This window comes from Pogona vitticeps, chromosome 4, assembly GCF_051106095.1.
Source record: "Pogona vitticeps strain Pit_001003342236 chromosome 4, PviZW2.1, whole genome shotgun sequence".
NCBI classification, from domain to species: Eukaryota; Metazoa; Chordata; class Lepidosauria; order Squamata; family Agamidae; genus Pogona; species Pogona vitticeps.
In genome coordinates, this window is record NC_135786.1 from 185,946,750 (window position 1) to 186,164,808 (window position 218,059).

General features: G+C 40.4%; 5 protein-coding genes across 10 annotated transcripts; 2 read left to right on the top strand and 3 right to left on the bottom strand.

The window, feature by feature from the left end:
- Positions 1-7,596: 7,596 nt before the first annotated feature.
- On the bottom strand, positions 7,597-57,133 carry SLC35D4 (solute carrier family 35 member D4). Of its 3 annotated transcripts, none has more exons than XM_020785665.3 (15): positions 56,917-57,133; positions 52,452-52,498; positions 50,711-50,788; positions 45,089-45,170; positions 40,735-40,812; positions 37,499-37,524; positions 33,901-33,952; positions 32,761-32,809; positions 32,173-32,218; positions 29,503-29,538; positions 27,582-27,616; positions 25,333-25,402; positions 22,559-22,652; positions 14,466-14,530; positions 7,597-11,009 (listed from the first exon to the last, which is right to left on the bottom strand). In XM_020785665.3, exons 1-15 carry the CDS (start codon positions 56,986-56,988, stop codon positions 10,949-10,951), a joined length of 891 nt encoding a protein of 296 aa, XP_020641324.3. In that variant the 5' UTR covers positions 56,989-57,133; the 3' UTR covers positions 7,597-10,948. The 3 variants fall into 3 exon arrangements, 2 of the variants coding, with proteins under 2 accessions (XP_020641324.3, XP_072854955.2); XR_012086846.2 differs by having other exon boundaries at positions 10,851-11,009; positions 14,353-14,530; XM_072998854.2 differs by lacking the exon at positions 22,559-22,652 and having other exon boundaries at positions 9,573-11,009.
- Positions 57,134-60,240: 3,107 nt separating this feature from the next.
- On the top strand, positions 60,241-77,261 carry RIOK3 (RIO kinase 3). Its single transcript, XM_020785664.3, has 13 exons — positions 60,241-60,465; positions 63,418-63,539; positions 67,053-67,198; positions 67,303-67,410; positions 68,602-68,711; positions 69,797-69,940; positions 70,744-70,871; positions 71,266-71,454; positions 72,214-72,373; positions 73,428-73,508; positions 73,600-73,689; positions 74,400-74,507; positions 75,792-77,261. The coding sequence occupies exons 1-13, from the start codon at positions 60,391-60,393 to the stop codon at positions 75,897-75,899; spliced, it is 1,569 nt and encodes a 522-aa protein (XP_020641323.2). The 5' UTR covers positions 60,241-60,390; the 3' UTR covers positions 75,900-77,261.
- Positions 77,262-78,475: 1,214 nt separating this feature from the next.
- On the top strand, positions 78,476-112,039 carry RMC1 (regulator of MON1-CCZ1). Of its 3 annotated transcripts, XM_072998851.2 has the most exons (20): positions 78,476-78,725; positions 84,048-84,124; positions 92,045-92,129; positions 92,839-92,895; positions 95,781-95,867; positions 96,338-96,478; positions 97,309-97,412; positions 99,226-99,315; positions 99,413-99,518; positions 99,995-100,106; positions 102,363-102,407; positions 103,180-103,233; positions 103,553-103,681; positions 104,036-104,142; positions 104,611-104,730; positions 104,994-105,071; positions 109,334-109,438; positions 109,694-109,762; positions 109,966-110,191; positions 111,820-112,039. In XM_072998851.2, the coding sequence occupies exons 1-20, from the start codon at positions 78,615-78,617 to the stop codon at positions 111,897-111,899; spliced, it is 1,983 nt and encodes a 660-aa protein (XP_072854952.1). In that variant the 5' UTR covers positions 78,476-78,614; the 3' UTR covers positions 111,900-112,039. The 3 variants fall into 3 exon arrangements, with proteins under 3 accessions (XP_072854952.1, XP_078248742.1, XP_072854953.1); XM_078392616.1 differs by lacking the exon at positions 92,045-92,129 and having other exon boundaries at positions 78,624-78,725; XM_072998852.2 differs by lacking the exon at positions 78,476-78,725 and having other exon boundaries at positions 92,032-92,129.
- Positions 110,444-160,798, bottom strand: NPC1 (NPC intracellular cholesterol transporter 1). The gene is made up of 25 exons (XM_020785692.3): positions 160,576-160,798; positions 145,635-145,757; positions 145,233-145,339; positions 144,175-144,350; positions 142,491-142,658; positions 140,033-140,282; positions 136,294-136,370; positions 135,409-135,779; positions 134,486-134,712; positions 133,184-133,284; positions 131,782-131,884; positions 130,917-131,106; positions 129,756-129,938; positions 129,479-129,593; positions 126,814-126,941; positions 126,581-126,721; positions 125,997-126,086; positions 125,606-125,796; positions 124,313-124,428; positions 121,189-121,318; positions 118,449-118,646; positions 115,735-115,966; positions 113,551-113,664; positions 113,021-113,183; positions 110,444-112,557 (listed from the first exon to the last, which is right to left on the bottom strand). The coding sequence occupies exons 1-25, from the start codon at positions 160,654-160,656 to the stop codon at positions 112,475-112,477; spliced, it is 3,858 nt and encodes a 1,285-aa protein (XP_020641351.3). The 5' UTR covers positions 160,657-160,798; the 3' UTR covers positions 110,444-112,474.
- A 10,465-nt stretch (positions 160,799-171,263) lies between these two features.
- On the bottom strand, positions 171,264-203,685 carry ANKRD29 (ankyrin repeat domain 29). 2 transcript variants are annotated; one of them, XM_020785713.3, is made up of 10 exons: positions 203,501-203,685; positions 195,378-195,488; positions 193,048-193,146; positions 188,141-188,239; positions 181,569-181,667; positions 180,859-180,957; positions 176,538-176,636; positions 175,274-175,369; positions 174,608-174,706; positions 171,264-173,126 (listed from the first exon to the last, which is right to left on the bottom strand). In XM_020785713.3, exons 1-10 carry the CDS (start codon positions 203,543-203,545, stop codon positions 173,043-173,045), a joined length of 930 nt encoding a protein of 309 aa, XP_020641372.3. In that variant the 5' UTR covers positions 203,546-203,685; the 3' UTR covers positions 171,264-173,042. The 2 variants fall into 2 exon arrangements, with proteins under 2 accessions (XP_020641372.3, XP_072854956.1); XM_072998855.2 differs by lacking the exons at positions 195,378-195,488; positions 203,501-203,685 and adding an exon at positions 194,562-194,581.
- Positions 203,686-218,059: the final 14,374 nt, after the last annotated feature.

The window sequence follows — 218,059 nt, forward strand, 5'->3', positions numbered from 1 at the left end:
ACAAAGCTTATCCAATACAATTAAGTTGGGATCCAACTTTGGGACAGAGAGGGATTTGACTTAGGCAGCAGTCCTGCGCCGATCAGAAGGTATGTACTGCTGAGCAGAATGGGATTTCTGTTGATAGAACTATTGGATAGCTTAGTAGCATCTGGCTGTAGAACCAAATGTTGGGAGTACAATTCCCCACTGTGTCTCCTTGATGGACTAGATGCGATGATCCATAGGGTCCCTTCCAGCTTTGCAGTTCTAAGATTATTATTATTACCAGTAAACATGAAAGTATTGAAGAATGCATAATCACAGAATAATGGAGTTGGAAGGGGCCTATAAAGTCATTGAACCCAATCCCCTACTCAATGAAAGAATCCAAATCAAAGTATATCTGACAGATGGTTGCCTAATTTTCTCTTCAATGTTGGAGCACTCACTACCTTCTTAATTCATTCCATTGTCATATTACTCTAACAGTTGGAAAGTTTTTCCTGATACTCAATTGATATCTGGATTCCTGTAACTGGAGCCCATTATTCCGTGTCCTGAACTGTGAAATAATCAAGAACTGCACAGTCAAGTATTTGAAGAGTGTTATCTCCTGTCTCAGTCTTCTTTTTTCAAAGCAAAGCATACCCAGTTCAATCTTTCCTCCTAGAGCTTGGTTTCCAGTCCCCCCTGAACATCCTTGTTGTACTCCTCTAAATTTGTTCCAGTTTATTGGCATTCTTCTTAAAAGTGCAGTGTCCAGCACTGGACACAGTACTCTAGATGATGCCTAACAAGTGCTGAATAGACGTACTTCACAGGATTCTGGAGACTACTTTTGTTAATGCAGCCTAAAGTAGCATTTGCCCTTTTTGCAGCCACATCACACTATTTCCTCATGTTCAGCTTGTGATCTGCAACAATTCCAAGATCCCTCCCACTTGAAGCATTCCTGAGTCAAATATCCTCCATCTTCTAACTGTGGATTTCATCCCCCTTCTGTATAAATTAAAAGAGAAAATTCAGCAGAGTTCACTTTGGAGAATATAGTGAAATCATAGTGAGTCAAAATCGACAGCCTGATTAAGCTGTGCTATGTCATTCTTTGTTGCATGGATGTATTGGAAAGAATTATGAAGTGCTAAACAGAAGGAAAAAGTGTTTTTAATTTTGTATTCCATGGCCTGGGGTTAACTTTCTTAATTCCAAGTAATGGCTTTGAGGAGAATTCATTCCATTACTCTTCAGAATATTTTGAGATGATATACTGTGTGCTATATTGTATGGATTATCTACTTACAGAAATTATTCACCCCATTACAAGTTAGACTGTTCAAAATCTCTGTCTATGGGCTTAAACAAATTGCATGATGGGGGGGGCAGCACCATGTTATTAAGATTAAATGGATTATGTTAGCTCACTGTAGTACCATTATATCACAAAAAAGTTTGACATTAAATATAAATTTAAAATTACATAACACAATTGTAGAAGAAAAACGATTTCCATTAGCATGAGAGTGCAGCATCCTATCAAGTGATGGATGCTGTTCACAAAGATAAAAAGGAATACCATACAAATGATGATAATACAGCAGGACCATGGCTATGGCGTGGTAACTGCACCAAATTTAGAGACCTTGGTTGTTTCCTCAAACTTGGAGAGACTGGTCAAGCAGCCTAGCCTACTGATACAGTAAAAGACAGCAGTAGACCAGGCCAGTGGTTCCAATCTTGAGTCCCCAGATGTTCTTTCACTAAGGCTCCCAGAAGCCTTCACCATTAACTCTGCAAGTCAAAATTTATGTGAGTTGTAGTCTGAGAACATCTGGTTGGATATACTGGACCAGGCCTCTTGAGTCAAACCAATTTTCGGGCAGGATGCTTTGTCAGTAAATGAAGCCACCAATGGGGAGCAAAGAATAGGCGATTGATACACCAGGCCCTGCAGAGCACAGCAGGTGTATCCACGACTCTGGCCAAGACTGAAGTGAAGGTAGTGTCCTGACAAAGGGCCGGTCTGATCTGATCATGCAGGTCCCAATAGACAAGGCATCTGGGTTGGATAGGGAGTGCAGTTTACACTGCACGTTCTGGCTGCCAAAATTGCTAGTTACCACTGTGCAATAATAGTAGTAGTTCCAACATAGAAAATAAATAACCTCTTTAAAGACCATTTGCAGTTATGAAGAGAGACTCCAGCTGCTATCCTTTGATACATTTTTCCTTGTTAATTTACAATAGCCTTACCAGACCCAGCTCAAAACCCTTTAAGTGTGATGGGGCTACAACTCCCAGCAGCCCCAGGCAGCATGTGCCAGCTGTAAATGATGGGGGTTGTAGCGCCAACATATCTGGAAGGCACCATGTTTGAGAAGACTGATTTATAGGAAAAGATCAAACTACATCTAATGTCTCCCATCTATTAAAGAAGAGGGCTAAGAACTGTTTTTTGATTTTGCTGATTACGGCCAGCCTTTTAATAGGAAGCCAAAGCAGATTATTTTGCAAAGATTTCGTATATTTCCCTTTGAAGCTAGCTTTGGCATTATGCCCTTGATACCATAAATTGTATATATTCATACAATACTTTAGAGAGTGTGTGTGTGTGTGTGTTCCTGGCTTGGCAGCAAAGTACATGGTTTGGATCCAAAAGGGTCCAAAGTTCCATCCTATTGAAATCTCTAGTTACAAACATCTGAAAACCCACTTGATATTGTTGGGTTAACTGTACCAATGAGTTGGTTCTGTATAAAGCACAGATCAGGCATACAGCATCATTTCTTGTTCCTGGAGGAGAATAACAGGCTTATGCATGCCAACCCTATCAACATACCCAACAGGAATGAGAAGTTGGTCTACAGAGGTGCAGATGTATGTATGTAGTTGAGCTCCATGTGAATGAGAAATTTGGGGTTGATATCAGGATCTCCCATTGAATGAGCTCACACGCAGATGTCAACAAAAAAGAAAGAAAGCACATTCAAAACCCAGATCACAAAAAAAAAACAACACTGGAGCAGAAAGCAGATTGTTCCACATGACTAAAATCTGTTCTCCATTAACAAGCTTTTTTCAATCAATCTGTATATCCATAAATTCCAACATTCCAGATATAAGCAAGTGTCTTTCTAAATCAAAATTAAGACCAGGCGCTGAATATAAAATCCTTTATTCATAATGGTAAGAAATCACAAATAGTGCTCAATGCCAACTTCTGAATTTCTTCAAAAGGAGTCTGAATCTTGCTATCCTTTAACAGTTGTTGTTATGTTTTGTGCCTGATAGTTCTGTTTTTGAACTTCAACCAAGAATTTAAGAAAATGGTACAGACTTTGTTTAAAAAGGACAGCCTGGCCTCAACATGTGGCCATGATGAAGTTTGGGATTTTGCTGCTTCTTCTGAACAGTGCCTTGTGCTCCCTCATCAGATTGATAATGCCCAGCCTGATGAAAAGACATTCAGCAGTTGAAAGCTTGCCTGTTTATGAGAGCTCAGTGGTCTAAAGAAGATAACTGTCTACCCTTGTTTACATATATACAAGGACACTTTTACAGGCTCTTCTCACTCTTGCCAAATGTGTGGCCCTAATAAATATACTGTATTACATGGAAAGAATGCAGGCATGAGATTTTGCTTTATTATGCAGGCCCCTTTCCTAAAGAGGAAGCTGAGGCAGGAGGGAGCTGCACTTGGGGGCCATTTTATTTGGTGAGGCCTTTTCTGCTAGGCTGAACTTTGTACTTCCTCACCTCATGGTCTGAGGGGGTGGAGTTTTGGCTTTAAATTAGTGCCAGCAGAAGCTCTACGCCTCTTTCCTGAAAAGGAAGCTGAGGCAGGAGGGAGCTGCACTTGGAGGACATTTTTAATACATTTTATTAGTTTTTCACTCTATCTGCATTCAATTTGTGCTTGTCAAACAAAGTGTTACATGATTTGCTTACTATTGTTTGTTTTTTACATCTCAGTTTCAGTTGTCCCCCCAAATTCCAGGCATCTTTCAAACATTCAAACCATTCATTTGCGTATTTTAGTATATAACATTGGCTACTATCATATTACTTTCATAGTGTACAATATTCTCAAGATCTTCTAATAACATACTTAATAAAAGTTATTCTAGATCTATGCCCCAACCTTATATCTAGTTTAGTTTACCTAAAAAGAAAACCCACCATATTATGTCTTTACCCTGGTAAGTGCTCCCTTATTTCAATTTAATTCTCCTTTTTAATATGCTCCTTTACAATTCCCGAAATTAGATATATACATTCTTTTCAACATTAAGGGGTCCCTTCCTATTTTTGCCTTTTTCATCTTTCTAAGTAATTCCCACTCTTATTTCTCTTTTTTCACTTTTTGTTTCTGTCTCTCTGAGCATTCTGCCGTCTTTCGTGCCCTCTGAAACCATTTTGTACATCTTATTTATCTCCACTAGATCTTTGTATACTTGGTCTATCTTCAATAGATCTTCTGGGCTTTTTAAAATGAATTTCGCTGATTTTCTCCCTTTGTCTTCCCTTAATACTCTCCTCAGATCCAAGATTGAAGTTGGTTCTCTTAGGTTTTCCCCATTAATTTCCTCCAGCTCCTCTTTTGATTGGCATACGTCATCCGGCACACTCGCATTTCCTTTTTTGTTATTCCGTCTCTTGTTGACTATAATTCTTCTTTAAATGTTTGTTGAAAATTTTGCCTCTTGGTAGTGGGATCTCACTATATCTAGGATTGTTTGAAGGGTAGATTTTGTTTCATCCCAAAATTATCCTTGTTGTGCCATTCTGTTCCAGCTCCCCAAAAGCTTAACCCAAGATTCGAAACCCCCCAAATATCACAGTCCAGTTCGATGATTGTATCCGTGGCCTGATTGATCCCTGGCAAACTGATGCCAGCCAATCAGATATTCCAAGTCTCCAGAGTCAGTTCAAAGAGTCCGCTTTGGCTAAATAGACCTGAACCAAAATTTAAACCCCCAAAGTACCATGGTACAATTCAATGTTTGTATCTGTGTCCTGATGGCCTAATTCCCACAGGTTTTCCCCAGCTAGTCAAACACAAACACTTCCAGCTCCTGGGGCAGTTTCAGAGGATCTACTTTGGCCAAATAGGCCTGAACCGAGGTTCAAAACCTCTTGGGTGACATTTTATTTGGTTAGGTCTTTTTTGCTAGGCTGAACTTTGTACTCCCTGACCTCAGGGGCTTAGAGCTTCTGCTGGCACCTCAACTCCTTAACATCATCAATGAAGGGCACTGTAGTTTTTGATGGCTCAACATCTGATCCCTTTTGCATCTGAAGCAGAGTAAAACAAGGTTGTGTCCTTGCGTCAAACCTGTTGGGATCTTAGCAGGCCTTTGGAACTGCAACAGACGGTATCTATTTTAGGACTAGATCAGATGGAAAGCTCTTTAATCTCTCTAGATTGAGAATGAAGAACAAAGTCCAACTGAAATGTATACGGGACTTCCTCTTCACTGATGATGCAGCCATTGTTGCCCACTCCGCTGAAGACCTCCAACAATGCATGAATCATTTTAGCAAGGACTTTGGTCTAACAATCAGCCTGAAGAAAACACAAGTCATGGCCCAGGGTGTGGACTCACCTCCCTCTATTACCATCTCCACACCAGAATTGGAGGTTGTTCATGAATTTGTGTACCTTGGCTCTGACACTCTCTCCCTAGATGTCAAGCTGGATAAATGCATTGGCAAAGTAGCTATCATGTTCTCTAGACTCACAAGGAAAGTATCACTTAATAAGCTGATGGCATACACCAAGATCCAGGTCCATAGAGCCTGTGTCCTGAGCACACTCCTGTACTGCAGTGAGTCCTGGACCCTTTGTGCATGGCAGGAGAGGAAACCGAACACATTCCATATGCATTGTCTCCGACGCATTTTTGGTATCACCTGGCAGGACGTATTTCCAAATAGAGTAGTCCTAGAACAAGCTGGAATTTTTGGCATGTATACATTACTGAAACAGCAATGTCAATGTTGGCTTGGGCATGTTGTGAGAATGGCTGATGGTCGGATTCCAAAAGATCTCCTGTATGGAGAATTAGTGCAGGGAAATCGCCCTAGAGGGAGACCACGGCTGCGATACAAGGAGATCTGCAAGCGGGATCTGAAGGCCTTAGGAATGGACCTCAACAGATGGGAAGCCTTGATGTCTGAGCGTTCAGCCTGGAGGCAGGCGGTGCATCATGCCCTCTCCCAATTTGAAGAGACACTTGTCCAGCAGGCCGAGGCAAAGAGGCAGTCCCAAAACCAGCAAAATCAGGGAGCTGGACAGAGGACAGATTGTATTTGTCTTCAGTGTGGAACAGATTGTCACTCTCAAATTGGCCTTCTCAGCCACACTAGACACTCTTCCAAGACCTCCATACAGAGCACGTTACCATAGTCTCTCAAGACTGAAGGATGCCTACTACTATGCAGGCCGGTCATAGTGAAGAAAGAGCATTTACAACATACAGTTTTAGTGTGTCAACATGGCATAACTCCAGCTCTCTAGTCTATGCCACCAACAAAACAGAAGGCAGGTGTGAAATGCACAGACTCACAAATAGGAGCTAGGACTCTTCCCCCATCCTTAAATAATAGTGCATTTGTAATTTCTCTTCCCATTTCCAGGATGACAGATTGCAAGCTAACTTGGAAAGTTGCATAACAATTTCTGAGATAACACTAATAGGATCTGCAAAAATATGTGCTCTCAGGAACCTAAGCTATGTAAGGTTTTCTTTGTTGTGTTTTTGATTTGGCTTTGCATGAATAAGTTTTATAAAAAGTAAATAAAGCAAATGATTCATTCCTTTTTAAGGCATGAAGAATGGCAGTAACATATCTAGATAAAGGTTTCCCTATACAGTATATTTAGTCCAGTTGTGTCCGACTCTAGGGCACGCTACTCATCCCCGTTTCCAAGCTGTAGAGCCAGCATTTGTCCGTAGACGGTTTCTGTGGTCACGTGACTAGACACGGCAGCGTGACTAGACATGGAACGCCGTTATCTTCCCACCGAGGTGGTACCTATTTATCTACTTGCATTTGCATGCTTTCGAACGTCTAGGTTGGCAGGAGCTGGGACAAGCCATGGGAGCTCACTCCATCGTGTGAATTCGATCTTACGACTGCTGGTTTTCTGATCTTGCAGCACACAGGCTTCTGCAGTTTAACCCACAGCGCCACCACGTCCCTCTCAGCCTATATGAGTGATGTATCTAACTATTCTTTAATATGTAGCTGCCCAGAATAAGATGTGTATAGGAGAGACACAACTCCGGGAGGCAGTAGAAGACAGGAGGGCCTGGCGTGCTCTGGTCCATGGGGTCACGAAGAGTCGGACACGACTAAACGACTAAACACACACACACACAGGAGAGATTCAAAGGCCAACATTTGTTATGGAAACTGCCTGAGCTGAAACTGTCGGAAACAACTTCAAGATAATACACAGCATCAGTACAGCTGCTTAGAAATACAGAAAAGTCAAGATTAAATATGTTATTCACACAGATATAACTCTTTTAATGTAATTCAGGCTGTATAAATTCTTATACAGTATTTATTGTAAAACCAAACATAAAACAGAGAAACAAGACACATTGATAAAATCAGAATATGATTTATTTCCTGATAATTTTACATTCAACACAGCTTCTGTGTGCTAAGAAATTGTCCAAATAATTTGTGCTTCTTAGTTGAGCATGGACACATTTTATATTGTGGTTTTTGAAGAAGCAGTCATATTAGTCTCTCCAAGCATAGACAAAAGTAACACAAAACAAAAATTAAGAGACAAAAACGTGGCAGCTGAGATATATGGGATATAAAGATGCTTCAAAGGATGAAATATGAATCAAGGGTTCTTAAGTAATTACCAAGTGTGAATTCCTACATTGATTCACACAATTTGTCACTTGTGTCAACTATGTTATTGTTACCTGGCAGCCTGGTAACTGATATTATTCACTGCCTGATAGTCTATTCCCATACTAACAAACTATTGTGATTTTGTCCATTATCTCTATCGCCCCTTGGTCAAAGGGCCATGTATAAATATGACAGTCATATAGTCTCACTCGTTTGTCTCAGGAAGTGGACTTGAGCCATGAAAGGCTCATATTAAAATATAGCAGTGTTTAAAGTGCCACAATGTTTTTTCTCTTGTTTTTCTTTTCTTTTGGTTTGGTTTTGTCACCTGATATATTTCATATTGTGGTTTCTTTTTCTCCTAGATGTTTATTGTGAGAAAAAATATCTGAAGTTTGAACTACATGAGTCAGACTCTGACCTCTGGCAATAGCATGCATACACAGGAATTGGATATGGTACATCCATCTTACCAGAGAGAAAACCACATCAGTGCTGGTTACTGGCAAATTTCCTCAAGACCCATTACTAGTCATTTTGGCACCCAGAGCAAGCAGCATTATCTCCTGCTCACTCTGCCTCTGAGGGATGGGTGCAAGCCTTCCATGAAAAAGCTTTCCAAAACAGAGAAAGTTCATCTTTTTTTTTTAAAGGTGGGAGGTGTTGCCTACTTTCCTCACCAGTAGATTTTGGTGTCCTCTAAATTTGGTGCCCTGGGGCAAAGATCCACTTTGCCCACGCTAGGTATTGTTGTTGTCGTTTAGTCGTGTCTGACTCTTCGTGACCCCATGGACCAGAGCATGCCAGGCTCTCCTATCTTCCACTGTCAAATGTTCTGAATTTTCTCAAGGCAACACTGCGAGTTTAAGATGAAACCACCTTTGATTCCCGCCCCCAAAAAGTACTGAAGTATTCTATAACAAAGATAATTTTTCTTGTGCTATGAGAAGAAGGGGATGATATTCAACTGCCTGGAAGATACCATTCAACTTAATGGGACTTGACAAGACAGCATTCTATAGAATTGGCACCTCTTGGAAAAATATGCAAGAAGTAATTACATTTTTGCGCTTCTATGCATAGACGCTTCAGTGCCAGTCTTCAGTGTGCTTAGACGTAGGACATGACAGAATTATTTATAATTATGTCTGCATGGCTATCAAGCTTAATTACCTTTATGCTGTTGGCCCTTGCCCAAATAATACAGGTAACCTGGACCTTTCTCCTCAGCCTGTATATACAGAGATTTTGAAGTGGATTCAGGCAGCAGTCCTCAAAGGACTTATCTGGGAATAAAAGCAAAAGATTTCAGTGGGACTTGTTTCTAAGTAGACACACATCAGATAGCTCTGTCAAACAAAGAGCTGAGGTAGAACTAAAATGCTCCTGGCTTGTCAGGTTAATTTAAAACACTTTGATCCCATCCTTCTTCCTAGACCTTGCACGTTGCTCTTTCTCCATTACAAATCTTTCCACCATTTTGTCTTCAGAACAACCTTGTGAAGAAAGTTAGGCTCAGAGAGTGACCAGCCAGCCAGTTACCCAGTGAGCTATATGGCTTAGTGGCTGCTGTGCTGTCAGAACTGAGCTTGGGGGTTGAAATCCAGGGCTAAGCAGGAGGTGACCTCAAACACAGCTAAGGCTGGCTTACCACATTTTGAAGGAAGTCAAAGTATTCCTTCAAACATCACTCTCTGAATGGCAGGCAATGGGGCTATGAGACCTTTAAGTCCAGAGTCTAAAAGTACCTTTCTGCACCACAGTTGAGTGGGAACGTGAACCCAGATCTCCTCTGTGATATTCTGCCTATGTTAACTACTACATCACCATAGTGTTCTGATATGACAAAGACAAGTACTGAGGTCACAGCTTCCTACAATCCAATACTCTTTCTTTCACTGCCTATTTGATATACACACCTGAGAGTGATAAACTAGGAATTTATTACTAGGTCATCTTACCACTTTGCCTTATGCCTCTTCAGACTCAGATGGGGAATGGGTGGTCCTCCATTTGTCAGAAGACTCGCGCTCCCTTAAATCCTGCCAAACTGACCAAGGGAGAAGAATGCTGGGAGTTGTAGTTCACCAGCAGTCTGAACCCATGAGGTTTCCCATCCTTGGTCTACACAGAGATTATAATGGAGCATCAACAGAAAAAAAACACACTTTATTTTAAAAGTCCAGTGTCACTTCACTGTCTCAGATGTTCATTTGACAGGCTCGTTCTGATAGTACCTACCAGGAGCTTCCTCACCAACAGGGAAACTTTACTTTTTTAGACTACCACTCTCAGAATCCTCCAACCACCCCATGTAAGATTTCTGGCAGTAGTAATCCAGGCTCTGATTTCCCTTTAGATTCATCCCACACTGCTCCAATAACATAGGAAGCAGCAATAGTGTGTGAGAATAGGTTCTAGCCATGTAGGCTAAGGGATTCTGTAATATATAGGCCAAAATAGCAATGTTTCCATGCTATGGGCCTGTCCCATGATAATCCAAACCTCCCGTGTGCCTTTGCTTCTCTATATTTAACTGGACTAGTTTCAGCCTGTGCACGGGGAAGGAGCAAGCACTGCCCTGTGATCTAGGCTAATATTGCCACCCCAGCTATTGGTCAGAGACAGATGAGTTTGCTTGTTTTAGTCCTTAAGGCAGAATATGGTTCTGTATTCCATTTTGTGATGAAGGAATGGCCATTGTATTTTGAATGGGGAGTTGAGAAAACATCTGAGTATAAGCAAATGGAAAATATCCCGACTTAGTGGAGATCCTACGCTGAAGCATAGTTGATATAATGGCTAATCAAACCTCACATTCCTGTGTATAGCACTTTATGTCACCAAAGAAAGAAGCACATGGATTTTAAGCTGCAATCTTATATATATTAACCATGAAGTCTCATTAGAATAATGGGATTTATGTTTCAGTAAACATGCATAGGATTGCATTATATGCAATTTGTTTGCCAGCACATCCTCACTGTAGCTGCTGTTACTTTTGTCATTTATTCACAGGTTTTCTTAGACATTGATGTTCTTCTCTTCCAAAGGTTATTTTCTTCTGCTGCTTCCTTTACCTCCAGAGTCATGTACCAGACATTTCTGTGTAAAGCAGTAAAACCTCAGCAAATCCACCAAGCAAAAGGCTGTGAAGAAAGCACAGAAGTTGTTTTAAGAACAGTTTACTTCGACTGTCACTGTGAATCAGCACATCACAGCCAAAGAGCTGGCAGTTTTCATGCTGAAGTATTTCTTCAGCTCATTAAGTAACAGATGGATAAATTTGGGTAATTTGCAAAGATTCCTGCCTCCGGGCTGTACTAATGCTGGGGCTCAGACCAGCTGGGACTTGGCATTTTCCCCACTCCCGAGAAGGGCGAGGATGTTCAGAGCATTCTGGCAGGATGCACCCTGAGGCCTTCTGGATGTCTGGAGCACTGCTATACGATCATTCTGGCACTGAGAGGGGAAAAGGAGTAACCCAGCAGCCAGAAATCCTGTGGTCTGCAGAAAGACTGAAGTCCTTCTTTCGAGACAGCAGGAGAGTCTTGCCAAGTCAGCAACCGCCAAACTGCAGCACTACATTTACTAAGTGACTACTGGTACTACAGATGTTCACACCCTGAATATTTTGGTTTTCTTTCTGATAATATTATCACAATTTCTCCAGAAGAAAAAGAGAGTCATAATGGTAACCTAAGGATGCCCTCAAAATGCTTTGAATTTTGGATTATGTTTATGCTACCTAAGGATGATGGGAGTCATGGAAAAATTATCCAGAGGGCTCCAGCTTGCCTGCCTATCCTCAAAATAAAATAAAATAAAATAAAATTAAAAATTAAAAAAAGCGTTATTTAGAAAAGAAAAAGTCAGCCCTTGTAGTAGTTAGGAGGCTGCGACTCCTAGAAATAGGAGTCTGGATTTTCCCAATGAAGGGACTCAAGATGGCTTACAAGTTTTTAAAAAACAAACCAAGACCACAATAAATTATAATACTAACAAATAATCAGACATGTAAACATATTTTCTTGAAAATATTAAACTATTTTTAAAACCCTTGAAACAAATTAAGACCGAGAAATACAAATAGTGTCCAGGATGTATTAATCCTGGGTCCCTGTGTGTTAAAATTGGAGCTATGTGATGTCTCCAATTATAACTTAGCTGAAAGAGAATTGAAGAAAAAAATACATATAGTATAAGTGTTTACTTTTTACAGAGCAAACTCGCCAAAAGCTTGGAAAGGAGCCTTGACAATGGGTTGGGTGGGTCACTTTGATTTCCTACTACCCATTTTATATATAATTGTGTCCTAATCCAGTGTGTCATATCGTGTCATTGATGCCTTCTGTTTACCAAAGGCACATCCTGAGGTCCTAATTCCTCTCATCATCACTCTCATCCTGACATTTCCTGCCTTTCTGCACTAATCTCACAAGCCAACCAGCCTGAACAAAGAGTTCCCAAGTTATCCGAGTTCAGTGGCAATCTTTTGTTTCTAAAAATGTGACCCTACAATTCATACATCTTAAGCAAGGGCAAGCCACATCTTCTAGTCTTTTCTAACATCACACTTTAGAAGAATCTGTGAAAGGCAGGCTTGGTTCCACTTCCCCCTGTGACAAATGTTGTGACCTTGCATTTTGGCCTCAAGGCTTAATTTATGAAACAGCAAAGCTCCTTACAGAACTTTATAAATAAAATGTACCGTCTACTGGTAAGAGCCCTTACCCCCACCCTGCTTTTGTTTAAGATGGCAAGCCTGCAAAGCTGTCTGGATTTTAATAGCATTACACTCACTTAAACTCTTAGCTCCACTGAACTGTTTTGTAAATCACATTGTTCAATTGTTTCTGAAAAGGCCCATTCTTACATAATAATTTCAGATTATACCATTTTATGATTATACCAATATTCACTATAATGCCAAAACCCTAGGAAGACAATAGCTCAGAAATACTGGCACTGTTTCACTTTTTGGGGGGGGGGGGAAATAGAGCCAAAGAACAGCAGTCAATGTGCAGTAGGGTGGCAATAAGCTGTATTGAACTTTAACAGGACCTGTTTCTGAGTAAACAGGCACATCGGGCTGTAGAGATACTGACTGACTTTTAGGAAAGATGGAGATTTATTCTGAAATGCCATTTCCTTTTCTCTGGCAGGCATCTGCTCCTATTGCTAATATTTCATTTGAATGTGAAGTCAATCCTGAACAATGATTCATCTTGTCTAGCATGTTATTTCTCACAGGGGCCAACCAGACCCTTGGGGGAGTCCACCAGCAAAGTGAAAAGATCACATTTGTTTCCTATTGCTTCTGAAACAGGTTCTGTTACAACCAATAGCACAAAAAACCTTATTCTCTTTGATTTTTAAAAGCCCCCTTTCAAACCATCAAAACCAATGCTTTTGTTATGAATGTATTTATTGGTATTAACTTCACTGCATGATTCCATGTTCCACTTTCCCAAGAGGGAATGTTCTCTCTGTTTACTTTCACTACATGCGTGATTTTAGACACCTCTCCGTGGCAGTATCCAGTCTTTTCTCTAGCTGTGTTAAACATGAAAAATGTATTCCTAGGAATGGAGTAATTCCCTCTGAATCCAGTGCAACTTAGACTCAGTCAGTGCTTATCATTTCAAAAACAAATCAAAACAGAAAACAACAAAATCAGAGAATAATACACCAATAATTGTAAAAACAAAAAGCAAACCCTAAGTGTTCATAGTAGAAGTGAGGCATCCAACATATTTGTCATATTGCTGAGAAAGCAGGAAATTACCTCAAACTTTGGAAGATATCAAGATGACTTGCAAGAGGATCATTTTCTTATGATAAACCAGAAAAACAGGTGTGTGTACACAACATATACAGGCACTCCAGTTCATGCATCACCACAGGGTAAAGAACAGCAGTTCCAAATACTGGGGGGGGGGGGGGAAGCAACAGGGAGCACACCACAGCTGGTTCCCAAACCCCATGGCAGCCTCCCTCCTAGAACTCTAGTTTCTGCTGCCTGCCTGCCTCTGTGCTCTCCAGCCTATACTTGACACTGCTAGCCAGCTTTCCTGTCTGCCTACTTCATATTCTTCCATTTGCTGGTTCATCAAAGATGGAGAAACAAAAGAGCTGCCGTTGCTGGAGAGAGATGGGCACTAGTCTGCACCCATGCTTTATACACAGGAGCTGGGAGAACAAAAACAAAGAGTTGGACCCAGAATGTTATTTGGAAGGGCCACTCTAGCCACTGCACTCTGTGGCTTGTGCATAAATGATAGCTTGCCTGCTTGCCAGTTGGCAAACAACTCCGTGTTTTTCCCTCCCAGGAACAATAATGAGGGCAGTGGCAACTGCTGAGTGCAGGGGATATGTAAAAAGGAGCAAGAGTGGCATGTGGTTCATGAGCCACAGGATGCCCATCCAATACACAAGACTATACACAAAATCATCGGATGAACTTTCCTGTATAAAAATTTTCCTACTCACCAAAAATAATGTTTCTGCTTAGTACTCTTTTGCTATGCATGGTCCACATAGGTGTTTAAGACAAGCCTTCTGATTTCTTTAAAATAACCTTCATATTTTCCTGAGATACCTACCAACAGATGGTGGGTACATTCACTGCAAACTCAAAGAAGAAGGGAGATAAAGCAGTTGTGATGACCTAGAAAAGTTAAAAGAAAGATGGTGATTTGTCACATCAGTTTTCTTTGTAAATATTATCCAGAGCTGATGAAGAAGGAACAGCAAATGAAGACAAAAACTTTCAGAAGTACTATATGTTTAATCGATTAACAGTGTAATCAATATATGGAAGGGGCTTGGCAGCACATCATCATCATTATAATTAGGATTATGATCCAAATGCAACTCTTTCCCAAGATCCTTTAACGCAGGGAAGATCAAAATGCAACCCATGAGCAGCATATGGGCCCCAGAATATTTTTACAGCCTTGTCATACCTCTGCAGCCCCCCCATCTGAACAGTTTTCATGTCTGTTAATTGTGTGTGTTTGAAAAGTGCTCTTGCTAGTCTTTAGAGGGCATGGGGGCAATTTTACTATGTTTCGAGGGTCCTAAACACCCCCTGGATGCTCATACCCTCCAAATATGTTATTTTAAAAACTTTTTTGGTCACTAGAAAGCAGAGGGAGGGGGACTTTTCAAGTTTTTAAAATATCTTTACATTAAACCAGTTTTTCACTTAATAGTTCATTGTAGTGATTTTTACAATTTAAATATAAGTAAACAAATGAGTATTAATATGCAAATTAGTCTCTTCAGCAACTTTCCCTGTAAGCTATGTGGGTGTGCAGCTGCAAAGCAAACACCCACAGCCAGTGTTGCTGCTCATTTGGTCCTGGTCGCGATGGGAACCCTGCATGCACGGGGCGGGGTCCCTGCCCCGTGCTGGTGGAAAATTTGAGGGAATGTTGCTCTTCAGTCACAGCCCTTCACTTTTAGCCTGTCCTCTTTAGGACTGCAGGTCTGCCAGCAAATGGCTTTGCTAAGGTTTGCACCTAAAGGACCTTTGCTTAGAAAACAGCACAACTCCTAGCATAGGAGTTAGGTAATAAGTGTTCCATGATGAGGTAATAAGAGTTCCATGATGTCTGCTGATTCCCTCCCCGAGTAGAAGTCCCTTCTGCCAGATCCTATGCTATTTTCAAGGCTTCCCTAGTCCTCAGAAAGGGCTCCGGAGACTCATTTTTTAAACTCCCCTCCCCATGTTACGGATCAGTCCTGCACATTTTCCCACCTGGCAACTGCCTGGTATGAGTCATAGGCCACATTTCAGCTCCTGCTGTTTCACTTGAGATGCCTCCTAGGTTTGCAACAAGTCAACAGCACCACAGCATGATCAGAAATCTTGCAAAATGTAAAAAAGTCAAAGAAATACTGGTGTGTTCCTCAGAGTTGTCAGTAATGATGAAACATGAAGTTGTTATCATATTTCAAGTGTATTGTAATCATTTGAGAAGGCATTGACATTGGAAACTGCCCAAGAAAACTAAGAACACTTCAATATTTTTTGGCTCGATTCATCAAAAAAGGAAAAAAATAGCATGATTTCTATTGGTGCATCTGTTGTCTTTACAAATACTTTTGTGCATATGGGAATATTTAACAATGGCAATTTTCCATTTCTAATTTCATTTCCCAACCCATGGCTCCCTTGGGATAACATTATTTAGAAATGCACCCAAAAATTCCTAGGCCGTGTACAGAACCACTTTGCTGACTCTTCTCCACATGGCCCCTGCAGCTGAAGTATTGATTCTGCCACTTTCTTCTCAGATGATGTAATGGAAAAGAAATGGAAGCATTATTTTTATTACAGTAGAAAGCAATGAAGGGGAGAAACTGTGGTGATTCAATATTTTAAATGTTCCATTAAAAGGATTAGATGTTTTTAAGTTGTTACGTGAGATGCAGAACAGTAATAGTGAAGCATGTTGAAAGAAGCACATCTACCATCCAGAATATCCCAGGGATGGGGGTTTTTTTTGTCCAAGAGTTGTTCAGCTCCAAAACTAACATTTATTTCAGCGTGAACTTTTGCAAATTGATTGGCTAGACAGCTTGGTGAGTTCTATGCCTGGCTGCGGAATTGGGGGTGAGGAGTTTAATTCCCCACTGTGTCTCCAGGGAGAAGAGCCAGCCTGTTTGTCCTTGGGCAATTTGCACAGTCCTAGAGATGCCACCAGAAGAAGAAACTGATAAATTACATCTTGAGGACTCAGTATCTAGGAAACTCTGCCAATGATCACCATAAATCAGAATTGACAGTACATAATAATTATTATTATTTGTGGAGTACGTACAATCTACTTTCTCAAATGTTTTCAGAAAAGATTTGGGATCAGGTATATAAATGCAAAATGAACGAATTTGAAAATATGTCTGGGTGTTTGTTAAAAATAAAAGCTGTATTTTCTTTGAACAGTGTTGGACATAGATTTATATACTATTTTCAAAAACTGTAAATTAGTATATACTTTGGTGTTCAGTCCTCTAAACATCTGGAATCTGTATTCATAAATTTGCAATGGAAATTATCCCAGACCAATACTTGTTATTCTTTCCATTCATTCACAGTTATGTCTATGAATCATTATTCAGCTTAAGTTATTTATATTTGGAGAGAGAGAGAGAAAGAGAGAGAGAGAGACTAAATAAAAACATCAGAGTGCCAAGGTGGGGGTGGAAAAGAATCTATTTCGTGAGGAGACTTCTCAATGAGAAGCTGGGATTTGAGAGATCCTGTAATCCACTCTTGTTCTTGAATAGAGAAGCAAAAGACACAAAAACGTAAGAGTAGCCCTGTTGGATCAGGCCAAGGGTCCATCTAGTCCAGCTTCCTGTATCTCACAGTGGCCCCACCAGATGCCTCTGGGAACACATAAGACAATTAGATACCTGTCTCCTGATAACCTTCCCCTGCATCTGGTATTTTGAGGTACCTGCCTTTGAAGCCTGGAGGTTATACATCCTCATCATGGCTTGTAATCTGCGATAGATTTTCTTCCAGAAATCTGTCCAATCTCCTTTTAAAGGCATCTAGGCCAGATGCCATCACCACATCCTATGGCAAGGAGTTCCACAGACTAACAACACTCTGGGTAAAGAAATATTTTCTTTTGTCTGTTCTCTCTCTCCCAACACTCAATTTGAGTGGATGTCCCCTGGTTCTAGTATTGTGTGAGAGGGAAAAGAGCTTCCCTCTATCCATTTTATCCATCCCCTGCATAATTTTATATGTCTCATACTTTGAGCAATGGAAGATATCAAGAAGCATATGAAGGAATCAGAGAAGTTCATAGTATGTTTATTTAGACAGGTATAACATTATGCATAACTGGGTCATTAAAGCATGTTTCTTAATATTGCCGCAATAGTTCAGGTTTTTTTCCAACGTGTTGCCCCTCAGATATACTGTCCAACAATTCCCAAACAGTATAGCTGGCTGTGGAATTCTGGGAGGTGTATTCCAGCACACCTGGACGGTGTTGTTGTTTAGTCATTTAGTCGTGTCCGACTCTTCATGATCCCACAGACCAGAGCACGCCAGGCCCTCCTGTCTCCCACTGCCTCCCGGAGTTGGGTCAAATTCATGTTGGTAGCTTCGGTGACACTGTCCAACCAAATGGAAAAAGGCTGTAGAGTTTTAGAGGCAGGATTTGCAGGAAGGAACTTAACTGGATGGTGAGAATGAAAAGCAGGACATTTGCCTCCCTGCGGCCATTTGTTATACTTCTGTCATCTCTTTCTTCTGTGATGGAGCTCCAGGTAGGATACCTAGAATTCACAATTAATCTCCCAACTGGGCAGCGACCAGATCCAAATCTCTTCAGCGTTACCAAGATTACTGCATCATATGCCTTCAGGCCACACCGAGGGACTGGTGAATGATTACATTGGCTCCTACACGGGAATGACCTGGGAGTTGGTGGGAAAAATTAACCAGCTGAGGTTCTAAGAGCACTTTCCAACCCTTCTGCCTGTCATTAAGGAAGTACTGGTGCATGACTAGAATTTATTTTCATTCCAGCCATGCACAAGTACTGTATTTTCCTTTTCTTCCTTGCCACCTTTGTATTTACCATACGTTTAATTGCAAGCCTGGGACAGGCAACTTTCTCCTACTTTTCTGTACAACATGGTGGGCAAAGTACAGCTCTCTAGATGTTTCTGGATGGCAATTCCCAAACCCCCTAACCCCTGAGCAATAGCTATGGCTGTTAGTACTGATGGGAGTCATAGTCAAACCATATCTGGAGCACCTCTCCTTGTCCACCTCTTCTCTTAAACCTTCCATGAATACTGTCAATGTTGTATAAAGAAGACAGCAATCACTGCCATTAGTTGTACTGATGGTGAATAGCCACACACACTCTTCTGACCTTCCTATTCTATATTACCATACAGTTTCCATCATCTACATGCCTTCCCGCATATTCTGTTTCTATTCCTATGTATCCTCAATTCACTGAATGCCTTTAAAAATCAATAACATCACAATTATAATTTTGTGCATTTTTGCTAAATTTAACCTTGCTCTAACCATTTTAGCTATGAACGCTCTGTTGCTACAAAGCTTCCTATTGCATTTTTATTTTTAAATATCTGGGCACACGATTCTACTTTCTGAATAAATTTAATGATTATATTACACACTAAGGTGTTGTTATGGAGACTGTTTGGAAGACTTTGAAGCAGTTCCAGTGGTAGATAATTATTGCTGGATGCTACAAAGCCATTATCAAGCTGTCTCTATGGAAACAAAGTGAAAATCTGTACTTAAAACTGCAACAAATCACATGTATCAATCCTTTTCTCTACATGCTCTTTAGATACTGAGATGGAACAAAAGTTGTATTGTCAAATTCTGATTAATTATACTAGGACGAATTATTATTTCTTGTGCAAATATATTGAATTACAGACAGTAAGACAACAGTCCTCTACACCAGAGGCAGAAAATTCAGATCTTGCTGGGTTTCAACTCCCACCAGACCAAGCCTGCATGGGAAGTGGAGTACAGTGATATCTGGAGGGCTACTGACACCTACCAACCCAGAAAGACAGTGTACTGTTGTGGATAGAGTGTCAGATTAGAACTCTGGAGATCTGGGTTAGAATCCCTATTTGGCATGGAAACTTACTGAGTAATAAAACAACTTCTTCAATCTCACATACATTGGAAACCCTGCAAAGTTCACTGTAAATCTGAACTGATTTGATGGTATATAACACATGCAGGTCCCCAATTATGGCTCTACACATTTACCTTCAAGAAACTACCATGTATTTCAGTAGGTCTTTCTTCTGACTAGACATGTGCAGGGTAACACTAAGACTAGAAGCTTAAGAAAGCAAAATTTCCCTTCTTATACATTTTATGCAGCAGAAAACTGAAGCAGGCAGACGTGTCCCGTTTCAGTAAAATTCTCAGTACAGATTCACAGATATTGATGACACAGAGAACAGAATATTAGATACCTAATACCAGCCAAACAGATTAGGCTGCATGAAAAGAATACAACACGTTTAGCTAACTTGGGGCAACTACACAGGACAAATAATGCAGCAAATTCTTTGGGATTGGAATGGTCAGATTTGCATTATTTCCTGTTGACTACACAATGTAAAAGTCAATATAAATCAGCCTAGAGTCTCCCCCTCCCTCCGTATTTCCCCCCAACCGTGAGGCTTCTGCTTTTTGGGACTTGAATGCATTCATATCAGTTCAGATGGTTTGATCACTTGAGCCAATGTGTACTGGTTGTAGTTGTATTTGAAGCATGTCAGCTAGCCTGGGGGGGGGGGGCAGTGGGGAAATGGCTGCTTTTTATAGGCTCTCTTCCCCTATCCAGTGCCTGGGTCTGCTTCTTTCTTTTCTTTCTTTCCTTCTTTCTGTCTTGACTTGCTGCCCTGACACTAGGACAACAAGCCTTTTAAAGGAAGGAGGGACAGACAAACGGAAGGGGGAGGAGGAGGGATAGAACAGCAAGAGAAGAGGGAAACAAGCTGGTCCAGGCACCAGGTTTGCAGAGGAGAGAATTCAAATGACAACCACTTTCCCCACTTCCTTGCTTCTCTCACCGCTGCTGTAACCACCACTTTTAGTACAATGGCTACAAAGCAAATTAACCCAGCGAATCCTGACTTCCTATGTACAACTTCATAACTGATCCATTCACAGTTTTTCTTCAGTCTAGTCGCATCCCTAAAAAGGTAAAGGTTCCCATTGACATTTTCAGTCCAGTTGTGTCCGACTTTAGGGGGCGGCGCTTATCCCGCTTTTCGAGCCAGCGCCTCTCCAAAGACAGTTTTCTGTTGTCACGTGGCCAGCGTGACTAGGGAATGCTGGATTACCTTCCCACCGAGATGGTACCTATTTATCTACTCGCATTTATATGCTTTTGAACTGCTAGGTTGGCGAGGAGCTGGGACAAAGCGACGGGAGCTCACTCCATCACGTGGATTCGATCTTACAACTGCTGGTCTTCTGGCCCTGCAGCACAGGCTTCTGCGGTTTAGCCCACAGCGCCACCACGTCCCTTATGTCACATCCTTAGACAGCCATAAATTTATGTCTGAACAAGGCCAATGCATGATGTCAGCAAAATCCCAGTTTTAGAACCTTCCCAATATATGAGTTTTTTAAATAGTTACTTGTACGCTGTACCACAGAAATTGGGTCTGAGAAGGGAACATTTGGGTTAAGGGCAAATGTGATGATGTACAAATAAAAATTCTTTTTAAAAGAGAGAAACCTAAATCTGCCCCATGAATACAGAAAGCAACCTAATCATCCTAAGAGAAAGAAGCCACTAGGCCTGCAGAAAAATATAAAACATGCAATGCTTACAGAAGTTGCTGTGCTGGAGCACAAATGAACAGATCATTGTTAAGGATGTTCTTTAAAAGTTAAGGATTTCAATTGATCCTTCTCAGTGTGCTGTGGAACAGCAGCCTTGTTTAAGCAAGTGCCCATGTTGTTTGTGGGGGAAATCACAACTGAAAAAGATATTTCATCATCCACTCTTGACCTAAGCTGTGGAGGTATGGAGATATGAAGATAGGCAAACTTACATATACAGTAATCTATTCTAGGCTACTATTTAATATTTTAAACATTTAGACCAAAACCTTGAGTTGTTATGGACTTCAGTTAGGACTAGAGATGGGTACGAACCTCGGTTTGGAGGTTCATGCTGGTTTGTATGTGTGGCACCACAGGTGCTGCCACACGTTCCCTTCCCTCACCTCCCCAGCCAATACCTGACTCACCAATCAGAGGATGCTCCTCTCCTCCTCCTCTTTGGCTGTTCAGACAGTCTCCGGCAGGAACACAGGCTTGCCTATCCTGCCTCCTTGTTTGAGTAGGTGATCAGCCAAGGAGGAGGGCTAGGGAAGCCCATGTTCCTGCTGGGGGCTGGCTGAACAGCTGAAAAGGAGGAAGAGATGAGTGTGTACAGCTGGTGAGTGGGGCATCCAGAGGGGCAGTGATGGAATGGAACACGTGGCATCTGAGATGTTATGCATACAAACCAGCATGAACCTCCGAACCGAGGTTCATGCCCATCTCTACGTATGACAGAATCTGGATCTAATCTCCAACGCAAGCAAGCAAGCAAACAAACAAAACCACTGTTGCCAGAAATTAGTTTGCTGCCTGACGGCAATTACTGCTAAAGCTCAAGGTGTATTCAGAAAGTGATACAATACAGGAAGGTTTCAGTGAAGTGCTATCATTTTGCAATGGATGAATTGTGTCACTATCATTGTGTTTTTATTCTCAGAATCCACCAACAGCTTCCTTGCCTCTGAAGATGCAATGGCAAGATCAGACTTTCACTGCACACTTTTCTGAGCTGAGAAATATCAAATGCAGATTACACTCACCACTCTCAATATGATATTGTGCCAAAGCAGAGGGGAGCCACACATTCCACTCTGTTCACATAAGGTAGAGGTAAACACTATTCACAGCAAAGAAAGGCACCCCATGTGCCCTTCCAGATATTGTTGGATTCTAATTCTATCATTCACAGCCAGCATGGCCAATGTTGAAGGAATGATGGGCATTGCAACCCCTAAACATCTAGAAGGCTCAAGTTTCCCACCCTAGAATGGACTAGAGTTAGATACTATCTGGCCCCAAAGGGAAAAGTGATCCTCTTACCTTTGCAAGGAAACTCCAAATCACATATTGTCCTGAGGATGTGTTGTTTTTAAGTTTCATTGTGTAAAATGTCAGAAGGAATCCCAAAATTCCACTGTAGAGGGCAGTAAATAATGTCATTAATATTGCTCATGGTTTTGACTAAGATTGTTCAGCAAAAAACTGAGTTTTTCAAATAAGAGCAAAAACTCTGGAAATTCTATTTTGGATATTTTTGGGAAGGTCAGTAAAAAGAAAGGCAAAAACAGAATAGTCTTCTCATTTATGTTATACAGTATATGAAAAGAAAATTGTCTTGATTCAAAGTCTCTTAATGTCCTTTAAACTTCCTTGTAATGTGGCTATCAAATCACTTTTGACTTATGACAACTGAATTAATGTCCTCTAAAAGTATATTCATTGGCTGTCAATTCATGTTATATTCAGTCTTCCTCTTTTCTTACTGCCTTCCTACCATTATTGACTTTTTCCAGTGAACCTTGTGTTCCCATGATAGGTCCAAAGCATGATACCCCTGTTTCCCTGAAAATAAGACCTAACCTGAAAATAAGCCCTAGCATGATTTTTGGGGACGTGGTGGCACTGGGGACATGGTGGCGCTGCGGGCTAAACTGCCTTTGTGTGCTGCAGGGTCAGAAGACCAGCAGTCATAAGATTGAATCCATGCGACAGAGTGAGCTCCCATTGCTTTGTCCCAGCTCCTTGCCAACCTAGCAGTTCAAAATCCTGTAAATGTGAGTAGATAAATAGGTACCATCTGGGTGGGAAGGTAAACAGCATTACGAATCTAAGTCGCGCTGGCCACGTGACAACGGAAACTGTCTTCGGACAAACGCTGGCTCTACGGCTTGGAAACGGGGATGAGCACCGCCCTCTAGAGTTGAACACAACTGACTAAAATGTCAAGGGGAACCTTTACCTTTTTATGATTTTTCAGGATGCTTGTAATATAAGCCCTACCCCCCAAATCAGCCCCAGTTAAGTGAAATCCCACCCTCCCCCATTGTGCAGCAACCAGAAGATGACAGGACTGTATTTGAATAAATGTAGATGGTTGTACATGGAAAAAAAACCCTGAAAACAAGCCCTAATGTGTTTTTTTGAGCAAAAATATAAGACCCAGTCTTATTTTCAGGGAAACACAGCATGATAGTAGTTATTAAGTCAGTTCTCATAAAATGTTGCTGTAAGAAACTATTCTGTAAGTAACCAACACTGGGTTTACTGGTATGCTTTGAAACATCAATATACTAGCTTTGCTAAATTCTAGGCTAATACAGGTTTTGTTTTACATTTGGTTATTAATACTGTATGGTGGTAGATGGGACTCTTAGGGTGTTTCAGACACACAGGAATCTAAGAAGAAACCCTAAACAGTCAATTGACTGTATAGGCTGCAATCTGAATACTATAAATAAATAAATGGACACTGAACAATCTGTAAAATATACTCTTCTGCCTTGAATTTCACCAGCCTGTGAAGTACATTTTTGGTCATACAAAGATTTGTTTCAATCAATAAATCAATTTTCAATAAATACAGTGTCTCTGCCTGCCCAGAACAAGGGCCATGAGTTCAACACCAAAGGTGTTGAAATAGTCTACTTGCCTCCAAACACAATATCTTTAATTCAGCCTCTAGTTCAGAGGTTGATAAGGATCTTTAAGGCTCATTAGTCACAAAGCTATATGGAAGGGATTGTCAATGCTATGAAAGAGAATCCCAACAGAGAAAACTGTTCTTTATTTCTTTATTTCTCTCTCTCTCTCTCTCTCTGTGTGTGTATGTGTGAATCACTTTCTAGTTATGTTTTAGGGGCATAAGAGTTATACATGGATTTTAACTATGTGGGGGTTCAACACCATGGGGTCTAACCCCAGTGTTGTTGAAGGGATAAGTATATTAGCAGATCCTTGACATAATTATTTCACTGACACAGGGTACCAAGCAGCTGCCAGCTGCGACTTAAATCAATGGAATGTTTGTTAAATGTTCCTCTTCTAATCAGTTTCCAAAGCCTGCCAAATAAGAAGATGCACAAGCAAAGAAATCCACCTGTAGACACCTTATTGAGTATTTTGATCTAATGCTGTATAATCCCAAACTAATTTATAAGAACTGATCTGTTGATGAGTCTCTGAAAGATGGCTTTGCTGTATGTGCTATTTATGGCAGGGTGAAAAGAACAGGGCAGATGTGACCCATTATGTGCTTTTTTATGCTTTTGCATCCCCCACTCATCATCAAATTGTCCATTGCTGCAAGCCATGCCTTGGAAAATGCAACTGCTACAGAAAAAAGCACAAACCAAAACTGCTCTTGACTGCAGTGGAACCCCCTGCAGCGGGACCAGTTCAATGGTGGGGGTAGATACTCTCCACTCCCCTGTACCTCCGAGTAATCGTGGTCATAGCCAGGAAAGGCTTCAGTGTCTGAAAGGTTGTGGGGCAGACATTGCACCCCACTACTCAGAGATGCTGCCCATCTTTGGAGTATGTAGAACCATTTTCGCACCACAAAAACCATTAGGGGACACATTGCGCGCATGTGCTTTGAGAAGCCCACCTCCAGAAGTGGGGGAAGTGGAGAAGAATACGAGAAGGAACTCTAGATGACTGCAGGGATTTTTTACACCATCGTTGTTACAAACCAGAAAAAAATATATTATATTTTGTTCACATTTTTACATGCTTCTAACTTAAAGTGGTCTTGAGACATCAGAGAGAGATCATTTTTGGATTCTTTTATTGAAGTGAAGATAAGGCAAGGTTACCTGGCAAAGCAACTGCCGTGAAAGCTGTAAAAAAACAGGAATGGAAATTCCAAGGCACTGAAGAGATCACCTAAGGGGAAGAAAAAGTAATACATTCAGTGGGGCAAAATACCCACTGCTGACCTTCTACACAGAAATGTCATTTTAACTGGTTGGTTTGGGTTTTAACATATGCTTTTAATAGTTTCTATACTCTTTAAATTGCCATTACTTTGACAACAACAGTTTCCTACCCTGTTGCGCAGGCCCTGGTGCTTAGTAGAGAAAGGATGTGTGCATTTAGTGAATGTAATTTTACTTGGAAAACGATCATGTTGGATGCAACAGTTTCCAATGGAAAAGCCCAAATTCCTTTCACTGTGTTTATATTCATGAGAGATCAGTTTGTTTCCACTGAACACGTTAAGGCTTTTTGTTCCATACTATCCAGCAGGAAGCACTTGTAGGTATTGCTTGTTTCCTCCATAAATTTGAATGGTGGCACAAAGAAAAAAAGAAAAAGGAAAGGAAAATTACTCAGGAACAGAAGAAGCCCTTTCAAGGTTTAGTGTTTGAGAGAAGACTGAGATATTGGTAGGGGTAGCATGTTTCGATGGGTCTTGCAGTGTTGGGGGGTTTTTTGGTGACTTTTTCCTTTGGCTGGAACGAATTAATTGCATTTCAATGCATTCCTATGGGAAATGTTGCTTCAACGTATGGCCATTTCGAGTTACGACCGGAGTTCCGGAATTTATTAAGTTCGTAAGTCGAGGCACCACTGTATGTAGAGGAGGAATATATGCAGAAGAGAATCAGAAGCTGAAGGGAGGTTGAAGTACTCCTCATTATCATTGATGGCCAAAACACATGTTGAGTAAATGCATCTTTCCCATTTTTACAACTTTTCCCTCAACAATGTGATTTCCTTTGTTATATGTATCTGTGCAATTAGATATGAAAAAGTTATTTACATTTCAGTTATCACTCCAGTTACATTCATGCTTCTACTTTTAATGACCTTTCACATTTACACATTGTTGCTACTTAAGGAAACTCTGTTTCTAAATACATAATTAGCATCCCATCTATGGAGATCTTCATACATTCATTGTTGCTCTTGTTATGTGCTGGTGACCCCATGAATGAGAGATCTCCAAAACTTCCTGTCCTCAACAACCCTGCTCAGCTCTTGTAACTGACAATTTGATGCAGAGATGCCCTAGATGAAGACTGTGAGACTGCTTTGCTTCAAAACATGAATTATTGTAAATTTGCATCTGATCTGATCATAGTGGGATCGATCTGATGTTACAGGAAGCTGCTGCAGAAGCTACTCTGTCTGAAACCCTGCCATTAGGCAAGGTGAGAGAGAACTGCCCTGGGCAGCAAATTTCAGATGCCATGAAACTGCAGATGGTGAATTATTACCTTTCTTATCACTGTATCTCTACTGGGGAGAGTTGCTTACAGAATTTTCTACCTTATGTCCCAGAGTATCCAGGCTGATTTGGAGTATCATTCACCTTGAAATGGGAGGAAAGAGCACCATTTGATGTTTATCCTCTGAAGCACAATACATCCCTGCTAAGTATTGTTAGATGATTACTAAGGCTGCCATTATAACTCCTTAGTCTTCTTTCCTCCAATAAATTTAACCTGTAAATCTAGAAGCTACTCTGAACTTTCCACTGTACAGAGAAGAACAGCAAATAGACAACGTTCTACATGAACATAATTTTGAACATCACAGGTATGGCCAGTTATAGCAGGACAGAACAGTTGGATGAATGAAGGATGAGACTGACTGTATTATATTCCAGGACAAATATAGTTTCTTGGCTTCCATTGCATGAAAATCACTATCAGGATTTTCCCATGCAGCTATGTCTCTGTACGTACGGATAAACTAACTTCATTTAAAGGAACAGAAACATATTCAGGTATATAGGTAACACGCACACTTACAGATCAAGTACTGGTGTGTAACGGCTAAAATCCTGTTGCAGTTATGCAAAAAAATTTTTTAGAGATGAATGCCATAAGTTAGGAAATCTCTGTAGACATTATTTGTTGCATACCAAGTCACACAACTCAGTATGCAATAGAAAATGTCTACAGAGATTTCTTAACTTAAGGCAGTTCCCCTCTACTAGGCTACACCTTTTCTATAACTGCACAACAGGATTTCATCAAACACATACTATTTCTATCACCATACATTAAAAAAATAAAATAAAAACAGTTTTGAAAAAGTTGTCAATATTTTTTACCTGTTGGGTGGGATGCAAAAGCCAATATCATCACACTGAAAAGAAAACAAAGTATATTATTAGTTTTAATTTTTCAAGGAAGACTATAATGTACTTTTTATTCCTTCTGTAACTTGAAATATAGTTTCAATATTTGTGTTCTGCAGTTTTGAACTAAAATTAATACTTGTGCTTTTCTATTTTAAATTTTAAAACGTGCACTTCTGCAGTTTTGACATAACTGGTAACTGTAAATATACGTGTGCTATTTTATTGTTAGCCGTGACAAGACAGGCTGTAATATTTTAAGTCCTAAAGTTTAAAGCACAGTATTCAGATAGCCACTTTTGAAGATCTACAGCATTTGTGTATGTGCATATCATACAGGCATCTGCAATCATGCAAATATACAATTCTTTGCTAAAAGAATTTGTCTTCTAGCCAAATTCCACATGCTTTGCAATTCAAAGTCCTCAGAATATAGCTTTATAGCTTTGGGAAATGAAATTACATCATATAATGCCTACAGTGCACTACTTCTTTATAATTAACTGTTAATGCATGTCATAATGGCTTTGATGCCTTCACCCTCCCAGTCTTAGAAATTTAAAAAGTCAGTTTGCTCTCACTGCTACAAATGATAGGTGTGAATATGATCTCCCCATTAATGTCCTCCAGCTTAGTCCACAGCGTAATGAGCAGACTGCATAACTTGTACCATCATATATAATTCTATGCTGGTCCATGAAGTTTGCACAGAATAAATACATTCCTTAGGATTAAATTATTCCTACTTTGAGCTAGGTTTGTGATTAAGACTGCAATCATACACCTGTTTACACAGGAATAAGCCCCACTTACGGTAACTCTTTGGGAATTACACCAGAGTAGACACATATAGGATTGCACAATAACTTACTTTTATGTTTGTGATAAATTATCACAAAACACTCCATTTTCCTGACACTTACAATTTTTTTTCTTTTTACCGTCGACAGGTGGCCTGGATCTTTGCTTCTGAAGTAAAATATTGCCAGGGTATGCTGCTTTATTGTGGGCAAGTCTGTCACTATGAAGGTAGGACTGCTCAGAGTGTGTGGTTTGCTCAAGTAATTGTAACGCTGACATTATGACTGCATGAAGTCTATTGTAATTCAGTATTAGGACTTTTTTGGGGTAGAAAGATATGTCTGAAATGCTTGGACTGGAAAAGATCAGCTACGTGGGGGTAAGGACATCCAGGTACACCCGAGTAAATGTGGCTGGCCCAAATTATTTTGCTATCTGAGCCAATGGAAAAGATGATATAGATGTTATATGCATTCCATATAGAAAACTGGTCAGGCAGCAGAAGTTTCATTTCACACAGGCAATTAATGAGACAAGGTTCTCCAGACCACTTTAGGGGAGGAGGTGCTGTTAAGAGCAGCAGGATAGTCTGTGTGGCACACAGAGCTCCCTTCTAGCAGCAACAAAATAATTGACAGCAGGCTAAGAAGGGACAGCTTGTGGGTGGGTTGGCTGCCACAGCTTCTCCCCTACCCCCTACCCCCACCATCTACTTTACAAAGATGTTGCCTCAATCAGCCTATTGTCTCCCTATGTGAAGGAACAAAGGAAGAATGCTTTTTTTAAAAAAGATGGACTAAGAATCAGAGTAAGCCAAGAATCAGCTGAGGACTCCAAGTATTTGAGGATACAGGATGTTTTTCTCTGAATATCTGATTTGGGATAGGGGCACTCCTTTCTAGGAGAGTGCCTACTTCTTAGATCTATTTCATATCTTTGTTTACTAGTAAATAAAACACATATTTTACACACATAGAGACACAGACCACTAAAAGACCTTGCAGAAATCAAAACAATAAATGACTGCCCCCAGATCACAATTTCAGGATGTGGATATTGGGAAAAAAATAAATAGAGAGGATGTAAGTTTTACCTGAATGCATAGTTTATATATTGTTCTTCTGAGATACTAAGAAAAGGGAACATATTATTTCAGGGATGAGAAGTACAACAACATTTTCAACAAACACTAACTTGAAGACTTCAATCCCAAAACACAACAGTGGTATGTTACAAACATTATTTTGTTATTTTCAAGAAGTTTTCTTGATGGTGGCCTGGGCAAACTCTCTGTGTTTCAGATTCCCCCCCCCCGCCCCGACCTTATTTTGGCAACTGAAGTCTTCAGTACAGCAGTTTACTCTGGGTCCAGCAGTACCTCAAACAAAAGTTACTCCGCATGTCTGGTTGGCTGTCCTGGCTAGTAGTGTCTCTAGGAAATGCCCACACTCGCTGTAGTAACCAGTCATGGAGCCTAGTATCCTATTGGGTTTCTGCTGAGGGGAAAGTCCTGCCAATGTGGTAACACAAGCGCATGCTGCTTAGGTAAGTATCATTGTCATGCAAGTGATGGTATCCATAAGCAAAACTCATCCTCCATATAGAAACACTAGTTCGAGTGGTGCAATCCTTCATTACTATGCAGACTTTCTGCTCAATGGATACTCACTAGAATACTGGCCAGTTGTATGCACAGCCCAAACTAACTCCTGCCTCTCTATCTCTCTAAAAATGCTCCTATATATTTATTTATACATCTGCATGTAATTGAAAGTGACCTATGGGACTCTTATCACTTTCTAGTAGTTTAGAAAAGTTCCTTTTTTGGACTACAGCCGCTACATCCTTTAGCCAGCAAGGCCACCAGAGTTCTAGGAGTTACAACAAAAATAAGCCCTGGCTCTTCTAAGTTCCGCGCTGTGGTTACGCCTGTTTTGACTGGTTTCTGAGACTGGCCATTTTAGCTCAGTGGATGCCATCATACAAGTAGTGATTAAAGCAACTGACAAACATGTTTTATATGTTTCTCGTCATCTGGTTATGCTAAATACTACAATCATAATGCCCTTCTATTCTCATTGTTCCTAATCTAGCAAATGTTTAACACACTAAAGAGCACATTGTCATAAGAAACAAGTGCTGGCTAAAGTCCATGTGCACTTTAAGATATGTGGATTAAGAGACAGGAAGGTAAGTACTGAGTAATATTTAGCAGCAAGCAGTGTTTCAGTCATGCTCACTTCTGTACCCACAAAGGAAAACATGCTCATCCCTGTATTCACTGACATTACATAGGAACTATGCCAAAATACGAAGAGTGTAATGACTCAGTCCTTCATGTGGACATGCTAGCATTATTCAGAATTTCCCCAAACTGCTCAGAGCTCCATGATAAGGAAGAAGTTGTGTAGTTTTAAGTTGAGCTAATATTAAGGGAGCCAAACTTGGGTTGCAAGATAATCACACAATCCATAGGGCCACATGCTCAGAGTACAACATTACAAGGCCCAATGATTTAATTGCAGAATTGTTGTGACTTCTCCTTGACATAAATTATATATTTTTATTGAGGGAAGGGCATTAAGAAGTACCGAGTGTGGTGTAGCAGACAGAGTTAGGTCTTAAAACTCAGGAGACCTGGGTCCTAACCCCAGCTTGGCCATGGTAACTCGGGGACAGGGACAGAGACTGGTAGAACCTCTCCTTAAATATCTCACTTTCCTTGAAAGCCCTATTAGGTCACTATAAGTCACTGTCCTATAATACAACGTGTGGGGGTAATAAATCTACAGCAACCAATTTTTATATAGGTGAAGACCTCCATACTAACCTGCTTTAGTGCTATTGTTAATAGTGTGACAAAGAAGAATTAATTCCACATCTGCAACAAAATAGATATCTGCCAGAGGAGCAAAAAAACTCACCCTCCTGGAACTGTAGTCTGTGCATGCACATGTGTGTATGCTAAAATTTAAATTGTGGTGAGCTTTTTTAAGGAGAACCCAGTGCAGCAGTGAGGACAGGGGAGAGGGTTTGTCAGTTGGATCAGGTTCTTTGTTTTCTTTCTCTGTTTGTTTTTACTCATATTTTAAGTGGTCTTGCTATAACCTGTTTACTTAAATTGATCACTTCTGGGTATAAGTTAACTAGGTAAAGGTAAAGGTAAAGGTTCCCCTTGACAATTTTTGTCCAGTCGTGTTCGACTCTAGGGGGCGGTGCTCATCCCTGTTTCCAAGCCATAGAGCCAGCGTTTTGTCCGAGGACAATCTTCCGTGGTCACATGGCCAGTGCGACTTAGACACGGAACGCTGTTACCTTCCCACCGAGGTGGTCCCTATTTATCTACTTGTATTTATATGCTTTCGAACCGCTAGGTTGGCAGGAGCTGGGACAAGCGACAGGCGTTCACTCCGTCCCGTGGATTCGATCTTACGACTGCTTGGTCTTCTGACCCTGCAGCACAGGCTTCTGCGGTTTAGTCCACAGCGCCACCATGTCCCAGTAAGTTAACTACTGTATAGCTAATTGCTTGATGCTTTAAAGAAGCCATTGTCACTACTCTGGTTATTGTATAACAGAGAGATTAACAAAGCTACTTCTCTATCTGTGTCTTAATACTTTGTGCTTATGAATATTCTAGGATTTGTTCACTATCCAACAATATTGCTTCTTCCCCCATTATTCTTTTTTTCCTCTTGTAATAACAGTGTTTATGTCTCACATAATCCCCACCCCTACCCTATAAACCAGACAAATAAGTCACCTTAGAGAACTAGGCTTCCATGTCTTGTGATATGCTTTGTAGGCCCCTGTGAATGAAATCTGGTTAGTAAGTCACATTGCAGTGCTGTTAGTAAACAATTCAAGTTTGGCATCAGTGTAGATTTTGTTGTTATTAAAGTCTACTTACACTTTAAAACAGTCAAAATCTTCAGCAACATAAAAGCTATGCTGGTATGCACAATATTTTCTATTTATATAATGTTCCAATATTGATCAAAATCTCAATTCCTTGTTTTGTTTCCACTCTAAAGTGCTCTTTTTTCTCCAAACAATTTTAGAGCTTTGTTCCGCCTACACTTGTTTGCCATCCTATTTTTCTGGTGTCGTACAATTCAGCATAATGTTGGATTTCATTCTTATACTTTTGGAAAGAACCACACAGTATATCTTCTCTTCCAAAGGAAAGCAATACAAACAGATGCTGCTTATGCAATTTGCTGGCTATCACACTGTGGACAAACGCCTGGAAACTGGGAACCTCCATCCAAATCCTATGAAAATTAATAAGAGCTAGCTGCACATATGCCTGTAAGCATAATATTCTCAGATCTGAATTGCAGAAACTTACCAACACATAGCAAATGTACGAGAGCCCAAAAATAGCCATATGTCTCAAACTGCAAAATAAAACATCAAAATATGGAGAGATAAACAGTTCCTTCATAGCTAGTTTCAAGAAGTAATTGATGGGGGGGGAAGAAAAAATTGTTTTAAAAAGCCACTACTTTATCTCAATTACTGCTTAATTTATTAGTAATTTAGTTGCTTGCCTTGCTTTTTATGCAGCACTACTAAAAATAATAGGACAGATGCCATTTTTGGCCCTCCATATATTTTTGGACTACAATTCCCATCTAGCACATATAGCCACTGATGTTGGCTATGTAGAGTCACAAGTTTCCCAGCCTTGCCACAGAAAGTAAGAGGAACCTGTGTTCCAGAAAGCCCCATATCTTTGGGGCAGAGATGGTCTGTACTGGAATTCTGACACGTTAAAATAATTATAATATTTCATATAATAAGCAGGCCCAATTTGAAACACCAGTAAAAGCAAAGTCCCATCCCAAATATGCAAACCTTAAAAAAAACTGTATAGGTTTGATTATGTACATATTTTGGATTCAATGCAAATGATTAAAATACTTTTAGTTTGCTTCTCCTTTTAAAATTCTCACAATAAAGCCAATAAATGTCTGGAAAGAAAATAAATGATGTAGTTGAACAAATTCAAATACATCTACAAGTAAATCACTGTTTAAACTAATCTCCCAGGGTGAAAACTTGAAGGTTTAACATATATATATTTCTCACTTTTTCTCCAAACTGATCATCCATGTCCTCTTTATCTTTCACAACAATCCTGAGAGGTAGGTAGATTAAATTGATAGATTAAAAATCACCCAAGGGCCACCTAGTGGCTTTCATGGGATTTGAATTTGCGCCTAGAGCAACATTATCCACACAGCAAATGTGTAAAACTATTTCTAAAGTCTACGTGTAGGACTATTGATCTCTCAGATAAAACCAACTCAGAGTCACAGGGAAGGAAGTCAAGTAATTCTTAATAATGGTCAAGGTAAAGTATCTACCTATTTCATGCAAAAACAAATAATTAATTTCACCACGCTAGAGTTCCAAGCAATGATAGACAAATGGGTTGGGGTTTGACAGCAAGTTCAAAATTTGTTCTGAACACCAACCTACTTACCTGTGGGTCATGTATTGGAAGGCACCCTGATGCTACCAGAAGAATCAGCACTCTGTATTGAAGAGAAATGTCAAATCTTTGATTCTCACATATTTGCAGAAGAATTATATTTTTGTCATACTACTTTAAAACTTAATTATAGTAATAAAGGAGTATGTGTGTATCTCTCTGTGAGTCTATATGTCTATGCTTCCAATGCAAGACCATGAAATACAGAACTCCTGACATCTAAAACATATAGGACGCAGGTTCTAGGAATGTGTATATTTGGATTAATGGATTTTCAAAATTGTTTTATTAATTTTAGTCAATTTATATCTGCTGTAGCCTGGAATACCATATTCAGTCACCAAGTGGCAGAAGAGAGGAAACTGCAGTCAAACCTGGCACATTAATACCTCCAGAGGGCCTAGAGACATCTCCATGTAGGCCAGAACTATGAAAGATAAATCAATATGCTGGGGGTACCTTCTGTAAGATATCCAAAATCTTCAAAATGAGAAAAAGAGAGAGAATTTTGTTGGCTATTGGGAGTAGGGGAGAACAGTAAACAAATGGAATGAGTAATGGAGTGGAGCGAGGAAAGAAAGACCTGTGAGGAAAAATATGGGAGAGAAAAAATAGAGGGAAGATAATAGAGCACAAAGGTCAGCTGTCTAAATGGGTCAGAGAAAAGAGCACCTGGATGGTGTGTGTGCTCCAGATTTTCCATGGGAAGAGAGGCATCAAAGGGTCCCACAGGTCTATACATAAGGGTTCGAGTTGAAGCTTCTTTTTAACGCAATTTTTTAAAACTAAACCAACAAAATAACTCCAAATTATTCCAAAACAAAGTGTGCTCCTTATATACCACCCCATAGTGCTTAAAGCACTCTCTGGGTGGTTTACAATTCAATTATAAAGGCTACACATTGCCTCCTCCCAGCAAGCTGAGTACTCAGTTTACTGACCTCAGAAGGATGGAAGGCTGTTTGAACCTCGAGCTGGCTACCTGGGACTGAACCCAGGTTGTGAGCAGAGCTTTGGCTGCAGTACTGTTATTCTAATCACTTAAGCCTTGCTTTGGTCCACCCAAATGATTCTGGGCTGCACTAAAATTCAAAGATGATGAGTGATTATTTCACTCTCCCCCTACAAGGCTCTAGGAGCTCATAACTGTTTTGAAGGAAGAGGACATTTGCTGGATGCCCCGCTCCTCAGTTTCAAACTATTGGAGGGGTGTGCTGTTTACATCCTACCTCATGGCACTAAAAGCACTTTCTGAGCAGTTTTCAATCTCAAGCCAGCTACCTGAGTCTATTGGGATCAAACTCAGGTCACGAGTAGAGTCTTGGCTTTGGTACTGCAGTTTAACCATTGTGCCACAAGGGATTAAACTATCTCTATCTCCCCCATTGTTGCCACTGTGTTGGAGTCAGCATCATTGCATTAGGACCAGCAGGAGGTTGCTGGCATCTTCTCTGTGCAATGGCATCCTTCACCCAGCTGAAAGACAAGGCTTGCGGACTCTCTTTAGGCAGTTTGGTCGCTCTGGTGCTTCTACTCAGGTCTCCCCTTCATCATCCTCTCTTGCTTCCTTCCTCTCAACTCTCTATCACCACCAGCCCTCCTCTCTCTGCTGTCCTTTCCTTTTATACCCTAATGGTCTGCTCCTCCTTTCCGGATCCTTCTATACTAAGCATCACAACTTCAAGAAGATTCCTCACCCTTTGGACACTCAGGGTGAGCACCTTCCATCACCTCCTCATCCTTCACTTCCACTGGAGACTCTGGTAAGATTATTGGCTCCATTGTCTGTGGCATGGCCACCTTCCAGGGATAGGGTGGCCCTAGAGAGACCACCTTGGGATGGTTGATTTGGAAGATATGAGGGTTGCCTAACACCAGAACCTTTTCACCACTGAATGATGAGAAACAACATCCCAGGGGGTTACTGAGAGAGAGAGAAAAACACTGGGATAGAAAAAGCACTGGGTAGAGTTGGGGTAATGGAAAAGAAACAACACCTAAGTGAGAGGGAAAGAAAACAGAGATAAATGTGGAATATAAGGAGTTTCTAATTTGGTGGGTGGGAGGAAAAGAACCAGGATTTACAATGGGGACTGAGAAAGGAAGTGGGTGGTCCTTCCTTCCTTCGCTAGCAGGGTGACTGGGGAGGTTCCATGAGCCACAAAGGTCCCATGGACCACAAGCTTCTCATCCCCAACCTACAGGAAGCAACAGAGGGCAACTTGAGTGACTCTAAGGATGGGGTACACAGGATGCCTGAGCACCCTGTTTTTATCCTAATGAATTTATAAAAATCAATAATTCCATTACACCTACTCCAATGGAAGTTTCCACAACTTCTTGCTGTGTAGGAAATATAGTAGTGGATGCTCTTCTGATGTCTAAAAGCAGCTGTAGGAAAACAGGGGGATCAGGTCTATGAAGCACGTAAGGTAAAGGTAAAGGTTCCTCTTGACATTTAATCCAATCGTGACTGAATCTAGGCCACTGTGCTCATCCCTGTTTCCAAGCCATAGAGCCAGCACTTGTCTGAAGACAGTTTCCGTGATCACATGGCCAGCGCGACTAGACAAGGAATGCCGTTACCTTCCCACTGAGGTGGTACCTATTTATCTACTCGCATTTTTATATGCTTTTGAACTGCTAAGTTGGCAGGAGCTGGGACAAGCAACGGGAACTCACTCCGTCATGTGAATTCGATCTTATGACTACAGGTCTTCTGACCTTGCAGCACAGAGGCTTCTGCGGTTTAACCCACAGCTCCACCACATCCCCTTATGAAGCATGTAGAAAGAGTTAAATGTTTTCTTCGTGCCATTGCCCCAATGCAAAGTTTTCTCAAGTTAACAGCTTGAGCTGCTTTACACACAAAGTTAAAATCCCTTTCCTATTTTCAAAGTATTCCACTCAGTCACACTTATATAACAGCTTCTTATAGTTCTATGTGCTTGGGAACAATGGTCTTTTTATCTTGTTTTTCCCCCCACACTCTAAGCATTGGAAAAAGTCTGAACACAGAATAGAAACTCTTTTAATTATTCAAATCGCTCCAATTAAAGACACAAATTTATGAGCCCCAGCCACAATTCTCACAAGCAGGACTAGATTTTAAAAAGGTTCTGTACAACGTTTTAAAAGGGATCACACTTACTAATAATAAACACAATGTAAATTGGTCCTAATGTTCAGAAAAGTACACTGAATGAGCCAAATGAGAGAGCCTTTGAATTATAACACCCGTTGTTATAATTGCCCTATGAGGCAACCCGTGGTTAGATCTAGATTTTGGAAGGTGAATTTAATTCCTATTTGTGCCAGTAGAACTTAAGCCGTGCTTACCGTGTTCCACTGACAGTGAGAGGACATAAGTTCATCTTTGTGTATGGACCCAACCTATATTCCCACATAGCTTAATACTTATGTTTAAAGCTTCTCTGTGTTTCACTACAGAACTTATATCTCATGGCAAACATACAATGGGACACCTTTATGGGTTTCTGACTACAGGACCATTTAATCAAGAAGGTAGACACTTTGCTATGAGTGATTCCATGAACTGCAGACTTTTGACACACAACAAGAAACTTACCTACAGATTTTTAGAGCAGAGATTTCCTGTATAGAAATAATATAAAATGTGATTAAAAGACTGGACCAAATATTAAATGAAGATTAAACCAAAGATTAAACCAAGAAAATTATATTTGATATGTCTGGAGGTTTATTTTTCCATCTCTTACTAATAGATTGTTAAATGATGTTCGTACCCAACCCAGCATCACATAGGGGTGAAGGATGATTTTAAAATATTTTACTAAATACATTATACAATAGTATTAAGCATATTTCTAGACTTTCAACTCTTTTTCAAATGGGACGTCTATTCTGGCAGCAGTAGCAGAAATTGGAAACTCAACTTGAAACAGCTCCTAAGACGACATTCTGGACAAGAATTAAGATGGTCAAATGTAACCCAAATTAAAGATCTTATTTTCATTAAAATGTACTATGTCATTCTTTCTTTCTCACTGTTCAGAAACACGACAGTACTCTACTCCAGTGTCCTAGAAGTCCTCCTCCTTGGGACATCTCAATACAAGAAGCCTTATGTGTAAAGAAGCAAAAAAAATTTCAATCATTCTACTGGAGATCAGGGTTGGTTGAAATATTCAGAAGATCTAGACCTTACACTGGGAAAATGCTTCCAATCAGCCCTCAGTAACTTAAATCATGCTGATGTTAAGTGGCACCCTGTGTTTAGGGCAAAAATGAATAGCTAGAAATGTTAACAGATGGAGTAGCTCTGAGTCAGATACTACTCCAAACATTTTGTACTTATAGTGCACACATTTGACTTCGAAATGATTATCTGTATTAAACATCACGGTGTCTTTAAAAAACACAAGATGATTTGTGGAAAACGTCCTGGATGTTACTTTGTAATGTGGGTTTTGGCCATCCAAATCCAGCTGAGCAGATAACATATTTCTCTGACGTGGACAAAAGGGGGGGGGAACAGTCCACACTTTGAAAAGGATCTGGCAGCTGTATTGTGACATTGCTTTCAGTTCCACCTCTCCCAGCTTGAGGAGGACACAAGATTACTTTTGAATTTCTTCAGGATGGTCTTGCCCTTTCTAAGAACCTTTCTACTTTCAGAGGCTTCAGGGGACCTTAAGAGAAGAAACTGGAGACTTCAAAAACAGCAGTGAAAACAACTGAAAGCTTAATGGCTGGGGAATAATTTGTCAGGGTGCTAGACAGAGATAATGTGAAAGTAATTACTACCTACCCTAACTATATGCTTGATATTTGCTTCCTATTCTATCCGAACGTTGTAAAATAAAGAGATTATTTTAAAAAAACAACTACAGATTTCTCTGGTTAGAGATTTTGCTAATGTTTGGTGGATCCAAGGGCCAGTTTTCTCTGCACAGGATGCTCTGGGAGCCACATAGACCACTACCACAATAATAATCTGGAAATGGCTAGAAGCCCATTTTGAAACATGGTTATCTGAGGTTGTTAGAATAGTGCAAGAGCCCCTTAACTGATTTAGATGGTGAACTGCCACTACTGGTGGCTTCAATGTGTGGTTATTTACCCTTTTTTTGCAGGAAAAGATGAGGTTGCAGGAGGCCAGGGGCACTTGCAACACTAAGGCCACGTGCTGCCCTCGTGATAACTAGGTAACTTGTACAGTGGTGCCTCGCTTAACGATTTTAATTGGTTCCAAAAAAATCTTCGCTATGGGAAAACATCGCTAAGCGAAACGCGTTCTCCCATAGAGATGCATTGAAAACCGGATAATCCGTTCCAATGCAAATGGATTGCCATCCTTAAGTGAAAATCGCCATAGGAAACATCACTAAGCGAAACGCGGTTCCCCCATTGGAATGCATTGAAACCTTTTCAATGCATTTCAATGGGGGAGAAAAAAAATCACAAAAAATGCAAAAAGAGTCAGAACGAAGCCAAATTAGTTTAACAAAGGGTTTATTAAGTGCACTAATGATTTAAAGCACTCTAAACCCTTTTTATACAATTTAACACCTTTTAAAAATAGCAAAAACGGAGCTGTCAAAACCATCGTTAACCGAAACAGGGGGACCTAAACTGTCATCGCTAAGCGAAGCAAGGTCCCGAACATCGCTATGCGAAATTCCCCCATTGGAAACATCGCTAAACAGAGCGCAAGATCGCTCCTAAAACCTCATCGCTAAGTGAATACAGTGGTGCCTCGCTTAGCGAGCGCACCGTATAACGACGAATCCGTATAGCGATCCCCTTTTTCGGGATCGCTATACGGAGCACCCAATCGCCGCACCTCGCATTGCGACGATTGGGGAGTCCGGCCGCCATTTTGGAGCCGCGTTCGGCGGCTCCAAAATGGGCGCCGGATGACCCGAAATGGCCCCGCGCGGCGTTTTCGCGCCCTCGGCAAGCGAGGGGAGGGCGCGAAAATGGCTTCCTGGGGCCAGGAAACTTCTCTAAGTGGGAAGTTTAGGGCCGATTTGGAACGCATTAAATGAAGTTTAATGCGTTCCAATGGCTTTTTACTTCCCGCTTAGCGAAGATTTCACATAGCGAAGGTTAATCCGGAACGGATTAACCTCGCTATACGGGGCACCACTGTACATCGTTAAATGAGGCAATCACTAAGTGAGGCATCACTGTACTTCCCAATGCTTAGATAAAAGGCAGCATACTGCCTTATTGAGAATGGGAAAGATCTAGGTTAGCTGCACTTTGCCATCATTCCAGTTAAATATCACTAATATAAGAGAGTAATAAAATTTTATTATTAAAAATAAAAAAGATACAGAAAAAAGAACATAGAATGAAAATGTAACTAAAGAAAATGGTAATAACATAAAACCACATTAACTGTAGAGTAATACATAATGTACCATACTTCCCTCTCTCTACCAGGACCATCTGGAGATATAACAAATTTCTTCCAGTCATAACTATTTTTAATAGATTTCAATAGGAACTGTATCCAGCAATGAATTTACCTTAGCAGAAAGCCCTTCCCTTCATAGGGACTCTGTCTGCACCAATTCCTCCTACTCATTTCAACTCCCACAACTGAAAACCTACTCCTGAGATTTAGGGCACTTCTCCAACAGAATAATTTGATGATGATGATTAAATAAATAGATTTTTATTTCCAAAAATAATACATTCAAAAGATTCGCCTCATTAAATGAAAGAAAAGTCAGAGATAGTAAGCAGATTTTTTTTGCATAGTTAAGAAAATAAGACAGTTTTATTTAACCATCCATGCATATACAGTATTACAAGAAATTACTTTTGCCATACCTCTTTCTGCACAAATGCTTCGATTCCATAAGTTAGAATTTCTGCAGCATTGTGTAAAGTAAGAAAGATAGGAATTGGCTGCAAGGAAAAAAATATGACCAGTGGGATTAACAAATGTTCCCTTTAGTGTCCTCTAATTAATCATCTTTTTCTTTCATGATACTAAATATCTAGGCATTTTAATGATAATGCAGACATCACAATTCAACTTCCATCACAAACAGCTATCAGAAACCTGAAGGAGTGAAATTTTCCACAATTCCTGTTTCAACTGACTGCGTAATGTGCCTGCAGAACTGCTTCGTGGAGAACACTCCCACCTTGGTGCAATGAGCTCTACTGCTTATGTAACAGAGTTACGCAAGGGTAGTTACTCAACAAGATTTCAGCCAATACATGTTTTTAAAATTCTTTGTAAGATGCCTTAGCTCCCTCTGATGGGAGAAAGGCAAGGAAATCAATCAACCAATCAATCAATAGTATTTGGCACCAACAATATACTGTACTGTAGGGGGAAAGCCTGTAAGGCAATTATGGAACTGTTAACCTTATAAATAAAATTTGAATCGAAAATGTTGCAATGTGGAGTAGTTGCTGTTGAGGATTTAGAGAAGGAACTGTCCTTGTGTCTAGCTTTTTAAAATGTGATGCTGAAAACCTTGGGGCATCAGAGGGTCTCTTTACATATCCGTCCTGTAAGTGGTTCTGGCTGCATATGCAATTGGCCCATTTAGATGCTATATAGAGAATTAAATGGGTGGTGAGAATATGGGCATGCACATAAGCCCCACCTTATACCTCCCATTCAGAAGTTGGCAAGTTAAATATGCAAATTGTGATAAAAGAACTTGTGTATTCAGCTGAATGGCCTTAACAACACTTCTCATGATCAGAAGTGATGCCTTATCACAATTCCTGATCACAGGAATTTGCAGGCTCCTGTGTAACCTTCACATTAAGCACACAATGTCTTATTGACTTCCAGGGGTGATGTAGGAGTAGGGCTTACATGCATCCCCATGAGGCCATCACTAGTTTTGCCCTCTATGCTTTTAAGTGTTAATGGTTTCAGGAGAAATGATGTATTCTAGAATATATGTATTGTATCGTATCATATCCAGCAAACTAAAACCTGTTTCATCACTTCGAAAGAGGTGTCAAAAAAGTGGAAGTGATAGGGAAAGCTTAGGAGTATTAAGATCCAGACTCCAACAGAGGGCTGGGCAACTTTGCTTGATCCAGACACCATTTTGTTCCTGCTAGCATGATTATTCTTTGGTATTGTTCAATGCAGGAATAGTTCTGTGAACTACAGTGGGGTCTTGACTTAAGAACGGCTTGAGTTAAGAACATTTTGACTTAAGAACCGCTCTCATAGGAAAATATTGACTTGACTTACATACTTAGATTTGAGTTAAGAACTGAAAAAAAACACGTGGGAGGCAGGGAAAGTGCAAAATTTGAACTTTCAGTTAACTGTTGGCCAGTGAAAAGGGTGCCTGTCTGCTTCCTCACTCCTCCCAGCGTTTAGAGAGTGGATTGGGAGACAGTCTTCAGACTGCCTGGTACTGCCTGGACTGTATTTTCCCTGCCTTCCCTGAACCTTTCTTGACCTAAGAAAAAAAGAAACAAAATATCCCCCTCTAGTGGTCGAAGGCAGAATAGCAGCTTCCCATTAGTTTCTATGGACGGAAAAGAGCAGATACGGATCAAATGGTTTTCAATGCATTCCTATGGGAAATGCAGATTTGACTTGAGAACTTTTTGACTTGAGAACCGCCTTCCAATACGGATTAAGTTCTCAAGTCAAGACCCCACTGTATTTGGAAGGTTAGTCACTGTCTTTTTTCCAGAAAGAGGACAAAGGAGAGTCAGAGACCCATACAAGTAATCTGCACTTTCCTACCCTGATCTACTGCAACAGTTGTCAAGCACGCAAAGCACAGCTCACTTCTATGGATGTCTGTCACATAAATAATTTTTTCAACCACAAGCTTCTGTTTAATACATCTTATTCTTCAAATACCTTCAGAATTTAAAGAATCCTACTTTTTAAGTAAGGTTAGCACAACTTGTTGTGACTTACTGTGGCTAACCAGTAAGGTGCTGGGTTCCATCTTGATTGTGTACTCTCAGGCACAGGATCAAGAGACACCCTGGCAGTTCCTCAGTTTTGCTGCAATTAGCCACAGGGACGTGGTGGCGCTGCGGGTTAAAGACTGTCTTCAGACAAACACTGGCTCTATGGCTTGGAAACAGGGATGTGCACCACCCCCTAGAGTCGAACACGACTGGACAAAAATTGTCAAGAGGAACCTTCACCTTACCTAGCCACAGCAAGATACATAACATTTAAATGAAGAGCAGTAGGATTCTATGTGCCTTTTATGAAAAACTGAGTTTTATTGAAAATGGAATTTGTAAATTGTTAGAATAACTTTATTAGGTAGCAAGGCACTTCTCTGAAATTCTTTTCAATGCTTTGATTTCAGATCCTTTCTTGTATCTAATCAATTTATCTGTGACAACTTCCCTTTTTCCTGTTAGAAGTTAGATTAAAGAGGAACATAAGGCTAGGTTTCCCCAAATTATTTGGATGTAAGTACAACAACTACATAACGTTTATGTATACGTTTTACAAATGTGCAAGAAAAAGTATTTAAAAAGCAGTTCAACAAAAGGAAGCAGACAATAAAGTGTTGACAGTTTTCACCAAGCTAAAAAAGAGAGAAAAAAAATCCTAGTCCCATTGTTGGGTTTCTTGCCATTTGTGTTGCTGAGTGAGAAAGTTCAAAGGAGATCATCATCTAACACAGGCCTCTTAAATTGGAGCACAATAATAGGAAACACTAGAAATAATGTCTTCCTAGGAAATTGGACACCAGACTTTGTGTTCTTTCTTTCCTGCAGTCAAGTGAAGTCAAACTGCACACACCCCTCACTCACTCTCACTCACCCCTTCTCCTCCTCTATGCTATTCATTCTTTCTTGAGCCAAGAGAAATACATTTTGCTGCCAACAATGGCTCCAGATTGCCCAGCTCAGCTAACCTTCACCAGATGTTTATTGTCTTTGATGATATTTTTTAGCAGTTTTTGCCTTCATAAAAGAAAGCTTAATATGTTCCCATCTCTCCAGCACCACCTCTCCATCAGTACATCTCAGTCAAATGGTAAGTTAGAAAAATCTCCATTCAGTATGAAATGTAGCTTCTCAGAAGGGAACAAACAAGCAGACACAGAGGCCTAATTACATGCAAGCCAAATAAAAAATCGTGAATAGTTTCCATAGCATTTTAAATGCAGAAAATTATTCTCCTTTGTTCTTACCATTTCTCTCAACTAATGGTCACATTTTGATAGACAAGAGGCTGAGAATAAAACATCCTTCAGTGAGTTTATGGCAGAGCTGGAATCTGAACTCAGGTCCCACAATACATGTCCAGTTTTGGCTTCTGTATTTTCATAAAACACCTAAATATTTTTGTATATTTAGCTGAGTAGCTTGGACAATGAACTTGATTTTTATTGCAGACCACCCATCGAATGAACAAATAATATAATCAAAATCAAATTTGACCTCTTTGGTGATTAAATGATAAGTCCTGCCTCATGGAAGCAGTGATAGCTTAGCATCAATTCAGTGGCCATGTGAGGTAATGGAGCATGTTTCATGTTCATACACAGCACAGTGGAATTTGGACAGGGAAGATATAGAGGATGAACTGAGACAAAAAGGCTCACAAAGGGTAGGATCAAATGTTGCTTTGCAGGGAGAAATCTTCCTTAAAGTGACCCTTCTATCTGTAAGGGAATGGCTCCAGCCCAGCCCCCAAAAGTAGTAGCCTTACAGCTAGATCCAAAAGGTCCAGCTTGGGCACAGATCGGGGTCAGGATGGAGCACAATTCTCTGTATGTCGTGTGATCGCCAGAAAACAGATTGCATCGGACTACTCCACAAGCAGTTCAAAATGTAATCAATTCTCTTGTGTGTTCACACCCGTAATCTGACAGCACTAGTGCAAAGTATTTTGTCACTTGAGGTACAAGGGGCTACAGTATGTCAGCCATCCACACACCCACTGCCACCGAATATTATTACTGCTGCCTAATTGTCATTGCTGAAAAAGTGACAACCCAAGACATTCTGCCGCTTGAACGGAAAGGGCCAAACTGCTTCAGGGGAGACCTAACTCTGACTTCAGGCAGTTTAGCATCTTCAGAAACACTCAGTGTTTTGTAGCTGACTGTAACCTCAGTAAAGTCAATGACTTAAACCTCAGTAGGCAATCTGTAGTAAAACATTAATGCTGACAACAAAATGGCATGTTAGATCCTATTTGCATGAGTCTTACCAATCTGGACAATGCCCTGGAACCTGAATAAATAATGCCCACATAAAGTGCAGACGCTGGAAGCCACGACAGGACTTCAGACCTATAAAAACAAATTGAGCATGCAGTTACAACTACGTCACGTTCTACTTAAAATAAGTTCAGAAGTTAACCATCCATCATGGCTTTTTTTCTAAAATAGCAGGAACTTGTATAAAGGAAAATACATATCCACTATCATTTTGGTCAGATTTGATGAAAGATACAGTAAAAAGCAGAAGCTTTGCCCACCTTTGTGTCTGACCACCTCCATGTTATCTATGTGCATACATGCAGTGATTTTTGGGTTGCCTTCATCTGAGGATTTTCTAAATATAAGTTTTGAATGTTCAGGCGTACATTGGAGAGTCCTTAAAAGTTCAGGGTAGGTTAAGCACTGAGCAGAGTGGGGGGCACAACTTTCAGGTGGCAAGTTGTGAGGAGTGAAGAATTGTGGTTCTGGGGATCATCTGAGGGAGGACCCCTCGTGGCCAATCATGGGCAGACAGCTGACTCTGTAGAGAGCGTTGCTGCCCACTTCATGCAGACAGTGCTGCTCTCTTCAGTAGATAAGCAGTGACCAGGTGATGGCGCTCTTTTGCCGCCTCCCTCAGGAAGCTGGAGAGAGCTTGATTTACTGCTGTGAACAGCTGGATGTGTCTTAAAAGGTAACTCCTTCAAAACATTGGGCTTTTTAGCACAGCAGCAGCAGGTTCCTCTTTAAACTGGAAGAATTCCAGCAGGCTACAGCAGAGGAAAAGTAGGGACGTGGTGGCACTGCGGGCTAAACCGCAGAAGCCTGTGCTGCAGGGTCAGAAGACCAGCAGTGGTAAGTTCGAATCCACGTGACAGAGTGAGCACCCGTCGCTTGTCCCAGCTCCCGCCAACCTAGCAGTTCGAAAGCATGCAAATGCAAGTAGATGAATAGGGACCACCTCGGTGGGAAGGTAACAGCGTTCTGTGTCTAAGTCGCACTGGCCATGTGACCACGGAAGATTGTCTTCGGACAAAACGCTGGCTCTATGGCTTGGAAACGGGGATGAGCACCGCCCCCTAGAGTCGAACACGACTGGACAAAAACTGTCAAGGGGAACCTTTACCTTTACCTTTATAGCAGAGGAAGATGTAAAGTAGGAAAGTCGGGCAGGAGATAGGAAGCAGGGCAATTCCAACAGCCCGACTAAAAGACCAGCTCCATCAGGATCCTGCCTTAGCTGTCACCACCAATATCCATTCCAACAGAGCAAGATGAGATGAGAACCAGGACTAGCTCCACTACAGGGTTACTTGATTCCTGTCTACCCCATCCCCTTTTCCCTCATATGTCTGGTCTTTCTAGATTGTCCACTTGACAATAGGGGCTGTATTGCTTTTATTGGCTTTACGAAAGTGGGACTTACTTCTGAATAGATGTGTATAGGATTGATCTGCTTCATCGTTTAATTGTGGTATTCCATGGTATCTGATGAACGACTCCATTTACAACAACACTTTATTTACACTGAAATTAGCCTAGCAAGATGTTTATGTTCATGTCCTAGAATGCCTATTAAGGTTATCTATCATAATGGAAACTCATCTGACTCAAACTGTATCTACTGTTACTAACTTCAGATCAGACAGCTACTTAGAACAAGAAATGCTACTGAGCCTCAGGAACAGTGGAAGGAGGCGGGGGGAGGGAGCCCTAAAGCCTGAGAACAAGGTCTCCATGTGGAAAACAAGAGATCATTGACCATGATGTGAAGTTTCAGTCATCCCTGAAATGTCTGCATCTTTAAAATGGCCAAGTAAAATGCAGTGGAAAAGGCCATTAGAGCTGTTCCCATGATGTAAGTGCAGAACCTCTATGCTGCCAAGATTTTTTTTCAGGGCAGGAAAATAATGTCTAACATGACAGGAAATGCTTCACTCAGACATGTCAAGCCATACACTGGCCAGACCCAGAGCTTATAGTTTTAACAATAACTAAGCAGAAAGCATAATGATTTGTATTTCTTGACTTGTAAGGAGGAAATATATCATATTAAATAGTATGTATAGAAAAGGAAAGATAGATGCACTGCAAAGCACTTCACTTATAATTTAGTTATTAACTACAGTTGTATCCTGCCTTTCTTTCAGGGAGCACAAGATAAAATGATTCTTTCTCCCCCTCTTTTACATCACAATAAACCTTGTGAGGTAGATCATGGTGAAGGACGTTACTGGGCTAGGATCACTCAGCAGAGCTCAGTGGAGACTAGATCCTGAACCTTCCAGTCCCAATCCTGCACTCTTAAAAGGTACACCTATATCACAAATCTGGATTACCATTGTAATATTTCCAAAGGGATTGCTACAGACTGTGTTTCAGTGAGAGCACTTATTATCTCAATTAGACAACTCTCAGCATCCATCTAAACAACAATCTCCAAACAGCCTTTATTGATGTCATTAATAGCTGCATCCATTGAAAACCAATTTAAGGTTATTGGCTGAATGCACTCATCATCTGAGGCATGGCCTGTTTATTTAAGGGAAATAAAATAAAAAGATGCCTGGAGAATACACATATACCAACAGCCTACTTTCAGTTGTTGGAACAATTAGAGCCAGCTCCTATGAAGTCTTCCTAGCTAGAGTCACACACAGAGAATATGAATCATCATCCCCTTTACATTCTGTTGGGGGCAAGGCAATTTGTACTCATACAAACAAGGCCAAAAGGAAATATTGGCACGGAGAGAATCGGAAGCAAATATCAATCCTAAGGCTCACTGAGCGAGATGAGGAATTCATAACATATCCACTGTATAGCCGGAGCCCTTAAAGCTGATGTTGATCAGAATATCAACCTTCTGATACATGTTTTTAAAGCTGCTTATCCTCATGTTTGTTTGAGGATACTAATGGCAGTGGCTGAAATAATGTTGCTCAGCATAGTAAATGGCAACTAGAGTAGACCCATTGAATCAGTGGGCATTTGGTGAGTCGACTGCTCTGTAAGTCCCACTGATTCAATGGGGCTACTCTAGTTGTGATTTACTATACTGAGCAACATGATTTCAATAGGCGTGTGTTAAAAGAACAAACACAAATATGAAAGACAAATGACTAAATCCACTGCAAATTCAAATCACATAGTTCCTGATTTATTTACTCAGAAGATGATAATGTAAGAATAAATAAATTTAGCAATTATCTATAAATTATATAAATAATTTACACACACACACACACACACACACACACAAAGGAAGAGAGAGAGTAGGAGGAGCTTGATTCTCAAGTAGCAGTGGTGGCATTAAGCATATTTTGCCAGGTTTAGTTGGTAAACTAGCTGTGAAGCTTCTTTTCACATGAAGGTTACTCTAACCCAGTGATTCCCAACTTTGGGTAATGCAGGGGTTCTTGGCCTGCAACTCTCAGAAGGCTTCACCACTGGCTGGGGTTTCTGGGAGTTACAATCCAAGAACACCTGGGTTATCCCAGGTTGGGAAACACTGTCCTAACTCATCTGCACTTTGGTGACTAATCATTTGGATAGCTCTCTTGTACTCTTGGTGGTGCTGCCTTTAAAGGTAGTTTAGAAGCTACAGCCAAAATTCAGAAGATTGCCTTCTGACAAAGGGGAGCATTCAGTACATGCTTGAATTTGGTTTGGAAACAGACAAAATTTCTCTTTTAAAACAACTGTTATGGGCTGCCAAGTCACACTCATCTTTTTGCAAGGGCTTTCAAGGTCCTTGAGATATTTAAGGAGTGCCACGTCTCCCAGTGATTTTCCATGGCTGAACAGGGCTTTGAACTCAGACCTCCTTGTTTATCTCCATTCTATCTGTTCCAGCATATTGTCTCTTTTTTAAAACACAAAATAGCAGCATCAATACATGGCCTAAAAAACACTGAACAGTCCTTTGGGCAGCACCTTGTATCTGATATCCTGTGTTTTCCATCCCATCTTCTACAGTACTTATTCCCATGGCCACACAGCTGGAAACAGTGTGATGTTTGCCTTGCTTAGACTGACATCTAGTGGAGTTAAATTTTTAACTTCAAAATGAAAAAAGAACCAAGTGCAATACTTCTGTTTATAATATTATGTAGAGTAACAAAAACAAAAGTTGAAGAGGCAATGCTACAATTCTGATGCCTGCATGAACACATTGCAAGCTATCGTGTTTTACCCACTGCCAGGAACAAATTAAAGGGCAACATTGATGTTAATCATCAGAGAGTTATCTTAACACAGATTTTCACGAGATACAGATCACCTTCTTCTACCAATGTAGCACAGAACAATTTATAAAAATTAACCAATTTTTGCTTTTAAAATTCACAGAACATACCAACATACTTCTAAGATGCTTCAGGCTTACTTCTCTCACTTAAACATCAGACTTGACCTCCCAGTAAGGAGCCAAATATTACTTTTCACATCCAAGATCCTAAAAAAGATATGTAACTATAAGCTTGCCTCTCTGGAAACTAAGGCCTAGATCATTCATACTAGGTACTGTTGATTATTATGTATGGCTATGAAAACTGGGCGGTGAAGAAAGGTAAGAAGAAAGACATCAGTTCATTCAAAATGATGTAACTCTTCTTTTAAGCTAAAATGATTAAAACGAGGCTCTCATGCTTAGGACCTACCATGACAAGACAAGAATCACTAGAAAAAACAATCATGCTAGGAAAAGGAGAAGGCAGTAGGAAAAAAGGAAGATCTAAGATGGGTTGACTGAATAAACAAAGCCACAGACTTGAGCAAGGCTAAATTTGCAAGACCTGAACAGGACTGTTAATAACAGGATGTTTTCAAGGTCACTAATTCATATGGTAGCCATAAGTCAGAAGAGATATGACAGCATATACTGTGTTTTCCCAAAATATGACAGGGTCTTATATTAATTTTTGTTCCAAAAATGTTTAGGGCTTATTTTCAAGGGGTGTTTTATTTTCAGGTATAACTATCTAAATTTATTGAAATACAGTCATTTCCTCTTCTGGTTGCTGCACAATGGTGGAGGGCAGGGTTTCACTTAAGTGGGGCTTATTTTTGGGGTAGGGCTTATATTGTGAGCATCCTGAAAAATCATACTAGGGCTTATTTACAGGGAAACAGGGTAACAACAATATTCATCATTGTAAAGAAATGACTGAGCTAGGCAAAGAGGTTGAGCACCTATGCAATCTTACCTCCTACAAACTGAAATGTAGATTTCTTGGCTCAATATCACATTTGAGGGAAAATGCTAAGAACACGCTAAGAAGTCTGCATTGGATAAATGGAAATAAGTAAAATAATCTGTCGTGTTTATTTTATACTGTGGGAATACACAATCACCCACATGTTTGGTCCACCAGATTTGATATTATTAGTGTAGTATTAGCACGTATATAAATGCATTAAAATCCATTCCAATTGCAGTGAGCATGTAGAAAAGTTTGCTTTTTAAAAAACACCACAGTTCATACAACATGCAGGAAAACATACACACATGTATATACAAAGAGCAACATGTCTATGTTAAGAGGACCCATATCTCATTGCATAGCAATCGAAATGCCACAAAATACTAAGGAAATCTGTATTACACTGATATTGCTATTTCACTTTACCTTGAAATGCTACTGATTTCTACCCAGCCAATCTTCCAGGAAATGTGTAGGAGACATCCCCCGAATAATGTCTGCCATCTGCAACAGAAGCACACAGTTCATTTCTGAACAACCCACCTAGGCTAATTGTTATTAGTCGCAATGAAGTGGGTTTTTTTTCTGCTAGTGACAGCTGAGACAAAATGGTAAGAAGTCTGCATTTGGTACTTGGAGACAAATGAAATGTTGAGCACCCTGATTGTGGGCAAAGTAGAATTTCTCAGAATTCCAAGGAAACAATAAATCAACTCCAGGCTTGCTTACAAGGAGAAAGTTTAATGAGTAATTTACAAATACTGTACTCAAGTGTGGCCTGCAGGTCACCACAAGAAGTCTGAACAACCAATAGGCAGACCAAGCAGTTTTTATAAATTTTTGTTTGCTCTAGCAGTAGTTCCCAGCCCAGATGTTCTTGGACTAAATCTCCCAGAAGCCTTCATCACTAGCTGTGCTACCCAGGATTTCTTGAAGTTGTAGTCCCAGAATGTTGTAAGGCAACTAGGCTCAGGACTAGAGATGTGAAAGTTAATGGGAAAAGGTCACATGTTAAGTGAAGTCCTAAAAAGTGTTTGTTCCATTTACACTGAGACTTCTTCAAATTTTAAATTGGTGTTTGAACTTATGTTGCTACATTAACACCCCTCCCCTACACACCTTTTAGTTTTGGAACAAAAGTAAGAGCTGCAGGATTTTTTTAAAAAAAACCCATATTTCTCACCCAGCCTCCAAATGTATTGGCATTGCTTTGGACAGGGTGATCGCTTGAGCCAATGTAAAAAGGTTTGCCTCCATTCTGTTTGAAGCCATTCTACCCTGCTACCCTGAGAGAGGCAGCACAGCAGAGAGGGTTTTATATGTGCATTATGTCTTTGTTACTTAACTGAAATTTGGATAAATGGGTTGTATTATTTACTACTTCAGTCTACAGTCAAAGGCCTTACTGTAATCTATAAAGCATGAGCCGATTTTGAAACTCTTTGGCATGTTCTTGCAACCTACATATAATTGCAATATGATGTTTACTGCCTCTTCCTTTCCTGAATCCAGCTTGAATATCCGGCAGTTCTCACTCCATATATAGTAAAAAGTTATTGTTTTAACATCCTGAGCATTGCTTTGCTCACATGTGAAATTAATTTAAAATTAATTTAAAAGTTCTGCAGTTACTACAGTTTTTGCCATCTCTTCTGCCATTTTGGAACAGCTGATGAAATATGGAAGCTGATGGCTAGGAATCAGCTGGAAATCTTGTGAATAGGGGATGGTACTAGAAAATGACGTATCCCTTTCCCACTTAACCATAAAAAATATAAACAAGCTGGTGGAAGGTATGTGTGTGCAGCAGAAGAAGCAGCTTTTCACACCAAGAAGAGAAAGCTAAGTAGAAAATAAGGAACATGTAATGTATCCAGTGTGGTATAGTGGACAGTGCGAGGTTCTAGAAATCAGGAGCCTGGGTTCAAGCCCCCACTTAGTCATGGAAAGTCACTGGACTGGTGGAACTAGTAAAGCAACTTCTTAAATATTTCACTTACCTTGAAAATAAGTAGGGTCATTATAAGTCAGTTCTGACTTGATGGCACATAAAAACATATCAAAACATCAAAAGTTCTCTAGATAGGGAAAGTAGTGGTTGTGTGTAAAAAGGCTGTTATCTACATATTAAGATTCTTGTGAAATGTGATTTTGAGATTATACTCACCCTTGGAAAAGAGTAGGGTACGTAAATTTCAGGACAGACAGGACATACTAGAAAACAAATGTCGAATTAGAGAACATTGTACAATAACATACTGAAACATGTACTGTACACAGATACAGATGCCTTGATAGATCTTCCTTCCTTCTTCCTGTACTAGCACTAGCAAACCATTTTGAGTGCTAATTTCCTCCCCTCTCTCTCCTGACCCCTGTGCAATTGGCTGAAGTGTATTATCCCGGAGAAGCTCAAATCCCCAGGTGTGATTTCACACTACATCTATTTGCATTTTTCCAACTATGTAGTCACACTCTTAGTCAAGGAAATGTTTTCCTATTATGGTCCATTTTACCTTGGTCCAGATCCATCTGGGTCAACAGTAGGTCAAATACAGGCAGGATTATGACATTCATTCTTGAATTTATTCAATATTTAATGGATTAGATATGGAAGACATTTGTAATCACATGGTCTCCTTCAGTAAGTTGTGCAAGTTTCCTTACATCAATCTTATTGAGCAGGATTAAAACCCTGAAAATAAGCCCTAATGTGTTTTTTGGAGCAAAAATTAATATAAGAACCTGTCTTACTTCCGGGGAAACACGGTTGTATAATACAGATTTCTCCACACAAAAGCAGCATGTTTATGCATATCATTCCAATTACATGCTAAATACACACTACTGAAAGCTGGCTTCAGAGGCCCTGTGTCAGAAAAGCCTGGACCCATTTCTGTGACACATGAAAGCTGACAACAGCAGAGGTACTCAGAGTTGGTAAGTGATGATAAAGAGTCATGTGTACAACACAGAGAACAATGAAGTCAACCTGATGACTGCCACGTTATTGACAATTTCACTTCAATGTACTGTACAGCGCAACACCCTTAGGACAGAAAAACCCAGTGAGAACAGAACAGTTTTTATACTGTTCATTCAGGGGCAGATTGAACTCTGAGAAGCATCTCAACCATTCTTTGAGTTTCAAGTGGTTTACTTCTCAAAGCAGAAATAAGATGGCAATTTTGCATGTTTATCTATAAAAATGAGTTCAATCATTTGATGGTAGAAAAATAACAAAAATATAACACACTAGTAACTGTACAATTGGGACAGCATTGGATTTTGCCAAGTGAAATGCCTGTTCATATGCCTGTGGAGTGAGATAAGCTATTACAGTATTCATCCCTCAGGCTCTGGCCCTCCCATCACTAAAGTGTGATTTTACAAGGTTTCCTGGTTGTATATAAATAGGTAAGACAGTTTTGGTACCTACAGAGTCTTACATCACTACAACATCATATGCTGCACCTGTCAATTTCTCCCACCCTCTTCTTTCAACTATTAAATGCAGATTGGCCCAATGCATATAATACTCTTAGCTGACAAACCCTCCAGTATCTTCGCAGTGAGGAATAATGTCATTTCATAGTTTCATACATTAGGTGGCAGTGGTTGTACATACTGTATTTGCAAGCAGTCGGCAGCTTCCACTATCTGTTCTGTTCATAGAGAGATAATAAAGTTTTTGTCTAACTTTCTGACTTTTGTGTCTCCTAAGCCTTTTATGATAGGAGTTAAGGGATGAGGACCACGATAGTCCCACTCTACAGGTACTTTTAGTCAGAAGCCTTCTGAATCTAGTAATGAAAAGGCATTATCACTCTTGAATCTTTTCTCAGTAGGAGGTGGACATCCCTCAATAGCTTCCAGGAGATTTAATTCTACTCTAATGCTACAAGATGTGGTGGCGCTGCGGGCTAAACCGCAGAAGCCTGTGCTGCAGGGTCAGAAGACCAAGCAGTCATAAGATCGAATCCATGCGATGGAGTGAGCGCCCGTTGCTTGTCCCAGCTCCCGCCAACCTAGCGGTTCGAAAGCATGCAAATGGAAGTAGATAAATAGGGACCATCTCGGTGGGAAGGTAACAGCATTCCGTGTCTAAGTCGCACTGGCCATGTGACCACGGAAGAATGTCTTCGGACAAAACGCTGGCTCTATGGCTTGGAAACGGGGATGAGCACCACCCCCTAGAGTCGAACACGACTGGACAAAAATTGTCAAGGGGAGCCTTTATCTTTACCTAATGCTACAGAGTTCAGTAATGGCAGCAGACGGAGGTTCCACAGCTCAGAAAAACAGCTTGGGAACCAAAGGTTCATATACTGTTTTCCACTGCTTTAAACATGAACATATACACCTCTTAGTATAGGAGTACAGAGCTAGGAGATTTTCATCTTTCGGACTTCTGCTTACCCAGCACTTCCTACACACTAAGCCACTTTCAGGAACTTGAGAGATGTAAAAAAAAGAAAATCAAATCAAATCATTGCTGAAAACTGACCTTACATTTTTTTAACAACAGGCATATTTTCTCAGAATCCAAACAAGGAATAAATGGGATCTAGTAGGTACAAATCAGAGCAGAATAATGTAAGCTGCCACTGGTTCTGCACTGAGGAGCAAAAAATGAGTAAGGATTGGGCAGTGAGAATCTTACTTTTAGTGTGAATAAGGTAATGAGATGCCACATTCAGTTCTGACACAAACGGGCTATTTGGGATTTAGCTCACTAATAACAGTGCAGTTTGCATTTAGCAAGTGGCTACTTGACTGGCCTTCTCAGCCACACTAGATGTTGTTCCAAGACCTCTATTCAGAGCACATTACCATAATGTAGTCTCTGGAAACTGAAGGATGCCTACAATACTTAACTGAATGTGTGAATCCACCAGACAGACTGATTAATCAAATGTGAAGTTCTTCTATAGCTCAAACACAAAAGCATGCAGGTATGGGCTCCATCTGGTGAATCAGATTTAAATTGGTTGTTTTACATCACAGATTAGCAAGGAGCAGCCTGCCAGTTATTGATGGACTACAACTCCCACCATCACTTATCACTTCTATGCTGGCTAATTGTAGTCCAACAGCAACTTGCAGGGCCATCCACTAGCCATCTTTGTCTTAGCTGCTGGAAGCAACCTGTCAATGTTGGACATTCATTGCCACTGTGTGCTTCTCAATTACTCCTATACTTGCTTATAAAACCCAGTTTCTATAGGATGTCACAAAACTTCACTGCTTCCTGCCTTGAAAGCAATGGATCGTAGAAAGAGCAAAAGAATACATCTAACATATGTTCCACACTGTAGTTAATTTGAAATGTACACTAGTCCATGCAAACATATTCTGAAATAAAACTGAAATTTTGAAAAGTGTTACAAGACTTCTGATTTTTCCTGCAATAACCTCTTGACTTTCATGCCTGCAAAAATGTTTGCAACAGATCACAGAAAGATGAAAATCACACTTACCAAAGAAAAGAGGACAACATTGCTTAAAGTGGTATGAGTACATCAACTCAAAGCAATTGCAGTTCCTAAAAACAACCATTCCTTTCCCTGACTTAAGAGATAAACATGAATAAAAAGCTGGGTAAGGCAGTCAAAATAAATTAAATAATTAAAATGGGATGGTTATTTTCAAAACTGTGAATTTGGAAGGTGATCAAATATTATGCTTAAGGCTTAACACCTATGAATGGAAAAGCAAATGTAAACTCCAGTATCCTAAACCTAAATATTATGATTTGATAGTACATATACTCTCTAACAAAACAGTATGCTCTCAAATGATAAGACAAACAATGCTACATTTTTCTTATCACTTGAGAGTATGTTTGATGGCTTGTATATACTGAAAAGTTATGAGTTTTGAATAATTTTGGATTGTTATCTTAACCATTCTAAAGACTAATAAACAGTCTCCCACTTTGAAAGACGTTACTGTAGAGCTTTCACTTAAAAAAAAACTTTTGCTGTATATGGAGACAAAAGATACCTAATATTTATGTTATTGGGAGAAGAGCTATTTAATGAATTAGTTTAGGCTGCAAACCTATAGGCATTTACCTGGAAGTAATTCCCATTGAAGTAAGACGTATAGTATTTACTTTAAAGTACAAACGCACAGGACTGTTAAAAACACACATACTTTCTGATTCGTTTATAGCCATAAATTTAAGATCGTTTTCTTTTGGTCTTCCCGGTGCCGATGACAGGCGGGACTAAGGGAATAATACTCTTTTGATTGAGGAAACGCCGTTTTGGAACCTTATGATAGCTGTAGTTTTAGGAGAGGTAGCCGTGTTAGTCTGTGCTAAATAAAGAAGACGAAAACGTTGTGGCACCTTAAAGACCAACTGCTCTATTTTAATGAGAGTTTTCGTGGACAGGTCCCCTTTCTAGAAACACTTCCTCGGATAGCGAGCTGGAAGTGTTTGCCAAAGTGCTCAGATCTCATAAGAAACGGAGCTTAAACTGTCTCGTGCAGAACGAACAGCTATGAAACTGACGCAAATAATCCAAAAACGATTTTATGAAAAACTACAACTAGTAGTTGTATAAAGAGCTGGCAATTTAAAGGGCTCGGAGTAACTCCTGGGCTCGTTTCCTCCCCTTCCTCACCTTGTTGGTGAAATAAGAAGCCAAGTAGAACAAGCAGAAGACGAGACCAGTTGCAGGTCTCTTTAAATGCATCAGTCACAGCATTTCCCCCGGGCCGGAGACAAGAGAATAAAAAGGCACTTTTCTTCCTACTGAGTTCTATTCAAGGAAGAGCAACTCGAAGCGGCTGCCATGACAGGAACACGTTGCTTCTTGAGATCGCCCCAATCGGCACAAAGAAAAAGGCCCGAGGAACTGCCTTCTTAAAGGGACCGCCGGCTCTCTCTCAAAACTGAAGGAACGCACACTTTCTTAATCCGGTGCTTTTTTTTTTTACAGTTTTGTCGGGAACGGGAGAAATTCTCTATCACCCACTGGTTATGGCTAATATTTTTAAAGTGGTGGACAAACCTGAAGTTACCTACCCTGCCCCAGTACTACTTGCTGAACGTTAAGGAGCAGAAAATTTACCTTAGTGATATGAGCCAGTAACAGCAGGAAGACACAGCAAAGTAACAAAAGGTTCAACAACTTTTAAAATTAAAGGAGAAAACTGGAGAGGAGGCAGTGGTATACAATGCACCTACAGGATCAGGTTGTTTTCCCTCCACCCCAGCTTGAAACAGTTACTTTTTTTTCCCAACCATAATTTTCAACATCTATACAGCATAAATCTTACAATGATACATTCTTTTTAAGGAAAATGAATGCAAGTGGGTATCTCTGTTCATCTCTGACACACATTCAAAGAAGCTAATATTGACATATTAATTATAAACTTTGCCTGATCTTTATTGTAAACTTTGTTTGCTTATAGTACAGTACCCATTAGGTACACTCAATCTGGCCTCCACTGATTATTCTGAAAAACATAGTATAGCGCCTAACTTATCTCCAGTTTCTTTCAGTACTTGTTTTCTAAGGAATATGTGGTTGTCCTCTAAGAAGGCAAGAGTTCTAAGCAAGTTGTAAGAGTTCCATATTTTCAAAAGTTGGAGTTCTACTGTTTCTTTCTCATTCACAATGTTATGTGACCTTAAAGGGACAACACCCTAGAGAACAATATGAGAGGTCACAAAGAAAAGAAAGGGAAAGGAAAGGAGCTGTAGCAGGGGAAAAGAGAATTCATGAACATTGCCTTTCTGACTTTTCTTTCTTCCAGTTGGAATCCTGTGTCTACTGTAAATGGCCACAACTTTCCCATAATGTCTGATCTGGATCCAATCCACCTGCTTTTGGAAACATCTAAAGTACTTAGGAAAGGATTAGGGCTCCTTAGGACTCCTTCTTGTCTTCCTGGACAAAAAGATTCTTCAGATATGTCACATACGGCTACAGCAAATGTCCCACCACATACCACTCCATTCAGCATGTGAGACAGTCCACCTGCATCTACAGCTAGTGCACATATGTGCATGCCTACTTGCTGGTGCATTGCCCCCACACGGTGGTGGACTAATTAATACACATGGTAAACACATTCCACACATGACTAGACAAGTACATCTTGCAGCTATCCTATCTGGTTTGTCCCTACAAACGATATAACAATACCCATAACATTAAACAAAACACTTTAAACAGCAAGCAAGGGAAGCCCTATTTAAACAACCATTTGCCACACAAAATAAAACACAAACGATGGAAACAAGAAAACTGTTTTCCCAGTTCTTTAATCGCAGAGAAGAGAGCCAGGGCCTGCCAAAAGAGTCATGGCTGAGCTCCTCAGGGGGAGATCACGGCACTTTTTTCAGGTTTATGCACTTGGCCTGTTCTTTACTCTGGCTGCCGGTCACGGCAAGTGCCCCCCCCCCTCGGCAGCTGCTAGTACCAGTTAGTGCAGGCGATGAGGTAGCGCACATCATCCAGCGGGGACAGAAGCCAGGCCTGACACTGGCCGCAGAGCCCCATTCCCAGCTTTTCATCGGGGGATGATGGCGGCGGCGGCAGCGGCCTGGGGCTGTAACTGGAGTTCCCTTCAGCCGACGTCTCCCGCATCTGTCCTGCTGTTGCTTCCTCTGCTTCCTTAGCCTTAGACGGGCCGGCAGAGCTCATTCTTCCTCGGCAACGGACCTCGCTTGCCTGCCTGCCTGCCTTCTTTCGCCTATTATGCCTTCTGGTGGAAGCTCTTCGAACTGCCAGGCAGCCGCGTTTCCATCATCCGCTCCCAAGTGTTTCCTTTAAAAGAGGGGCGCCCTAAGAGCCGTCCGGGTCACGCTGCCCTTTCGTAGAGCCGCCTTCTGGGTGTCTCTGCGGAGCCTGTTCTGTGTTATTCACGACGCCTCTTTGCAGCGCCTCCTCCCCTTTCGGGAAGTGGGTTAAGAGCCGCAATATGGGCTCCTCAACTATGGCCGGTGTCTTGTGATGATCTTTGTGATGCAGGAAGGCGGCGCCGCTGCAGCAGCTGAAGTGCCAGGACAGTAATCCGAGGTAGAAAAAAGACAGTGATGGGATTTCTAGGTGTTTACAGTGCTCCTCGCCGAGCGGCGCATTAATGTCTTCTTCACGGATCTGCCTTCATCCCAATTTTATAATCTACACTGTGACAATAACTTTATTATTCTCCAACCAATAAAGCGATCTTCGCTGTTACTGGAAAAATGAAAGGTTCTGCCACCCTGCCTGATTATAAAATAGTTAAGCTCCACAAACGTATCTGGCTGGGGAGCTAGAAACTGGGAATTGGATTCTTCACTGTCCCTGGAAAGTCAGAGTAGACTTGATGGCAGGTAATTAATTAAAACATAATGAACATGGAGGGTTCAGAGAAGGCAAGTGGAAAAGAAGCCGAACAGACCGAAGGAAAAAACCGCCTAGAATCGGTATCCACCGACAGTCGGAGAGTGTCATAAACTAATATTTTTCTAAATTAAACCTGCTTCCTTTTATGACCCTTGGCGTAACTGGGGTAAATTGGGAGGGCAGGTACCGTAACTGCAGTGGTCGCACTGAATTTGAAGGAGGATCTACAGGCAAGTGTGGCTGAATAGCATATTTTGGCTGCTCGGGCACCATCAACTGCGATCTCTCTCGTGTTCCTTTGAGATTAGAAACCCTAATCTCAAAGGAACACGCGCACAAATACAACGTAATGGGGCAACTCGTTGGTATCGGCTTTTAAGGGCTGGGTGCCATTTCGGTGCCGCGGCACGATACACGAAAGGGGTAAAACACGTAAACGAGCAACGTGAGATTGCTATTAAATAGGACGGAAACTGTCCGAGGAAGCAATAAATATGGCCTGTAGGAAGCGACAAGGAAAGGAAGCTTTCACAGGAAGTGACGATGCGGTGGACTCGGAAGCTTTTTTCGGGGCCAATAAGCAGCCAGCGTTGACGGGCAGGGGGCGGGAGAACGGAAGGCAAGTCAAGAAGGAGGCGGAAGAAGTTTTTATTCCGTCAGGAGCTAGTCGTCTTCTTTGGGACCGTTGTTATTACCTGTTACTCGCCTGGTTTGGCTTCTCTTTTTCCTCTTCGAGCTTTTTCCACGCCTAACATGGATCCCGTAGGACTCGCTGCCGTCGTCCCTGCCGCTGAGGCCAGCCCTCGACCAACGTGGCCGCAAAGCAAGGTGAGGAAAGAAGGGATAGATGATAAAAGGTGGAGTTTCTCAGGTCCACCGAGAGTTGCAGGGTTCCGAACGGGGAAGCGGGGGAGAGCCGTTGGTTCTCGAGAGTTTTTGGACTACCACTCCCATAATCTCGCGCCATGGGCCGTGTTCGCCTGGGCGCCTGGGAATGGAAGTCCAAAATGTATGGAAGGCCAGAAATTCCTTTTCCCTGCTTCATTAGGTGGCGGTTGAGCCCTGAGGTGGGGAAAAGAGTGGCGTCGCTTCAATGGTGAGAGGGGTGAAGCTTCATAATGGAAGGATTTCAGGTCGAGAATTGGGAACTTGTTAGGGAAGTTCGTTTATTTACTGCAAGAAATTATTTATGTGAGGAAATAAGTGAATATTTCTTGGATGTGTTGGCTCGGACATCTGGAACTCCTAGCCTTCCAGTTACCAAAAACTAGAAGGCCAATGGCTGAAAACCATTAGATCGCACCACTCTGGTTGGGACACAGCCTGCACTCTTTCTTATTCTCTCTAACATACACACAACACTTCAATCAGACTGGAGCTGTGGGGAACAGCTGTGGCAGCAAACTCCAGCTATTTGCTAGGACTTTCTTAGCCCAGGAGGCACTCTTCTCAATTTTTAACATACAGTCGGGTCTTGACTTGAGAACTTAATCTGTATTGGAAGGCGGTTCTCAAGTCAAAAAGTCTGTAAGTCAAGTCTCCATTGACCTACAGTGCATTGAAAACCGATTAATCCTGTAACAGGCCGTTTTTGTTCCATCTTGGTTTTTTTCTGGTCTGTAAGTCAAATCTCAGTCTGCAAGTCAAACCTAAATTTTGCGACCAGAGAAGTCCGTAACTCAAAAAGTCTGTAAGTCAAGCCGTCTGTAAGTCAAGGGTCCACTGTATTCCATTAAAGATGATGACAGGGGGTTGTTCCTCCTTTAATAAGGCTTGTGTGCATTTTTTTTAGTCTGAAAGAAGAGTTTACCCCTTATTACACAACAAAACAAGAAAAATGCCATGCACTTGTTGAACATTGGCTGTTGCACCACTAATACGGACACAGGAACTGTATGGGGGAAAATGGCAACTCTGTGGGCAGGTGGTGCACTAAATAGGGCCAATGCTTTTTAAGCCGTAAAGTGTGCTGCTCTAGTGGCGAAGATCTGTTCCATGTGATTCACTCCCAGGACTGCGCAGCCTCACATCACTCAACAGTAAAGTGATGTAATAGTTTTCAGCCTTTGGCCTTCCAGTGGTTGGAACTTTAGCTTCCAGAGGCCCCAGCCAGTGTGTCCAGAAATAGCCAGAGGTTCCAGAAGTCCAAAGATGGCAAACTGCAGAGATATTGGTTAGAAAGTTTGGAGTTCCTACTCATTAAATTCACAGAGTGACCTTAGACCAGTCACGTTCTGTCAGTAGCCAAAAATGGTTAATTTCTATTGAAGAGGTAATAAGTTATATTTAAAATATTTTAAGACTAAAGTCAATGTTTAAATAAGCTTTGCCAGTTGCCCTTTGTCTTATAAGAGTCTGTAGATGGAGATAGCTCTAGGCTGAGAGCCAAATAAAATGCCTTTTGTAATGCTACTCTACTTCAGAGCTGATGAATAACAATAATCTTATGCATAGTAAAATCTTAATACCCTGTTTTCTCAAAAATAAGACCTAACTTGAAAATAAGCCCTAGTATGATTTTTCAGGATGCTCGTAATATAAGCCCTACACCAAAAATAAGCCCCACTTAAGTGAAACCCTGCCCTCCATCATTGTGCAGCAGCTAGAAGAAGATGACATGACTGTATTTGAATAAATGTAGATTGTTATACATGAAAAAATAAAACATCCCCTGAAAATATGCCCCAATGCGGTTTTTAGAGCAAAAATTAATATAAGACCCTGTCTTATTTTCAGGGAAACACTATATATTAATTCTCTGATAGGATTTTATTATGCATAAGATTAATAAAGACAACAACAAAACAACAACTTTAAAAGATAAACTAATCTTTCAGTTTACAGCAGCAACAAATCCATGAAATGTATTTGTAAATTGTGGCATAGTTAATTTATCCATATAAATCAGCTCTGAAGTAGAGTAGTATTGCATAAGGTATTTGGCTTTCAGGCTAGAGTCTAATTTAGTTGGTCTTGACAGGTGACAAAAATGATTAGGGATAATTTGCTGAAATATTTAGAGTGGTGTAGTGGATAGAGTGATGGACTAGGACTGAGATCTTGATTTGTATCCCTACTTAACCATGGGTTGCTATACACAAATTTCAGCTTGACAGCATATAACATTAAATTTATTGAAGGAAAATCTCCCAAATCTAAATGCACTAGGCATAAAAGCTATTGAGTGGTACTATAAAGTAGCAAAACTTCAAAATAATTTTGATTTATTTTTCCTGCTCTAAGTTTCCCATTATTATAAACTCGCCTGAGTATTTTTATGGGAAGTTGGGACACACATACATAATAAATAAATAGTTTAGATAAATCGAGGGTTGTTATGGGAGGTTCTAAATACAGTATATTGCTTTAGTAATTGGAGTTGATTTTTCTGTAACTGTTATGAGATTGAGCTTTACATGTGCTACCCTTGTTAAAGACAGAAAATGTAGTTTTGGGTAACAGGTGTGTTCCCCACCATCTGAATAAGCCTGTGTTCTCTTGTTATAGGCTAGGAGATAATTTTATCATGCATGAATTACAAGACCTCAGAGGAAGAGACAGTGTTGTGCAGCTTGTCCTGCTTTGCAGGGTTGCATGTACAGGCACATGAGATTGTGACAGGAAATGTAAACTTAAAAAAAATCAAGTCCTGGAAAACCAATAGGAGAACCTAAAGGTTTTATATTTCTGTAATAGCTCTTCTTCCATGTACCTATAAAACAATTTTTGTATCACCTGACTTACTCTTATCCAACATAAAACATCTGTTTGTTTTTACAGTGCCCGTGGGGAACTCCTAACAGTGCTGCGATATCATGTTCTCTTGCTGATGTCATGAGTGAGCAACTAGCAAAGGAGCTGCAACTAGAAGAAGAAAGTTCTGTTTTTCCAGAAGTTGTATCGTGAGTTGAATGTCCTTACATTTAAATACTGTAATTGTTTGCAGACTTTGTATGCTGTCATTTCCTCTAGCTGCAGTTCTATAGACAAGAAGTGGGCAAAGTCCAGGATCACTTTTCCTTCAATGCTGTAGTTATCTCACGCACCTCAGCCAACAGCCAGAAGTCCACTTTCAGGTTTATGAACCTCTTATGGTAGGAACAAGTTGGAGGGCACAGATCATAATAATATCACAGTTCGTGGTTGGTTTCTGTTTTTGGTGTTTCTTGTTGGACTCTAACAACTGTGGTTTCCTTCCCTCTCTGTCTCTCCCCTGCCTGCCAGAATGAGAGTAAAATTAGCATCTTGTCAGTCCTTTCACTTTGCAAAATGTGCCTGACAAGGAAAGGGGCTTTAGCAAACAGGGTGGGATCATGAGTCTACTCTTATTGTTGTCTAGAAATCTTTTAGTATAGGAGTGAATAGTCTGATGCTCTGTAAATGTTTTGGACTACAGTTTACATAAGGCCTGATTATTGGCAATGCTGGCTGGGACTTGCAGGAGCTGAACATCCTGGAAAAAAAACAGCTTCCTGTTTTTGTTGGCCATTCAATGGAAGTGAGAAAATCTGCGTCCTCACCTTGACTGTGTAACAGCAAAATGAAGAAAGTGGCAGTCCTCACTGTTAAAGTGAGGAAGGTCCCCTTTACTTTATCTTGTCACTTGTCATACACAGTGTGAGAGTAGTTTAAATATTTTCTTTGCTCTCTCCAGCCAAGTGAGTGATATTGTGGAAACAATCTGAAGGAGGCAGCAACATGCAGAGTAATGTGAATATCTCTCAGTGTGTGTGTGTGTGTATTTTGTGATCTGCCTTGAATCCCTATGGGGAGTAAGGTGACATACAAATCTTACATAAAATTTATATGTCATCTTACTCCCCGTAGGGATTCAAGGCAACTAACAACATATATAAAAACTATGTAACAACGTTTTTAAATACTTTATAAATACCATATTAAAATTATTAAACATATATCAAGACTAAAAACAAGATTAAAAACAATTTTCAGACATTTAAAAATGTATAAAAATTGCTAAGTTTAATAAACAGAGCATCCCTGAGACAATTAGTGCTTAAAAAGCCAGACTCAAAAGGAAGATCCTTGTCTGATAACAGAAGAATTAAAAGAGATTGGGCTAACCTGGCTTCCTGGGATAGTGCATTGTAAAGTCCTGGAGTGACCACTGAGAAGGCTGTCTCTTGTGTCCTCACCAAACAAGCCTGGGAGGGTGGTGAAAGTGAGAGAAGAGTATCCACAGAAGATTTTAAAATCCAAGAAGGCTTATATGGGGATGATATGATCCTTCCAATAGCCTGGAGCCAAGTCATACAGGATTTTATAGGTAATAACAGCACTTTGAATTGGACCTGAAAACAGACTGGCAACCAATGAAGATCTTGTGACAAGGGAGTTATATGCTCCCTTTAACTAGTGCCAGTCAGCAGTCTTAACTGCAGCATTTTGAACCAGCTGAAATTTCCAAACATTCTTGAAAGACTGCCTTCCGTACAGTACATTACAGTAATCCAAATAAGATATAACTGGGGCATGTGTGACAGTGGCCATAACAGACATCTTAAGGAATGGGCATAGCTGACATACCAGCTTTAATATGTGTAAATGCACTGCTGGCCACCACTGAAACATGTACATCCAATCTCAGGGTAGAGTCCAGGAGTACACACAAGCTGTGAGCCCAACCTTTAAGGGGGAGTGTAACCTCATCTAGTACAGGCTGAATCTGTATCCCTTGACCCCTAATCTACCCAACTACATACACTCCCCAAACAACTTGCTCTGTGGAAATACATATTCTTGGTAGTAATCTCAGTTCCACTAAATTTTTCTTCTATCAAAGAAAATCCTTTTCTTTTGTAATACTTATCCTCTTGCATTTTAAATATTTGCATTCTGGCTGAAACCCTGTTTTGCAGTTACACAAGTAGTGTAACTTTTTGAACTGAACAGGCTATATCAGGGGTTATCAGCCCCTGGTCCACGGCCCAGTGCCAGTCCGTGGGCTTTCTGGAACTGGGCTGTGGATATGGATTTCCATCCCCCCATGCACGTGTGCGGGGAGCTTGTCATGCCCGTGCAGGGGACGTGCCATTTCCACACCGGGGGGGGGAGCATGACACATCCCTTGCAGGCACGACACGCCCACCGCACGAATGTGGGGATGCCCCCGCTTCCCTGCGCATGGAGCTTGCTCCTCCCAACTGGTCTGCGGCCCTAAAAAGGTTGGGGTCCGCTGGGGTATATAATAAAAAAGGGAACAATGTTGAGACGAAAGCAAAGTACGATTTATTTTGTTATCTGAGTGAAAACCTCTGATGCAGTGACTGAAATTCTGCTACATGGTTACACATATAGTATAACTTTTGGAAAGGAATTGCCGTAAGTTAAGAAGTCTCCAAATACAGTAGTGCCTTGCTTAGCGATGTTAATCGGTGCAGCAAAAATCGCCACTAACCGAAAACATCGCTAAGCGATTTTTAAAAGCCCATAGGAATGCATTGAAACCCCTTCAGTGCATTCCTATGGGCAAAAAACCTACCTTTAAGCGAAAATCCTCCATAGGGTGGCCATTTTCGCTGCCCGGTATGCAAGGAATCCATCCCAAAACACAGCGGGCGGCCATGTTTTTTACCCGGCGTCCATTTTGGAACTGCCGATCAGCTGTTGGGAAAACATCGCTATGAGAAAATCGGTAAGCGAAAAAGCTTACCGATCATCGCAAAGCGATATTTTTCCATCTAAATCATCACAATGAGATCGCTTAGGCGATTGCAAAAACCAAATCGCTATGCGATTTCGTCGTTAACCGGAGCGCTCGTTAAGCAAGGCACCACTGTACAGTGGTGCCTCGCTTGACAAAGATAATTCATTCCAGCAAAATCACTGTGGAACAAAATCATTGTCAAGTGAAAGTAAAAAAACCCATTGAAATGCATTGAAAACCGGTTCAATGCGTTCCAGTGGGCAAAATACCTCAGCGTCCAGCGAAGATCCTCCATAGGGCGGCCATTTTCCGGTGCCTGTAAAGCAAAATAGCCTTCCTAAACACAGTGGGGAGCCATTTTGAAACCCGATGATCAGCTGTTTTGATCGTCGTAAAGCGAAAAATCGGTTCCCAAAGCAGGGAACCAACCATCGTCAAGCGATTTTTTCCTATTAAAACATTGTTTTGCGATCACTATAGCGATCGCAAAATGCTCATTGTTAAGCGATTTCCTCGTCTAACGAGGTAATCGTCAAGCTGTACATTATCTGGTGTATACTGAGACATGTGACTCAATATGCAATAGATTTCTTAACATATAGCAATTCTGAAAGAAACTATCCTACACTTTGATTTTGTCTCAGAATATTTTTGCCCTCACATAATTATTTTCATTTGAATCTCACAGCTGAATTGGAGCTTCAGTGTTACACTGATGTCATTTTATTATTTTTATTGTTATATATAGAGTTGTTGAAGGACCATTCATCTCAGGGGAGAACACTGATACTTCGAGTGACTTGATGTTGGCACAAATGCTGCAGATGGAGTTTGATAGAGAGTATGATGCACAACTTCGCCGTGAAGAGAAAAAGTTCAATGGGGACAGCAAAGGTTACTATCATTGGTCTTTCTTGCTTTGCTAAAATAAATTGATTTGCCTTTCTATCACAGAGGAAAAACATAAATTGCACACCTCTTCTTCTTTATTTCTCAAGTGTCCATATCTTTTGAGAATTACCGAAAAGTGCATCCATTTGAAGACACGGACAGCTCTGAAGATGAGGTTGATTGGCAGGATACTCGTCATGATCCATACAGAGCAGGTAAATAATTAAATGTAATCAGGTCGATTCCAACTTATGGCAATACTTTCCAAGGTTTTCCAAATATAAAATTGAGAAGTGACTTACCATTCCCTTCTTCTAGGGGCACTCTGGGAATGTGTAGCTTGGCCAAGACTATAAAGACTGTTTTATTCCTGAGAAGCACAGTGGACAATTATACTCCTGACCTCTGGCTTTCCAGCCAGATATCCAGTTCACTTAGCTGTCCAGTGAGAAATAGAGCAAATAGCCGCTGTAATAACAACTTATCTACCGTGTTTCCCCGAAAATAAAACAGGGTCTTATGTTAATTTTTGCTAAAAAAATTGCATTATTTATTTATTTATTTATTTATTTATTTATTCATTCATTCATTCTATTTGTACCTTGCCTATGGTCAAAATGACCATTAGGGCTTATTTTCAGGGGATGTTTTATTTTACAGTCATGTCATCATCTTCTGGTTGCTGCACAATGCTGCACAATAGTGGAGAGCGGGGTTTAACTTAACTAGGGCTTATTTTGGGGGTAGGGCTTATATTACAAGCATCCTGAAAAATCATAGTAGGGCTTATTTTCAGGTTAGGTCTTATTTTGGGGGATAAGGGTATATCACTACAAATAAACTTTCTGGCTGACATGATCATGAAATATGGTTTTATAAGATGAGTGCCATTTGTATATTATTTGTGTGAATAATTTATTATGCCATTATATTTTAAATATGATCTTGACACTTCAGTATTGACCTAAGCAACAGGCAAGTTCCTGGCCCTTAGCACCTGCTGTCTAGAAGTTGACTGGAGGTCACGGAAGAGAAGAATGGATAAAGGGATGGAATTGTGGGCTTTACTTGGCTATGATGATTACAGGGCTAAGTCACAATCTTTGGGAAAGAGGCATGTTTAAGCCATGGTTTGAAATTGTGCAGGATGAGACATTTATGAAATATGACAGTATCTGGCAACACAAGCTAATAGAAGTATGTTTCTTCACCAAAAGACCCATTCCCCTATGAGTTATGAAGCTGTATGAGACTTTGTGCAAGGTTAACAAAGAGCCTTGACAGCTCTCTATTTGTTAAATGCTACTACAGTCTTTGACACAAAATGCTTTCTTGATGTAAATAAAAGTTAGCATTGTTAATAGTTGTGAGGATATATTCTGAATTGATATTCTTATTATTCATAGATAAGCCAACAACAACACCAAAAAAAGGCTTTGTTGGAAAAGGAAAAGATATAACTACCAAACACGATGAGATTGTGTGTGGACGAAAGAACACTGCACGGATGGAAAATGTAAGTTCTGTGTTAAATTTCTCACAGATACCGCAGGTCTCTTCTCTGAAGGGAGTGCTTAAACTGTTGTTGGTCTGTATTATAGTATGTGTTGGTCTCTATTATAATATAATAGAAACTTTTAATTTGATTTCTGTTCTTGTTTTAAAATCTGAGTTGGATACAGATCCTGATGTCATCACATTGAGAACAAACTTGTTGAAATCAGCTAGATTAAGTTAATCATAATTAAAGGCGATTGACTTCAGTGTGTCTGCTCTAACTATGACAGAGTTCTGTGTATTGTTTTGCTTTTGAACAGTGGGACAGATGCAGAGCAGTAGGAAACATATATGCTATTGCCTAAAAGATTATGTGATCGTACCTTGTTGAAGACTTTGGTGTAGGAGTTTGCCACAGTTCCATAATATTGCCTTCCACTATGTTGTTGTCATCTGCAAGGGTATTAGTGTTGTTTAATAGATAAAGTGTTAAACTGGGGAGGTTGAAATTCAAATTCGTTCCTAGCCTTGAAGCTCCCTGAATAACCTTTCTTGTTAGTCTGAAATATTTTTAGGAAAGGCAGTATAGAAATATTATTAGGTTCATATCTGGTAACCCTGAAATTAATGAAATTTAAGTACTGTGTTGATTTCCACGGGCCTAATCAATGTATGACTAAGACTGGTAAATAACATAAGTAAACATAACACTATTCAAGGTCTGAAATGTACAGCCACACACACCAATCTCTCAACTTCCCATTTTTATTTACAAAAATGTTTTTTTCCCTGCGTAAGTTCCCCTGTACTCTCTAGTGTCCCATTTTTAAAAATAACTGAAGAATTGGGAATGTGAAGCCTCCTCAGAACATGGCCTTCCACACTCCCTAGATGACTTTAGGGAGGGGTCCAATTGAGCCAAATTTTTGAAATGTTTGGGGGCCCTATGGGCACATTTCACCTCTCTGGGAACTTCATGTAATTCCCAGGGCACGTCTTACTCAGCCTAGTATAGGGTGTCCTTTGTCTAAAGCTTCTTTAGACACACAGTATACTGGTGATAAAAACATCATGCTGTCCATTGTATTTCATCTGTGTTTGCAGTTTGCACCTGAATTCCAAGTTGGTGATGGAATTGGGATGGACCTAAAACTATCCAATCATGTTTTCAATGCCTTAAAGCAGCATGCATACTCTGAGGAACGTCGAAGTGCCAGACTCCATGAGAAAAAGGAACACTCTACTGCTGTATGTATTCATGATTAAGCAAGTGAACATAGCATAGTTTTGTCAGAACATGGTATTTGGCATAAATTTAATACTGGGTTGATATCCCAACACTAATTGCAGAACTAGTTTTTGGAAATAGAGTGAGACTAGTCAAATATTGTTTGACAGGTCAAATAATAGTTTATCCTGAGTAGCTGCTGTGACAGATTCATTATTCAACCTTTTTAAAATGCCAAACTTAAATGTTTTTATGATCTCCAGTTCACTTGTTTTTTCTGACATAATGGTCATTCACTTCTTGTTGGCAATTAACATGTTGCTGCTGTGTTTCTAGGGAAGCATGCTGACTTGGTGCATGCTCAAGAATACTGTCTGGGTCTTATGAATCATACGCTGTTTGCCTTCTGCGTGTGTAAAAAAACAGGATTTCATCTATTATTTTCTAAGAACTTGTTAGTGCTGGCATATAGATAATTTTCTTCAGGTGATATATTGCCCATCTTTGCTGATATCCATCTTTATTCTAGATTTGCTATTTTTGGAATCGTGAAATATTTTTTGAGTGGCAAGAACTGAATTAGGTTGTTCCAATTGTTACGTTAATGATAGTCTGATATAATCCATTTTTCCCTAAAAGCTCATTTCAGCATGTAAGGCACTCAGTCAAACTAGTTTTATTTCATAGCACTTGAATATATTAATCATCATTATTATCTAAATTAAACAGATATAATTAAAAGTCTAAATATTCAGAAACATGTTGTTTTTATAGCAGCAATTTTAGTATAGCAGCAGTAATTTTTCTCACTTCTCTTGTGCAGGAGAAAGCAGTAGATCCAAAAACACGTTTACTTTTGTATAAGATGGTTAATTCTGGGATGCTAGAAACCATTACTGGCTGCATAAGTACAGGGAAAGAATCCGTGGTATTCCATGCCTATGGAGGAAGGTATTTTTTCATATGTAAATACTTATGATGAATTGTTTATATTGTTGGGAATGGGAAACAACTTCAGGCTAAAGTATTTTGAATTACAGAATAGTTGTGCAATCCATCTGCCTCACCATCCTGTTACATTTTTATAAATTAACACATAACCTTAAACTAAAGCCATTATTTTACATCTAGAGGTATGTATAGTTTTGTAAGCACTACTTGTAAATAAAATTTAAAAGTGTATTGTATCAAAGATGGAGCATAGTGATAGATTACATCACTGCAAATAAATGTTACTTAATATTATGGTTTATGCATTGTTAGATATCTGTCATACTAGTTGCAATTTCTCTTAACTCAATTAAATGTCTGTATCTAAAATATGATTTCTTTGTTTTTCCTACAGTTTAGGTGAGGATGCCAAACCAGTACCTTCTGAATGTGCCATAAAGGTGTTTAAAACAACTCTTAATGAATTTAAGAATCGTGATAAGTATATCAAGGATGACTATAGATTTAAAGATCGCTTCAGCAAACTCAATCCACGAAAGATAATCCGCATGTGGGCTGAAAAAGAAATGCACAATTTAACAAGGTAAGAAAACGTAGGCATACACGTGTTGCAGTATTTTTAAAATTCAAAATCACTTGTTCAAGCTTGGAAAACTGTGTAAAAGCCAAGTTTAATGTTTGATTATTATGTGTTGAATTATGTCCCTTTGAAAATGAGAGATGTTGTATTAATATAATTATCCAAAGATTGTGTTTTCTTTACTATTTAAAGTAAATATTGCTTTTCTGTAAATATTTGTTTTGATTTTAAACATTTACACTTCATGACAATAAATAACCATTCAGATTGTTCAGGACAGTAGTGGGGCAATATGCAGCCTTGGAAAAGTAAATCACAACCCATTAATTAATAGAATTCAATCTCATTTCTAGAAATATTATGTGCAGTTTTAAAGGGCCAACAGCTACAAAAGTATTGTGATTTTGATCTCTTTGAAGCTAACAAATTTATTCAGTGGGAACTGTCATGGATTGCAATACTCACATGAAGAAGTGCATTGAAATCCATGAAAGCTCACACTGAAATAAATGTATTCGTTTCAGAGGTGCCACAAATACTTCAGTGTTCGTTTCTGGTTTATTTATTTATTTATTTGATCTATACCCCACCCATCTGGCCTAAAAGGCCACTCTATTTATTTATTGTGCTGAAACAGACTGTCATGGTTCTCTTTGTTAAGACTGTTATAAAGTGCTACAGGGTTTATTTCCTGGATCTTACCAAAGCAGGGAAGCTTTGCTGGAAGTTCTTCAATGTGCTAATGTTTTTTCCTCTCCATAGAATGCAGAAGGCAGGGATTCCTTGTCCACAAGTGGTTAGCCTTAAAAAACATGTCTTGGTCATGTCCTTCATCGGTCAGGATCAAGTCCCAGCTCCTAAACTAAAAGAAGTAAAACTCGGTAATGAAGATATGAAACAGGCCTACAATCAAGTTCTTCATGTAAGAGCAGTGTTATTTTGTCTCAAAACTGATGGGAAGAGTGCCTTTTGAGAATACAGTATTCCAGAATCCTAATTAGGCCAGTACCTCTGCTGATGTAGCTCAACAATCATAAAAGCTTTCAAGATTATCAGATATCCTCATTAGGCAAGATGTTATAAAAACAAACTGGGGTGTCGGGGAATGAGACAGGAACATAGATTTTGTATAGAAGGCATATGTTTTAAGATCAACGGGGTGAAATTGACAAGGAAGGAATCTGCAGGCATGGCATTAGGTTCTAACATGTAATATGATAGATTCAGGACTGTAAGAAGAGAAACATTAAATCCCCCCTCCCCCAATTTTCCAACATTTAAATTCATCTGTTTCTTAGAATTGCACCATTCTCTTGACAGTTTCAGTAAACATAGCTTCCTTAAGCTGGCCTTAAGGTAGTTTCATTAATCAGCATTACACTAATAGGATTTTGGATTTTTCTCATGGCCGACATGCTTACATTTACTTCATGTTGGTCAGAAGGGTTATATAATTGTTGAATAATAAATACAAGTGAATGATCTTCACTTTGAAATATTTAGTCTTGGACCACTGCAAATTATGAAATGAACATTTTAAAAAATCACAAGCAGAACTTCTGTATTGAAGACACAGATGTATAAAAGTAGTTAAAGAAAAGAAAAGAATGAGGTTCAAGTAGCTGTTGAACATTTGTAATGCCAGTCCTATAGCATCAGTATTCTCCCCTTAAAATAATATTTCTTGTAGTACTCCATAATTAGCAGTCTGTAACATTATCAGCATTAATAGTTAAATGAACCCAGAGTAACTAGTGAATTGTTTATACATCTGTATCTGTCAGTCATACATAGTTGCATTAGTTGACAATTCAGATTAACTATAGCATACTTATAATAGTATAATTCAGTATTTTATTTGTATAAAATAAACATTTCATGCTGCTAATTGAGCATTTTCTGTTTAGCAAAAATATTTAGTTTTTTATAATTTGTATGGAAAGTACTCCTAATAACAACTTCTTGCTTCTTTCTAGATGATGCAGCAATTATATAAAGAATGTGGTTTGGTGCATGCTGACCTGAGTGAGTACAACATGCTGTGGCATAAGGGACAGGTAAGCAGATAATGAAGAAAAAAAATCTTATCTATTGCATGGTCTAATATGCATCCATTCAAAAACTGTGAACTTCTTATATTTATTCCAGGTCTGGTTAATTGATGTTAGTCAGTCTGTAGAGCCAACTCATCCTCATGGACTTGAATTCTTGTTTAGAGACTGTAGGAATGTTTCACAGGTAAGAAGTCCAACGGTCTTCAGGCTTTTTATCTGGATCTTTAATAGTGCCTCATTTAGTACTGTACAGTGATTTGAATAATACAGTTTTTCCAAAGTACTGAATGATCACTTGCTGTAGAGAATTTAGGTTTATATCTTAATAGGTTGAGTTTTAGTTTACTAGAGAAAGAAGAGAATTGCAATGGCTGGGATCCTACACTGCATGAGAATTGGATGTACCATTCCCACAATGGAATATTCCCTTGCCCTGTTACGCCTACTCATGTCCCCTAAGTCTGCTCTGGATGGGGGGGGGATCTTGTCCTCTGACAGAAGTGGTTTGTTTGGAGACTGACACAATTTGATACCAGCCCATGGCACTTTCTTGTTTGCTATAAGTGACGTGTGCAAGACTGTAGAATTAGGAACCTATCTTGAATAAAGGCTGTGATTTTGATCTACAAGTTAGATTAGAAAGTGTGTGGAAGTCTTGTTACCTCAAGTTACCTAGTTGTCTCAGAGTAGTAGTACCTGTAGTTCAGAACAAAAGAAAATACATTGGGTGGGGGAAGGACCCATCAGACATTGGCAGTGTCAGTCTCTTGGTATCAGTATTTTCCCCTTTGAATAATATTTTCAAACATCGTTAGTAAAGCATCCCTGGAAATGATATGCTACAGGTACTTGTTTAGTTGGAAAAAATAAATATTTTTTTTCTTTCAACAAAAGTTCTTCCAGAAGGGCGGTGTATCTGAAGCACTCAATGAACGAGAGCTGTTCAATGCTGTCTCAGGCTTAAATTTTGCAGCTGACAATGAGGTGGACTTCATAGCAGAGGTAAGCTTTTGGTTGGGAGGGTGACGCTGGAGAACATCTACCTTTGGCCTTATTCTAAATTTGGCTACTTTCCAGTGAAGCTCTCTGCATGTACAGGGGGATCCATAATATGTACCCAAAGTTTTCCTTCAGATTTTTGGTACTGTTTTTGGTACTCTTTTAGAAGCATCCGCTCTCTAGGAACATACATGTAACCACTACAGATAATTGAAGTTTCTCCCTGTAATTTTGCCTTTTGTTAAAGTCTTGGTTACAGTAAGAGAAAAAATGTTTACCTGTTCATTTCCAGTTAGTGGCAAACTTAGGATCTTCAGAAAAGAGGTTTCTGTGAATGCTTTTTGACTAATTTACAAAGAGGTTTTTTTTTCAGTCTGTCCCAACTACAATATTTTCAGAACCCCAACATACTTAAAGGGGGAGGGGGGAGAACAGTAGGAATTATCTGATGGGGCTGACAAGTAAGTGGGCAACCAGATTTATAATATAGGTTAGTTCTTGTTGCTGGATATGGTTGCTTGCCACTGCAATGTTTTAAAGAGTACAGTGGTGCCTCGCATTGCGACGTTAATTCATTCCGCAAAAATCACTGCAGAATGAAACGTTGCAATGCAAAATAAAAAAGCCCATAGAAACGCATTAAAACCTGATTAATGCATTCCTATGGGCTTAAAACTCACCATTCAGCGAAGATCCTCCATAGCACGGCCATTTTCGGTGCCTCTTAGGTGAGGAATCCGTCTCAGAAAACAGCGGGCGGCCATGTATTTTTCCCAGTGGCCATTTTGAAACCGCCGATCAGCAACATCGCAAAGCGATCGCTTTTGTGATCGCAAAAATGCGTCGCAAAGCGATTTCATCGCTAAACGGAGCAATTGCTATGCGAGGCACCACTGTACCAGTGAGATATTGGAGGTGAGCAAGTTGTATAATTGAATAGGGGATTTGGTGGTGTCAGTTTTAGAAGCCTCAAATTCAAACTGATACACCACTTCTGATTAGCATTTCACTGAATGTGTATCTGAAGCACTCAAAAGATCATTTACTCAGGCTAGGTCGTGTTAGTTGTGTAAGAAAATAACCTGATGATAAACTCTGGAAAGTGCAGATAATGCCCAAGAAACAGAAAAGAAGCCAAGCTGACAAATGTGTTATACAAACTCTGTGCATTATATATATGGGTTTCATTTCTTTTTCTTCTTCTTTTGAATAATGAAACCAAGTAAGTTCCATAGCAAGTGAAATATGAAATAAAGTTCTTGACATATGTGCCTTCATATTTTATAGATTGAAGCTTTGGAGAAGATAAATGAAGATCATGTACAGAAACATGCGAAAAAAGTATCTTCATTCCCAAATGATGATGGGAGTCCACCAACACTTTGCAACAAATAGCATTTGAGCTGAACTGAAGTGTGTTTTTCCTTCCTGCATCTCACTTCTGAGGCAGTAATTGAATGTTAGCTGCCAATGGCAACAGAATTTGTGGTCAACTCAGAAAGCTGTAAATGAAACTTCAGGGCATATGTATTGGTGCTTTTGTGTGTGTGTGTGTGTGTGTTTTTTTAAAGGAAAGCCCATGAGTTAGTCCACTGAGACAAAGCACATAGCTCTATGTAAAATTTACTTTCCATTGGCAATCTGACAACTTATTTCCGTCAGTTTCATTGCAGGAGAGTTAAATATGTGCTATTTAAACATTTAAATTTTCTAAAATAACATCACAATTTCAGATTAAAGTCCTAGATGGAAGTGCTTAAGACTGATGAATGCTCTTTTCCCTGTATAGTATTATACCTAACAGGAAGAGAGAAAATAATTTTCTGTCCTTAATATCTGCACATCATATGCTTAAGGAAAGGGTGAATGGTTCTAATACATGAAATATATGAGTTGCTATCAAATGTTACTATTTTTTTCAAAAACTCAGTATGACATTCTTAATACTTGGTAAGTGAAATTTGTATTGATCACTAAAATAGCCACAAAATTTACATATGATTTTTTACAGAAAGTTAAAAATAACTAGTCTGTAAATTGGATCTTAAACATTAAGGCCATAATATAGGTTTTCAAAAAGTAATTGTTATTAGATACCAATAAATATTTGGTATTTTCTTTCTTAGTGATTAAGTGGAAGATAGCTCAGATCCTTAGAAATAGATACCTTTAAACAAGAATATTACGTTTCAATCACATAAAATGAATGAGAGAACACATAGCAGAAGGAGCTCTCTTAATTTTATACTAGCTAGATATTCCATATTTGTAGAAAAGTTTTTAGAGGGGATTTAGAAAAAAACTTGTATTTAAGAGTATGCATGTAACATAACTTCCTGACAGTGAAGTTAATTCGTATTACTCAAAGCAAAAATCAACACAAGCAAGGGCTTGTTCTTGGGACATGTGTATAATAAAAGACTAGTTACATTCTAGTAATGAATGTGCCTGAACATCTTATTTGGAGTAATACAGTGTTCCTCACAAGCTGCATTGTTTTTTTAATAGCTGATTTAATTCTTCGGATGTACTTGTGACTATATTATCTGTTTTGTTTAGATCAGTATAAAGTTAATTTACTGATACAGGTTTTGAAGATGAATGGACTTGGCGGGTGAAACTTGGGTCACCTTTTCCTTGGCTTTCTTTTAAATTTCTCCATGATGTTGTAGTGAGACACTTGCTATGTGATGTTCTCATAGTGGCCTGTTTTGCACTCCATGCAAATATGGGATGGGAAATAAACATGTCAGATCATTTGGCTTGTATTTGTAGATTTATTTGGTCAAATATTGGTACAGAATCTATAGCATCAGTGCCATGTTTTACTGCTAACAGTTACAGAAAAATAGAGTTACAGCAGTGAGATTGAATAGGTTGCCAATAAAGGAGATACAGTGCAATACTGAAATGTCAGAAAAGCTTGTGACACCTTCACATGTTACTTTCATAAATTAGAGTGCACTTCATCAGATGCATGACCTGAATTCTTAACTGCCATATGTCTGAGTACAGGTAAGGGAAATTTGTAAACAGTGAGTTCAAATGATCATGAAATGAAAGAGATCTTTGCTAATTCAGGTATATAGAAGCACAGCATTTCATGATGACATAAATCTAGCACTGTTGTGCCAATTGACACTTCTTCTTGGACAGGAACCTATTATCTTGATTTATGCCAAACTGGGTCAGATGAAATGCAATGAATTGTAATTTAATTGGAAGTTATTTTAGAGAGTTTGGAAACAGGAAAACAGCTGATCAAATGTTACAACACTCAGGCCATTTTAGTTTGGGGAAACTATAACAGGCTTGTGAAATTCTGCATAGAGAAACTGAATAGTTTAGGGGGCAGTTCTGACACTGACAGAACAAAACAAAGCATTTCAGACTATATGCATGTCCCTACAAGCAAGTGAAGTACAGGTAATAGACAAAGTGATTATGGTTCACTAACAGGAATGGGATTACCAAACTTTTACAGTAGTTTGATTAGCAGGTCCTGGCCAGGTGGCCTTGACTGTCACATGAATTCTAAAATGGCCATTCATAGGTTTATCCTTCATGTATGTATGCATATCCCTATACAGATATTTTGGAGGGCATCTCTTCAGCACAAGGCCTTTCCCATTCAGTTCCATTACGTACTGCAATAGGTTTCCCGGAGAGGCACCTGGCCAGGCGAGAGCGGCTGCTGGACGAGAGGAACCGGGGATCTGTCTGAACGACTTCCTACATCCCCAGTCGCGTTCACCCTCTTATTCCAGGTCCGATGTAGAGATGGGAAGGAGCGAAGGGGTCCCTTCGTGCCTAGTTCTGCCTCGCACCTGCTTTCCCCTCATGAAACTCTTTAACCACCGACCGCCTCGGGTTTAACATTCAAGCAAGACCTGAACGTCCTGCGCCTTTAAGGGCTTAGGAGCGCCTTGGTCATGCGCAAAGGGAGCATAACCAGGAAGCGGTTGGGCGGCTCTGAGGGAGAGAAAGGCGCACGGGCTCCCGAGCCGGCTTTGGGGGGGCGCGCGTGGGTGTGCAGCGGGGCCCCCCGAAGAGGCCTAAAGACTCCGAGGGGCGGCTCTCCGCCTTCCGTGGGCCTTTCCTCTCGCTGCCATGGCGACAGGAGCCAGCCAAGACTTTTACTTGGCGCTGTGCGCTCGGCCCGTGCAGTTTGAGAAGGCGAGCCCCGTGAACTGCGTCTTCTTCGACGAGGCCAATAAGCAGGTGAGAGATTCGGGCCGCGGGAAGGGGCGGAGCCCTCCGACCAACTGCCCCCCCCCGCCGGTCACGCGCCCGACCCCCGACTCCCCCCCGCCCCCCCCCCCCGCTGCCGCCGCGCCGCTGCCGCTCTTGGCATTGCAAGGTGGTGGACGAGGCGAAGTGCTGTCTACCCTTTGACAATATTGCTGCAAATGCACATTATTGTTTTGCTTATAAAGCCAAGTTAGCATTCTGTAAAAGAAGGACCACTGAAGGGATAAGAAACTTTTGACACCCGTTCTGCCCTTCTTGTAAGGAGATCTTAGTGCTGCTGTGACCCGCCTTAGGTCAATGTTTTGGGGACCCACTTGTGGAAACCATAACTTCAAACAGGCATGAGATGTACTGGGGGACACGTTAGTATACTCAGTATTGTTCTGTGTAGATTCATTAGTGTAATGCATCCAGGGATCTCAGGGTGAACACTCTGGTATTGGGGAGGGGAGGATATCGAAGTATTACACCATCTGTCACTTTCTTTGAGCTTCTGTATTACCTCTGAGCTTAGACATGATCCTTAGTGCAGCCCTAGGGAGAGATTTTCCCAGGAAAAATACATTGTTGCACAGTATCTGTAGTGAATTGCAATGTATTTGAGAGTACTGTTGTTTTGGATGTGCAATTATGATAATCATGTGCCATCAGTTCTGACTTATGACGGTCCTTTTCAAGATTTTTTAGGTAGAGAGTGCTCAGAAGTGGTTTACCATTCTTTTCTGGGGTGGCTACCCTGAGATGTGCAACTTGTCCAAGGCCACACAGGCTCTCTACTTGCAGAAGGCACAATGAAGAAATGAAGTCCCAACCTCTGGTTCTGCCTAAAGAAGCAACCCTAAAGAACCCTAAACCACTGAGCTATTCAGCCAACCTAGATGTGCATTTAAAAGCCATTCATTTTGCAACATTTCTTGACATAGACGCATCCAGCTGCTGCATTTTCGAATTCTTGTTAGATATGGCAGCTCACTGTGGGGATTGTGATAAAGACACCTGACACTTCCAGCTTCATCAGTACTCCACTGTGTAAAGTTTATATGCCAGAAGACCGGTCTTGCATTTGTCTTGTCCTGTACGTGTAGAAGTGGGGAAAGGCAACTTACTTGTAAAATTGCTTCTTTTAAAATGGGAAGCAAGGCCTCGCCCTGCAGTTTTTTTTATAGGTACAGTATATGTCTGATGAAGTTTTAACCATTTCCTCCATAATGATGTTTCCATGCAGAAGAGATTATTATGTAGGAAAGGTCTGGGGATCTACTAGAAGTCAGTGGATTGGAATGCCTGACTGAAAAGCTAAGGGACAGGTGTTTAAATCTCCACTTTGCCTCCTAGGAGACAGCTGAGATTACCTGAACCATATGTGGCTGATGGGGTTACATTTCCTGCCACCTGTGTGGCTTTGGGCAAGTTTCACAGTCCCAAAGTGGCACTAGAAAGAGAGACTGGTAAATCACTTCTGAGTGTTTTATGTCTAAAAAATCCTAGGAGGGTCAGAATAACTCAGAATCAACTTGATCACACATAATGGCCAAACTCTTGGTGGGGTACATATGCATGGGTAGACGCTAATGACACTATCAGCTGGCATTGGTAAACATAATTGTAATTAATTGAAAGCTTTCTTTTTCCTTGTTTCAGGTTCTGAGGTTCTCTAGGGCTCCCTTTCTCCCTGGGGAAGCCTTTGGAAGCTCAAAGATGTGGGGGAAGCTTCTAAATAGACAAAAATGACCATAGGATCACCACTGGCAGTCCTGATCTCACTGGTGGCTGTTAGCGATTTGTGACTATTAAAGACTCCTTCCAAAGGTTGCAAAGGCTTCCCCAGGGCAAAAGGGAACCCAAGAAAGTTTTGAAACCAAGGTTCCTGCTAAAATTAGAGGTTATGTTGCTTGGAACGTAATGGAGGAATAGGGGGATTTTGATGAATTTAAATGAAATGTTTTCCTGATGACACCATTAGCTTCTGCTGGTGCAAATTTACAAAATGTGATTTTACCCAGTTAATTAAAGGTTTAGGAGGGTTTTGGAGGGAGGAGGATGGCACTGAAGATATTACACTTCTCTGAGAGAGCTGGGGAGATATCCATGATAGTGATGGACTGCAAGCAGTGATTGTTTCATAGAAGGAATTTAACCAAATGTAACCAGTTGTGTTACATTGCAGTAAGAGGGAAGCTGCCCTTAAGGATCTTTGTCTTTTACACAAATATTGGAGATAAGAGGTCTCCAGCTTTGTTGTCACACTCTCTTGTGTATTTTGGCGTCCTGCAATAAGTGCTTCCTTAGGTATCATGAGGTGACTTCACCCAGGCTTCCCTAGGCTGCCCATTAAAGTAGTGGTCCTGAACCTATTTTTACCTTATCTCTGAAGATTTTCAGTCATCCAGATGTGCCTATTTAGAAGTTAATTCATGGCAACCCGACTTCTTTCTTGTTAGGTTGAAATGTTTTGCTACTCATCCAAGTAGCTTGTTCAGTCTGAGGAGAGTTGGTAGGAGATCCCTGATATATTTTCCATGTTGGTTGCACTTTCCCGTGGTCTGAATAGGCTCATTAGAAGGACAAAGGACCTATGATGACTGCTAACAACACAGAAAAATGCACACATTGATCAATACCTGTGGTCTGACTCTCATCATCCATTGCAACACAAACTAGAGGTTAGCAGGATGCTAAACCACAGAGCAAGAAACACCTCCACCTCCACAGAAGCCAAGAAAGAAGATGGACATCTGAGGACAGCCCTTAAGGCCTGTGGCTATCCAAAATGGGCCTTTAACAAGGCAGTGTCCCAACCCAGCAGGACAACGGAACAGTCTGAGACTCAGAGCCGACAGAAGAACCTGGTCATTCCTTACATGGCAGGTGTGTCTGAAAAGCTCAACAAGATTTTTGGTAAACATCATATACCTATTCACTTCAAACCCACAAACACACTAAGGCAGAGACCCGTCCATCCAAACGACTGGATACCAAAACACAACAGGAACATTATAGTATATGTGATCCAAAGCAAAGAGGAGGACTCAGAGCTCTACATTGGAGAAAGCAAACAGACACTAAACAGGAGAATGGCCCAGCACAGGAGGGGCAATGGCTCAGGACCACAGTCAACAGTGTTCCTTCATTTGAAGGACAAAGGACACTCATTTGATGACCAAGATGTACTAATTTTGGTCCAAGAAGATAGGTGGTTTGAGAGAGGAGTCAGAGAGGCCATACATGTGCATATAGAAAATCCCTCTCTAATAGAGTTTGAGGCCTTACATACAATCTGTCCCCTGTTTATCATGCTACCTTTTCATCTGTCCCCAGAAAGATTAGGACCACACATACCTGAAGGACCACTGTTAATGATGGTTAATGACCCATGACAGTGGGTGGAGAAGGACTGCTGAAGTGGGATTATTCCTCACTCCATTGTTTGTCCTTTTAACGAGCCTATTCAAACCAGCGGGAAGTGAAACCAACATGGAGGGTATATATCAGGGATCTCCTACCAACTCTCCTCAGATTGAAGAAGCTACTTGGATGAGTAGCAAAGTGTTTCAACCTCTTTTTTGACCTTATGACTCACTAATCACTCTGAAAGAATCTACAGTGGTGCCCTGACTTATGAATGCCCCGATGTACAAACATTTTGACTTACAAACAGCTCCGTTCGCAAAATTTTGCTTTGACTTGCGAATGGAGTTTTGACTTATGAACAAAAAAAGGCAGGGGGGAAAGGACAGGAAATTTAAATGTACTAACCGTTGGTGGCAACGAGGCTGCTTCTTTGTATCTCTTTCATCCCAATGGTTCGGGAAAGGGATGTGGCGGTGGGAGTGGCCCAGCGGTGGGAGGCTTGAGCCTGGCTGGGGTGCTTTGGCCGCTCACCTCCCGATCGCTCCTCACCACCCTCCGCGGACCGATGCCACCACTGGTGCCCAACGCCGGCTCCACCTCTGGAACCGGCACCAGCAGCTGCTTGCCGCAGTGGCCATGTTGGTCCTCAGCACTCCTTGCTGCCTTTTGAATTTCCTGCCATCGGCCCGCTTTTGACTTGCGAACATCTTCTGGAACGGATTAAGTTTATAAGTCAAGGCACCACTGTAGTCCCATCATGATGTAAACATAAGGATTGCTTCTTCTGAGAAGAACATTATTTTTTACTGGTATTTTGTGATTATATTTGCTATTTACAATATGTTCCAAGAACATAAAAAACGGTAGCAGCAAAGGTATGAATAAATGCAAATCAAGTTATTTCAATTTAGTTATAATAATATTGTTGTTAAATTTTAGTAGTAGCCTAAGAAAACTGTGTTCCACCTAGGCTGTTGTTATATCCCACTAATGAAATCTGTACCACCTGCTTAGAACTATGGGGCTAGGATTTAGTGCCAAGCACTATTATTCATTTGCCATATTTTTCTTCTCTGTTCTTAACAGAGCCAAAACTGATGCAATGTGCCTTTTTCTGTGGTAAAAAAAAATGTATAACTGAATGCTCCTTTCTTTTTTAGTAACAATCACGTGTCACTTCTCTAATTCAGTCAATGGCCATAATCCTCTTTAGCAACTTTATGCTGTGCAAGTAGGATGATATCATCATCCAGAAGAGGAAGTATTTATTTTAAGCTAATTGAATGCAATCTATCCTCATTTAATGTTGTGATGCCCCAAGGGCTCTTTTTTTGCCATGGGCAAGCCTTTGGGAGCCTTGAGGTGAGGGAGAAAGACTTAGTACATAGTACATAGCCAAAAATCACTGCAGGATTGTAGCTGCTGGGATAAGCACCACTGGCAGTGATTTTTGGCTATTAAAGGCTCCTCCATTCCAAGTCTCCCAAAGGTTTCCCCAGTGCAAAAGGAGAGCATTGGAAACTAAAGAGGGGGAATAGGAAGTTTTCAGTTAATTAAAATTAAATGTTCCTGTCAGAAGATGATTATATCATTTAATAAACACAACATAAGTCATGCCAAGATGATTCCTGCCATTGGGTGCTTCGTTTTTATTATGAATTTCCCACATGATTGCTTTAGTACATAGATTGCTTTGTGCAAAAGACCGCAGCAAAAAAAGTATTAATTTTGGTATCGGAATTCTGACAAACTGTACTTTTGATCTGCCTATTTGACCCAGGGATGGATTATGTGCAGCACTCAGTCTGATTTCTTAAGATCCCTTCAGATAATGTGTTCAGGTCTTAGAATGAGAAGTCTTATTGGAAGCAAATTCTGTTGATTTGCATTCTGATCATATTTCAAATATAAGACTGAACTCTGATCTTCATAATATTTCAGGTTTTTGCTGTTCGATCTGGTGGAGCAACTGGAGTAGTAGTTAAAGGCCTGGAAGACCGCAATCCCATCTCTTTCAGGTAACATAGGTGTATTCTCAGGCTGCATTTCTCTACTGTCTTGCCTGGGAATGGATGAAATCCTTATATCACTAGCAGGGAGAGATTTTTCTTATTTAAATTATGATTTCCCCCTTCATCACATGGATGCTGTAGGATGGAATGAGAAGTCTTACATTACTGAAAATTACTACCCTAGTTGATGTAACTGGTAGGTGGAAATTTTTGGCAATGAAAGACTTTCTCTTTCTGTCCCGCAGTTCCCATGGCTTCTGCATGATGGAACAGATTATTCACAAGCTATACGAGCCATGAAGATCTTTAATTACCAAAAATATTCCCTTGTGGTGATGTCATAACTCTTCCTCAGGTGTAATTAATCAAGAGGATTTTAACCAATAAGTACTATTGAAGTCAGTGGAACTTAATTCTGAGTAGGCACGTACTATATAGGATTGTACTGGAAGGTACAGTGTGTGCTCCTTTCTCTCTTGAGAACTTGTTTTGTTCTGTATTAGTTTCTGTCAGGGCAGGTATGTCACATCAATCTAAGGATTGTTTTTGCTTTTCACTGAATATATACAAAATATGTGGAGTTTATTAATTTTGTTGCAGTTTTCTGCATCTTAGCATATTTAAAAAATTACTGTTACTTTATGTTGAAAGTTTATGTTAATAAATGGAGCTTGATAGCTTAACTTCTCAATACTCCCAATACTACATTAATGGGACTGTAGTGATCCCACTTGTCAGCATGGAGCCTGCATAACCTCCTTGGCTCACTATATCCTATGTTGCAATAATTATTTAGATTAAAGTCTTCTCTGCCAATTCCTCACACAACATTGTGCAGACATTGTATTTGATGGAAAAGCCTGGTTGTGAGAGTAGAACACTTCAGCCTGACAGCTGAACACTGGGAGTTAAAGCTTTATGCAGGGTTTTTGCACAAAGCTGACATCCAGAGCAGGCACTGTCTTGTTCCTCCAATGACTCCAGGGTCTTCTGCATAGGAATATGATATTAGCCAAATATGTAGGCTTTCCTAATGCTAAAAACAGTGTATATCTTCAGTACATTCCAAATTTAAAGAAAGTGTGTACAGTACTTGCTGTGCTATAGCCAGATAGGGAGACGCAGAGAGAGAGAATGGCATCCTTCAGTCTCGAGAGACATTGATAATGTGCTCTGTATAGAGGACTTGGAGAGTGTCCTCTCCAGAGCACGAACCCTGGGTAAAATAATATGGAGGATAGGCTGCTACCCAAGCAAAAAATCCCCCCTCTCCACGTTGCCAAAATAGTCAGATGGAAAGGCAAGAGCCAATACAACTGGTTCCAGCAACATTGTAGGAGTTGCCAGAATGACACGAACTGCCTCTGGGACTCCAGCTCCAGATTTTGCCTTGAGGTTAACTCCTGAAGCCTTTTCCATCAGTGAATATAGACACAAGGCAGTGGGGGTTTGAAATTGGAGTTTTCCTTCTCCTAGATGGGCTGCCTTTCTCCTAGATGGGCTGCCTTTAACTCATATGTTAAAAAAATAATGGTTGTGGGAGAATTTGTATGTAATGTTGAATTGTAGTTTTACATTATATGTGTAAACTTCTGACTGGAGCCTGTCTTCCTCTGGTATGATTGCACAATGTGAATCTTTCACTTCAATATTTAGCTAGATATAGGTTGGTGCTGTTTTTTAGATAAACAAAGGCAAGTTAAACTTGTATTTTGTTGAAATTTTAAAAATGGTTTTGATCCCCAGATTGTTAGGATAAACCATAATTGTAAGTAGTCATTGTTCTCGGTTAGTTGAATTGGCAAATTGTAGATGGATTGAAATGGAAATAAATGCTTCTGATGTCCTTGTACTGAAGGGTTTTTTTTAGTATTGTATTAGAACCAGGACTAAGTCACGTGGCTGTTAACGCAGATGAATTTTTATGGACAATTAGTATGCTATGCTCTAAACAGTGGGGAAGAAGAAAGGTAACTCTGATGTTGCCATGCAGCCATAAGGGTGAAAGCTTAAGAAAAGGTGTAAAAGCAAAGTGTTATCTTGATGAAGTTGCATACTTGGTATTAATATTCTTCAATTGCACTTTTACAGAAGTAGTCCCAAAGCACTAGAGATGGATTCTAATGCCACATTGTGGTGTTGATGATTCTTGTTTTATATATTAAACAAATAGGGCCCTTCCATGACATATACATGCTTCTTCTTTGTGGCCTCTGTGAATGCACACAAATGGGTTGTTCTGCACCTGCACAGGACCTCTCGGAAGTTTCTAGAGCTTAAAGACATGTGATGAGTAAGACGTTCTCCCATAGAGCACATGCTCCGCCCGCCCAAGGTCCTCTCAGTTCCTTTTAGCCCCTGTGTAGGCTACACCTATATCGGACCAATAGAGCAACTTGACAGGTTTGGGAGAAACCTGGAGGAATTGTTAAATACAGTTTTGTACTATGCAATAAGTATTTGTAAGGATCATTACTAAAGAAACAGGCAAAGCTAGAATTTATCCAGCTGAGTAAATTGTAACAGCTGAGAGAGCGATCCCAGGATTGGTTAACCCTGGGATAAAGCTAGCAGACCTAGCACACACACTTTGTGGTGGTGTGGGTTGGTGTCATGTTGTTGTACTGGAGTATCCTGGAAGAAGCCGTGTCTTTGTGCTGTATATTGGAAGAAGAACTCTGGCTACTGGACTGAACATATGGCATTTGACTGCTGAACTAATTTACAAGAACTTAGAATCTGATTTATTTATTGATCTCTGTTGAAACTGCTGTATATGACTTTGGGACTGGAAACAAGGACTAAGCTGTACATGTATGTATATATCCTGTAAATAATACAACTATTCTGCTATCAACACTGCTTTATTGCTTGGCATCTTCATCTCTCAGGGAAGTTCTTTTGGTTAGCGCCACCTGGTGCATCCTGGTAATACTGCAACTCTGTCACAACTTCTTCAGATTGGTACTCTGTACCTCACTACTTTTTCTCATTTGCCTTTCCGTTTTCAATTGACGTTCTCCCGTGAGTTATTTTTCTTTTATCCGTTGAGTTTATCCCTTTTTGTTTGCTTCTTCACTCTCCGACCTATTCTCCCTCCCCCATTTTTCCCCTTCCATTCCCACCTTGTGTGGCCTCTCCAGCGCCATTCAAGTGGTGTGTGCTCTGCACTAATAAGATCCCGCAATAGGACAGACACTATCACTGTTTATTTTGTTTTGGTGAAGAGCACCGGACACGATCTTGTTCTGTGTGCAAGAGGCTCACTAAACTACAGCTTCAGAGACTTAGATCCCATCTCTGGGAGAAACCTCTTCACCCTCCATCCATATCAATGGAACCTACCTCATCGCTGGTTCCACGCTCTGAACCATCCAAGTTAATGTTGAGCCCGACACAGTTATCACTAGGGAAAAAGGAGCAATCCAAATTGACATTGAGATCGAAGTCGGTATGGACTTCTAAGGCCTCTGCTTCTCAGTCTAAAAGCTATCCTAAAAGAGGAAAGGAGAAGAGCAAACCCAAAAAATCTAAAAGACTCTCCAAGACCCTTTGCATGGAGCAACCTCCTCCATCATTCCCTTCCCCAATCTTGGAAGAATCATCCAGGGACACTCATGATTCTCCTTTATCGAGAGATTGTCAAGGAAAATTGCAGGCCTGAACAGAATGGAGTGGTTTAATGAGAAGCCATAACTATCAGGTGTGCTGAAACTGAGTCAGGATGACTCAGCAGAGATGATGTAACCCAGGGCTGATGCAACCCAGAGATGAAGTAATGGGATGAGGTAATGGGATGAGGTAATGTGTAACCTGATTGGTCCTGTGTATGTATATATGTATGGCTGTACAGTTAGTTATATCTTCATCTGCTTGGAGATCACATCTGCCTACTATGCTGCCAGACTGCTGTATATATTTTGCTGTAAATACACTATGCTAAAAGAAATGCTGATGGACTGCGTGTGAATTATTTCTGGACTGCCTGAACCGCCAAATACTCTGCTAAATCATGATTTTTCCGCTAAGAAACCTGACAGAGATGATCATTCCATACCTCCTGTGCAGGCTTCCATATCAGCGAGTAGCCCTCCTCCCACTATTGGCCTTTCTACGGCTGATGATCACTCGAGCCACGCCTCTGCCCATTCTAGTCCTGCATCATCAGGACGGGTGATACCAATATTACTTCCTGATTCTGATTCCCCTGATGATCTCCTAGAAAACACACATCTAGGTGGAGACACCTCTCTCCACCTTATGATCCTCCACATGGAGAAGTCATCTATTATCAGGAGCCACCTTGTTACCATTACGAACTCCCTTAATACCACTACCAACCTTGGTATCACAAATGAGGCAACTACAGTGCTCCATATTACCCATCCTATGACGCATATATCCAAGAGGACATACCAGAACAGGTCCCCTACGACAAGCTTAAGAGGGTGTGCTACACAAAACCATATCGGGCACAACATTCTTCTTTGACATCCGTGTCTCCACCTCGACATGGACATCATAAACCTTCTTCGCACGCTCCACCTTCTGAACAAATCGCTTCCTCAAAACCATCTTGTAAACGTCATGACACCTTACCAGAACATTCAACATTGAAGTGACCAGAACATTCGACATCAAAACGATCTCGACATGAGCCAGTGCCATCATCAATCCTCAGTGCAAGCCACCACTGTTTACAAGGGGCCACCTCCTCCTCCCTCTGATCCTGCCAGATTGCAACCAATCAGACTTCACTAACCCACCTCTCCCCTCCACTTCATCTTCAAGAGATCACTCCAGTATATCTCAAGAATCTCCATCTAACATACCTACTTCTGGAGCAGATGTGGCTAACAACCACCCTCCTTCCCCATCAGAGGATTTCACCTCCTATTCCCAACTTGTTATGAGAATGGCCAAATCCTTGGAACGCAACGTTGAAGAACCACCACCACCCAAGCAAGATTTGGTATTTGATTATATAAATCAGGATAAAACACCCCTGCTTAGCCTCGCCTTCATCCCGGCAATGCTAGACTTGGTCAAGGAGTTCTGGGACAAGCCTCCTTCATCCCTACAAATATCAAGGAGAGTGGAGAATCTTTATAAAACACATGGTACCGACACATATTTCCTAACAAAGCACCCTACTCCTAATTCTATTATTGTGGACTCAGACCAATCCAGGGCTCGAAACAAATCATCGGTCTCCCCAACAAACAGGGAAGGTCGAAAACTAGATATTCTTGGGAAACGACTCTACTCTCTCACTTCCTGACAAGAGTAGCAAATTATCAAGCGGCAATGGGTGCCTACCATCGTCAATTATGAAATAAAGTTCTCCCTATTCTCCAGATAGTCCCTGAAGCATCTAAAACGGAAACTATTAACATCCATACTGAAGCTTCTATGCTTTCGAAACAGCAAAGAAACACATCCCGACACACTGCTGATGCAGCTTCCAAAGCCATGGCCACATCAATTGCTCTTCGACGCCATGCTTGGCTCAGATCTGCGGGTATCTCTGATGATACCAGATCTTGAATCGAAGATTTATCGTTCAGTGGTGCTGGCCTTTTCAACCAAAAGACAGATGAGGTCATGAATAATTTGCATAAAATTAGGAAAACTGCTCGTTCCTATTCAACTCAACAGCCTTACCAATTCCAAAGACCTCAGTGGCGCAGAAAGTTTGTCCAGCAGCCTTATCAACCATATCAGCAATAATACAAGCCTTACAAACCTCTAATGACTGAGCAACCATTTCCGAATCAGACTTCTTCTACCACTCTTTTTTGAGCTGAAACCCAACATCAATGTCGACAACCCTTTCGATGCAATCAAAAGAGGGGTAAGCAATACCCATGATTTTTTAAATTTGGCCTTTACACATCCAACATTCACTCAAACTCATCTATACCCTTTTCTCCAATTTTGGACTCGTACCACCAATGACCGACCATTGGGTCCTATGGCTGTTATATAGAATTCCACCATATACCCCCTCTTCGTCAAATTAAATACACCACCTACTCTTCAGCTCTAGAAGAAGAAGTTTCCCTTCTTCTACACAAACATGCAATCATTCCTGTCCCAACAGAGGATCTTCATATGGGTTTCTATTCACATTATTTTACAGTACACAAGAAAGACACCTAAATAAATTCATCCAACCCAAATATTTTCGTATGATCACATTGGACACTGTTATTCCCCTCCTTTTACAGGGAGACTGGTTTGTCCTCATTGACCTCGAGGATGCCTACTTCCTCATTTCCATTCATCCAAAACATCACAAATACCTTTGTTTCCATTTCAGTGACATCGCCTACCAATTCAGTTCACTCCCATTTGGTTTATCCATGGCACCAACAACTTTTATGAAATGCCTAGCACCAGTTGTGCCATGCCTTCATCTACAAGGAATTACCATATTCCCTTATGACTGGCTCATTGTCTCCCACTCTTACCAAGCTGCTATCAATGCTACTCATATCACCCTTGATACCTTGTAGCGCCTCAGTTTCGAAGTCAACTTCTCCAAATCTCACCTCAAGCCTTCACAAACAGCCAAATACATCAGTGTCTACCTTGATTCCACCAAAGCCTGAACCTTCCTTCCTCCAGACCGACTAAAAATGTTAAAATTAGCAGTTTGACATTTCCAACCCCAGGCTTTGGTTTCTGCACACCAGGCTCAACATCTGCTGGGTCTCATGGCCTCCACTACTTCTGTGATTCAACACTCCAGACTCAAAGTGTGATCTCTTCAATCATGGTACCTCTCTCTTTTCAACCCAATCATAGACCATCCTTCAAAACGCCTCACGGTAACTCCAGAACTTGCCCAACAACTTACCTGGTGGACCTTTATCCCGAACCTTCTCATTGGCCAACTTTCGCGCCTCTCCAGCTCACTATCCAGGTTACTACCTACGCCAGTCCTCTAGGATGGAGAGCACATTGCCAAGACCACAGAATCCATGCCCTGTGGTCAAAGAAAGAAGAATTGTTATACATCAGCCAGCAAGAACTCTTAGCAATTATCAAAGCCTTCAGAGCCTTTCAACCTTTGATCTCAGGTCGAGCTGTTCAACTTGCAACAGACAACACAACAGCTATGTATTATGTGAACAAGCAAGGCGGTACGCACTCCCTTTCACTCCTGTTTCTAGCAGTTCAGCGGGCATGGACATTTCCAACATCTGTCAGGCAGCCACATGGTCCAATCCATCCACCTTCATCTCACACTACAGGCTGGGGGTTCGAGCAAAGAATGATGCCTGGTTTGGGAGAGCTATATTGACATCCTTTCTTCAGTGACAGCCCACCTACCGGTAAGTACTGTACCGGTAAGTGAGCTTGCTAGTCACCCATTTGTGTGCATTCACAGAGGCCACAAAGAAGAGAGGTTACCTACCTCTAACCATGGTTCTTCGAGTGGTCCTCTGTGAATCCACACATCCCACCCATCCTCCCCTCTGTTCGTCACTCCTTTGCCTTTATCTAACCTTTTTGACAGCGGTGGACTTCGGAACTGAGAGGACCTTGGCTGGATGGAGCATGCACTCCACGGGGGAACATCCTACTAATCACATCTTTAAGCTCTAGAAATTTCCGAGGGGTCCTGCGCAGGCGCAGAACAACCCATTTGTGTGGATTCACAGAGGACGACTTGAAGAACCATGGTTACAGGTAGGTAACCTCTCTTTTTGTCCTTTAGTCTTCATAATGATATGCATATTGCTAGTATTCTGTGAACAATTGTGTATTCTGGCCTTCTGAAGTAGCTGATTAAGTCTGCGATACTATAGCCACATTCATGGGACTATATCTTATTGACTTCAATGATATTTACTTCAGAGTAAATATATTAGAGTGCTTTGTACAAGAACAAATTTTTGTAACAGGTCTTTTTTCTAGAATGGAAGACAAAGGAGAAGTGAAGTGTATAAAGTTTTCTTTGGGGAACAAGATACTTGCAGTTCAGAGAACATTCAAGAGTGTGGTAAGATGACTTTCTTCTTAAAATAGGTTGCAAGGTTGGAAAACAAAAACCCCAAACAGGTTCTTAAGTACAATAAAATCAAGCCTGTGTGTTAAGTATTGTAACCACTGTTCTTTGTGGTCTCTGTGATTCATGTTCTTGTGCAAGTGCAGAATAAATCCACAGAAGCTTCCAGAGCTCAATAACCTCTAACATCTTTCCTCCTTCCATTCTTATCATGCATGTCCAATGATTCCCTCTCAATCCTTTTTTTTGGGGGGGGGGCTACTGAGGCAGCAACATTTACAGGGAAGTGACTTGACAACAACTGCTGATGTTAATAGAATTACTGTGCATTAGAAAGAATTGGGGAAAGGTAGAAGAAATTAATGTTTCTTTTAAACTGTATTTATACCCAGTTTTAGCCAAAATGGGCTCTCAGTTTTTTTCATTATATTGTCACAAGGTCTTGGTCAGTATTATTTCCCAAGGCCAGTAAATTCTTAGGGAAGGCTTAAGTAAAAAGTTGAATATTAAATCAGGAAAGCAGCTTGTAGGTGTCTTTATTTCATGTACTGAAACCTTTATTTCTCATAGATTGTCAATCTGATCCTTTGCAAAATTGGTTTTGTTTGAACAGCTTAGAACAATGGGGTTTGATGTGCCGAACTCTGCCCAGGATCAGCATATACACGTTTCTTAACTGCTGTTAACCTTTATGCCATTGCAGGATTTTCTGAACTTCATTCCAGACAGTCCACAGCTAGAATATACTCAAGAATGCAAGGTAATTTAAGTATTATTATTGGCTGAAATCCTCTTGTGTACTTTTGGTTGCGTAAAGAGCTTAACTTGCAGTGATTTCTCACTGGCAGTTAACACATCCCCACTTAGATTTTCATATCTGTCTAGCCAGTGAATTGGCATCCACCCTTGATAATTGCTAGTGAGAAGCTACAGTATTTGCATTCAGCAGGTGTAACTATGTAACAGGATTTTGGCCTTTAGGTTTTAAAAATATTAAGCCTATTTCTGTTAAGTTTATAATTTGTAGTATCTTCCAGACTTCATAGATATAGCAGTTTGGTTCAGAACAGCTGAATCAAAATTACATGTTCATTGCAGTGATCTCTCTGTTCTCTTGGAAACTTGCCCCAATGTATCTTAGCAATGCTTCAAGTCGGCTTTCTCTCTATAATCAGTGTACTTGCCTTTAAAAAAAAGTTTGGCCATGAGAAGCACTTGAATCAATTGCTTTAATTTTACAAGTATGAACAAAAAATATGTGAAGGGAAAATCTTGTTCATGCTAACCGTCATTGGGAGGTACACAAGTCCTTTCCAATTGCCAGAAATATATAAGGGCTAAGCATACATAAATGCATTTTCCTTTGAAATGGAACCCAGTATTTTAAGCAGTCAATCCCATTTTGTTTTCCGAAGTACTTCTCCAGAACCTTCCATCATGAAAAGTATTTAGCCACCTCATGAGGCTCAGTGCAAATGATGTGTCTCATGAAATACAGTTTCCTGGCATTCTTCTCTGAACTGCTGTACCAAATTATTTATTTATTTATTTATTTTATTATTCTATTTATACCCCGCCTATCTGGTCATTGCGAACACTCTAGGCGGCTTACAGCATACAATACAACACAAATATATATTTTAAAAAAATATAACACAATTAAATACTTCTACAAGATGGAAAACATATGAAATAAATCAAATAGAGAGAGAAGGGGAAAGAATCAGGAATTAACTGGGGGGAAGGTCTGCCTAAACATCCATGTTTTAAATTGATTTTTAAAAGTACCCAGCGAGGGAGCCGTGCAAATCTCCGGAGGCAGATTGTTCCAGAGACGAGGAGCCACCACTGAGAAGGCCCGGTTTCTTGTTTTTTCCTTCTGGGCCTCTCTTGGCATCAGGCTCCTCAGCCTCACCTCCTGACTCGCACGTGTGACACGGGTAGAACTAGGTGGGAGTAAGCGTTCAAGTCATTTAGAGCTAACATATCATGAAAAATCTAGTTCACTGTGCAAATCTCTTCTACAATTTAAATCAGTTCATCTAAAAAATTTTTGCAATGTCCATTTTTGCTATCTATTCAGTTGTCTGGATTAAGGAAATTTTTTATTAGAATGGCTTCTGTGCACATGCATGTGCAAAGAAATAGCATGCTAATCATGAATAGTACTGGTTTTGTAAGTTCCTGAAGACTTACTATATACTTGGTATGAAATTTTACTCAATTGTCAGTGCTGCTTACAATAGTAATTTCTTGTTTCCTGAGCTCAGCCCCAGAGAAAGTTGAGACTCTTGGGCCACTGCATGAACATTCTACAGACTTGTATAGGAAACTTCCAGATGAGTTCCTGAATCATATCTTCAGCCTGTTATTTCTTTTCTAGTTGTTAGTGGGCAGTATAAATAATATATAGTCCACTCTGGCAATTGCTTAACTATTGTATTCACGAAGGCTTTCACGGCCGGAATCTAATGGTTGTTGTGGGTTTTTCGGGCTCTTTGGCCATGTTCTGAAGGTTGTTCTTCCTAACGTTTTACCAGCACTCTGTGCTCTGGTGTAGTTTGCTTGGGACTTGAGTATTTATGGCTGTGAGATAGGCTTTTGTCCTTTTCAGGAGATGGGTGATTAAAGGGGTCACGGACTGCATGGGAAACTTTTGAAAAAATACAACCTACAAACAGTATTCAAGCTCACCACAAAAATACAACAAATGCTATGGTCAGCAAAGGACAGAAGGGACCCCTCACCACTGCAGGAGTATACTGGATACCTTGCAGTTGTGGCCAGATATACATTGGAATCACAAAACGAAGCATCCACACCAGAATCAAAGAACATGAGAGACACTGCAGACTAAAACAACCAGAAAAATCTGTAGTAGCTGAACATGCCCTAAAACAAGCTGGACATGAAATTCTATTTCAAAATACTGGACAACACCAGCAATCATTACATCAGACTGCACAGGAAAGCCATTGAAATCCACAAGCACCAGCAGAACTTCAACAAAAAGGAGGAAAGTTTGAAACTCAACAAAACTTGGCTCCCAGCTCTGAAAAATACAGCGTGCAAAAGGTCAACGAACTCTACCCAGCCACAAGGACCAGGGATTACTACACACAAAAGACCAGCTAATGACATCCATCAATCACAGTGACAGATAATCTCTCCTCCTTATCACAACAATACACCCAGAACAAGACACACTAATCACCCATCTCCTGAAAAGGACAAAAGCCTATCTTACAGCCATAAATATTCAACTCCCAAGCAAACTACACCAGAGCAGAGAGGGCTGTCCTCTGAAGATGAAGGCCACAGAGACTGGCTAAATGTTAGGAAGAACTACCTTCAGAACACAGCCAAAGAGCCCGAAAAACCCACAACAACCAATTGCTTAACTATTCTTTAAAACAGGACTGGAGAACTGTTGGCATGCAATCTGAATGGGACATACAGCCTGCCTTCTTACCCCCTAGAAGCTCCCCTTTAGGTTTGATAAAAGCCTCCGCTGAAGCCAATGGGGATCAGGGACAGGCTTTCTTCACTGATTGTTAGTAGTGAGAAATGTAAGTTCCAGTATTCTCTTGAATGTAGTTGTATGTATATTTGCTTAATTTAATTGAATGTTGTTTATTGTTAAAGACCAAGAATGCCAACATTTTGGGATTCTGCTGGACAGGGTCGGCAGAAATCGTCTTCATAACAGATCAGGGAATTGAATTTTACCAGGTAAGGAAAAAATAATGCCTTCATTTAAAAAAAACCCAAAACATTAAAGCACTGTTCTTAGACGTCAGGCCTCCTTTAAAGACTAACAGTCCTTTCATTACCTTTTGCATTGGATCAGAAATTAAGAACCATTGTCAGTTCATAGGTGAGATTCTAGTAGTTTCCCAAGCTATAAAATACAGCTCCATTTCATGGAGCAGCTTCATCATGGGCTTCAAACGAGATCTCAGTTGCATGATTTTTGGTAATTAAAAACTTTTGTCCTGTTATCCCCACAGACTCCATGCAATGAAAGGCATTGCATAAGAGTCAGAAAAGCCACAGGACAGAAAGAGGAGGTTTTTAACAACTGAAAAATCTCCCTCTTTTAACAATGTGATCACCCTTCCACAGGATTGCAGCCACAGTCTAATCTGTTTGGAATATTTAGCCTATTTGGGTTAATGTAAATCTTTACTATGTATCTACAGGTATTACCAGAGAAACGAACTTTAAAACTTTTGAAGAGTCAGAATATCAATGTAAATTGGTATATGTACTGTCCTGAGAGCTCTGTCATTCTTCTGTCAACCACGGTTCTTGAAAATGTTCTGCAGCCATTCTATTTCAAGGTAAGATATAAAAAAGTAGCAGTCAAGCATGTAGTGCTGTTCTCTTGATTACCTTGCTCTGCTGCCCAAAAGACCTTTCAAAGATATGCTGCATTTGGTGTATTAAAAATAAATACTCCTTGGGTTCCTCTTGCTTTTCATGTGTTTCTATGTATGCAGTCCTCGTCTGTGGTCTTTGTGTGAGGGTTGATCATGGATTTGCAGAGCAGCTACGTTTACTGTTTGTATAAGCAGTTCAACAAATAGTTTTAGCTGTGTACAATTTTTATACTAGGATTGTGTGCCTGTCTGTGATAGTGTTTGGAAGCACTTCGGGAGGTGAAGGAAGAACCTCCTCTACTCCTTGCTCCCAAAATGATGTGCTTTCACATAAAGACTGATGGGAAGAATGGATCAGTGGATGTGGAGCAGACCCCCATTTGCAATTCTTGCCATTTGTCCAATGTTCATTTCCAAATGTTTGTAAATGTACAGTTACCTTGTAATTTGTTTTTCCTGCAAAAGAGGTTGCTGCATACTGACATGTGAACTGCCATTTAGCTGGCTCTCTGATACTTCAGTCCAAATCTTTGTGTAAAATTTGAGAGAGATCTAACCTTGATGACTTAAGAGTTAATTTACCCATACAAGGGGCTAAATTTGCATTTATTTCAAATATTTATGTATCTAGGGTGCCTTAATAAAAGAACCTAGTTAGAGAAAGAATATTTATGTTCCTGTAAATGTTGTGAATGCAGATAAAATGTTTTGTTTTTTAAAAAATATTAATGAAATCCAGAGAGGAACTATATAGGATTAGGTGTAACATTGTAAAAAATGCTCTCTTTCAGGGTGGAGCTATGTCAAAATTGGCCAAGTTTGAAATTGAATTACCTGCAGCCCCCAAATCATCCAAAATTAGCCTTTCTGAAAGGGATATCGCTATGGCTGCAATGTAAGTATTATTATAATAGGGTTTTATTATATGAATGTTGACCTAGGCTTTAAACAATTTACATACAGTGATGCCTCGCAAGACGAATGCCTCATGCAACAAAAAACTTGCAAGACAAAAGCATTTTGTGATTTTTTTGGTGACTCACAAGACGAATTTTTCTATAGCCGTGCTTCGCAAGATGATTTCCCCCCCTTTTGGGGGGGTTTGTTTTAAAACACACAACCGTTAGTACTGTGCTTTGCAAGATGAAAATTTCGCAATACGACACAACTCGCAGAATGAATTCATTTTGTCTTGCAAGGCATCACTGTATCATCATTTTGCTTTTATTCTTCTTCCTGCACAGTTAGTTTTATATTGAACAACAAGCTGAAGCGTGAGCACAGCTTAGGGACACAGAAGGCATATTCCCCAAAACCAAATGTATTTTATTTGTTTTAAAATAAAAGCTAAGGTTAAAGCTATATCCTAAAAGCAGACAAATTGAAACCACAGATCAACCCCCTTCTTCTCATTCCGAATTTGGTACCATAATTGTCCAAAGAAAACATTATCTCACTAGCTACCTCACTCCCTATTTAATGTATAATTAGTGGTGTGGATCAATGCATATGAAACACAGACTTTGATACATCAGCAAACAGACAACAGTAACACACAATAGATTGAGTTAATGCTATGTACTATCAAGTTGTTCCTGATTTCGGGTTGTCCATTAAGTTAACAACCCTAACCTTTCAGCAAGTGTCAAGATTAAGAGGTAGAACTGCAGCATCCGTGATTAATAGTTGTTATATAAAAGCAGCTGAAAGAAAGAAGATGCACTCTGTACCATTTGTTGCAATGAGGAACATAACATAGAAACCAGTCACCAGCCATTATTGTATTATTATTCCATAGAGTCATCCCCAATTTTTCAGTTAACTTCCATGCTGTTATAGTTAATAAAATTTGCAGCAGTGTTTAGCAGTGTTTCATCCAGTGTTAATGTTTTTCTCTTCGTTATCACTTTTGATTCCATATTTTGGTGAACAATCAAGAAAAGAAACCTCAGTAATGAGTAAGAAACAAAGTAGGGCAAAGTATTGTATTAAAGATTTCCCCCTTAACTGAGACTGAAGCCATTCCTAAAAGGAATTACTTTAGCTAATCTGTGCCAAAATGCTTTATAAGACTATCTAGAAGAAATTAAATGCCTCTGAGCTCAGAAACATTCCTGCGTATAATGATTATACTTGATTTATTTGGTAAAGACAAGGAGAAATACTTTTCAGGTCAGAGGGATTCAGTGGCATGGCCCCTCCGATTGGCTGGGGGAAGGGCAAGTGAAAAAAGGCCCATGCTTGCCGCAGAGGGCCATGGGATGCCTCCCCACCCACACAAGATAGTGATTGCCATGCTACTGGCTTGCAGTGATAACAGCTGCCAAACCCAGTCTCAGCTAAGTACAGAACCTGCACTTCTGTGTGTGGATTTGCATGTATTAGAGAGAGAAATACCAAAGAGCAAGTTAAATAAGAGGCAATAAAATGACTACTGGAGAAACTCCATTGATGTTAGTAATCTCACAGGAATCAGTGGTATCCCTTTTGCCTGTAATGCGTTATAGTGAAATGAGGCTGATACATCAAGATGTAGTATGAACTTGTTTGATCTTATCTTGATGTTCTAAGCCTCAAGGAAGGTATTATAAATATGCAGTGCACTACTACAAATTTGTGATGGAAGTAAAAAAAAAAGGCCTTAGAAATCTGTCCCCTCCTTTTCTATAAACATTACTGTATGTTCAAAATTATTTATTTTCCTTTAGTTATGGGCAGCTCTATGTTCTCTACTTGCGGCATCACTCAAGGACCTCCAACAGTACAGGAGCAGAGGTTGTTCTTTATCACTTACCAAGGTATGTTTATCTCTTTTTTAAACTTTAACTTCATTAGCAAAATGCTAAAATGTTTCCTTAACCATATTCTCTTTGTTTTCTGTAATTAATACTATAGAGAAGGCTCTTGTAAGAAGTTGCATATATTGAAGTTATACAGGACAGGCAAGTTTGCACTGAATGTTGTGGATAACTTAGTCGTGGTTCATCATCAAGATACGGAGGTACTGCGTTCTCGCTACAGTGTATTTTTTGTGCTATAATGATCCATTTTACTTTCCCCTATCTGCTTTTGCTTTGATCATTTTCATCTTAAAGCTATGTTAATTTTTGTGGCTGATGAATAGGCCACAGCTGGTTTTCAGTGGAGATTAAATTGAGGTTGCGCATCAGTCATTTTAGTTATGCATGTATGTTCACTGCTTTGTGTTGTAGCCATCACTGTCTTAGTTTTTGTAAGAATTTTGTTCACAAATATTCCATTTGAAATAAGAAAACCTGTAGAGACATCTGCTTCATTTTCTAGTGTAAGCAGATTGTTATGACACAGCTTCATAAATATTTAAGAAACCTTTCATTGTTAAGGATGACTAGTTATGGGAACATATTTTCCCCATTTTGGAATATTGGCTGCAGCTGGACCTGTGCCAGTGGTAATATGACCAGAAAGAGAAACCTTGCTTTCTGTGTTCAATTTTAGACCTCTATTATATTTGATATCAAACTAAAAGGAGAATTTGATGGCACAGTTACCCTTCATCAGCTTGTTCTTCCAGCCCGGTCCATACAACCCTACCAGATTCCTGTGGCAGGTAGGATTTCTTTTATTTTCAAAAAGTTAGGATGCAAATACAGCTGGTATGTAGATCTCTGGGTTTTGTACATGGTATACTAGTTTTCTGATCAAGTGAAAATAATGTACAAAGGGGGACATTTCAATTAGTTACATCTGATTCACTTTTTTAAATAAATAAAGAACAAGATAATGTAACTTTGGTAATGTTTAGTATCATAAATGTTCATGATCATGGAACTGCTGACAAGCAGTTTCCCTTCTAGGAGATGATGTCAGCTATACAGTGAGGTAGCTTTCATTGAGCATAAAGAATTAAGTGCTAGGGATAAACCATTCACATTTTTTGGACTCTGCACAACTCCCGTAATTCTCCAAGATGTTCTATAGCAGAATTCTGGGAATTCCAGTCTGAAGAGCTATACCTTCAGATATTTCCCTCACTTGGAACAATACCTAGCTCTCCAGTTTCCAGCTACAGTGATTTCTGAATGGAGGCTGTTGTAGTGGTTCCTGGGTGTTGCAGTTTTGATGTCCTTTAGGGTTCTATAGAGAACATGATTCCTAAGAAGCATTGCATCAGGAAATGGCCTAGAATGCAGCTAGATGAAGGAAATAAAGGTGTAGGCCTATGGACTGAAAATCCCAAAATTCTGCTGGGGAAATTCTTGAAGAATTCTGGGAGCTGGAGTCCAAAAAAGCAAAAGAAAACATTTCTTTATGCAGTATGTTGTTAGTCTGTGGAACTCCTTGCCACAGGATGTGGTGATGAGATCTGACCTAGATACCTTTAAAAGGGAATTGGACAGATTCCTGGAGGAAAAGTCCATCTCAGGTTACAAGCCATGGTGGGGATGTATAATTTCCAGACGTCAAAGGAAAGTACCTCAAAATGCCAGATGCAGGGGAGGGGTATCAGGAGACAGGTATCTAGTTGTCTCGTGTGCTCCCAGAGGCATCTGGTGGGGCCAGTATGAGATACAGGAAGCTGGGCTGCATGGGACCTTAGCCTGATCAAGCAGGGCTCTAATATTCTTATGTATATAATACTAAGTACAATAACAGTTTCCCAAGTGGAACTGAGGTTTGGAAAGGAAAGAGTCTGACAAGCTCTTCTCTTTCTGTTCCTTTCTCTCTTTTTTGTGTTTGAAGTGTTATTTCTGTTATTAGAGTCCTACCGTGGGTACAGAAGTTAGGCAGTGGGTGGTATTGCTTCTTGTCTGTGATTCATGACAAATAATTCCAGAAACCATACAGCCCTCTATTAACATGGCCTATCTGTGGTGCCATTGGGTTTCTGAGTCCCAGGTGGCATCCTTAGAAAATAAAAATAGTGGATAGGTGCTGCCTAGTGTGTTACTCCGCAGTGTGTACAACCTCTTTGGGGTAAAAGGCAGGGCATAGGATGGTAGGAAATACAATGAGGAACTGGAGGGTGGAAGAACATCATGGAGGGTCAGAGTGGGGAATGGGGAACATCTTAGAGCATAGAATGACTAAGGAGCAAATACAGGTGTTTTACCTGTATTTGAAAGTATGCAGTAAAAGTCTACATGCCCACTTTTGGTTTTTTGATTGCTATGCATTTTGCTTGTGGTTGGCTACACTCATCATGAAAACTAATTTATGTGAGTGTCTACCACAGTGGTTTTCAACCCTGGTTCTTTATGTGTTCTTGGATTAAGACTCCTAGAGGCCTTCACCACTGGCTGCAGTGACCAGGATTTCTGGAAGTTGTAGTGTAGGAACACCTGGCGACCCAAAATTGAGAACCACTTGGTCTACAACATTTTCTGTGTTGTAGATGTAGCCCTTAGCCAAAAAGAGTAGGGATCTTGTTGGAAAGCAAACAGACTGTCTTCCTAACAATATAATCAGTTTCTTTTTTAAAAAGTCTATCATTCTAAGATATTAGTGATTCCACATATAAGCTTTGCAACAAATAGCTGACCTCTACAGCTCTTGATTGTAAGAACTGATGAAGTGGAAAGGATATCTTTTTGTAAGAGAATCATCAGTAAGTGAAATACAGTATATAATGTGTGTTGCCTATTTTAAAACAAAGAAATTTCAAATTACAGATTAGTTTTCTGTCTCCTTTTGTTTTGGTTCTTGCTATAATGAGAAGAACCTTTGGTACTAATTTCTTTACATTGTACCATTAGCATTTTACACCATATAGCTATTGTCACAGGAGTAATTATAAATAACAAACATTTTCTAAAATCTATTTCTTCTGTCTCATGAGTAGTGCAATATTTTTCCACACATGCAGGTCCAGCGTCTGTAACCAGTCAGTTTCCAGTTCCTTGTAAACTTTGTATCCTTGAACCATTTCTGATTTGATCTGAAACATTGATCTTAATTTGTCTTCTGTGGTAAATATCTTTGTATTAGGAAAGAGCAAAATTAAGTATTACAGTAGAAATATGCGTGAAATTCTGAAAGAAACACAAATTTGAAGTGCAACATAATGCTTTGCATATTTATTTTGAAGTTCCACTGTGTTCCGCGGGATTTAGCCAGGGCAAACTTATATATAGTTACAACCATAGTGGCTCAGACCTTGAAGTGGAAAGAACCATACACAAAACTTTGGAATTCAAAAATAATGCATGACTTGAAAGCAGTTTTATACTGTAAGTTCTGCTCATGCAGTGTTACTGTTCAATACTGGTGAGACATTTTTAAAGATGTGAAACTTAGAGCAAAAGTATACAGTTTGCAGGGACATTTGGACAGTTCAAAAATTTAGATCTTGACTCATTACCAAAATGGAACCCCAGCCAAAACATATTTGGCTGTGTATGTAACAACTTGGTCACAATCTTATTAGTGCTAATACAGGGTCCCATAGCTTATTGCAGTTAATTGACAAGGTTTTGGGGTATGCCTTAGGTGCACCTTGTCAATTAGCTGTGGCAGGCTACCCAAATCTTATGCGAACCAATAGATACTTGCTATGGAATTTGTGGAGGAAACAAAGAGTCACATAGCTCTTTGAGCTTGATCTAAGGTCACTCTGTAGTTGCCGGGCTTGTTAAAAGAAGCAAAAGCCAAGAGACTTTTGTAGGGTTTTCTTTAACATTTAGATTCTTCATCCTGGATTGTCTTTCAGCCTGATATTATCATCAGTGCAAGTGAAGGTAAGTTTGAAAACTTCTGGTTTTTTTCATTAGCGTTTTGCTTTTAATATGAAACCTAGGAAGTTTCGCTTCTTTAGATGTATGTCTTACATTAAAAATACTTAAGGGAGATGATTTAATTATAATCAGTGGCCATAATAAACAATATAGTACCAAACTAACAAGATTGTTCAGATCCTGCACTTTGATATGTTTGTGGAAATATTTTATAAAGACAAAGATCTTTTGAGATCTTATCGGGCTCTCTTAGCTGCTGCTTATTACTGTGTTAGGTTTATACTCCTTTTAGAAAAGGCTTTGCTGTTTCATTTTAATACAGGTTATCTCTGGAATCTGCAGGTGAAACTTGAACCTATAGTAAACCTCTTGCCAGACAAAGGAAAACTAATGGACTTCCTTCTGCAGAGAAAAGACTGCAAGATGGTTATTCTCTCAGTGTGTTCTCAGAGTAAGTTTTTGTCACAAAGTTGCAAATGCTATTCTTGCAAATTGTACTTACAACAAGTGCCTTCTTACACACCATCCAATTTCCATTGTCAAGGATGGAAAGCAGCTGTTAAATGATATACCATTTGTGTGGTAAGAGTTAAGAGTAAATATACAGTACTATTATATCAGTGAAATAAGCATAGTATGAGTTGTTGCAATAGTTGGTTGTCTATACAAAACAAGATGATGTAACACAGAGTCATATCAGATCGAATCATGGCTTGATGTGACATTTCAATACAATTGTAGTTAAATTATGTAAACATATGCAAAATTTTACAGTGAGCTTTAACCTTCTTCATTTTCTTTGCAGTGTTAAACGAACCAGATAGAGGATCACTAGGTGTGATTGCTACAGTTTTTGACAAACTCAATCACGAATATAAGAAATATCTAGAAGCAGAACAAACCTATAATATGGCAAGTTATTAACTTTTTTTCTGAATCATATATTTTGTAGCACACCCTAATTTGAAATTGCTCCAACCTGGTACTGCAAAATGAACCTTCCTATTGTGCAGTTAATATAAAAGTGCTTAGGTGCTTGAGGTAAAATATGTTTCCACTCAAGTCAATCAGGCAGTGGATACTTGATTTTCAGTGTTTTCATTGCAAATAATGAACACAAATTAATTCTATATTAATTAAGATTAGTATAATGAGAATGCTTACTATTTTGTTAATCTTGAGAGTGTTATTTTTAAATTTAGTTTTGGCTTCAGTCTGATTTAAAATGTTATATGGACAATACTTTCATTTGACTCGGGACTCAATGCCAAGTAATCTATTTAGGATTAGAGTGTAAAATTAGTACTAACTCTACTGCCATAATAATTTTTTTTTCCTGAAAGATCTATGTTTAATAAAGTGCTCTTTGGCTCTTTACAGGCATTAGAAACGGGCCAGAGTAGAAGCAATCCACCTCCAAAACGACCAGTCCGTACTCAGGCAGTTATTGATCAGTCAGACATGTATACCCATGTTTTATCTGTGTTTACCGAAAAAAAGGTTGGTCATTTTAGACACAAATATTGATTACATTTTATATTTGTTCATATGCTAATTCAAATGTGAGAAAAACAGCACTTTCTGTTAAAGGTGACATTACTGACAACTGCTGTTTTGGAAAGTAGAAGTTAATTTGCCACAAAATCTCTCTGAAATAAAATGTCTAAATAGCAGTAAATTGCTTTGCTAAATATAATTGGATTCCTCTTACATAAAATGCCAGATTTAAACCATCTGTTCTTGCAAATTCTCTCTACCTCCAGGAAGCACCTCACAAGTTCACTATAGCAGTATTAATGGAGTACGTTCGTTCACTCAACCAATTCCAGATACCTGTTCAGGTAAAAATGCAATGTCCCACTGCTTAAAATAGATTTTGCTGTTGATTATCCATTCACTGCTTCTGTCCCCTGGGGGCTTTTAGATTATTCTAAAGCATAATTTCATCAGTTTCCATGGAACTCTAGGAAAATGTAGCCCTCAGTCAAACAGAGAACTGGGTTACTTGGAAGCCACTTAATACACTGTGGAGTTGGCAGAACCAAAGTAATCCTAAGAAAATGGTGGGGTTGCAACTACCATTGGAAGTGAAAAGAACAGGCAATTTCACACCTATGTCAGTGTCTTTTGTGCCCTTCAGTGTGCACTATGAAAGACTTGATGTTAGCTACCCCAAATGCTTTTGATGTTGCCCATTATTGGGCAAATATTATCTGATACATTCATTCATTATACTGTGGTGCTTCTAACACAAACAAAAAAGATTGATTGGCATTAATTCGCAAGTGCTATTTGGCAGTGTGAGCATGCAAAGGAATAGTGATTTACGCAGCAAAATCTAGGCATTATTTCAATATAAAATGGCTGTTTCACTCTCCAAAATATGCTAAACAAACAGCATTGTAGAGGGAGATGTGCTGGCACTGATAACAGGATTTTTGTTTTAAAATATTTCAGGCTGCCTTATCATACAGTACTGTCAGAGCTGTAGTTGACCAAATGACAATTATCTTTGAACAGACAATTTAGCACTTTATAGCACACCTAAGATTATTCTGCAGATCTAGTTGCCTAATGTTTAAAAGGTCTTAATCCAGCACATTTGTTGTGAACTATTGAGCAAGTAAGACAAGCTGTGTGCAAGTATTCTATGTTATATGTCATGCTGTGAATGTTATAGCAATCAGTCTGGTAATAATTTCTGAATCTTTCCCATTAAATAAACTCGCTAGCTGGAGATAACTGCAGCTAGAGGAAAGCACAGTGCAAGAAAAAGCCAGAATAAAGAGGTTATTCATCAGAGCAAAGATGTGGTCTGACACATCTCACATGGCAACTCATTCTAGAGGCATGGAATTCCTGCAGACAAGGCTGTCTCTTCTGTGTGTCAGCTTGATTGCATCAGTGGCAGACAATTGAAAAGAGACCCAGATAGTAATTACACTGCAAGCAGGCTGATTTAGGTGAATATGGTCTTTGACATAACTCTCACCCAAACCATTTAAGATGGTAATGGTCAAAAGACACCTTTGGGTTTGGAAATGCATTGACAATCACTACAGCTAGCATGATACAAGTTTTACATGACATAACTACCTCACCCTCCAATTTCCTGCCTTTGGTCTTTTTCAGCAGCTCAGGTTCCCAAACAGCCTTCAGAGAGCAGTCCTATACAGAGTGCATTGCAGCAGGTGACCTGAATGTCAGTCAAGAACAAATACCTTGAGATAAGCTCAGGTCTCTCCAGATTGGATTACCAATGGCACACTAACTTGATCTACCAAAAGTACTTCTGACCAACCATCTCTGCCACTGACCTGTCTGTTAACTGCTGAATCCAGATGTAGAGCTGCTGTTTAAGACCAAATGCAGCTACTATCTGGATTATTCAATGTCCCTCTCTGATGTCCCTCTCCTCATCACTCATCCACCACGAAGCTGCCTCAATCCATTAATTCAATATTTCTATACCTTCCCTAAGATTGGAAACACGAAATAATAAATATCATTTGTCTGTCTATCTATCTATCTATCTATCTATCTATCTATCTGTCTATCTATCTATCTGTCTGTCTGTCTGTCTGTCTGTCTGTCTGTCTGTCTGTCTGTCTGTCTGTCTGTCTGTCTGTCTGTCTGTCTGTCTATCTATCTATCTATCTATCTATCTATCTATCTATCTATCTATCTATCTATTTATATTAAATGTATACCCCGTCCATCTAAACCGAAGTCTACTCTGGGCGGCTAACAATAAAAAATGGAATTAAAACAATATGATAAATTAAAAAACAACAATAGTAGTATGGTTCAAGATGAGGAAAAGAAAAAAAATTCAAGTGATGACAGGAGGGAAAGCCTGCCTAAAGAGCCAGGTCTTAAGTGTGCTCTTAAAAACACCCAGTGAGGGAGCCAGACAGATCTCTGGGGGCAGACTGTTCCAAAGGCGAGGGGCCACTGCCAAGAAGGCTATGTTTCTTGTTCTTTCTCTCTGGGCCTCCCTCGGCGTTAGGCCATTCAGCCACCCTTCCTGGCTAGAACGAGTGGTAGATCTAGGTGGAAGGAGGCATTCCGCTAGATACTGAGGTTCTAAACCATTAGGGCTTTATATGTCATCATTAACACTTTGAAATCAATGCAGAAACAAACGGGCAGCCAATACAAGGCAGCCAGATTGGGGGAGATATTTCTCGTCCCACTGAGAAGTCTGGCAGCTGCATTCTGCACCATTTGAAGCTTCTGCATCAAATTCAAAGGTAGCCCCACGTAGAGTGCATTATAGTAGTCTAATCTCAAGATTACAAGCGCATGGATCAGTGGTCAGTGCCCCAACATCAAGATTGGCAGCTGGGCAATCCGCCACAGATGGAAATAAGCAGAGTGGACCACTGACGCCTCCTGGGTTTCCATGGTGAGTGCCAGATCCAGATGGACCCCCAAGCTGCGAACCTCACTCTTTGCAGTGAGAGCCACTCCCCCAAAAGAGAGGGAGTTTCCCAAACCACCAATGGAAGGGCCACCCACCCTCAGGACCTCTATCTTGTCTGGGTTCAGCCTCAGTCCATTCTCCTGCATCCACTGCAGTACAGCCCCCAGGCATCACTAAAGGGACAGAATGTGGAAAGAAGATGTAGAGCTGGGTTTCATCAGCGTACTGATGGCATAATGGCCATTGATAACCTTTCAGTTCAAACTTCAGAATGTCTTCTCATAGTGTTTTCCTGCAGATAATGGAAGAACATGGGGAGTAAGAGTGACCACTGTGGCAGTCAGTAGGCTAAAGTAATTGAAATACAAGTCTTCCAGCGTCACCTTTAGAAACTGCTCACAGAAAAAGCATTGGGGAAGGACCATAACTTGGGGTAGCACATTTGTTCTGTATGCAGAAGGAAGCAGGCTGAGTCCCCAACAATTCCTGGGAGACCTAGTAAAAACCCAACTGGAACCTCAGCCCAAACCCCCAGAAGGCTGCTGTCAGGTAGGGTTCACAATACTGGGTGAGACAGAGCAATGGTTACACTCCATGGAAAGCAGCATGCTTCTTCTGTGTTCTCTGCCTTCTAAGCCCAAAACAAATGACCCAGAAAGAGACAGTGGTCAATGAAAGGGAATGAGAAAATATCCAGGAAAGCCCACTGTGTTGTACTTGCCTTGGCTGTTCTCTGGCGTAACAAAAACAAAGAAGACATTTCCTTTTGAAAAAACCAGTTGAAAACAGATTGACATGGGTTCTAGTAATCATCTATACAGATGTAAGGAAAATGTTCACTTTCCTGCTGTTTATGTTGAGGAGGAATGTAGGGGAATGGCTTTCCACCTCTTCTTGTTCCAAGGATTTGATTTCCCAGTTATTTGCAACTACCTATAGATTTGCTAGAATTACAAAGCAGTATTGCCAGCCAAGGGAAAAATTCTGAAATACTAGATTTTTATATCTAGTTAATTCCAATGATACACTTTAGGACTGCATCCTACATCTAATACAATCAAATGTGTTAGTTCTGAGTCTGGATGCTGTGTAGGTTTCATATCATTCCAGAGTGCTTCTCAGAAATAATTGGAGACTGTAGCTCAGGGGTAAAGATTTCTTAACCTTAATGTATGTACGAGAAAGAGATGTATTTGCAAAGACAAGTTGGTTAACTTTTCACCACTACTCAGATGTGCATTGATGCCAGCATGATCTATTTCTACCACAAATTTTCAATTTCCTCTGCAGGTGGACACCTATGCTCACCCAATGGCAAAGTGAGGGGAACCGTTTGAGGCCTAAAGATATTATGGGCCTTTATGTTGCTTTCAGCCCAGGTGACATCAAATAAATATGAAACTGACATCAGGCGACTAGTATTTGATAAATAGTTGAAATAAATTTTAGGTTTTTCAAAGGAATGCCAAATATAATAAGCACCAACAGGATCAACCCCATGTTAGCTGGTAAAAATGCAAAGATCTTTTGACATATTAATTACATTCAAAGAGACAGTCCTTTTCTTGTAGTATTCTTTACAGCTGCAACTTTTGTTCTTTTTCCCCATCCTAAAATTAAGATTGTGTATATTAGTTTAAAACTTGCCTAACTATAAATGTTTTCTTGCCTCCTTAGCATTATCTATACGAATTGGTAATTAAAACCCTTGTTCAGCACAACTTATTCTATACGCTTCATCAGTTCCTGCAGTACCATGTTCTCAGTGATTCGAAGCCTTTGGTAAGTTAAATTATGATCTCTTAATAAGTTTTTGCTGTCTTGTTTAATTATAATTGTTTTAATTATGGTCTCACCTTACTAGCAGTCTGCATAGGATTATCTTGTTTTGCCTTGAGAATGATGATACAGATAGTTAGGCTGCAGTGACATGGCCAAAAAAATCCTTCTTCTTTGCAGAGTCCAAATTGCTTACCATACCAATTTTGCACTTAAAAGCTAACAGAAATACTAAATACTGTCTATCTCTTGTTTCAGGCTTGCTTGTTACTGTCTTTAGAAAGTATTTACCCTCCATCCCACCAGCTGTCACTGGATATGTTAAAGGTAGGTGTGGCAGGAACCTGTAGTGTGCTAAATCTATGTCTGCAAAGTGGTTATACTTATATCTGGGAGAATAATCAAACTAAAGTACGAACATAAAAACAAGCTAAAGCCTACAGAGCAGGGGAAATAATTTTGCTTGAATACTGGAGTTAAGTTACGGCTTTAGTTTTGCCAAAACCACTGCTGTCAATTTGTGCTTTCAGAGACTCTCTACAGCCAATGATGAAATAGTGGAAGTTTTGTTGTCCAAGCATCAGGTACTGGCTGCTTTAAGGTTCATTAGGGGCATTGGAGGACATGATAGCATTTCCGCTCGCAAGTTCCTTGACGCAGCAAAGCAGACTGAAGACGAGATGCTGTTCTATACTATATTCAGGTTCTTTGAGCAGAGGAATCAGCGATTACGTGGAAATCCTAGCTTCACACCAGGTAAACAGCATTTTAAAAAGGGAGAAGGTTGACACATATGTCAAAGGAATCCCTTACCTTCTTTTAAAAGAGCTTATTGCATCAAATGGTATCTGTCAATGTTTTGGTGAAATCAGTTTAGAGTAAAGGTTGAAGGTTAAGGTTCTTGCTCTTTGGATACTTAGAGTCTAGCATTGAGAAAGCCCCACCAGCGCCACACAATAAAAATGTTGTTGCACAGTTAAGCCATTAAATGGAGATTAAGAAAACTCATACGAATTATCAGTTCAGTTTTATTAACATGACCAAACAGATGAGGTATTCATAGACAACCTGCTTTAAGATATTCTTCTCTAAGCCTTCTAACTCCCTCCTTCACAATTATCAGATAATACATCCATTTTAAGTTAGTGCTTTTACCATTCTTGAAACAAAGTTTTTAAAAAGCCACCAAAACACAGAAGGAGAAACAAGATACAGTACACATAACCCATGGTCGGTGTTCCTAAATGTCATTTCTGCAGTAAAGGCACTGATATCTGTATATTACATGTTGAGCAGTTGTGATTTTAAAGATTTTGCTATAATCTGAGAGAAAGGATAAATATAATTAAAATATGTATAACAGTTTCTATGCAGAATTAACGTCAAAACTAAAATACATGTCATCAACTTGTGGAAAAGAAAATAGTTGCTCATCAAAGGAACAGTTAAAATTTTAAATACTTTACTGTGGAATGATATAATAGTGCCTTGATGTAATTTGAAGAGAGACAGAATGGAGTAACATAGCCCTTGTAGAACTGACAGTTTATCCACCTGTATTTCAGCCAAGGACTGCTCTACTCCTCTGAGCATGGCAAAGGAGCAAGTCAGAACTCACCTGTCCCTATTTCTTTACCAAGTATTTAGGAGTACCTCTCCTAGACATTTAGTACACTCTGGGTTCACTGTAGCTGCTTGTGATCAAAGTGCTCTGCTTTATTCCCCTAAGTGCGGAATGTATATGAACACCTACAACCGTATCTCAGTTTTTCCCTTAGAGGAATATCCCAATTTTCCACTTACAGTTCAGGGAAGGACTAGGTACTCCCATATGTGCAGTTCTAGCCAACATTATGCCAGAAACTAGCATGCTTCTCAGCAGTAGCTTTAATAGCCAACTGTGATAACGAGTAAGGAAGTGGGGAAATGGTTAGAGTTGGACATGTTGCAAAGGAAACTGCTGGCCTGAAAAGAATTTAACATTTGTGGTTTTGCCAAGAAAGGTCAACTATAATGTTAGGGAAAGGTAAGTGTCTCAGTTTTGCTGTGCTACTTCTCTTGACCCCAAATATTTGATTCTACATGAAATCCACTTTTTCCCAATAGTAATATACAAGCCTCAAAACACACGTGTATTGTACCTTTAGCTCCTTCCTCTTCTCAGTTTTTCTGTAAACATTAGGGGTTTTTTTTAGGACAGCTATTTGTGCTTTGTGCTCCAAAGTTTGAGGAGTACATAGCTCAAACAAACAACTTTCAGACTTTAAAGATGGCTCCTGAAATTATGTATGTGGATGATAGTTCAAGTTTGATAGGATAAAATGTACAGAATGAGTCATTAGTAAAGTGTGCTGTTATGTTGCTTTCTTGTTGTTGTCTTGTAGGAGAACACTGTGAAGAGCATGTCATGTTTTTTAAGCAAGTTTTTGGAGACCAGGCACTAATGAAGCCTACAACTTTCTGAAGTAGTAAAGCAGTTTCAATACAAAATGTATAAACTTAATTTATTGCATTTATGTACTTATACTTTTGACCTACAAAAATCCTATTTTATAATAAAGTATATATACAGATCCTTTGGCAAATATTAAAAATATTACAACATTTTGACTCATGACTTATTTTTTTCTCCTAAAAATAAAGCCACAAATTGCATTGACTTGCATTTTTAAAAAAACAGTGTCACTGGTTCAGCAGCCTATTCTCTTACAAGTCACTTTAAATGTCATTAAGAAGGTGTTTGTGAAGTGGAACAGCAGCCTTTAACAGGAGCAAAACCTAGAATGTATTAAATAGTAATAACTTATGGTTATGTTAATGTTTCTTTTTTTAGTAATACTGAAAATTGTGTAGCTGGATGTAAAATTTCCGAACTTCAATCTGTCCAGAATACTAGTCCTCTTAGTTTTAAGGAAGACATCAAAGGAATCCAGAGAATTTTTCAGTTGTGAGAAAGCAGTCATAGAAACTTGCTACAGTTTATCAGGAAGAGGGCTTCAACCAGAATTCGAAGTCCAGCAAACACATTGTTTAAAATGGCTAGAAAAACAGCAGTTTCTCCCTTTCTGTACCTTTGTTCCTTTCTTGTGCTGCATGTGCTTTAGCTTTATTTACTGATGGCCCTGTGGAGGAACAAAGAAACATTACTCAGGAGTTGTACATTAGTTATTTACTTATTTGATAGTGCTTTGTTATCAAATATGTGAAGGCATAAGTCATGTCTTACTGAATTTGCTTGATCTGAAACTGTTTCAGTAAAATCATGTGAATAAAAACAGCAATTTAAGTAATAAATTGTGGAGGAAAAGTAATAAGGTAGGAGACATAAGGACAAGTACAGCAGTGTTAACACTATTCATAAAATTTTCTTGAATTGCATGATGCAATAAATAAGAACTGAAAACAAATGAAAGTTTCTGAACTATTCCTCTCAGTGCTGCAGGAGGCAGAGTGTGCACACACCCAGTAGACGTACAGCCTTGCCCAACTACAGTTTAGTGCAAACAGAAAGAAAAAAGGGGGGAAATCTTGCTGAAATCAAATAGTATGTTAACTTGGCCATCTTGGCAAATAACAGACTCTTACCGATGTAACTTAGCAGGACAGGAAGAAATATTAGTCCATGAGTTGCTCCAAGTAACACCATGGCTAAATACATTCTGAAGTAGAAGATCTGGAAAATCTGGGATTTGGAGAAGGCTAGAACCACTATTCCTCCGAATTTCGTTAGTGTAATGCCACTGAAAACCTGTGAAAGGTAATGTATAATGACTCTAGTGAAAGAAATATACTTTAATAGTTATTTACTCAGGATGATGCTTTTGTCCTTTTATCAAAAAAATCTAAACCCTAGTGATTTAAACCAGATCAGTTTGTTCCATGGAATGAAATGGCACTTATGGAACTACGTAGCTTGTACCCTATGGCAGTATTTAGATGCCTTCAAGGAGGAGACTGGTAGGCCGCCTGTATCATGTTCTGACATGACCTCTGCTGCCATGTCAGAACAGGATACAAATCTGCAGGATGTGGGTTGTCTTGTTAAGCTAGTGGAGCAAAAATATGTTCTGGAACCTTGAAGACTAACACATTCTAGATGGCAAAGTAATACTTACAGAACTTCCCATGTGGGATAGTGCTTCTTCAGCACGTTCTGTCCTTGTTGCTTTTGTACTGATTGTGAATGCTCTTGTCACATGGCTGCAGAACTCAACGGAGATGCCACAACTCTAGAAGAACAGCATAAATATGACACATTTCATTCCAAGCATCTATAGATAAAAAAAATGTTCAATTGTCATCAAGGAGGACTTCAGGAAAAACTGTTTACAGGCAGGATCCAACTGAATTATTTCAGCAACAGGGACAGCATCTGTCAGTGAAACCAGAAGACAAGCTATTTTCCCATGTACTGTGGTTCCCAAACACTGGTTCTGCTCTGGAGTACTCTGGAACCACTGGGAGGAGCTTTTAAAGCAGTGGAAAGGGCTCGAAACAAAAGAGGGAAGTCCTTTTAGAATAGTGCTGAACAGTATTTCTTACTGCCTAACTTAAGACTGATTCTTGGATAACATCATTTGTAGTAATTCTAAACATGTTGTCCTCAGGCATCAATCTTTATGTAGCCACACACACAGGGTAGGAGATACATCTAAATGCAAGGAAACAAATGTTTGCAAGAGTAGTTTTAGGTTTTGAAGGGTTTCAACAACAGAAAACATCCCCAAACAACTAGCTGAGGAAGGAGTTCTCTCAGAAGCTACAAAACACTGATCTGGTTGAAAAATAAAAATTGATGATAGAAAAGAATTACATCAGTTTTCTGTCTGAAGCAATCAGTGGAAGGCAAGGCTTTAGTGAGACAACATGAGGCTGAATGACAGGTAGGCAGTTACTGTATAGTTCTTAGCTCAACTTTGCTCCTTTAAGAGCAAGTGAAGACCAAAAAACGTACAAGTGTAAACTGGGCACAGAGAAGTCTCTTACTAGATTAAAAAATAGTTTCCAGGAAAGTGTTCAAAGAGATACAGAAGTCCATAGAAAGAAAGAAGTTCATGATTTTTAAGACCCAGGTTTGGACATAAATGTGTACCCCTACAACTTCTCACAAAAGACCACAAAGTACCAGCAAACATTTCAGTATGGAACTGTTCTAGAAGCCTTGCTTGCTAGAACTATAGGAGCAAACAATTCATTATCTGTTTTGCACGTTGGAAGGGGCTGTAACTGGAAAAAGGTGATTTGCGATAATCCTGCAGCATAGTACATGGAGACAAGTCAGACTATAAATGGTTTATGACAAATCTACAACTGTATTGACCTTTATTCCACGGTTGCAGGCTAGAATAATAACCTGGCAATTTCTTCTCTGCTAGACTCTTACAGCAGTAGTTCCTAACCTTTGGTAACCCAGGTGTTCTTGGACTGCAACTCCCAGAAACCTTGGCCCGCACAAGAACTGGGTTACCCAAAGATGAGAACCACTGCTTTACATCAAGTTTACACCTCTGCTCCCCTGGAGTGTGGTCTATTGTTAACATTAGAGATTAAAGCTGAGGCCAAGACTGGTATAAAATCCCAGTAATTAAATAAATAAAGAAATGTAACTTTCAGATCACAGCAAATGTCAGTATACTTAAAAGTACCTTGCAAACCTCTTCCTAGACTACATATGGTACTCAATGCAACATAAAAGTTTCATGTTCTACTGACTTAATCTACAAACGTGATTTTAAAGTGTTACACACTGGCTAGAATCCTGTTGTGCAACTCTGTGTGTAAAGACCCCCACCTCTGCTCTCATGTTCTGAAGCTCATTAGGGATCCCTTTTTGAGCTGATAAAGGCTTTGGGTGCCTTTGTAGGAGGAAGGATGCCTTTAATACCTAAAACATCGCTGCTATTGGGATTGGCAGTGGTGATATTTGGACATTAAAAACTCTGTCCTGAGATTCTCAAAGGCGTTCCTAATTTTTTTTTTAAAGCATCTCTACATATCTCAGGAGGTGAGAATAAACATTTCTTCAAAAACTGAGTTGTGCAACATGTATTCAACCATCAAAATGTTCTGTTCCACTTATGAAATTCTAAAATTTCATAAATTCTAAAAACAGGAGGACTAAGAAATGGTTATTGTACTGTGCAGTTTCACAAGTCCTGAAATTAGTTAAAAGCCTGGCCTATTTCCACTTGTTGTATTATACCTTAATAGTATAATGCCAGTGAGATGCTGAATTTTTGAGAAGACATTTTGATCACTTAGATTCTGGCTATCAGATCTTAAGCTGTGGGTGAACTTACCACTACAAGGTTGACTAATGAAACTGCATTCAAGCTGATACCCCAGAGCCACATCACCCCAAACATGTTGATCAGAATCATAGCAATTGTGAGGGAAACAACAACGGCTGCCCATATTTCAAAACCAAGGAGCACCATTGTAACTAAGAATATGGATCCAAGGGAAATGCTGAGGTTGAAGATGGTATCGTCCACAATAGTCAGATACTGTTCATAAAAAACGTAAAACACACTACGAAGAAAACAGAAAAAATGTTATTAGCTATTAGACTAATAGAAATGCTTGACAGCTTCTAAAGATGACATTTCAAGCTTTTTCAATGAGTTAGATTGAAATCGTACAATAAGAATGATCTTTATGTTCATAACTACTGAAAAATACCAAAAAGCTAGGATATGAAGGCAGCAGTGAAAAGTATTCATGGTGCTTTGAGTTCTCTATTCATCAAAATTACAAACTAAACTTAAAAAAATTGTGAGATAAGTGGGGTAGGACAAGTAAATACTTCCTGTCTCATACAGCCTCATCTGAAATGCTTTGACAAAATGCTTTGAGGAGCTTTATAATGTACAATAGTGGTCCCGTTTTAAAGACAAATTGCAGGATGGCTGAGTAGCTGAGGTCATATCCAAGCATTTGTACTCTTAACAAAAGGATAAAGTTGAGACCAGCTGGCAAACTGGAATTTGGATTAAATCCTTGTTTCATTGGGATTTCTATACTTGAATCCCCAGATGCTGGATTACAACTCATATAACTAAGATGCTCAATGGCTGGCTAAGTAACTGGCATGAAAAAGGGATGCCTGAAAGACAAGTGAACTTTGCATGTTTTCAAACAAAATTGTGCCCATTATAAAATAATTTAGAAATTTAGAAAACTCAAAGTAGCTTTTTACATTTCCACAATAATTTCTTTGACCCAAACAACTTGATATTTCTACCTTAAATTGAGCTGCTTTATTGCATTCTATATGTAATTGCCTCTGAAAACTGCTTAGACACTATACCTGTGTCAGTGATATGATCATATTACACCTTTCTGAAAATTCCTTCACTGATTGCCAGTCTGCCTCCAACCCCTATTTAAAGTGCTAGGGTTTGACCTTTAAAACACTAAAAAACTGAGATATGGGTGAACTGAGAGAGTCCATACCCTCAAAAGAATTGCCCAGGGCTTCAAGATTGGGTAATGAAATCTAGGCCACCTGCTGCAGGAGTTCCATTAGAAGAGTCTTTACACTTTTGGCTCTAGCACTCTGGAATGCCATCACCTGACAGATGTCTTCTGTTTCTCTTTGGTCTATTTTTGAACAAATTCAGCAACCCCATTCCTTCAGCCTTAGGGAATTAACTTGAATCAATAGGAACTTTTTGTTGTTGTTTAGTTGTCCAATTCTTTGTGACCACATGGACCAGAGCATGCCAGGCCCTCCTGTCTTCCACTGCCTTCCAGAGTTGAGTCAAATTCATGCTGGTAGCTTCAATGGCACTGTCCATCCATCTCGTCCTCTGACGTCCCCTTCTCTTGCCTTCAAACTTTCCCAACATCAGGGTCTTTTCCAGGGAGTCTTCTCATGTGATGGCCAAAGTATTGGAGCCTCAGCTTCAGGATCTGTCCTTCCAGTGAGCACTCAGGGTTCATTTCCTTTAGAATTGATAGGTTTGTTCTTGCAGTCCAGGGGACTCTCAAGAGCCTCCTCCAGCACCACACTTCAAAAGCATCAATTCTTCAGCGGTCAGCTTTCTTTATGGTACAACTCTCACTGCTTTGACTATGCGGACCTTTGTCGGCAAGGTGATGTCTCTGCTTTTTAAGATGCTGTCGAGGTTTGTAATCGCTTTCCTCCGAAGAAGCAGGTTTGTGGCTGCTGTCACAATCTGCAGTGATCATGGAGACCAAGAAAGTAAAATCTGTCACTGCATCCATCTCTTCCCCTTCTATTTGCCAGGAGGTGATGGGATGAGTGGCCATGAACTTAGTTTTTTTGATGTTGAGCTTGAGACAATTTTTGCGCTCTCTTTCACCCTCATTAAGAGGTTCATTAGGAACTTTACTGTACTTTTTAGCCTGAATTTGAGGTACTGTTTTATTTCTACCTATAAAAACTGTTTACTACCTGTAAGCTTCCTTAGAAATACTAGCTGGGATCCAGTAAGACTGATGGAACTACTTCAACTAATGTAGTCCCTAAACATCCCAGAAAACTGTTATAGGGGGCTGGTAAACTCCAAGCTGGTTTCTATGGTACCCCAAAAGTCTGCCAGGCTGGGAAAAAGTAAGTTCTATCACACACCAGTACCAATGGAGCATGGTATTTAAGCCATTTTCAAAATTAGCCAAAATCCTGTTGCTTAGTCGAATATATCAGACTAGGCCCATTAAATCAATGGGGTTTTGATGAGCAAACTCCTCTGTAAGTTCCATTGTTTCATATGGGTCTGCTATAACTGTGACTTGCTTTAGTAAAGTAGGTTACCATTAAAGTAGGTCCATCTGAAGCAATGTAACATATAGAGGAGTTAACTCAATAAATCCCAATTGATTCAATGCGCCTACTATAGTGCAATTTACTATACTAACCAACAGGATTTTGGCCACTGTTAAAATCTAACACATAAATAGTGCAAAAACAGAAAAATCCACAAACTATGAACATCACCCTCACAAGCTGGTATCAGGGGGTATCTGTCCTGTAAGGAAATCTATGTACCTGTAAGGAAACACACGATAGTTTCTTCCTTTGATTCCCATGGATTCAGTAATGTTGTCTGCTATCATCCGTGCTTTTTTCATTGCATCAATGAAGTCTGTTGAGTTTTTCAGCACTGTATGGTAGGTCATGAAGTAAGTAGCCCCAATTTCAGAGTTATTTTTAAAAGTAACTGCAGAACTATAGGCCGCATGTCCTCTGTGAAGAAATTCACAGTAAGCACATGACATAATAGTTGCTAGATTCTCCCAGTCTAAAGAAATAGCAGAGGCCATCATGTTAGCTAGCTTCCACTGTCTTATCAGAAAATGTTAAAACCAATTCTCAGAGCAACTATATCAAGTAACTTAGATTCTATTATATGGACTATTATATGTAAGTTTTATAACAGACAGATTACAAGAACAGGCTGGTTGGACAGGTCAGTGAGCTAGGCATCTGGAAGTTCAATTCTTTTAGAGTGCCTCCCACGAAAAGAACCAGCCTGGATAGTTAGAAATTATGTCTGTGTTCTCTTTACCTAGAAAGGGTCACTTACCGTATTTTTCGCTCCATAAGACGCACCTCTCCATAAGACGCACCAAATTTTTAGGAGAAGAAAACAGGAAAAAATAATCTGTTTTCTTCTCCTAAAAATTGGTGAGCCTTATGGAACACACCCTAGACCCCTCTGGCCCCATTGGGGGGTGGGGGGAGCCTCCAAAGGGTCCTAGGGTGTGTTCCAGGACCCTTTGGAGGCTCACCCTGCCCCCCCATGGGGCCAGAGGGGGCGAAATCGCCACCTTCAGGGATTCTTCTGAAGCTTCCCAAGCCTTGAGTCCCAGAAGGTGGCGATTTTGCCCCCTCCGGGCCTGTGGGGGGTAGGGGGAGCCTCCCAATGGTCCTGGAAGGGAGACTCGGACCCTTGGGAGGCTCCCCCACCCCCCAGGGGCCAGAGGGAGCGAAATCGCCACCTTCAAGGACTCTTCTGAAGCTTCTCAAGCCTCAAAAGGGTCCTGGAAGCTGGCAATTTTGCCTCTGCTGGCCCCATGGAGGTTGGTGGGGGGGAACCTCCCAAGGGTCCTTGAAGGCAGACTCTGACCCTTGGGAGGCTCCCCCCACCCTCCCCAAGGGGCCAGAGGGAGCAAAATCGCCACATTCAGGGACTCTTCTGAAGCTTCCAAAGCCTCAAAAGAGTCCCAGGTGGTGGCAATTTTGCCCCCTCTGGCCTGGCGGGGGGGCAGGGTGAGCCTCGAAAGGGTACTAGGGTGTGTTCTAGGACCCTTTAGAGACTTCCCTGCCCCCCAGGGGCCAGGGGGGGCAAAATCGCCACCTTCTGGGACTCCCAGAAGGTGGTGATTTTGCCCGCGCTGGCCCCATGGGGGGTGGGGTGGGGGAGCGTCACAGGGTCCTGGAAGGCTCATTCGGACCCTTGCGACGCTCCCCCCACCTCCCCATGGGGCCAGCACGGGCAAAATCGCCAGCTTCCAGGACTTTTTGTGAGGCTTGAAAGGCTCAGAAAAGGTCCTGGAAGCTGGCGATTTCGACCCCGTTGGCCCCGTGGGGGGAGCCCCGCAAGGGTCCTGGGAGGCTCACTCGGTCCCTTGGGAGGCTCCCCCCACGGGGCCAGTGGGGGCGAAATTGCCACCTTTGCTCCATAAGACGCAGACTTCCCGCCCCCACTTTTTTTGGGGGGAAGTGCATCTTATGGAGCAAAAAATATGGTAAGTCAAATTCATTTGGTGCCGAGTAATTGTTACAGGAACACAGTACACTGACAGAGTAGAAAACAAAAAGTCTCAGGTCAGCAAAATGCTATTCTATTGTTTAGAGATTCTCATCCCCTTTTGAAGAAGGAACACTGAAGTGGAAGAGGAAATCAAATGGGAGGAAGGCAAGTAAACTATTTCTCCTCACTGTAGGTCACAGGTTGCAATCATGCATGTGGACTGCATGTGGGCAGGAGCTGGGCCTTCTTTGCAGGCCCCAAGTCAGACTGAAAATGGAGAATTGTGCCCTTGGAAGCCTTGGGGAGGGGCTGCAAATATAAAAATTAAGGCTGTTCTCCCCCCACCCGCCCTTGCTCAAGTTAGTCTTTTTCAAAACAGCAAGTAACCATCCAGTAACTACTTGCTTTGAAAAAAGGGATGAGTACAGTTCCTAGAATTCCAGGATCATTCCCAGCTGCCCACTCTTGCCTAGCTACTGTCATCTTCCTTAGAAGGTCCCAGACCATTACTATCTGACTTATTTTGGCCAAATAGTAAACCTAGGAATCAGTGGCTGGATCCAAAAGGAAGATTATCTCTCATGAAAGAAAGACTGAAATAAGAGAACCTTGGTCTAGTGAACTTACTACCCAATAAATATGGACCCAAGAATATAGCTTAGCAAAGTGAGGAAAAGGTCCATCTAAGGCTGATCCATAGACCAGGTTTGCTATGTTTTCTACAAAAAATCCAGTGCTAGAAATGTGAAGCACAAAAAGCTGTTTGCATGGAAGGGAGATGCTTAAGTTTGTATTGTGCATCTGAAATTAGACTAAAAGTCATTTTCTATGGTATTATACCGACAAGAGTATGTAAGCAAAAATATAAATATTTATAATAGTTACATAATAGTGACACCAATTTAAACTGCTGAGAAAGATATCCTCATAATTTTAGAATAAGTAATTACTTTATTACTGTAATATTTATCAGAAAAAGGTGAGTTTTCAAGAAAACTGTATCCCATGTAATACTCCAGCAGCAATACATACCCTTTCCCACATTTTGGATTAGGGTTATCAGAGAGAAACATAGGGAGAAATGTCATGAATTCTTCACCCTGGGGTCTCTTCTTCCCTTCTGGAGTCAGCGGCCGGCAACGTTCGCAGGATGGATCAACAACTACATAAATATTGGTGGAAATAATTCAATGATGTTAACTGGCTATCAAGCATACATACTTCACAAATCTAAAATATTTTTCCCAGCAAGAAACAATAAGGCTTACCAAAAAACACTAAAGGCACCTGCAAAGCTAATCGAATATAGGACCAATGTATTCACAAAGGCTTTCATGGCTGGGATCTAATGGTTGTTGTGGGTTTTTCTGGCTCTTCAGCCGTGTTCTGAAGGTTGTTCTTCCTAACGTTTTGCCAGTCTCTGTGGCCAGCATCTTCAGAGGACAAACCCACAACAACCAAATATAGGACCACCTTGGCTTTTAAAACCTTTTTTAGAAACAATACTTTCTGAATTCCATTCATGTTATCACAGAATAGTACTATGTATTTCTACCCAGAAGTCAGTTTCAGAGTTTATTCCCAGGAGTCCATATTTGATCCTCCAGATGTTTTGGATGTCAGCTCCCAGGAGCGCAAGCCAGTGTGCTAGTACAGTGGGATCTTGACTTAAGAACGGCTCGAGTTAAGAACATTTTGACTTAAGAACCACTCTCATAGGAAAATATTGACTTGACTTACATACTTAGATTTGAGTTAAGAACTGAAAAAAAAACACGTGGGAGGCAGGGAAAGTGCAAAATTTGAACTTTCAGTTAACTGTTGGCTAGTGAAAAGGGTGCCTGTCTGCGTCCTGACTCCTCCCAGCGTTTAGAGAGTGGATTGGGAGACAGTCTTCAGACTGCCTGGTACTGCACTGCCTGGACTGTATTTTCCCTGCCTTCCCTGAACCTTTCTTGACCTAAGAAAAAAAGAAACAAAATATTCCCCTCCAGTGGTCGAAGGCAGAATAGCAGCTTCCCATTAGTTTCTATGGACGGAAAAGAGCAGATACGGATCAAATGGTTTTCAATGCATTCCTATGGGAAATGCAGATTTGACCTGCAAACTTTTTGACTTGAGAACCGCCTTCCAATACAGATTAAGTTCTCAAGTCAAAACCCCACTGTAGCAACTTAGGGGAGTTGTGGTCTGAAATCTGCATTTCCCAATGTCAGTGCACCAAACTGCAGCCTAGACCTGTAATAAACCTAATTGAGGATGGTACAATATTAGGATATCCAATACAGTACAGAACTATCTGCCTCAGCTGTTTTATAAGGACACTGCTTGTCATTGTAAAGCATCTTCTAACATTCTGTCTTCTTCCAAGGATATATATTTTTATTTTTTTAAATCAAGCAAATAGCACCAGCATTTTAGTCAGATAAGCCAAAGGCCATCAAGACTGCAATACCGTATTTTTCGCTCCATAAGACACACCTCTCCATAAGACGCACCAAATTTTTAGGAGAAGAAAACAGGAAAAAATAATCTGTTTTCTTCTCCTAAAAAATGGTGAGCCTTATGGAGAGGTCCATCTTATGGAACACACCCTAGGACCCTTTGGAGGCTCACCCTGCCCCCCCGGGGGTCAGAGGGGGCAAAATCGCCACCTTCTGGGACTCTTCTGAAGCTTCCCAAGCCTCAAAAGAGTCCCAGAAGGTGGCAATTTTGCCCCCTCTGACCCCCGGGGGGGTAGGGTGAGTCTCTAAAGGGTCCTGGAACACACCCTAGGACCCTTTAGAGACTCACCCTGCCCCCCCCGGGTGTCAGAGGGGGTGAAATCGCCACCTTCAGGGACTCTTGAGGCTTGGGAAGCTTCAGAAGAGTCTCAGAAGCTGGCAATTTCACCCATGCTGGGCCCGTGCGGGGGTGGGGGGAGTGTCGCAAGGGTCCTAGAAGGCTCACCCGGACCCTTGCGACGCTTCCCCCCCCCCACGAGGCCAGGGGGGGTGAAATCGCCAGCTTCTGGAAGTCTTATGAGGCTTGGGAAGCTTCAGAAAACTCCTAGAAGCTGGCGATTTCGCCAGCGCTGGCCTCTTCCGGGAGTGGGGGGACTGTCGCAAGGGTTCTGGAAGGCTCACTTGGACCCTTGCGACACTCTCCCCACGGGGCCAGGGGGGTGAAATCGCCAGCTTCTGGAAGTCTTCTGAAGCTTCCCAAGCATCAAAAGACTCCCAGAAGCTGGCAGTTTCGCCAGCGCTGGCCCCGTGCAGGGGTGGGGGGAGCGTCGCAAGAGTCCTGGAAGGCTCACCTGGACCCTTGTGACGTTCTCCCCCCACGGGGCCAGCGGGGACGAAATTGCTGCCTTCGGTCCATAAGACACATAGACTCCCCCACACACACATTTTGGGGGAGAAAAGTGCGTCTTATGGAGCAAAAAATACAGTATATTACACTAACAGACCACCGCCTACTTATAGTGAGAGGGAAAGCACTGAGGGAACTTTCTGTCAAAGGGTATTTCTAATTTGAGTAGATTACATGGGAAATCTTATGGTTTAACCATACATGAAAACAGATGCTATCATTTTTTTTAGATCCAGTTCAATGAAAATTTGTTTCAAATATTGAGAGACATGTTTGGTGAGGAAGCAGAAATGCAGTCCCAGGTTTAGCAGTACAGTGATGCCCCGCTTAACGATTACCCCACGTGACGATGAATATGCTTCACGACAATGTTTCTGCGATCACAATTGCGATAGCAAAACAATGATTTAATGGGCTTTTTTCACTTCCCGATGATCGGTTCCCGACTTCGGGAACCGATTCTTTGCATTACGACGATCAAAACAGCTATCATTGGGTTTTCAAAATGGCCACTGGCTACTCAAAATGGCTCCCCACTGTTTTTAGGAGGCATTTTTCGCTGCACAGGCACCCGAAAATGGCCGCCCTAAGGAGGATCTTCGCTGGACGAGCAGGTGTTTCGCTCACTGGAATGCATTGAACAGTTTTCAATGCGTTTCAATGGGCTTTTTTATTTCGCTTGACGATTTCGCTCTACAGCGATTTCACTGGAACGGATTATCCTCGTCAAGTGAGGCACCACTGTATGTGTTTATATTAAGTAAAAGGTATTGTGGGGTGGAATATGACAGCAAGTTAACAATACCTGAAGCGTTGCAAAACTGTCCACTGGTATTATAGATTCTGCAGCAGGAAGACTGTGGTTTGACCCAGTCAAAGTAGTCATCAAGCCAAGACGAAGGAGCATAGCCAATTTTTGTACTAGAATATGAAAAGAAACCATACTCTTTAGCCAAACTATGTCAAAGGGCATCTAAAAATAAGACATTTCCCCTTAAGTGTTATACATACTGTATACACACAGCATAGTTCAGTTCTTTTACAGTAGCTATCTTCTAGATTAGAATTAGACGTAGCCTATAATTCAATCAATTCCATCTGATTGAACTGTCATAAGGTATATGTATCTTCTTTTCTGAATTGCAGAAAATGTCATGAAACATTTCAGTGAAGTTCCAAGTGAAAGAATGTCTTTAGATTGGTTTCAGGTCAACAACACTTTTACAGAATGTGCTTCATAATGTTTTTCTTTAGGTGAAGGGAGAAGCACACAAGAATATAGAGAAAATTGCATCAAAAAAAGATCTCATCCAGTCTTCCTGAAATAGTGAAGCCACAACAAATTGATTATGTGAGATAGAATTCTGACTAAGTTAATTTTCCAAACTGATTTTAAAAAGATGATGGGACAGAACAAGCGATAATTAGTACAGGTGTTTAATAGCTGCATTCTTCTGTTTATTTCAAAAGGGCTAAAATGGCCTCAACAGCCTGTTGCTTTGTCTGGCTTTTTCTAAACAACTGAAACTATATAGAGAACATTACAGGACAACTGAGTTTACAATTGCTGAGGAATAGATGGGGCATAAAGTTGTTCAGGTATGCTGGAAAAGTTTTATTTCTATTTCAAACAGCTACTGGAGTCCACAGCAAATCTCCTGCTCTGACAAAAAAACTAATCAAGTTTGCTTCTAATTATTCTGGATATGATTCAACAAATATTGCAGGCACAATACTATGACAACCTGGTAAGAAAAATAGCAATTGAGCTACTAAAGCAGTTGACACTGAACCCCAAGTGTGAAAATGTTGCTTTGAAAAACCACTTAGCACGGTTGCGCTGGATTTAACCACTGGGCGAATGGTAGCTCAGATGCCAGCATGAACATGGGATCTCTAATACAATACACAGTGGAAAATTACTGATTCTGCCCTTGTGCTAATGATAGATCCTGCACTAGTACAAAAACACTGTTGGATTCTTCCCCAGATCAGCTGGCCTGGATATCACAGTTTGAATGCACAATTTACACCTATTTACAGAGACATTAGTCATTTGCTGAAGAAATTTTATGAAGAAACAAAACTGAACACTTACTAGCTGCTAATTTCTGCCGCATCAAATATTTGCTGTACTAGGGAGTTGTTGTCACACCCCACTCCACCACACACCATATTTTGCCCATCCAAAGTCGTATAATCATATCCTTCTTCAAGCACAAAGTACACTGGAGCACCTGCATGTAGGTATTTGCTGAGAGAACTGAAGTAATCCATCACATAGGAATCCTTATGCACGAAAAAGGGAAGAATAATATGAAGTTACTTCTGTAAACATTTTTCCCCATACTCCTCATCTCTCTATCACACATATAAAGAAGACACCCTTTGCTCATGTCAGAAAGGAATTAATGGTCCTTTTCAATATATCTGTTGGCACTCTTTTCTTAGACAAAGAATAGGGAAGGAGACACATAAAAGCCACTTACATCAGGCATGGATAGCCTCTGGTCCAAGCCAATCTCTACTTTGTTGATAACTGCTATGCTGAATGATAAAACACCCACAAATACGGATATCTGAAAACAAGAAGGAACAGTTCTGATTCAATTCACAGAAAAAGGTTTCATTAATACTATTCACTTATTCAGTATTGCTGGAAAATATAGTTCCCTTATTTCCCAATAAAACTCAAGAAAGAAAAGCTCATTATACTTCATCAGTAATATAACGCAAGCAATATGAAAGTTCAAAGCCATCAAAGAGTTTACTGAACAGTGGTGAATGAAGCACTCTAAAAATCCTATGTGGGAAAAAGAGAAATCTGCATAAAATTAGATATAAGTGGCTGAAATCCATGAGCTAAACTGCAATTTAATCAGTAGAGATTTGGTGAGTCAATTCTTCCTTAAGTTCCACTGATTCAATGAGCCTATTCTAGTTATGACTTGCTACTGAATTTCACCCAGTGAAATACAGGTATTTAAATAAATACCTAGTTTACATGTAGATTTTTTGTTCTGACAGTACAAAATATATTTTTACACAATCTGAACCATGAAGGTGTACATACCACTATGGGTCTCATCCAATCCTTTAGAAGAAATGGAGCATATATTTTTTTGAAGAATAAAAACAGCATGCTTTCAGAATGTTGTACGCTGCTGATTTCTTCACTACCTTTTATACAACACAGGATATCATATTTATTTTTCTGGAAAATAAAATACATAAATAAATATGACACTATTAAACGAAGATGTGCAGTTGCTCAAAACAATTGTCAAAAGATCATCACAGACTTACCTCTTGACGCTTGATGTCCAAACCCAAGAGACTTACAAAGCACGTGATCTGAAGGAGAAAGTCAATTAACACAGCCACAGCAGCAAAGAGGGAGAAAGTACGTACAGCCGGCATATTAGACAAACTCCCTAAAAAGAGAAAGAAATAAACAGAAATATATCTCACTACATAGATTATATGAAGTTTTTGTCAAAATGGGAAAGCTGATTTAAAAAGCATTCTAAGAACTTGATTCCACATAGGGATGACAGAAAGATGTAGTGGTTAGTGTGGTGAAATGGGACTTGGGGTTCCGTGTTCAAATTTCCACTAGGCCATGAAACTCACTTAACTATTCTTGGTTTAGTCACTTTCTCTCTTACCTTCACAGTCTTGTTGTGGACATAAATTAGGGAAAAGGAGAGCTATAGTCATGTGAAAAAGAAAGCACACCCTCTTTGAATTCTATGGTTTTACGTATCAGAACATAATAAAAATCATCTTGCCATCCAGACAAAAACAAAAAAGGCACCTTAAAGACTAACTTCAATGTGAGCTTTCCTGGATACACTCACTTCTTCAGACACATCCATGTCAAAAAGTGGATGTATATACAAGAACATTAGTAAATACAACCTCAGATAAACAACAACACATGACATAATACATTGTGTCATGATTTATTTTACAAAAATAAAGCCAAAATGAAAAAGCCATGTGTGAAAAACTAAATGAAATCTTACTGCTTCTATAGGAATTAAGAGGCTAAGTAGCAGCCAGGTGCTGCTAACCAAATACCCTGGAGTAGCTGATCATCAGCAAATGTGACCACCTCTATAAAAGCCAAGTTTTCACAGTTTGATCATTCGGAACATTCAGGTATACGTTAACACAATACCAAGGAGGAAACGTATCAGCAATGATTGTCGACAAGCAATTACTGGTGCCCATCAGTCTGGGAAGGGTTATAACACTATTTCCAAACAATTTAAAAGTCCACCATTCTACAGTGAGGAAGACTATTCACAAGTGGAAAAATTCAAGACAGTTACCAATCTTCTCAGGAGTGGACATCTGAGCAAATTCACTCCAAGGTCTGCAATGATCAGAGAAACTGCAAAAACTCCAAGAGTTACATCTCAAACTCAATAGGCCTCAGTTCATATGTTAAATGTTAAAGTTCATGACAGTACAATTAAGAAAAGACTGAATAAGTATGGTTGGTTTGGAAGGGTTGCCATGAGAAAAGTCTCTTCTATCTATAAAGAACATAGCAGCATGGATTTGGTTTGCAAAGTTGCATCTGGACAAACCACAAGACTTCTGGAACAATGCTGATTGGACAGACGAGACAAAAGTGCAGATGTTTTGTCATAATGCAGAGTGCCACATTAGCCAAAAACCGAACACACTATATCAGCACAAACACCTCATACCAACTGTCAAGCACCATGGTGGAGGGGGTATTGATTTGGGCTTGTTTTGCAGCCACAGCAACTGGGCACCCTGCAGTCACTGAGTTGACCATGAATTCCTCTGTATACCAAAGTATTCTAGAGTCAAATGTGAGACCATTGATCTGACAGCTAAAGCTTGGCCAAAACTGAGTCACTGAATAAGGTAATGATCCCAAGAACACCAGCAAATCCACAACAGAATGGCTGAAAAACAAAAGAACCAAGGTGTAATAGCCCAGCCAAAGGTCAGACCTCAACCCAATTAAATGCTGTGGTGGGACCTTACAAGAGTTATGCATAAACAAATGTCCACAAACCTCAATGAACTGAAGCAATGTTGTAAAGAAGAATGGGCCAAAATTCCTCCACAATGATTTGACAAACTGATAAAGTCATATAAAAAACTATTACTTCAAGCTGTTGCTGCTAAAGGTGGTTACAAGCTACTGAATCATAAGGTGTGCTTAGTTTTTCACACATGGCTTCTTCATTTTGGCTTAATTTTTGTAAAACAAATAACACGGTGTAATATGTCATGTGCTGTTACTCATCTGATGTTGTATTTACTTAATTTTCAGACCTGATTTTTATTATGTCCTGATACATACGACCACAGAATTCAAAGAGGGTGTCCTTTCTTCTTCACATGACTGTATTTTTGCTGCCTTGAGCTCATCAGAAGAAATATGGAATATAAATATAGCACACAAATAAGTCATATAAGCAGCATGATGAACGGCAAGAATGTTCCGTAGAAAACCTCCCCAAGCACAGTAGGCCAAATGAAGCTAACATGCTAATAACAGAATTAGCTAAATAACAAGAGAATAAAACCTGTGTTCTATCTATCACTCCATCCTACAGGACAGTCCATTTCTACTTTACCAGGACATTTGAATTATGATACTGAACTATAATTAAGTAAAGGGCAAGACATTATGAACAAGTAACAAATGGCTAAGAAACCATAACTCTTCATCATATCAAGAGTCTGGCAATTTGTTTTTCAGCACGTTAGGCACTCATTTACCTCATCTGTTATTTACCTCATCTGTTATTTATACAAACATAATTCTCTCTGTGGGGAAGAGCCTTGTTGTCAAAATGCTTTAATCAATTTTATCAGTGTGCTGATCAAGAAGAAAATGTATTCCTTTTTTCCTCATGACGGGAAATGGTGAGGGGGGAGGAAATGACAAATAGCAAAAAATGGGACCAAAAATTCTTACCCAAGAAAAAAGCCACTGTCTCTGAAAATGATGAAAGGAACATGCTAGGTGCCACATCTCCAAGAATCCGGCCAATCTGCTTATCCAGAGTTTCACCTTGAAGACGTTCATCTCTCTGAAATTGAAAAATAAATAAATTGGATGCACCTGCACAAACTGAAATGACTGCTTTGTTAAAAACTAGGTACACTGGATTACAGATTCTGGGCACATGCTATGCATACAAAAGTTGTATTAGAAGCCAATCCATTATACAACACAAAAGTCACAAAATTACCTGATATGCCTGAACCATAATGAAAATGTTATCCACTCCCACTGCCAGCACCAAAAATGGGATAACTTCAATAACAATCAGTGTTAAGGGGACTCCAAAGAAGCTGAAGATACCCAGGGAACATGCAACCGAACTCAGTACAATCAATACACCTGCAATGCCCAAGGAAATTTTTGAATCCACCTAGCAAATGAAGAAAGAAATCACAATATTATTTATATTTACTGCAACTTCTATCAATAGCAATTTATAAAAAAAAAAATTGTCCAATCACAGTCATTCTCAACAGAGGCCATATGGTCCCCTGGGGGCCCCTGGCACATTTGAAGGAGACCATAGACTGAAAACCATTCTTTACACACCACCTTATAAGTTTCACTATGTGATTATGCTGTCCTGACTCGGCCTACATTTCTTTCATTTTATGCTTATGGCTGTGGCCAAAAAAAGTTGAGAATGGCTATAATGCTATCAAATGTAATGATAGTTAATATTACCACTCACTACCCCAATTCCATTCTAGTTGAGTATAAAAAGTTACTTTACAAGTTGCACTGGAGTAAGAAAATACATTCCATTGGAAGCAACACAATATGTTGTCAAAGGCCCTTGTAATGTAAATTTCAGTGTACAACTATGGTGCCTAATCTGTAAAGAAAAACGTATACAGATCTTGTATTCTAAAGGAAGAAAAGACTTACTCTGAAGAACTAGAAACAATTTTGCCTCCCCTGTAGTTTAGAGAAGAAGCTTGCATCTAATCTGAAACAAGTATATGACGAGGCCAGTTTCTGGAAGTCTGTTTAGACTACAGTATCTTACTGTTTGGTGTCTGTGTAAGTGTATGTGTAAAGCAATGGGTGGGAACCTGCACCCTTCTTCAAGTACTATAAAAGCCCTAGCAAGCACAGTCAGTGAGGAGGGCCTACGGCAGCTGGAGTCTAATAACATCTGGAGGGCAACAGCTGCCCATTCCAATTTAAATAAATGACATGAAATGAATAGCATGAGGCAATACTATATTTCTATCTTATCCTACAAAAAAGAGAGATAATCATAGAAGTAGAAAAGCTGAAGTGTCAGCTAATACTATGTTAAAACGCATCAACGTCCTTTTCATTTGCCAAAAAACATTTTTTCAGCAATTGTAACCATGCATACCAAGAATCGAGCAGCACTCTTGATGTGTCCCAGAGCTATGGAGATGTACACAAACATAACGGCATAGCTAATTACAACAGTACCAACATCACTATTGCTTTCTCGGTTTATTTCATCCTCAACACTACGTTCAGCAGCAAACGAAATTGTTAAATTTGGGTTGTCATAATTTTTCACAAAATTGATAAACCTGAAAGACAAAGACAACAGTAATTTTTGAGAAAGGGCGACAAAGCTTTCACAATGGCTTCTACAGGTCCTTGGAGCAAGAGTTATTTCTATTCTCTTTAATGTGTTAGGTTTCTTCACAATAAAGGCATGGCTGGGACACAATACTGCATTTCCAAATGTGGAGAGCATCATATTTTCTATAAATTCTAAATTAACAAATTCTTCCAAACTCCACTCTCAAGCTGATGCATTCTTTTTTTAAAAAAAAAATGATGGAAAACTTTCCAGTGGGGAGTTTAGTAAGTTAGATTTATAAGACTACACCCAGGTTAGCAGAATGAAAATGTTATTTATGGCACATAATGCACTTGCATTTTATCTAATAACTATTTCAACTACAAAAGTAATTTTCCACATGAATATGTAATGGAATCAATGCATTTTATTTATTTATTTATTTATTTATTTATTTATTTATTTATTTATTTATTTATTTATTTTATTTTATTTTATTTAATTTAATTTAATTTAATTTATACCCTGCCTATCTGGACCGATGGATGATTTCTGAGAAGATTACAACAATTCCAGAAAACCAACAATTCCACACCAAAACCTTTTAGCTTCTTTTGCACAGGATAGGATAAAAATGTACAGAGATTATTTTGGCTAAGCCACAATTAGAAAGACTTACTCCTTTTCCCAAGCCAGAACTTTCATCAGCTTTCCTGTGTCATTGTAGTAATTCTGAATAGGAAATGTGATCACAAGGGCTGTGGCATTATTGTAATTTTCATCTATACATTAAAAAAAGAGAGAAAATGCACAAGGAACTTAAAAAAACATACAGGATACTTTTCTGTAGACTTCACAAGGAATATTCTGATATGCAAGTTATCTTTTCCAAATAGATTGTTTTAAAGCTTCTTTCCAAATCTAATTAATGCTATTCTCCCCGGATGTGAGCCAATTATTCTACTACCAAAAGAAAGCATTCTAGGTGCCATTCTAGCTGCATCCCTGTCCTCATAACTCATCCATGCAATGTAGTGCTTCGCTCTTCATAAGTTACCTCACACTTCTGTTTTCCTCCAGGGTGGTTATAGAATTTAATTCTAAGAGAATCAACTATTATTTCTCAAATGATACAATATTCAAATAAAAAGTAAAGAATATTAGCTCAGACAAAGGCTGGCAAATGTACATTGAAATAAGTTGGCTCTCCAGTGACTTAAAATTACATTAAAAAGGGAATCTTTTTTCACTCAGACTATTCACTTAGTTTAATTAATCTTACCTTTTAAACAAAAGGAGGATGAACACCATCACCGCATAATGCAACACAAACAAAAAATTTAATTGATTTTTTAAAATTGATCTCCACATAATGGTTGAAATCGTGCTGTACAGCTCGATGTGCGCACCAGTGACGATGTCAACAGCAACAACAAATCACTGCTGATTTAATGAGATCAGCCAATTTTAGAGTGTTTCACACAACACAACAAAATCACATGTATTCCAAAACTCCCAAAAGAAAATTTTCATCAGTGGCAATTTGCCACTGCTGATTACATCATCACGGGTGTGCACATGGCACTGCGAAACAGGACTTCAGTGAATATTTTCTATCTAGCTGCAAAACAACATATCTCATAGATTCCTTTAGAGAAAGCAACAGAACTTCTTATTTGCAAGTTGCCTCACTACATGGTCTACTATTCCTCACTACAACACTGGCTGAAATTCGTTGCTTAGCTGCAATAAGCTGCAACTAGAGTAGGTCCACTAAATCAGCAGGGACTGGTAAGTCAACTATTTCATAAGTTCTATTGATTCAATGAACCTAACTCTAGTTGTTACTTAGTACCATAAGCAGAAAGATTTCAGCCATTATGTGCTATGACAGAGATCCTGCTTTTAATCTGGGATACAAGGAGAATATTTCAGAACTCAGTTGATTGGCAAGAAGCTGCACACTGAAACTGCTGCATGAGACAGACAGCCTGAAAATGACAAAAATTGGCTTTGCCAACATGCATTTAATTAAATTAGAGAACTAAACTCCCACCTCTGTTTCATTACATCACACCTACCATCATATCCTCCCATCACTAGCCATGGGAAGACAGGACCACCAAATGTTCCTAAGCATGGATCATGAAGCAGGGTTGTATCATTCAAAGATGCCGGAGCCCTGTAAAATTTATTATGATGTCAGTAGTTATCTGAGAACTTTTAAATGCATATTACCTATGACCAAGGCTCCCTCTAAGGTGCATGACTGCACACCTGCGAGCAACTCTGCCCCCCCCCTCCGCGCAGCACTCCTCTTCCACACACCCACAGTGATAGTTTCCAGTCTCTCTGGTTCTGGTTGTGATGGATTATCATGTGGGGGTGAGGGTGGAGGCGCATGCACAGGAGAGAGCAGAGTCCCGCACGTAAATGGTGGAGCCCCATCCAATGGGGCTGAGGGAATATTCCCATTACAGGGAATGTTGCCAATGACAATACTGAGTAATCACAATTTATCAATTAATCCAACTAATACATCTGCTGTTAAGAGTGCATATGATGCTGAAATGAGGCAACCACGAGCTATTCAGCAAGATGGCGGAGCCTGTAAAACTTCTGATTTATTCTGAAAAGTTCTCATTTTTTCCCTAAGTCTCTATTTCATTCCACTGCTTAACACTTCATATCTAACAGTAGACCTTATCTGGAAGTAATGTTCATCAAAGCAGTTAATCCTCCTTATCTTAAAACAAGTTCAATATGCTGTCAAATCTATTCCAACATGGCAACCCTTTTCAGGGTTATCCACGTTACAGACTAGTCAGAAGTGACCTACAATTCCTTTGTTCTTGGGGCACTTTGGGACCATGTAGCTTGTCTCCCTACAAGCAGAGACACAGGATGTCTCTACTTGTAGGAGGCACAGCAAGAAATGAAACTTCCAACCTGACTCCACTGTCAGATACCTAATTCCAGGTATTCAGAACTACTAAACCTTCCAAGCAGAAAGACTGGCCCCATTCAAACAATGATTTAGGGCTTCACAAACTATTATGTGACATTAAGCCTACATTTCCCCGTTTAGACATAACAGGAAAATAGTCAGAATACAAACAGAAATTGCCAATTAAATGGGGGAGGGGGGATGAGGCTAGACAGAACTCATGGATTCACTCATGGATTCTATGCTTTAGAAAGCTTCAAATGGAATCCAAAGTGAGCCAGAGACTCATTTATTTTGTTACAGCAGGCTGAAGAATCTCCGTCTTAAGGACAATATTACAGACAAAAGAAATTCAGCCTGCCAAACTGATAAAGTAAGTTTTGAATTATTCCTATTTTCCTTAAGAGGATGGGGAGAATATCGCCACAAAGCTTACCGAACACAGTATAAGAAGTGAGAGTGGTAGTCGGCATAAACAAAAAATTCATCATGAATATTATGATCTAGGACAGAATGGCTGTTTTGAAAATAGTTGAGCACACTCAGAATAGTACAGTTGTTGTTGTAGGGAGCAAGAGGAGTCAGGCATATGTCCTTCAGCATTACAGTGCCATTATCGTAGGTAGCATTTATGTTTTCAATAGCATTCTGTAAGTCTAGCACCTGGATATATGAGAAACCGGAGAAGTGGCATTTAATACAGCAAAGGAACATGATTTTTCCTATTTTCATGAATCTGTCTATAATATACAGTGAATGAACCTCAGATAAAGTGCATTTTGACAAAAAGTTAGGCTCCTAACACAAACATAATCATCGATTTTAGATGCTCAAAAACCTGGAAAAGTCTGTTCTCAATACACAATCTAAAAGAGGTTAAAAGCCAAAAAGAAGCATCATAATGGGTGGGTGGGAGGAGAAAGACAGAAGGAGAATGTGCTGTCATTAACAAAAATAAAAAACTCATTCCACCTCCTAGCCAGGACTAAAAATCTATTTTATGTGCTTGTATAAGAAGCATTTTTGCCAAACATTTGGTCTGTCACGTTGTTCTTACTGAACTGATCCCTTGTTTTCAAGGCTGCTTTGATCAGTTTTGCTTTATGTCATCATTTGATTTTCCACAATCTCCCCTTTCCCCTTCATAACCTGAATCACAGTCTCCTGTGTTTAGCAAGGTGTACAAAATGCTGAAGCAGCATTCTGGGAGCTGAGCAGCAAAATCAGCAGGTAAGTATCTAAATACAGTTTAAGTGGTACAGCAAAAATTCTTAACAAGTGGTAATCAAAGGAAGGAAGTAGTAGTCCAACACTATCCCTTTATCTACCGAATGCGCAAAGAACCAACTGGTGTACTACCTGATGCAAGATATCTTTTGTAAGAGGAGGTCCAAAAGGAACATCATCTCCTGATGGATATGGAGAGTAGATATCTGGCTTGGCATGTGGGGCTTGAATAATAAGTTGCTCGGTGCGAAAGAAAGGTCCAAAGTGAGTATCGAAATATTCCTTCTCTTTTCGAGCTTGGCTACTGGGAGATGACCAGAGGTCTATAGGATTGGTAGTTAACTTGACAAATGTCAGACCTGAGGCACACATGACAATAATTACCACAGAAAAGAGAACAACAGGCCTTGGATTGCGAACACAGAAAGCCCCCCATGATGTAAATGTGACTCTTAAAGCATTCTCAAACTTTTCTCCAAGCCTTTCACACCACGTCGCTTCTCCTGCAAAAAACAAAAAAACAAAAAGCAAAAAGCAAAAAACAAGAACATGAAGAATGAAGGTTTCCATTTCCAACAAGTCCTTTAACTAAGTTCATTTTCCTGAACCCAAAATAGGTGCAAAATTGTCAGCATGACATGGAAAAGAGCATCATGCTATTGTTAATCCTGAATGCACTGAAAATAGGGCACTACACAGCCAATATATCAAAAGGCACATCTTCTATGCTAGGAGACAGTAAATGGTAGTGAGAAGAAAATGTTAAAATGGAGGGGTGGGCATTAGCTAATGTTATTTTAAAATAGAATGACATTATTTGATCTCTTTTATTACTGAAAATAACACAAATATAAATGTACAGCTGATTATTCAGGAAATACATGATGTACAGCTGATTCTTCAGGAAAAACTGTTCCACAATAAAAACAATTCACATTAGGCAATTAAAACCATTCATGCAGTAAGAGAATACATGATACATGCAGTCAAACTAAACTGTTATGTCCTAGAACTTACCAGCATTCTGATGTGAGTTAACAGAATAAGCAATGTTGCTGTCAATAGGTGTGTATTCAGAAACAAAGTGTCTTTTCCTACAATGAGATATATACACAGACCATTATTTAGGACATGATTTTAAGATTTGTCTTATTACTGCAATTTCAAGATAAACTAGGATACAGTTTACAAATATTATATTTGGCTGGATATAAACCTAATAACACAAGCTGTAGAAACAGACAACTGTGACAGAACCTGATCTTTTTGGTATGTGAAGCTGTGAACAGATCTTGAATGGAACAGTTCTTGAAAAGTTTTGGAAACAGACTCTTCACTAGCAAACAGTACATCAACTTCAACAGCATTCCAAACACCCAGATATAAGCCAACTGCAACTGCTAAGATGTTGAGGAAACACCTAGAGGAAACCTGCACCAAACCTGACCACTTCTGTAAAGCATTCAGGGTCAAATCAATGGCTGTCCTAAAGGATTCTGTTCTGACTTCGATCAACCAAATACCTATGCAAACTTCACATATGCTGCTCACATTTATGGCAAAGGAGTGAGGGCTCTATACTTCAATACTCCTCTGTGAAATAGTCTTTTTTCCCTCATGTCAGAAGCACTACAGTGAAACTAATAAATGTATCAGATAATTTTGTCCAATAAGAGGCATTATCAAGAGTATATGGGATAGCTAACTTATCATTGTGCACGTGGAAGGGTATAGAGTACACTGACATAGGTGTGAAATTGCCTCTTCTTCTGCACTCTCAAATAACAGTGTCAATGCAAAAACCCCATTTTCACAGGTTCACTTTGATTCTGCCAACTCCACTCCATGGCCCAGTAGTAAATTCCAAGGAACCCAGTTCTCTGTATGACTGGAGGTTAAACTTTCCTGGGGTTCCATCCAGTTTCAGAGATCTATAGTTCTTGTTTTCTGCATTTATAATCCTGGTATTCTCTGCTGTTTCTTCCAGATTTACAAATGTTCTCAGTTTTTTTTTCTTGATTTCAATCTGGGGGTGGGGAGGCAGGATGGTAGCCAAACAATAGGTGAACAGTTGATATAGATGTTTTGAGTCTTCCACTATATTCACCATATGTCATTGGATGCACAGGTATTTTCAGCACAACCCAGTATCTATTTTCCGATCACTACATGATGTACTAGCAATTGTGAACCAGCCCAACCCTTTCCTATGGCTATATGCACCTTTTTGGATCCCTGGCAGGGGCTAGTGTTATTGTTTTATTAAGCATGGTAGTGCTCACTGGTGTTGAACCAAAGCAGCACTGATAGGTGTTTCCTCCAACAATGCAGTATTATATCACTTAGGTGGTAAGCCAATGAAGGAATACACCACTTACCAATAAATGAAACAACAACAACAACAACAACAACAACAACAGCTTTTCCCCACTCAGGGGGAAGCAGGAGAGATGAGGGGGCATGGAGGCTAAGACAGAGGAATGGACTAAATTGGATCACTTTGAGATATGGTGTGGTTCCCTATCCTGAAACCACCAGATCCTGGCATGTGAATGTAATGATCATTCGAAATCTCAGTGATCATGTTTAGCCCAATCTAGCCTAGGATATCATCACTGTCTAGTTGTACCTTCATTTTAACAACAGTGGTTGGCTTTGAGCACATAGTAATGATTCTACAGCTTTCACTGAGTGCTATGTCTACCTGTTTTGAACAAGCTGAACTCTACCACACCAGACTGGTTTATTCACCTGCAAAGCAGCATAGGGCCAAGGCTGTACATCTTAGTGTTAGTGCTTGCGTGCCACAGCTAGTCCTGATCACTTTCAAAATATACTATTGCTTGTGGAGGCCTTTTCCTTTGCATTGTGGTAATGTTTTTATGAGCTTCCTCAAATAATGCGAGGAACATGTACGTATTCAGACATCCCCTGGGAATGACAGCACCCTGTCAGCTGATCCTTCCACTCCAAAAGCACCACTAGAATAGTGACTATAGAATGGTACAGTTGCCTTTTATAGGTTGCACGTCTAAATAGAATGTTTCTGTCTTATCATTTTATAGTGCTGAATGTATTCATTAATTTTATCACACTTGGTTTCAGGTGTAGATCACTTGAATCTTTTTAAAACCACTATGGCTGAAATCTAGTAGTAAGTCACAAACCGAGTAGGCCTAATGAATCAATGGAATTTACAAAGGAGTTGATCCACCAAATCACCAGTGATTCAATGGACCTACTCCACTTGTAACTTACTATGGGATTTCAGCCTATATGTGTCAGGAAGTCTAATCTTCAGTTTACCATAACCTTCTCCTGAACATAGAGACTATCACTGATGAAGAATTCATGTTCCACTCTTGCTGTGTAATCCTTCCGTGAAAAGCACAACTCAAGGAAAACATTATCTTATTTTTCAGTTTAATGTACAAAATGTTCCTTAATTCTTCAGCGCCATCTTACAGATACCATTTAAACTCTTCTCAGGTCTGTGCAGAATGCAAATCTACAGGCTCCTAACATAAAAATATAAACAAATATACCTCTGTCACAGATCTGAAAAAGCACTTGTAACATTTTGCACAATAGTCCACACAGAGCCACCATCACTGCCTGTTTCCTGCTCAACTCAATTTGTATATACTTTATACCAGGAGCAGGAAAGTTGGGAGCTTCCAGACCATACTTTCTATTGTTCCAGACCTGTTGTACTGTTAAACTACAACACTTTATATTGTTAAACTACATTCTCCATAATTTCTGACCATGCTGTTTGGAGGTGATGGGAACTGAAGTACAACAAGAATGGAGCACAAGGTCCCAACCCCTCCCCTGTCCAACAGCAGTCGTGTTACTGCAACCTCTGTACTTCTTGACAGTTCTCGCCTTGCTTTTCATAACGAGCAGTTCATGAAATATGCATGTTAATAGACAGAGCTACAGCTATTTTGACTGAGAGCACAACATTTAGCTTTTACACCTTTTAAAACAGATTTATCTCTTAATTTCAAACCTGTTATAGACTTTTGACTTTTCAAACAATACATTCAAACACTCAAAATGTCTGTTTTCTCAGCAAGAGTACAACTGCATCTACAGAAGAGTTTGTACAAACCAATTTTTCTAGAGGCTTCTATGAAATATGAGACAATTGTTTCATTGTACTAAACATCAATTGGTAAGAATAAAAAAAAGGAATCAAGTGCTGGATATACAATTGGGTGCATTATTTCCCTATACACTCCTTTTTAAAGCAAGCAATTAGGGCAGGAACAGCCTATGACTACTAACCACTGTTCACAGGACAGTTGTTTGCTTTGTCTCATTTTCTGTCCCTTTGAGATTTCAGAGCTACAGTTGATTCAGCTGAAGATATAATGCATGATCGATCCTGCAATGCTGGAGTTTTGCCTAACACAACACCACTATAAAAAGCGACCTCAAGGCATGCCACTCAACCAGTTTCTAACTCAATTAATAGTAGCTTGCGCAGGTCTGAAGTTTACAAGTGTTTAATTGCTTGACCTTCACTTTTATGTATCAAATGCATTTTTAATAGATTGCAGGGAATGTGGTATGAGTGAGTAGTTAACTGATCAAATACTGAATAAAAACCAAGTGTTGTTTTGCTATGGATATGTACTGAACAGCACTATTGAAACTGTGTATTTCTTTACAGTAAACAAGTTCATAATTATCACCCCACCCCCCACAATAGATGGTGTGTGTTTTTTAGAGAGAAATGGCTATTTACCTGTAACACCAAACTCCAAAAACCACTCCAAAAAAGATAAGTAAAAATGCTGTGTAGGCGATCCACATGATGACATACATGGCATCCAGGCCAAGCAGAAGCCAAGGTGCAGGAGGTGAAGGAGGCTGTGGTTTGGGGCCACAAACAACAGAACAATCCTGACAACTGCAGGGTCCTGTGACATCATCCACTGACTCATTGCAGCCTTTGGTAGCATTATTCATTGGAGTCATCCCATGGGTAGGAGTATCTAAAAAGATAAAAGTTCGCACGCAAAAGCAGAAAGCTTGTAGTTATAGAAGAGAGTGGACAACTTCCACATGTGTCCATCTCTGGACCTTGAAGAGCTACATTCATTCGCACAACCCCCATGCCATTGCTTTTCTTACAACAGTTTGGCTTTTTCCGCACTGGAATTTCCTGTAGCACCCTCCAGCAGTCAAAATATATATTTCATTTTAAAAATATGTGACCCGTAGGTGCTGCAAGCCCCCCAAAACTTGAAAAAAATGCCCCCACCCTCCAGAGAACACAAGGACAATTAGAGGATTTTCCCCCCAAAATTTTCTTTCTTTTCTTTTCTGGGAGATTTGGGGGTGCTATAGACTGGGTTTTTTAAAATAGATATAAGCAAATATGAATAGTTTTAATTAAAGGCTTCATTACTAAATCATTAGAAAAGTTTCAGTTCAACAGCATGAACATGTTTGAACAAAAATAACAAAGGGACACCCATGTTTGTCCCTTGCAACAAAATAACAAATCGTCTTGTAGGGCCTTACAGACCAGAACAGTAGCAACTTTTGACCATCCAGAAGTTGACTTACAAGTACTCCCATCAACCCTCACTACAGGACAGATGGTTTAGATCAGGGGTCTCAAACTCAATTTACCCGGGTGTCACTGGAGGCAGAGTCTGGGTGAGGCTGGGCCGCATCAGATTTTCTGCCAAGCAGAGCAAAAGCCATAAGAAGCCGCCAAGGAGTTTCCTTAGCCCGGATGGGGCTTCGAGGAGGAGGAGGGGCGTGCGAGCCCTCGTCGCCGGCCACGATCCCCTCCAGCTCCTTCTTCACTACCATCCTACCACCACCAGCAGGACGAAGAAGCGGAGAAGGGAGGGAGCGCCAGCGACCACCTAGCGGGGGGGGGGGGAGGGCACGACTTAAAACTTTTTAAAAACCCTCACAGAATTGCCTTCCCAAAGGACAAAAGCCCCCATCAGTACCTGCGAAATTAAACAGAACGAGGTGGGGGGGCACAGGCACTACATCTGTCCTGTAGTGAGGGTTGATGGGAGTACTTGTAAGTCAACTTCTGGATGGTCAAAAGTTGCTACTGTTCTGGTCTGTAAGGCCCTACAAGACGATTTGTTATTTTGTTGCAAGGGACAACAACCTTCCTCTGAGGGGCCTTCTTTAAAAAAAAGGCACACTCAGCAGAAGCAGCTACCCCCAACCATGACAGAGGACCAAACTTTGCGAGGCGAGTCCAGGCAGCCTCCAGAGCCGAGGCGGCTGAAGCAGGATGAAGAGGAAGAGGAGGAAGCACCGCCGGGTGCTGAGGCGGCCACTGGCCGGGCTGGTGTTGGGGGTGCCAAGAAAGACAGCCAGACAGCCACTTTCCTGGAAGAGGCGGTGGCAGCGGCAGCTATTGTTGGCGGCTTGGAGGTGCTCTTCCGAGGACAGGAGCAAGCTCCGTTCTCAGGCATCGCTCAGCAGCAGCTCGGGCGCTCAGGGAAAAGGGCCAGCAGCGTGCCTCGCTTGCCGGCTCTCTCCCAAGACAGCACCTCTTGCACCCTCCATCCTGAACTGCAGCCTGCCAGCCGGCAGACAGGCAGGCTGGCTGGGAGGCTGCAGTTCCAGATGGAGGGTGCAAGAGGTGCTGTCTTGGGGACAGCCGGCAAGCGAGGCGAGGCTTTTTTTTGACTCTTGACAGCAGAGGACGTGTGGGCACTTCAGGGGGGTCAGGCAAGGCGGGGGCCACAAACTATCATCCGGCACACTGCAAATAGCCCCCGGGCCGCATGTTTGAGATCCCTGGTTTAGACCAATGGAAACTGGAGTCCATCACTATATGGGAAAAACACAGGTTTCCCAGGTTTCATGTTTAGTAGATACACTCTACTTTATCAAATGCACAGTTACATTGCCATTTGAACACAACTACAGTAAACATGGCTGACTTTTTTTAGTACTGAATATGACAGTATGCCCTTGTGTATCGGTTATTGGAGATCATGAACACAGAGTGCTGTTGTATTCATGTCCAGTTTGCAGCCTTCCTATAGGTAAATGGCTGGCCACTATGGGAACAAAATGCCAAAATTGATAGGCCTTTGGACTGATGTGTAGTGACTCTTCTTATGTTCTAAAACACACCATTTAAATATTCCAAGATAGCAGTTCCCACTAGTTATGCTCAATAAGGAAAAATATTTTAATTAATTTCTGTTTCTTACCTGAAAATATCGGGATCATATTGAAAGGAGTTTGGCCATTATCCTTACTGAACATGTACTCGATCCAGTTTGTTGCATTGCATTCTTTAACATCTTTTCCACACAATAATCCCAATGCTTTAACATTGCTTGATGGGGCCTCCACATCTTTACAGGCATTATACATAGCTGAAGTGCAATTAAATAAAGGAACAGACCAAGACAGCGATATTGAAGGATAAAACAAAAGCAAAAACCTAAAAGCTAAATCAGCAATAAAGCAATCTGAGTTCAACCCAAGAGAACTAAAGAGGAACAGTTTTGACTCAGTTCTAGATAAGCACTTCAAGTACTTCATCTAACCAGTTTCCTCATTACAATGGGTATCCCCATTGTTATCTGTCTACTGCAATGTAAGTGAGAAGCATTTATTTTTTTCAGATTGCCTTTCACACAAATCAGAACTGCCTTCTGTAAAAATGAGCCATGCAAAGAAGGTAGGAGACAAGGACAAATAACACAACCCAATGCTATAGCAGCATATTCTGTTTATTATGGCAACAAATGCTCTATTCAAGACACTCCCTCTAGCAAGGCAGGATATGACAAAGTGATTATCAAGGCAATTGCTCGACTTTAATTGCTGCCCAGCTAGATAAAAGTGAATTACATCTCCTCATAAGGCTTTAACAAAATGGAACAATTCTCAATTTTTCCTGTTGAAGAACAATGTAGATAAAACTAATTGCTACCTCTACATTGATTTAAACCATTTACCTGAAAGCGAAGAACCAATTTAATTATTTCTCATATTTATATGCACTCAACCAACAAAGACACTTTATTTTCATTTCATGAGAATGCTCTTATTTGCCCAGTGACCATCAGACCTTACTTAACCTAGGAATCATAAGCATTTCATTTGTCTGATGGTTTAGTTTTGTGAAAGCAAGGCTAGAACATGTCAGAGTGAAGCAGAAAGGAGCAACAGTGGACAGATGGAAAAGCAAAATTGACAGCACACAGGTTCCTATATTCCCATACGCACAATGCAATCACATCTATTCAAGAAGTTATTAGAGTTGCTGGTTGTTCTATATTCCTTTAAGAAATATTTGAAATACCATATGTCCACTCAACAGATTAAAAATATATAAATGCACATCCAAGTACTGAATAGTATAAGCAATATTCAGTAGGAAATTAGCATGCTTAATGATAATTCTGCACAATTGTTTTTAGACCTCTCTTACTGATTGAACTGTTTTGATTTAAAATAAACTACACTGCTGTTATCTCAAACAGAGGGGAAGAATCAGCTCCACAGTCTAGGACAGTGGTTCCCAACCTTGAGTAACCCAGGTGTTCTTGTACTGCAGTTCCCAGGAGTCTTCACCATTAGCTGTGCTGCCTGGGGTTTCTGGGAACTGCAGTCCAAGAACGCCTGGGTTATGCAAGGTTGGAACCACTGGTCTAGGAGACTAACCTGAACTCCTCTGACCTCTCAAACTCTAGCTATGAGTATTCAGGAAGAGAGTGTCAACATGTGAGGTTCCATGGAAGCTTGAAAAAAGGAATAGGGGAAGGTAGGTGATGCTATTTCCCTTATTTACACACATTATATATGGAAATGATTATTCATTATACAATTTTTAAAGAATTGAAAAAAATGGAAAAAATGCAACTAATCCGTCCATTTCCTTACCATTAGCAAATGTTTCTCCAATGTAATACTGTAGCTCTGTAATGCTGGTTTTATTTGTTTTTGTACTTGGATCTAGATATGGTTCTGTCTTTGTAACATTTAGAAATGCAGATTGATGAGGACTGCAGGTGAGTTCACAGAACAGGTTTAATAAATTATAAAAGCATGATGGACACCTAGAAGGCAAAATTGTCCAGTGCTCAGGTTATTCAGCTTCAGGGATTTGTACATTTTTAGTTATGTGTGCATGGAATAAAGGCAAAAAAGTATATTCATTTTGCAGAAAGAAAACAAAGCAGATTTAAGTGTCAACCTTTAAATTAGCAGTATATTCTTGAAATCTGTGGATAATCAGCTGAACTTTCTAGCTTTTTTGTATAGGAAATACCAGGAACAACTTTAGAAAAATAAATCCAACTAAATAAAGTACAGTAGTGAAGTTGCACACAACCAGTGACCTTATCTTATCTGTGCGTACTCAAAAGTCAGCCCCAGTATTTCCACAGAAATTACTCCCATATTAAGAGAGCATGCGCTTGTAGTCTAAGACTCGGAAAACACCATGCAACATTTTGCCCTCACCACACTATAAAAAGGGCAAATTGAATCACATATACATACTGTACATAAAAAATTACAAATAAAAATGTATTACAGAATTTCTTAAGATAACTCCTTTCTTATTTCTAGATTAAGCAGAATAAAGCAGCCAATGTTCATACATATCAACTTGATGAACCTTATCTGAAACTTGCTTATTAAAATGCATCCACCTAGTAGCATTCTATCATGAACAGAATAATATCCAGAATATTATCTGAATTAAGAGAGATATAATATTGAAGGTGTAACATTTCCTTCACCTTCTACAGAAAACTGAATTCCTCCTTACTTCCTGTAGTGTACTGAAAACCAATAAATCCCCTCCCTACACAGAAGGTCCCAAATGCAACAGCTCCCCCACATACCTAGAGTGTCATAGCCACCTACAGTGGTCTGGTAGCCCAGATAGGTGGCGTACAAATCAAATCAAATAAATAAATAAATAAATAAAATACCTGGAAAGAAACTGCAGAGGCAGTTCCAAGTTGGCTTTCAGAGTACGAAGTTGCTCAACATCGCAACAAAGACTCACATTCTCAAAGAGGAAACCTGGGCAGAGTTCCTTAAGGAAAAAAAATATATACTTAAAAATATTTTTAAAATAATGTGGCCTCAGATTTTCCCTACTCACGAATCAAGGTGACAAATGAAATATTAATCGTTTTATTAGAAATATTAATTCAGTAACATAAAAATATACTGATTAATCTGATATGCAAATGTCTTTTGCACCATTTCTATTTCCATTATCCATTTCTATCCCCATTTCTAAAATTAAATTATGATCCTAATAATTATACATATTCTACTAAATTTTAAGATATAGTTAGTACAACTTTAATTCATAAGAGACCTACCTGAACCAAATCATAGCCATCCTTTGGTAGTGGCAATGCTGATCCATTATATTCACAATTATATCTTTTATCTGCAAAAGCAGTCCCACACTGGCCATACCAGATACATGAGTCTGCAAATACCTATACAGCAGGGGGGAAATGAATTAATATTCTAATTAAGGACTTACACAAGATGATAAGAAAGAAAAGTCAAGCATGTCACAGCAATACGTCTGTTAATCTTGATGCTGCAACAGGCTAATATGATTATCAGCTCATATCAAGCACCACAATTTTAACAGATATTTTAATATTTACTGGATACCAGAAGTTAAGGAAACCCAGGTTTCAACATACTCACTACCTTGTTTGAAATGCAGACCTGCATTTGAAGATTATTTCATTTTCAAAAGCAATCACACATGTGCCATGGGGTTTGCTACTGGCTAAATAAATACAGTACAAACTAAATACCCTGTTGAATACTCAGAACTACTGTTGCAATTTTGTAGATCTTGTCTAATGTCTCTGATACCAACTTGTATTTTTAAGAATATGTATAAAGGGATAACTATATTGATCTTCTGTATTTCTACTGTACACTATACAGTGGTGCCTCGCATAACGAGCGCACCGTTTAACAATGAATCCGCATACCAATGCGGATTTTGCGATCGCTAATGCAATCGCATGCCAATGTTTCTTCGCAATGCAAGGGGAACAGATGTCCGGCAGTTCGAAAATGGCCGCCGGAACATGGGGAAACATCACAGAACGGTGAGTTTTGGGCCCATTTCAAACGCATTAAACGATGTTTAATGCCTTCCAATGGTTTTTTTTTTTTGATCCGTATAGCAATGTTTCCCCATAGTGAAGGTTAATTCCTCGCTACGCGGGGCACCACTGTATATCCTGTTCTCATATAAGAGATGTATAGAAAGATGGAAACTGACTGAATGTACTGCTAAAATCAATATTCACAGATGTTTGAAGTTTGCAAAAAAATCATTTTTTCTGCTGGTATCTAGAATGCAAATTTTAATATCTGAAATATATTTTCAAATGGGAAATTTTGACTTTGGTCCTGAGTGTTTCTTTTAATTGTTCTGACTTAGGCAGACTTAAAAAATCAGGTTTCATCGCTATTAAATGTAAAAACATAATTACCACTGTATGACAAATGCCTGTTTCTTTCAAAAAATAACTATGAAATCAATACATGCCAGTTAGCTTCAGCATCCAAAGGGGAGTCAATGAGCTCTACAAAAATTATACATGGCAAATAGAAAGTGAACAGGAAGAGGCTTCTCTTCTTTTACCACTAGAACTCAGTATTCAATAGCAAAGTTGACAGTAGATTTAGGAGTGACAAAAAAAGATTAACAAATGGAATTCTCCACCCAACATGCAGTTGTACACTAAAGGCTACAAAAAAAACCCTTTCATCACATCAAATGTTCTAATATTGTGATGTATTTTACTGTTGTGAGCCGCTTTGGGTCCCTTGTTGGGAGAAATGCGGCATATAAACAAAACAACAACTACTACAACTACAACTACACCAGCTACAGCTGCTGCTGCTGCTGCTGCTGCTGCTGCTGCTACTACTGCTACTACTACTACTACTACTACTACTACTACTACTACTATGAATACTATGAATACTAAGAATACTAATAATACTAATAATACTAATACTAATACTAATACTAATACTACTAATACTACTAATACTACTACTACTAATACTACTACTACTACTACTACTACTACTACTACTACTACTACTACTACTACTACTACTAATAATAATAATAATAATAATAATAATAATAATAATAATAATAATAATAATAATAATAATAATAATAATAATAATAATAATAATACCCAACAAACACCTAGGAAAAATTCAGGTGCTATAAGATAAACTTTCCAGAGATCTTTTTTGAAGAAGAATATTTAGGTGAAAATTTTGTTTTGGTACAGCAGAAGAAAACTACCTAGAGTGAACACATATATTTGGGAACAACCATTAACAGCAAATGAGTGATCTTAGAAACCACATTTTAATATTTATATGGTTTATACTGGAATGGAAAACCTTCTCAGCCTTCAAGTCAAACTGGTTCCAGGCAAACTTGAAAAAGCCATGTATCAGAGGGGGAGGACACACCTAAAGTGGGCAAAGCCATCAGCTACAACAACCAACGTCATTACCTAGACCTCATTTATGACCATACAGACATAGGGATATGCAGCCCGAGATTTCTTATTTACATTTAATACCTACATTTAGTATTGTCTATCAAAAGTATGGGGTTGTATTGCAGGAAAGTATGTTATGGGTGCCAGGTTTCCCTGCAGCCGATTACAGAAAAGTATTAACTACAGTACAGCAATAACCTCAAATCTGAGCTGAGGATGCTAGAATTATCACTACTCAAAATTCAAGTCAACTAAACATTGTCTTGGCAAATTCAACAAGCAACTTCTTTCTGAATGAATGAAGGCATTTTTGTTCTCCCTTATCTACTTGCATAACACTTCCTTTAATATTGATTTAATCAGAACAATGTGTTAAAAAGTTGCACAGTCTTAAATTTTTGTAATGAAATGTGTACTGAAAATCACTGAAGTTTCACAACTAAAGATGAAGTTAGAGAAAAATCTGCAGTGCAAAAAATTCTTAAGATAAGAGGTTTCACATGCACCATGTGACAGTCATCTGATAATAACACGCCATTCAAGTGAATGGAAGGAAGCATCTGTCTTTTGTCTCAGACGACAGAGTGCTCTATTCAGACACCACAGACTAGGATAGGAAGGAAACACTGTACAGAGAGCTGACATAATGGCAATAGCCCTAGTTCGGACCTTATTCATCACTGAGTGACTCACCACTAGACAATCACAAGCAAACCACTATTCTCTTAAACATATTAGTTTTTAACTCTTCCTTGGGTTGGGCACCAGAAAGCTGTGGATTATGCAGAAAGTAGAAAAAAGTTCCAAAAACCATGCAAACTCAGCTTCCTTTCCCTATTCCACAACAGGAGGACATTAATACCGGAAACTTTTCAGAGCTATTGTAAAGAAGGGATAACTACATTAGAGAAAAAGATTCTTCACCCACAACTCTCCATGGGCTGGATGACATTAAGGCGCATGTATTACTTGAACAGGATTACTGACAAGTTTTTTTTAGTCAATTTCTGATTTAATACCTGGAAAATACATTTTAAGTATTATGCGAATGCTAATTAGCTAACTAAATTATGCTTTTAACTCTTACTGATGCAACAGCCACAAACCAACTATGTTTACAACTCATAATTATTTTAAAACAATTAATGTTTTCTGACTCAATGTGCATTTCTAAGATTTTTCTGGGCATGCTTTTCAGTAAGCAATATTTACAGCAAAATTAACTCAAAAGAAAAAAGAATTCCCTCCACTGTCAATCAAATAAACCAATTTAAAGAGGTTTTCATTTGATTTCCAGTTGAAGCTTTCAAGTGTTCAGAAACCAGCTGGTTCAAAATGCTGTAGCCAGACTGCTGATGCACTGGTTAAAGGAAACATGTAACTCCCTTATTACAAAAACTTCACTGGCTGCCAGTCTGTTTCCAGGCCCAATTCAAAGTGCTAGTTATAAAACTCCATACAGTTTGAGTCCAGGCTATTTGAAGGATGGTATCACTCTATATGAAACTTTTAAGATAATCTGGGGAGGCCATTCTCTCAGTTATACCACCTTTCCAAGCTTGTTTGGGAAGGATACAAGAGAGGGCCTTGTAGGCTTTGGAATAGCCTGCGTCAAGAACCCAGGTTGGCCCACTCTCTCCTGTCTTTCCGTCATCAGGCAAATACCTTCCTCTTCAAGCAGGTTTTTAACCAGTAAGTGTCTCAAGAATGGTCATTTAAAATCTTACAGATGTTTAAATATTTTACATTATTTTTAATCTTAATATACATTTGTTTTCAATACTGTATATGTATTGTATATACCATATTTTTTGCTCCATAAGACGCACCTCTCCATAAGACGCACCTCATTTTTAGGGGAATAAAACAGGAAAAAATTTTCGGGCAATTTTGGCCTGCTGGCCCCGCAGGAGGGTGGGGGGGAGTCTCGGAAGGGTCCTGGAAGGCACTCTCGGACCCTTCGGAGGCTCCCCACCCACCCCCGCTGGGCCCTGGAGAGCGCTGTTCACTCGATAAGATGTACACACTTCCCTCCCACTTTTTTTGAGGAAAAAGTGTGTCTTATAGAGCAAAAATATGGTAGTAATTTTAAAACTGTTGTTTGTTCTATCATTTTACTTCTTGTGAACCTCTTTGGCTCCTCTTTGGAGAGAAAGGTAGCATATAAATAATTGAAACAAACTAAAAACATTGTTTTAAAGATAGTATAAGCTGGCTTTATAACTCAGTGGTTTAGGTATGACTTCAATGTTGGGAGTTCAATACCCCATTGTGCCTCTTGTGAATAGAGCCAGCCTGTGTGGCCATGGGCAAACTGCACAGTCCCAAGGCATTCCCAGAAAAAGGGAATGGTAAACCACTTCTGTGTGTTCTCTAGGTAGAAGACACTGAAGAGTCACCATGTCAGAATTGATTTGAGACATGCAATTATTACTATTAGAGATAAGATGCTATGTTTTTCTTAGGAAGGACCTTCAGTAGTTCTCTGTACATAACGTACTTTGTTTACAAGAACATATTCATATGGTCTATGTTCAACCTTGGCTTTTCTCCTAGAAAAAAGGGAATTTTTGAAATTATATTGTATCAAATCTCTCCTGTCTCTGTTCCTTAGCAGCTATATATGAAGATCAGCAATACAACCCCCACAAATAGTGAGAAAGTATGGTAACAGAGATTAGTAATTAAGCAATTAGTCTGGGTTCAGCTACACAGTCTTTTGACCAACCTTTGGAAAGCGTGCTTCACTTTCCTCAAGGTCTTGATCTTCTGTGACTATATGAGGCTTTGTTGAGTTTTAGACTTTCTTCTTTTTTGTTGAAGCTCTGCTGGTGTTTGTGGATTTCAATGACTTCCCTGTGCAGTCTAACATAATGATTGCTGGTGTTGTCCAGTACTCTGTGTTTTGAAATAGAATCTCATGTCCAGCTTGTTTCAGGGCATGTTTGGCTACTGCAAATTTTTCCGGTTGTTTTAGTCTGCAGTGTCTCTCATGCTCTTTGATTCTGCTGTGGATGCTGCGTTTTGTGGTTCTAATACATACCTGGCCACAACTGCAAGGTATCCAGTATACTCCTGCAGTGGTGAGAGGGTCCCTTTTGTCCTTCGCTGACCGTAACATTTGTTGTGTTTTTGTGGTGGGCCTGAATACTGTTTGTAGGTTGTATTTTTTCAAAAGCTTACCCATGCGGTCCGTGGCCTCTTTGATGTATGGCAGAAATACTTTATTTTTGGGTGGCTGTTTTTCCTCTTCAGTTTGGTGTTGTTTTCTTAGTTTGATGGCTCTTGTGATTTCATTCTTAGAATAGCCATTTGCCTGTAGGGCCCAATTCAGATGACTGAGTTCGGTGCTGAGAAACTGAGCTTCACAGATTTTCATGGTCGACCAGTGTTTTATGCCTCTTTTTTGTCGTGGCACAAAGTATGTGCCAAAAACACATACCACACAGACTGGTACATGTTTTTGGCACATACTTAGTCTAATACAACACCACCTGCTGCCTGGGCTTATTTTCATCTCCAAATGAAACCACTGTGAAGCAGGATATTCCTGTATTGCCACAGATATTAGTCCTGTCTCTAAACAGAAGTGTAGGTCAGTTGGCTGCTAGGATTTATTATTTAACTTTGTGACATGGAAACCACAGCACCATTTTGCCAGTCATAATTACAGATATATACTCATTTCAAAAGAAGAGCAAAAAGAGGTATGGAATTCCTCTACTGTTGATATCAAAGGCACTTGTCAAGTCATTCAATCCTGCCTCCAAACAACAGTGAGTTTGTCTGCACTAAAATCCTTAAAGAAGCATTTGGAGTGTTTTCTGTTTTCCCTTGATACAGAATATTACCTCTTGGGAAAATATCTCTCACAAAGTAGTTCATGAAAAGAAGGTGAACAAAAAAAATATACCGATGTATAATTTTTAATGTTTGCATTAAGAAATGCTCTCACGAATGTTCATGTACCATGTTCCATCTGAAAGTAACAATTACAGTTAAGAATAATTTTGTCAGTTTTTCACCCAGTGATTTAACTTGATTTGAAGCTTATCGTCAACCAAGAGAATGTGATTGCATCATTTCTTATTTTGCATACTCCTATGCAAAAAGCAACTCTTATGTTTACAAACAGCTTACTGCAGCTTATTTAAAAACAACAACAACAAAGTACACAAGAAAATTACACGTTTATGTTCCTGTTGTGATCTGTCATCTCTTCCCTACTCAATTACCATATGAATATATATGAACATGTATAGAGTACAAGTCTTTCATATATGCCAGGAAAACAGTTGGCATGCTTCTACAAAACATTTGCCTTTTCAAGAAGAATTGAGGCACCATTGTTTTAGTTCCACAATGTTTCTTTTTACAAAACTTCCAGTGGTATCTTGGCACAGTTTTGACCAGTGTTCCCTTACACTGATGACAGAGCAAAAATCCCATACTTTTTTTTTTTTTTCATATTTAGTCTTCTGATTTATCACCCACTGTACAAAAATTCTGTTGTTTTAGTACTGGAATTACATGGAGAAATGACTACACTGAATTCTAGAAAATCACATCCTGAACACATCGTATAGTAGCATGACCAATGGAGGAATAGGGGAAAGGGAAGGCAGGTGAAGGCTATTTTAAACTCTTGTCTAAGTGTTGTTCAGGTAACATAAAAACATAAACATATGTGTAATAATATATTACAAACGGGCACCTCTTCAACTTTTAGGATAATGAAACAAACCACAGTGAGGACTGCAACAATAAAGCTCATGTGATAATTCCTCTGCAGCCCTAAATTATTCCTTCCAGCAAGGCCTGATAAGATCCATGGTACCTAAAGTACTGTACACTCATCCATGTTTTCTTATAAACTTCTCGATCAGAAAAGGGAAATGCCATACCTCACTAGTTTTGCACATGTTTTGAATACAGAAGTTCAACCCACAGAATCTCAGATACAGCAAGAAAAATCCTACCTGAAACACCAGAGAACTGTCATTGATCAGTTTTGACAACACTGGACATAAAAGCCCAAGGCTCTTATTCAGTCAAGGTAGCTCTGTATATTTCTTTGTATATATATATTCCACTGTATCGAGGAAAGCAAAAGTACTGTCCTTCAACTTGAAACAGACTCCATTAACCTCTCTTTCCAATATAATCAGGAGAAAGGCTGCCTACAAATGACACTAAATAAATAAATGTATTTGACTCTCCCAGCTCCCTGAAAATCCTAAACAGAGGCCACAGAGGATTGCTGAATGGAGAAAGCTATCTTATGAAGATCCACACCTACCTGAGCAGAAAGAACTTTTGAGACTAAAAGAAAGATCCTGGATCTAACAGATATTTCCAAATGTTCTATATAAAACTTCCCTGCCAGGTGAACATTATCATATCAGGAAGAAATTTAAATTCCTGCTGTTTCCTTGTGCTAAAATGTAGCAAAACATCCAGAAGTGTAAGTCCCTCAACTTGCAGCCTGATATGGTTCACATCAGAACTCATGTACAAATACAGTGGTGCCCCGTACAGTGACGATAATCCGTGCAGCAAAAATCGCTGCAAAGCAATTTCGTCGCTATGCGGTTTTAAAAAGCCCATAGGAATGCACTGAAACTCCTTCAATGCGTTCCTATGGGCTTAAAACTCACCTTTAAGCGAAAATCCTCCATACAGTGGCCATTTTTTCTGCCCGGTAAGCGAGGAATCCGGGCGAAAACACAGCGGGCGGCCATTTTTTTACCCTGCGGCCATTTTGGAACTGCCAATCAGCTGTTGGAAAATCATCGCTATGCGATGATCGGTATGCAAAACAGGGTACTGATCATCGCAAAGTGATTTTTTTCTATCTAAAACATTGCAATGCGATCGCAAAATCTTCGTTGCTATGCGGATTCGTCGTTAAACGGGGCGCCCGTTAAGCAAGGCACCACTGTACAGTCAATCCTCAGAAGCCAATTTTATGCATGTGGTGCTGAAAGCATCAATAAAATGACACAATACTTATATCAAGGCACATAGCATGGGCCTGCCTCATTCCGCCCTTATGTCTATAAAACTAAGGACAGTCATGTGGTAATTATGGCAATTCTGAAAATAAAAACTTCATGCAAACCAGTAAAAAAAGCTGCATGGAAGTAGGAAAAGTACATGAACTGCTGGGCAGGAAGTATAGTTCACTCCACAGATACAGTGGTGCCTTGATTTACGAACTTAATCCATCTCAGAAGATGTTAGTAAGTCAAATCAGCATTTCACATAGGAATGCACTGAAAACCAATTAATCCGTTCCAGCTGTTTTTTATTCGTTTGTAGAGGCGTCGTTTGTAAGTTAAAGCATTAGTTCCCTTCGGAACTAATGCAAAAGTGGTTAATCCATCCTCTACCACTAAGGGGAGATTTTTTTTTAACCTAAGATGACTTAGGTTAAAAAAAAGGGCAGGAAAGGAGAGAGGAAACGAACACCTTTTAAACAGAACACCTTTAAAACCAAGCAGCTTTAAATCAAACCAAGTACATTAAAACCAATTTTTCCATTTTAAATTTACAGTACCAGGCAGTCCAAAGTCTATTATCCGCTTTCCCCACATTTAGTCAAAGCTCCGTTTGCAAGTCAAAGCAAAATTTTGCGAATGGAGCTGTTCGTAAATCAAAGTGTTCGTACGTCGGAACGTTTCTAAGTCAAGGCACCACTGTAGTTATAAAGTGGTCTCCTCACCAGGTGTAGAAAGCCTTAGCCTCAATTTATTTCTCAGACATCCAGCTCTTTTCCTAACTGCTTCATGCACACCAGCTTATGAAACTGTGTGAGACAAAGGATACGAGGGGGTGCTGATAAGTATTGAGCCTTTCCCAGAAAAAATTGAGCTAGGAAGCTATAACTGCCACATTATTCTACATATTCCCCTAAGAAGTCAATGCACTTGTGACATCTGTCCTGCAGCTTCTTAAGTCCCTGCAAATAAAATTCTTCAACGGCTGGTGTAACCACTCATTTGCAGCATTAGTTGCCTCCAGAACACTCCCAAATTGTTGTCCCTTTAGGTGTTTTTTGAGTTTGGAGAACAGATAATAGTCAGAAGGAGCCAGGTCGGGAGAAGAGAGTGGATGAGGCATCACTTGAAAGCTTAAGGACATCAGTTTTGCCATTGTTTCGCCTGCAATGTGTGATGAGGCAATGTCATGCAACAGGATGACACCTTTGGAGAGCTTTCCTCAATGTTTTTCCTTGATGTTTTGCCTCAACTTTGTCAATAAAGCACAGTAATGTTTTCCATTGATGGTTGAACACTGTTGGAGGTAGTCCAACTCCCTACTTATCCCAAAAACCTGTTGTCATTTACTTCTGCACCGACCTTTGCACTCGGAACTTCTTTGGCCTGGGGGAACCATTGTGCCTCCATTCCTTAGACTGTTTCTTTGTCTCAGGATTATAACAGTAGATCCATGTCTCATCACCAGTTTGCCCAGGAAATCTGACTCATTTCTTGCAAAACGTTCCAAAACAGCCACCGATGAATCCACACGTTTCCTCTTTTGTTCGGTTGTCAAAAGTTTGGGGATCCACTTTGCTACCAGCTTTCTCCTTTCCAAGTCGTTGCGGATAATGGCACCAACTCTCTCATGTGATATTCTCAGATATATAGCAATACTTTTGTCTGTTATTCTGCGGTCCTCCATGATCATGCCATGGATGGCTTTCACATTTGCAGGCACAGAGACAGAAACATTGCTGTGCTTTATTTCCACTGGGTTTCTCACTTTCAACACCGAAATGGCCAGTTTAAAAATTGACAACCCAACGTTTAACTGTTGCATATGAACGGCCACTGTCATCCATAGTTTGTGTCATTTCATCATGGATCTGCTTTGCGCCTTTCCCTTGGAGAAACAGGAACTTGATTATGGTCCTATGCTCTTCCACACTGAACTTTTCTGGAGGTGCTGCCATGTTCACTTTGGACCTGAACATGAAAGGTAAGTTAAAATCATAGGTAGTTGATTTTTGCACCATTGAATACAAATTGGCCAATACACCCTGCAATTTATAGCTTTCTAGCTCAATTTTTTTCTGGGAAAGGCTCAGTGCTTAGCAGCAGCCCCTCTTATGAGTGGTGACTTGCTAACTAGCAGTAATTTGCCACAGCAATTTATGCCACTGCACTTTCTCTGGGTACCTGACAAACAGGATGCAAGTCAATGTTTCCCACAAAGTGGACATGCAGAAGGATGCATAATGCAGAAAGGCAGCTGAGGCAGTCCATCCAACCTAGCTGAGCACTAGGAAATGCAACAAAGGTTTAAAAAAATGCAATTGTTTCTAAATGCTACATATTCTATTCTCATGTTCTGTGCCATGTTTGGGGAAGTTTGGACAAAGAGTTTTCTTCTCCTCAAAAAAGGCTTTTCAAAAGGGAAAAATAGCAACTTTATTATAACACTGAGTATGTGTGGTACAGGCTTGCCAGGAGCTTCACAAAATGAAACTAAAGGTAAAATAATTAGTTTGGGAAAAAACAGCCTTTCTTTAAAGAGTAAACACAACAACTAAGTTTGCTTTAAAGAAAGTAATGCGGTGACAGTTCAACTGAAAAAGGGATATTTTGCCATGTACTTTCAAGGAACTAACAAACAATTTTGTAAGGCACATTCAAAGTATTTTCCCTTACCTTATAAAAATGGATAGCACTTGTGTTTTGCTCTAATATTCTCTCAGGATTTCTGAGACTAAACAGTCTCCTCACATAAATTTTCAAAGGGGAAATCAGGACCATACTGGGGCAATCGGAACTTTTGACCCTGTCAATCAGGACCCAATTAGCTAACTCTTAGCTAACTTTTTAATTCCTTCCTGGCCAAATAGGCTTATCAGAATAATGCTTGCAAGGGGATCCTGTACCTGGGTATAAAAATAGAGGGACAGATATACTGTATATATATTTCTTTTAAATGCAGATATTGAAAATATTTTTAATTATACAGTGGTGCCTCGCATAACAATTGCTCCGTTTGGCGATGAAATCGCTTTGCGATGGACTTTTTGCCATCGCAAGAGCGATCGCTTTGCGATGGCCCCTATGGGGAAAATTCACTTTGCGATGATCATGGGGGAGCGCTCCCCCACAATCATCGCAAAGGCCCCGCCGGTCAGCTGTTCCAAAAAACGGGCTTTGCGCTGCTCGCGGGGAAGCACTTCCCCGGGAGCAGCCCAAAGGCTCGCTTTTTGGAACAGCTGACCGGCAGGCCTATGGGGGGAGCGGCGGCGCTCCGGATTGGCGCCTCGGGAGGAGGGAGGGAAGGAGGGGCAAAGGGCCTGGCCCTGATCCCCGTTGCATTCCTGGGGCGGGCGCCGAGCCAGAGCGCCGCAAAGGAGGAGGCGCCCGCCCGGGACCGGAATCAGGGCGGCAGTGGCTGGATGGGGGGTGCGGCGCACCAGAGACCTCCTCCTCGCCCCATCTGCGCCCCGCCAAGGAGACCGGGTGTCCGGGGTTGCCTGGCCGGCTGGCAGTCACTAGCGCGCCCCTTCCTGGCTGCCTGCCTCCGAGCCCTCGCTGGCTGGAGACAGACGCGCTCCCTCCCCCTTGCTCTCGCCCGGCCATGGAGACTGGGCGTCCGGGGCTGGCTGGCTGGCGGTGCTTTGTGATGATAGGTTCCCTGCTTGGGGAACAGATCATCGCAAAGCAATGCTTTTTTAAACAGCTGATCGGCAGTTTCAAAATGGCCGCCTGCTGTTTTCTGGGAGGGATTCCTCGCTTACCAGGCAGCCAAAATGGCCGTGCTATGGAGGATCTTCGCTGAACGGTGAGTTTTTCCCCATAGGAACGCTTTAAATGGGGTTTAATGTGTTCCTATGGGGTTTTTTGCCCCGCATAGCGAGGAATCCGGATAGCAACATTTTTTTAGAACGGATTAATGTCGCTATGTGGGGCACCACTGTATATATGTATTTAAAAATAATATTGAATAAACATTCAGAAACTCACTCATTTAAGCTGCGAAAGTACAGATTTGTTTTTCTTTGTCATTGGGGATGGTCTTACTTGATGTTAGCTGGGCTAGCATTTCTATATCCTATTCCTATATAATTTTATAGTCTCCTGTCATAGTATCCATTTTACCCATCTTGTCACTATACAACTGCCTGATGATTAAAAAACCTCCAAAGATGTCAATAAAAATTGAAAGTCAAATAAATAAATGTGCCATCAAATCACTTCTGATGTGTGGTGACCATATGAGTTAATAAACTTAGTAACATCATATAAATAAATAACAACTGGGCTCAGATCTTGCAAGCCAACAATAACTCATGTTAGATTGTTCTCTGTCTCTCTATTGCCCCCCCCCGAATATTTTTCCAGTAAGTTCTGCTTAAGTCTTGCAAACTAACAGCTGTGCTGGATTCCTTGATTGAATCAACTCCTCTCATTTTAGGTCTTCCTCCTTTCCTGCCGTGTTTCCCCGAAAATAAGACAGGGTCTTATATTAATTTTTTGCTCCAAAAACCACAGTAGGGCTTATTTTCAGGGGAATTTTTTCCATGTACAACCATCTGCATTTATTCAAATACAGTCATGTCATCTTCTGGTTGTTGCACAATGATAGAGGGTGGGGTTTCACTTAACTAGGGCTTATTTTTGGGGTAGGGCTTATTTTCAGGGAAACAGGGTACAGTATTGGGGCCCACCACTATTTTTCCCAGTTCTGCACAGTGGTGCCTCAACTAATGAACATCCCTACTTATGACCATTTTGAGTTATGACCAGCTCTGGCCACAAAATTATGCTTCTAACTGTGACCGGTAGCTTCCACTTACGAACAGAAAAAGGCAGGAAATTCAAATTTCTAACTGTAGGTGGTGATGAGGCTGCTTCTTTGTGGCTCTTTTGCCCCAGCAGTTAGAGAGTGTGCGTCCTCGGAGGAGACTTGGGACCTTCTGCTTCTGAAAGCGTGTGTGTATGTTTGCAGGGAGGCTTCAGGCTGCCCTGTAAGGTAAGGTGCTGTTTTCTGCTTTTTAAAAACTGTTCTGGGTGTTTTTGCAGCGTGGTTTTCAGCTGGGGGGGTTATGTTTCTGTGCTGTGATGGGTCTTGGGGGGTTTGTTTGTTGGTTGGGGATTTTTTCTCCATTTCCGATGGGTCATGGGGGGGTTTGGTTGCTTTTTTGGGGGGAGTTCCCCATTTCCAATGGGTGTTGGTGGGTTTTTTTGGCTTCCCCCATCCAAGAAAAAGGATGCCGAACTTTGCATAGCAAATAGCAGTCTGAATATTGACAACAGCAACATCAGCAGTCAAGATGCTCTCTACAGGATACCCTTGTAGGTTCACTACCATTCACAAAGTTACACCAAGCACAGAGAAATCCCCAAAACATACTCCTTTTTTCATCAGTTAACCACTTCTCATCCAAACCAAAGCAAGTAGGGCTTGAAAAGTATCTTGGCTAAAACTGCAAAGATCTACCATCTACCACCAAATATGATAATATTGAACTGTGTGGATTCTGATTCAATCGAAGACAGCTTCTTACATTCCTAATTTGCTACCACAGAGGAGTTTACCCAGTATAATAGATGTCTACTAGCATTTTGAATTCATTTGGTCAAAGCAAATGTAGTATAGAACAGAAGTAAATATTAATTTTAACAGATCCATCTGAAGCACCAAAGAAAGTTCTTTCTATATTTAAGCAATCAATGCATTTGTGACAACAGCTCTGCAACAAGAACATATATTTCATCAGATCACCTATGCTCATCTCTACATGTCAGAGCAACTTTAAAAAAATATCCAGCAAGTTACCTGCCTCAGGTTACTTCCCAACCTTACTTGTACTATGGACACGACAACTAAGGCAATTTGACCTTTATACTGGATTCACCCAGATACTTCTTCAACTGCAAGCTGGCTTTTTAAGTTTGCCTCCACAGCAGATCAAATCTCTCAGGATAAGAATTTTTCAACCTCCTTTTAAAAATATGAACTAGAAACTAACAGCTGGACTGGGCTATTCAAACACATATTTTCAGGTGTCAGCAATCTCGCTGAAGAAAGCAAACAAGTACTGGATCAGCAGAAGGCTTAACTCCACGCTTCTCCTTGGCTGTCCCAAATGCTTTGAACCACAACCCAAAATAACTGCATGATGCCACCTTTTGCGACTCGGCTCTTTTTCGGAGTTTCGTCCAAAGGAGGATCTAGGTACCCACTTCAGCACTGCCCTGCCACAACAGATGGACGCTCCCTTCCGAAGAAAGAGTCTGAAGGGGGAAGCAGCCTTAATGAGAAGTTCTTTTTAAGCACTCGGTCATGATTCGATGAAGTCGCCGAAGGAAAACAGAAGCGCGGGCGAAGAATCCAGGTCAGGAAGGCGCAACGGCTCGGCTATGAAGGCATGCAAAAACCCCAACGCCTGCTTAGCTGGAAGTCAGCGGCGCGGAACTCCGTCACTAAGACTTACTCGCGCGTAAGCCCGCAAAGGCCTTTGCCAATAAAGTTCCCTACTTCGCGGCTGTCATGGTTCCACCTGCTAACTTTTGACGTCGAAGTCCTGCCCGAACCGACCCCACGGATGGAAACCGTGACAAGGCGACCCGACGTAGAAAGGTCTCTTCCCCCACCCCAAGCTGCAGGGCACGACAGGCCCAGCCTCGTTCACCCGCCTTGGCGGGGCTCCGAGACGCACCTTTCACCTCCTGCCCTAGTCCTCCTCCTCCTCCTCCTCCTCCTCCCGCCGCCCTCGACTCACCAGGCCGGGAAGAAGCGCCAGTAAACAGGCGACGGAAAGGCTCAGGCCGCCTCGGCTGCACAGCGCAAGCCGCCGACTCATCTTGCAGAAAGCCAGCGCTGCTCCCTTTGCTGCGAGACTCCGGCCGCCCTCACCGTCGGTTCAGCCGACTACTCAACGGCAACGACGGCTCCGGGAGGTGGGCTGCTTAGCGGCAGAATGCCCTGCCTACGTACAAGCGCCCTCCTCGCCCGGCCCGTTCCTTTCCCCCCCTTCGGGTTGGGCTAGGCGGGGCAGAGAAGCAGGCGAGCCGAAAGGAGCCTACGAGGGTGCTCGGGAGGCGGCTTTTCCCCTCCCCGTGGCGGGCGAAGCGGCGGACCGAGCCTATGAGGGTCGACCGCCGCCTCGCAGCTCCTCCTCCGCTCAGTGGAAGGGGGCCCGCCTTTTCCTGTGAGGCGGCGCGGCCTTTCCCTGTCACGCCACCGGCGCGGCCTGCTCCGATGCCCTCCCTCTGGAAAAGCTGTGCCGTGCTTCTCGAGTAACCGGCTTTTCCTGTCCCGAGACTCGCCGTGTTATCCTAGACACATCTGCTCCGGAGTAAGTGCCGTTGAGTTCTGTGGGGCTTACTCCCGGGCAGATTGTGCAGAATTGCACCCTCACTTCGCATCACGTTTTCAAAAAGATCAGCCTCAGTGGAGCTTTCCTTTCTGATTTTTGTCCTCTCCTGATTCGCGTGATTTATCCCAAAGATGAATCCCTCAGAAGGAATTTTGCTGTCGTTTGCAAGGTCTGCCTTCAGGGAAAATGCTCCACAACTGAAATCGTAGATCTGCTTACTCGGCAGTTACTCCCATTGTTTCCTAGTAAATGAGCATTTGAGTCACATCGTTTCCTCTTGTCGTCGCCGACAGCTTTTCGAAGTCCAACAAAGCCAGAAGTTCCCCGTTTGCAAAGAAAAAGGAACTCTGGACGGTACTCACCGAGAGGCACCCCCACTTTTTAATGCAACAGTTTTTGTAAACCATATCAGTGGAAACCCTCGTCGTTGTTTAGTTGTGTCTGACTCTTTGTGACCCCATGCACCAGAGCACGCCAGGCCCTCCTGTCTTCCACTGCCTCCCGGAGCTGAGTCAAATTCATGTTGGTAGCTTCGATGATGCTGTCCAACCATCTCTTCCTCTGTCGTCTCCTTCTCTTGCCTTCAAACTTTCCCAAGATCAGGGTCTTTTCCGGGGAGTCTTCTCATGAGATGGCCAAAGTATTGGAGCCTAAATATTGCCAAATTCTTATTTAAAAATATTATTTTTTGGGATCAGCAGAACTGACAGTATTTGATCCAGATTCCGATATGTGCAACTGAGGTAGTGTGGAGACAAACTCCCCAGCCTTTTTTTTTACAGTGGCATCCACTCCAGCTCCTTGGAAAGGTTACACATGCTGCAGACTCTCCTGAATGGGGTGTATTGTGTGTGGGGTTGGGAAGAATCCACTAAAATCATAAGGACTTTCCGCATTCATAGCTTTCTGAGTGACAGGTGGATCTTAAATCCATTCTGGTGGCTGACAATTTCAGACCTTGATCCCTGAAAACTAGCACACTTCTGTGGCACTAGCATGCCAATATCATTGTTTTGGTTTAGACTTGCTAATCAAATTATTGGTATTGTTTTTTTACCAAACTTTCCAGTTTTTTTTAATCAAAAGCGTTTTAACTATGGGGTGTGTTTTTCTCACAATCCCAGGTGCTCCCTTAATTTAAAATTTATATTTTTTGTGAGGCAAGATGCTATTACTCTGCCATGCCTTTTATTTGTCCTAGGTGCATTCATGTTGTAAATCTTTGCACATGAAGCTCCCACTGCATGCATTTGAAATATGTACTTTGCATTGAAATATGTATTTTGCATTGATGCTGAGAAGAAAAGAGCAACACAGGGGCAGCAAATGCATACCTTTGTAATGTCTGTGGTCAAATACAAATCTTAGATGGAGCTATCAAAGCCACTAGTCATTTTACTATCAGTTACTTCATTCCTATTGTCATATCACAAATGTAAAAAGAAAAGACACTTTGTAGCATTCTATCATATACATGCCACATAATATTAGACAGGCTTAATTACGTTTCATATAAGCACAAAGTTGGCCTTAATACACCAGCCGTTCTAGGGATGATTTCTTTCACAAATTTAAAAACATGTGCAAGAAAAATAAGAAATGTTTATTACGCCCTTTACCTGTAGTTTGCAAACCACATGAGGTCTCTGATGTGGTTGCCATCAATTTTTGTTTAGAAAATGTGAAATATCTTCAATGGTCTTGTCAAAACTTGAGTACACAATGCTAAAATTATAGAAGTTTTGATAATAGACCACCAATTTATCCAATACATATTTTAATAGAACTGATCCTGATGATGTTAGTAGATCTAATTCTCAGGAATTCTGCACTAGATTAATTGCATAGTCATATTCTTTAAAGTACTTTAATCAGACCCATTGTAAGATAACTATCTCAGGGTTTATTAGCAGTTTGGTAGTATAGAATTGTACAAGACTTGCAGCAGGACTGAATTTAACCCAGTATGTTGTTTACATGATCTGCCTGTGTGTATACCACTGACGCAAAGTGGTCTGACTGAAACTGATAAGTATGAGATGACAGACATTTCTAATCTATTAACTTGTTTGTAATCTGATGCAGTAGTAACAAGATGACTCAACGGGTGTGCCAGTGTGCGCATCAATCTGCATCTGTCACAAACAGAATATTTTGCAACCTGATTTATGGGGTCATCTGTTGGTGAAAATGTAAATTGCCAAAAAGAAAATCATGATTCAGTTATATGAGCTTATTGTCATTTTGGTTTTAAATCTGAGGGCTACAAGAACTTTGGCTCATTCAGTCCCATAAAAAGGAATTCCCTGTATAGTTGTCGAATGTAGCCTACAGTGATAAATGTTGATAATGTTGCAGAATAATATTATGGTGTCAGACCCTACCAAGAATATATCAGCAACAATTTTTGTTACTAATGTTTGGACTTACATACCACTCCATACTGCTAAGGCACTCTCTGGGCAGTTTGCAACATAATTGTACAAACACCAACTTGCCACCCAGCAAGCTGGGTATTCATTTTACCTACCTTGGAAGGATGGAAGGCAGAGTTAACCCTGAACCTGCTGTCTGAACCTGTCAGAATCAAATTCAGATTGTGAGCATATGATGTGAACAACATCTCATATTTAAATCATTGTATGCTCTAAATCAGGCTTGTCCAACCTGCGGCCCGAGGGCCACATTCGGCCCAGGTTGGCTCATAATGCGGCCCAGTGCAATTTTTTATTTTTAAAGAAATTCCAAAGTTTCAAGTTACACTGCTGGTGCTTGCGGCCGGAATGCGGCTGGGGCACATCACAACTGTAGGGGAGGAGAGAGGGAAGGAAGGAGCAGGAGGGGAGAGGGGGGCTGCATGACTGCATCGCGCCGTCCCTTGTCAATAGGTGGACCCCCTCCCGGCCCCATAAAGCCAGCAGAGTCAAAGCTGGCAGCCTCTGCTGAGATTGCAGCTGCCGGTAAGCACGCTTGGAGCGGGGCTGTGGAGGATGGCTGGGGCTGCCCCCCCCATGCGGCCCAAACCAAATTTTCATCTTCTAATGTGGCCCAGGGAAGGTGAAAGCTTGGACACCCCTGCTCTAAATGATAAATGACAAACCACAGCATGTGAGGATTTTTTTCTTGTTCCGTTGAATGCTCCATTCATACATCACTTTCTTATGTTCTAGTTTTTATACTTTTTTATGATTTATAGGCTACTTTTCTTTGTTCTTTTTAGTCTCCAGAAGTATTTAATGGCATAATATAGTATTTTAAAAAATTGAAACATCTTTTAATTTTATAATCAACACAGTTCTGAACACTGAAGGACCAGTGGGGAAAAAGTGTGACCTTTTTTTCTTATCTTTCTTGTAAAGGATTAATGAGACTAGTAAGAACTTACGACGGAAGCCTAATTGTCTGTAAATTCAACCTAACTTCTAATGGCACCACAAGAAGGATTAGGCTGCAGTCATAAACACACCAGAGAGTAAGCAGCATTCAGTACAGTAGGACTTATTTCTGAATAAATCTGCACTTCACACTAGTCTTGTCACTATTTTTCTGGAAATAAACCCCATTGTGCTCCATGTGATATACTTATATATAGGCAGAACAGATTTAGGGAAGTTCTGGGGCAATGGGAAGAAGGGTAGCTCCTGAGAATTGGTCTCCTAACCTTTCTACTGATGGTAACCTTCAATTGACAGAGAGTAACTAGTTGAATTATGCCTATTATAGTTGCACACTCCATATAGTTGGTTCTCGTTGCCAACATGGTTGTCATATTCTAGATAAGCTAAAATTTCCAAACTTTTTAAAATAACATGTTGCAGTTGGGATTACCAGGGTATGTATAACTATAGCCAATTATATATCTTGAAAAGTACACAATTAAGAGTGTGTTTGTGTATATGAGTTGACTGTGGAGATTGAACATGCATAATATCAGCCTTCTTTATGCTCCCCCACCCTACCCCATATGTATTCAACTCTCATTATTCCCAGCTGTCTTGACTATTGGGTGGAGACCATGGAAGCTGTAGTCAAACGTATTTGGAGGTCACTGAATTGGTGAAAGCCGTACTAAGCATGTGTACGTAGCACTTTCTGCTTCTCCATATTGAGGAATCTTCCAAGGTAAAGTGGTTGTTAGAATGTTTCAGAGATTAAAATTGTTGAAAGGGGTGTACCTGTTTCTGGAATTTGATAGTGAAAACCTTGACAAATATACAGTAGATACTGCTCAAGTAACCATAGCTTCTCTACCTTGCCATTTCCAGGATGGAGGAGCAGACAAAAGGAAAGCAGAAGAAAAATGTGTTTAAAAAATTAAATAGCCTGTTTATTTTGCAATTGGTGCTCATTTGATTACCGTAATTTTTAAAAAGCAGGATATAACAAACTTACAGTGATAGTTGCCATTATCATGGGTTTCTTTGTTTTATCGTTCAAGATCCTGTGGTGCTTTTAAGACCCATAACCCTGGTTAACAGAAGAAGCAAGCATTCAGATATGCCAAAGTATAGGACTTTGAGTCAGGAATTTGAGCTGCTGTCCCACAATCTTGTGGTATAACCTTTGGCAAATATTAAGTAAGAAAAGTTATTTGAAGAAACTCAGGGAAGAAAACACTGTGAAACTGCTGGTGATGCCATTTTTTCAACAAACAAAGGCCTGAAGAAACAAACTTGCAAACTTTCAGCTCAGGTGGGGAAATACTTTGCATATACCAATAATCACAGCGCAAATAGAGTGAATGTCATGTATAAACAGTTCCCTTATTTAAGCTGGGGCAGTCAAAAGGCCTTGTACCTTATCAGGTAATTTAAGGTTCAGACTAGGGAGTTGTGGCACATGCATATACAAACAAAATTAAAATTACCTTCAGGATTAGGAATCAGTATCTATATAGCAAAGGAGCTGTCCTACCTTCCCTACCTGGGATTGCCACTCTCGAATTGGCCTTCTCAGCCACACTAGACACTGTTCCAAGACCTCTATTCAGAGCACGTTACCATAGTCTCTCGAGACTGAAGGATGCATTTTAAAAATAATAATAAAATAGAGACTGAAGGATGCCTACTGTCCTACCTTCATAAGCATATTTCTCTCTGCCCACTTAAATTAACAGCACAAATCCCAAAGGCAATTAATATTTGAAGTGTATCAGTATTTGTACCTAGAGGTGGGAGATGACTTGCATAACAGTGATGTTTAGGAAAGCATTGCAGAGTGGTGGACACCTATTTCCATCTAAGGTAGCTTTTGTAGTTTTGCAACTTGAGCTAGCAGTTGGTGCTGAAATGAACATGGTGATAAGGGCTCAGGTTTTGAAATAGCGATTGGTATCTGCAGTAATGCTGGAAAAGAACTTTAATCAAGCAAAATGAAGAAAGACTGCCCCACTGATACTTAGTGACAACCAATGTTTTAAAAGCAAGCTGCTGGGCTTATTGTCCTGTTAAAAACCAGTGATGTTTGAAAAACAGTTATGGTTGTGGCTGCTAAGCATCTGCTGTGTGGAAAGTCAGGGACCCTGATATAATCAATATACTTACACAAAATTCTGCATTGTTCAAGAAAAAGCCAGAACTTGTGCCTCAGTATTTGTTTTCTATTTTCATCCAAGTGTTAAAGACAAACTATTTTTAATGAATTGCTTTTTTTTCTGGAAATTCTAAATGGTCCCACAGGGTTAAAAACCTATCTAGATTTTGCAATGTAATTTAAGGATAACCTTAGGTCCCTTGGGTCTATTCAAAAGCTTATTGCACCACATTATTTAGTTAGAGCAAAACATAATTCGATACTATTCTCTATTTCTTTTTAAAGTAAAGCAACACTATAAGGCACATTTATACCACCAGTATCAATACCTACCTACCAGTATCACAACCTACAAAAATACCTATGTGTGCATACATACAACTTTCTTCTGAAATGAAGATGCATGCCCTTCTCAAGGGAAATATTAATGTTTGAGTAATGGCTGCTGAAAGTAATTTTGCTGTGAGATGAACACAGCTGAGGGAACCCTTGTAAAATGTTCCATCTCTGGCAGAGAAGATTAATCTCCATATTAAGAAAAAAAACGTTAGTAGAAGCAGCCTAAAGGGTGTTAATATATATTCCAATCACTATGATAAATCAAAAGAAACTGGCATCCATGAGACTCAAACTAATAATATGTATAAGTGATTTTTGTCTGGCTTCATGTGTGTGAATCAAATTATTAGGCAGCTGGGAAAACTATGAGTTTTTTAACCTCTGAAAATGTATCCAGCACTTTAAGCCTGAAAGGAAATGCATAATATTAACTGATCACTCTGCTTGGTATCCTACATTTAATTTGAAAAGCAGCATAGTTTGGGGACCAAGTTCAAATGGTCCTCTCAAAACAAAGGAGACATACTGCAGTAAGTTGTTACCATAAAATAACATATGTACCTAGCACCTGCTGTCTTTTTACTGAGTTACACAATTGGTTCATCTGGGCAAGGTATTGTCTGTCCCCCTATACTGACTGAAAAAGATTGTCCAGGATTTCAGATCGAATTTGTTGGATGCAAATCTTGCTTTTGTAACAGTGCTAAATTTATGTTGTACCAAACAGCTTGAGAAAAATTTGCAATCTGACATTTTCAGAATCTTTCAAAATACTGAATTGCATTCAAAGTTTTTATCTTTGGAAAAAGGAAAGCAGCTCAGAATTCACTTACCTGATGTCAGACACTGCTATAAATTCATTTGGAACAGCATTCCTTAAGAAGAATAAGGTGGTGCAAACTTGTATTTCCAAACATAATTTCTCCTTCACTCACTATGAACATACCTATTTCAGAAGCTGGCTTCTCTAGGTTCAGTTGAGCTTACTCCCAGTTAAGTGGCCAAACAGCCACTGGAAAAAAATGGATTTTAAACAGAGACCTGTAAAGGAATTGGACATTCAGCCTAAAACATAGGAATGAAGGGGAGGAGAGGGAAGCCCTGATGGTCTGTTATAGAAAGCATCAAATCTGCAGTAATACTGTACATATCATACATTGTGTATTTTACATTTTGTTCTAACATGAATTACTACTTAAAAGATAGTGCTGAAAGTCATGAAATAGATTTGCTCCACAAGTCTGCTTAGAAATAACCTTTATCATATATCAGACATCCTCACAGATATATGCACAGAGGATTGCAGCTACAAGTATTTACCTGGGAGTAAGTCCCATTGAACCCAAGAGACTGACTTCTGAAATAGGTTTAGAATTAAATTTGTAATGAGGGAGAAATCATATTTATTATAAATTCAGCATTAATGATCCCATATATGGGTTTTAATCCCTTCCTGCTCTATCTAAAGCACATATGCACCCCCTCACCCGGCTAAATATATATCACAGCATTAATAACTCACCCAAACACTACTGCCCTTGACTACTCTTTTAATCTTAGGCCATGAACTAGAAAGCATACTGCTCACCCATATCTTTTCAAAATAAATATAGGATATTATTAGCAAAACTGGATCTATTTACAATTCATTAAAGACTTGTATCACTTCCTTCCTCTCCTGTAGCCTAGGCCAGTGGTTCCCAACCTTGAGTAACCAGGTGTTCTTGGACTGCAGCTCCAAGAAACACTGGCCAGCACAGCTGGTGGTGAAGGCTTCTGGGAATTGAAGTCCAAGAACACACAGGTTACTCAAGATTGGGAACCACTGGTCTATGCCCTTCTTTTGTAACTGCAGTAGGTATAATACTTGAGGTCAACATAGCCTCAAAGTCACTCATGCTCATGAGAACAGAACTTTTAAAATTATTTAGCTGAATGATTTGGAAAAAAAATGGAAAATGCATTTGTTTTCTTTGACACCTGCAAGAGCAATTTAATACTTCGGAACTGGGTAGCATGATTAAATGATACAGCCACAAGCTTCTCATCTAGATCAGTGGTTCTTAACCTTTGTTACTCGGATGCTTTTGAACTGCAACTCCCAGAAACCCCAGTCAGGACAGCTGGTGGTGAAGGCTTCTGGGAGTTGCAGTCCAAAACTCCTGAGTAACCCAAGGTTAAGAACCAGTGATCTAGATGGTGATAACTATATATACTTAATTGGGTATGCCTATTAATATAGCAATCTATAGGAACTAGATTACATAAACATGGGTCCTTTGTACGGAAAGATCAATAGTATTTTGATTATACTGCACCTGATGGTGTTAACAACAGTTATTCATGACTATACTAGAAAAACAGACTGTTGCAAATTTAGAGACATAAATAAATAATATCTCCATGAGAATGGATATAAAGGAATTTTGTTCACTCTCTTTAATATAATTTTACATGCACAAGAAGAAAGAAAACACTGCCATAGTAGAGCTGTTAACAAGAGTATCTGAAGTTGGATAATTAAAAAACAGTGCAATGGACATTCATAGCAGTGTTTTCACAAACCCTGTGCTTGTGATGTGCATATCATACATGGAAAGTATAGGGTGTTAATGCATGGAAGAATTAGTGACAAAGCAGCTCTGTATAAGGGAGGCAGTAAAAGAACTGAAACGCTGCTGCTGAACATCAGAATGGTCACAGAAAAGCTTTGAAAATGATTTTTTAAAAAAATGCCAGGAGCATGCAGGATAAAAGGTCTCTTAAGAACGATGGTATAAACTGGTAGAAGTTTCCAATAAGCACGCTCAGACCAAAGGGGCAATGTGCCAAAAAAAATAATGTTCAAGAAGGATTATAAAACACAGTTGTTATATGCTAACATATTCACCAGAACAGGGTTTAGTGCTGAACCATGGAACACAGATATAGTGGAGAAAAAAGAGATTGATGAAATAGGGAGAACCATGGGCTGTAAAGACCAGGTGCAAACTGTATTGGGAAATGCAGGGTAAATATATTTGGTTGGTATTCCATAATAGAGAGCGCACCGTCCAGACATTTTAAAAGAAATACATTGTTCCCCCTAATCAGATTAGAAACAGCATGCTGTAAAATTATTTTTTTACAGAAGACGTTATCATAGCATGCAACCAAACTCTGAAGATGATCCTGAGATAAAGAAAAGTTGGGAAGGCACCAATAATAACATGTTATTAAAATGGATGTCTTTATCTCAGAATTTGGACGTTGTTTGGACTATAAATTTATTTATTTATTTATTTATTTATTTATTTATTTATTTATTTATTTATTTAATTTGTACCCGCCTATCTAGTCAGTATGACCACTCTAGGCAGCTTCCAGGCATATAATTCCCAGACTACCCCAATTAATGGAGGCACTCTCGGGGAGGGGGTTTAAACCATCAAGGCAAGCTTCTCAGCTCTGCTTTAGTTGCCTTTACACTGAAAAGTACACAGATAGTAGAAGTCCACAATGAGGGGAAAAAACTTCTTGATATGATAAATATGCCATAAAACCAACTAAAGGGGTCACCCTAGATGCAGTCTCAAGTGGTGCCAACAATGTGAGAAGCATGAATACGGCTGATCAGTAAGGGCAATAAGAATGAAAATTGAAATTATTAAGTTTGCAGATGATGGCTTGGATCCACAATTAGGCATACACAAATGGACAGACCTAAATCCTGGAAAATCAGGTGGAGCCTCTCCCGTGAATAGAGTTCTGTCTGTGGAATCCAGATATAGGATCCAGCATGATGCAATTATTCCAGATGGTAAAACAAATTGCAAAGTAGGTGCAAATAATACACAGTGTGTCTTTATATTTTCACATATACACTGGTAGCTTCTTGTTAAATGTTAACATGCAGTGCGGAAACAATAAAAAAAGGAAGATCTTGCATTAGAAATCATTAGAAAAGTACTAAAATAAAACTTCTGCTGTTGTATTTTTTTTTCCTTGTTGGTAAATCTACATGCAACCACATTTGGAACACTGTAAAGTTCTGATCATCCCACATCTAACATATCCCACATTCTGATCATCCCACATAGAGCTGGGAAAGTTGAGCAAAAATGATCAAAGGACTGGCACAGTTCTATATGAGGAAATGAGGTTTGTGTATTAGGGTGGTTATGTCTATCAAAACACAAGAACTTCATTTCACCCACTGAAATGGATGGATGGACAATAGATTCAGGACAGATATAATTAAATATTTATTTACATAATTAACATTGTTACAAGACACAGTATGGCCACTGATGCAGCTTTGAGAAGAGAGATAGATTCATGGGAAACAGGGCTTTCAATGGTTCTTGGTGGTTACTGCTAAGCAGAACCTAAGTAGTAGTGTCAGTGGGGACAATGAGAACTTACTGTTGTCTTCCAGCAATGCTCTTGGGCTTTCAGGAAGCACATGACTCGCCACAAGTGGAAAGAAAACAGGTTAGCCTAGAAAAGTTACTTTTTTGGAATACAACTCCTACACTCCCATGCTGGCTAGGGGATTCTGGAAATTCTAATAATTTTTCCAAACCTTGATGATTTAATCCAAAAAGAGTCTACTTAATTGACTGCAGCTTTCTATTTTTTTTTAAAAAGTAGTATCCACTTTGTTCTTAGGATGTCCTGCAGGTATCAACAGAGATGGCACACACAACCTTATTCCATTCTAGTAGTTCACTTTTTCTTTTCTCAGCAGCCAGTGCTTGAAAAGAACAATCCTAACCCTGAAAACTTGGAATAATTTTAAATAATGAGGATTAAATCCAAACATTATAATCCCAACTAAAAGTGACTCATGGCTAAACCACACGTTGTTCCTGGATATAAACGGCTCTAAATAAATATTCTAAAGAACAGTGTATAATACCTAAACTTAAATAAGTACGGTATGTGGAAAGCCTTGATAAATTGGTATGATAATGAGCAATCTGCAAAGAGATCACCACAAGGCATAAGAAATAATTTATAAATGAGATCTCAGCATTAGAGAATACTAGTACATATATCATCACTTTATGATGACAATACTGCAGCAGTGAGGTGACTTAGCAAGGTGGCCAGGTCTTCAACTTTACTCAGGATGGTCCTCTGTTTGTAGGCATCCTTTGTTCAAAAATGAAGTCCAATTTAAAGGGACAGGACAGCAAAGGCCTTGAAGGTGCCCACCAGCATTTAGCACCAGGACAGCAGGCTGAACAGGTACACACAAGTCACCTTGTTTGTCACTGTCCCCATGGCAAGAGGTATTGTATTTCTATTGAAATTACAGTAACAGTTTCAAAATTTATACCTATAGATACATAATATAATATATGCAAGTGTCTTCTTGTGCTCTCCCTTTTCTAAAGTGATGTGTAAGTGGCTAGCCTATAAGGGAGTGCTGCAAGTTAACAGTTTACCCCACTTTTTATTGCAAACCTTTATGATACCAATGTGCAAAAAAAGGCAGAAAGAGTAGTTGCTACAAGGAGGCCCGAAGTGTTACCAGAGACCAAACCACCTGCAGGGCACAAGAGTAATTCACACCAAACTAGCCATAGACAGCATTGTGTGTGTGTTTTTTAAAAAGAAAAAAAACATAAATGTTTAAAGCTTCTGATATCCACAACATAGCTGGATTGTGCAACTTTTTAGAAATATCAGGAGGTTTGCATCAAGGAACAGATAACACTACAGCCAAGAAGGGCACTTCTCTGCTGCAGTAAAGGCAGTTATTGAGGAAAGCTACGCACTCATAGAAGACCCGATCTTTTCCGCACTGAAGCTAGTAACAAAAAAACCCTGATGAGCTTAGTGGTGTAAAACCTTTGCAGTGCCACTCCATGAAGTATTCTGACGGGGTTCACAAAGAAGGAACCAGGACATGCTTGAGTCTCAGCAAAACAATTCCAATTCTGCAGAAGAATACTAGCCTTCAGGGCCACTATGGAGGGCTCTTCAGCTCTCTGTCAAGATAGAAAGGCGTATTAGGTCTTTCTCTGTTTCCCTTTTGATTGCAGGAGCTGTAGGATCCGCTCATTTTTTGTCAGGTCTGAAGGCAGTTCATTCTTCTGCAATGAGAAAGAAGTTGGTTGGAAACCAGGAAGAGGATTTTCACTGTTTGGATTGAATGCATTCAAAGTCAAAAGTAACATCATTCCAAGAGTTTTCTAACAGGGTGATTATATTGTTTATAAAAGCACTATTTAAATAAGATTTAGCTTGTTTTGAGTCGCTGTAAAAACGGCTGAACCCAACATATGTGTAATAGTGTATTCTAATTTGATAGGGGATTGTGTTTCTTGGAGTAGCAGAGAGTTATTTTACTCTTCTGCCATAGGTCTGTTTATTTTAACACATATGTGGAATCAAGTCACTTAAATTTATTCCTCCTATGTGAACGCTTCTATCCACATTAATCAGCCAGTTGCCCCTGCTACAGAGGTGTTAAAAGTGGGGTTGTGGGTGGGGAAAAAGCCTGGGCACCAAGCCCCCTGCAGGAGCCCCCTGCTGCTGGCTTCCTCACCCAAATCTTCCAGTCCCAGGGCGAGAGGTCAGGAATGGATAAAGCAAGATCAACCCAAGGATTGGGTTGATCTTCACCAAGCCTGCAAGCAAACCCCAGAACTGGTGGCTGAAAGGCAGGCAGGCAAAACACCGCTGCTACCCCTCTCTTGTCCCATCCAGCCAGACAGTCTCATCCTTCACCCTGCCTGTGTGTACGTATGGCTTTTTTTTTTACAGTGTCTATCAGCTGCCTGTTACCATTGGGCTCTCCTGCATGTGTCAGCACTCACAAGACAGTGCTGTGTGCGCAAGACTTTTCTAGCACTGATTTGCTCCACTGTTTCCTCTTGCACTCCCCTCTTTTGGGAACACACATATGTACATACACACACGCATGCTTGCCTCTTTGAGAAGAGAGAGCGCATGTGTCTGGCAAAAGTGTCCCTTCAAAAATATCAGATTAAACATTTGTTTCTAAGGGAACACAAACTACGATTCAAATGCCTTGTGACTGTGTGTTGATAATTTCCCTTTAACCCAACAAATATTCCAAACAAGCCCTTAGTTATAGCATGATGCTTATGGAATGCTTCTCCTTTGCGCCAACACTAGCTTTATAAACCTATCTGTTCGCTTGAACATTCATCACTTAATGAGATTGTTTCCCATCTTTCTCTTTTGATTATGTGTGTGTGAATTCTTAACATGTTTTAAAGTATTCTGAGCTATTCTATGGCAATTTATTGTTTTACATTCTTCTAAAAACCGATCGTATTGTGTCCTGTGATCTGCTGAAATAGGGCAGAAAGAAAATACTGTATCAGTTTTCCCCAGAGTGCTGCTGCCCCCTAATGGACATTTATAACAGAGAATGGAGAATTTAATATTTGCCTTACAGTAGTTTTGGCCTAATCCGTATCCCATACTGAATTTTTAAGATTTTCTATAAAAAGATTTATTCAAGGAGACAAAACTCTCAGGGCCACAATAATCTCTGAACAGTTTCAAAAAGGTATCTGACAAACTGAAAAACAAACTCTATTACCTTGTTTCTAAGGAATGGATCTGCTCCTGCTTCCAAGAGTAATGCTACAACTTTTACACTGCCACCAACAACTGCTTCATGAAGAGCCGATGTCCCATTCTAGGAGATACAAAAATGTATAAGTAACATCCATTTACATCATAAGCAGAGAACAAAGAATCAGAGCTGAAAAGTGTTACTTTTTAGAATTACAGTACAGATTGCTGAATTACCCAGTTACCTAGCTTGCCTGCTCCAAAGAAGTAACTGTTTCATGCTCTGGACTACAGAAGAATAGTATCCAAGAAACTCTGGATTTGAGATACAGTTGAATGCCCCACAGAAACAAGTGTAAAGCACAAGGCTATATAATGTGTTGTACTCTAAGCAAGAGTAGAAGCCAGTATAAATGGGGTGGTGCAATCCCTCCTCCCAATGCAGACCCCTGTGCACACCAAAAACCTGTCCTGATAGAGGGCTACAAAAGCACATGGACCTGGTTTGCTGGCAACTCCAAAGGCTTCAAGGAATGAAGTACAAAAAACCCCAAAACAGTAACCCCCTGTTACTGCCAGCATCATATTTTTAAGACTGCAATCCTGTGCACACCTGGCTGGGAATAAGCCCCACTGAATTCATCAGATTAGGTATCAAACTGAGCATCCCATAGATTTATTCAATACTTGCTTTCAATAAGTCAAGTGAGGGTGAAAATTTCAGTAATTCCTCTATAACATCACTATATCCTTTGTTTGCAGCTTTAAGTAAAGCAGTTGTGCCATCCTTCAGAAAGAAAGAGAAAAAATAAATTAACATTTTTACTTTTTATATTTGTCTCTGGAATTTACCTGTGCTGAACAAGGCAACTGACTGCCCTTCTCTCTCCAAACAGTGAGAATTTGATAGTAGCAATAGAAATGGCAAAATAACAGAAATATCCTGCTATCACTGTCCATGATTTTCATCCCCTTATAAAGCCTCAGACATTCTAGTGCATTGCTCCAGTGAGATCCCATAGACATTTTGAGGAAATTTAAATACAGTAGCGGGTACCAACAGCAGTATTTGTCAGCTAATAGCCTTTTCTCCTGCTGCAGCTGCAGCCTCATAATAAGAAAAGAACATATGAGACAGAGAGATGGGGCAATGAACCTTCCCAAAGATTTGTTTGTATGGCTAATAACAAACAGTGCCAACTTTTGTAGCTGGCTCCGTTCTGACCGTAAGCTATTTATCATCTAAGAAACCTTGACATTAAAAATTCCCTGAATTTGCTTTATTTGACTTTTGCTTTGAACAAACGAAGGATATGGCCCTGAACATTTGGGAAGTATGTTTCCATCACCACTAAACTTCCACAGCTACATGAACTATTCAATGTACAGTTTATACTTCCCATTTTCACCACAAAGGTGCTTCACAGGAATGGAACAGGTTTCAAAGGATGCTCCTGGGATCAAAGCAGAAGCAGAAGAATCTGGGCAATTCTACAGAGCTTGGAAATGTGTTGTTTTCTTTTCTTATTCCAAAGTTAGCATGATCTGGATCAGGACTACGATGTGTATGTGCAGGGGATGCTGAAACATTTCCAGCTAGATATTTCCTTCACTTAAATTCAATCCTTTTTATTACAAGGGGCTAAAGGGGAAAACAGATGAATTCAAGAGGGGGAAATGACTGCAGGAGGACGAATTAAGGTGTGCTCTATCAGTGTGCACTGGCGTTGATCCAAACTAAATGAGGCTCAACTGCAACACAATGTAGCATTATTGTTCAACCCTCACGAATGCCAGAATCTCACAGATGCCGCTTACAACTATGGATATTGGAGAATTACACTATCTTGCCTCTCCTGCAGGACAGAGTGCCAAAGGAGATTTTATACCACATTATATGACGGAATCTTCCTGATTCCAACAGAAAGCTTAAAAAGCTAAAAGCAGTTACTCACATTTCTTGTAGCATCTCGGTCTGCTCCTCGGAGCAGCATTACTCGTACTACATCACTGTGACCCATCTGAGAGGCTATCCATAACGGAGCTGTCCCATCCTTTAAGAAAAAACCAAACCAAACAAAACAGGATTGATCAGTTTAAAAGAACCAAGTCAAAACAATACTGGCAGTTCACAACAGGATTCTGGTTGAAGATCAAGGGCAAAGTAAACTTGGATCCTGAGGGAAATTTTTGCTCTAAGAAAGAACACGATATTCAGATCAGCTGAGAATGATAACAGAATGTCTGATGCTACAGGAAGGCTGATATGGTTATGCTAGCTGTGTATTCTGAGAGCTGCAGTCTAGAAAAAATTAGCTTTTCAAAAGTCTATAGAATATATATCCCTGTGAATAAAAGTCTGCAGAATACAGACAAAATATTCCTAAAATAACATTACTCCATAAAATAATCAGTGTATTTTTCTTTTAAAATCCTTGGGTCATTGTCAGAAATCAATAGGGGTTAGGTTATTTATGAGCACAGTCCCACTGATTTCATACCACTCTAAGAATGACTAAGTCTGAAACCAACCTCTTAGTTTTCACCAGCTGTTATAAGAAGACTTAAGAAGAGGAACATGTTGGCCCCCAAAAGAGCTGAAATCTTAACACTGATATCTAAAAGAAACAGCACTCAGCCTGCATAAAGTTTATTTCATCTATTAGAGCAGAACTACAAGCCAGGCAACATGAAAAACCATGCTTTTCATCAACCTCTCCTCCAGTGCAGCCAGAAATTGGGAAGTTCGTGTTCCATTTCTAGATTGATTAGAGATTGTTTTGTTACCTGCATCTGAAGCTGTGGTTATTCTTAACTATGGTTTATGGAAACAAGCCAATAGGAGTCATCAAGGTTAACATCTGAGCTGTTCATGTTCTTGCCCAATGTCCTAGGAACACTAAGTCTGAAAGTTAGCAGCCAGCTAAGTAATTCTGTTTTGTGTCACAGGAGGTGAGCATTTACACACACACAAACATATGCTGGTAATTTAGACTTTGAGAAACTTACTAGTCAAGGTAATGAGCTTGATAAGTCAAAATAAGCCTGCCACCTAGACAGGTGCTGGGGTTATTTCTGAGATTTCTTTGGGGTCCTGCTTGTATGTGGTGTCCTGCAACGGCACATTACGTTGGATTGGAGCCTTTGAAATTCTGTGGCTGTTGCAAACCCAGAAATATTTCTGAGCTTTGTAAGCGAGTCAGCAATTAGGACAATGAGAGAATCAATCAACAACAAGAACACAACAGCAACAAGACAACTTGTAGCCCACACCAGCTCAGCAGTTTATTTATTCTACTTTTATCTCTTATTAATTAGCCAAAATAGGCACAAGGTCTTTTAAATCTCTGGAAGGCTTGCATGGGGGCTGAGCTCCATTTTGCAGCTCATGAAGTGGATACATGAAACCAAGCTGTGTTTTGCAGCCCAGGAAACTACTGAATGAAACACAACTCCAATTTGTAGTAATGGGAGCTGTTTCAACAAGGCTTAGTCCTGAGCAGGTAGGCACAGACTTGAACTGCGCTTTGCAATCTAAGATACTTTTCCACCAGGACTTACACCTCAGCAGAGATTTTAAACTGTGCAACCTAGGAAGCTGTCAAACTGAGGTTTATTCCTCAAGAGACACACAAAGAATTAAGAAATGAGAACAGTCCAACTGGTTAGGATTCCAACTGTCTCACCCATGTTGATTTGGCTCCAATTCATGCCCTTAGCTTCACCCATTTACAGAGTGCAATAGCCAACGCCCTTCAAAACAGTTGCCTTGTGTCTATTAAAACATACAGTGATTTTGTGTGCACAAGAATGCCTTAAAAAGCAAAAATAAGGACTCAGAATTCATCACTGGTTCCTTAGCATCAGGTCTCTGAGTAAATGGTAAAGGAACTTGCTTGCTTAAATCTGAAATATATTGAGTTTGCACTTTTTCTGCTCCTGTGTGATAAAACTGTCATTACGTACATAGTTTAATGACTAGGTGGCACCAGACAGAGTTCTGTCACTATGGGCCAAAGTATTTTCTGTGCTTACACACAGGGTGAGAACTGATAATAAAGTTCTTCTCTGGACTTCTGGTGCGTGTATCTCCAAGTCAGAGGTCGTCTACCTCTTCTAGCTTCCTGCCTACCAATTACTGTGTCAAAAAATCTGAATCCCATCATGATCTCATTTTTTGATCAGGTAAACTTCCTGGTAGACAAAATATTGTAGACGTAAGATATGTTGAGTTCAGCCTTTGACAAAGTATGCAATAATGTTCTGATTAGTAAGCTAACTAGGTATGGGCTGAATAGAACAACTATCAGGTGGATACATAGTTAGTTACACCAGTGGTCCCCAACCTTTTCTCAACCGTGGACTGGTTGGGGGGGGCAGGGTCTGTGCGCATGTCGGCATGCCATGCTCATGCGGGGGCCTGGCATGTTTGTATGGGGTGTGGCTCGCTTGTGTGGGGCCGTGGCACACTCACGGGTGGGTGTAGCATGCTTGCACGTATGGGGTGGGGGTGGCGCGATCACACGCATGCACAGGGCACGTGCTTGCAGGGGGCGAGGAGATCTGTGTCCGCGGTCCACTCCTGCCTAGGCCACGAACTGGTGCCAGGTCACAAACTGGGGGGTTGGAGACCCCTGGGTTCCAGAGCTGAACTCGGATAGTGCTTATCAGTGGCTCCTTCTCAAACTGGAAGGAGGTAACAAAGGGGGGGTCAGACCCAGGCCTGGTGATCTTCAATGTTTTTATTAATGACTTGGATGAAGGAGTGCACGAAATGCTTATCAGATTTGCAGATGACATAAAATATGGTGGAATAGCTAATATCCTGGAAAACAGAAACAATGCAAAAAGATTTTGACAGGCCAAAATCAGCAGCATTAAGTTTAACAGGAATACATACAAAGTTCTACACCTAGGAAAAAAAGAAACCAAATGCACAGGTACAAGATGGGAGATACTTGACTCAGTAATACTGCAGGTGAGAAGGATCTGTTGTAGATAACAAGCTGAATATGAGCCAACAGTGCAATGTGGCTGCAAAAAAAGCAAATGTCAGGCTGTATTAACAGGAGTATAATCTTCAAATCATGTGAAATACTAGTTTTCCTCTATTTGACACCTGTTAGTCCTCACCTTGAGCACTGTTATCCAGTTCTAGACACTGTAGTTTTTCAGGATGCTGATAAACTGGAACAAGTTCAAAGGAGGGTAACAAGGATGATCAGGGGACTGGAAAGAAAGTCTATGAGGAGAGACTGAAATAACTGGGCATGTTTAGTCTTGAGAGAGGAAGACCAAGTTGAAATATGACAGCACTCTTCAAATACTTGAAAGGCTGCCATACAGGAGGAGAGTCAAGATCTGTTCTCAGTCATATCAGCGTGCAGGACACATTATAATGAGCTCAAGTTACAGAAAGCCAGATTTCAGTTGAACATCAGTAAAAAAAATTGTTAGAGCACTATGACAGTGAGGTGGTGAGCACTCCCAACACTAGAGATATTAAAGATAAAGTTAGGCAGCCATCTATCAAATATATTTTGATTTGGGTTCCTACATTGAGTAGGGGATTGAACTCAATGGCTTTATAGGCCCTTTCCAATTTCATTATTCCATGATCTATGATGGGGAGTTACTAACTTTTTCCACACATTATTTCATTATATTTATCACTTAGGGTCAACTGGTATGCAGGAGGCACAGGTTTAGGAGAAATACTTGTCTGGAGTTACAATTAGCATGCCAAAAGGTCACAGACAGCAAATAAAAGTCAGGAAGACATGGTGCTTGAGAGAGAGTGAACTCTTTGTGATTGTTTTGAAAACTATGCATAGTTTCTCAGTCTCACCTAGACTATTTCTATGGCCTACTAGTGGTCTCTCTCTCTATATATCAGTGATTGCTTACTCCTCTAAGCCTTTAAGAGCTCACATCTCTTTCACTGTGTACTATGTTTGTGTTTTATTTTGTTTATAAGCAGGCTGTGATTCTTGGAATAAAATATTAGTGATTTATATAAGAATGGATAATGATGCCTAAGAACAGAGGAAGTTACAGTACACTTTTGGCAAACCGCACAAAGAGCCAATATTATCACATGAGCAGAAGGTTTATAAAAATCACTAGAATGTAATTAGTACCAAGATATAGATTATGTATTTTAGCATGTAAAAAATGAAAAGGGGAGGGAATCTGAATGCATTATTTAAACAAACAAACAAACAAATAAAGGATATAGCAAACAATACATGATGTGTTAACAATGCTGAACATTACCTGCCTTGGCTGGTTGACCTTTGCGCCTGATGACAATAATAACCGAATTAAATCCAGATAGCCTCCTTGAGCAGCCAGAAAAAGGGCAGTAGCTCCATCCTTCGTGTAATAATAATAATAATATAATATATTAATTTATTTAATCAGTATTTAAACTAGCAAAATATTCTTAGTAGCCCTTTGTTCTTCCTTCCCATTAGCTCCCAAACATAGCAAGAATGCTGTTTATACTCAAGTATTTTTCCATAACAACCAATAAGCTTCTGCCATTTAATATAGTGCTTTCTGCTAAGGTTACTTTTTAATTAGCCTTATGCTGGTCTGACATGTAATCAATTTAAAGATTAAACTTCAACTCTTGATGTTTCGTGAGTAATTGTTCTTGCAAGTATTTGAGTCTACCTCTCACGAAAGTCTGCCAGTCAGAAACCAGAAGCTATTCATCAACTGAACTTAGAAAATCAGAAGCTTGTTTTTAGAGTAACTTCTTTTTATTTATGGCTTTGAAGTTCTTTCAAAACATTTAATAACTATTAAGCATAACTTGATTAAGCAAAGATCTGAAACTCCAATTAAGGTTTCAAAGCTATTTAAGAATAGGAAAAGGAAAAGCAAATCCTGGGAAATCACTCTTAAAAATTTCATCTTAAAAAATAAAGCAAGAAAGAAAGGAAGAAAAAGGAATTCAGTAATATAAAAAAACAACTCACATAAAGCTGATCATGGATGTTGGCCCCATGTTTCAGTAAAGTTTCCACTACTTTCATGTGCCCATACTGGCAAGCAGCTAATAAAGCAGTGCCTCCGTCCTGGAGAGTACAAAAAACAAAACAAAAAACACCAAAAAGTAAAAATTAGCCACAGAAGAAGAAAAGAAGACCAAAGCTGCTCTGAATAGCTGCATGTGTGCGTGCGTGCATTTCTTAGCATCTAGTTCACAACAAATGAAAGAGCCACTGTACAGTCATCTCCCCCAACCATGAAAAAAGGACTATTCATTTAAAATGCAGTCTAACATGTAAAAAGTCATAGTTGTCTAGCATTTTCAAGGACGGCTAAATTCACAACATAGTATGTCTGTTCTCCACAGTGACCCCAAAATCTGCTGATCTGACAAAGCAAAGCAGGCTTCCCCATAGTTTTCTCTTTGTTTTTCATCTTGTGACAAGTGACTTGTTTATGTGACTATGTGACTTGTCACTATGTGACTTGTGACAAGTGACCATATGTATTGTTTTGAGTTAATGCTAAATGAAGCATCCTGAAATACAAAGCATATTAAATATGCCTAATTTATCAGAAATTAAGCAAATTAATCTTCTCAACATTAATATTTTTCTTAAGGATAGTTTTATAACTATAACATGGGGCCAACATCCATGATCAGCTTTATGTGAGTGGACTGTCCCACTAGAGGGGAAAATACCTTGGATCAGGTATATAGTAACATCATACATGGATATAAGACGAAGCCATTGCCTAGCTTGGGACAGTCAGATCATATATCTCTTTTTTTGATTCCATCATACAGACCTCTTGTTAAAAGAATCAGACCATCAATTAGAGAAATACAAGTGTGGCCAGTGGATGCATCTGAGCAACTTCAAGATTGCTTTAGGAGCACTGATTGGGCACTGTTTGAGGAGGACAATGTTGATACTTATGCCTCAACAGTACTGTTTTATATCAAAAGCTGCATCAATGTTGTTACTACTACCAGACAAGTACGAGTGTTTTCTAATAACAAGCCTTGGCTAAATAGAGAAGTGCGCCTTTTATTAAAAGCCAGAAATGCTGCTTTTCATTCTGGTGATGAACTACAGTACAGAGAGGCTAGAGCTAAACTGAAAAGGGGCATTAAGGATGCCAAAGCTATGTACAGCCAGAGAATTGAACAACACCTTGAAAGTTCTGACACTCGCCGAGTGTGGCACGGCCTAAGACAAATCACTGGTCAGAGTAACAAAAACAGTCTGTGTAGCAGCAGTGATTTTTTGGCTGAGCAGTTAAATCAATTTTTCAGCCGTTTTGAGGTGGAAACAGGAACAACCATTATTCCAGCACCTACTGTCTATAATACATCACTAGAATCTACCATCAACAGACAACCACTAGTACTGCAGATTTCAGATGTGAGACGCGCTTTCCAGAATATTAATGTTCGAAAGGCAGCTGGACCAGATGGAATCATGGGACGAGTTATTAGGGGCTGTGCTGCAGAATTAGCTGGAGTTTTTACGGATATTTTCAATCTATCCTTGTTGCAGTGTTCAGTCCCCACTTGCCTGAAGACATCTATTATAGTGCCAGTCCCCAAGCAGTCAGCTGTGGTATCTCTCAATGATTACAGACCAGTAGCTTTAACATCTGTTGTTATGAAATGTTTTGAGAGATTGGTGCTGGATTACATTAAGGCTAGTCTTCCACCTTCTTTGGACCCATGGCAATTTGCATACAGGAAAAATAGATCTACTGATGATGCTGTGTCCATTGTACTCCATACTGTATTGAGCCACTTAGAACATCAGGGAACTTATGCGAGGCTGTTGTTTGTGGATTATAGCTCTGCTTTTAATACCATTCTACCAAATAGGTTGTTTTTTAAAATGATCAACCTGGGATTACCTCAGGAGATATGCATGTGGATAAAGGATTTTCTGACAGATAGGCCACAGTCAGTAAGGATGGGATCTCACCATTCTTCTACCCTGGTACTAAGTACAGGAGCTCCCCAGGGCTGCGTGCTAAGTCCCTTCCTCTATTCCCTGTACACACATGATTGCACCCCACTGTATAACACCAATGCAATTATTAAATTTGCGGATGATACGACAGTGGTGGGGCTCATAAATAAGAACAATGAGTCTGCTTATAGAAAGGAAGTACAAAGGTTGATACTTTGGTGTAAAGAAAATCATCTCACACTTAACATCAAAAAAACTAAAGAACTCATAATTGATTTTAGGAGGAAGAGATATGTACATTTACCACTGTACATAAACGGTGAGGAAGTGGAGAGAGTTGGTAGTTTTAAATTTCTGGGTACTTACATCTCAGAGGACCTCTCATGGACTATAAATGCCAACATGCTAATGAAGAAGGCACAGAAGAGGCTGTATTTCCTGAGAATGCTCGGCAAGTTAAATTTATCTCAGCATTTGCTTCTGTCATACTATCGTAGCACCATTGAGAGTGTCCTAACCTATGGCATTCTGGCATGGTTTGGGAGTAGCTCTGTAGCGGACAAAAAAGCTCTACAGAGAACCATTAAAATTGCCCAGAATATCATCGGGCTCCAGCTACCAACCCTGGATGACATCTTCACATCCCGCTGTCTAAGGAAATCACATAGCATCCTGAGAGACTCTTCCCATCCTGCTTATAACTTTTTTGAACTGTTACCATCTGGCAGAAGATATAGAACAATTAAGACTCGGACCACACGTTTTCTCAATAGTTTTTATCCCAGAGCTATAATTGCAATTAATAATGAGCTTAAAGACCATCAGTAGTGAATAATTAGTTGGACTGTGTAACTTGGCCTGCGGTGTAGATGTTTGTATTTTTAGTGGGGGACTTTTAGTGGGTGGGGAGTGTTTGGGAATTTTATGTGTGTGCATGTGTCTGGTCTCTGGGTGTCTGTGAATTTCGTTGTATGTGTATATACTTACAATGACAATAAATTATTATTATTATTATTATTATTATTATTATTATAACTGGCTGTCTTTTCATTTTCTGTTTCAGATATTTATTTTTTTATTTTATTAGATTTATACCCCGCCTATCTAGACAAATAGTCTACTCTCAAGATTTCCATTTGAAATCTTGACTGGTTAGAAGAATTCAGCTTTAGATTAGATCCCACTTTATTAAACTTTTCCAGGAGTTTATGTTTTTGAGCTGAACAATATTGTTGGCAATCCTGAGAAAATATGTCAATTGCATGCTATGTCAGCATCCATTTTTTCTAAGTTTCAGATGTGATCCACTTTTTTCTCCAAACGCTTAGTCTTGTCAACATGCAAAAAACACTGAGGAACTTTTCTATATTCCTATTTACAAATGGTTCAATATTTTATAAATCTGCAATGCAACATGTATCACAATTAATACATAAGGTAGTTCTCAACTCTTACCACCACCTCATTTCTATTTCAGATCATCTGAATTGTGCCAAGTCTGATGACCACAAGATCACTGTTGGGCCAACTCTAGTATTCTGTAAGTCTATGACTCTAATTCTCCTCTTCCCATATAAAATGCACTGCAAAAAGCATCTCTTTGCATAGAAGGCATCACTACTGTACTAATAATAAGGTTTGTACTTTTCCTAAATTAGTCCATGTGTGTGTTGCGCAGTGGGGACCTTTCAACTCTCTCGTTAATTTTGGAATAATGTTAGCTACATCTGTAGGACATTAGAAGCTGAGGCACCATCAGTTGCTGGCAAGCAGGCTGGAAATTCTGAGAAATGAAACCAGGAAAACTGTAGACCAGCAAAGCAAAACAGAAAGATTTGTACCATCAGAGTGTGATTACCAAGAAATAGTCAGTGTGATTAAGCACACAAGTTGTTTTATACCAAAAAGAAAAGACAAAGTGTAATACTGTTTTCCATTGAAACTAATTATTATATTCTGTAATTATTAAGACCTTCAAGTCATCAAGTGACTTTAATTTTGGGATACTACAGAATGCATTTTTATGAACCAACCGATGTGTTATCAGTCCGAACAGCAAGGTATCCTTGAGCACCTGTACATGCCCTTTTGCCAACAGCGGCTGGTTTGGCACACCACCTAATCTTGTATTACGTGCCACGAAAACAAGACACATAATTCTTATGTACATCTGCCCTGACAGTGAGGTATCATTTATGTAGCCCCATTTCAGCTACATCTCATAAAATGTAAAAGTCCACTGCCAAGGTTGTTGCCAAAAGGGAATCAGTAGTTCTAATTCTAGAATTCGTATCTAGTTCCTTGGGAAGGAAATAGATACGAGCATTCTTACTCAGAGTAAAATGGTGCTGGAAGGTCACCACCCTTAAGGAGGAAGAAGAATTTTTTCAAAAGTAATAGAACGGTGGTGGGCATCAAGCAGGCCTTGGACCACATATCAACCCCAAGACCATCTTGGGAGACCTACCCCCTACCACAAAAACACATTTAAAGTAAGAATCTCCTCTTATTTTAAAGCAGTATGTCTCATTTAATGCCAAACCTCATTATCAGAGCAGTGGTGTGGGCCTTGGTAGATTCTGTGGGGGAGTGGAACCCAGCTCCACAAAAGTTGCCCAATTTCTGCTGCTTAACTTAACTGTTTTATCTGTTGATTCCTTAAAAGAGCTATGGGTTGCCATTATGCTCGATATTAAACTTTTAAGGCAGCTAATACAGTTTTTAAGATGCACTTTTTTTTGCAGTGGAACACATATATGTATATATACATTTTTAATCAAGATGTGGATGCACACTCACATGTATGGGCGCGTGCACAGAGCAATGGGCTATAGCCAAAGTGACTTGGCATCAACGTTCTTGTACAGCAAGACACCCAAATTTTCTCAGTCTCCCTACCTGCTGTAAACAACTCTGCCATAACCTGAGAAACTCGTTGGGACAGTCAAGCAAGTGCTATAGTAAGTAAAGAGGAGAGTAAGAAATCAGGTGCCAAGCCTTGCAAAGGCAGACATAGGCAGCTGTTTTGGACTCCCATCCAATATATAGGTTGTCACACACCAGACACTGCCGAAAACGTAGGACTGACACAGAACAAGCTTTCTTCATAAGCTTCTGCCCAGCCCTGGATTAGAAAGGGAAACACTTTTTTGGAACTACACTTCCCAAATTTCCTCAGGCAAAATGGTCATTGGCCTAGTTGGCTATGGGATTCTGGGAACTATACACCAAAACAGTAATGGCACCTATCTTTGCTTTTGGTTATTGAGCTGCAGGACAGCCTTACAATTGCAGGCTAGAAGGCAGCAGAACTGGGTCGTCATGTCACATTTACTACAGATTGAATCTATAATTTCAGCCTCAGTCCTCTGTTTGTACAATGAGCACTATTTTGTCAGTAGGGGTGTGCCATTCATTTTTTTCACACCCCAACTCCCAGAATTCTCCAAGAATTCATTAGGGAGAATTCTAAGAGTGCTTGCTCACAGTCACGCACCTGCATTTCACTCACCTGGACCAGGCCCTACTTCCAAGTGGTCTGTGGCTTACCTCCTGTACAAAAAAGGACTCCACTTCTCCAAAGCTTCCTGGTTGGGTCTCACCTGTGTGTGTGTTCTATCTAGAGCCCAATGGGAAGCAAGATTACACCTCCCACAAAATCCTAGGCCTCACAGGAAGCACTGGAGCATTCCCCTTTTTTTCACAGAGGAAGTAAGGCTTGAGGTAGTCTGGAAGACAGGGCCTCTTCCAAGTGAGCAAAATGTAGCTATATATGTCAGTGGGCAGAAACTCCCAGAACTATGCCTGGGGAATTCTTGAACCACTTGGGGAGTCAGAATCTTAAAAAAACAAGTGGCACACCCATATTTGCCAGCTTCTTAAACATTTTTATGAAGAAAAACACAACAATGAAAACACAGCAATCTGGAATTTATAAATGAAGTGTTTAAATGTAGCAAAAGCAACAGCAAGCAAATTCAGCACAGGTTTGCAAACCAGTCAAGAATACCAATATAGTCTCTGAGATTTGCACAGACAACAGAATACGTCCTATAAAACCAAAGACAGGAATGGATGCTGTGGTTCACTAGAACTGTCCTACTTTTACAAAAGAGACGGCAAAAGGGTAAAAAAAAGGGGGGATGACAGTTTTGTAGGAACTGCGTTTGTAGAAATATTCCAACATATGGCCTGCAGCAAAATATGATGGCAAGGTGACCCTCCATTCAACCCTGCAACTCTTGCTCTGAAGTCAAAAAGTCTCCAGTTCAGTGCAACAATAAAGAAGCTGAGGACAGCATGGCTGCATTCCCACAGCTCAGTTACTAAGTAACTTTTCTGAGTTCTGCCCTTTTCAAATAAAGGAATACACAATATAAATAAATGGAGCAACACTCATGCTATGAAATCTGAGCAATAACAAAAGCCAGGGCTAACTTAATGTCCTGCCAAAGAACCATACAGTGGAAGTGAAATCATTCCTGAGGCCTCCTGCTTGCACTTTGTTCCAAACATCAGATGTAAAAAAACAACAGCCTTGCCTCCTTGCAGGCTGCAGTCATAGTCACATTTTTTTTAAAAAAGTCTAAATCTCTTACTTTGGTTTTGAACTCGGTGGAGGCTCCATATTCAAAGAGAAACTTCACAATATCATTGTGGCCTTGTTGTGCAGCAAAGAACAGAGCAGTAGCACCAGACTGAAAAATGAGAAACATAAAGCCCATGTATTATTACATCAGATGTGTGGTTACAATGCACTTGAATTAAATACAAACTGCTTTTTTAAAAGACATGGACCACCTGAAATGTTAGACAAATGCAAATGTTCAGTTTCAGCAGCCAAGCAAAGGCATGCCCATGTCTGTTCTGAAAAAATAGGGTGTCTCTTTTTTTCACCCAGGAAGGTTGCTTTGCCTTCCTGAGTGACAGAACAACAATGCAACAGATGCCAGTTTTCCCAGTGAAGGGACATAATGAGAAGAACCTGTTAAATTTCTCCTACTAAGCTATGAGAGAAGAGAAAGTCAGAATGAGAGGGAGGATTTATATGACATTTCACATTTTCTCTGCAACCTACATTTGAACCCATAAGCAACTTCAAACATGTTTATGAGTAACCTGGCCTTCCTAACCAGATCACTCATAACATGTTCAGAGCCACCCATAAACTCAAACGTAGATTGCAGCAGGGGAAATGACATGTCATAGAAATTCTCTCTGTTATCAGAAGCAGCAGAATTCATAATGAGAGCAGGAACAGGGCTGTATCATAGCATATATAACCAGATACTGTACTTCCATCCCCAAAGGTACCCACAGTTTATAGGCAAACGTCTGCAGGAGAAAGGTCTTTGCTTGTTCTGCTGTAGTAATAGAGGCCTCCAAACAAATTAGAACCCCAACTGTGCAATTATTGTGGAAGCCTCCATGAACACAGAAACGTAGCTTCTGGCATGGCATCTATGCTCTTTCTCCATGGCCTTTATTAAGCATCACCTGCCAAAGAATTAGGGAATGGAAATCCTGAAATGGAATTTCTATGGGCAAACTCAGGTTTAAACAACAACACAGTATGGTAAATATATACCTTTTCTATTTCATTAGGTGCACACAGACCCAGTCTGCATCAGAACCAGCATGTGGGTAGGTGAGATTATACCCTCCACCCAGCTTGGTTTTTTTATAAAAGGAATGCACAGCCATCCCGTATAATTAGTAGAAAAGGAAAGTCACCTCTCCCATCTGCACTGGTCTGAATCTGGGTTGTGCCCACTTGGATTTATTCTAGAGTAAAACAGAAAAGGATCCTAAGGTGCAGTGTGTGTGTTTAAACTATTGTGTATAAAATAATCATGTGATTAACTACAAAGGGTCCATATAACCAAAAATATAAGCTAGCTGCTTGCATTTCAGACAGAGCCCATTTAAACAGGTGCACAGAAACCAGTTGCTATCCCATCCTGAGACTGTAATTATGTTGTAAACGCAGTTCTTGGAAAGAGGTCCAACCTTATTCTCCTAGGCCTCTTTATCAGATGCACAAATACACATAGAGATAATGGAACTATTTATATATAAGTGCTTTGTTGGATAAAAGCCTCATAAAAAAAGCTAAAGCTATTCTCCTTTACTTACCTTCTGTAGGAAAACCCACATCATCCACACTCAGATCTGCTGATATTGCTATTTGTAGCTATTAATAAAGGATTTGATATTCTAATTCCATGAGAACAAATTGAGAATTTTGTAAATAAGAAAATAACTATTGGATCCATGCATGCCTTGGTTTTAATTTAAAGCAACGTTAAGCTCCTGGTGTACCTTCAGGATTATTCTGAATAATCAAGCTCTGAACATATACCTGTAATACAGAAATTTCGCTACTGGAGGAAAATGTTCTTGCCACTAAAAATCAAGACTATCTTTTTTTTTGTTCTCTTACAGCATTTGTGACTTCAACAATTGCATGACAAACATAACTTAATAGGGGAAGCATTTTCCTACCCAGACATTCTGTGACAAGGAAACCACTATTTACTGAATTCCTACCTTCCACACAGCTATGGGAAAACCATAGCTAACTTTACAAAAGTAGCAATCTTGTTAATAATCAACATTGTGACTAGCTTTTTAAAAACACTGTAATTTAAATTAAAAATACAAAAACAAAACATTACATAAGATTAGGCTTGCTATTATATCCTGCAGTCCCTTTAAGATAAGCACTTAAAAGATTGTCACAAAATAGGATAATTAAAATAAAATTATTACAAGCACCATCATGGGAGTCTATTCATGTCCAATTAAGTCAGACTAAAGGCTCAATCACACCTGTCAAAAAAACTCCAGCTATACTGATCTGGCTGTTATTTTGATTATTTCATAATTTTTATGTTCACATGACACAATTGGTTTATTTCCCCCTCAATGGGAGAGTTGTTTTAAATTGTACCAATGATGAATCACTTCAGTCCTTATCATTTCAGCATGTCAGGTTTCTGGGCACTGTGGTCACTTCATGGTCATTGCACTTTAAAAAAAATAAGGGATATAGATAAATTGCTAGTAGCAGCCACTGATGGTGCCACTGCCACTGCTACAGAAACAACAACAATATGAATACGATTCGATTTCGAAACCTTTATTGGCATATAAACGGACAACAACAAAACATAGGTACAAGCCAAGCGATGATCAGAGTAAACGTAAAGTAGGAGATACACTCAACAAATAGTATCATAGGTAATGGGTGGCTGGAGAACAATATGAATACATTGCTCAGAAGGAAACAGTCTTTCCCCCATCCCTTACAGGAGAAAGAGGGTTTGAGATTTTCTGCTTTGAATTGTAAAGAAAAAGACAGTTCCGTTTTTTAAACCCTGCTCTTCACAATACTTCGCAAGTCTTTAAAAATCCATTTCCTTCTCTCAACACTGTTCAAAAAGGAAAATAAAAATGAAAGCCAAAAACTGAGAGGAATTGATATGCAGGGAAAATGAGTAAAGGAAGGAAGGGAAAAGGGGAGGGGGAGAAAAGGCACTGCTCCATCGATATATCACTTTTTGTAATTTTTCAAGGAAGACCAAGCGGGGACTGATTGTCCCAAGAAACAGTAGTTAAAATGAATCGATTCAAAATGAAAGAGCAGGGTAGCCTGCTATAATGGCTCAAATAGAAAGAAATGAATTGTTAGAGTTAAAAACAATGTGCACATTTCCTGTCAATATACAGGACAGGGCTGCAGGCCGCTGCCCTCAGGACTGGTAGACTGGGCCAGTACCACACCCCTCCACCTACCTCCTGTGGCTTGGCCCCTCCTGGGTGAAGGGGCCAATCCACCAGAGGAGGGGACAGATAGGGGGGAGAGCCACCCTTTCTGGCTCTACTTCCTCGCAAGCTTCTGGGGGTGGAGGAGGATGAGGGATCTTACCCGCCTTCCTGGGATTAAAGGCACAGGTGAGTGGAGCAGGAAGAAAAGTCGGGAAGGAGGATAAGCCACCCCTGCCTTTGGAAAGATCTGCATGAGGGAAGGATGCCCCATGCCCGGGATCAGGGAGGAAAGGGCAAGGCAGGGCCGAAGGCTCACACCCACCCACAGTAGCAACTCCACCTGGAGAACCATCAGACAAAGAGGCAGCTTGTTGGCCAAGGACGCAACTGGAGAGGCACATGGGCTACGTGCCACAGGAAACCTCCACACTAGTTGGAAGGTTTCTTTTTTTACCTTTGAGTAAGCCAGCAGGCAGGAGGAGCTGCCTCCGCCTCTGCTTCCTGGGAGAAAATCTGCAAGAGAAGAGGCCTTAAGCAGCATGAGACTGTGCTATGCATTGTTCATAGCATGGTTCTCTCCAGGGACCAGTTCTGGTGATATATATGAAAATATTTTTTCCCTGGATTTTTCTCTTTTAATATTTGTAATATAGTATTTTCAGACCATGGGTAAGTGAACCAGTGGATAATGATTTCACGGATAATGAGGTCCTACAGTATATGCCATGTGACCACTGAAAAATGTATTGGTGCAACAGAGGTATGAAAAAAATAGGTATAACTGGGTTTGTTTTCTCATGTGTGACTGAGCCCTAAGTCAAACATTATCATACTGGTCTGAGGAAGTGGACTTGTCCAAGAAAGCTCACATTAAAATACAGTAGTTAGTTTTTCAAGTGCCACAACATTGTTGTCTTCTTTATTTTTTCTTTCTCTTTTATTTTTGCCTGATATGACTATACTGGCTGAAGTTTATAACATTTCTATGTATATGTAAAGGTACACAATATTTATTTATACTATATTTATTTCTAATAAACAAACACCAAAATATTCTCTCCATATTGTACAAAAGCATGCCAAAAACACCTGGAAATCCTACTGCAACAGACATATTGGGGTTAAAAGCACTCAAGTAAACTCAGAACATCAATTCTATCATTCCGATTCAGTGCTGTGCTCTGTCATCAACCAAAAATAACTACAGCTCCCTGAGGGCTTTTTGTTGGCTAAATCTACTAACCATGACTCAAATATGGTTAGTTTGAGGTGAGGCTTTTTGATCCAGTAAAGGCTTCCATTAGTGGAATGCAGAAGAAATCTAATCCCCCTTATCCACAATGGTTGATGGAGCAAAGGGGGCATTAGTAAAACCCATCTAGCTTTCTCCAGACAGAAGCTTCCACTGAAGCAAAAAGACTCCCATCAGCAGAGAGACACCACTGGACATATCCCATTGGCCACCCCACTGGACACATACAATTATTAGCCTCAACTAGACCTACTGAATCAATGGTACTTACATAGATGTTACTGACTAACAAGAGTAGACCACTTAATCAGTGGGTCTACTCTAGTTGGGACTATCCAACTGTATTTACTCCACAATCCATGAAAAATCCAAAAAAAATCCCATTGTGATTTTCATCTTAAACCTTTGACATGTATTTAGCCATTGGTATCCACAAGGGTTTCTTTTCTACAGTCTCCCTTTAAATGCCAGGTTTTATTATACCTCTCGTTGAAGATTAATGTCGGCTCCTTGTAGCACCAATTCTCGCACACAGTCTTTGTGGCCATAGTACGATGCTACCATAAGAGCTGTTGAACCAAGCTGTGTATAAATAAAGAGATACAAGTCAATTTCTAACTGGTTTACAGAGATGAAAAACATTTATTAATGTTCTCCTTTACTGCCTAGATGGTTCCCATACCTTTGGGTATTCCTCCATCTTCCCTTTGTGCTATGATTTCTATCGGATCTCCAAAGTATTTCACCGATAACATGGTGAGAATTAATCTTTATGAGGACTTTAGGAGAGCTTTTGAGGACTGGACACACTGTTGGTAGAGTGCTTGGGAGACTGGATCAATTCTAACCTCATGTTTGCACAAAAACCTTGGACAATATATGAAAACCATCTGTCTTCAGTACAATGCCCCCCTTGTGTGTATATGTGTGCGTGCGTGTGCGTGTGTGTGTGTGTCTGTCTGTCTGTCTATTATGCCATTAAGTCAACTACATCATTTTCACAAACCTCCAGGGTTTCTGAGGTATGAAATAGTCAGATGTGCCATTCATTCTGATGATGTTCTGGGATTCTGCAGCTTTCCCAAGGCCACACATAACACGAACAGCTGCACACTCCATGTTATTTCAGCTGCCTTTCTCCCAAGAATCATTGTGAGGATTTGAACTCTTGGCTCCTATTTTTCCATCCAGGCACTCCAACCAACTGAGTTCTGCCAGCTATGATATAGGAAGGAGTGCATTAACAGTCCTATACACTAGTGGTTCCGAGCCTTGAGCAACCCAGGTGTTCTTGGACTGCAATTCCCAGAAGCCTTCACCAGCTTTGCTGGTTGGGGTTTCCGGGAGTTGTAGTCGAAGTACACCTAAGTTATCCACAATTGGGAACCACTGCTCTACACTATTGTATAGCACTATCTTATACAAGTCTACTCTCAATCCCAGAGGAGGCTTCTTCACAAGTAATAGGATTTTAGTCTTTGCTGATTATTAACAGATGAAATTAGCAATTTATGCAACATGCCATCACATTCTTATTTTTATACTTCAAACTGTTATATTTTTATAAATATCAGGAAAGTACCCTGGCTGACTAATGTAATGGATGCAATTTACTGATGTATAAATCCAGGATACATTTTCCAGTTTGCAACCTTCATTCCCTATGGGAAACTACCCAGAAATTGCGGCTCGGCTGTTGAGAAGGTCAGAGATAAATTGGATGCTGCTAGAGCTGTTCATACACACACCTCTCTCTTTCTCTCTTACACACAAGCTCTATTCTTGTGTAGTCACGGAAGACCCTTACCGTAAAGAAAGAACAGAGTTTGATTTTATCCCCACCCCTCACATTGCATGCCTGTCCTTTAATATCTGCACACAGAGTGCTGTTGGTTACAAAAAAAAAAGCCCTGAGAGAAGGTATTCACATGTAGGGACTCTGCTCAGACACTTCCCACACCAGCATCCCACAAAGTAAATACTCATAGGACCACTACCTAAACATTGCACTTGAGATGTAAATGTCATTTGACACTTAATTAGTTCATTCTCAAGAAACAGATCTTATATGGGAGCTTTAGAACAGCAACTCTTCATGTTTTTTTGTTCATAAATCTCATGAGGACATTTTGAGAGATGGAATACTTGCAAAGAGAGATGGAATTTTTGAGAGATGGAATCCTGCAAAGTTACAATGCATTGTAGAGTCCAGACAAGGCTAAAGGCGGGCGACATTATCTGCAACATTATCATGTGCACAGTTGTAAACTATGTCCCCAATGACAACTACTTGCCTTTAAAGTTGCTTTTTCAAGCAACAATTAGGACAAAAAAGGCACATAAATTATTTGTAGTCCTAGAAAGTAATTTTCTCAAGCTCCCTTACCAATGCTCTTGCTGCCCAACTTCTTTTCTCATTTTCAATGCATTTATATTAGTGGCTGAGAGATACCGTAATTCCTGTAGAATTCTTGGAACTGTCATTCAAAAAAAGTAACTTGTCCATCTTTTGACTGCTAAGCAATTAAAAGTTTTGTGGCCAAATCAATGGAACACAAGACTGCACAATGCCCATATGCTAATGTTATAAAACTTTAATTTAATTAAAAAGGAAAAATTAAAATGTAAAATTTAAAAACATGGAACGTTTCCATCATGGAATGGAATGTGTATATTCCGACACTTATATTCAAACAAAATTGAAGATGCTGAAATCAGTGCATTAACGTCAGAGAGGGGGTATTCCTCCTACAGCAGATTATGGAAAGAACCATACATAATCTATTCTTCCCATGCAGAAACTGGGTCCTTACACTGTCTTTGCAGTCCACGTCGACACGCCCACTATTCAACAATAGCTGAAGGAGGGCCAAGTTTCCTTTCCTCGCAGCCCAAAATGCAGCATTTGCCAATGGTGTCTCCTTCTGTTAGCAAAAACAAAAGACAACAAAGAAAAATCTGTTTCATGTTATTACATACAAACAGGTGGCCATCTCCAAATCTTTGCCTATGTATTTTTTTTACGAAACACAGCTATCCTTTGCTTTCAGCAGCCGCTTTTAACAATGTTTTTGGGTGATTCGAAAAGTAAGTGGTGGGAAACATACAGTTACAGTACTTTCCAAACCAAAGTTACCCTGTCCATATCAAAATCTATTAGTGTTAAAGACTCTTTATCAATTCGTAAATAAGACCACACTATGTGAAAACTATGGTGGAAAACTATGCACAGCACTGGCTGTGCTGGCTGGGGGACTCTGGGAACTGTACTCCAAAAGGTCAGCTTCTGCACATTTTAGGAGCAACACAGGAGAGGAGTGCATTTATCTCATGTCCCACATACATGCACATATGTATGCATACAAACCCACATTTCCCTCACACTCACATACATAACACAGACTTAGAAAGGCTTTCTTTCCCAATATTTGTTTTTGATTCTGTATGGAAATTCCTATATATTTTGTGTGCATTTTTTTTCTAACAGAGGCATTCATTTACACATCTCCTAAGTGCAGCTGGAGTACGTATTTTCCATTAACTATTTGCAATTTGGCCGTTCAGCTTTTAAAACATGTACCTAATTTTATGAGCATTTCATTTTTCCAAAGTGCCCATAAGGTTTGGAAATGTTCAAGCTGCCCCGGTGGTGTGTGTTTTGTCCTGCAGGAAGCACTTCGAAGGAATAAAAACACCACCCTCAACTAAGCTATCAAATCCAATGGAATCTTTTTCAATCCGTACTCTCCCCTTCTTCCCAACAATCTTTATCAAGATCACCATTTTGTGCCATGACCACCCACTGAGCAGTATATTTTTTCTTGTGGCCTGGCTAATCAATCAGGCTTGTTAGGGAATGGGGGGGGAATACTGCTCGCTTTAGGGAGTGGTCAAGGGCCAATGGTTATGCCTCCCTCCCATATTCAAACATGTGGCCCAGGGGCCATATGTGGCCCACTGGATGATAGTTTGTGGCACCCGACTTGCATCCCCCCCAAAGCACCCACGCGTTCTCTGCTGTCAAGAGTCGAAAAAAAGCCTTGCCTTGCTCACTGGCTCTCCCCCAAGACAGCGCCTCTTGAACCCTCCATCCGGAACTGCAGCCTGCCAGCCAGCCTGCCTGTCTGCCGGCTGGCAGGCTGCAGTTCTGGATGGAGGGTGCAAGAGATGCTGTTCTGGGGGAGAGCCGCCGAGCAAGGCATGCTGCCATCCCTTTTCCCCAAGCGCCCAAGCCACCGCCAAGTAATGACTGAGAGCGGAGCTCGCTCCCGGCCCATCCTCGAAGAGCTCCTCTAAGCCGCCAACAGCAGCTGCTGCTGCCTCTTCCAGGAAGCAGCTCTTTGGCTCTCTTTCTCTCTCGGCACCCCCAGCACCAGCCCGGCCAGCGGCTGCCTCAGCGCCTGGTGGTGCTTCCTCCTCCTCCTCTTCGTCCTTCTCCAGCCGCCTCAGCTCTGGAGGCTGCCTGGGCTCGCCTCACAAAGTTTGCTCCCCTGTCGTGGTGGGGGTAGCTGTTGCTGCTGAGTGCGCTTTTTTGAGGGGGGCCCTCAGAGGAAGGTTGCCGGACCTCCGTGTGTGAGTTTGTTTGTGTGCGTGCATGCGCGTGTGCACCTGTGGTGGCCCCGCCCCGTTCTGTTTAATTTCGCGGGTACCAGTTAGGTCTTTTCTCCTTCGGCAAGGAGAATTCTGTGAGGTTTTTTTAAAAATTTCATGTTGTGCCCTCCTCCCCACCCCGCTAGGCAGTTGCCGGTGCTCCCTCCCTTCTCCCGTTCTTTGTCCTGCTGCTGCTGCTGGTGGTGGTAGTGAAGAAGGAAATGGAGGGGGTCGTGGCCTGCAACGAGGGCTTGCGCACCCCTCCTCCTCCTCGGAACCCCAGCTGGGCTAAGGAAACTCCTGGGTGGCTTCCTTGGGTTCTTGCTCCGCTTGGTGGAAAATCTGATGCGGCCCAGCCTCACCCAGATTCTGCCTCCAGTGGCCCCCAGGCAAATTGAGTTTGAGACCCCTGCTTTACATCGACAAACAGCTTCTACTGACCTTAGGAAAAACAAACTGGTTCACAGTTAAATTTTTTCTGTTCCTGCCTAAGGGGAGGGGAACCTAGCGCCTCCACCCCCTCTGCCACGCACCCACTCGCTCTCCACTTCCCCCATTGCCTCCCTACCTATTCCTGTTGCTGCCTCCTTCTCCTCCTCCACTGCCACCTTTCTGGAAGCTGGGCCTGCTGTCTTTGCCCATGCACTGGCCTATCAGGTGATAGGCATGCACAAGCACAGCCAATTGACCCAGCTTCCCTTTCAGACGCATGCACAGAGATAGCAGGTTTGGTTCCCATAAGGCAGGGGGGGGGCAATTAATTTCTATAGGGGGGGCATGAAAAATCTGAACTGTGTTCAGGGGCCGAACCAACTTTACTTAAAAATAAAATGAAACAGTGATGTTATGATTGTTTTTATTTTAAACTTGTTAATCTTCACAAATACTAAAGAGTTTTTTGCGGTATGTTAAAGATAAGCAACTGATCAACATTAGATAAAAAGCTATAAATGGTTTTGATGTTCAAAACTGTCCGCAGGCCAGACAGGAGCGGCTTGCGGGCCATATGTGGCCCTCGGGCTGCACTTTGCCCAGGTCTGCCATAAGGGAAGCCAGGCTGCTGCCTCTGAAGATAGTGGCAGCAGAGGAGGAAGAGGAGGAGATGGCAGGACCCGGTAGGGGAGCAACAGGATCAGTGGGAAGTGAGCTGGGAGGCATCTGCTTTGCCGAAACAAAATGAAGCAACAAGTGGAAAAACGTTGGGTGCTTTGCTTTGTTTCAGCAAAACAGCTTGCATGAACTGAACCACGAACCAGCCCCGTTCATGGTTTTTTTTTTTTGGTTTGTAGTTCAGTTCATGCCCATCTATAGTTATACCCTATCCTCAGTCCCCAGAGAAATTCTGGGCTTGAGAAAGTGTTAAGAGAGTTTGTGTGTGAGATTATTTAGAGCTCTGGCTGTGGAGCCAGAGACTGGGAATTTGACTCTCCACTGTGCCTCCCTGACAGGGGCTGGACTCCATGATCCAGAGGGTCCCTTCCAGCTCTGCAGTTCTCAGGTGATGATGATGGCAATGATATGAAAAAAAAATGGGTTTTTTAATTATCTCACTTAAGTATTATCTTATGACATATTTTTAGATTTATTAAAATTATGGGAAAGTAGTAACATCTATTTGTCAAAATGATATAGCTAGGACACAATGACACTGCAAAAAACGGGAGATATGAGGAATTGTTGAGTCATTTCATTCTCTTTTGCGAGGAATAAATATTCATGACAACAAGGACAGCCAAAGAACTATTGAAAAATGGAGTGGGATCTGGCTTTGTTTGACCAATGATTTGGATTTAGAACTTAAAGTGTCTGTGTAGTGTTTCAAATCTTCTGACTAGTTAGTAAGCTCGGAGACCTATTAGGTTGAGTCAGCTCTTGTCTGCAAGCACATGGAGTGAGTGGCGTATCTCCTCTAAAGGCTTGAGTTACACCTGGAAAAAGCTCAGGGGACATAAATCTACCACCGGTGGTATTACCACTGGTCATGGAAAGTAGCAATTCCTGAAATGGAAGGCACCTTTGAATCTGCTAGAGGCCAAAGGAGCAGATCCCTTTCTTACATCAGATGCAAGCTGGCAGAGTTATTTTCCTTCCAACTGGTTACAAAAGGAAGCAAAATTTTAAAAACACAGGAAAAAAACACAGTAGCACTGTATTGTTTACCTTACTATTGTGACTTTTGAGCAGGGGAGCTGAGAAAGTGCTGTTTCAGGTCAGCCATGAATGTGTTCTTAAACTATGGCTGGATATGTCTAAGAGCGCTGTAGCCTCATTCAGAATGGTATTTATGCTCACTTGTGGTGTCTTTTCAGAAATTCATACTGAAAATAATCTATTAGACAAAACTGTAAAAATCTAAAGATGACATAATACTTGGGGCTTTTTGGGTTTTTTATTTTTATTTATAAAAACAAAAAACAAACAGAAAAAGGAAGATATTTAGATATAGTAAACTAGTATTTGAATAGGCGGTGCCTCCTCACACTTGGACTGTTTGAGAGTAACAACCTATACCATTTAGCCTTGTGGAGCTCATCTCCCTTCCAGAATTGTATTGATTCTTGCAATAGGCTTTGCCCCTTCCCCTTTATTAATACAAAACTGATAAATTCTCCCCACATATCTATAAATTAATTTTCACCTGTTTTTCCCCTCTTAACTTTTACATTACATGTAAAGTTATCACTGGAAATGAAACTTCCCTATACCAATCACTTAACTTGAAATTCAAGTGTAGGAGCAACTCCATTTAGTGCACTCAGGACTGTTCTACTTACAAAAAAAGAATAGAAAGTATTTAGTATTTGGAAACACACACATGTGAATTCTAACAAAGTTCAGCTGAGTAATCAGATTAATTAATTTAACTTTTTCAACTAATTAAAAAGGTTTCTCTAAGCAAAAAACTGATTTGGCAGGGGAAATTAACCATTATAATGGATGGCAGACACCTGCTCAGACGAAATGCCTCTTCCAAACTGGAGCCTAATCTCACACACGTATGCATCAGCTACAAAGAAAGCACACTGGCTTTTCTGTTGTTTCATTCATCAAATGTAAGTAGATATAACTGAATAATTGATTAACTGGGAGTCACACAATTAAGAATGTTCTCATAAGAATGCAAGCAACATATACTTGAACTGAACCAAGCAGAACCTCAAAGGGACAGGTGCAGTTTCTGAATCAGATTCCCAAAAACAACTGCACTCCAAAATAACTCACTTTCCTCTTAACAGCTCTTGCATCACTCTTATCCTTTCTTTCTGTCTCTTTCTGAAAGTCTCCCTCTGCTTCAAGCTGTCCTCTTGATTCCTATTCCAGACTCTGCTGGGTATCACATTCTTAAGGTGGAAGGCAATCCAGGCCATTAACGTCCATTAAAGCCCCATTAGATTTGTCTAGTAAATTCAGCTATTCCACAGCAATAGGTCTGTTAATCAAAGATAGCCACATCACAAAAACTATCATAAAAATGAATCAAAAGACCTGCAAGATCAGACAAAAAAAACCTATAAAATATTAGTTAATAGCACTGAACAGGAGCATGTAGTTCTATCATAATTTGTCTATATTGGCTCTTTTGGTGCTCATGCTGACAAAATAAGGTTGCTGGGGGGGGTAGAGATGTGATATGCAATTTAGTGTGATCTTCACAACCAAATAGCATATCAGAGTGCAAACAACCCTACTGGGTCTGGCTCCTTCTAATGGGAATTTTCGATATCACTTCTTCTGGCCCTTTTAAAAAGACTCTATTAGGACAGTGCAGATCCACTGCATCACTTATAATTTTTTTAAGTCTTTTATTTGCCTTGTCTTATAGGACCAATTGAGAAACTGCCAATAGCTAAATGCACCATCTTTTCTATAAGCGATGCCATGCATCTATGCTGCCTTCAAAGAGTAAAAAAAATTTTTTTACTTCCTCTGCCCCTCCACCAAGCAGCAGAGGAAGTGTTTAATTTGCCACAATACTGACGTGGCTGCCTTAAACCACTTGACAATATCAGAAATTCCCACTAGAAGAAGCCTTAACATTTGGAAGGCTTGCTTTTGATTCATTTCCAGCAATCACATGAGCAGAAACTGAACCACAATTAAGTGATCCTATCTGCACCAAAAAAAGTAGAAGCCCCTGACAGAGGCCCAGAAAAGTGCAGGTAGGGATATTTTGGGATCAGTCTAGTTCACTTCAGTTATTATGCTGTGATTGGTGGAAAAAGCAGCGAAACAACCCATCCCTGCACTGTACAGTATCAAACAGCAGGCTAAATGCCTGTCTGACTTAGTTTAACAGTGTGCAACTCATTATTTCTGATTTATTCTTATTCTCACCGGATGTATTCTTATTCATACACAACTAATAAACGAAAAGAAAAGTACAAAGAGGCAGACAGTTGAAAAGACAGGGATAACTATGGTGTTTAAGATCCAGATTAACAAACAGGCATTCTATCCTACGTCTCCTATGCCTTCTCCAGAGGCAGAAGCTTAAAAAATTTGCTTAAATGCTTGTTTGATAGTCACTCTTATAAGTGTATGTTTGTTTATATGTATAACATACAGAATATTTATTTATTTATTTATTTATTTGATTTATACCCCGCCCATCTGGCCTAAAAGGCCACTCTAGGAGGCTTGTCTTTTAATATTAAATTTTAATATTTTAATATTAAAATTTTAATATTAAATTTAATAAGCAAATTGAAGAAATGGTCTTCTGCCTATGAAGTTTACTGCCAAGTCGTTCTTCACTTCTAAGGTCTTAATACTCATTTGTCCATGCAAACTTGAAATAAAGCTGGTTTTTCCACATTTGGAAGAAAACAGCCTTAGGAGGTTATGGTAAAACAAAAACAAAGTCAATACAGACATAATAGATAGGTTAGTTAAATAAATGTCAAGTTTTATTGGCTGGAAAGCAACATTAAGAAAATGGACCATGTGGAAGCAAATCTTTAAAAAATGCATTGTGCGCATAATACTGAGGAAGGAGACAAAGCACACCATCCGGCCATCTGCTTTGATGCAGATCACTGGGTCAATCTACAGTACCTCTGGTAGGGGCAGCTCACAGGCAGAGAAATGTGGGTGCCTCATCCCCAAACTTGTAAGGGATGGGGAGAAGCAGCCTGCACTGCGGTCATAAGCCATGAAGGATCTCCAGCCTCAAGAACCAAGAGAAAATGAGAACGTTCCCTTCACTGAGACCACAGGGAGCTTCTACCAGTTAGAGCACTCACCTGCAATCCAATGTCCTCCAAATGCTTAACTACAATACCCATTATCCCCAGCCAGCACACCCACCCAATAATCAGCATCAAGTTTAAATGAACTCAGAAGGATTCACTTCAAATCCTCCCTACATGAAAAAAGGGGTATTGGGCATGTCACACACTTTTCCCAAACACACTGTACTTGTTCAGAAATACCTGCAGGTACTGCTTCCCCATGTGAGGAAGTGTGAGTCAAAATTGGGGGTGATCAGAGTCAGCTCCAATATAGAACAGTTTCTTATGGAAAACTGCAGAATGGAAAATGAAAGAAGAAAACATCAAAGGAAAAGACAAGTGTTTTAAAAATACTCATTTCATCAGAGTTTGACAGTGCACAAACTAGAATAATTTTAAGCTGTTCAGCATTTAATTGTCGTGCCCTGTCTTCCTTTTGCTGTCAGCTGCCTTAGGGAATCCCTGGATGTTCACTGGAGCTAGAACAAAAATAACTGCAACTCCGCATGAACTCTGTCCTTATCCCAGCCTGCTGAAAGGCGCGTTTTTCAGACGTTGTGCTTTCTCGCGCTGTGCAAAGAACCTCCTCATATCGAGAGCACAACCCAGCGACACATGTCAGGGTAACAGAGCGCGCCGGTGCACGCACAGAGGGCTTCCTCCGCATCACAACCAGGACGCACATACTGTATCTGGCGCTACTGGATGGTTAGGCAGGGGTGGACACAGGCGAACCATTTTCCCTCCCACTGCTCGTTATTCTAAAAGCACGCAAGAAGAAACACTGCCAGGTCTTCAGTTAAACCCGGCAAGAGAGATCGCCCAAACCACACCCCTGGGGGATCTTCTCGACACTTCATCCCCAGGGCTGGCCCTTCAGCGATAACCCAAGCGCTGCTGCTTCCCTTCCAGAGCCGGCCCGCCTCGCCTTCCCCGGGCAGCAGCAGCAGCGGCGGTACCGGCGGCGCCTCTGATAGAAAGCGAGGTCCGCTTCCCCCGCGGGAGCCGAAGGGTGCCGCCGCAGGCCTGGTTGCCGTCGCGCCCTCGGACTGCAGTGCAAGCAGGAGGTCAGCGGCCGCAGGAGAAGGGGGACGGCCGGATGGGCCAAAACGTACCTTGAAAGACATTTTGAGCCGGTCCTCCTCACCATAGCGGCTCATGCCTGCCCCATTCTACGGAGCCGGGCCGCTTCCGGGCTGGCGGTGGGTCGAGCCAAGCGCCGGCAGAAAGGCGCTCATGAGCGCGCCTCGTGCCTCGCGTCTGGAGCCCGGCGTCTTGCAGCAAAGCAAGGCGGGCCGGCAACAACGGCGGGAGGACGGCGCCTGAGTAGCAGCCGCGGCCCGGTGCCAGCCAACAGCACGAGGCCTGCGCCGCTTCGGGAGTTCGCACGCCTTTTGCTCACTCATCGTCGTCCCGCCCTCGCCTGGTGAGGGGACGCCGCCCGCCGCCGCCAGCCGCTGATCCAGCAACTCCGCGGGAAATTAATATACGAATAGCGTTAAAAAGTGGGGGCTCGTGTGGCCTGTTTTACTTCCAGTCGAGTATTGCCCGCTTGAGGCGCTTTCCAGCCTCGGGTAGGATAGGAAATGCCCCCCTCCCTCCATTCGCAATGCCTAATACCGGGTCCACTTACTGTATTTTGGCTCCAGGGGCAGAAAGTCCCACAAGCTGCCTTCCTTGGCCATAAAGTGAAAATAAATACATATGCTGATATTTTCTGGCACACACAATGGGTACTTTAGCCTGCTGTCTCACTGCCCCTAATGGAAGGCCCTGCTCTGTTGTTTCTCCGTTTTGCTGGGTTTCTTATGAATGGCTCATTAGGGCAGGAGGATGTGAAAGTAGCTGTAAGAAACAAAATATTCTCGCTACGTCCCAGGAAAGGAGAATGACACTGTCACCGCCTGCTCGGTTGTATATACAGTAGTCTCAAACTGAGAACCGGTACTTTGCAGCGGGCAGTGTGTCAGACTAGGACACATGAGAGCTGGGTTCAAATTCCTTCTTGGCTGTGAATACTCACTGCGGGATTGCGACAGTAAAGCACTTTAACACCTCTAAACTAATAGGGCGAATAAATGGCAAAACCTGGCAAGCCCTATTAGGACTGCCCTGCCCCAGAAGCAACTTGACAGCAAGGAACAATATTTCTTCTAATAGCAGAGAAAAGACTGCTTTCTTTGGGAGCAAGAACAGTGCTCTTGCACTCATATCTGCCTTGTGGGCTTTCCATAGATCTCTGTTTGGCCACAGTGGGAAAAGAATGCTGGACCAGAGCAGGCTGAGCTAGGAGGCCTGTTCTTATGTTCCTGTGTCCCAACTTGATGGTACAGGATTATGGTACAGGATTATGGGGGCAGAATATCAGTTAGGGCTGGCCCTGTCATTAGGCAAAGTGCAAATGCGCAGGAGTAGCAGTGGCAGACTGCCTGCTCTTCCTCTTGGACTACGTGGCTATTCCTCACTGTTGGAGGACAAAGCTATAATAACCTATACAGTACTAGATTCAGGCAGAGGATGTTGTATCATTACTAGTCTTTAAGTAGAGCTTCCTTATGCTGGCTGGGGGTTTATGGGAGTTGTAGTCATCGTGCCATCAGTATGCTGATGACACCCAGCTCTACTTCTCCCTTTTCTTCAACTACAGTGGATGCCGTTCTATCCCTTCAGCGCTGTCTGGAGGCTGTACTGCAGTGGATGCAGGAGAATGGGCTAAAGCCGAACCTGGATAAGACGGAGGTCCTGAGGGTAGGTGGCCCCACCATTGGCTGTTTGGGAAACTCCCTCTCTGGGGGGGTTGAATCTCACTGTGAAAAGTGAGGTTTGCAGCTTGGGGATCCATCTGGACCCAGCACTCGCCATGGAAACCCAGGTGATGTCAGTGATCCGCTCCACCTATTTCCATCCATGTTGGGGAACTCATCACCATGCACTAATAATCTTGAGATTAGATCACTGTAATGCGCTCTATGTGGGGCTACCTTTGAGATTGGTGCGGAAGCAGAATGTGGCAGCCAGACTTCTCAGTGGGGTAAGAAAACACCAACATATCTCTCCCACTCCGGTTGCCTTGCATTGACTGCCCGTTCGTTTCCGCATTGATTTCAAAGTCTTAATGATTACATATAAAGCTCTAAATGATTTAGGACCTCGATACGTGGTGGAATGTCTCCTCCCACCTAGATCTACTCGTATCATTCATTCTAGCCAAGAGGGGCAGCTGAGGAGCCTAATGCCGAGGGAGACCTGGAAGGAAAAAACAAGAAACCGGTCCTTCTCGGCAGTGGCTCCCTGTCTTTGGAATAATCTCCCCTCCGAGATCCCTTTGACCTCTTCGCTGGGTATTTTCAAAAGCCAACACAAAACCTGGCTATTTAGGCATTGTGAAATTGTTGTCATATGTTAACTGTTTTTATTTTATTTGATGTGAGCTGCCCAGAGTAGACATTGTCTAGATGGGCTAGATAGATAGATAGATAGATAGATAGATAGATAGATAGATAGATAGATAGATAGATAGATAGATAGATAGATAGATAGGTAGATAGATAGATAGATAGATAGATAGATAGATAGATAGATAGATAGATAGATAGATAGATAGATAGATAGATAGATAGATAGATAGATAGATAGATAGATAGATAGGTAGGTAGATAGGTAGGTAGGTAGGTAGGTAGATAGGTAGATAGGTAGATAGATAGATAGATAGATAGATAGATAGATAGATAGATAGATAGATAGATAGGTAGATAGGTAGATAGATAGATAGATAGGTAGGTAGATAGGTAGATAGGTAGATAGGTAGATAGGTAGATAGGTAGGTAGGTAGATAGATAGATAGATAGATAGGTAGGTAGGTAGGTAGGTAGGTAGGTAGATAGATAGATAGATAGATAGATAGATAGATAGATAGATAGATAGATAGATAGATAGGTAGGTAGGTAGGTAGGTAGATAGGTAGATAGGTAGATAGGTAGAGAGAGAGAGAGAGAAAGAGAGACAGAGAGACAGAGACAGAGACAGAGACAGAGACAGAGAGACAGAGAGAGATGATAGTCAGTCCAAAAAAGCAAGCTCTGTCTCATGTGAGATTCAGCTACCACTCCAGCCAATGTTTCTGGAAGGAATGAGGCTAGGATGCAGTCTTGTTCTTTGCATCTAATGAGCTGAAGGCAGTGTACATGTTTCTCTTCCTTCCCACTTCCCCCCCTTAAAGTTTAGCCGTATTGTCGACAGTAAACATCCCAAGGGCTGTATAAGGACAACAGCAGCATCTGCCATTAGCACATTGGCAGGAGACAGCATATCCATCTAATCCAATAAATACATGGCCAGTTAAGCCACACTATTCACCCTTCTCTTCTCTCCACCCTTTTTTTACTATTGTGCTCCTCTTCAACAAAGTAGCACAGTACTGCATTAGAATTACTATGAGAAACTCTGTCATGTCCTGCAAGCCAAAATAAAACAGCTTTTACGTGTGCTTTAAATTATTCACAAGACTATTAAATACTTTGGCACCATTTGGCTGAGAATGTAGTTTTCAAAGTATGGCACTTTGCAGTCTCCAGCAGAAGACTGTAGCATAAAATGTGCAGTTGCTCAGCATTGCCTCTCATTGTTATCTTGACAACAGATAGCTGGTTCCAATGTGTGAGCAGAATAACCTCTTCATTATATGTTTAAAATATAACCCTTTATCAACAGCAGGTACTTTAATCAGAATAGATTGGGGGGGGGGGTTTGATACTGTTCCTGCTAACTTTGTGGCCTGTTGTGGTAACTATTGAGTGAATAAATGAACCAAAGCCAATAATGAGCTAGTATATTCTTTTATTTTCTTTCTAGTTTGTAAAAAAAAAAAGAAACAGAATTGGTATTACTGTCTTGCATAAAATTGACTGTTTCTTTTCTAATATCTTTATACTAGATGTCCATCAAGTATCCTGTGGCATTGAGTTCCACACTCAGCTTAAGTGAAAACATCCTGGTACAACATTTAATGTAATAAATGTATATGTCTGTTTTCTCATTGTATCTTTCAGAAACTAAAAACCCACTTGGTTCCCCTAGTAATATCATAGAACTCTGTCCTCTTCCTTTTTGTGTCTGAATAGAGAAGGTCATGAACTGCTGACTTGGTGGGTTCATGCCAGTTCGTTTACTGACCACACAGCTGATCTGCAGTTCAACACCCCATGCCCTCTGGTGGGTGCCCACTCAGAGGCAGTGCCCCTACTTCCCTGCCTCTGGATGGGCACCCACCAGAGGGAGTGGGGCTCCAAACTTCAGATCAGCTGTATAGCTATTGGCTGAACCAGCATGAACCAGCACCAGTTCATGCTCATCGTTATTTCTGAATATTTGAAATACTTTAGCTTTTAGGCAAAGAGGCAGTCATGAAAGCAGCAAAATCAGGGAGCTGGACAGGGGGCAGATTGCATTTGTCTTCAGTGTGGAAGGGATTGTCACTCTCAAATTGGCCTTCTCAGCCACACTAGACGCTGTTCCAAGTCCTCCATACAGAGCGCGTTACCATAGTCTCTCGAGACTGAAGGATGCCTAATCTTGCTTCATATTCATTTGTTTTAATTTTTTTTCATTTTTTCAGTATTGCTATATTTTAAACATTATATCACCAAATGTTTCTGGACTGCAATGTTCATGGTACCTCATTGTTGACTATGGTGGCTTGGGTTGATGGAAGATGCTGTCCAACAATATTGGAGGGCAACATATTCCTTCATCCTTTCTTAGAAGAAACCAAGGACTACGGAAAAATGATACCAACCCTGTAGCTGGCTAAATGCATTTAGGCAGGGGAAAGCTTCCAGATGCACACTACAGTAGTAGAGTTGTGTAAAATTAATACAGGTGTTTTGAATATTTTGGTGTTGGACTTTGCTGCAGGAAATACCATGATACCCTCAAAGCTAAGGGAGTCACAAAACTCTGACAAGGTCCTTATAGGCAATTATTTCTCTTTATTAAATGAAGATAATTTTAAGGCATGCATCATGAATTGTCCTCCTTTTTGGTGATGGAGCACTGGCCACCCTACCCTTTTGCCTTCGGCCGTACCCACCAGTAGAATATATTCCCCAAGAAGTTACCTGGAACAGAATTTTGTATTTAGGATGAAAGAGCTTATTTGTCTTTGCCTTACAGCTGGGCCTGGGAGATGTAAAAGATAAAGGGGCTACTTCCTTTTACAAAAGAAAGATCCCGTCCTGTTTTGAGAAAAAGCCTAGTTTTAAGCAGCATGCAAGCTGCTTAAAAGAGCCATAAAGTAAAGAGTGCACATGTGGTGGTTTCTTGGAGCGCAACTCTCCAATTAAAGGGCAAACACTTTTGTGAGGTGGAGCTCTAGAAGGCAGCAGTGGGGGTCAGGGATGCTATGTGTCCCCCCCCCGGCCTCTACAAGTCCCTCGGGCTATTCAGTGGCAGGTCCCCAAAACGAGCCAACATAGCACACAGCCATTTGTCATCACACCACTTCTGGGTACTCACTCATTTCAGTAAATCTATTCCATTAAAAAGGTCAGCTGGGTGAGATTTAGATTTTGAGTAAAGAACAGTGCACTTTAGTAGAGAAACAGCTGTGTACTTTGTTCACAACAATGTTTTGTTTCAAAACTTTAAACTTTTAATGATCTAGTTGTGCTATTAGCGGTGCAATCCAATACCTGTTTCTCAGGAATATAATAATAATTGTGTGCCATCAAGTCAATTATGACCTGTGGTGACCCTTTTCAGGGTTTTCCAGGTAGAGAATACTCAGAAGGGATTTACCATCCCCTTCTGAGGGCATTCTAGAACTTAGCAGCTTGCCCAAGACAACACAGACTGGCTCTACTTGCAGGAGGCACAGTGGGGAATCAAACTCCCAACTTCTAGCTCTGCCACCAGATACCTAAACTACTGAGCGACCCAGCCAGCTGTTACTCAGAAGAAAGCCCCAATTAATTCATTCTGAAGTTCATTCTTGGGGAGTACTAGCATTTCTTATCTATGTATTTTACAATAAGTTTAAAAATACTTTGTTCCTCTCCTCCCAGCATAGGCATTTTTGTCCTTTATGATTTTGCTTTATAACTTGGGTACATTGTGTGCAGGTTTATGATTTCAGGCTTTCTTTTGCCAACTTTTCAAACTCCTCCCCACCCCCTTTTATTTTTTGTGTATTTTGTGACTCATTCTGAAGTTAACTGTTTACCTGTTCTCAGCTGACTCCATAAGAGCAGCTGAATTAATTTCTGCTTTCTTTCCTTGGAATGTCCTGGCATTACTGTTTGTACACGTTGACATTACATGGGAACTTAATTTATGAGGGTTATATTTTGCAGTTAAAATCTCTTTTAAAATGTTGCATCCAGAAGGCTAGAAGTTATAAGTTAAAAAGAGATTGCTGGTAGGGCAGAAATAAAAGAGTACACTCCAGTAAAGTCTGTCTTTAATACACTGTCTATATGTGTTCTGGGTGTGGAGATGGCAATTGTTTGTTCATGGCATGAGAATGAGAACAGCACGTAAGACATCTGGAAGCATGTACTGTAATAACGTAGAACGATTGCATCTTAAATTAGAATTTCTGGTTCTGCTTTTCAGTACAGAAATAGTATAAGAAAAAGTCAATTGCTTATTATTATATTGCATTATGTTAAAGTTGTACAACAATGGAACCAATTACCTTGGGAGATAGTGAGTGCTCCAGTGCGAGAGGCATTCAAGATAAAATTGGACAACCATCTATGAGATCTGCTTTGATTTGGATTCCTGCATTAAGCAGGGGGTTGGACTCGGCTTTATAGGCCCCAACTCAATTATTCTGTGATTCATGCTATATTGAAACAAGAGTGCTGTGCTTATTGTGAGACAAGAGGTGTGCAACCTATGGTCCATGGTGCACTAGCAGCCCTCAGCCTTATCTTAAGTGACCTTGATACCTCCCATCAACACCAAAGCCTCTCCCAAACCAACTTTCAATGCCATAACCATAACAAAGGAAGAGACTTAGGGACAGATCATGCTAGAAATTCAAGGTCTAGCCATTGACCATGACCATTAGAAGGACAATGTCTACTTTGAGATACATGTTTTATTTATGACGCTCCATTATCAAACACTTGAACCCATGTATGCTGTATATCTGTCTGCTTCCACTCCCTTGTAAATACAGCTAGATTACAGAGGGATAGAGACACCATAGTGAACTGGCAGGTCCATGATGATGGAGAAAGCAACAATGGAATATGAGGGTGGGGGAGAGAAAAAGAGAGAGCAAGAGAGAAAATAAAGAGAGGGAGAAAGGGAGAGAGAGAGAGAGAGACATAGAGAAAGAGTGTCTAGGAAAGGGAATAAGTGAAGGGGAAGAGGGAAGAGGCCAGTGTGCATGTGTATCTGTGCTGTTGACTGGAATTTTGAGCATGTAGAATGTGATCATATCTCACAGTGGTTGCCCTACTCACTGAAGGCTACAATGTCACCATGTGACCTCTAATGATGATTTCTGAATACATATTGATGGAAAAATTTTGCATATTCTTGCCTTATGTTCATATATGGATTCTTTGGGAAATTGATTGGCATTCACAGTACAGCTGGAACATTAATTTAATCGTAAACATGTTTACTACCTAAGCACAGTATCTGGTTTAGACACTCATGACATAGCACAATCTGGAACAGGTATATCATTACTATTAACGTAAATGTGGTGTTCAGGTTTTCTTAAAGCAGGACCAAACTTCAGTGCCCAGACCAGACATTAACGTGAAAGTTCCAGAAACACTGGGCAGTTGGTCATTCTGGTTGGGTTTCTGAGAGCTGATGCATCAACATCTCAGGAACCCTTGGGGGGGCACACAGTTCTAAAGGCCTAGAAATCAGCCACTCCAGAGAAGCAACTAGGCCTTTGCTGTAAATAGCAATTTTATGTTAAGCTCATTATACACTTATCAGAAAGGATCTTCCACTCTTACATGTATATTGCCATAAAACTAAGCCATTAACAAATACATTTTGATGAAGCTATGTTCCTTGTGTTAGCTTCAAAACAGAAAGTGTTTGGACTTTCAGAACATCAGATGTCTTTGCTAAATGAAATACTCAATCAGCTTTCAAGGGTTTTAGGTTGACGTTTTGGAATGCAATTGCTTTTCCTGAACGATAGGGCAAAGAGAAGGAATGCTGGCAGCAACACGTTAAAAACAGGATGTGAAATACAAAAGATTTAACATGAGTTTTCCCCAGGTACTGTATTTGTTTAGCATGATAGAAGCTAAGAGTACTGCATCCGTAGCACACAGAACATGTGAAATGTAGCTGTTATTAAATTTAACATGCCTTTATTATCTACCAACACTTGTTTGCATTTAATTTTGAACAAAGAATTGTCTAGATTGATGGATACTATAAGTTAGTAGCTCATGCCTAGTGTTATTTCACTTAGTCAGTGACATCAGATCTAGGGATCATGATTTCACCTCAGTACAGGTTTTAAATTTTTAAAAACAAAGGCTTTGTGGAATATCAAATAATAGAAGAGTCAAGTGTTTTTCTTATTTATGTTTATATAGCACTGGTCTGGGGATGTGGTGGTGCTGCGGGTTAAACAGCTGAAGCCTCTGTGCTGCAAAGGTCAGAAGACCTGCAGTCATAAGATCCAATCCACGTGACGAAGTGAGCCCCCGTCGCTTGTCCCAGCTCCCGCCAACCTAGCTGTTCAAAAGCATGCAAAATGCAAAAATGCGAGTAGATAAATAGGTACCACTTCGGTGGGAAAGTAAGTGTTCTGTGTCTAGTCACACTGGCCACATAACAGTATTGTCTGTGGACAAACGCTATCTCTATGGGTTGGAAACGGAGATGAGCACCGCCGCCTAGAGTCGGACACGACTGAACAAAATTGTCAAGGGGAACCTTTTTTAGCACTGGCCTGGGCAGAATTATGTTAAGATAAGAGATATAAGAAGCATACAGTGGTGCCTCGCTTAACGATTTTAATTGGTTCCAAAAAATTAATCGCTATGGGAAAACATCGCTAAGCGAAACGCGTTTTCCCATAGAGATGCATTGAAAATTGGATAATCTGTTCCAATGGGAACGGATTGCCGTCCTTAAGTGAAAATCGCCATAGGAAACATCGCTAAGCGAAATGTGGTTCCCCCATTGGAATGCATTGAAACCTTTTCAATGCATTTCAATGGGGGAGAAAAAAAATCATCAAAAATTCAAAAAGAGTCAGAACGAAGCCAAATTTGGTTAACAAAGGGTTTATTAAGTGCACTAACGATTTCAAGCACTCTAAACCTTTTTAAACAATTTAACACCTTTTAAAAATAGCGAAAACGGACCTGTCAAAAACATCGCTAAGCGAAACAGGGGACCTAAACTGACATTGCTAAGCAAAGCAAGGTCCCGAACATCGCTATGCGAAATTCCCCCATTGGAAACATCGCTAAATGGAGCGCAAGATCGCTCCAAAAACCTCATCGCTAAGCAAATACATCGTTAAACGAGGCAATCGCTAAGCCAGGCACCACTGTAATTTGCCTTGATCTTATTCAGCAAGAAAATCTCAAATACCTAAGTGGTTCTTACCGGAGGCACCCCAACTACTCCCTTGTGTTTCAAGGTTTAACAGTTTTTCTGGGTCATATTAAGACTGTACAATTCTGCAGTTTGTCTCAGGCTGGAAACTAATTGCTACAGAATAACTAGATAGACAGCAAGAAGCTTACCACATGCTAGGCCACTCCAGAATTTCAGGATGAAATTGCTGGGGAAGGCCACACAATTTTGCTGGCTGGGCGGGGGTCGCAAAACAGAACACAGTGAATCTTAGTCATAGAACAATAAATTGTGTTACTTTCAAAAGCAGGAGAATTACTGATACACACACAGACAGAGAGCATATCTATGTAATATGCTGTGATTGGGTTCTTTTCCTGAAGAGGGCGGACCAAGGGATTCGGCGGGAATAATGGCAGGAGTCGATGTAACAGTCAAAAACGGATTGGTTTTATTAACTTTAACATCAGATAACTCTGGACCGAATGGGTCCGGCAACTCTTCATCAGTTAACAAGTTGTACTTCTTGGGTTTTGTCCCAGGCATAACATCTTTACTTTTCACTGTTTCCTCACCCCAAAACGAGTGATTGCGTTCGGGCTCGCGACCGACGCAGTCAGAACTGAGCAGGTAGTCCTGCAACAGGGATGGACCACGGTCGACCCCTCCAATCTGGGGAGGAAAGGGCTGACACCACCAGGGGTTGCCTTGTCCATCGTAGGGCGAGAAGCCATACCCCCTCCCGGTTTCCATCCCTCTTTGGACTCACGAACTCCCGTTTGGCTCAACTCTTTAGGCAGAGGTAGCAAGCCGTCTTCTCTCATCAGGTTTGGGAAGTTCTTAACCAGAGTCGCAATTCTTTCTCTCTCTGCTCCTGTCTCTCTCGTTTGAGTGCCTTTCTCCTCTTTTTCTCCAACTGTCCCCCTCTCTCCTCTCTCCTCTTTTATAACCTCATCCCATCTCCAATCTCCCGACTCCTCCCCCCAGTCTCTCGTCCTTTCCGCTAGGAACACCTCTATAGCTTTATTAGCGCCCCCTTCTTCATCATCTAGCTTTATTAATTCTCCCACAGCACATTCTCCACCTCCTTCTTCTTTTGACGCCTGTGAGGACGGCTCACTTTCCTTCCTTCGCTCACATATGCATGTATAGTGAATCTTGCTGAATAATAAAATAGGTTACTCTTTTATAGTCCAAGAGGAAAGTTCCAAAATAAATACTGAGCATATTCAGGGATGTATAAATTACACAACTACTGAAAAGTAATTATGACAAATAAAGTATTCTGTGTTAAGCTATATAAATTACATGGTCAGGAAATGTTTTATTTATTTATTTATTTATTAGATTTCTATCCCACCCATCTGGACCAAGAGTTTACTCCAAGGATTTTATCTATTATAATGCTTCTATTTGACCTGACCCAGTTAATACAAACTTTCTGAATCCACTCTGGTGCCCAGTTATGGATACCTCCATTTTCCACATTGTCTTTCCCCTTTCCACATTCTCTCTCCCCCCACACCAAGGTTACCCATAGATTACCCATACATGAAAAGGAAGCATATTTTTAATTATTCTGTCTATTGTTAAATTTCCTCTACTACAATAAAACAGTAAAAAGATGCTTGTTAAACTTTCTACCAGAGGTTCCAAGATAAATTGACCAGTCTAGGATTCTATGAACTTTAACTTCTGGCAGAGATGAGAAGGGTGCATCTCCTCTACCTCAGGCAACAAAATGTTTTCGGATTGCCCTGGACTGAATTCTTTAGTTTGGAAGAGTTATGTCTGAAGATGACCTCCTATTGCACATGTGTTAGGTCTCAAGAGGTCTGTAGTTAATACACCAGTTCTTCCATGTCTTCTTAAGTTTTTGCTTTGTAATAGGTAGCAAACTAATGGCTCAGGAAGAAAATCTTATACAAGTGTCAAAGTAATTGCAACTGAAAACAATCAGACTGTTTTCTGAAGAGCTATGAGTATGAGCCAAATTATACTGTTGGGTCATTACAAAATGAATTGTAAATCTTCCAGATCATGTTTAACAGACTCCTGTCTCAAGCACGAAGGAGGGAAAGGGTGAGGGAAGCTTCACCAAGACTGGCAATTATTACTTGAATGGGTCATTATTCCTTACTTGAGGACCTATAAGAGTTTCCATGAGATCTCAATTACTGTTTCCCAAAGTAAAGAATTAAGTGGAAGTGGTGCAGCTTTCCTGATTTATCCTGTGACCAGGTTTAACAGCCTTTAGGGTGACCATGTGTCATGTTTTAGAACAATCATCTATGAGAAGGACTTTCAAGAAAAAAGCCCTGTGCTTGCCCAGTCCAAGTCTGCTTTGAAGATAAAGAAGCTTTAGAAAGGAGAACAAGGACCTTGACATTTCACTACTAGCTCATACCTAGATATTGGACTGAACTGGCAAGCATTTCACAATCTGCTGACCATATTGAAATATATTGTATTTCTACTTCAGTTATACTAATTGCTTTAAAATCTGCACAATTTCAAATATTATCAGAACGACTTTAATTCCCTTTTTGTGATACACTTTTCTTTTTTGGCAGTGGATAGGAACTACCCTAATAGATTTTAGAGCAAAATTCACCAGTCGTCAAAACTTGTTTATGTTTTTTCATGGAGAACAGAGACATGACGATTAAACTCATCAAAATCTTCCCCAAGATGCAGGCAGTAAGTTACAGGGTAACACTGCCACTTTATGTATAGTGCCTTAACCTTGACAAAAGTGCTGAAGTAGCTTCTGGCAGCCTCCATGTAGAGGAAGTTGCTGAAAGGTGATTTTGACACTCTGCAGAAAAACTTGAATGTAATGTGTAAGTCAATATTCCTCTAGAAGAAAATATGTGTCTGAGTCAACATTTTAATCACAGAAAAAATAGGGCCCAGACAGAATGGTATGTAACCATACCCACCCATCTCTTTCCTACTACAAGGAAAGACAGTTCAAAAGGGGACAATATGGTACAAATAACTGAATGGGGGAAATTAAACATTCTTCCTCCTGCTTTTTCTACACTCCAAATTACCCCCTCCTAAAATAGTTTGGAGGATGGAGAAGCTCTATACAGTCAGCAAAAACAAGACCTGGAGCTGACTGTGGCTCTGATCATCAGTTTCTTATAGCAAAACTCAAGCTAAAACTGAAGAAAGTAGGAAAAACCACTAGGCTAGTCAGGTCTAATCTAAACCAAATCCCTTATGAATACACAGTGGAAGTGAAGAACAGATTTAAGGAACTCGATTTGGTGTACAGAATGCTGGAAGAACTATGGATGGAGGTTCATAACATTGTACAGGAGGAAGCAACCAAAAACATCCCAAAGAAAAGGAAATGCAAGAAAGCAAAGTGGCTGTCCAACGAAGGCTTACAAATAGCAGAGAAGAGAAGGGAAACAAAATGCAAAAGCAAAAAGCAAAGCATGCTACTTATATACCGCCCCATAGTGCTTCAAGCACTCTCTGGGCGGTTTACAAGTTAATTATGCAGGTTACACATTGCCCCCCCAGCAAGCTGGGTACTCATTTTACCGACCTTGGAAGGATAGAAGGCTGAGTCAACCTTGAGCCAGCTACCTGGGATTGACCACAGTTTTGGCTGCAGTACAGCGGTTTAACCACTGCGCCACGATGCAAGGGAGATAGAGAAAGTTACAGAAAATTGAATGCAGACTTCCAAAGAATAGCAAGGAGAGACAAGACAGCCTTCTTAAATGAACAGTGCAAAGAAATAGAGGAAAATAATAAAAAGGGGGAAACCAGAGATCTGTTCAAAAAATTGGAGATATTAAAGGAACCTTTTGTGCAAAGATGGTCATGATGAAGGACAAAAATGGTAAGGACCTTTCAGAAGCAGAAGACATCAAGAATCGGTGGCAAGAATACACAGAAGAATTATACCAGAAAGATCTGGATGTCCCGGACAACCCAGATAGTGCGGTTGCTGAGTTTGAGCCAGACATCGTGGAGAGTGAAGTCAAGTGGGCCTTAGAAAGCATGGCAAACAACAAAGCCAGTGGAGGTGATGGCATTCCAGTTGAACTACTGTATTTAGAATCTTAAAAGATGACGCTGTTAAGGTGCTACACTCTATATGCCAGCAAGTTTGGAAAACTCAGCAGTGGCCAGAGGATTGGAAGAGATCAGTCTACATCCCAATCCCAAAGAAGGGCGGTGCCAAAGAATGCTCCAACTACCGTACAATTGCACTCATTTCACACGCTAGCAAGGTTATGCTCAAAATCCTACAAGGTAGGCTTTGGCAGTATGTGGACTGAGAACTCCCAGAAGTACAAGCTGGATTTCGAAGGGGCAGAGGAACTAGAGACCAAATTGCTAACATGCGATGGATTATGGAGAAAGCCAGAGAGTTCCAGAAAAGCATCTACTTCTGCTTCATTGACTATGCAAAAGCCTTTGAGTGTGTGGATCACAGCAAACTATGGCAAGTTCTTAAAGAAATGGGAATGCCTGACCATCTTATCTATCTCCTGAGAAATCTATATGTGGGACAGGAAGCAACAGTTAGAACAGGATATGGAACAACTGATTGGTTCAAAATTGGGAAAGGAGTACAACAAGGCTGTAAAGTGGTGCCTCGCTAGACGATGATAATCCGTTCCACTGAAATCGCTGTTTAGTGAAATCATTGTCTAGCAAAAAGCATTTCCCCATTGGAATACAGTACATTGAAACCTGTTTAATGTGTTCCAATGGGGAAGAATCGTCGTCTAATGAAGATCGGCCATAGGATAGCCGCCTTGCGAACCGCCGATCGGCTGTTTAAATCACTGTCTTATGAAGCTTAGGTCCCGAAAACACCTGTTTTGCGAGTGCGGAGGGAGCTGTCAAAATCGTTGTCTAGCAAAAATAGGTTTGCGAAGCAGGGACCAAACATTGTCCAGCAAAATTCCCCCATAGGAATCAATGTTTTGCGAATCGCTATAGCGATCGCAAAAAGTCAATGTCTAGCGAAAAAACTGTCATGCGGGGTAACTTTCTAGCGAGGCACCACTGCATATTGTATATAACAACTAAAAGCTAAAAATTTAGCACAGATACTGCTGAGTCTC

Excerpts from the sequence above, each read along its gene's own strand:
- NPC1 (XM_020785692.3), bottom strand. The coding sequence starts at position 160,656 with ATGAGTCGGCGGCTTGCGCTGTGCAGCCGAGGCGGCCTGAGCCTTTCC. Across the intron at positions 145,758-160,575 it reads TGGCGCTTCTTCCCGGCCTG|GTATTTGCAGACTCATGTAT; the intron begins GTGAGTCGAGGG and ends CCTGCTGTATAG. Across the intron at positions 134,713-135,408 it reads CAAAAGATATCTTGCATCAG|GTGCTAGACTTACAGAATGC; the intron begins GTAGTACACCAG and ends TCATATATCCAG.
- RIOK3 (XM_020785664.3), top strand. The coding sequence starts at position 60,391 with ATGGATCCCGTAGGACTCGCTGCCGTCGTCCCTGCCGCTGAGGCCAGC. Across the intron at positions 70,872-71,265 it reads TTCCATGCCTATGGAGGAAG|TTTAGGTGAGGATGCCAAAC; the intron begins GTATTTTTTCAT and ends TTTTTCCTACAG. Across the intron at positions 73,690-74,399 it reads ACTGTAGGAATGTTTCACAG|TTCTTCCAGAAGGGCGGTGT; the intron begins GTAAGAAGTCCA and ends TTTCAACAAAAG.
- SLC35D4 (XM_020785665.3), bottom strand. The coding sequence starts at position 56,988 with ATGCATTTAAAGAGACCTGCAACTGGTCTCGTCTTCTGCTTGTTCTAC. Across the intron at positions 32,219-32,760 it reads CGTACATTTGCTATGTGTTG|GGGCCTACAAAGCATATCAC; the intron begins GTAAGTTTCTGC and ends TTTCATTCACAG. Across the intron at positions 14,531-22,558 it reads TTTGGAGTTTCCTTGCAAAG|GTCATCACAACTGCTTTATC; the intron begins GTAAGAGGATCA and ends TAACTTTTCTAG.
- RMC1 (XM_072998851.2), top strand. The coding sequence starts at position 78,615 with ATGGCGACAGGAGCCAGCCAAGACTTTTACTTGGCGCTGTGCGCTCGG. Across the intron at positions 99,316-99,412 it reads GTTCTTTATCACTTACCAAG|AGAAGGCTCTTGTAAGAAGT; the intron begins GTATGTTTATCT and ends TTAATACTATAG. Across the intron at positions 100,107-102,362 it reads CTACCAGATTCCTGTGGCAG|GTCCAGCGTCTGTAACCAGT; the intron begins GTAGGATTTCTT and ends CCACACATGCAG.
- ANKRD29 (XM_020785713.3), bottom strand. The coding sequence starts at position 203,545 with ATGAGCCGCTATGGTGAGGAGGACCGGCTCAAAATGTCTTTCAAG. Across the intron at positions 195,489-203,500 it reads GGCTCAAAATGTCTTTCAAG|AAGGAGACACCATTGGCAAA; the intron begins GTACGTTTTGGC and ends TTTTGCTAACAG. Across the intron at positions 175,370-176,537 it reads ACCGAGATGCTACAAGAAAT|GATGGCACAACTGCTTTACT; the intron begins GTGAGTAACTGC and ends TTCTTTCTGAAG.